Raw genomic sequence first — 235,413 nt, 5'->3', positions numbered from 1 at the left:
TCGCACCCACGCACAGCGAGGGTGTGTTCTATACGAGCAAACCACTACTAGGCAGCTCTTTAAATCCACTGGCCCCGATCCAACAGAGTTAATCAGTATGCAGATCAAAGCAGTGCCCTAAGCAGTGCTATCCACGTTCACTGTTGTTGGGCGGTGGTCTGAGTGTTTCTCCAAGTAAGAGCACTGGTCCATCAGGGCATTGTCTACTTCGACTGACAGCAAGCACAGCGAGCTCCGCTTATCAGCAGAGGCATACCAAGGCTCCCTTGTGCCCTTGGCAAGGAGATGTCTCGGTCTCTTGCATCCTTGCCAGAGGAGCCGAGCCAGAATAGAGAGGTGCAATTTTTGTGCTCCTGTGAGTCCACACCCTTTACTGGTGCCAACCCCTGGGTATGCCCCTGCTTTTCAGGCAACAGAAAGGAAAGGATTGGTCTCATTGGTTCCCAGAGGTGGGAGCTGGGGGCAGAAAGAGCTCATTGACCTGTGCAAGCCCCACAAGCTCTTCTGTCCCATTCATTCACTGTTTTTGCTAGGCTCTGTGGCTTCCTTCATCTGGCCCCTTTTTACTACTGACCCCTCCTGGGTGTGTCTTGAACCCTCATCCAGGAGGGCTGCTTATGGACTTTGCAGGCATTCTGCTCAGATAAGTTGCCTCCCTCCCTTAAGAATGCTGTGCTACAGAACTGTGGCTGTGAACAGATAAGGGCATTTGAACCCCTTCCTGAAGGGGTTGGCAGACTGAGGTGGTGCAGGGGTGTGTGGTGCAGGGATTCCACCCCTATGGTCATGAGTTCAATTGGATCGCTGGAGTTCTAGTGGAGCAGTCCAGCTGGTGGCTTTGGCAGGGTTTTCAAGAAGATTGGGGGTGGGTGTATTCCATTTTTAGTTTCTGCATTTTCTGATCTCCTTGGGCTACGTACATATCATTCGGCAGCATATCTACCCCCCACCCCGCCACACACACACACACACCAGCGCATGTGTGTAGAATTGCTCTCTAAAAGCTCTCTATAGCTAATAGCAGCTTTTAGAATTAACATTTACTTTCACTTTAAGAAGCTAATTCAAGGTTTTAATGCCACAAATGCATTCCATTTTCAGAATAAAAAACCAGGAACTAAAAGCATGCTTGGGCATGGGTTAATGTTTTTTGAAAGCTATGATCAGCTGTCATTTTCATTTCTAAATCCCTATGTGCATAGCACAGTGGCAAATATATTTTTGCATGCTCCATTGGAATGCTTGGTCTTGCACAATTCTTGTTTATTCCAGTGAGAGATGCATACACAGTAATATTCCAGTAGAAATTTGCAGAAGCAAACAACAGGCAAGTAGCAAAAGGGAACGTTGTTTGAAACTGAGTGAAGCCTTTTTAAGAATGTGTTGCAAACCAGCATTGCCCACTGGAATGCAGAACTTGGACCTGGTCATAAAACTATACACAGTCATGAATTCACTGAGTAATCAAGGAAGATGACACAATCTCAGTTTTACTTCCCCTTCAAGAGAGATACATTATCTTCTCTTCCAAGTATGGGAATTCAAATAAACAGAGTACAAAGGATGAAGAACTGTCCTCTCTCCACAATGAAAGGAAAGCTGAAGACAGTAGCTCATGTGAATCATTGCTACATATTGATTACTCTTTTCTTCAAACAGATTTAATCAACCAAGAGGAATTTTAAGTAGAAGGGGAAGAAAAATGGGATGCAAAGGTTAACATGTTTGTTGTAGCTTTTTACTCAGTTCCATTAATGCTAAGCATGCCTGATGAAATTAGCAGATATTTTTCATAATGGATTTTGGAAGTAATGGAAATAGATGACTCTAGAGATTGGGATAATGGACTATATTGATTATTTGGGATACATGAATAAATTAAAAGCAATTTTCTTCCTTTTTTTGTTCCTTGTAATATGAGAAAATATATACAGCTGGGTAACTTTTGAAAGTTGTTGTGACACGTAGATGTTCAGAAGACAGAGTCAGTACTAGCTGTTATATAACTCCTATTTATGAGTTAATTTTATGCTATAGGGGAATCTGAAATGCAGTGTTGGCCTAAATTATACTAGAATTTTGTATTGTAGAGTTCCCTCAGTACTCCACACTTGCTCTGAGCCTATGCAACAAGGTCTAACAGAGCTTTCAGCACACCATAATGCATGAACTAGTAGAAAAAATAAGTACCACAAACATGTTTATTAGCAGTAAGGGAAACTGGTATTTTCAAAATCTTAGTTTCTTAATAGTTCACTCATTAAATCTTGTTCTTCTAAAAGGTAGCATTCTTGCACACATAAGAAGTGACCTTTTCTGCCTAATTGCTGCTAATAGCATTTTCTGCTTTCTGCTCCCATTTTGGAGAAGAATAATCCCATGGCTTTCTGTTCTCAGTAAACCCATAAAGTTTCCGCAGGGCTACACGTGCAGCCTCTTCTTCAGCTGCTAATATTGTTTCAGCAGTACCTTCTGCCAGAAGCTTCTTATCACTGAAAAAGAGGAAATACTTTTATGAGAAGTCTTAATTAATTAATACTGTGCATACAGATAAAGGTAAATAAGGTAAATGACCCCTGGGTGGTTAAGTCCAGTCAAAGGCGACTATGGGGTTGCAGCACTCATCTCACTTTCAGGCCAAGGGAGCCAGCGTTTGTCCACAGGCAGCTTTCTGGGTCATGTGGCCAGCATGACTAAACCGCTTCTGGTGCAACAGAACACCATGATGGAAGCCAGAGTGCACAGAAACAACATTTACTATGTACCGTATTTTTTGCACCATAGGACGCACCGGACAATAGGACGCACCTTGTTTTAGAGCGGGGAGAACAAGAGAAAAAAAATTCTCCCCCTCTCTGCCCAGCGCCGCTTCAGCGAAGCGACAGGAGGCGCTGCGCAGAGAGGGGGAGAATTTTCACCCTCTTGTTTTCCCCCTCTAAAACAAGGTGCCGTTTAAGGTGCGTTCAGGCGGCTACCTTGGAAGCCTAGAGAGCGAGAGGGGTCGGTGCGCACCGACCCCTCTCTCTCTCCAGGCTTCAGGTTCCTTTTGACCTGCTCTTTGGGGCTGGCGGGGGTAAGCCCACCACCAGCCCAAAGAGCAGGTGGGGAGCAGTGGAAAGGCGCAGCGGAGAGGCTGCTGCCATAGTCGCGCGTCACTTCTCCAGCTGGGAGAGGGTTGCAGGGCTATGGCTTCTTTAGCCCCGCACGCGCTCTCGCGGCTGGAGAGGTGACGCGCGGATATAGAGGTTCCTGCCATAGCCGCGCGTCACCTCTCCAGCCGGGAGAGGGTCGCGGGGCTATGGCGTCTTCGCTCCATAGGACGCACACACATTTTTCCTTCATTTTTGAAGGGGGGAAAGTGTGTCCTATAGAGCGAAAAATACGGTATATATGATAATATAGAAGGAAACAACAATACTGCCTTCATTTTTCCTAAGTTGTATGTCCAAGTCCCTATGGGCCATGTGATAAATATTCACAGGCAATTCTAATTCACTGAGCCTCAACTTACATGCTGTGTAACAAGATCTAACAAATTCAGAATGAAGTCCAGTTAAGTACTTGGCAGGAAATAAACAACAGTCATGTTTATACAACCAAGAATTGAATTTGTAAGATTACTCCAAGTATTCAGAGAAGACAAGGAGATAGGAATGAACTATAAAACAGTAGTGATAACAAAGCCGATAGTAGGACTAAGATAAAGTCAAGACAAAAGCTTGGTTATGTAATTAAATTCTCTCCTCCTCCCTTTTAAAGATTAAAAATACATCAGACTAAATCTGAGGCATTCACAGCAACCTAACATTTTGACATTACACTTTCTGTACTGACATTTCAAGGAAGTGAACAGTGAATCAGGCTAAAGAATGCCAGACAAGTCTCCTCCTGTCAGAACAGTCTGACACACATTTCTTGTACAACTGCCAAGCTGAAAGATTTATTGGTACACTGATACCTAACATTTTTGGAGAGTGGAAACTAACAGAAGCATGTAGCTTCTTTATAAGATGCATCTCACACCTTAGCAAAAAATGTGACTAGATAAAAAGCCAGTTCTGATTATCTTACCAACTAAGTGGGGTAGAAGTGCCCGCTAGGAGTGCCAATGCCACATCACAGGCCCTAGCAGATCTACTTGTGAGGGCATCACATTTGACTCACCAATATGCCATGGTTGGTTCCCAGATTACATTGATTGCATGGTCAGGGCTTAGGCTGTGATATATTTCATGCACTGATTCAAATGCAACATCCACACATACAACCTGTGGGCCTAGAAGCAGGACTAGTATGATCTCACAATACACAGCCAGTAAGGTCATTCAAACCAATCTCAGGTCTTACTAACCAATACAATCCAACGAAGTACAAGGGCAGTACAGTGCTAGCTCCTGACTGTCGAGTTAGTCTTGGTTCTGGAGCAGACACATTCCTCTTGGCCAATTCCTCCAGCAGCAAGCCCATTGGGTTCATAACATGCCACATCTCAAACAGATCTTTTCCTATCATTTGAGGAATAAAGAAGTCCTAAATATAAAAATGGAAGAAATTTCAGATGTCAGTTCACTTTGATTCCTGGTATGTATTTTTAATTGATGATGATTGTTACAAAGAGCCATGGTTATAAATGTATCTTGTTAATTCTAATTGTTCAAAGACAGAAAAACTTGATAGCCAACAGGCTGGGAGTAATACAGAGCACAGATTAATATTTTAAAATAAATATTAAGAAATAAAAACATACAATCCTTTAAAGTCAAACAGAACTGTTAAGGATTACATGACCATGGGTTGTATCCAATGTTGGTCATATTCTGAGTAGATCCACTAAAAATAATGAATGCATGACTAGCCTGCAGTGAGTAGAACCTTGTTGGATACATTTCTATATTTCTTGCAAAGGCTAACTGCTGATACATCATTCTGTTTATGATGAACTAAGTACACCTTATGATGAACTAAGTACTTCACAATCAAGGACATTTTTTTATTTGCATATTAATAGGAAAAAGTTTCTTGTAGATTAATGCAGCTGAGATGAACATGTTGCATCCCTCTTTGGGGGGACAGAGAAAGCTAGTCATTACGATTTGGTGCCTGTTCCCACCAACAGGCCTGCATGCAGATAAAGACATCAAGCATACAAGACAGCCTACTAGTTACATCACATGTTCTCAGAAATCACCCACTAAAAGGACAGAGGTAGTTAAGCTAGTGGTCCTTCTGACCCCTGAAGGCAGTACAAAGACCCAACCACATATTTGTGAAGTGCCTTGCCCCAAACTCAGGCCAGAGCCCTATTTATTGCAGTAGTCAAACATGTGCATGCTGTAAGCAGACTAATAAACAATGCCATAACACTATTAAAGTTCTACTAATATAGCTGGATATGCATGCTTTGTAATTAGCAGTGGGAGCTCTCCAGTTTTCAGATGTATTAAATGTACATATGCAGGCCTTTGTCTCTTCCAAACCTTAATGCTTCATTTAACATTTTAAAAATTATACATTTTAAAATCCCTGTTAGTATTTTGTATACGTAATCCAATTCTCAAAAGTAAGTTGGAGTGATATCAATGCATGAAAGCACCATGCCAAAAGATGACTGGGTTATAGAGGTTAAAATACTGTACCTGAATTACTATTAATATTTGTATATCCATAGATCTCAGGGCAGTTCCCAACTACAACTTGGGTAATACAGTAATATATAATGTAATATAGGTTCTATTTTCTAGGTGCAACATTGGTTTTCTTGGGCACAATTTACAAACACTCCTGCCATAAGCTGCTTGCAGCATTGTTTCTACTTCAATCACACACATGGAGTTAAAGCTAAGAGCATGGTTGTAGGAGATTACACACTATATGCTTGGGCAGCAGAATGCAATTTATCATTCCTTTAAGTGTTATGACAGAGAGCACTGTAGTCCTGGATGGGTGCCAAAGAACTATTAATTACGCTATACATAACAATGTTATATTGCACAATAACTTACCCTCACAAAGATCTCTGTTCTCTGAGAGCCACTACTTTGAAGCAATGCTCCTATTACAGCAAAGAAAGTCTTCTGAAGCACATTAGGTGGCACAGGAAATTCTGCGCAAAGTGTGAAGTCTTGTAGAGACAGGTTTCTGGCCAAATAAGACACTAATTCCTCACTGGTAAGAAAGTTAACAAGTGCCTCAATGCCAGCTTGTGGAATTTTTGGATAGGCTTCTTCCAAGCATCGCGTGAGATAAGATCGTGAAAAAGAGATACCCTTCAGAGAAAGTTCATTATTATCCTTGAGATTAAGGGCAATTGCTTCTTTGTCTAGTCCCAGTTCTTGGCGTCTCGACTCTTCTTGTTTAATATAACAACGGTTAACAAATGCAGTTTTGAGGAATTCCAATGAAAACCTCTCATGTAACCGGTGGCTAAAAGCCTGTATTTCTGCATGGTAATCCCAGTTAGGTTTCTCAGAGCTAAATAATGACAAAAAGCAAGAAAATAATGATAGGCATTTGAATGGGGTGGAGAACCTGTGGCCCTGCTATGTTGTCGGATTACAACCCTCATTATCCATGACTATTGGCCATGCCAGCTGGGGCTGATGGAGTCCAACCACAGATTGTCCATCCCAACTCTAGCTGATCATTCTGAACTAGATTTTACAAAACAAATATTACATTCCCAATTGTTCCATCTTTTGTTTCTGACAGTTTAGGAAAACCTTGAGTGCAAGAATGCAAAGCTTAATAAGGCATTATGCCCAATAAGACAAGTTATTTGCTGTTAGCTTAAACATTTTGGGAAGAGAGAATCTGATGAACTTTGAATGGTATTACCCATAGTCCCTTAATTTCAATGGCTCTACTCTTATTATGACTTAGTTGAATATCACCCACTATCTTTAATTACGTAAGCTTTAATTTACTGTACATTAATTTATGCAAGGGTAAACTATCTAATGCTGAACAAAGTGGCGAAAAGGCAGGCATAAAATTCATGTAGAAATCAAATGCTTCGGTCTGGTTTGCACATCCTGCTAAGCCAAAGTGAAACTATTGTTAATCAAGCCATTGTTTATTAAACAAGGACAAGTCACCGCACATACAATCAAACAGATCTTGGCTTGTTTCATGCGGTTGGCTTGTTTAACTCCTGCCTACTTTGCACTCCCTGTCAGACATTCTGAAAGCCTTTGCAGTGTCATACTGCTGGAGTTGCCTCACTGTGACACCATGCCTCTTCCCAGAGATCAAGAATAAAAAAAACCCTCTCATAGTCAAGCAATATAGTGTTTCTTAACCTTTTCCTTCTATCACTCTGCTCTATTTTGCATCCTTACTTTGAATCCTCAACATGAGTCTTCAGCAGGTATTTAACTACTAGCTAAAATGTAAGTGAATGATGAATTGCTTTATCAGAAATAATTTTTTTACTTTTACTCCACAATGCAAGAAATCCATTTGTTTTTCACTATGGTCAATAGTTACTTACAAACTAAAATTTGGAACACGTGTGGCAAATAGGTCCAGCTTAGCCAGTTGGTATGCCATTTGACGGGCTGACTACAATTTTTTAACTAAGTCAGTTTTTATAGATTATACTCAATTCCAGTTTTACCTATCGCCTCATTATAGCATTTTGTACTGTGATGATTTGTGGCTTTTTTTATTCTATGTTGTAATGAGCTATGGTTTTGATTGACTGAAAAACCTGTCATCTCAACTCAAGTTCATATTCCATGTATCTGATTATAAGTATTCTCTGGTCCCCCAAAACTGATGTCATGGGGCGGGAGCCACCTTGAAGCCTTTGTGGATGCAGGAAATACATACAGTACACACTATTACATGAGCATAGCGGGGGGGGGGGGGAGCTGCATCCCCTTCAACTAAATAAATAGACAACTGACCAATTGTGTTGCAGATAACTCAGTTTTGCCCCCCCCCCAACATAAAGCCACCCCCCTAAAATAAATCCCAGTTACACCCATGCACTCTTATAGGTATGGGGAGCCTCTCATTTCAGACACTATGACAGCCCTCCTTCCCTACCATTTTTTTTACCAACCAGTATCAGGCTGGCACTTGCCCTGGTGCCTGCTGAAGACATTCTTATTTAGGCAAGCCTATCCACAAGTTTAGAAAAAATTGTATGAGTATTAATTTGCGTTATCATGCTTTTTAAATACCTGCATGTTTCAAATTACGGCTGTGGAGGTTTTAGAGATATATATTTTTTCGTAAGCAGCCTTGAGGCTTCTCTCTCTCTCTCCCCTACAATCAAGCGGTAAATTGTTTTTTTTTTAAATGAAATTAATTGATTAAAATAACTAAAAATAAACACTCCACGACTGACCGCGGCAACCCGTCTCTCTCGCCAGCCCACCTCCTCAAAAGAAGTCACTTTGCAAGCCCGGCAAAGAGATAAGACGGGGCTGTTTGAAACAGCCTGCTTTGGGGGCAGGGGCCAAAAACCCTGCCATTCCCACGTTCCTTTCTTCCTTTCCCGAGTTTCTGACACGCATCCCGCCAAAGAAACCCTTTCGGCTCCTGATTTCTCCTGAACCCCAGAAGCAAGCGAAGGCAGCAGCCCTACTCGGCGAGGGACGCTCGTTAGCCGACGGTCAAAGCTCTGCCTTAGGGAAGGAGACGTGCGGGAAAGGCGAGCAGCCCTCGTCCCCGCTCTTTCTAAGCCTCCGTCCTACCAGCAGACAGGCAAGCAAGCATCCTCCTTCCCCCCTCTTCTCTCACCGGGGCCTCGGGGTCTCGAGCAGCCGCTGCTGCTCCACATACGCGCGGACCCAACGCTGCTTATCTCGGCGCGGCTGAGGGCGGAGCGCGACGCGTCCCGGCGCGGCAGAGAGTAAGCGGTGGGAGCCCTCAAGGAACAGAGGCCGAAGCAGCGCGGACGCCATTTTCCATCGAAGGGAGGAAGGCAGGGAGGGAAAGGAGCGGGGGACCAGGCGCACCGGCCGCCCCGCCGTACGGAAACAAGCGCCGCTTCGTTTTCTGTTCCGGCCAAGTTCGGGACTGGGGTTTTTTTCCTAGCTGTAGAAAGGTGAATGAGAAAAGTGTAGGGCAGGTTTGCCCCTACGATCAGGTGAAGGCGAATGACGTGTAAATGACGTGTGGCCACGGTGGTCCTCATCTGGACAGGGAAAGCCAGTGTTCCCGATGTTTTGGTAACCTCTAGGTTGGATCCAGGGCCGGATTTAGGTTTGATGAGGCCCTACGCTACTGAAGGTAATGGGGCCCATTATATGTCCAGCTGTCCTTTGTCAACAACAAATTGTCGCTGTTTTTTGTGTTGAATATTTGCTGGATGGTAATTTATGGACCTAATAGGTATCTAAAGCCATTTGCACATGTTGCCATGCAACCAGTCCATGCAGAATGTAGGCACCCTATATATAAAAATGAGCAAACCAGTGATATTTTAGGGGGCAGGCTAGCAGGTGGGGCCCATTACATACATCATAGGAGACTACACAACACAAAACACTGTTGCTGTATGTAGGTTTTATTTTATTTGTTTTTTATCTTATATTTTGGAAATGTACATCCAGTGTTTTGTTTTTTCCTTTAAGTTTCTTTGGGGGCCCCAAGAAAGTGGGGCCCTAAGCTATAGCTTCTTTAGCTTATATGTAAATCCGGCACTGGTTGGATCACTGAAGGTGGTTTGGAAACTTCAGCTGGTGCAGAATTCAAGCGGCCAGGTTGTTCAGCGGGGCAGGATGGTTTGAGCATATTTCACTGATCCTGGCTTGACAGCTCTGGCTGTTAGTTCCCAGGCCCAATTCAAAGTGCTGGTTTTTACCAATAAAACCTTATACGGCTCAGGGCTGCAATATTTCAAAGTTTGCCTCTCTCTCCATATGATCCGACCTGGATCCTAAGATCTTCTTCTGAGGTGCTTCTTCATATACCTCCTTGAGAGGTCCGGAGGTTGATTAACGTTCTATGGCCTTTTAAACATGTTTGTATCTTATTGATTTGTTTTTGTCCCACTATGTATTTTGTGTTCTCGTTTTGTGTTCTTACTTTGTGAATTGCCATGTGATCTTCAGATGAAGGGCAATACAGAGAAAGAGGCCAGAAATCTGGGCTTAAACTGGGCAGTTCGATTTATAATCTTTGCTCAGCCATAAATTTATTGGGTGGTCTTCAGACTGTCCTTATCTGTCAGCCCGGCCTACCTCACTGGGCTGCAGTGAGGACTGACAAAAAACACCGGGTGATGAATGTAAGCCTTTCTGAGTTGTTTTAAGTAAAATTGTTTGATATAGAAGGAAGTGGAAAAGTTTTGAATAGTTTTTGGGAGTGTGGTTATTGGTTTGCTTTTGTTTGTTTTATTATGTATTTTATGTTCTCATTTTGTGTACCGTATATAGGTTGTGAACCACACTGTGATCTTCAGATGAGGTCTTATCTTTAAGAACCATTCCAGAGGATAGCATTGCATATATTGTCTGTAATGCTATTTAACATCTGTAGGAAGTGATTAGATCTGGAGCACAATGTACATTGATGATATCTCAACTATTTCTTTGTTAACATCTGAATTGGGAATGGCTGTGTAGGCCCTGGATCGGTGCCTGGGTGCTATTGCTCTCCAACATGAGTTTTAATCAACTTTCCTGGCCTTATCATCACTATTACCTTGAGATTCTATTACCTACATCACTATTAACTGCCTGAAATTCTAGGCAAAGGCTTATCTTAAAAGGTGCTTTGTTTTAATCCCCAAACTCGTGCTTTAGTTACTTTATACAGGCTTCTAACAAATGAGTCAGCAACTTCTGAGAGTTCCTGAGTTCTTTATGAAAAGGTTTGTTTTGATCAAAATACATTACATTTGGGAATAAAATGTGCATCCAATTTGGCCAGGACTAATAGTCATGGCACCAACTACTGGTGCTGAAGAAACTGAAATTGACCAATTCTATGAAGACTTACAAGACCTTATAGAAGTGACACCAAAGAAGGATGTTCTTCTCATTATAGGGGATTGGAATGCTAAAGTAGGGAATCGAGAGATAAAAGGAACAACTGGCAAGTTTGGCCTTGGAGATCAAAACGAAGCAGGGCAAAGGCTAATAAGAGTTCTGTCAAGAGAACAAGCTGGTCATCACAAACACACTTTTCCAACAACACAAGAGACGACTCTACACATGGACATCACCAGATGGGCAACATCGAAATCAGACTGATTATATTCTCTGCAGCCAAAGATGGAGAAGCTCTATACAGTCAGCAAAAACAAGACCTGGAGCTGACTGTGGCTCAGATCATCAGCTTCTTATAGCAAAATTCAAGCTTAAACTGCAGAAAGTAGGATAAACCACTGGGCCGGTAAGATACAATCTAAACCAAATCCCTTATGAATACACAGTGGAAGTGAGGAACAGGTTTAAGGATTTAGATTTGCTGGACAGAGTGCCTGAAGAACTATGGGTGGAGGCTCGCAACATTATACAGGAGGCAGCAACTAAAACCCTCCCAATGAAAAAGAAATGCAAGAAAGCAAAGTGGCTGTCCAACAAGGCCTTACAAATAGCGGGGGAGAGAAGGCAAGCAAAATGTGAGGGAGATAGTGAAAGATACAGGAAATTGAATGCAGATTTCCAAAGAATAGCAAGGAGAGACAAGAAGGCCTTCTTAAACGAGCATTGCAAAGAAATAGAGGAAAACAACAGAATGGGAAGAACCAGAGATCTGTTCAAGGAAATCGGAAATATGAGAGGAACATTTCGTACAAAGATTACCATAATAAAGGACAAAAGTGGTAAGGACATAACAGAAGCAGAAGACATCAAGAAGAGGTGGCAAGAATACACAGAGGAATTATACCAGAAAGATATGGATGTCTTGTACACCCCAGGTAGTGTGGTTGCTGACCTTGAGCCAGACATCCTGGAGAGTGAAGTCAAATGGGCCTTAGAAAGCACTGCAAATAACAAGGCCAGTGGAAGTGATGGTATTCCAGCTGAACTATTTAAAATCGTAAAAGATTATGCTGTTAAGGTGCTACATTCGATATGCCAGCAAGTTTGGAAAACTCAGCAGTGGCCAGAGGATTGGAGAAGATCCGTCTACATCCCAATCCCAAAGAAAGGCAGTGCCAAAGAATGCTCCAACTACCGCACAGTTGCACTCATTTCACACGCTAGCAAGGTTATACTTAAAATTCTACAAGGAAGGCTCAAGCAGTATGTGGACCGAGAACTCCCAGAAGTGCAAGCTGGATTTAGAAGAGGCAGAGGAACCAGAGACCAAATTGAAAACATGCACTGGATTATGGAGAAAGCTAGAGAGTTCCAGAAAGACATCCACTTCTGCTTCATTGACTATGCAAAAGCCTTTGACTGTGTCGACCACAGCAAACTATGCAAGTTCTTAAAGAAATGGGAGTGCCAGATCACCTCATCTGTCTCCTGAGAAATCTCTATGTGCGACAAGAAGCTACAGTTAGAACTGGATATGGAACAACTGATTGGTTCAAAATTGGGAAAGGAGTACGAAAAGGCTGTATATTGTCTCCCTGCTTATTTAACTTATATGCAGAATTCATCATGCGAAAGGCTGGGCTGGATGAATCCAAAGCCGGAATTAAGATTGCCGGAAGAAGTATCAACAACCTCAGATATGCAGATGACACAACCTTGATGGCAGAAAGTGAGGAGGAATTAAAGAACCTTTTATTGAGGGTGAAAGAGGAGAGCACAAAATATGGTCTGAAGCTCAACATCAAAAAAACGAATATCATGGCCACTGGTCCCATCACCTCCCGGCAAATAGAAGGGGAAGAAATGGAGGCAGTAAGAGATTTTACTTTCTTGGACTCCATGATCACTGCAGATGGTGACAGCAGTCATGAAATTAAGACGCCTGCTTCCTGGGAGAAAAGCAATGACAAACCTATGCGTATGAATATAAATCCTCCGTCCAGCCACGCTTCCTCTGGGCAGCTCTGCTTGGAAGCGCTGACCTGGCAGGATAGCAGCAGAGTAAATGCAGCGGTCCTGAGTCCATGTGAGAAAGGGATAAATTAAGTCCAAAGACAGATGGTTCTTATCTCTAGAAGTGTTTATTTACAAGCCATAAATCAGTCTCTTCCATCAGAGTTTTCCTGCATTCTCTGTGCTTCCAAAAGCACACCGATTCACAGCCTCTCAGTTGAGCTGTGTCTCTCAGGCAGAATCAAAAGGAACTTTTTCTACAGGCTGTGAAGGCACTCCTTTGCGTCAAGCTCCTCCCAGATACAGGACACCACGGAGTTTTAACCCTGTTTGTTCCAAACTCCACAAAACCTAGACAGCATCTTAAAAAGTAGAGACATCACCTTGCCAACAAAGGTCTGTATAGTAAAAGCTATGGTTTTCCCAGTAGTGATGTATGGAAGTGAGAGCTGGACCATAAAGAAGGCTGATCGCCGAATAATTGATGCTTTTGAATTATGGTGCTGGAGGAGACTCTTGAGAGTCCCATGGACTGCAAGAAGATCAAACGTATCCATTCTTAAGGAAATCAGCCCTGAGTGCTCACTGGAAGGACAGATCGTGAAGCTGAGGCTCCAATACTTTGGCCACCTCATGAGAAGAGAAGACTCCCTGGAAAAGACCCTGATGTTGGGAAAGATGGAGGGCACAAGGAGAAGGGGACGGCAGAGGATGAGATGGTTGGATGGTGTTCTTGAAGCTACCAGCATGAGTTTGATCAAACTGCAGGAGGCAGTGGAGGGCAGAAGTGCCTGGCGTGCTCTGGTCCATGGGGTCACGAAGAGTCAGACACGACTAAACGACTAAACAACAACAACAACAATAGTCATGGTCTTGGTTCTCCTCAGCCAAAGCAAGTAATTTACAAATATTGCAGAGTTCTGCTACAGTGCTCCTACAACTATCCTGAACGAAGCTTATTAACTCTTTTTGTTTTAGCCATAAGCAATGGCTTGGTTCAAACATCATGGTAAGCTAAACTATGGTTTACTGGGACATGAATGTGCAGACTTGTGCAGCTGGATTTATCCTCAATCTTTCTTCCTCCTACCCCATACTGAGCTCAGTCAAATGTGTTGTCCAGGCCCAGGATTGTTAAGCTCCTTCGTCACTAACCATTAGCTGTAGCCAAGAATAAAGCATGACATGCAAACCAGGCCAAGGGCTGCAGATGCTAACTGTCTTGCACATCACAGAGTAGCTGTATCATTACCGAGTTTAGTCACTAGGTAGCAATGGACTTTGACCAAACTGCGGGAGGCAGACAGGAGTGCCTGGCGTGCTCTGGTCCATGGGGTCACAAAGAGTCGGACACGACTAAACAGCAACAAGCAATGGACTTAACTCTTACGAGTGGAGTCAGGCAAATCCTGTCCTGTTATTACTGAAGAAATGTTGTAAGGTCTTGTCTAACTTCCATGAAAAAGAATGAAACAAAAATTGTGTGCTTCTTTCGCTGCTTCTCCCATACTAGTGGTGAAATAGCTGAAAGTTCACATTATGGGCAGTATCTCACTTCACACACTATTTAAAAATGGGGTAGGGTGGACAAAGAAACAGCATGCCTAAATTGCAAAATTTTACTCCCACCTTTCCCTTCATTCTTAACTTTAAGAAAGCCTATTACTAGAGCCTATAAGCATATGTAGAAAATCTACTATTTGGTTCCTTTGCCAAGCTATTTGCTCTGCAAACACCTTCATCCACTATACTTACTCACTGCTGGTAACACATCAATTTGGATTTTGTATAAGGATAACTCCAAATACAGTTCTGCCTGATGTCTTTTGGTGCCTTCCACTTTCAATTTGGAAACTAAGGGTGAAATCCAGTGATGCACAGGATTTCCACTTATGCAACAAGACTTCATTTCCTTCCTCCTGCAGCCTATCACACACACATTTGCCTACCCCCAACTCTTCAGATCTGATTTTGAAGGACATGGGGGATATGGGAAGACAAGAAGCAGTCCCATTGTGCAAAGTGGCTATCCAGAAGTCCATTTGTGCCTATCACACTGATATTTAAACAAATTAGCATACACCATTCTTAAAGATTTCAGCACTCAGCTCACTTAGCTTTTACTCATAAAAGTATTTAGGAGCAGGGCTTAATTCCACCCCACCTCCAAATAAATACTTTTCATGTCTATTTTTTATTTGCCCAAAGAAGACAGATATTTTAAAATCCAACACAAAGTGTATATTAATGTAAGAAAATAAGAGTTGTGCAAATGGTTGAATTGAATAGAAATCTACGAGCAAGCAAAAAAATACAATCAATAATGGGAGTGGTGATTTTAGATGCAGTATATTGATCTAGACTGAGAAATATAAAAGCCTTTTTGTATGCTCCACACATCCAAAGGGCAAAAGGTACAGTTAATTGGAAAAATAAGAAATTAAATACTGCTTTGGGCTGACTTTTATTAAATACATTACATTGGTACTTTGTTCCATAATCTTAAGATCACTCATGGACAGATTTGCTTAAAAACCATCTTTCTTTCTTTTTTTTAGAAAAAACATTGCAAAATTAAAGCTCAAATACATCTTACACACACCTCTGGATAATCTGCTGACTTATTTTAGCAAAGAATGTATTTTAGTCAATATGTACATGTGCTTGAATGAGAGATACTCAGGATGCTTTTTAATCTGCTGCTCTACTACCTGAAATTTTGCTAAAATAAAACAAGTGCAATAAGGTGAACTATAAAGGTGCTACATTTAATTATGGAATAACAATGAGAAACCATAAGTTAGGCAATTTTGCAGGTAATTCCAAAACCCAGTTGTTTGTTTCTACACAAGAGAGAATTGTCTGCAGTACACCTTTGTTACCTGGAGGCAATTCCCTTTGCAAAATAATTCAATGCAAATGTACATGTCATGCAAAAGGAAGATAATAGGATGATACAACAATTCTGAAAATATATACACAATCATCCAGGCATCCCTTTAACATTGTAAAGTTATGTTACAGCTGTTTACTGTGTCAGAAATATCCAGTGCATGGATCCTAAATCACCATACAATTCAGAGAATGAAACAAAGGACTTTGCAAATTCTCTATATATTTCTCCACTGACAAATCTTCTGAAGTACTGTGACCATTTCTAGCGCCGAAACCAAAGCCAACTATTTAGTAGCCAGAAAGCTACAGTAATTGAGTACATGATCATTTCTCGTTTAGCACGCTCTTTGTTTTCTTCTTCCAGAAGTTGTAGACGACGATTAAGTTTAATTATCTAAAAAAGAAAAAGGAAATGCCTTTCAAATTTAGTGCTTACTATAAGTTACTAATTATTTCAAGACTTTTCTCGTTCATGTACTTCATATTTGTATCACTTCTCACCCCAAAAGTCTGCTCACATGGGGGACTTAGTAATGGAAGTCTGCAGTTCTTGTTAATACTGTAGAATATTTCTGTACATTGATGCCACACACATGGAGTCCAGCCTCAAAACCCTGGCTCTTTATACCTATATCAATGCTGGGTTTAGAAATCCCTACTTCTGGCAAATTCACTGGGGTATTTTATTCATTTCAGTTTCCATTTCTGATTTTTGTCCTTCCAGTCTACATCTCGTCCTTTTTAAATGCAAAAAATGTGTGGGCTGGATCTCCCATTTTAGAGGTGGAGAGTCTGTGGGCCAATTTTCATAGGTATCCAGCTAGGACAGAACAAAAGAGGAGCATCTAAGCAGCATGCGCTAGCACCTTACTCATTCACTCAGCCGTGGTTTATGACTTACTATGATATACAAATAGGCCCATGTACCAATATAGTATAAATAAATCACAATACAACCAAAACAAGTATGTAAAGCAAGCAAATCAATTCAGCTGCTTAAAACCAGTAAAAGATAATAGAAACCTAACAGAAAAATAAGATACAGAACATACAAAACCGAACATTCCATTCTGCTGCATGGTTTGTTTGTTTGTTTGTTTACCATTAAACCTTAAACACATTGACTGGCAGCCACACCTCACCCCTGGATATTTTCCATCCAAGTAGGTTCTTCTTTCTCAATTCCTCTCCCATCAATCATGTATGCACTATCCTATATATTATTAGTATGTTTCTGAGTTGAGAATGCACAAAGTTTTATTCATAGACATATTAACATTCAAAGAAAAGAAATTGTATCATCATGCCACAGAAAAAGTTGTGGTATTCAGACTTCCAAATTTAATTTTGTCCCCCTTTATCTTATTACATTCTGCATTGACTAGACTGGAAAGAGGCAATACAAACTTCCACTGTAACAGTTGAAGCATTTTAATTACCTGTCGTCTTAAAGAAACAGCATCCACAACAGTGACATCTTCTGGTGTTCCCTCAAATGTTGTATCCATATTTGAAAGGGTATATCTATGAGATAAAAAACAACCAAAAATATGCCTCAAATGGCACACATTTAACTGCACACGGGCTGGTATTTTGTGCACACATGGGGTCATTTCAATTTCTCCATTATCCCTGTGCCCTCTGAAAAGCAACTGCTGAAATTCGGAGGCCTTTCCATAGCTGTATGCAATGCAGGTTGAGGGGCTACAAATGGGAAAGGAAATAAGTAGATCCTCTCAGGTGCATATAGGAGTGACCATAGTATACATCTGGGCATATTTGGATTCCATTCAAAATATACAATTAACTGTTCTTTAGATGAAAGGGGGGAACCAACCATTTTTAAGTGCTTTCTTGACTATTTTCCTACATACATAGATTTTCTGTTTAAAGAAACATAACCTTGGCTGAATTCTCTCTAGCCATTTCCATCTAAATGTAGAACTGTATTTGGAAGGGACCACAAGGATCATCTATTCCAACCCCCTGCAAAGCAAGAATCTTTTGATCATTGTGGGGCTCAGACCCATGCCCCTGAGATTAAGAGTCTCATGCTATACTGACGGAGCTACGATCAAATATTGTCAGTTTTTATGTATAAAGTGCTTTTCATAATGTCGAGTACATCACCGGCCCTGGGATCCCTGATAAATTTCAGGAGTTTCAATCAAGTTTCCCAAATTTCCCAAATAAATTGAAGCTGAAGCCTAAAATGACAGAGGAATTATGTGTCCCGTGTTCTCATGTCCAGTAAGTGGCAAGACAGCCTGTTCTGGATGGGGTTGCACTCCCTTGGAAGGAGCAGGTCCACAGCTTGGGGGTCCGCTTGGATTCAACACTGCTACTAAAAGCTCAGGTGGCTAGGGGTGCCTTTTCCCACCTCTGGCTGGCCCACCAACTATGGCCCCTTCTGAACAGTACTCCATGCTCTGGTTATTTGCAGATTGGATTGCTGCAATGCAATCTATGTGGAGCAGCCCTTGAAGATGACTCAAAAACTTAAATGTCTCCAAAACGCAGAAAGATGCATACAAAGACCATCTCTGAATGCCTATCAGTTTATAGTCTGTGCAAAGAATGCCTTACAATGCAATCCTATCTAGGTCCAACATCTAGGTCCAACTGAGTTCAATGGGACAAAGTTCCAGGAAAGTGGAAACAGGACTGCAGCCTTAATTACAGAAGGACTTGTGATGTGCTGCAGACAAAAGTTACTCAAAACCTTTACAATATCCATTAAAAAATATTATACCTACTTATGCTAACAGTTTGTGGCACACTGATGGTCTGGAAAGGGATATGAGGAAAGATAAATGAACCAACTCCTTTTTACTTTACAAAGGTTCCCCTGCCTCCAGGGGTTATTCTTGTAAAGTACTAGTTCTGCCCTAGGTACCACAAGCTTTTATTCTCTCTTTTTCTTTCCACACTGAACTATATGAAAAAGCTTAAAAACTGCAAGTTATATTTGGGCACTAGATTCACATGCTATGGGTTTCATTACCCTCAGACATACAGTTCTCTAAATGCACAGGGGAGCCCTGCATAATCCTTTACACAATAAGATTGTAAATTATTTCCTTTCTGTAAACCAGCAGGAAACCTTTATATTAAATGCCCTCCATTCTCCTTCTGTAAACCATACTGGGCATATTTTAAAAACCAAATATTGCCAAACCTGTTTCTTCAAAGTCCAAATCAATTTTCTAAGGTTGAATAGCAAAAAAATATTTTTTCCTATTTCTGTCAATAGTGAAACAAGTTAAACAGTTTTACAGTTCTATGTCCACACCAGGGACTGGAGAGGGAGAAAACAAAACTTTTTAAATGCATAAAGAGAATAATATTTTAGTTGTATTCAATGAGATCCAAGTAGACTTAGTAAAAGGAACATAGGAAAGGAGGGAGAAGGAAAGCAGTCTGCACAACCATTGGCATTATTTAACAACTTTTTGATTTAACTTTAAATTTCTATTTGAAAAACTACTTGGGGTGGAATTCAACATGATGCTCTTCCAATCATTCCGTCTGTGCAAGCATTTCAGCTTGCCAGTCAGAATGAATTCCTCCCCTTGTCCCCCCCATTTGTTGTTCCATGGGTTCTCCTGATCCACTCAGAGCCAATTAAGGGGGGGGGGGGAGAGAACCATTGCTCAAGCAGAAGTCTTTGTTCAGGGTTTATAGAATCATAGAATTGCAGAGCTGGAAGGGATCCCAAGGGCCATCTAGTCCAAACCCCTACAATGCAAGAACCTCAACTGGATCCATCCAACTTCTGCTTTAAAATCTCCAATAAAGGAGAGTCCACCACCTCTCACGGGAGTCTGTTCCACTGTTGAACAGCTTTTACTGTTAGAAATTTCTACGATATTTAGCTGGAATCTCCCTTCTTGTAACTTGAAGCCATTGGTTTGGCTCCTAGTCCCCGGAGCAGGAGAAAACAAGCTTGCTCCATCCTTCTGTTGACAGATGACAGGTGAATCTCACCCTTTCTCTCTCTTTAATTCTGTGATGAGTTATGTACTGCAAAATTTGTTGGAGTGTTCACCAGATTTTTCGTTATTTTAAAACAGATTTCGAACCTGAACTTGGGTCTTATATTGAATGCTAAAATCAATGGGAAATGCATCAAATACTTTTATTCTAAGATTCAGCAGGCATAGAATCAGCAGGCATAGTACAATGAAAAAGAATGTCAGTGAAAGGGTTTTAAAATTAATATAGAAACCAGCAGTTAGATTAGTATACATAATCACAGCCTGTTTGATAAAAATGATTATATATCAATTAATAGCAGGAAGCAAGCTCTGCTGAACTCAGAGGGGTTTACTTTCAAGTAAAGTTCAGGAGCAAGCTAGTCTCAGGTTTTCAGAAAGCTGAATGGCTAACTAAGTGCAAATTTACCTGGCGTCATGATGAGGATTAGAGGAAGTGGCAGCAGCAGACCCACCACGTAACACTGGCCTAGGGCAAGTTTTGTAGATAGGAGACACAAGACAGAAGAAGAAAACAGGAAAGACAGAGAAAAGAAGCAGAATAAAAAACCAGAGACAAAAATTGTTAAATATTTTTCTTCTGTTATACTGAAATACTACAAATATAAACCCTGGTTATGTTTTCAATATATTCCATTTTATAAATACTAATTATCAATGTGCGAAGGGAACTTAACTATTTGCTTGTTGCTTTTCCAGATACAAAATCTGTGAAGAAATGTTGGAACGCTTACACATTATTTGTTTCTTAAAATACTGATCTACTATTCTCTCATATAAAATAATTAGGTGCTGTACAACAAAATACACAAAAACATAAAATACCACGTAAAATCATCATAAAAATGACTGGCTCACTTTGGAAAGTGACGAGGCCTGTGGACATATAAAGTCCTTCAAGAGACACCTGGAAATTAGCAGCAAGGACACTACCAAATCACTGCTGGAAGAGTATTCCACAGCATGCAACTGCTCACAAAGCTTCTGAACATGGGATGCAATGCTTCTCCATGTGATCTCAGTAACTGACCTGGAATATAAGAGCTCATGCTGTCCTTACAGTATTCTTGACTGAAGCTGTTCAGGGCTTTAAGAACCCTGAAGGTGATGCAGTAGCATACAAGTAGCCCATGCAGGTATTTTATGTGATTATATAGTTTTAAAACTATATAGATCATTTTCACCCATCTAAAGTACGGTCAAGGTGCAATCATGTTAGAAGCTAAACTGAAGTTTTCCATGCAACAATTCAGTGTGCATAACCACAACTAAAGATTTGTCAAAGGGGGCCTAAAGCGACCATAAATCATAACAGAACACTGTGGCTGTTTATTCCACAGCTGCTAGGGTCTAAAATTATTTTTCCCAATAACTTGTTTTTTTTTAAATGTTATATTATGTAAGACTACTGGGTGATACCTAAAGTTGTGTGATGAACATCTACTCAAGCAACAAAACTGCCACTTCCTCTTCTCTCCCTGCTCTAACAGTTTTTAAGCCTACACATTTCCCCTGAAAACTGGATTAAGACTATTTTGAGTTAAAAAACTGTTTTCCTAAAAGAAAGATATCAATGAGGAAGAATCTGCACAATAAATTATAATCATGCACCATATTTATTTTTGTGCGCTTCCTACTACTTAGGGACTAGTTTCTCAACAGGATAATCCGCTGAGTCCATATAGGTTATCTTGCATTCCTATTCTATAGCCTCAAACAATCTGAGTTCTGCAGTGTGTTTCAAATTGTACAACTATTAACTTAACAGCATGTACATTTATTTCTCAGCTCTTAGAGAAACATTATTTTGCCCAGTAACTAGCAGTCCTTGATTTTAGTTACTTACAGCCTGATCTGCTGAATATGTAGTCTTAAAATAAGTCACATTTTGTTCAATGGGACTCACATTTTTAAAAATATACTCTGGGGGCAGAATGGCTGCAGTTTATTTTTATGTGTGTTGTTCACACAGTTTATCTTTATAGAGTTGTTTAATTTTGTTTTGTGTCAGAGATGGAGTGTTTCTATAATTTGTATAGACAAAATGACTGGAACTCAGAAAAAATGTAGGAGGAAGGAAAACAACTGTAACAACAGGGGTACAGTAACTTACTGCCCTGAGTTGACCCATGGAAAAGGTTATTTCTGCAACCACCAAAATTTCGACTTAATTCTCCTGTATTGTCTATGTTTTTCCAAAGAAACTTGTCATCGCTATTTCTCTACAATCACGAGGGATGAAAAATATGTTCCCACAATGAAAGAATAAACAAAAAATCCTGTTCACAACTCACTTGAATACTTTTTAAATTGGCACTCAAGAAGCCATAAATACCCATGTTCTGTTGGAAATGACAAGACCAGGGGTACAAACTGTTGTTAAAACAGAAGAATCCTGTTACATACCTGACTTTTTTTAGACCACAGCTACTGATCAACTGAAGGTTTTGCACTTCCAGTAAAAACCAAATACAATAACTGTATACATCATACATCAACAGTGTGCTGCTATCTGAACAAGACCAGAGTTCATTCTTCTTAAGTTGGAACTGCACATTGTAAGAAATGGTGGCCAGTTGAGAGCTTCCCTCCAACTCTCTGCATAACATGAAACACAGTCCATCCTGTGTCTCAATTCCCTATACTGAGTGTTACCAAGTGTCTACCAGCAATGGCCAGATGTGGAAAAGAAAGGTGGGGTACAGAGAAACACAAGGTAATGACATCAGAACATGGGTAAGTTGTAGTGCATTATACTCAACATAAGTGGAAAAATAGATGGCATTCCATTACCAGGTTTAATATTTTATAGACTTAGGGAGATTCTAAATATACATGACCATTGCTTGCCAAGGTCATGCCCCAAGGGGGGTCATGCTATCTGGCAAGCTGCAATGCACAAATAGAATGACTGGAAGTGTGCGACATTGAATTCCACCCTAAGGTTCCATCTCATACTATCATCTCTCACATAGTACTTTTCACAGATATATATTTAACCCACCCCAGAAGCATTAGTCTGCAATAGCTATTGACTGGCTGTTAATATATGGGAAGAAGCATAATTACAGCAACCAAAAAAAGTTTAACTGGAGATGCTAGGACAGGGGTCAGCAAACCTTTTCAGCAGGGGGCCAGTCCACTGTCTCTCGGACCTTGTGGGGTGACAGACTATATTTTGGGGGGGAAATGAATGAATTCTTATGCCCCACAAATAACCCAGAGATGCATTTTAAATAAAAGGACACATTCTATTCATGTAAAAACATGCTGATTCTCAGACCGTTTGCGGGTTGGATTTAGAAGGTGATTAGGCCGGATTTGGCCCCAGGGCCTTCGTTTGCCTTACCCATGTGCTAGGAGCTGAACCAGAAATCTTTGGTATGTGAAAGCTACACTCTACAACCGAGCTATGACCAAATTTTATCTTGAAATGACGTATTGACTGAATGATATTGTTCTGCATTAACATACTAATGACCACAACCTCATAGCAAATAGTAATGCTTCAAGTAGCACATTCAACTATGACTTTAAGCCCCTATGCAGCTGCTCAAATTTGTCCCAGATTAATATATGCCTTAACTGACTTGAAGTTTCATGTTCAAAATTCAGTATTTATTCCCTAAAGAAAATAAGGTATAGAAAGTAAATAATCACTAGCCATCTACTAGATGGCTACTTCTGCTTGATTTTAGTTTTCCTATACCTGCCTTTAAAATGCCATATATATCCTTCTGTGATCACAATTCTTTGCAAACATACTCAAACATTCCATTGTGTTCCATGGGCTTATTAAGGATTGCAGCCTTAATGTAGCAATTTCTTATATTAGAAAATATACATTCAGCAACAAACTATCAGGTTTGGACTTCTTTGCTTACAAAATGAAATTTTAATGAGTTCTCTCCAACCATGTGTGTTCAAGTGCCCCCCAGCAGCCCCCCAATGTGCCCCAGAGAGTTAGAAGATCACCCAGAGCATTTGGGAGGCATGTGGGGGAGAGTAGAAGGGAGGAGGACCAGAAGCTGAATTTCATTGCTGCAATGGAAATATGCTTGTAAGACTTCAGATTTCACACACTTTAGTTTAGTGGTTTAACAAAAATTTTTTTGTCAGAGTAGTACTAAGACTTGGCTATAAATATTTAATTTTAAATGCTCGTGAAAACTAGGAACATAGGAAGCTGCCTTATGCAGACTCAGACCGTTGGTCAATCTAGCGCAGTACTACACTGGCTGGCAGTAGATCTCCCAGGCTTCAGACAAGGGTCTCTCCCAGTCCTGCTGGAAGATACTGAATATTGAACCTGGAACCTTCTGTATGCAGATGCTTTACCACTGAGCCAAGGAATCACCAACATGATGCTTATTTTAGGTATTAAAGGAGTCAGATTTTACAAAATATGCAATGGGTTGGATTCAGGTTCAGTCATGCACAGGCTGAAACCAAGGAAACTTACATTAATCATGACTAAGAATGACTAAGTCTGGATCCAAACCAATACGCAGAACCTAAGATGTATTAAAGGGGTCCTCTCTTGTGCTACAGCCTGTGAAACATAAACACCCATAAGCTGCAGGTAGTATACTTTTTTTGTAATTTCTCAGCCACTAAAATAAAGGATTCTTAAAAATGAGAGATAATCTGACCCCTTTTCATTATCCAAGCTAAGGTAGAGAAATAATAGGCAACATGAATAGGAAGAGTTCAGTCCAGTGAGTACTTTTTCACTAACTTGGGCATATTTACTGATGTCCCTATGATAACATACTTGTGTGTAACTTAAGTATCCAGGTTATAAAATGTTTTTCATGCACAGCACCTTGCTCACATGGGATAGTTTGAACCATACTAAGTTAACTCTAAAGTGTTGGTATTTACCAAGGCATTCCCATATTGGGAATGAGGGAGTGGGGTGGGGCAGGGAATTGAGGAACAGAGAAGAGTTACTTTACCATAGTATTAATAGCAATGATAAATTCTCAACGTTTCAATTCATTATAGTATAACATGGTATAGTTATGCAAAACTGGTAGGAAAAGGAACCAGAAAAATATTTTGAAAGAGAAAACCAAAACAGAACTAAAACCAGAAGCTTTAGGAAGAAGAACAAAGCCAAAACTCAATCACTGAAATAAGTATTGTACTTACACTTAAAGAAAACATACCTTTTAAGCAGTGAGAATATGCTACCAAGGCCAATAAAAGAAAGAGTATAGTGTGAAATGCTTTTTTAAAAATGACATTATTTTGCAGCCATGCAAGTGATGCATTTTCCAAATTTCACATTCATACATGCAGGTTAGAAAAGTTTCATCTGACAAAAAGGTCTATTGAGAACTGAAGAAAAAGAGAATGTTATCCTAGATTTTGAAAATGAACATTGGCAACAACTGCAACGAGAGTTTCCAATAACACTCAGGTTCTTACGATTAATATAACAAATGAAGAAAAAACCTGCTAAATAGTTTATAAAATGTGAGAACTCACTGATGGGATAAAAGTGAAAGCTTTTGTTTCCCCCCACCCAATAAAAATGAAAAAAGTATATTAAAACTTTCTATTCAAATTTGGGGAAGTTATGTGTGCATATCTTTCTAGTGCATGCCAAATTACTGTTTTACTTTGTGTAAGGTTTTCTACTTGCAAGATTTCTAAAGCAGAAAAGCAGGACACAAATATTAAATAAAAAACAAACAAAATTCCTCCTGACAGTGAGCAGCCCATGGTAAGGTGGTGCTTCACACATGTACTGCAGCTTGACAAACTCTTAGATCAGGATTACTACCATAGAAGTTTGAACATACAGAATCAATTATTAGTCTTTTAAGGCAGTAGGTTTAGGTTTGCTTCCTCCAACCACCCTTGGTTTCAAATTAGTAAAAAGACTTGAAGGAGGAAGGGATTTAAAGCTTTGCTTCCCCACTAAAAGCTCCTTTGAACTGGCTTTGGAAGAAACTGCAAACTGAGGATCCTGCAGTTATCCGAACCCCAACCTAGGCCCTTCACATTGTAAAAACAAGTTATGGCAAAGGAAGTGAACCTTTCATTTGCACAGGTGTCCTCAGCACCCCCTGCACCTCTAAGAGGATCACAGGGTCTATGGCTGCTAAACAAAGAAATTTATTTGGGTAATATTCTCTAGTATGGCTAAGATTCTCAAAAACTAACACAAAAATATTCCACTAGCAGAATGTGACAGAGGAGCAGACTTCTGATCTGTAGTGTGATAAGAGTTACATAAACAAGAGAGGGTCCAGACACAACTGGGTTAAAAAATGTAATTTATAAGAAAATAACTTATTTTGGTGTGAAAAGGAAACAAAAAATGAATAAATACCTGGCTCATATGTAAAGCAGTCTTACAACTTAAATTGTATAAAAATATTTGCACACCCACCTCCAATTAACTGGTGGATTGACAACAAACAAAGACTCTGCATTTTTTTTAAAGAGTCTCTCCTCCATGCAGCAGATCTTAAGAACAGATTTTTTTCCAGTTTCTGTCCAGAGCTACTATATGACTTGCCTTTCAATGTAGGATTTTCTTATCACAATAATCAGAGGAATTGCAGATAGGACTCAGCTGAGATGAATGTCAATAAAAGCATTTTCATCTAGATCCCCCTCAATATTAGTGGACCTTGAATTTTTAGTTTATTAAGGCCATTTTGGGATTTGTGTTTAAAACATTTCAAACTCTCAGTTGCGTTCAAAAAGAATAAAAACTCTCCCACTGAAAGCAAGAGGATTTAAACAATCAACTTTGTCTAGAGTATGAAGCTATGTTTGTAGCACTTTGTTGCCCTTCTGTTCTTGGATTTCCAATGAGTGAGACTGACATTTTAAGTCACTGTTTAGTTGTTTCACTCTTGACCAAAGAAATAAGACAACTAAGCTCCATGAAATGTGAAGTTTGGAAATGTCATTCGCAAATAGCAAAAGCAAAAAAAAAAAAAAAAAAAGAGTTAATTTTATTTCATGTAATTTAAGCAAACCAAAACCAATTAACTAGGAAATGAAAGGGAAGTAAAAAGCAGTAAACTGGGCAGAATCAGTGATGGCCAATCACCTGCGATTTTCATCCAGCACATCCAAGACTTGCTGGTAAGCCCTACGGGTAGAAGACTGGATAAGCGACAATATGCCCCGAGCAGAGTAAAGATTAGATCCATCTTCAGAGAACATTTGGGGTGGACAGACACGAACCTGTTGAGGTGATGGTGTCACACTGCTTGTGCAAGTGTAGCAAATGAAGAGAGAAACACTAGTGTCAGGTTTCAGATAGGAAAAAAAAAAACATCCATCAACCAACCCTTTTAAAAATATTAAAGCTGACCCCCATTTTTTCTTCTTCCTTCCCCATCAACAGGTTAAAAACCACATCAAGGAAATGTTAGTGGGTATCTTGTGAACTGACTCTTGGAACCCTTTATATGAGGCAAAATATCAAGGATAATGGCTTTGATTCATTGTGATCAAAGAATACTAAAAACCAGAGGCATGATAATAAGCAGGTCTATATTAAAAACACAGGACACAACAGCACTCTTTAGCAGATAGCAAAGACAGATTTGGATTCACTGTATGCCAGAATCATACAATGCAGATCACAGCCTCAAATATATCCAAGTTACTCAGAGACTGGAGGAGAGTATGTTGAAAACATCCTGAAAAACAGAAGCCTATATAAAACAAGAGTGACATAAATATACTAGTTTGATTGATTGTTTTTTGCAAATACAGGGCTATGTGAAAAACATGCAAATATAGGACTACAAAAGAAACATGCAAGATAACAAAAACACTGGTGAAGGCTTCTTATATCCCAAATATTCCAATAAGCAAAAATTTCTTTTAGCACTTATCCTTAAAGCAAGAGGCTGAGGATTAACCAACAAAATTGCATCAAAAGCACTCATTGCCTATAAGACAAATGAAAGTGCAATTCAACACCATCTATATAAATGGGAATTTTGCAATTCACTTCAACAGGATATTGATTAAACTTTTATTTTTCAAAGGTCAATTCTGAGAGAGCTATTGATCCCAACCAGATTTGCATATGAACAGGCAAAAGTACTAAGCAAAATCTTCAAAGCTTGTAGTATTGACCTTTTTTGTTTTTGTTTTAAAAGAAACATTTCTCCCTTTCCACATTTAAGACTGTTCTTTAATTTTGAGGTTTAACTACATTAATCAAGATTTTACCATTTAGTCTGAACTCTGCCTTACTAAGAGCAGAAAGAGAAGCATTACGGGTATAGCCTTTTAAGTCCTTCTGAATAATCAGTTCATGACACAATCTGGGTACAAGCCAACAAGCACTTTGGTTTCAAGCAAAATTTTAAATAATTATTTTGAAATGAACCTGATGAACTAAGAGGGAATCCATCAAGGGATTGAAAGGCACTCACGCCTATCCTCTGTTTAAGAGCAAAACAATTATATATAAAATACAATTTTAAAAAATCCTTATTGAATGTTAGAAAAATACAGAGCTTGTGGAAAGAGAAAAGAAAAAGCAATACTGATAACCTGGAAATAAAAACGTTTGGGCCTCAAAAAAAAACCCATACACATGTAGTGTCCCCATAGAATTGTCTGCCAAGCCTGCTGTACAGTGCGTATATATTATATAGAAATAGCTCTGATGAATACACTCAATGCACCTTTAAAAATGACTATATATAGGTTATATATTGTAATTATATCCTCACACATAACCCTATATTCTCACAGGGAGGCTATGTCTGTTGTGCTTGAAATGGACAATTATTCCTTATGTTTTACACAACCAGCAAATAAGAAAGGCTATTCTCACAATCCTGAATGTATTTAAATAAAACGAAACCTCAAAGAGTTTTCAGTGGAACTTGCTTTCAAGGAAGTCTCATTAGAACTGCAAACCTCTTGTACCTTGTTACTTCAGCAACAGTAAATGCAGATTTTCGGATATGAAGTTCTGCAAGTAAACCAAAAACAACTATTCTAGCAAACACAAGGCTACAAATTAATATTGTTCTATGATCCTGGTGTTTTACTTACTTACTTACTTACTTACTTACTAACTATATATATATATATATATATATATATATATATATATATAAAACAAAAAAAAATCCTTCCAGTAGCACCTTAAAGACCAACTAAGTCAGTTCTTGGTATGAGCTTTCGTGTGCATGCACACTTCTTCAGATACCTTCAGAAGAAGTATCTGAAGAAGTGTGCATGCACACGAAAGCTCATACCAAGAACTGACTTAGTTGGTCTTTAAGGTGCTACTGGAAGGAATTTTTTTTGTTTTGACTATGGCAGACCAACACGGCTACCTATCTGTAACTGGAAATATATATATATATATGAGAGAACAGGTCCCTGTCTCAGCAAGCCTACTACCTAAAATGGAACATTGGGTCTCTTACTGTGAATAGGACCTCAGGTTGATAAGTGAGTCGGCCATGAAACGTGATTTGTCCAAAATACGGCCATGTGACTAACTGATTTAACTGGCTTCGGCTTCTGAGAACCTAGACAAACAAAATATGACTAGGGAATCAGGATGTCATACTGAACCTGACACAGAGAAGAGGGGAATTTGCTGTGATTAACGTGAGTGGCCTGGGATGCAGCGCGTTCTCATGAATGGCTCACTTACCCACTTGAGAAGAAATATACCTAACAATATATTTTTCAGCTAATATAAGCTGAAATTTGTTTTATTATTTGCTATCTTCACATACCAAAAAACCAACTACAGTGGTACCTCTGGATTCGAACGGGATCCATTCCGGAGCCCCGTTTGCATCCTGAAGCGAATGCAACCCGCATCTGTGCGTGAGCGGGTCGCAATTCGTCGCTTCCACGCATGATGTCATTTTGAGCATCTGCACATGCGCAAGAGGCGAAACCTGGAAGTAATGCGCTTTGTTACTTCTGGGTTGCCGCGGAGCGCAACCCGAAAATACTCATCCTGAAGCTACTTCAACCCGAGGTATGACTGTATGGTGGTCAAGACCTGCTGGGACTGATTCTATGACTGAAGAGGAAATCCTCTACACCAGAGATTTTCAACCTTTTTGAGTCCACGGCTCCCTTAACCAACTACATTCTTTCTGTGGCACCCCTATGGGGCTCAGAAGCCCATTTATGTCACCCCTTGCCTGCAGAACTGGCACCCTCTCACCCTTTTTCGAACACCTTCCCCTGTGGAGTGTCCCCTCAGCCTCCTCTCCTCTCCCCTTGTGAGTTCTCTGGACTGCTGCTCCTGCGGTCCCTGGTATTTGACCTGCCCTGCCCCAAAGAGAGGTGCCTCCCAGAGCCTAGAGCCAGGGCTGCTGCAATAAAACAGCTGTGCAAGCCTACATTGAAAGACCTACATTGGCTCCCAGTATGTTCCTGAGCACAATTTAAAGGGCTGGTGTTGAGCTTTAAAGCCCTAAACGGCCTTGGTCCAGTATGTCGGAAGGAGCATCTCCACCCCCATCGTTTTACCCGGACACTGAGGTCCAGCACCGAGGGCCTTCTGGCGGTTCCCTCACTGTGAGAAGCTAAGTTACAGGGAACCAGGCAGAGGGCCTTCTTGGTAGTGGCGCCCTCCCTGTGGAACACCCTCCCACCAGATGTCAAAGAGAACAACAACTACCAGACTTTTGACATCTGAAGGCAGCCCTGTTTAGGGAAGCTTTTAATGTTTGATGTATTACAGTATTTTAAATTTTTTTTGGAAGCTGGCCAGAGTGGCTGGGGAAGCCCAGCCAGATGGGTGGGGTATAAATAAATTATTATTATTATTATTATTATTATTATTATTATTATTATTATTTGCGAGGCAGAGACATGAGACGGCATCAGAGGAGGAAGAGAAGGGAAGGAGACAGAGGCCAGTGTTGCCCAAGGGCACCTCTGACCATCATTCAAGGCACCCCAGGGTGCCACAGCACACTGGTTAAAAACCACTGCTCTAAACCTTACCAAGGAGAAGAGCTAATTGATTTCAATGGAACTTCCTCATAATGTATAGGATTTGACTACAAGTAGGTTCGTTGAAAGAAAAAAACCTGACTGATTCATCTACCATCTGCTCGTGAACTACATTTACTGCTTTTATCGCCACAAAAACTGTCTTCAGGGACTCTGCAAGGCTAGTTGTGTATATAATGTCTGAGAAAATGTGGTGCTAAAAACTGAAATCAAAGCTAAGATACACTCAAAAAGCTATACAACAGACTTATTTAATAATCAAACCATCACTTCATTCAGTTCAGTATTGTCTACACCTGGAAGCATCTGTCCAGGATTTGAGACTGGAATATTTCCTAACACTACCTTGAGAGGATAGGAGCTGAAATGGGACGTTCTGCATGCAAAGAATGCACTCTGGTGAGCTTTCCCCAGGTTGTGTGATAAGATGTATATTAGGGATCAAACTCTTATTTACAAATTTGGGGATGAAACTATTTACAAAATGGCAAAGGGGAAATAACAGACAACATTCATAATGACATCACAAGTAATATAAACCCATAAATAATTGTGGGAAATTCAAGAACATGTACAAAATCATATTCATCTTAAAATCTGACAACAGTTTCTCATTAGCTATGATATGCAGTCACTTCCTCTAGCAAGTTCAAGCAAGAAGCTTCAAGACTAGCACAAGAAGGGTTTATTAAAAAATTTATGTCTCTCCCCTTCCTTTATTCCCTGTATCAAGTTAGTGATCTAAGAAGCCTCAGCTTTTAACTATCAATAGGGAGAAACAGAGGAACAATAACATAAAGAAGGCAAACTTCCCTACAGTATTTCTACAACTAATAATATTGCTTATACCAGTGCTTTTTTTCTAAAAAAAAATGTTTAGGGGTACTCTCATTTTCCTACTCATACTGAAATACTGCCCCCTCAATGAGGCCAAACTTAGATTCACAAAATGTTTAGGTTTATGTGTACCCCCAGAAAAAAAAACACTGGCTAAGCCACTTATGTAGAAATAATATATTTGCAAATAGAAGTTATGCATTGTCATATTTTCCCACCCTGATTATGATACCTATCTGGCCTCTGGGGCCACCTGATATCCTTGCACTGGCCTAAAATTTGCATGCATAAAATCCAAAGTGCATAGGTCTGAACAGTGCAGTCAATCCACAAACCAACCACATGGTTCAGCTGATATGCGTTCGATTTTGCACACACATATTTCTACTACGCTCATGTAGGATTAGTATGCCAGAAACATGCAACCTTGTCCTCTCCACCAACCACTGTTTATTCCACAATTTTTATAGTTAAAAACTAAGCAAAAATATGCTCCCAAATTCATTACAATACTGAAAAATTTTCATATTCCGTTAATTTGTGTCTTAATTACAGGTGGAACCAAGGATACAGAATATTTAAAAATATCAAATCAGACAATATAGACAAGTCTCTTAGATGGCAATGCATTAAGTACACACTTGACATATTTAAAAGTGAATGGTTATAATTAGTGGTGAAGCTTACGTTTCATCTTTAGCTGTGAAGGGTGACTGGTACCTTGGCATTTTAACTCTCAGGACAGTTTCAAGACTGTGCCACCACTAATCACAGTTGTTAATATCTTAAAGAGGGAGCAACTTTCTAAATAATTGGAAGGTCATTAAGGCAATCATCATTACTGGTTATCACTTCTTGTGCCTAGTTATTACTAGTCCTCAAAAGCATTTGAGAATCTGTGTATGCTCAAAAGGTTATCAGGAAAGCCACTACATACAGTTGTATGGCAAGTGCAGAAATGACAACATATATTGTTCCAAGAAGGCAGATGAGGAAAAGGAACCAAGCCAATTCCTCTTCTAGACATGGTAAGGTTTGGCACAGAATTTTCTCATTGTTGCAACAAACATACTAGAATGCCATGTCACAGTTCCTATACTAGAATGTGGAAGCTACCCTGTGCAATTTCACTTGCCATGCATGGCCACAGTTCCAACTACTAACATGCATATGCACCCTCCAAAAGAAAGAAAAACATGTGTTTGCCAAAATGCTGCACAACAGCACTTGAAAGGATGACTATTTATACACTGTTAGCTTCTTTGGCCACAATTTCTTTTTTTGTGGAAAAACAGGAAACAAATTAAAAATGAAAACTGGAGGCAGCAGCCTGGAAACTCAGAACTGAGAAGGCAATGCTATCAGTATACCACATCAAGCAACACCCTTAATTCAGTCCATGTAAAACTCACCACTGCAGCACTAGAATATCATCCTACCCTTTTCAAATGCAAGTGGGATTGGCTGCAGATAGATTCAGGAAAGGTCATATACCTTAGCTTGACACTTAGAGGACATAGTTTATATCCAACGACCACTTACCCTTTGAATGAGTCATCACAGCACCAACCTCACATAAAGGCCTCACAACACCAGCTCCAACAGTGACCTACAGATAGCTAGAAACCCTTCTGTGAGACCTTGAACTCCCAGTCACCCTTGTGATAGCATATAACTTCAACTACAGAGGAGACAAGGAGTTGTTGTTCTAGCTGTTTCAATCTCCCCACTTTCCTCTCCTGCCAACAGGGGACAAGCAGGAAAACAGTAGTGGAAAGTGATTTCTTTCTTCAGGCTCATAGCTGGAAGCAAAATGAAGTGTTTACCTCACTACAAGAATCTTAATTAAAAGATACTGATCACCCCATAGTCTTAATGAATCAGCATTTATAAGTTTGTAATAAAGACCCACTCTGTCCTTTGCATTGCATAAACAAAGACGATGTACTGTATTTTTCGCCCTATAGGACACACCTTTTCCCCTCCAAAAATGAAGGGGAAATGTGTGTGCGTCCTATGGGGTGAATGCAGGCTTTCACTGAAGCCTGGAGAGCGAGAGGGGTCGGTGCGCACTGACCCCTCTCGCTCTCCAGGCTTCAGGAAGCTCTCTGCAAGCAGTGGGAGAGCTGAGTGAAGTCGCGCAGCTCTCCCATCGCTTTGCGGAGAGCTGCCTGCACCCAGAAGCCTGGGGGGTACTGAGCTCAGCGCCCCCCAGGCTTTGGGCTTTGCGCAGCTCTCTGCAAGCAGTGGGAGAGCTGCGCAAAGTCGCACAGCTCTCCCACCGCTTGCGGATAGCAGCCTGTGCTGGGAGCTGGGGTCGGGGGAAGCTCGGGCTTCCCCCGCCCCGCGCCTGGGGGGGTGGAAATAATTCCCTTATTTCCCCCCCAAAAAACTAGGTGCGTCCTATGGGCCAGTGCGCCTTATGGGACGAAAAATACGGTAATTATTTCTAAGCATGCAGGCAGCAGAAGATTCAAGTAGATCCAATAACAATTTGAAATACTTCCCTTCACACAAATCCACTATAAATGTATTTTAGAAACAAACTTTCTTTATCCTATAAAGAGAATTCTGGATCCAGGCTAAGTTAGTGACACTTTAAAAGTAAAGGTAAAGGGACCCCTGACCATTAGGTCCAGTCGTGACCGACTCTGGGGTTGCGGCGCTCATCTCGCTTTATTGGCCAAGGGAGCCGGCGTACAGCTTCCGGGTCATGTGGCCAGCATGACTAAGCCGCTTCTGGTGAACCAGAGCAGCGCACAGAAACGCCATTTATCTTCCCGCCAGAGCGGTACCTATTTATCTACTTGCACTTTGATTAGGTGGGCAGGAGCTGGGACCGAACAACAGGAGCTCACCCCGTCACAGGGATTCAAACTTCTGATCTTCTGATCGGCAAGTCCTAGGCTCTGTGGTTTAACCCACAGCGCCACCCATGTCCCTATATACATATATACTGGGGGGGGGGGGGGAGATACCAAATGCTGCTATATGAAGACATTTAGCAAATGCTGTTTTCTGCAGCTGAAAAAAAATGTTTTGAGAACAATCACACAAAATTTACTTCATTAATAGTTATTATTCCAACAAACAGAACAAAAAATATTTGGAAAGTCAGTTGTAGCTGTGTAAGATTAAGTAACTTCTCTTTTATAAAGAAGATAATCAGTAGAAAGGCATATCCTATGCATGAACTGGTAAGGAACACATGAAGAAGCTTTTTCTACAAATGTTGCATGCGCCAATAACCCCTCTACTCACATTGACTCATTTCTCATCAATTGACCATTTTGACGATTTGCGTTTTCACTCATGGAGCGTTCTCTTTTCAGTCTCCCAACTGAGCGAACCTGCAAAACAAAGTGGCGGGGGTGGGGGATACGTCTTTCACCACTGCTATGGCATCAGTATCCAGCTTTACCTAATATCAACAACTGAACCATTTTCATTTTTAGTAAAGCAGAAAATGAATAAAAAACAGTCTTCCTGGATTTTGCCTGATATTTTGGAAAGTAAGGAGAACAAAGACTCTTGCATGTCCCCAATTTTTAAAATGAGGAAAAATTGCCAAAAATAATTTAAGTTTACCAACAGCTTTTGAAATTAAGTTTGGTTTAAGACAGAAATAGAGAACCATTGGGTCTCTAGACATTGTAGGACTCCCAGCTCTCATCAGCCCCAGCAAGCGCAGAACATCAGGAAAGATGGGAACATATACAGCCCTTCCACTAAAATTCTTATGCCAGTTTACACAATAATAAAATACAAATGATTAGGATGCAAATCCAAATTATCATAAAAACCTGAAGACCAAAAGGCATTAAGTCTTATAAGCCAGATAAAAACAATCAAGATAGCCCAAATTATGTCTAAGCAGCCTGATACCAAAAATACAACCAAGTAAGCACCACACAAAAAAGTGCTCTGGGGGTATCTTTGCTTTCAACAGGGAGTATTAAAATAATATACTGTATTCTACAAAGCAGTAACCTATTTTATAGTACTGATCTGAAATGGAGTATAAAGAAATAATTTTTTGACTTCTCTTTTGACTTAGTAAATATAATATTGAAACAAAACATAATGAAATGAAAGGCATAAAGAATACTAGCCTCTTCATTTTGAGGAGTCTGAGTAGGGGCTCGCTCTAAGTCCAGGAAATCTAGTGGTCGTTCACTGAGTGAAATAACACGGGGAGGTGTTTTCAGTGACAGAGACTTGAATGGAGTTGACTGGAGAAGATCTAGATCTGGCGGCCTGGAGAGTGGAATGTCTTCACTATTACCTGTAAGTTAATATTAAGATCAAGAACATTTTACTAATAAATTATTCAAAATGGCTCGATGGGTAGACTGCTGGAGCTGGGTAAATTCAAGCTCAAATCCCATATGAAGTATGAATTCACTGGCTAGTCTTAAGCAAATCACACTCAAATTCATATGTAAAAATAAATTGAATGGGTGTGAAGTCTGACAGCATGCTGCTTTATCACTTCTGTCCACTTGAAGGCAAACATACCTGCCACTACAATCCGCTCTGGAACTTGCATTGTTACACTGGCATTTGGAATCCCCCCTTCATGAGCACTGTGTTCAAGGTCAGCATTTGGTGGAGCAACCTTGAGTTTTTCCGGAACTCTCATTCTCTGATTGATCCCTTCAGTATACTCCATTTCATATTGAATTCGATTCATTTCTGCCATTTCGGCAGCCGGAGATGGGAATGCTGTCGTGCTCATCCTAATATGAGATAAAACAACCTGAATTACCCCTCAGTAGTAAAAAGAAACACAACATGGGTTTTGATCCACAGTAAATTGAAGTCTTCCACTGTTGGTAGAGAATGCGTTTTAAGTCTATGTAACGGGGGATGTGCAGCACAGCCATTGTGTATAAGATGCCCCCGATGATTTAACATTGGAATTAAAATTTGCATACACCTGCTTTACTGCTTGCTCCATGTGAGTAGAGAAACAAGCCACATAGCCAGTTATCCACAGTTTCTGATTTTGATGCAATGATAAAAAACATAATTAATTAATGGCTTTCAAACAAACCATAACATAAACCAAGGTTTAAAGTTGGCTTTCATATCTTGGCTTGTTTGGAAGCCATTAACCATAGTTCCCAGTTCAGATGCAAAAGGAAGCTAGAGTTAACCATAGCTTCGTGTGTGAAGGGCAAAGCAAAGTGAGAGCACAGGAGCTGAATGTGGGTGCATTAAACTTTTACATATCTTTGCACCAAGATATCAAAGCCTTATTAAACAGAAATTTGTTTGTGCAAATGTGGCCAATTTATGCCAACCCAGGGCAACCCCATTGGAGGCAGATGGTAAAGAGACCAATTTCACAAATATTAAGCATACAGGGTACAAAGAGAGCCTGCAGGTGAGCAAGTCTCACATTCTGACCTACATTTTAAAAAAATGAGGGTTCTTTGTCTCGCTTCCCTCAGCTTCACCCCACACCTTAGATTCTTGCTTCAAGATTAATGAAGCATCTACAACCATCTAAATTAAATAGTACTAATTATTCCAAATGAGTGCCTAGCTCTGGGTAATTTATTTTAAACACATATCTTTCTAACAGGCAAGAACAGGGGTGATTAACCTCTCCTCCTTAACTGCTATGCACATACAAGTAAAGGAGAAGTGGCTATGTGCCTGACTGCCTGTGTCCTTTGCTGTGTGGGGGAACAGTGTGCAGGAGACTGTGGAACGGCCACACCTTTTTGACCATACCCAACTTTAGAATGTGGCTCCCAGAAGGGCAGCCAAGGGTGAAAGTGGCCCTTGGGCCAAAAAAGCTTAGCCACCACTGGCCAAGAACAAAGCACACTTTTGAAGACCCCAGTGTTCTGATGGAAGACAATGCAGGCCATATCAACATTCTCCATTCTCAAATAATGAGACTTCTCCAAAGCCAATCAAACAAAATTAACAGTTCCAACCTGTATGCATTTTACCTTCACCAATACAGATTCATATTAAGGATTCCTTAACATTTAAGGCAGAAACAGCCAACACAGAGCCCTCCAGATGTTGTGGGACTCCAACTCCCAGACCATTGCCCATGTTGGCTGAGGCCAATGAGGTGTAGCCCCACAAAACACCAAAATTCCACTTGTCTGCTTGCAAGTATAGGCTCTAACTACCAAATGTTTACCTGTGCTGCAAAGAATACATTTCTATTGTTTCTTTCATTATCCAAATTTCTGTGAAAAGGAGGCAAGGCCCTATCTTTCCCTCAAGTAAGGGAACACATTAGGCTAGATAACAGTTTTTTAAATATTGGAATAAACAGAGATAAAAATACCTACAAGAGTCAATCTTCTATCTGCTTCTACAAGCACAAGTTCAACTCTACAGCTTTCACTAACCTTCCTACAGGAATGTCACTGCTTGATCGCTTGCTCATTATGTTGTTTGCTTGCAACGTTTTAATATCACTACACTGCAGCACTGTTCACTTTACGTAACAGTATCCCTAAACAGTGGAACTTTTGTACATAAGACAGCATGACAACTGCTTTCGAGCTGTAAAGGGGGGAGGGAAAAAAAGAACAGAAAACAGCATTAGGCATATTACATAATTAAATATTTATTACCTATGACATATCTAATCTGTACCCATCTATTCCGTAATGTGAGCTCAGTAAGTAAATGTCAGATATATTCCATATACTTAAACTTAGGAGGCTTCATAAATGCCAAATTTTTAAGTCCCCAGTTCTGATTTTTACAAGAATGGAACTATAATTAAACAGATGTACTCTTGAAGGAGCAAAATATGCAATCAGATGGCAGTTGCTAAATTTACAAAATAATTAAACCATCCTAAAGAAAAATAGATTGTGTTTGTGCCTATCTAAATATAACTACAACAAAGCAGAGACTACTTGGTTTCTAACACTTGCTTTTATCCTAGGCTACATGGCAAGCAGATCCAAAAACAAGACAGGGAATCTGCCTACTTAAGCATATGGTTTATTGCAAATCTCACAAGGGTGAATAAGTATATGTGGTGGGAGTTTAGAAATCAGAATACAACTAACCACGCTGCATATGTTGCAATGTAGCAAGAGATATTATTTTGCTGCCATACAGAAAAGTGGGAACAATTATGACATGAATTATTCACACTTCTGTAAAAGGGCTCAACCCCTACTGAGAATCTTAACAGGTGGAACAAGATGTGAACAAAGGACAGCATAGATGAGGTACGTGTGGTCCGACTTTGATAGCAAAGGCCAAGAATCCAGGGCCAATCCCTTCAACCACTGAAGAAAGCCCAAAGAACCAACATTAATCCCTGTAAGCCTTGTGCACCTGTGGATGAGTGTGTCAGGTTGAAGCACTCTACATCGGAAGCATCTGGAGGACACCGGTTTTGGGAAAAGCCAGTGGAACTGCTGGCACATGCAGAAATCAGCTTTTGGCATAAAAGCACTGCTAAAAGTTGTTACCCAAATCTTCAGGCAACAAAGGAGTGTCTGACCCTCGGCTCCCAACACCAGTCACTGGGATTCCACAAGTGTGGAAAGTGCTGCGGTGCACCGATCCCGCTTACAGGCTTCCCATGATGACTCCTTTGAGAAGAGGAAGCTGGATTAGATGGGCCTTTGGCCTGATCCTGCAGGGCTCTTCTTAAGGCGCACCAAAGACGTGGTTTGCAATGTTTAACGGCCTGAGGGCAAGGAGTGTAACAGGTTCATAAGGCAAACTCTGTAGTAACAGTTCAGGAGAGCCCAAGGCAGGATCGGAGCAGAGGTCTACCCAATTCAGCACCCATTTCCTCAACGTGGCAAGCTGGGTGCTTTGACAAGAACCTTCAGCACCAAGCATGTAATATATAGCATGTAAAGGCCTCTTGAGCATAGAAATTACAGCCATAGCCGAACTGAGAGGTGGGGAAGGATGGTCGTGGGGGGAGACTCTGGTCAGAAACCGAGAAAAGCGCAGTAAGCCAACAGGTTCAATGGGTATTTTTTTTGGAGGGGGGGGATTTGACATGACAGTAACAAAGGCCTCGACGACGGGGGTGGGGGCGAGGAATAACGGCAACGGCCGGGGAGGCGGGCTGAGGCAACGATTTGATAGGAACCTGTGTGGGCTGAGGGACCGTTATTTATGAGGAAGGGGGTTCAAAGATGGGGCGGGAATAAAGCCCCCCCTCCCGCCAGTGCTGAGGGAACCAGGCGCAACGGCGGTTGGACTCGGGCATCTGGTCGGCGGTGGGAGGTGTGTGTGCTAATTTCGCAGCTTCCTCCCCATTCCCGCGCCCCCCCCCCCGCCACCTTCTGAGGGGAAGGGAAGGCCCAGACCAGCACTCTCTCCGGTTCTCACCCTGAGGCCAACGGGGAGGCGGCTTCTTGGGTCCCGGGTATCCACTCCGACCGCTTTGGTCTCGGTTCCTCTCTCTCTCTCCGAGGCCGTTAGCCAAAGGGCATCCAAGCAGCCCCTCGCCTACACAGCCCTGGAACAGAAGCAACGAAACGAAACAAAAAAAACCCGACCCCCGATTGGCCCCACAGAGTTGCCGTAACCGGCGGGGGGAAGAATGAGCCGTGACACCTCACGTGACGGGAAAAGGGGTGGGGAGGAAATAAAGGTAGCCGGCAGGGGCTGAAGGTGCAGCGGCCATCTTTACTGTGGTCACGATGCTGCTTCGGAGGAAGCAAGTACCGTACTGTGGATTCGTTTCCCTGCTGCTCCTGGCGATGCAGCGTGGTTTAGGTGATGAGACCCATGTGCTGTAAAAGAGCTCAGGCCCTTATATAAGTGTGGGGGATTTGGGTGATGCTCAGCTTCAGTTTGCTGCGGAATTTGCAGATAGGTTTTTTTGATACACTGGCGGCTGCGGGCGGCGAAGACCTAGATATTCAGGGTTAAGAGCGGGGAAAGGAGCTTAATATCCAGCTAAGGTTTTGTTGTTTTGTAGATCCGCCCCACTTGCTTTCAAAGTAATATATCTTGTGCCCTCCATCTTTCCCAACGTCAGGGTCTTTTCCAGGGAGTCTTCTCTTCTCATGAGGTGGCCAAAGTATTGGAGCCTCAGCTTCAGGATCTGTCCTTCCAGTGAGCACTCAGGGCTGATTTCCTTAAGAATGGATAGGTTTGATCTTCTTTCAGTCCACAGGACTCTCAAGAGTCTCCTCCAGCACCATAATTCAAAAGCATCAATTCTTCGCCGATCAGCCTTCTTTATGGTCCGGCTCTCACTTCCATACATCACTACTGGGAAAACCATAGCTTTTACTATACGGACCTTTGTTGGCAAGGTGATGTCTCTGCTTTTTAAGATGCTGTCTAGGTTTGTCATTGCTTTTCTCCCAAGAAGCAGTATATGTATATGTATATACATGCGTTGCACATTCGCATGCTCAGGGCGCTTCACACACATTACAATCCTACGATAAAAGGTATATAAATTTTTATTATTTTCCGATATTGGAGTTAGGGCTGTGAGATTCGAATCAGTGCTTTCAATCCGGTACACCCATACTTGGGAGGAAGCTCCACTGACCACCACGAGAACAGGAGATGCTGGACTAGATGAGCCACTGCACTAGCCTGATTTTATAAACTTAGTGGGACTTACTTCTGAGTAGACTAGCCTAGGATGGTGCTTTTAACCATTATGCTCAGCGAGTGGGATTTCTTGCCTTGCTCTATAGTTCCACCCACCCCCAGAAGTATGATCTCAGGAGATATTTCCTTTTAACTTCCACGAGCATAGGCACACTTCAACTAACTGTAAAATGAATTGCAGTCTTGTGTCTACTCCCACTGAATTTAATGGGGCTTAGTTACATGTACGCTTGCATTGTGGTTACTGAATTACAGTACATGTATTCCTTTTGGAAATTTATCTGCTTGTGTATTTATAGGTTCATTTTCGAAACATAATTCTCATGGATTATATTATTCTCTTCCCTCTTACTTTCCTGTCAATCATTCATTTTGCTTCCACACAGAGTAAGTAAAAATAAGAGGGGAGCATCTCATTGCCTTTAGAGATTTTCTTGTGCCCAGGTCTTGTTTTGAGTGAGGCACTTATAATCAAACCCTTAAAAAGAAAAGGCTGGCACCTGCAATTTCCAACGCCACCAGTACAGGCCATTTTTCAGGCAAAGAGGTTTATGACTCCTGCAGTTCTGTCCATTATTATTAGTACAGGTTAGGTGAGGCAGAGGCTGGTTTGGATTTCCAGCCAAAAGTTTTCCAAATAAACTACTCAGATTGCAAAAAAATGTCATGTTCTTTATATTGCCCCCTGCCAGCCCAAATCCAGCACTCAAATGTACACAAAAATGTTGTGCTCAATTAACTTGCATGCAGCCAACCTGCACTTTTAAATGTTTACAAGTACCATAAAATCAAAGTTGTCCAAGGCTGCAGCCCTATGTACACTTGCTAGAGAGTAAGCACCCTTTAACTCAGTGAGACTGCTGAGTAACATGCATAAGACTAGGCTGGTAGTTAAGGGATATCCAACCCATAACCATTGGTAATCTATAAAGAACTCCCTCCTTTGACAATTCCACTGATGCTGCTGAGTTGGGCTACAATTCTTACCATACTTGAATCCCATAGGATTTACTTCTGAGTTGTTAGGCACTGTTTGTTAACTAGCTGATGAATCAGTGTGTTTCAGATATGTTGTTGCATACACTAGATAGTGAGAGTCAAGTACATTAGCCAAAGCCGTTTAAAAGAAGCTGCTAGTCTTTCCCTGTGATTGAGCTTCCTAAAGTTCTTTATCAACATAGGGCAGCTATTACAGGTGCTTCCAGTGATCTAAGATGCTAACTTTCCATAGCTTCCATGTGATGCAAAACTCCATGTAAACTGGATAAAGAAAAACATGCATTGAACACACAAAGGTTCTTTATTGGGTACTAGCAGCCTTATACCTGATGCTGCTCAGGAATTCCAAGAAACAAAAAAATTGATACAGTTTTGACGTCAGTTATTAAAATCAGTGCAGCTTGGAAAGGGTTAAGTCTGAGATATTGATTCAAAATGGTGCCCAATTATATCTAAACATAAACAAAATCCTGATTCTGGATTTCAGGAATCATAATGCAAAATTTGGTTATGGTAACTGAAGAGATGTCCAAATGCATATCAAACAGACAACCCCCTTTCCAAAATAAACAGTAGATGCTGTACATTTTTTTATTTATGGGAAGGATGGGAAACCTATAAACATGCAATGGTCTACTTGTTTTAGGGTTGCTTATTAGCCTGCCCTGGGATCAACTTTGGAGGCTTTCTGTAGGTGTTCAACAAATGAGATACAGCAGATGGGAAGTGGGGAAAGAGCCTTCTTAGTGGTTGTGCCTCATCTGTGAAATGGGAGCATCCAGGGAGGTTTTGACATCAAGCATAGGCTTCCTCTGTTATTCCCCCATCCCCCCCATCCTTTAAGAACTTTAAACTCTTAGCAAATTGGTTTGTATGCTGTTTTTAATATGTATCTGCTATGTTTTCATCTTTTATTGCATATAAGCTTTCCTTCTAAATTTTAGTTGTAGTGTGGCATAACAATCTATTCTCTATGAAACATGTATTCAGCCAATAGTTAACATTCAGCTAGATATCTGGGGCCTAGGAATTTATGTCCTTTTCCCATGCATCTAATAAAAAGTCACTTTAAAAGAAGTTTGTGTTTGATTGATTTGTGCTATTGATAAGAGGCCAGAGAGAAGAATATAATTCAAAAATCTATCCCACAAGACATTTTATTTACTACCAGAACATTTGCATTGACACATCCGATTGCTTGCAGTTACAGAGCATATGAAGTGTTCTTGCTCTACCATATAATGTACCGTAATTATCTGTGATGCTGTAATGATTCTGGGGTTGGCTTAAGCACTTAATTTTCAGCACAGCAAGCTTTGGCATCAGAATGATTTTGCAGCATTGTTATCACTAAAAGTCCACCATTAAAAGACAGACGCCAGAGTAATTAAAATATAAATTAAATAAAAACGTTTACTTGCAAAAATACCCATTAGTAATGAGAGGGAAATGGCGCACATGTAGATCTCTAAATCCTTTATTTAGAATTATACATTTACACAAGTATGTAGATTAATGAGATAAGATTATTATTGTTAAATATTGCAGTGCTGATACTTGTGCAAAAGCATTGAGCAACCTTAATGTTAACGTTAATATTTTCCGTAATTCTTTCAAGTGCAATGTTATAAATACAAAACATTCAGAACTACACTTTTATACAAAAAACGTACATAAATTATAATAATATATAAAGACCCTGATCCAATTCCAGCTGTGCTTTGTTGCACACTAACGCAACTAGTGGCCCTAAGCTGGGATTGCCTGTGCAGTCCCCATCATCAAGTTCAACAGGAATTGGATGTACCTTGTCATGAGTTTTTAGATCCAGATGGACATCTGCATTAGCTGTGCATGGAATCTCCTTTGCTGGATCAGAATGATGTACCTAAATTTGCACTCCTATACTCACTTTACCTGGGAACAAATCCCACTGAAGTCAATGAGGCTTTCATCTGAATAGACACATATAAGATTGCTCTGAAAGCTCATTGAACACAGTGTGACTTACTTCTGAGTAAATGCATAGGGTTGCAGAGTCGGTTTACTTAAACCACAGGTTCTATATAAACCTTTCCCCAGACAGTACCACTTGAATTTGCTGAAAAGCTATTACCGTACCTTTAGCTGCTTGGGTTTCACTGGATGGACTCTGATTAAATTTGGCTGATGTTTTCAACCACCATTTATGTCCACAAAAGTTATTATTATTAGATTTATTGTCCACCCTTCACCATAAGGCCCCACGGTGGGTCACAACAATGTAAAATACAAACAATAAAACAGTTTAGAACAAATTAAATGTGCAGATACTACCTGATACCTTATAATAGAGACAAAAAGGAGAGGTTTTGCATTTATTGCAGTGGCTAAAGTACCATACAAAATATTCTTATGGGAGATCCCATTTAAATTTGGTGCACATTTTTGACATCATACTCCAGCCTCATTCTGAATAAGCCTATTCAGCCTCAAAATAAAAATAAAAATTACAAGCACAGTTTCAACACATAGTACAATACTGTATACTAATCATTTGTGCTACATATACAGGCTGAATGAAAACCAGTTTTCTTCCATTTCAGTTTCTGGTTGATGATTCTTACTTGTTAAGGGTTATCAGGAGAGTGACCATTTATAGTTTGTCAGTTCTGCATCAAGTAGCCTCAGCTGGAGCCGTATTAGGTTAGTCATACCTTAGTCCCAAAGGGATTTAAGGTACTCATGCTTCCCTTGTCCTTTTTATTTCAATGGGATTAAAGCATAGCTAGCTTAATCTGGAACCAATCCAAAGGCAGCATAAATCATGTAAGATTTGCATTTTTTAGGACTCATTTAGTAAGGCTGGCCAAAATACTAACTGAAGTTAGTAGGATCCAATAAATATGCAAATGTATCATGGATGTATTTAGAGGGCAACTAACCTACAAGTTCATCTTGTAAATTTCTATTGCACTGCTATGAATATGTTAAAATTCTCTTTCTTTGCCATAGGAAGGGTGATTGGAGAATTATAATTCATTTGATGAACTTTCAAAAGTTTCATGCAGCCCCCTCCCACTTAATTGCTTGTTGCGCCAGAGTTTCAACTTAAATAATATCTGCTTTGGCAACACTTATGTAAACCAACACTACCCTGATTGCTCCATTTTGCAGGTAGAAAAGCACAAGAAAGGCACATTGAGCTGTCTTTTTCTAGATTAAAAACCCGGCGATGCTCTAGTTCAGATTTATACGGACCCAGGAGTTGGCAGAGTTCAGAAGGTTCTGCCAACACAAACAATTTACTCCAAGAAAGTGCTTTGCATTTTACTAGAAACAAAAGCTAAAATATTGCACTATTTCAAATTCCATTATAGTACAGCATTGGTATCTTCAAGTTTACTGTGCAAATACAGTTTGGCTTTAGTTAAGGCACCTGTGAAACTGTAGAGGAAAAGAACACACGCCACCTAGTGTTGGAAACAGAAAGTGGAGGGAAGGCATAGTATCTGATCCCAGCATATCGCATTCATGTGCATTTTGGATAGTTGCACTCTGTGAGTGGAATTCAGCGTCATACTAAGGCAATTGTTCTGTAAGCACAAATATTTCTGCCTGCTAGGTGGAATGATCTTTCCTCTCCTCCCCTGCAACCCATTCCGGGGGTTCTCCTGACCTGAGCAGATGCTTGCACAGGAAGATCCATAAAATTGTAGAGCTGGAAGAGACCCTGAGGATCATCTAGTCGAACCCCCTGCAATGCAGGAATATGCAGCTGTCCCATACGGGGATCGAACCTGCAACCTTGGCGTTATCAGCACCACACTCTAACCAACTGAGCTATCCAGGGAAGAAGAGAGTGGGGAAGTCCTATTGCCCTAGCAGGACTTGTCGCACTGGCTCCCACCAGCACAACAACTCAGTTGAGTCTGGCCTTGTGTCATACTGTAACTGCTGGAATAAACTAACACAGAGAAGGATGCCTGGGTCACTTGTGCGTTATTATCAGCTAGCTACCTTCAGTAAGAGTGCTGCTCTATGCTGGTTCACCCTGGAGAGCAGGGTCACACATCTGGTCAGGCAGGGGGCTACTTTTCTCTTTGTAAAGGGGAGAGGAGATTGAAAAGATTCCAACAGTTACAGTTACACTAAAGCAGCAGAGAGTGCAACTATATCCGACATACAAATGAGCAGCATGCTTGGTCCAGAAGTTACCTTTCCCCTTCACTTTGCTTCCACTACTTTGTGGAGTGCGTTCTCGTCTCTGCAGCTTTTAAAACACCATATTACAAGTTCACAAAACCTTTTTGGTTTATTTTAGTTTGGCGACACAAAACTGGAGCTTCATTCTCTAATGACAGTTCTGTTTAGCTGGGTCTCCTCATGCAGACTTGGCAGCGACTTATGATTTTTTCCATTTCTCCAGCTTTCAGAGTCTGCGACAATGGTTTCCTTAAAAAGAAAAAGAAAAAACCATGCACATTCTATAGGGAAGGAAACTCTCCGTGTAAAATAAAAACAAAATAGGCTGGTAAACACAGAGATTCCACAAAAGTATGAGTCATTGGCTGCATTCCTACATAACACTAAACTGTGGTTTAGTGCTACGTGCAAAAGCTAAAACAAACCTGAGCAAATCCCTTAGCTTATGTACTCTGCTGCCCCTTCTCCTTCCGCATTTGGTCCCACTTTCAGAAAATCCCAGTTTGCTATGCCATATTAACCAGAGAAGAGGTTTAAAACAAAGGTTGGTTAATAATTCATGCTTTGAAGTTTTCTTAGTTTGAAATTGAATACTTTGTTTTAAACTACAACAGCCTGGTTTTATGTCAGGAGTGCTTTCATGGTGTTTCCTGCTTGGCAGGGGGTTGGACTCGATGGCCCTTGTGGTCTCTTCCAACTCTATGATTCTATGGTTCACACATCATGGTATGGCACTGTTTGGCTTAGTGTGGTGTGTGAACCATTCCATGGTTCATATGGTATAAAAAGCCAGGAGTCACTGAAAGTGAAACTTAACACAACAGAAGTCTCCTGACTACACAGGAGGTAGAATAAGAGGGAATAAACAAGCCCAAGGCTTTGCTTGGGCTTATTCCACCTCAAATATGTTGCACTAAGTGGCTTAAACCACGGCAATTAATAACAGATCATAGCAGTGTCTACTTAAATGGGACTCATAATGGCAGGCAGCTAGCAAAGGACAAATATTTATGTGCTTGTACATGTTAGCAGTGCATTAAAATGTTTAAATGTATGTATGAAAATGTCTCTGCATAAAAAACAGGCTGATAAACACAGTGGTTCCACAAAAGTATGAGTCATTGGCTGCATTCCTACATAATGCTAAACTGGTTTAGTGCTACATGCAGAATCTGGAACCAGTGGCAGGAATAGGTGATTATAGTGAAGAAAAACACGTGTTCAATCTGCATCTATGAAACGCAGAATTATAATAATCAGTATTATCTCAAAATGCAAGGTTAGAAACAATTAAATTGCCATGCCACAAAAAGGTACTGCGCACTACATGTTAAAGAGGTATAGAGGCAGCCAAACTAATGGCCCACTCCTGTAAGCTGTGGTAGTGGTTACATGGTAGCGGCTCACAGGATCCTACATAGTAATCCTAACAAAGGTTTATGGGGATGGCTGCTCTCCTTATGCTAGTGCTGCCCTGGTAAGGTAAAGGTAAAGGTACCCCTGCCTGTATGGGCCAGTCTTGCCAGACTCTAGGGTTGTGCGCTCATCTCACTCTATAGGCTGGGAGCCAGCGCTGTCCGCAGACACTTCCGGGTCACGTGGCCAGCATGACAAGCTGCATCTGGCGAGCCAGCGCAGCACACAGAACGCCGTTTACCTTCCCGCTGGTAAGTGGTCCCTATTTATCTACTTGCACCCGGGGGGACCGAACGACGGGAGCGCACCCCGCCACGGGGATTCGAACCGCCGACCATGCGATCGGCAAGTCCTAGGCGCTGAGGTTTGACGCACAGCGCCACCCACGTCACAGTGCTGCCCTGGTACTGATGCCACTTTTGCTCCTGTGCTGGTGCCAGCACCCCAACATATACAATTAGAATAATAGATTGTATACAAATAAGTTTATGCAGCTATTGACAGGGTGGAACGGATCAAGAGGTATGGCCTTTGCAGGAGGCATTCCACTGTAGTCAACATAGTGTTATGGAAATAGTTCGGCCAGTGCAAATATTTTTCCTTGCGCAACAGAATGATTTCCCCCTCTGTGCTGCCTAAATCCAGGGTACACACCAGGGGAAGGAGAGGGGGAGAGGGGGAAATCACAACCCCTTGTGCTGGTGCTAAACCTTGTGCTAGCATGGAAATGTATTTGAATACTGCTCTCCGTCTTCAGTACTGATACGAGTGGAGCAGTTGCTGCTTTCATTGAGCTTTTTTTTGTTGGTACCAGAGCTCCTTCTGCATTAGCTGTTCTGTTGTGGTGGCTCACTCACAAAGGAAGGTTAGTTAGCATACCTGAACATTCTTCTTGGGTTTATTGAAGCCAGCCAGAAGCTGTAGGAGTTTGAGTAATAATTGCATGTCCCTCGGCCATGGCATTCAATAAATGGAATGGCATGAAATTTTTCCAAGCATGATCCTGGAGACGCCAGCGCTTGTCCAGAAGCTTCTGAGCCTGCACCTGTGTACTGTGAGCATACATGTCTTCCATGAAAACCTGTTCACTGGCAATTGTTTGATGATGTGAAATCCACAGCTTAAAATTGAGGCACTATTTGTATCCCAAAATGCAGGAACCACAGTTGCCCATAACAAGTTTTATATAGCAGTTTCTAATTTTTGCCAGTATCATGGTAATACCTTTTACTGGCTACTTTTAGGAACTGTTCCCCCACCCCTTCCTACCATATTACTATTTCCAAAGTGCAGTGAGATCCCCCCTTTCCTTTCTTTCTTACCATAACAAAAGAATACCCTTTCCAAACAGACTGCCAGCCTTGAGGACATGGTGGAACTGAAGTGGTTTGGCTGTGAACTGCTATCATCATTGCAGGGCCTTCACAGACAATGCACCTACAACATGGCATACAAAGTCATTAGGCGGGAAATAGGCAAGGGCTCGTTTAGGATGCAGCCCACAAATTGACTTTTAGCTATCCACTTTCCCTCTCTCCTGCATTTGCCTTCAGTTATGTTGTTATGTAGCCAAATCTAACTAACAATGACATCATTGCTATTAGGAAGAAACTCTACTGTCCCAACAAAACAAAACGGTACTAAAGAGCAGGGCTGCAAAGAGTACTGCCACTTAAATGCCACTGCTGCTGGTGGTGGTGGGGTGTGAAGTGTAGGTGGGTTCCCACAAGGCAAGACATAGTGATAATAGCAAGAACCTTTACTGAACTACAGAACTGAACAACAGGGGCAAAGCAACTGCTTATATACATTTCTGGAGGCCTGGGCCACTCCCACTCCCAACGTGATTGGCTGTCTAAACTTCCAAGCTGCAAATCATAAGACAGAATTTAAGAGCCAATGGCAGAGGCAAAAATCCTGAAATGTTCTGTGATTGGATATCATGTATCGAATCAGAACACAGGGGATCAGAATCCTTAGTCCAGACTCAAGATCAGGCAATACACACCACTGAATACATAACAGCATGGCATCTTGGAAAATGGGCACCTGGTTGGCAATGAACAGGTGCCTGGTGGGGCGACAATTTTCTGCCCTCCATGCCCCCACCGCCTTAGCAAGTTGTGTCAATTTGCACAATGATTGGGCTGGCCCTGACCTTCTCCACAAATCTGTACTAGAAACAGTTGACAAATCATAATCTACGACACATTTATCCAAAACAAATGAGCAAACAAATCCATGTGAAAACACAAACAGAAAAGGAACACAACTACTACCTGCTAATATAAGGCTCCAAAGCTTTCCCAGAAATTGGTGCCATATCTAATGGCATTGGCTCTGCCGTTGACAGCCAGTATGAATAGTCATTGCGAGAAGCAAATCTGCAAACGTTACTTGGATTACATAATAAAAAAGGCATGGTGGTAAATCTCTGAAGGCAGCTACCGGCTGAACCTAGAAGATTCAGAAGAGAAGCTATGATGAGCTTCTTTGTACAGATCTGTTGCAAAATCTGATTTATAGTACAGTAATAAGCAACTGAGACGCTGTAATAGGGGCAACTTCAGAATAACTAGGGGTGGCAAAGGCCCTTTATTAATGGAGAAAGGCTTTAATCCATGCTATTTAACACCTAAATATAGTGTGACTGAAAGATAAGGGAGTGGGAAATATTTTGGAGATTAGACACTACAGTTGGAATCATCCCTCCACTCTAACAAAGGAAATGCAATTGCATGAGATAAAACTTAAAAAATCGGAAACGATGAGAACTCAATGTTGCAGCACTTCTGTAACATTTATGCAACAGCTGTAATAAAGGAGCATATAATGTCATGTAAAGAAATGCAGATAGGAACTAAAGTGGCTAAAGGAAAATGTAATGTCTCTGTTACGCTATTATTTTCCAGGGGTTCTCATCAAGAGAAATAACTATAGGAGGCTACTTTCTCAGGCCTGTTCAAAAAAGCACAATCTGCTCCAGGGTGAGTAGCATTAAAAAAATACTTTTCCTTACATAATTATGTAATCTACGCCAGGCACTGAGATGTTTTCTTTTGTGTAACAACAGAGTTGGTATGGTTGTCCTGCTGAATAAAAATGTCCCCTTTAAAAGAAATCAACTGAAGCATATATTTATAAAAGTACCAAGATCTTGCCCATGTGCTTGCTCGTTCCCTTGTACAAATAAGAGAGAATAACCACTATAGATTTGAGATGTCCCAGATGGACATGACGGAATCTCTGTTGACTGGCTGTGCCGAGAAAAGATGAAGCCCCTTTTGACTGGGCCAGTTAAGCAACTTCCTGGGAATCCAGGGAGTCCCTTCCCACCAGGAAACCCAAGCATTCCAGGCAAACCTAAAATAAATAAAAAAATAGGTAAAAAAAACCCAAACAAACCAGATGTATTTGTGTTTTCATATCTGAGAGAGCATGCATGTCAGGGTAGGATATGTCGTTTTGGCTCCATGTGCCAGATCTTTATCAGGATCAGCCTCAAGGGGCAAACTTGATTGGTGCGGGACTGCCCTCCTCCGTTCAAAATCACCTGCATGGCTTTGCAAGTCTTATCAGGAGGGAGGCTGCCTCAAATGGTGCTTTGCAGACATTTTGCTCTAGGTCTCTTTAAGCGAGTGGATGGCAGCTGTGGCAGTGGGGGAGGGATTCCCCCATCTCCCCACCACCACCCATCACTAGGCAAAGGGCTCTAATTTTTCTTCATCAACTGATGAGTGGGAATTAAATCCTGTGTGATCCAGGGCAGCACAGCCAATGTGAGATTAAACCCTGTCCTCCCATCCATCAACTGATGTCACCAGTGACATCACCAATGATGTCAGCTGATGGGTGGGTACACATGGTTTAGGGAAAACGGCCTGGAATAGCCAACTAGACCCCATGGAGGGCAGAGGTTGGCCCATGGGCTGGGGGTTCCTCACCCCTGCTGTATGTGAACACAATTTGCACAATTATCATATCTTGGCCAACCTGACCTTGTGGTATCAACACATTAAACAACAAAAAAAGTCACCGTTGGTATGTGGTTAGACTTGCAAGATCAAAGCAGGAGAAATAAATTTTACAAAGCAACCTGGTTTTTGTTTTGTGGTGATAGTCCGTAATACAGACTATCACATACTATCACATACAGACTATGTGAAAGGAAACATTTCTGGGAAAGTGTTAATAATCTAAGGACTGTGGCAGTGCCTTTGTATTTTAAAAAAATGACATCTCCCCTGGCACTACAGACCAATGAAGTAGCTGGAGAAAGCTTCCAATATTTTACAAATCCTAGATAAACTAAAGAGAGGCAGAACAATCCTAATAAGGAACCATGAGTCATGGGGCGGTAGATTTATCACCTGCTGGCTGGGGTAGAAGGTTGTGGAAGCAGTGTCCCCTCTACCTCGGCCACCCCTGGTTGAAGTCAAAGGCAGCTGCACCATCTGGCGAGAGGGGGGCGAGGACCAAGGGCTCCCTCAAAATTTTCAAGGAGGGGGTTGGGCCCCCTCAAAATTCAACAGTGACCAATACACTGCCTACAAGGGATCTTCAGGTATTTCAGGGCTGTGCACTCAAAACTAGCTAATGACACAAATGTAATTATTACAGTGTAGCACTATCTATATCTCATTTACAGTACCTTTCGGGCCTTGAAAACCCTTGTCTCCTTTTAGTCCAGGTGGTCCAGGTATGCCAGGTATCCCAAGACGACCTAGCTGGCCCTTTACACCTGGGGGTCCTGGATTCATATAATAAAGCACATGTTAGCATATAGTAAAGTATCAATGTAGGCACCCTCTGGATTTGTCCTCAGGTTTCAATAACCTATCTGATTTTGAAGCAAATAAGGAATATTTAAATAGCTGGAATATTTTGCTGTGTGGGACATGAGTGACTATTTACAGCAATGAAAAACACCTATTCGTTGCTTTAATATACATTTCGATTTGCAATGCCTTTTTTAAAAAATAAAATAAAAATAAAAGGTCCTTCCAAGGCTCGTATTATGTTACTTGTATATAACATTCTGAGCTTAACATTTTAATATATTTTAATGCTTCAAAAGCTTTAGTATTTTGTTTTTAGTGCTAGTTTGTTGCTAGTTGCTATTGTTAACTTTTATAATTATTTGTATGCTGGAAGCTGCCTTGAAAGGGTTTGACCTGAAAACAAAGCCTAGGAATAGTTAAATGAATAAATGCAACTGGATTGCAAATTGCTGCAGATCTATGTGCCCCACTGTGTTTATCTACGCCAGGACAGGGGAATTTTTTCCCATCAAGGGTCACATTTCCTTCTGGGCCACATACCAGCAGTGGGTGGAGCCAGAGAAAAACGTGGGCCGAAGAACGAATGCCAACTTATACAGTAGGCTAGTCTCTGTCTCTCTGTCTCTCTCTCACCTTTCTCTATCCAGACAAGCAAGAGACATGATAAAAGTTAAAGGACCTATTCCAGCTGGGGCAAAAACTTTTATGGTGCCATGTCTTAGGTTATGCAGGACATGTTATCTGGCTCTGATGTTCCTCTTCTCTATTAGATAAAACAGAAGGGAGATATTATGAAACTTGTACCTGGCGGCCCTGGTGGTCCTCTGGGACCTGGATCTCCTGGGCTTCCTAGGTTTCCTGGAGGTCCAGCAGGACCTGGGTTTCCTGGGAAAGAGACAGCAGCCACGGGTGCTCCAGGCGGACCTAGTAAATGAATGGATAAACAAATAATTGGTTATTGTATTAAAAAACAAAGGAGATGAGGTAGGAAGGTAGACCTAGAGAAATGATGAGGATATGCAAATCCTGCCTTCCTCCCAAAGGAACCATGGGCAGCTTTATAGATACTGGTCAAGTATACTCACCAGATGGTCCCTTTGACCCTGCAGGTCCTGGTACTCCTATTTGCCCAGGTGGTCCTTGATTACCCTTTTCTCCTGAAAAGAAGACCTGACATCATTAGAAATGAGACAGTCTTGTTAAGAGTTGCTATGAATGATGTTCATAATAATAGGTAGTGTTTGGTTTTTTTTTAAAAAAAGTGGAGGCTGTCTTGGGGGCCACATAGAAACGTTTGTAGGCTAGATATGGCCTGTAGGCTGCAGGCTAGCCACTCTTGATTTAATCTGTGCAATCTCCCAGCAACTAATATTAATACATGTCGAATTTGAAGCAAGCTACACTGAGTTCAATGTGACTTATTTTCAGGTAACTATGTATAGCAAGGATGGGGAACCTGTGGCCCTCCATATGTTGCTGGACCACAATCCCATCAGCCCTGACCATTGGCCATGCTGGCCAGGACTGATGGGAAATGTCTAGCAACATATTGAGGGCCAGAGGTTTCACATTCCTAGTGTATAGGATTGCAGCCTAATATTGATTTTGTATCAAATAAACACAACTGCTGCCCTTCCTAAAGTTCCAAGTTGGCTCATTGCTTAGGGGAATTTTTGTACCTATAAGAAACACATGAGACAAATAATTGGGTTATTAAATAAAATAAAATGGTGATAATTTTATTAATATATCAATCTGCATTGACCTACTTCATTAGGTTAGCATAGCCTGAAACTCCTTCTTGGAAGTAAGTCCTGCTGAACACTGTTAAATACACTTCCAATGGAGTAAATGCAAATGTTTTTCCCCAATTCCTTTTCTCCCAGGGTATGCCTCTATGTCTTTGGATGAGATGTGCTGGCCCAGTTTCCACCAGCCCTTCCTCCTTCTGTCTAAATAATCCTACCCTGACTTTGAAGCCCAGGAATGTAGCAAATGTAGTCCATGCACTGCCACCCATCTAAAGATGAGTCAAGGAATGCCTGGCTGAGTCACACTTCTCTGCCCAGAAAATAAGCCTTGAGTATATGAGGCTGTGGTCTAAGCCTAGGGCTTGCCAATCAGAAGGTTGGCAGTTCGAATCCCTGTGACGGGGTGAGCTCCCATTGTTCGGTCCCTGCTCCTGCCCACCTAGCAGTTGGAAAGCACGTCAAAAGTGCAAGTAGATAAATAGGTACCACTCTGGCGGGAAGGTAAACAGCATTTCCGTGCGCTGCTCTGGTTCACCAGAAGCGGCTTAGTCATGCTGGCCACATGACCCGGAAGCTGTCTGTGGACAAATGCCGGCTCCCTCGGCCTATAGAGCGAGATGAGCGTCTCAACCCAAGTCGTCTGCGACTGGACCTAACGGTCAGGGGTACCTTTACCTTTTTATATGAGGTGGGCAGACATCCTGAAGCCACGTAGCCCTGATACAATGGTCTTATGATGAACTTCTAGCATCCAAATGATGCTCTGGTGCTCACTACTGTACCCTGTTTAATTGTTTCTCCCCTTAACTTGCACTGCAAGGCAAGCTTTTACATTTTGTAGTGCATTTAGTTATAAGTCACTTTGTGTACCTTGGTAGAAACAGAAATGCAGAACAGAAAAACGACAACAGCTGTAACCTAGTTAAGAACTGAATTATCACATTCCAAATGCTTCCTGTTGCTTAGCTCAAAGGCTCATTTCCAAAGCAGCTGCACAGCAGGATACTTAAAAAAGAAAACTTTCCCCTTAACTGGCCTATGTCCAAAGGCAAAGAAGAAAAAGAAGGAGGGATTCATCCTACTTACTCATCAGTGGCAACTAGTTCTTTTTACATTGCATTGTTAGGAAGGCAGGTATAATAATAATAACAATAATAATAATAATAATTATTATTATTATTAATACCCCGCCCATCTGGCTGAGTTTCCCCTGCCACTGTGGGCGGCTCCCAATCGAGTATTAAAAACAATACAGCATTAAATATTAAAAACTTCCCTAAATAGGTAGGCGCAAACCTTGTCTGCTGTTCAACTGCTGGTCCACACAACGAAGGGGACTCTGGCAATATCGTTCCCCGGAAACAGTTCACCTAAGGAGTGGAACTGCAGCAATACGAGGAAGCATGTGAAGGAGACAAGGCCAGGCCTGCAAGGATGGCCCAGTATAACCAATCTGGTGTTCCTGCTGGTGGTACACCTGTGCAGCCCCAACCTCACCATCTGCCTCGCTCCTCCTGGTAAGCTGTAGTGAGTGACTCCACTGCTGGGAGGCTATTGTTGCAGCTCCGCTTTGCTGGGTGAGCCGCTCCTGCCATTCTCTGCATCCTCCCCGCCTTCCTGGTCCTGTTCCTCCTCCTCCTTGTTTCTACTTCCTGATCACCTGCCCTTTTTCTAAAGTGTCAATAGTGAGGAGACGGGAGAAGCATCCTGCACTTGCCTTGCATTCTCCCCCTGGACAGTTGTGTGAATTGGGAGAAGGCAAATGAATGAGCAGCAAAGTCACTGCGTAAGGTGGGACCCATTCATAACTCCTTTGCCCAAGGCCTCCCAAAACCTGGAACCTGCACTGCAAAATGATAGCAACAAACCAACTGCAACTCCAGAGCTGCCAACTTTCTACCCCTTATTCTATGGAAAAAGCTCTGTGTCCACTGCGTGCCAGTCTCTCTGTTTACTCATGAAGCGCAGTATACAAAACACTCATTTATTATTTACTGAAATGTATCCAGGCAGTCTTTTGTATAAAATAACAAGGTGATTTACGAAGTTAGTCAAATACCTTTGATGCCTGGGAATCCGGGAAAACCAGGTTCACCTCTAGGACCTTGATAGCCAGGGATGCCTTCAATTCCCTGTAAGTCAGACAACAAGATGAGAAAAATAATCTTGTTTCAGTAACTATACACAAGCTAGACTTGCTTGTTGGTTTTCAGCAGTTTCTGTGAGCAGGGAGAGGATGGAGGCAGAGAAAGGCAAAATGAGACAACAGTCTGGCTGCAGGGCATTTGCAGGGGAGAATTTGGCAAGTTCGTGAGTTGGTATAAAAATATTTCTCTCACTTGCTGATATCCCCTGTAAGTGAGGGGAAAGATTTCTGTAACAGATCTCTAGCACCACCCAAATTCTTACTGTTCCTGGAAAGACAGTGTTGCTACAAGATTCTCCTGCTGTTAGAAAGAGACACTGTTGGCAAAATCAGTAACGATTTTGAGTGGTCTGCTATTTCCCCAGTTATTTAGTAAGGCAAATATAGCTGAATTTCAATCAACAGCAGATTAGCCAAGAGGCAGATTTCTGAATAAGTCTCAAAAGTTGCAGCATTAGAGTGACTAGACTTAATGAGAGGAGAGCTTCTTTTACTGAAGTCCTCAGAGTTAAAATGGTGCTTTCTAGGATAAGTGTGAAAGACTGCAAACTAGATATTCCCCTAATTGTTGATAAATATCCTGGCATTGATAATATGACAATATCTTATTACTGAAATATGAATTTGTTTAAATGCACCAATAACTGTATGATATAAAAATAAGTGAAATCTCCTAGGTGCCTACACAATGATGCTCACATCTCATTTTTCTATTTTGTAGTAATTTTGTTTTGGTTTCTTTGCTAAAATGTGTTGCAGCCTACAACCAAAGGTTAAAATAGTGAGTGGATAATTAAATGTAATTATTTCACTTACTGCTGGCCCAGGTAGACCAACGTCACCTCTAGTTCCTGGTGGGCCTGGTAAGCCATCATTTCCTTGAACACCTTTATTTCCTTTAATACTATAGCCAGGGAGTCCAGCAGGTCCTGGAATACCAGGGACACCTATATTGTTTTAAAAAGGAGATAGTTTTATAATACATACAACAGGAAAATGTTTTTATACCAGGAATTGTGTGGAATTCAGAGAGGCACAACCTACATTATAACTGAAAGTGAGTCAGCCTAACTTGTTAAGTATTATCTCACAGTCTCTCTTTTACTTGTGTTAGGTATGATAAAATAACAGTTCCTACCTGGTTTTCCATCAGGACCAGGGGGGCCTCTGTTTCCTTTTTGGCCATCAATTATTGCACCTGGTTTCCCGGGAAGTCCTGGTTGTCCAGGTAAGCCTGGAGGTCCAATTGGTCCCTGGTCTCCCATACTACCTTTAATACCTGGTGGCCCTGGTATACCCGGCACCCCAATGTCTCCTTTGACACCTATGCAGTATTTAAACAACCATTAGGTACAGGTTAGTCAACTTTAATATACCAGTACTTTTAAAGAGGCATGACACATTTTAGGTGCATGGCAACCAAAATCAAAAAGCAATAGACAAGTAACATTTTGAAGTAAACTGGTTTACTCTGCACTTAAGTGTAGGAATGAAAATCACGGGAGACGAGTAGTAGGTGTCATGTGAGAGGCGTCTGCCGGGGAAGCCCCGGGAACTCTCTTTTATTGAATATTACAAACATTGCCACAGGTGTGGTTGTGGCTGATTGGTTGATACAAACACAAAGAAACTCATTGCCTATTGGTTAATGCAAATGCAAGGCGGGAATTACATGTGAGGGGTGGGAATTACATGTGAACATTAATCACTGGTAGATTAAAGGCTGGGAAACGAGGTTGGGACTAGACAAGCATGAAACCTCCTAACTAAAGATTAATATGGCATGAAACAATTACTAATGATTGATCATAACATGAAAGAATACAATAATCAAGTTCTAGAGATGTGGTCAGCTATGCATGGAATACAAGTCACCATGAACTTTAGGTGAACGGAGCGATGAGGGAATGTCTTGGTGTTTGGAGCAGGTTCGTACAGTGTGTGCAGAAACAGAGAGAAGATTATAAGCGAGACTTCCCAGAATGCAAGAGAAAAGAAGCAATACTTCCCATAGCAAGACTTCCCATAAGGCCACAGTTATGTGTAGAAAGAGATGCAATGCTTCCCTATAATGCAACAGTTATGTGCAGAGGGAAAACATATGTGCAGAAGGAAAACTTCCCTTTACTTAAGCAGACAGAATTAAGCTCGTTTTAAGACTTACAGTTCTGACTTTCATTCCCCCCCCCAAAAAAACCACAACAATTTAATTTTACCTTTAGGACCAGGAATGCCTGGAGGACCAGGAATCTGCTGTCCTGGAGAACCTGTATTCATAATTGTTTTCATTACAAATGCAGAACAAAAATACAATACAATACATTGCAATAACAAGAAGAGAAACATAGCTGAATGCAATACTGAAAATCCTTATTTCTAGGATTCACAAACATATATCTATCCAGTAACAAAGTATTTGCACATATTTGCCTGGACCATTACTGCATTACACATTCTAGCTGATATTAACCAATGTATTGCTAGTTCTAGGTCTTTTTCAGGATTCCTCCTTTCAAATACTCCAAAAGTGCAGCTTTAGAAGCAAATGGAATGTCAGGCTCAGTTATCTTCCCCAATATTTTCCTCTTAACAAACCCGACCCCACCCCCATCCATCTCCCCTCCCACCACCCCTTTCTTTTTTTTCTTTTTTTTTCTTCTCCCCCTAATGCCTCAACAAATGAAACAGATTTGTAAAAATGTTACATGGGAAAAAAAATACGAGGCATTACACTTACCTCTGTAAAACAAGAAAACCCTTAATAAAATATTTTTAAAAATAAAAATAAAAAACAAACCCGAATAACTGAAAAAGATCTGTACCTAGCAGCTGACATCTCCAGTTATTATCATCCAAATCACTCCTATTTGTGTGTTGTTGTTGTTTTTAAAGAATCAAAACTGAAACTTTTAGTAATTATCAAACTACTTTGAAAACTTGATCAATACATTACTTATTTTTAATCTGCAATAAAAGCAACAAAAAGTTAAAAATGTGAGAGCTTTTCAACAGTATAAATTTTGACATGGCATGAATTCCGTAATGACCCCCAAAATATCAGAACATATTGAAACAGAATGAACATTATTAATGGGATACCTTGTGCTCCCTTCTCTCCTGGGGGTCCAGGGATACCATCCTGTCCTTGGCTACCCTTCTCACCAGGTGGTCCAACATCACCCAGTAACCCAGGTGAACCTGAGGACGATGTTGAAAATTTAGCCTTGATGAAAAAATATTATACACTTTATTTGTTAATTTGTGGTTGATGGTTTTATTATTCTTAATATGTGATTGTACCAGAAATGCTTCTTATAGTTGATATCAATGGATAAGTTAGAATGACAATTTACTTTATAATAATTTAAAAAGTTACAATATTATCAATTAATTACGTTGTCATATTAGGTTTTGAAATGATCTAATATTGGTGCATCATTGTAGTGATGTGTTGATCATTCACATATTATTCATTACTTAAATGTGCATGCCACTCTTAGGTCCAAAGCAGCTCACAACACAACGAAATGAATGGGAAAGCTCATATTTTCTATTGTGAGCAGGAGAGTGGCCCTGCAAGGAGTAATGAGAGGCTTTTGTTGGAGCACTTCATGGTATAGGATAAAGCTGCCAGGAACTGTGCTTTCCTATTCCACAGTAATCCACCCACATTTCCCATGGCACCAGTGGAAGATAGGTGATCAGCAACTGTGGTTGCTCCTGTGCCTCCTTAATGTTGGTATCACCTGCCATTATATCAAGAGAGCCAGTGTGGTGTAGTGGTTAAGAGTGGTAGACTTGTAATCTGGTGAACCAGGTTCGCGTCTCCGCTCCTCCACATGCAGCTGCTGGGTGACCTTGGGCCAGTCACACTTCTTTGAAGTCTCTCAGCCCCGCTCACCTCACAGAGTGTTTGTTGTGGGGGAGGAAGGGAAAGGAGAATGTTAGCCGCTTTGAGACTCCTTAAGGGGAGTGAAAGGCAGGATATCAAATCCAAACTCTTCTCTTCTTCAAGATGAAGGAGAGGCGTAGGCAGTAGGAAGTAGGAAGGAGCAACTGCTCACTCACCCTTTCCCTCTGATCAGTATTGAGGATTGTGTCCAGAGAGAAAACCTACATGACATATAATCCACCAAGCGAAATGTTATCAGTGAAATATGGTGGCTCAGCAGCAATTTGGCAAACCTCCTAGTTTGACAGTTTGCCTAGCACTGCAAAAAGAGAGTGGATGGCTATGAGTATGTGTGTTTGTCTCAAGCTGCACAATACAGGGCAGATGGGCTGCATGTAACTTTCTGAGTCACAATTTGCTGCTCTGCAGCTTAACTGTAGCAGTCAGTTTCATAGGATCACAGAGTTGGAAGAAAACTTCTGGTCATGTAGTAGCAATCCCTGCTCAGCGCAGGGCTTGTTATGCAGCATGCAAGTGATCCATTCTAAACAATGTAAGTAGGAAAAGACAGCTGCCTAGCTTCTGGTTAAATGCCTCCTGCAAAGTAGAGCCCAGCATGGAAAGTGTGTACATTGAAAAATATAGGTGAGTTCTAGAATTGGCCAGTACAAATTCTGGCCCACCAGTGGGAAACCTCAGTGGTAGAGACCAGAAGAGATGAAGCAGTTTTTCATTGAAGTATATAGAAAAAGCTATGAAAAACTAAAACATTGTGGATTGCATCCAACTTTATACTCTGAATAGAGCCACTGATATTAATGAACCTAAGTTAACTTAAATGAGTCTATTTTGAGTAGGACCAGCATTGCTTATCACCCACTGATTTTTCTTCAACAGTGAGAAAAAGAGGAAAAATAAAGACAGAAAAAGAACTACAAATAGGCAAACAAGCAACAGACCTGGAGAGCCTCTGATGCCATTTTGTCCTGGTAATCCTTTAGTGCCTTTAATACCATTACTGCCAGTAGGTCCTGATTGTCCTGCAAAGGAGAGAACGAGAGAGAGAAGAAATGCAACTTTCATTTGTGAATGTTTGCTCTTTATACAGCTAACACAGAGACCATTGCTACATTAACTTCAGTAAAAATGCATTACTCCCAATAACAGTGCTCTCTGTACTGAACTGTGCTGTACTGAGCCCTGTTTATCTAAATGAGAAACTCAGGATTTAACGGAGCCATCAATAGAAGAAGAGTCTATTTTGGATCATTGTATTAACACACACACCACTTTGTATCTCTTTTGCACAATGGGTTTTCCTTCCCCCCTGATTTGATATTCAGTTGTGCAACCAGCTGCATGGGAGTTATTACCTAGATCAGCTTTGTATTAAAATACCCCAAGGAGAACCTGTGCTGTATGAGTGAAACTGCATTACTGAATAATATGATTTGCATGGCATTATACTGTTTCTGTTAGCGTGCATTCACATGGAGCATCAATCACAAGCCACAAGGGCACTGTTAATGATTCCTAGGATGATTGCTGCTGGTTCAAATGGCAGTTCAGGGTCAAGCAGGAATGGCATCAGTTGGCAGTGTTTGAAGTATTTCCTGTGGCACAAAATCCCTAGGCTAGCTGGTACCTTTTCCATAGAAAGAAGCTGTTTACAGTAGTTGCAGTTTTAGTTCACTTAGAAATTATATTCCACTCTTTGCATTGGTGCCTAAAAACACACACTTTACCTGGAATTCCTGGTAAACCAGAGTCCCCTCTGTTTCCAGATAGTCCAGGTTCTCCAACAAGCCCTGGCCGTCCTGGTGATCCACTTTCACCTTTTCTTCCTCTTTCTCCTGGGGGACCTGGATCACCCTAGCAAGCATCAATGGGAAACAGGATCATGGTAAATAACAATCAAACCTATTAAGCACAGCCTGGACCCATGGATCTATTACTTTCTATACCTCAGGTCCTGGGTCCCCAGGAGGTCCAGATCCAGGACAGGCTGGTTCTCCTTTATCCCCTGGAATACCAAACAAGCCAGGTGGCCCTGGTATTCCTGGTGACCCAGGCAAACCAGAAGAACCTCGTTCGCCTTTAGAACCTGCAATGGCATAGACATGGCTATCAGAATAGATATTTTAGATTTTTTTTAATTTCCCAAAGGGGGGGGAGCCACCAAACCAAGTAATGAAAATATGAAATGAGACTGAGTTATAAGCAGCTGTATTATAGTTTCACTCTTCCACAAAGACAACTTTACACACACACACACACACACAGAGAGAGAGAGAGAGAGAGAGAGAGAGAGAGAGATTTCCCCCCCTCTAAGTAAAGGTATATTCAAGACAAATGCAGGAAGAACTTGAAAAATAATGAGAAATGAGTATTTTGGCCTTAATAAAATTATTACGAGCTGTGCTGTTCCCCACAAAAAACTGTGAAACACCATTCCCCATTTATGCACAGCTTGCTCCAATTCAGTCCTTACAAATGAATTAATCACTAAATTCAGCTATTTGTTTTTCAGGTGGCTATTACAGTACTATTCCCCTGATGGCTCTTCAGATACATGGGTAAAATCACCTGGCACTCCCATGTCCCCTCTGTCTCCTGGAGCTCCTGTCAATCCCTGTCCACCAAGAATTCCTGGAAGTCCCTTGTCTCCTTTGGAACCTGAAAGTATAATCAATTGCACATATTTTGATGCACTTCAGGATTAGATGGGATGCCATGGATCATTATCCAAAAGAAAGAACAGTGTTCTTGGTTACTCTGTTCTACACCTGCTACTTATTGCCCCTCAAAGGGTGACTACTCCTACAAGGAATATGGCACTGCTCACATTTTCCCAAGCTGTCCGAATGTATCTCATAAGCATGACATAATGAGTGTGTGGTTAGCATTTTCCTAAAATTAAGGTGCCGCTGCTACTAAGTTTCATCAAGTTTTAAAAATAAAAGATTGGGCATTCTTGAGTTTTTAACCGTTTAATATTTCAAGTACGTTTCACCATGTTAACCAGCACTGGTATGAGAAGTCTCTGCAACTGTTCATTCATCTTATTCTCCATTCACCCATGAGCAAGCGCATAACCATAGATGATTATGGATGCATTATCCCTCACATAACTCTTGTATTAACTAGCTCTTGTCTTAGTTTGACAAATTACTAAAAGAAGGTTCATATTATTTTGTATATCTGATACAGTTTAATATATAAGTAAGTCCATATACCTGGTGGCCCTGGCATTCCTGGTAGTCCATCAGGACCTATGCATCCTTTCAGACCTTGCTCTCCTTTTCCTCCCTTGAGTCCCATTCTTCCAGGAAATCCTACAGCAGCAATGACATGCATTACACTGGAAGTCAGTATCACCACCACTCTCATTAAAAAAACATAACATGATAATTGTAATGGCATCAAGCTGGTTTTAGCAGTAGTAGTAACTGCTGCATATACCTTTAATTCCTCTGTCTCCTTTATCTCCGAAACTCACTTTTGACTCTGATGTTCCAGGAGAACCTTTATCACCTGGTTCACCTTTTTCACCTGAGGATCCCTTTCTTCCTTTTGGTCCTGGGAAGCCAGGAGAACCTGCAAATGAAAAACAAAACAAAACAAAACTGCTTTTATTATTTTTCTTCTCTGCAATTGCAGCACTTTGTCTATTACTTCAAAAGCTGGAAGAAACTTGGCTTGCATTTGGAAAAGTAATAGCATGACACACATTTTGCCAAACATTTACAGAAACTCATGTGGGCCATTTACAGTTTTAGCTTTAAAACGTTTTACCAAGGAGACCACGAGAAATTTAGAACTTATACATTGTCTTATCCAGAAGTCACACTAATTTTGGCCCTTTGTCCTGGCCTGTGACCGTAATAAATCAATTCATTCATTCAGCCCTTTGCCCTATAATACTCCAGCACCAACTAACAGCCAAAAATAATCCAGATTCAAATGACATGCAAATCATATGACCACAAAGCACTGCTAAGCATTGACCTATTAGTCTAGTTAGGAGCAGGATCCATGCTTCTTCTCTGTTTGTTAGGGCTTGAAGGAGGGAACGTACTGAATGCTGCCATAAGCCTGGAAGGTCACAGGTGAAAGCAGCCAAGCAAAGGAGGCTTACAAGCGAAATGGACACAGACAGAGTCTCTCCTGGACAGGCAAAGATAGTGCAGGTTTCTTTTTTAAGCAGAGGTCAGGAAAGTAAGGACCATGGACAGTTCTCAGTGGGCCCTCCCTGACGGAATTTTTCCTCCTATTGCAGCTATGGAGGGATGCTGTCTCAGGAAAGATCTGACAGGCTGACAATGTTTACTTATCGCTGTATAAATAATGAGAAGATAAGAGAAGTGCATTATCACTTACCCCTGCTGCCTCGGATACCTGGATTTCCAAAGACACCAGGTAGCCCGGGATTACCTACGGCGCCCATCAATCCTATTTCTCCTCTTAGACCTGTGGGAAGTGAGCAAAACAGAATACTGTATTACACAGAGATTGTGCATTCCCTATTGCCTGTGTCAGAGTCCAGGCAAAACGAGTATTTATCTATGCATTATCTACAGACTTAATATCATGCCATCGCCTTAATTTGATCGTACCGGACATATCTAAAAAACTCCTGCGAATAAAATGGCAAGCAAGTGGTACTAATAATGTGTTACTTTCCCTTCAAGAAATACCTGGTACACCTGGTACTCCTGGCCTGCCAGGTTGTCCCTTGATGCCAGGAGTTCCTTCATCTCCTTGTGGGCCAGGTAATCCAGGCAGCCCAAATGGTCCTGGGAACCCCGGGATGTCTAATCCTGGAAAACCTGGGTCTCCTTTGGCTCCTAGAACTCCACGTTTTCCTATGATAACAGACACATTGAAATGAACATTATGTGCAAATGTTCCCTAGCCCTACACTGTGGCTAGTTTCAGAACTCACAGGGTTATGGAGTTCTGAGTGACGTCTCTCCATTCCTGAGGCGTGACTAGAAAGAGGGAGTGGCTTTATCTCTCTGCCTGTTTGTCTCTGCTTCCGAAAGAGACAGAAGCAACATGAGCGCTCTGAGCCCAGGAAAGTGCTCTTAATTGTTTAACTGCATGAATAAAGACTGAGTTATAAACACACTGACGTCTAAGTGTGTTTGATCTGCTAAACACCGGGGAGCAACAGCACGCTGCGGGAAAACTCTGCATTTGTGGCTGACGGAGGACGGAGGACCGGGAGCAGAGGCGCCAGGCGGAAGTGTGCCGGGCTTTCATTCAAGCAGCTGCGCCTAATTGGGGTCCAATCCAATTAGCTACGCCACATTATCACAGGTTATGGGTCGCTGATAAATGCTTTGAAGCTGTTGCGACGGTGTGCCGGTGTGTGTTTGAAGTTAGCTGAGAAAACGCTGGAGCCAGCTGGAGTCCTGCCTGTGTCTGGGGCAGAGGAACTTGCTGGGAAGGAGCTGATCTGCTGAACTGGGTGCCGGAAAGCAACTACTGGGAACGTGAGTACGCTGGGCCCTGGGTAGTCAAGTATAGGATTGAACTTTCATTATTTTGTCCGTTCCCTGTTCAACAAACCAAACCTAAACTCAATAGGATTTTATCTGAAGTATCAACAATGTTATAAATATGAATATATTCTCAAAGAGATATCATGTCCCTTTTGTAGAGAGGACCATGACTGCCTACAAGATACTTGACTAAGATATCCTATGTGAAGAAAATGAGACAGACAAGTCTGTGGTTTTGATGAGCACTGCTCCAACCCATAAATTAGTGAAGTGTGCTTCATGACCTTGCTTCAGGTGTTCAGAAAAGCATGTGCTGGCTTAGAGTAGGGGGGGTGACAATATGTATTTCGTTCACTGCATGAGTCCCAATTATTTTGTGTAATACTTACCTGGGGGGCCCATTAATCCACATAGACCTGGTGGGCCTGGTAAGCCAATAAGACAGTCACCTATTTTTCCTGGAACACCCTTTTCTCCTGGAACTCCAGGGGACCCAGGTTCTCCTAAAAGATAGTATTGATAGCATTAAGGTAACTTAATATCATGTGATGAAGGGCCCCGTTTTACAATGAGGTCCTTATGCTTCCATTCTTTCTCTCCCTCTTCTTTTCTCCCCTCTCTCTGTCACACACATACATGCATCCACTTCACACATTTAGTTTACAGGTGTGGAAATCTGTAGCTGGGGGGGGGGGGTGGCACTCTAATGACCAAGTCCATTTGGCAACAGACACCTCAGTTTGGAGAAAAAGCAGTTCAACAGGCACCTGGTTCCTTCTCTCCCGTCCTTCCACCAGACTAGAGGCCTAAAAGTATTCAACTTAGACTTGATATATCTGGCCTTTCCAATTGCCTAGTATGCCAGATCCATTTCTTTTAAGTATGGTTTGACTTGGGGTTTAAATCTCTGCACTTCCAGGGCAGCCACCCAATCTTCAGATAAGCCACCACTAAAGCTGTATCTCTCCCCCCCCCCCCATTTCACCATGCCTCTTGTAGCAGCAAGGAAGGGATGAGAGCTGAGTGCACAGAGAGTTGGCCTCACTTCTTCAAGGATACCTTCTGTATCCTCAGGTTGCACAAACTGAACATTGCTCAAATGCGATGGAACGGGGAGATATAAGTTTCTTCAATGAAACCTCCGATGAGTGAAATTTCACAATGTTTAGTTAATATGTCAAGGAGGCAAACATTTTGCTCAAAATATACTCTACCTCTTGGCCCATCAGCACCATCACGACCTCGTTGACCTTGGAGGCCTGGAAGTCCTGGGAATCCTCTTTCGCCCTTCTCACCTGGCATGCCATCTACTCCTGGGGAACCCTGTCTGCCTTGTTGTCCAGGTATAATTGGGCCCGGTTCACCCTAAAACATGGAGGAAATAATAGCAATAAATGTCATGTCTCAAACACTGTAAGTAAAACTTAATTTTTATTTCTTAATATTTTGAGAATTTCTTAAAATTCTTAAAATTGTTAATGCTCTTACTGATTAGTAGAACCCATTAAACTCAGTGGAATTAGTTTGCGAACCAACCTTTTCTCCAGGAATTCCAGGTTTTCCAGGTAAGCCTGGTTCCCCTAACTGTCCGGGACAGCCTGGTGGCCCTGTGGATCCTGGAGACCCTTTATCTCCTACAAAGTGGAGGGGAAACAATGTTCAGTGATATAACACAGGCTCTTGAAGGTTTGCGATAAGTGAGTATGTCATTTTTTTAGGTTCTGACATTTTTTCTTGCTAATTAAGTTAGGAATCTTGCAACTGATTTTTTTTTAATTGTTAATTTATGGTTAGATTTTGTTGTCAGCTGCCTTGAACTTTTTGAAGCAAGGTGGGATGCAAAAGTTTTGAATGAATAAATAAATGCAGCTGTTATAGTATGCAAAAACTGAACATGAATTTAATTTTTTAATGCAATTTTTATTGTCTGAAAGACAACAGAACCAGGGGAAAAAAATCAACCAAGTAACTGGAGAGCATCAAACTAACACGTCTTGTCTGGGCAAGGATTTGTGCTTGTTCAATAGGACTTTCTCACCTCTCTTTCCACTGTGCATTCCCACTGCCCTCCCCAAATCTGCACTGGACAGTTTGAGGGATCCCGTAACAGGTTTAGGGATGTGTGCAAGGAGGGGAGGGCAATCCCATGCATGGCACAAGCAGAAATCCTTGTGCTGGTGGGATATGCCACTCTGTGCTACAACCCTCTGTTCAATTTTACAACAGAGTAATGGAAGATGCTATTACAGCACCAGAAGTACAATATGTCAAAACAAATGAAATTTGTATGCATATTACTTTTAAAGTCAAATTGTCAGCTGTCCTCCATTTTGAAAAAGCATGATATAGTTTTACTGAAGTGCTCTAATGATGATACTATATGTACACCATGGGGAGCCAACATGGAACCCTCCAAATGTTGTTTGACTACAACTCCCATTATTATTCTTCATCACTGGCCTTGTGGGTTGGGAGTTGGAACCCAACAACTTACAGAATCCAACACATTGGCTACCACTGATGTCCATGATAATACAGATCTAACTGAGCTTTTCCTCTCTCTCTCTGAAGTTCTCGAGGACTTCATAGATGATTATTTATTAAATTTCTCATTTGTTTCATTACTTTGTTTTATTCTCTCTTTCTTTCCTTCAAGAAAAGACAAATACGCTACCTTTAATGCCAGGATAGCCAGGAAATCCATTCTCTGAAAAGCCAGGGTCACCTTCTGGTCCTGGGAGGCCTGGATATCCACGTGGCCCTCTGGATCCAACACTACCTATCAAAGAATGCAAAGTAGTTCTGGCAGCAGTATCAAATGGCAAGCCACACTCTATCTAGAACAAAAACTCAGGGGGTTGAAGTGTCTTCCCTATGAACTGGGGCTAGAGAAACTAAAGTACCTGCCTGGGTTTTTTCCCCCCTCCATCAGGGATCTGTCTCTCTCCCCACTCCCCACTGATTGGCTCTGGTGAATTGAGAGTTACAAGTTATACAGGAATTGTGCCTAAAGCCCTCTCTCAACAGCGGCCAAGAGTGCAATTTTAACTATGTCTGCTTAGAAGGAAGTCCCACTGAGTTCAATGGGGTTTGCCTTCCCAGCTAAGGGAGGCTAGGATGCAGCCTTAACCATCCATGTAAACACCCTGCATAAGGGAATTAGTCAATCCTGGCCACTTGCCTACAAAACTAGAGCATCTTTGCTCCTTGCTGTCAAGATTTTGCTTGCTTACCTTGCTTGTTCTTTCAGCCTCTTCTGCAGGTTGCTACTTTGCGTAGTGGCTGCTGCTTGACCATAACAAATTGCAGCCTTTTCCCTTTTTGTGTGTGTAATATTTTAGAAGGGCCAGTTTGACAGTAGTCCAGCTTGAAAAGGTAGCTCTCACCTCTTTCTCCTTGTGGTCCAGGCCTACCATCTGGCCCTCGAAGTCCAGGAGGTCCAGGAATTGCATTTACTTTACCAGGCTCACCTTTAGGACCTTAAAAGTGTATAACAACAAGAACACAAACTAGAATATGCCAGTGGTTATTTAAAGACAGCAGCACAATGAAGTTACACAACTTCGGGGGAGGGGGGTAGGAGATTTGTAGCTCCAAAATGGCTGATAAGCGCACTGCAAGGAAACCCAGCAAATTAGCTGAGTTTTTCAGCAATCAGATGACTAACTGAGCTGCACTGAAGTGCAGAAAAGTAGGTGGATATAAACCACAGTTAGCAAAATCACAACAGTAGTGTTGTCTGGAAGCCCTAGGTCCTGAAAGGACCTAACTAAAATATGCATCAGACAAGAGTGCGCTTGGATGCCACAGACATTTCTGGAGCAGGATGCAGAAATGATCCTGCTTACATTACTAAAGAATGCTCTGCAATGTTGTATTATGAATGAATATATATATATGCCTTGACACCCACTGCAGCTTTTAAATCTACTATAGACACCACAGTCAAATTATTTAGTAATAACAACAATAATATCTACTAACCTGCTTCTCCAACCAACCCAGGCAAACCAGGATTTCCCTGAGATCCCTTAGAGCCTTCCACTCCTGGTGGTCCATATCCTGGTGGTCCAGGTAGCCCTCTCTCTCCAGGAAGACCTGAGATACCAACTGGTCCTGGTGCACCTCTGTCTCCTTTTGTACCATCAGGTCCCTGATAGGAATTCAGAAAACACTGCTTAACACACACTGGAAACGCCTGCATGGTAAGTTACAGTCAGAAACAAAGGTTGGTGCCTACAGCAAAGACCCTGGATGAACATAGCTCTTTTGCATATGCACTGCTAGAAACATGATGGAGTCTGCACTTGCCACCATGATTCAGCAATGGCACTCAAAGCAGAAATAAGTAACATAGCAATTTCATTTTGATCACCACAAATAAGGCCAGATTCAACTATTGAGTCCCGCTACTGGAAGTCTGTGCAAGGACTTCCATAAGCGCAATAGGGCTTTTCCTCCCCCAAATTTGGCTCTGTGGGATCAGGAGAACAGTGGAGGGGGGATTGTTTCATCTGGCAAACGGAAAGGCTGGAAGGATGGAAGGAGTGCCATAGCACTACAATGAATCCTTCCACACACTTTAAAGTAGATATTCAGTTAAATCCAAAAGGGAAATTGGTGACCACTACAGATTTATGCTGCATATAGGCTGCAGTCATGCACATTTCCACATGACTTTTTCATGTAATAGAATTAGGGCACACAACAAAAATTAATATATGTGCATGTACCTTGATGAATGTCTTCAGATATGTTTGCCTTATTTATTTTTCAATGGATTGAAAGCAATGCAAAAAATCAGTATGATTGCGCTAGATGTGAAACTAGCAGGTACTAACCGGTTCTCCCACAGAGCCTCTTGAGCCTTTCAGTCCAGGTTTCCCAGGTAACCCGTCTGCACCATTTTCTCCTGAGCTTCCTCTTGGTCCTGGTTCTCCTCTGTCTCCTTTTGGGCCTTCTGGTTCTGCATACCCTGGCTCACCTTTCAATCCTTTAAGGCCTTGGTTTCCTGGAAGACCTGGAAGTCCCTGGGTCACATGTTGTTAATAAAATATAACAGGAACTGTAACGTTGAATCTATATAAATGCTACGAAAGGTACAGTAAAATCAACACACTAAGGCATTGTGGTGAAATGATTCTGTGTGCGAAGAGGTTTTTCCCATTGTCAGCTACTGCAGGTGAAAGCATCCATATCCTCCAATGGGTAGAGGCCTTTTTATGATGGAAACTACAAAGGGCTCTACATATAAACCAATTCTAAAAACAATTTAACATGAACCGTACCTGAATGCCAGGAGGCCCCTGAATCCCAGGGGTTCCTTGGGATCCTTTAGGCCCCAATGCTCCTTCTATACCTGTAATGGCGGAAACAGTATTTAGAGAGAACTGGAAGGTTGAAGTAATTGTTGCTGGCATCCATCTCTCGAGAGAGAGACAATGGAGTGTGCCTCCGGAGGTGAAGTCAAACTGATGCATTAGCAGCACTGAAATGACCTTTCTGGGATGCAAGCCTGGGCAGTGTTTATGGAGGTCCTGGGATGCCCACAAGACAAGACCCCTCTTCTCAGCCTCACAGAGCAATACGCTTGGTGCCAGCTTGGCTGCAGGAGTTGCCAGGAGGTGTACAAAGCACCATCCAACCATCTTAGGGACTCCACTCTGGATTTGTGCAGGGTTTAAAGGTAAAAGTCCAGTTGGGTCCAGTCGCGGATGACTCTGGGGTTGTGGCGCTCCTCTCGCTTTACTGGCCGAGTGAGCCGATGTACAGCTTCTGAGTCATGTGGCCAGCATGACTAAGCCGCTTCTGGTGAAGCCAGAGCAGCACACGGAAATGCCATTTACCTTCCTGCCAGAGCGGTATCTGTTTATCTACTTGCACTGCATGCTTTCGAACTGCAGCAGACATTTAGGACCATAGTTTCTTTCCCTTATAGATGGGCCCCCTTCCCAGGTTGACCTGCTACCTCCCCAGCTACACCTGCTCCTAAGTAACTGGCCATATACTACTACAGAAATAACCAGACTGACATTGAAAGCAAGAGTGCCTCTTCCGATATCAGCCAGCCCAAATCCTGAAATCAGGAGAAGGCTGTCTGTGCTCATGCCAATGTCTGTAGTTCACTGCATAGGAACTCAGAGTAGGTCCTTCTCTGTAGCACAGAAGTAGCTGGCAAGGTGTGGGGGATGCCACAGAGCTGCCCTCCCAACACTAGCACTGCGGGCGCTTACTTGCATGGGGTGGAGACAGGTTAGCTTTCCCTGAGCAGAATATTAAACAATAATATCCTAAGGGAGATGACTCATAGTCTAATGATAAGTAGAATACAAGTTGGAACCTACAACAAAATGTTGTAGTACAGGGTTTCAGCCAGCCATGACCTCATCTAAGATACTCCATTCCAGACGCACCTTTTTTCCTCACTAGTGCATTAAACTTTTATTATACAAAGCCAGTGTGCAGCTGTTTGCTAGTGTCCTGGAGTTGCGTTTTTTACAATCCTGTTGACACCAGCTGTGCCCTTTAGCACTATGGGCACTCTATAGGGCACTCTGGCAGCAGGGTGATGGATCAAAAGGGACATATTTATCCTAATAATTTCTAAAACCTCTCTTCTTAAAGTATATAAGCAAAACCATGTTACTAATTTATGATCTACATCAGAATGGCTGAGGTAAAATGTTCTATAAACTGGAATATACTGCCAGTTGGAGATTTTTCACCCTCTTCTACCCCTTTCCCTGAACTCTTGGTATATTTTAGCAATTCTCAAGCATTGTCAGATTCTTTTACCTTTAACTCCTTGTTCACCCTGTGCTCCAGGAACACCAGGAAGGCCAGGTGGCCCTGTCAAAAAGGTGCACTGGTCACAAGGGCCTGCTTCTTCACCTGCAGTAAAATTATTCCTCTGTTAAAGGTGACATTGGTAAATTATTGCTATGTCAAAAACACATGTGCCCTACAGCACTGTATGTATTTATCAGCAATGATGATTATTTGTTAAGTTTCTCTACTGCTCTTCATTCAAAGATCACAAGGCGATTTACAATGTATACAAACACAAAGATAGGATGAGAAAGAGTGTAATCATGTTTGTGCATCTAATTCCCCTGAGCTTTCCATATTTAGCAATATGGTTAAGCCTAGGAGCAGATAGTGAGGCAAATTTCCCCAGTAAAGAATATTTGTCCTTAAAATGATAAATATTAGTGTTATTGGGCAAGCCTTTAGTCAACAGTGAGAAAGAGAGTGCCCACAGAGATCACACTTTATCTCTCTCTCTGATTTTTATCCTACTGTTCCTTCAAGAGCTCAGTCTAGCTTAGGGGATCCGTAGTTTATCCTCACAGCAACCCAACAGTGTCTCGAGGTCACTCAGAATCAAGGCTGACTGGGGAACTGAATCCATGTCTCCCCAGTCTAAGTCCAACACTGACTGTCACACATGCTCATATAAATATTGGCATTTGGTACAGGGTAAAATCCTCATTATTGTTTGGAAGGAGAGAGAGGAAGCCAATCTACTCTGGGCCAGTTTGGTTGCCTTTATGAGCTCAGAATGAAAAGCAGAATCGGATCTAATTGCCCTTAGCATGATGAAAAGGGACTGAGTATATTCTATGCCTAAGTAGTTTTGACAGAGTCTAATAATCATTATAGTTAAGATTTCTGTTCACCACCATGCCGTCCTCAAATTATTAAGATTGGAAATGTATTTGCAAGTAAGACTACTGACCTTTTGCTCCACTATCTCCTGAAAGGCCTGGAGGTCCAATGCATCCTGGGGTTCCTGGGGGTCCCAGTGGGCCTCTTTCAAAAGTTATTATACCTGTTTATGGGTGAGAACGACAAAAAATATTCATGCATTGTTCACAAATATCATGATAGCCTCTGTTATAGGCCATTTGGGGTTTTCTAAGGGCCTCAGATTTAAGAAGAACTTATACTATGGTATTGACAGCATGGAAGAAACACAGGCTACGTGCATTCAAGTCATAGCAAAGAACAAAACACTGGAAAATGTTGACATTTGCTAGTTATTCTTACCACTTTGGGAAGTCAGTGGGGAATGCCTAATAACTGTGGCATTTATTGGTCAACCTACAAAATACGTTTGGTTAACTAATGAGCATATTTATTTAGTTTGTTAATCGGGGCAGGCCACAATAATATAAAAAATATTTTGGAAACCAATATCAAACCATGGTTTAAGATCCTGCCTTGTTCTGAAGCTGAGAACCATAGTTTCTCAGTTAAGGTGAAACAGGAAACGATGACTAATTATAGATACTTTCACACTGCATATTAAGTTGAGATATGGTTATCTGAACTTAGCCAGTCTCTCACTCCAAAGCTATTGGAATAGGAATCAATGAATTTATATACTAGATTTAATCCAGTTTCTATCATTTGCAAAGCCATCATACTTTCTCTACTTTCATATTTCTGCTTTCCTTTGTAGGGATGGTTACAGCAGTAGTGGCTGCTTTTAGCCATAAGAAGTTCAGTTGGATAGTCCATTAATTCCAGAGTTGCACTAATATGCCATGAAAACATTCTGGCTACATACAAATAATGATCATCTTGCTCTACCTGGTGGTCCTGAAAGACCTGGTGATCCTGCTGGGCCAGGTCTTCCTTGCAATCCAGGAAGTCCTGGAGGTCCAATGGCATTCATGCCAGGTTGTCCTCTATCTCCTTTACTTCCTTTGAGGCCTGGAGAGCCTGTTAGACCTCTTGGACCAGGTCTCAAAACACCTAATGCAAGAGTTAAAAGTATTACTTCCATTTCTATGTTTTCTGTACCAGTGCTTTTAGAAGATTTAATTTCAGGTTTGTTTTTTTTAAAAAAAATATCCCAGAATTCCTTCATATATCTGAAACAAACAATATTTATTGGTCTTACCTGGCCTTCCAGTGGCACCTGGGAGACCTCGTGGTCCTGCAAGAACAGTATATTCATCACATATCTATATTATGCCGGGCGGCCAAATATGTACTGGCTACCTATCTGCTATCGGACCAGGTTCAAGGTCCTTATAAACATTTACATTATACCCCCAGATCAATCACTGAAATCATCACTAGAGCGTTGCTGGCACCCTCCTGAATTGGTGAAGTGCATTTGACATCAACATAAACATGAGCTTTTAGTGTCATTGGCCCAGCCCTGTGGAATGCTCTTCCAACAGAGATTCAGCATGGGCCTTTAAATGTTTGCCAGGTTTGTAATGGTGCGTGCCAATCTGAACTTTTGTCTACGGTTTATTTCTGTAGTGTCTGTCATGGCATGAGAAAAGTTGGCATAATTTCATACAAAAAGACACCCCCCCCCCTCTCCTGGTCTTAGTACTTATGTCAAATGTTTCCTGGAAGACATTGGAAAGTTCCTGAAGTTTTAATAACTAATGTAAAGATCGGCACATTAATCTAGTGTTACCAATAAACTTTAATTATCACCCCCTGTAAGGGTTCCACATAAACAACAGAATCATCATATAAAGATAAACTTAGGACTCATGAAACAAACACGCTGGGAGGACAAGCCTTTTCTGTGGTGGTTCCTCATTTGTGGAATGTTCTCCCCAGGGCACCTTCAGGCTCACCTGGCACCTTCATTACATACCTTTAGGCGACAGGCAGAAACGCTTCTCTTCAACCAGGCATTTGGCTGATTAACATTTCACGGCTTTTTGAATATGTTTGTGGGGGTTATTGGTTTGTTTTTGTTCTATTATTTATGTTGTATTCTCACTTTCAAATTTTCTGTTGTGAACCACCCAGGGATCTTTAGATGAAAGGTAATATACAAATCTAATAAATAAATGATAATAATAATAATAATAAAGATGGGTGGGGGTTTCTTAAAGGTGAAATATTGTAGGGTGGTGGGCTCTCCTTCCCTGGAAGTTTTTAAGGCGATGTTGGATGGCCATCTCTCACGGATGCTTTAGTTGAGATATCTGCATTGCAAGGGATGGGACTAGATGACCCTCAGGAACCCTCACAACCCTACAATTCTATGATTCTATGTCTTTTCAAAACAAAACATCATTGAGTTCAATGGGGCTTACTCACAGGTATGCAGGCTTAGCCTAATAATGTATACTGAGACCAACAGGCATTTTATAGCCTGAACTCTACTCTCCTTGAGGTCAAGTAGACCTCATATTCAGTCCCAAGGTATTTTAATCTCATAGGGCTAGACTGTTAACACTGAAGAGGCAGTGAAATCCCAACGGCCTCTTTCTCATCCTCACTTGCTACCCAGAAGCCAATGGTGTGATGTAGTTTTCACATGTCAATATGCTTCATCTGAGTGTACTGGTAGTATAGAAAGCTCCTGGTATGTTATTTAAACCTTTGATGCTCTCTTACCGGGTGCTCCAAACTGGCCTTTGAGTCCTGGGAGTCCTGGATAGCCCTGGTTTCCTTTTTCACCTGGCAATTCATCATAATACTCTGTCTTAAATAAAAAGAGGGAACAGACAGACAAAAAAGGAGAGAAAAATAGTAATAATGAAGAGAAAGGCATGGCTGCATGTAATATGAATGTGGCGCATTTGTGTAATGACTTGGTTTTCCTAAAATCGTAAGCTGAATTCCATTTTTTTAAAACCAGGGCTCCTTTGGTGATGTGATTCCTATGTGAAGCTAAACACAGGCCACTATTAAAAACAATTTAGCTACACATATCCTGAAGCAGGCATCTGACACTGATCTGCATGTTAAAACTAGGCACTGTCTATTAATTTTATGATATTAAAATGAAATATAAAGACAAATGGAATTTGCACTTACTGGACCCCGAATTCCTTTGCTGCCGATTTCACCTTTCTGTCCCTATATTAGAAAACAGAAAGAAATATAAGAAACATGTTAATTTCTCAAATCCAATGGAATTCTGAAACCTATTGACTACGTTGGATATAGATTAGTGGCCACTTGGTCTACATGTTAAAAACAGTTAGCAAGTGATCTAGAAAGTTCATTTTTAAAAAGATTAAAATATCTAAAATTTTCTGGCTTGATTATTCATTTGCCTAGGTTAGAGCTGAGCATCCTGTGACTCTCCAGATGTTGCTGGATTAATAATAATAATAATAATAATAATATCTTTATTGTCATTGCCCCCTCTCAGGGACAACGAAATTACTTGGCTGCTCCATCCACCCAGATAGGGCACTCCATTTAAAATCAAAACAACTATAAAAACACTAATTAAAACAATATAATATAATACAGCAAGGAAGATTAGATGACTTCAAAGTCCAGGTTTCCCATTCAGGGCCGAGATCGCTCTGGAGAAGAAGCTGTTCTTGAGACGGCTCGTTCTTGTCATCATCGTCCGGTATCTCCGTCCCGACGGCAGGAGCTCGAAGAGACAGTGACCAGGATGCGATGGATCTTTTACTATGTCCAGTGCCTTCCTATGGCACCTTGTGGCATAAATCTGCTCTAAGGTGGAGAGTGGGCAGCCAACAATGCTCTCTGCTGCCTTAACAACTCTGCACAACACCATCCTGTCCTGGGTAGTACAGCTTCCGTACCACACACATAAGCCATAAGTGAGCACGCTCTCAATGGCACAGTGATAGAAGGCAAGCAGCAGTTTCTGCGGAAGATGGTTTTTCCTTAGGATTCTTAAAAAGTACAGTCTCTGCTGCGCCTTCTTCACAAGCCCCCTTGTGTTGACACTCCAGGACAGATCCTCTTGTAATTCAATACCCAAAAATCTGAACGTTGTTACCCTCTCCACACAGACCCCATCAATCAGAAGTGGCTGGACATTGCTCTTCTGTCTCCTGAAGTCCACCACAAGCTCCTTTGTCTTCCTTGTATTTATGAGCAAGTTGTTAGCTCTGCACCACTCTGTCAGCCGCTCCACCTCATCTCTATAGTCCGTTTCACCCTCCCTTTCAGCCCATTAGCCCCAGTCAGCATGGCCAATGGTTAGGTTTGATAGGAGTTGTAGTTCAGAAATATCAGGAGGGTCAAAGTTTATCTGTCCTTATTCTAGGTATGTAACCATTGACTAGGGGTCAACAATGTCTTCCATGATGCAGGTCTGGTCAGATATTCATGGTTTTTTTTTAGTATCCCCACCATGCTTCAGTGAACTAAACCCTGCAAAGACTTACCTATTGTCCACTTGAGATTGGTCCATTAGAGCAAATGGGGCGTTGCACCACCAATCTCAGTTTGTCCCCAATGAGCTCCCACCTGCCTGCCTTCTTATAACCAGGAGTGGCACTGGCTACTACCTCCCTCCTTCTTTAGCTCATCATTGCCATGGTAGAACTCAGCAGGAAAGAGAGTGGGGCAAAAGAATTAGTTGCCTCTGCCTGTCATTGGCTCTGGCTCCGCCTACTGTTGACCTCTCTTCCTTCTGCCCTACCATCAGCTACTACTATCATTAGTCAAACCCTGTAAGGACATTCTTACGACCCTTTGTCCTATCAGAGTACTTGCTATTTATGAACTTCAAAAACACTAGAATGAAGAATCCATTTGTAAGCCAAGAACAGAATGTACCAGCAGAGTTATGACTCATTCATAGTCTGCTGGTTTTTTACTTATGTTTTAAGTGGCCTTGAGCTTCAGAGAGATGGTATAGAAATACCCTAAAATAAAATATAAAAAACTGTTGCTTTAGAAACTTGGTGTTCATTAAAAATTGTATTTTACTTTTGCTGAATTGGTAATATACTTTTAATTCCAAGTTTTAGGAATTGATAAGGGAAGCAAAATGCAGCAGACAAAAAATGAAAACAAGAGCTTTTACCTTGGGACCAACTTTCCCAGGTCTTCCTGGCAAACCCTGTTCTCCTTTTTCTCCCTGCAGGAAATTAAATTATACATAAAGGCTAGATCTAGACATGTCAAAGAAGCGATTCGGTTAAACGCGTTGTAAACTCATACAGGGAAACCCAGTAGGGAAAGATGGGGCTCCACAGCGCCATCTGGTGTCACAGTGTTATATCACATACACAACACATATCAAACGCTTTTTCTTTACCAATCTAGCTGGGTCCAAAGACACAGTTCATTGCAGCACCAATATACATTTAGAGCAACCTTTGTGCCCAAAGCTGCATGAAGATTCAGGTTCTGGTCTGTGTCCCTCTTCCATGAACTGACCACTCAAAATCACTGGATGGGAAACCTGTGGCCGTCAAGTTGTTTTTGAACTCCAACTCCCAGTGGTTGGGGATGACGGGAGTTGTAGTCCAACAATACCTGGAGGGCCCCTGTTTTCCTACCCTGTTATAGGAGGTTTCTGGAGACACATTAAAGTTTGTGCAGGAGTAGCTCTTCAGCCATTCTGCCCCTTACTCTGATCTTCTCCAGAAGCTATCCAATTCCTGTATTGATCCACCTTAATGATGCTCGAGAGTAAGATACAGAGTACCATTTATTTTGCCAATAGACAATAGCCTACATCCTGTCCAGTCCAGACCATGACCACTAATGTACATTGACACAAAACATTTAAAAAAATTATTTGTTACCTGCAAACCAGGTGGACCAGGAGTTCCATCCTTTCCAGGTCTACCCTAATTAAACAAACAAACAAACAAACAAACAAACAAACAAACAGACCACTTTTTAATACTTTGTTGTTGTTAAACAAAATATGCTATTATTATTATTTCCCTACGTACAATATATGATTCTAATAAAACGTGGTTTAATAAAGCTGGATATGTGGAACTAAAGATCCAATGGACTCAGGTTGTATTTGTATTAATCATTTCCCCAACCACAGTATGGGTCTGATAACAATAAAATGTATTTTCAGACTATAACTGTACTGTTAACCTTTCTAGACGACAAAATAAATATCTGTAACACTAGGTAGTTTTCAAAAAATAATAATCTATCATTGCAAAAGGGGGGGGGGGAGTTTACAAACCTGAGGTCCTGTCTCTCCTGGATCTCCTTTTACACTTCGAAAATCTCCAGGTGAGCCCTAAAACACAGATCAACCAATCAACACACTTCCTTTAGATTTATGTTGCTACACTGAATGCACAACTCATATTGTTTTATATTTTTAGCAGGCCAGTGCAGAGCTTGTCTGAGGCCCAGTGAGGGAGTCCCTGGTCAGCTGTTTGGCCCAGGGTGTTCTTGGCATGACAGTGTCAGTCTGGCAGGCCACTGGCGCCACACCCCCCAGGGTTTCTTAGCCCTCTGAGGCCCAGGGCAAGTGTACCCAGCTGCCCTCCCTTTCTGATTTTTAACATTTATAATAATATATATTTAAAAGTAGCTATTTCTGAATTAAGGCCACCGCTATGAAGTGTAGTTCAGAATATTTAAGGCGATGCCATCATTTCACAGCATTCTACATCCAAGTTGTATTTTATTCCATGACCCTCAGGTTGAGGTCATGTAAGTATTTCTATATTGATTAAATATGTTGAATGAAGTGTACATATCTATATATGGTCATGTCAGCAGCATTCAAATATATGCTATTTTTTTTAAAAAAATGTTTTATTAGCTAGCTTCTGAAGTATGAAATGCTAATTCAATACCACTTACTGAATCTCCAGGGGGTCCAGGGGGTCCTGGAGAACCCATATCTCCTTTATTTCCTTTTAATTCCTGTCACAATAATAATAATAGTATTTATTTATTTATTTATTTATTTATTTATTTATTTATTTATTTTCTTACTTACTTACTCACTCAGTAAACCGAAAAACAAAGATGGTACTTACAAAAGAGATATATTTTAACTGAGTCATAAGGTAAAGGTAAAGGTACCCCTGCCCGTACGGGCCAGTCTTGACAGACTCTGGGGTTCTGCGCCCATCTCACTTAAGAGGCCAGGGGCCAGCGCTGTCCGGAGACACTTCTGGGTCACGTGGCCAGCGTGACATCGCTGCTCTGGCGAGCCAGAGCCGCACACGGAAACGCCGTTTACCTTCCCGCTGGTAAGCGGTCCCTATTTATCTACTTGCACCCGGAGGTGCTTTCGAACTGCTAGGTTGGCAGGCGCTGGGACCGAGCAGCGGGAGCGCACCCCGCCGCAGGGATTCGAACCGCCGACCTTTCGATCGGCAAGTCCTAGGCGCTGAGGCTTTAACCCACAGCGCCACCTGCGTCCTGAGTCATAGGAACAAGCAAAGATACGAACTGAATGTTTGCTAAAGACTCTCCTCCCTGGAAGAGAGGGGAGTGGTTGTGGGCGGGAGCCCGAGCTCCGCCCCTAGCAGGGGGCGTTAACCCCCTGCCTCCTCCTCTCACCTGGCTGGCACCCACGCCCCTCGGCAGGCACCCAACCAGGTGCCTCCGAGGGGGCGTTTACAGCAGCCTTTTGCTGCGGTGCCAGCTCCTCCTCGGCCTCATTCTTCTCTCCGCCATCTCGTCGCGAGTCATCGCAGGAAAAGTCATCGCAGGGAAGAGCTCAGCCACGAGGTTTGGAGTCGGAGGGTGTTTGTGTGTGTGAAGGCTGTCTGGTTCCTGGCTTGCCTTTTTAAATTTAGGAGGCTTGCGTGCGCTCATTGCTTTACTGCTTTTAAAAACCTAGGCACCCAAGTTTGCCTTGCTGTCTTGCTGTGTCCTCTTTTCTGTGTAAAAACCTACATTTAACCTTTTATTTCCCCCCACTCCTGGTGCTGGATATATTTTAACTGAGTCATAGGAACAAGCAAAGATACGAACTGAATGTTTGCTAATGGAATTTAGGGATCCGACATAAAAGAGGTAGAAGTGTTGCACACTTTGGTAGAAAAAATCTATATATGTACACTTTCTTTAAAATAAATCTATATAAACTTTATTTGTTTTATCTTTTCATAAAATGTATATATTATTAATATATACTTTATACCCCACCCTTTCCCCAGATGGGACTCATACAGTGAAAAAGATGAACAACTATACAGAATGCTTATTATATTAATGGTCATTAACAGTATTATACTGCTACCGTCATATTTTCTGCTCCAGTTAAGGTAACAATAACTGTTCCAGTTGGTCCTGGAGGGCCCATTAGTCCATTGTCACCCTGTGGTAAAAAAGAAAAATCAAAAGAGCTATTTCATATATGTTTATGGCAGATAGGATGGCACATGCCAAATACCAGGGATTATAAAATGTGCTCACAATACAAGACTGGAGGGGAGTTTTAAAAATATGCTCTAATGGCAAAATTAGCATACAGTATATATGACTTCAGGAAGGCATAACAGATGTATTGAAAATCGGTGTTTATTTTCTACAGGAAAAGAACACTTTTCAGGCATGTATTTAATGTTTGCAGACAACTGCTGAATCTGTTTGCTAAAGCATTATTTGTGCAACATTGCAAACAGATTCATAATATATATATATATATATATATATATATGTTTTTGGTGTCCTCGGGTGTCTTCCCGTGTAAAAGTTGGGGTGTCTAGGTGACGTTTCGACGAGGTCTCACTCGTCATCTTCATCTTTTGAAGATGACGAGTGAGACCTCGTCGAAACGTCGCCTAGACACCCCAACTTTTACACGGGAAGACACCCGAGGACACCAAAACCTGCATTCCTGTACCCGTGAAAATCTACGAAAGCATATATATATATATATATATATATATATATATATATATATATATATATATTAAAAGCAGCAAAACAAGCAAACAAACAAAGAAACCCCAATGAATTTAGCATTAATGGATATTCGTTACAAATAAAATCCACTGAAGCAGACCTGATCTAATTAAAAAATTCAGCTCAAATATTCTACATTAACGAAGTCGTGTACTAGTCATAACAATATGCTAGCTTAACATGGCTTGTTGACCGTGAAAATAATTTGGCAAAAAGATACAAGGGTGAAATTCTTGGGTTCGAGATACAGCCCTTCTAGCCAAGAATCTTATCTCCAACTCTGTCCTGTCCTGAGCATATAACATACCAGAAGTTCTGAGATTCTTCTTTTCATATCCTTTCTTTCTTACAGGGTGCTTGGCCATTTGATTTTGTCATTCAAAACAACCCTGTTATTTCATTTTTGGTCTAATTCTGCATTTTACATTATAATATAAAGCACATTCGGAAGGCTGACACTTTCAAGCAAAGGGCTGCTCACAGACTGTGTTAACGGACAACTGTTTAATTTCTCAAAAATTGCCTCTTCATTATACTCTGAAGGAGCCAGCTATGTTAGTGATTGCTCTCTGCAATATCATTGCAGCCTTCTGTGTTACGTCTAAGTTGGATCAAATATTACTGCCTTTCAAATATTCGTATTCAAGATGAAATTCAAAAACTTCAGCAGGGCATACCAATTACTTTTCTTTAGGGCAGGCGGTAGAGCTTGCTTTTAAAGACAAGGTTGTCACAAAAATCCCCTTGCCACTGCTTCATGTAGCAGTTTGACAACCCTGACAAATGCAGCAGAGTTCATGGCATGGCATTATTCCCACAGAGAATTCAGTCCAAGGAATGCCGCCAAAAAGCCCTGGTCCAATACTTTGGCCCAGCAATCGTTTGTGTTTCCCAGATAGCGTGTCCTTCCTCAAAGAGGGCACGTGTTGCAGTGAGACCTGGAGACTGACCTCCTGTGTTGTGGGTGGGTATAGTGGACAGTCACAACACCCAATTGGTAGGCCCCTCGTTGCTGGGTTGAATCTGGCCAATGGGGTGCAGTCTAAACGGATCGAGAGACCTATATATACCCATGCCCGTGACCCAGAGCTTCCTCTTTCGGCTCGTGCATTCAGAACACCCGGCCACCTCTCCCTATATTTAGGGCATCTTGCGATTGACCTTGCTATGCCATTGTGTGTCGTCTGTCATTGGGACAGGGGCATGGCAGGAATTTCCCCCACTTGGCTAATGGGCTGTTGCCATTTGGGTTTTGCCTGCTGCGTAGCAAATCGTCACAACTTGTAAGGTTGCGGATAGGCACTGGTTCAGGTGATAGGGGTGGGAGAACGGTCTCGCCATCCCTATGTGAAGGGTATTCCGTTAAAGGAATCCAGGGACTCAATTTGGTTTGGTCTACCCCCAAGAGGGGGTTGTGCCCGTGCCTGAGTCCAGGGGAGCATCTGGGGAGTGGACATAGTCTGTTCCCGGGCTTTCCGCCTACCTCAGGTGTTCACCCTTGGTAGACCTATGGTAGAGCTCTGGGTCAGCGCTTCCTGCAAGGGTGCAGGGAGCTAGTAGAACCAGAGCCTATGCAATCACTCACTTTTTATGTAATTAATAAAGTTGTGGCCTAAATTCTGCCAAAAACTAAAACTAAAATTTGAGTCAAATATGTGTTTATTTAGGGGGGAGGTCTCTGGGTCTGAACACGCAAACTACACTTGCCAGCTGAATCAATGGTAGGTACAGCAGACTGGGACAGCTGACACTTATCTGTAAGAGTAACATAGACTCTACTGTGAGAACAAAGCACCTACAGCAGGCCTGAAATGTAGTGCAATAGCCAATCTGGTTTTTGAGAATTCATTTGGCAACTGTAAGAACACAAGGAAGATAGCTGCACTCTTAATAAGATCAAGACTTAAAGTGCCCTAGAGAAAGCAGCATTTATTGCATGCTATTGATATGCCCTTAGCTGGTAGAAAAACAAAAACAATCAGTTATTTTGGGGGAAGCAGGGAGATGTATGTATAGTTATGTGCTTTTTAAAAATTTACCTTTAATCCTTTGGCACCAATGACTTTTACACCCATAAGACCCTGCAAACAAAACCAAAATGTCTTTAACAAATGTTTTGAAAGCCCCAATTAATGACGGAAATGGAAAATGGTAGTAGGGGCAATTCAGTGTTGATACTGCAATTCTGAAAATACCTTTGGCCCTGGAAGTCCTGGTCTTCCTAGTGCTCCCTAAAAGTACAGATAAACACATTACACATTTTGCCTGAAATGCTTTATGGAAGAAACATCATCCACCTTGCCTTTAAAAAAACCAACAGGGACAAAATAAGTAAAGAGGTGCTTAAATGATAATACTTACTTGTAACATGCTATAAATATGAACAAATTCAGAAAAGGTGATTTTCATTTTCAAAATTGCACCAAAGCAGATTTCTGCAGAGTCTTGGATAATCAAGCACAATGAAAATATCAAAGGTTATGTATTCAAGGCTAGTTCCCAGGGCTACCTAGTAATGCCAGAATGTTTTGCATGCCACTGAGCTAATGTGCACAATTTTCTGTTCTCCAGCATCAGAACGTTGCAACTTACATCTTATGTGCCCTTTGAATAATACCAATTTTTAATCAACATGGAAATTCAGATTTTCTACTTACCGGAAAGCCTGGAGGGCCCTCTGGCCCTATCAGCCCTGGTAATCCTCGAGGTCCTGGATCACCCTTTACATCAACAAGAAATAAAAATAATGCTTCCGTTATTGGTTTTGTTTGTTTGTTTTTAGGCTTCTCTCACTCCCTTAGGCTGCAGCCCAAGCCCTGCCCAAGGAACTTCAGATTTTCAGCCTTGCAGGTCACACTGACCAAAGTGGAAGAAACAGGACAAACAGCCCACTCCTACTCATAAGTCCTATTGAGTTATTCCCATTCTGCTTCTGAATAAACATGCATAGGATTCCACTGTTAAATATTTTGACTGTCACCTCTATGGTCTGCTACATTCCTGTCCATAAAAGCCTGTCTAATTTTAGTCACTAATGGAGGAAACTGGGCAGTTTTCAAACTTCCACATTTAATCGCTTAATTTAACACATATGTTAACAGAAATGGGTAGACAAGCATAGGAATGCCCCCCTCCCCGCAGAAAAAAATATAAAAAGTCCAAGGAATTCTTCTCTAGGGACTTTATAAAAGGAGAAAAAAATAAACTTCACAATTGGTCCTGGGGCAGAGTCTTGCTTCATAACTTGTATTATTATACTGCCCTATCTCAAACTACAGATTCGTGTATTTGCAATCCCACTAAACTGAATATATTTATGCACATCTGAAAGACTTTTCACAGAACCATAATATGATAGGATGATAGTCAACATGCTGTGATTGGAATTCTGCACATGCAATAGGACTTCCTCTTCTTCTACTTCCCTCTGCAGCTGCCCAGGCTCCCCCACATTTGATCTGGAGTGTCCCACAACCCTTGGGAGCATATTTTCAGGGTGTGGGAGGAGCTGCAGTAGAAAGGAGAGGAAGGGGAACACCCACTGCAAGAATGGAAGTCCATTCTACTGGTGGATGGACCCTGTTGGGTGTCACACACAGACTTTTAGGGTCATCTATTTATTGTTCAAAATAGAATGTTTTCAGGCTTACCTGAAATCCAGGTATTCCTGGCAATCCAGGATCACCCTGGGAACTATAACCCTGGTCATACCTACTTGCGGAACATCCCTTGGAGAATTAGAGAGAGGTACAATGAGTTAGTCCATTTTATTTAATGTTATTCTCCCCGCCCCTGCCCCGCCCCCTTTTTTTGACAAGTGGAACAATAGACCAGCCTGTCAGGGTTGAAGAGAGTGGGCTGCCAGAAAGCATCAAAATAAATGCAGTAAACGGAATATATTTTGATATGATGTTTTAATAACGGCAAGAAGATTCAAGAAAACACCTTGAAGTAAAAAACTGGGGATGAGAGGATTTGCCCCATTTCTCTTTTTATTTCCGAGACTTTATTATAAAGTTAAAATAAAAATCTAGTAAGAAATTTGACATTTCAAATGACAAACAAACACTAGGGTTCACAGCCATCACCTCACAAAGTAAGGTACATTCTCAAGAGACTACGCAATGAATTAGATGTTGTAACAAAAACCGATCTGGTACAGGGAGAATACAACTCAAATGTTATCAATACCAAACAAAGCCCCATTTCATTGGGACTTCCCATCCCCATGATTAACCTGTCATATAACTAACAGATTACTGCCAAATAGAGGCAGAATCCATAGGTTTAGCTGAACCCCAAGATACACATTAATTCATGGGTCAATTTCTCAGAATGAGAATAAACATTATTTTTGGAACCAGATATTTAAAGAAAAACCTGAGGATGCCTTGTAGCTCTGTGATACAGTCAAATGAACAACTACTAATAGAAAAATTATAAGTACACATTGTCTGCATTCAACACGTCAAAAACTTTCTTCCATTTTTTTTCATTGATCCTCTGGCTCCCAAAACAATGGAATTCTGATTTAACCCGGATCATTCCTATAATTAATTATAGACTTGGAGCTTGCATTGTTGCTGCAATTTTAAGTTCCTTCAGCTAGCTTTACAAACTTTCTCCCCATCTGCTTTACTGATGTGCATTTATAAAACTCTTGGAAAAAAGCAATATTGATGTGATCATATGAATGACTGCACAAAATTCTTCCTATCTTCTGCTTTACTGATGAGCACATGCACTCCTGCACATTGGTAAAATACCCCACATAAGCAATATCGCTACAATTATATCAAGTTTTTTTTTTTATCATATCAAGCTGAATTTTCTCAAGTGTTTATATCAATGCACATAAAAACCCGCAAACATTGGCAAAACACTGCATATAACTACTGCTACAATTATATAAAAATTGATAAAACATTGCAAAAAATGTACACAGTGACAAAATAGAGCTAGGAAGACATGAATGAACGAAAGGAAGTGGAAGTTCTAAATTAACTGCACATTGCTCTGTACAAATTTTGGAAGAGTTCCTAATGCTTCAGTTCTGCTTTAGAAAAAAGACAAGTAATTCAGAACTGAAATATTCCTATAGTGAACAAATGAGCAGAACTGCATTTCCTGTGTCATAGAACTATTTTTATTCTGACTTGCTTTTTACAAGTTAACTTACTTTTTCTCCTTTGATTCCTTTAGGACCCTAGGTAGAGGAAAGGGAGAGATAGACACACATCACATTATAAATGCTTCAGATCTCATATTAGAAACTTATGCAGGTAAATTCTGCAATGGAACCATACAAATCAAGTAATGTATGTCAAATATAGGTGGAAATAGCAGGATCACAGAAAAAGGAAAGATACGAGCCAAACTTGCCGATTTTACTATTGGAAATTATCAAACATAATAAACTTTTGATATTTTCCTAAACTATGTTTTTTAATAGAGTGTTTTCTCTTATTGTCACTTGAATATAGAATGAAACAGTACTGAAACACTGAAATATTGAAATCAAAAGAACCTGCAAATTGGGCTGTTTACAATTTGGAAACTGATGCCCAAACTAAGTTAAGAATGATAACAGGAGATACCTAAAAGTATCTGATTGGTTTGTTGTGTAGCAATAATGACTTTCCAGATGACCATCAGAGTAGAACAGCAGGATATCATGTGGCTTTTATCAGTGGCCCAAGCTTGGGACACAAGTACTTGCTGTGTGAGTTTGTCTTTTACTACAAGCTTCTATTTGATAGTTTGCAAAACATTTCCCAGCCTCTCTCCTCAGGATTTTCCCAGTCAGTTAGTATGTGGTGCTTTGAACCCCTGGAATGAGAACGCTCTACATAAGGCACATTTGACTATCATAAACTGAAACTTACTGGTAATCCTGGGAGCCCTCCTTGCCCTGGGAATCCTGGGAATCCCTGCTCGCCCTGGAAAATAGAGAGACAGTGAGCGAGAAGCCGAGGAAGGAGAAAGCATGGCTCCCAAGAAATGTTCTCTCTAACTACACATGCACACACCTCCCCCAGGCTCCTTATCCTAGGGATAAAGTGTCACAGTGTGATGCTTTACCAACTCTTCCTCTTACAGGTGGTCCACTTTTGGTTCTTGCTTCGTTCTTACCTTTGTCCCATTGCAGCCTGGTAAACCTGGACGTCCTGGAGCACCTGCATTTCCTGCTTCGCCCTAAAAGTAGTTAGAACATTGCCAAGGTAGCTATTAGTGCAAACGTAGTAGCCTTTTGAGGGACGCAGGTGGCGCTGTGGGTTAAAGCCTCAGCGCCTAGGACTTGCCGGTCGAAAGGTCGGCGGTTCGAATCCCTGCGGCGGGGTGCGCTCCCGCTGCTCGGTCCCAGCGCCTGCCAACCTAGCAGTTCGAAAGCACCTCCGGGTGCAAGTAGATAAATAGGGACCGCTTACCAGCGGGAAGGTAAACGGCGTTTCCGTGTGCGGCTCTGGCTCGCCAGAGCAGCGATGTCACGCTGGCCACGTGACCCGGAAGTGTCTCCGGACAGCGCTGGCCCCCGGCCTCTTGAGTGAGATGGGCGCACAACCCCAGAGTCTGTCAAGACTGGCCCGTACGGGCAGGGGTACCTTTACCCTTACCTAGTAGCCTTTTGACTGTATGGGCGGCTGGTTTATTAAAACTGAATACCATTGTGCCTCAGTAATAGCGCACTTATACTAATAAACCTTTAAGATGATTATTGCCTCCATTATCTTAAAGGTTTATTAGCATCAGTAATGTTAATATACTTGAAGCTGCTCGATTAAGTTTTGTTGTACTTACAGGAAGGCCTGGGGGACCTGAATAACCAGGGACTCCTGGCAAACCCTGATGATGAGAAGAAACACAGAAAGAAATCAGTCAGTAGGCTGTTTTTTTAATGAAACAAGCCTATTATTATCTAAAGTTGTGGAGTTGTCATTGTTCAAGGGTCCAAAAGAACGGACTGTGCTAAGGCTAGGATAAGTACCATTACACAAGTAAGCCTTAATTTACCTAGCAGACCCAAACAATCCCAGGACAGCAAATGTATTGATCACTCCTTGTGCTTAGTTTCCATGAACTTGCTTAACAAATGGCATTCATGACATTGTTTGTGCCATATTATTATTTGCATCACTGGAATGCTGTAGGATCCGTCATTGAGCCGAGCATGAGGAAATTCATTTGCGCGTCAAGGTCCCCAAGACACCCCCCCAAAGAAAAACACAATTGACACTTAATTTTTGTTTAAGGTTTTTGGCATAATTTTGGCCACAACTTTATTCAAATTACAGCAATGTGAGTGGTTGCTTAGGCATTGGTAGCACTAACTGACCCCACATGGGGACAGCTCTGACATTCGCACCCCCTGCGAAGTCAGCAAGGGTAAGTCACCTGGGGAGAGAGACGGGACTGGGAACCATGCCTCACCTCTCCCCAGAATGCTCCCAGGGGCTTGCGTGGCCCTAGCCCCTTGCCAGGGGGTTTCGGACAAAAGCATGGGGAGTCCCTGGGTTCCTTTAACGGAAAACCCTTGAAGCAGCAGAAGCAGCATTTTGGAGGGGCAGGCACAGCCGAATCCATACCCCTCCACCAACCAATTCCAAGACCAATGCCTAACCGCAAACCTTACAAGTTGTGACGATTTGCTACGCAGTAGGCAAAAACCAAGTGACACACACTAATCAGCCAAATGGACAAAATTCCTACCGGGCCCCTGCCCCAAAGCAGACAACCCCATGACAGGCATAGCAAGGTCAAGCAAACAGCCTAAAATTAGGGAAGGGAGGGTGGGTGATCCTAAGTAAGCAGTGAAACGAGGAAGTTCTTCGCTGCAAGCATTGTATTTAACAAATAGGGCTGTCAATCAGCAAATGGCAACATCTAGATTTCCCCAGTAACAGGCCGCCCCTGCTTAAAGGATGGCCAAACCATTTGCCTAGTAACAGTGAGGTGTCTTGTCAGCCCCGCCTGCAACCTGTGCTCTCGATGAGGGAGAGAACACACTTTGCTGTTTGCCCTGCAGTAGCAGAGGAAATACAGGCACCCCTGCTTGCTTTTCTGGGGGCAAAGTAACTTGGGGGAAAATGGCACAGTGGAAATGTTTATTTATGTATTACATTGATACCCCACCCTCTAAGGAGTTTAAGCTTGCACACATGGTTCTTTCTCTCCCCATGTTATCCTCACAACAGCCCCATGTGACAGCCTAACCACCAACCCAATCCCAGCACCGCTTCCCAAAAAATTGGCAGTCCCCTGCAGCTGCAATTCACTTATCAAAAAGCACATCATAGCACCACTGAGATCATGTCCATCATTTTTAGAAAATTGAGAATTGTTGCTGTTCTGAACACTGCAAGTTAACATATTACTGAACAAAATACGAACCCTTGAACCTTTAGGCCCAGCAAAGCCCGCTGGCCCTGGAAAACCCTAGGAAGCAAAGAAAACAATAGTTAATTATACTGGAATTCCTGTCTTTTTTTAGAAGGTTCAAAGACACAATCTGTTCTTCTGGTGTTTGATATCTGTTATACCCTAGTCTAATGATCAAAAGAATTCAAGTAACAGGCAAAAACCAATCCAACTTTAGTGACTGCTACTTCACACGGCCCACAATGAATATTTTCTTTTAAAGGGGGGGGGGACTTTAGAAAAAATACAGCCATAATAACAACAGCAACAACAGAATTGGAAGCAAAAATATTTTTCTGTAAAAATTCTGTCTAAAAGAATTATTTCTTACCTATCTCTCGGGGCAAATACATAGCAATAAAACATGGACCAGCAATATAACAGAATTTTCATTACATGGGATGTGCTACAGTGGTGCCTCGCAAGACGAAATTAATTCGTTCCGTGAGTTGCTTCGTCTTGCGATTTTTTCATCTTGCGGAGCGCGGATTCCCTGGGTATTAACGGCTTTAAGAAAAAGGAAGCAAACCCGCAAGACGTTTTCATCTTTCGAAGCAAGCCCATAGGGAAAATCGTCTTGCGAAGCAACTCAACAAACGAAAAACCCTTTCGTCTTGTGCATTTTTCGTCTAGCGAGGCATTCGTCTTGCGAGGTACCACTGTAGTTTTCTCTCTTTTTTCTTTTATGTAGAATTTTATTAGAGGTTTTTAACATACAGTATCAAGCAATAAAATCCAAACACTTTTATAGAAAGTTAATAAAAGGCAATATATCAAAAGAAAAGAATAGCATAGAAAAAGAAAATATAAAATACAATATTCAATGTCAGTCAGAGAGAGGGACTAAACTGTAAGCTTGCGGGTGTCATTTACAGTGGTACTTCGGGTTAAGCACTTAATTCGTTCTGGAGGTCTGTTCTTAACCTGAAACTGCTCTTAGCCTGCAACACCAGTTTAGCTAATGGGGCCGCACTGTGGCGGCACAATTTCTGTTCTCATCCTGAAGCAAAGTTCTTAACCCGAGGTACTATTTCTGGGTTAACGGAGTCTGTAACCTGAAGCGTCTGTAACCCGAGGTACCACTGTATTTTTTTGGTATTGTTCTCTATTTCACACTTGCCATCTGCAGACACTGCAGCACCCATAAATATGCATCAGGGATCACAACATACCTTCGGTCCTTGTGGCCCAGGAGGACCCTCTGGACCAGGGAAACCCATCTGACCAGGTGGACCAGGGAAACCAGGAAAGCCCTTTTCACCCTGCAATACACAATCTGTGTAAAGACTTTGCTTGCACCATTGTCATTTCTTCTGCAAATTCATTACAGATCTTCACATAACATTCTGGATTTTTATTTTTTTAAACCATCCAAGCACATGCCTTCCCATCAGTATAGACTCACAGACACTAAGAACATTCGGGCATCAACATCCCACTTTATGTTTGATGTTGCACTTGAGAACTAAGCTGAGGAAGCTGGGAAAGCACCGATCCATAAGAATTTCTCAAACAGCAGAAGCGTTACATTTATATATTGTACTTAAATGTTTTTAAACTTTTTTCTGCAAGGTGTAATGATGATTGAAATTGAATTTTGAAATTGAATTGAAAATGAAATACTTTATTGTCACTTGTACAACTTGTATACAGTGGGATTACACAACCCCCCCCCCCCCACTCAGCTCTCTTAGTCTTAATTCCCCTCGTTTACTGACGCACACCAAACCCAAAAGTCAGTTGCCCTGTTGTTATCTTTTCATTCAGCAGCCTAACAGCCCACGGATAGAAGTTGTTTTTTACCCTGTTGGTGTGACTAATCATTCTTCTATATCTTCTGCCTGAGGGCAGAAGATCAAGAAAGTGCCAGCCAGGGTGTGAATCATCCCTGAGAATTTTCCTCACTCTCCTGAGGCAACGTTCTTCCGCTATTTCATCCAGCGGATTCACAGGACAGTCCATAATAACTTGTACTGTTTTCACCACCCTCTGTAGGCACTTCCTATCAGATGATGTCAAACCAGCGCACCACACTGTTATGATAACTAGCATAATAGTATAGGCTACAGTGATGGTATAAACAAAAATTGATTAATTTAATCAGGGTCAATAAAATAATAGGCTGCACTCAATGGTACTGTTCTGCTTGCCCAGCAGACCTCCACTTATGCAATGGAGCTTCCCCTTCCTCTCCTTTGCAGCTGCTCCCACCCGCCATGCACCCTCAACATTAATTTTGGAGGTGCATGGAGAGAGGAAAGGATTGGAAAGTTGTGTGTCATGAACAGAACACAATTCATGCAGCATCAGATGCTACCCAATATCTTTATCTATAAAAACGTAAGAAGAACCTGCTAATAGTCTAGTCGTCTGCTAGTAGTCAATTTCTAGTCAATGGTTTAGTAGACCAGCTGGTAGTCCATTTCATCCAGCATCTTGTGCTCGCAGTGGCCAACAAGATGCTGGTGGGAAGCTTGCAAGCAGGACCTGAGTGCAACAGCACTCTCTCTTGTTTCCAGAACTGGTATTCAGAGGTATGCTTCCTCCATGAATTTGTCTAACCGCCTTTTAAAGCCATCCAAGTTGGGGGCCATCACTGCCCCTTTGGAGAGAGAATTCCAGAGTTTAACTACACACTGCGCAGTGGCGTAGCGTGGGTTGTCAGCACCCAGGGCAAGGCAAGTAATTTGCGCCCCCTAACCCGTGGATTTGTGCCCCCTAACCCATGGATTTGCGCCCCCTAACCCTAACCCCCAGATGTTGCGCCCGGTGCGGCCAGCCCCCCCTGCACCCCCCCACGCTACACCACTGACACTGCGCGAAGAATAATTTTCTTGCTCCTGGTCAATCGCTGCCAGTTCAGACCCCATGACTGAATATGTAACATTATGATTTATTTTTTTTGCCCCCCAATGCACATTCCTTTACATTTGTTTACACTGAATTGCGCTTGACATTTTAATGCCCATTCACTCAGCTTGGAAAGATCATTTTGAAGCTATCTGCAATCCCTTTTTTAAACCACCATCAGTATCATCAGAAAACTTGTCTACCTCACTGCTAACCCCTATCTCTAGTTGTTTATGAACAAGTTAAAAAGCAAAATGAAACACTAAGTGAATATTGCTTAGTCCTACTATTGGTCTAACTAAGCCCCTAATCTTGTTAGCCCATAAATATAGTTGCCAGTTCATTTTTATTTTCTCTCATATCATGCTATTCTAACATGTGCCGCTGGAGGGGGCACACTACTGTTTTGTGCACACATAATTTTTTCAGCTTTCTTTATGCTTATAAGTGAGCTGATTTGTCAGGAATACTACAGATCTGAATGCACAAATCAGAGTTTCGAACTCTTTCTGCAATACATTTCTGAAATGATGCCCAAACTGTTACACTGTTTTTAGTACAAGGTACAGCATATAATCTCAAAATGTTCTATCACATCCTAGTTATTGAAATATCAAAATATTGCTGCTGCCACCACCAGTTAATTTAGTTCGCCATGGGGATAATAACACTGCCTTACCTTACAGGTTTGCTCCAAGGATTACAATCATATAATGTATGAGAAGCACTTGAACTCTCAAAAGTATTATGCAAATATTATTATGTACTTTTTTTAAAAAAAGTAAATATGCAACCTCTTACCTTACTGCCTTTGATCGCATCACAAGAACAGTGGCTTTTACCATTGCAGACACAATTCTGAAAAAATGTAATAGGATCTTTACAATAAATCCACAGTTTATGGGTTCATTCTTTTCTTTTTTGAAATTGCAATGCATTATCTTTAAATGAAAAACCTGGTCTGTTTTTACTTTCCCCACACATCTTCGTGTAAGAGTATTCTGATGTGTAAGGGTAAATGGCTGGGTGCATAAATAAGTATTTAGCAAGCGTCAAAAACTCAGTTTATGTATGCCTTATTTCATAGGGGAAGTGGTTGCAAAAGCTCTGCACCTCAACAGATGGGGTTCTCCTCCAGGTTGTTATAAGATGAATCTCAGCAAGCTACCAAGAAAGACTTATCTGAAGATCTCAGCAAACAGGCAAGTCTACATGGGAGAAGCCATTCCTTCAGATAGTGTAGTTTCACATTGTTCAGAGCATTAGAAGCCAGCAAAAGAACTTCAAACTTAGCTCAGTAGCAAATTGGCAGTCAGTGCAGTCCTTTTATAAGTGATGTCGCACAGCTCCACTCAGTAACCTAAACACTGCAGCTTCTGAATCAGCTTAAAGGGCACCCCCACGTGGAATTACAAATCTACCACTGAAGTTACAAATACATGGATCACTGTGGAAAAGCTATTCCTGTCCAGGAATGGCTGGTAAAGAGCATTCCTGGTCACCAGTCATTTGGGTCTCTAGTGACAATGATGGATCAAGGAGCACCCCCAGGCGACGTACTTGCTCCTTCAGAAACGGGCAAATCGCCCAGTTCCCAGGCATGAGAACCATCCATTCACGAGGCCTCCTATCTTGTCAGGGTTCAACTTCAGCATATTGGCCCTCATCTAGCCCACCATGCATCAAAGCATGATGCATCTGTGTTGTGTTGTGCTGTCAAATGCATCCTTGCATATAAAATGCAGGTTCTTTAAAATGCAAGTTGCATTGTGTGTGTGTGTTTGTGTGTGTGTGTGTGTGTGTGTGTGTGTGCATGCACGTACAAGTGAATTACCAGTAAGAGGATTAGGGCAGGCATGAAAAGGGAAATTTAGCCCTTATCACTCATTCTGTGATCCCAAGAAAAATCCCTCCTGGTTTTGAGGGAAATCTCCCAATAGTAGATTTCCCCCCCACTAGTTTCAGAAGAAGAATCCTGTTAATTATCAGTCCCCCCCCCTCCAACTGCATTTTTTAAAAATCTGCATCTCAGATGCAAATAAACATTTAGTATACTTGGGACACCAATCTGTGAAAGAGACCACATGTTTCTAAACATACCAATTTGACCCAGGTGCCTGGGCAGATTGCATAAAATAACAGCGGGGGGGGGGGGGGAATCAAAACTCAAAATCAAAGCTGATTACTTCTATTGCAGACATGACCATTATTATCTTCAGTCTTTCACATTAATTTATTCAGTTACATGATGACCACAAATCAGAACAGAATATCGAGCGGTAATAAGAATGAATGAAAAACTATTTATATTTCATCTGTGCTGGTGAAATCTTGTCACAAAAAGTGCGTGCATCAGCTTTGGGAAAGAGAGAGGAGACAGAAAGGGCAGCATGAGGCAGCAAGAGCAACAGACAGCCAAAGGCAATGTATGTCTATGCACACTCACAAAAACGAAAGAGAAGAGAAAGAAAGATGTGCAATGCATGCAATACAGGAGAGAAAGTGATGGAGAGAAAGAAGTGCAATAGCAAAAGCAGGCTTTGTGGGGGAGAGGGGGAGAAAGGAAGGGAAAGGAAGAGATTCTTCCACAGTCGACTGATTAGGCAATGGGGGCGGCAGGGAAGGTTGGAATTTATCAGCCAAAAATTTGCCTTCATAAGGCCTCTGCTCTTATGAACCATACTGGATTGCTGGAACATAGCTTGGGATTTTCATTGGACACACTTTGGGTGGCTTGCAACATTCCTTCCTTTCATCTAATAGTTACTTCACACGGCAAACATTGTGCCTTCTGGATTGGAAATACTGTACAATTATGCGATGAATCTATGTAAAATAGAGAAAACCCAGGTCAAATCTGCACCACACATTTAAAGCACTCCCAGAGCTAAAATTCCCAGTACCCTGAACAAAACTACAGTTCACAGATTATTTTTTTCAGGGGAGGGGGAGCCATTTTCTTTAAATGCAAACTGAATGTGCTTTATGGTGTGAACGTGACCTCAGAGAATATGAGGTGGGTTTTCCCCAGTGATGTGTTCCTATCCAATGACTGACCCAGAAGTCACTTGATGCCTGCATATGACTTGAAAACAGTGCTTGATATCTGAAGTATTTTTTTATCCAGACTTGAATTCCTAACAGAAAGGTAATCAATGTGGTGTCTCCTTGATATTTGGGACTACCAACTTCCATCAACCACAGCCAGCATGGTCAATTGACAGGGAGCATGGGAGTTGTATTCCACAACAGCTGAAGTGAATCCCGTTGGCTACTCTATGCTAGACTTTTGATGGCATGTTCTCCATTTTACTCACAACATCCAAAAAAAATTAACCTCCTGGTACCAATGTTTAGAATACTGATACATGTACATTTAATTTATGTTGCACAATCAGAATAGTTTGTTCTGTGACTAGTGATTAAGGAGTTTTGAGTATATTATAAAGTATTATGCTAATACTACTCTGCATTATGCTAATGCATTATGCTAAAGCTATGGTTTTCCCAGTAGTGATGTATGGAAGTGAGAGCTGGACCATAAAGAAGGCTGATCGCCGAAGAATTGATGCTTTTGAATTATGGTGTTGGAGGAGACTCTTGAGAGTCCCATGGACTGCAAGAAGATCAAACCTATCCATTCTTAAGGAAATCAGCCCTGAGTGCTCACTGCAAGGAGAGATCATGAAGCTGAGGCTCCAATACTTTTGGCCACCTCATGAGAAGAGAAGACTCCCTGGAAAAGACCCTAATGTTGGGAAAGATGGAGGGCACAAGGAGAAGGGGACGACAGAGGACGAGATGATTGGACAGTGTTCTTGAAGCTACCAGCATGAGTTTGACCAAACTGCAGGAGGCAGTGGAAGATAGGAGTGCCTGGCGTGCTCTCGTCCATTGGGTCACCAAGAGTCGGACACGACTAAACAACAACAACAGCAACAACAATGCTACTACTGTTAAATGGTTATATATATATATAATTGACTGATGTCCAGAAAAAAGTCAATGTGTCTCATATTTTTCAGACACATTGAGATATGTTTTGTGGATATGCATGCTCTGATTCTGCACTAAAGCATTATATTAAGTGCACCATGATCACAAATGTTTATTCAAACTTGATAGCTCTGGATTACGGTATTTTTTCTCACACTTCTCTGCATAGTCCAACCTTTGATAAAGCGTGTTCTCCAATAAATGAGAGCACGTGTTGCGGTGTGGACCGCCAGGCCAGGCCTCTTGTTGCCAGGCAGGTTAATAGTTGTTGCCTGGCACTATGATTGGGTAACCGGGTTGCTGGGGCAAATTGTATGTTGCAAATTGGGTGGGTGGGACCATAGTCTTTAAATATTGGTGCACTCTGGTTTCTCTTTCTCTTTGCAGAGTGCATTGGATCACCCGCCTGCCCACCCTCTTTTCCGGTTGACCTTGCTTTGCCTGTCATGGGGTCGTCTGCCTTGGTGCAGGGGCCTAGTAGGAATTTTGCCATTTGGTGATTGGCTGTGCCATTTGGTTTTTGCCTACTACTCAGCAATTCGTCACAACTTGTAAGGTTGCGGTTAGGCATTGGTTATAATATGCTGGTGGTGAAGGGGTCAGGATAGGCTGTGCCTGCCCCTCCAATTGCGCTGAAGGGAATTCCGTTAAAGGAATCCTGGGGCTTGCCACGATTTCGTCCAATCCCTGTCATGGGACCAGGGCCACCCAATCCCTGTCATGGGAATCCCTGTCATGGGAATCCCTGTCATGGGACCAGGGCCGGCAAGCTTTCGGGGAGCTGCTGGGGTGAGCGGCGTGGGTCCGACGCTTAGCTCAAATGACCCCCAGTTTGACTTTCTCTTCTACTGGCTACCGATCGGACCTCGGGATGTCAGTTCTGTCCCAGGTGGGGGGACAGATAGTCATAACCAATGTCTAAACAACCACTCACTGATTTTGTATTTTAATAAAGTTGTGGCCAAAATAGTGCCCAAAAACCAAAACTAAAATTACGTGTTATGTGTGAAGTTATTTGAGGGGTGGCCTGGGGACCTACACACGCAACTACACATTTGACCCAAAAACTCTGAGTTGCATAGATTATACCAAGAATTAGCCAGCATGCCTTTTGAGTTTTATGAAACTGGAACTTCAAAATACAGGATAATAGTTGGTAGAGGTTGCTGGGAAACTCATATGTTTGGACATGGGGAGAAAACACCAACAAAAATAAAGAAAAAACCAGCCATCACAACCATTTCTTGAGGATGGTGGTATTTTGAATGCAGTACAGTCTACTCTTGGGGGTGGGGGAATAGTTTCAACTTTGTGGTATTCTGCTATCATGCCACCAGACATGACACCTTCATTTCTTCCATATTTTGAATAATTTAAACAGTGCTGCTCATTCAGAGATTAAACTGTACAATACCAAGAATGTTCCCATGAATAATCTCTCTCTCTATCAATTTGCTGTGTACACAGAACAGCAATACAAAATTTGCATGATAAGCCTTGGCAGCAACCAATATAAGGATGGCATTTGACTAAGAAGGATTTCCACTTGTGTAACATAACATCTCCCCCCCCACCTTTCTCTGAATGCTCCCCAAATCTCCTCCATAGTGAGTTTGTCCTGATCCTCCTCTCCAAGAATGGCAAGTGTGCTTTCTTGCATGTAAAGAAGCAAAGTCTTATTTCAGCAAACAGATAGTGTAAACTCAGCAACAAGAGCAGGAATTAGTCCAGACACCTTTAAGAGCCAGAGATGCAGCAAATATCAAACCAATTTAGGAGAGGAGCTTTAATGTTCCCTAAATGCAATTCAGGGACAAAGCCATGGTTAAGGATTTCAGGATTAGGAGCAGTGAGCTGAGACTGCACAGGAGTGTAAAGTTATTTAAACTGCCAGCCCTGCCTACCCACCACACTTTTAAATAGAGACATGCCTGTCCCAGCAATAACTCTTAGCCTTGAGTTGGGTGCTCCTTCTTGAGTGCTGGATCTGCTCCTGCCTCGTGATGTCCTTCAACTGCCTTGGAGACAACACCAAAGAATTGCCGTGAAAATCCCTGAAACGAGAAGTACTTGACTATAGAGTTAGATTAAATAACAAAAATCGAAAAGTTCAAGGAAAAATTAACCTAGAATTCAACAAAGACTTAACGAGATGCCGGCTACAAAACTCATTTCACTGAACTACGGTAATCAGTTTCCCCAGAAGGAAATAAAGAAATTCTAAACCTTAAATGATTTTAAGTGATATCAAACAAACTCAAGCGCAGGGCTGAAACGCTTCCCTGAGTTTACAAAAAAAGGTATGAAAACCTCAATGACAAGTTTTAAACATAGCCTTATTTAAGAGAACATTATAAGATACCAAACAAACTCAAGAGCAGGGCTGAAATGCTTCCCTGAGTTTACAAAAAAGATATGAAAACCTCAATGCTTTTGAGTTTGCTTGAAATCATTTAAAATCATTTAAGGTTTATAATGTTCTCTTAAATAGGACTATGTTTAAAACTTTTTCATTGAGGTTTTCATACCTTTTTTTGTAAACTCAGGGAAGCGTTTCAGCACCGCACTTGAGTTTGTTTGATATCACTTAAAATAATTTAAATGAGTGAAATGAGTTTTGCAGCCGGCATCTCGTTAATTCTTTGTTTAATTCTAGGTTAATTTTTCCTTAAACTTTTTGATTTAACTCTATAGTTGATTACTTCTCGTTTCAGGGATTTTCATGGCAATTCTTTTGTTTTGTGTAATTTCTTGGTTCCATGACTGTCTTTTTTTTCATTGGAGACAACGCCAGGCTTTCCTCCTTCCCTGACAATTCAGTCTATGCAGAGAAATGGCCTCCCCCAGCATTGCATGGCCCCGCCTGTCCTGTCCTTCCCCATCCAATGAAAAATTTGAACTCACAATTCATTCTCCCAGAGGCTTTAATTTTCAGATTAGATTAGTACATAAAGCATGTTACAGGTTACAATACATGGCTAAGCATAAGCAGATGCAGGTGGTATTGTGGTCTAAACCACTGAACCTACGGCTTGCCGATCAGAAGGTTGGTGGTTTGAATCCCAGCGACAGGGTGAGCTCCCGTTGCTTGGTCCCAGCTCCTGCCAACCTAGCAGTTCAAAAGCACATCAACGTGGAAGTGGATAAATAGGTAACGCTCCAGCAGGAAGGTAAATGGCGTTTCCGTGCGCTGCTCTGGTTCGCCGGCTTAGTCATGCTGGCCACATGACCCAGAAAAACTGTCTGTGAGGCGAACGTGATAACCGCTACACTACGGAAACTGACAGAGGATATTGCTATAACCAAGGGTACAAGACAAGGGTGTCCCTTATCACCATTGTTATTCATATCGGTCCTGGAAGTCTTGTTGAGAGCGTTAAGAAGTAATGATTTCATAAAAGGTGTGACAGTTGGTTGCAAGGAATATAAGGTAAAAGCCTTTGCTGATGATTTGGTTATAACAATAGAAGACCCTATTAAAAGTATTAGCGAAGTGTTAGAAGAGATAGAGCAATTTGGACAAGTTGCCGGATTCAAATTAAATAAGAGTAAAACGAAAATAGTGGTTAAAAATATGTACCAAGAGATAATAGAAAGAATTCAGCAACAAACAGATATGGAAGTGGTTAAGAAAGTTAAATATCTTGGGATTATATTAACTCCCAAGTGTATTGATCTTTTTCAAAATAATTACGTACCAATTTGGAATAAAATTAGGAAGGACCTGGAAGTGTGGGAAAGAATGAAATTGTCATTTTGGGGAAGAATTGCAATGGTAAAAATGAATGTGCTACCAGAAATGTTGTTTTTATTTCAATCAATACCAATAATTAAAGGTGTTACGATATTTAAAGAATGGCAAAGAGCATTATCAAGATATGTCTGGCAGGGCAAGAAGCCTAGAATAAAATATAAGATTTTAACAGATGCAAAAGGTAGAGGAGGCTTTGCCCTGCCAGACCTAAAGTTATATTTTGAGGCTGCATGTCTTTGCTGGGTGAAATAATGGATAAAGTTGGAAAATTCAGAACTTTTGAATCTAGAAGGATATGATAATAGATTTGGTTGGCACGCATATTTATGGTATGAGAAAAAAAGAGTGCATAAAGGTTTTGAAAATCACATTTTCCGAGATCCGCTGATGGAAGTATGGAATAGGTACAAAAATTTATTAGAGTTTAAAACTCCATATTGGCTGTTGCCATTGGAGGTAATGAGTGTTAAGAAGATCAATATGATGGGGAGCTGGATTACATATGAGAATTTAATCATAAAAGAAGGAAATAAATGGAAATTGAAGCCATATGATGAAGTTAAAGAGTATGTGTTTGATTGGTTACACTACTTCCAACTGAATGCGATGTTTAAAAAAGAGATGCTGGAAAGAGGTTTTCAAGATGAAAAATCTAGATTTCAAAAAGAAATTGTGAATAATGATGTTAAAATTTTATCAAAAATGTATAAATTACTACTTGAGTGACATACTAAGGATGAAGAGGTTAAAGCTGCAATGATTCAGTGGGCCAAAGACTTTGGTTATAATATTCAATTTGATGATTGGATAAGATTGTGGAAAGAAGGAATGAAATTTACTGCATGTACTACAATAAAAGAAAATGTTATGAAAATGTTATATAGATGGTATGTTACACCAGTAAAACTTGGAAAGATGTATAAAATGAGTAATAAATGTTGGAAATGTCAGGAGAAAGAAAGGACATTCTATCATATGTGGTGGGAATGTAAAAAAATGAAAGGTTTCTGGGAAATGATTTATAATGAATTGAAAAAAAATGTTGAAATATACCTTTGTTAAAAAACCAGAAACTTTTCTGTTAGGAATACTAGAAAATGACATAAAAAAGAAGGATGTGAAGTTGTTTTTATATGCAGTAATAGCGGCAAGAATTTTGGTGGCACAAAAATAATCCCAATGAAAAAAGAATGGAGAATGAAGTTGATGGAATATGCAGAATTAGACAAGCTAACGGGCAGAATTCGGAACCGGCAAGACCAGAGATTTACCGAGGCCTGGGATAAATTTACAGAGTATATTAAGAATATATGTGAAGGTCAATTAACGTTTGTGGGTTTTCAAGAAGCTGTGGGATAATAATGGAAGGAAATATTGTTTTATAATAATTGTTAAGATTAATTTGGTTTAAAAAACAAAACAATATAGATGCAAGAAATGTGAATAATTGTGAAAACATGAAAATTTCCAGATAGACTGAAGGAAGTGTGAAAGTGGAAAGATTAGATTTGGATGTATAATTCAAATGGAATGTTTTTTTTCTTTCTTTATTATTTATTGTTAAATTTGAAAATTTTATAAATAAAAAATTTTAGAAAAAGAAAAAGAAAAACTGTCTGTGGACAAACGTCGGCTCCCTCAGTCAGTAAAGCAAGATGAGCGCCGCAACCCCAGAGTCGTTCGCGACTGGACTTAACTGTCAGGGGTCCTTAACCTTTTTTTAAGCATAAGCTAAGTTATTGATGGAACAAGTGACACACCCACTGAACCTTCCTTTTAAAGAGTGGGGTGGGCACAGCTTTAGCGTTAAAGTAGCTAGGGTCCCAAGACTGGACAAGCAAGCAGAAACTCCTTCGGGTGGGTTGGCCTTATGAGCCATGTTCAGGCTGACACTAGCATCTCTGTGTCTGTGATGAAGGAGATGGAGACAGGGTCAGCTCAGCATCAGACTTAGAGCTAGCCACCTCTCTAGAGGGAGTAGATTCCTGAGTGATAGGAGGCACCAAAGGTGGTTCCTCAGCAGGTGAAGGACTAGGCATCTCCAGAGGGAGGATGGAAGACTTCTCTATTAACCTACTTGGGCCCTTCTCAGGATCTGGCTGTCTGGCCCCCAAGTCACTGGGTCTCTCCTCAGGATCAGAAGCCTCTAGTCCTCTCCATCATTGTCCTTGGGTTGGCCATGACAGCGTTGGGGGAATCCATACAACAGATTTAGGGAGTGTGTGCAAGGGCAGGAGAGGGGAAAATTTCTGTTGTGCAAGCATAAATCCTTGTACTGATGGAATGTGTTGGCTGGGTGCACCTTAAGTTTCAATTGCACAGTTTCTTTGTTACAAAACTAGTGTGGCTAAGATCCGAAGTGGCACCTCTGTTCACATAAGGTGTGACCCCCCTTAACACTATATCTCACACCTTTGCCAAGGGTCCCCCAACACCATATCCAGGGAACGCAGGCAGTGGAAGGGGACAGTGTGAAAGGGAAATAACTATTCAAGCAAGAAAACTTGCACTCCATTTTTTGATGTTTCATTTATTCTGATTCCGACGCAGACCAATGGTACACTTGGGGCTGTATAGTGGAAAGGGAGAAAAATGGAGAGAACAAAAGGTGAGTCAGAGCACTTGATAGCGCTTTCCAAAAAACTATTCCAAAACAGAGGTGGCTTCATTCTTTCAACAGAAAACCAGACCTCCATTGAATGACTTTGTTTACTTTATAAAAGCCTATTATTACTGTCCGTGCCACTCTGCCTGCTTTGCCACTGTGCTGAATTAGAACTGTCAGTGAAAGGGCAAATGTTAGCTGACACAGCACAATGCTAGAAGGAGAGGAGGAAAACAGGGTAATGACAGCGTCTGATTTGTTTTAAATTAAAGAACGAAAGGGTTAGAGTGATGAGATGGGAAAGTGAAATAAGAATTGAATAACTGGGCTTACATTGTAGTTGGACTAACAGTGGTTTAGGATCATTCCATGACCCAAACAAGATGTGCAGTGAAAAGACTCAGGGCACTCCCTAGGAACTTGATGAGCCTTGTTGGGTTTTCAATTTTATAATTTTATTCTAACAAAATGTTGACAATCAACAATTCTAAGGATTCTTAGGAATGAAAAATGCCCAAAAGAGTACTGGTTGAAAATACAGGGCACTCCTGTGATACTTTTTCACTGCTGTGTGTTGTAAGAGTAGCATTACAAAGAGCTTCTCTCTGTGAATGAGTGTAGTGATGATATAGGTACCTCATGATTTTTTTGTTCCTGTCTCTCTTTTTCTGCTCCTTTAGCTGTGACAGCTATGTTGGCTATGTGACACCCTAATGGCAGCCATTTTGTGACTGGCACCAATGGCATTTTCTCAAAATTAAAAATGTGCCCACTGGGTGAGAAACCTGTTCTATGTCAAAATTAAAAAAGGATAATGCTTGCAGGGTGTACTATTATTAACCATGATAGTACATTCTACAACAGGTGTGCATAGATGGGGAGTCTCAAAAAAATAAGCAATTTCATTAAAAACCGTTTCAGTGCCATGCACCACCTTGCTGCCACCTCTATCAAGAGTTCATACAAGAAATCCCCATGTTTAGTCTAAGAACACTGTTTGAAATTTCTTGTGAAAAGATGAAGATACTAGTTTCCAAACTAGGGACCATGAAAATGTAATGCCTCAGGTAATGGAATTGCTGAGGGTCTTAGTAGAAGAAGAAGAAGAAGAGTTTGGATTTGATATCCCACTTTATCACTACCCTAAGGAGTCTCAGAGCGACTCACAATCTCCTTTCCCTTCCTCCCCCACAGCAAAAACTCTGTGAGGTGAGTGAGGCTGAGAGACGTCAGAGAAGTGTGACTGGCCCAAGGTCACCCAGCAGCTGCATGTGGAGGAGTGGGGAATCGAACCCGGTTCACCAGATTATAAGACTACCGCTCTTAACCACTACACCACACTGGCTCTTTATAACTACTTAATGATTTTGCTGCCTGTGGTTTATTAATTGTAGCACGCTGTGCTACATGCCAAAGTCACCGCTATGGACGAGTTGAACAAAACTTATGGACCACCGGTCTGCAAACCACACTTTGGAAACCCCTGTTCTGAAGTATGGATGAGGGTCTGACTCTCTACTTTCCTGGAGCTAATAAAAGTAAATGGAGAAATGCTAAGTGAGATGATCTTAATAAATGTGGAGGAGGTACATACGGAAGAAGGAACTCCCTGGAGTATACATAATCACCAGTGTAGGAACAGCTTGTACAAACAAAACAGCTGCACTATCAAAATTAAAGCAACAGGAAGGCATGTCAGGGCCTGGTCTCCTTTGGATATTTGACACCCCTCCCTGAACATTCAGCATTCATTAAAAAAAGAAGTTTTGAGCCTTCTTATATGTAGAAAGATAAAGAAAAATATCCCAGCAAGCAGTATTTCACATTAAAAGTTAAGCCAAGTAAGTAACTTTAAACAAAGTTACCTGGTTTTATATCCTGCAACAATCTCCACACCTCTCTTAGCATCTCGCCCTCCACACTTTGTGTTGATCACTTTGCTGCAATGGCAAAGTGGTTGCGGAACTCCTGCTTTCTGGTGCAATTTGTGTGGCTGAACTGGGGGTGGTTGCACAAATCCATCACCCTCCCTATTCTGCCACCACCTGAGGCAAAGGTCTCAGCCCTGCAGAGATCTGCATGAATAAAATCACCTTTGTTGTGATGGGATAATGAGCTGCTTGTGCGTAAAACTTGATCCCTCCGGGTTTTGGCTGGTCAGCCAACCTAAGTCTCTAACGGAGCCCCCCAAAGCATGACTCCGTCAGTCGTTGGTAGAATCCGACAGTGGGCGTCTACGGAACTTACTCCAACATAAAAGCTGTTTGACGGACATGCGCCTCCTGGACTCTCTGCGTGACAGCTTCCGGCGAGGGGTGGGGGTTGCTAAAGGGGGTCTTGTTACCTCCTCACTGTTCTCACTGGAAGTATCCCAGAGCCTCCCCTCCGACTCCCTTTCCCTTTGAGCTCCTGCTCTCCCCCTACTGGTTCCCTCTTCTGCTGCAGAGTCTCTCCTATTCTCCTGGAGCCTTTCTACCACCTGTTCTTCCGATGGCAGTTCCCTGACATTTGTCTACTGGCAAAAGGTCATAAGAGAAGGGGCTAGATAGGCTTTCTTGGTAAGGTAGGTTAGATCTTGACCTAACCTACCCCAAAAGGCTGTGAATATAAAAGAATGGACCATACATGACACCCTCAGATCCTTGGAGGATGTGTTGGATGAGAGAAAACCTATGAAAAGTTATCTATCTATTCTTTATGTATGTTGATATTTATGCTCTTGATATCATTACCAAATTTTGCATTATGGCTCCTGAGATCAAGGACCAGGTACTTGTCTGTGTTTGGATACAACTGGATCAAGAAGGTGGAATGAACCTTTCAAAGCTTGACTGATTTTAACCATTGATCTCAAAACAGCATACAGCATATATTTTTGTTTCTTAGAATTCCCTAGCAACACCAGGTATGAGGCTGCTAGTAAATTAATATGTAAAATTATATTAAGCATCACATATCTTTTAACTGTAGGATGTAAAAGTCTTCAGACAGAAACGTGGCTGTTGAAACGGATGGTGTTCCAGCCTAAGGAATGTGTCTGTGTAGGAAACAAATATTTTCTGATGTACTTTTCATACCTTTTGCAGGTAGTAAACCCCACTCAGGGTAAGACGGTACTTGAGTCAGGCAGGCAGACAAAGCAAGCTATCTCAGCTATTTTATGCCTACGCAGGTGGTTGGTATGTGGGCCACTGACCAAACTGTTATTTTCACAAATAAAGATTAAAGTACAATGCTGACTGCATTCCTAAAGAGATCTATGACTGAAATCTAAAAGGCTGAAATTACAAACAAATCACTGGAACCAGGGCACAGGTCCATGGCACAAATTTACATAAAATGTTCATATGCTAATTTATATGTATGGATACAAATTTAGACCTCTGATGAAATTAAGATAGTGGGAAGTCTCTCCATCACTTCACAGCACACCCAGCCACCCTGTAAACAACAGGATTTTTATGGTGTGTATTTTAAGAGTTGGGGGCAGAAGATCTGTGCTCCAGTGCAAAAGATCTGGACCATTTGCCACTTGGGCTCCCTGAATAACAACAACCCTGGTCAGGATTAAATTTAGGATTGCCTCCCCTGTTCCAAATGCAAAATTCTAAAACGTTGTCTTTAATACAGTTTGAATGTACATTTCCCCAGTCAATGAGAGAGTAACTGAAGTCAAGCAGGTAGAAAGGATTATTATGTTTGCAGCAACTGCGGCACACAGTGAGTCCACTAAACTGAATGTAATTGCCAAGTTATGTGTCTATCACGGCAATTCAAGGGCAATATTGTTATCATGGCCAGGCCTATCTCTTATTGGGAAACCTGATGCATTCCTGTTTTCACACAAGGAAAAAAAGAGTGCAAAGAGTGTTCAGTAAATACTGGGTTCTCTAGCCACTAGACTCCACCTGCCCAGTGTTCCTTTTAAATAGTTAACACTTCCCAGTCTTGTATTGTAGACTGAAATTCATCCAAGTGGAAGAGACAAAATGAATTCAAATTATAAGAGCAAGCCTAAGTAAGTGGAGAATTTTGCTTAAGCAGCAGTTTACAGAAGGAGGGACCTGACTACAAATGCAAGGAACTGGTGAGTCAGGTCCGTAATTCTAGAATACTGCTAGCAAAGCAAAATGCCAATATACTAAAATTGTTTCATGCATTGTGAGCATCAAACATGAATTCACTAGAGCTTTATATGTTTTCTTGGTGATTGCTAGAACCAGTATAATAAAATCCAATTATTAAGCCTTCAATAAGTATAGACAACATACAGCAAAATTATGAGATGATGAGATGCAAGAAAATATGTCAGTTCCCCAAATCTTAACATGCTGTGCAATCATTTGTGAACTGGATTTTCTTCTGGAAGGCAGCCAAACAGACACTGGAAGGTAACCAATGTCTCCAATGGATTCTAGCTATGAACACATATGCATTCAAAATGCGTGGAGCTTTGCCTTCCTTGATAAAAACCTAGCTCCTTCAGATAATCACAAATTTTGATTTCCAATTAAGCAACATAAGGTAAAGGTAAAGGGACCCCTGACCATTAGGTCCAGTCGTGACCGACTCTGGGGTTGCGGCACTCATCTCGCTTTATCGGCCAAGGGAGCCAGTGTACAGCTTCCGGGTCATGTGGCCAGCATGACTAAGCCGCTTCTGGTGAACCAGAGCAGCGCACGGAAACGCCGTTTACCTTCCCGCCGGAGCGGTACCTATTTATCTACTTGCACTTTGACGTGCTTTCGAACTGCTAGGTTGGTAGGAGCAACGACTGAGCAACGGGAGCTCACCCCATCATGGGGATTCAAACCGCCGATCTTCTGATTGGCAAGTCCTAGGCTCTGTGGTTTAACCCACAGCGCCACCCGTGTCCCTATTAAGCAACATATCAGCTGTCTAATTTCAGGATTCATTGTTCTTTAATGTGATTTGTTTAGATTGTTTATCAGTTCATTACTGAAATCATGTAATTTCCTGGAGAGTTGCAAATGGTGCACAAGGATCCAGCAGTGGACTATGGGGCACCAAATGCTGCTGGTGTGCAAGCTGGGATCCATTGAACTCAAGAGGGCTTACTTCTGAGTAAACATGTACAGGATTGCACTGCTAATTTAGCATGGGGCGGGCAGGGTGAACGCCGAATTAATTTCTAGGGGCCAGATTCAACACAAGGACTTCTGCTAGCATAGTGGAGCTTTCCATCTTCTCCTCCCCCTGTAACTCCCAAAATTGGCTTGGGAGAACCCAAGAACAGTGGGTGGGTGGATAATTCTGTCTGGCAAGGTGAAATGCTTGTGTGGAAGGAATGATTGCCATAGCACCACACCGAATTCCTCCCAAGGTTAGAAATGGAATTAACAAATTGTTGGTGCAGAACACACACAAGCAGTCAGTTGGCAAGTCTGTTTACTAATTATTACTGAAAAAAGTTACACATTTAGCCGAGGATAGCCTGGTGCAAAAGAGCACAGGGCTTCTGCATCTTTAATAGTGGTAATAGAAAAGGGACTTCAAGAAGATAACTACCCCTGCTGCCTTCCCTTCTTCTATACAACTTTTAAGGTGCAAGGTTCCTGTGCTGTTTTACAGGAGTTATGTCCTCTATTCCCATATGACTACCCTAAGAGCAGTGCTCCCCCCCCGCCCAGGGAGTACTCAAGAGTAAGAAGTACCAGCACCTCTCCTTTTTTTGGTGTGATGCTTACTGTAATAACTTCATGATGAGTTCCAGCTTCTATTTTTCTAGGGGGTGGGGGGAAAGCACTGCCTAAGAGTACACATATATTCTTATATTGCTGCTGCACACCTGTCTCTTTGAGGTGAAGAGCAGTAAAAGAAAAAACAAAACAAAACCAAAAGGTGAAATAGGTTTTGAAGGAGCATGTTATATCAAGTTTGTTAAAAGAATAACGGAGCGAGCAATCAAGAAAGTTTGTGTATAATGTTGAGAAGCTTTGCATTTGAGGGCCATGAGTAATGTGGGGAGGGGGTATGAGTATATGGTACTTAAATGCACTAGGCAGCTCTGTGTAGATGATATATAGCCAAGACCATGTTGCGTAATCTTATGCACATTTTGTGAGAACTAAGGCTGCAATCTTAACCCCACTTAACTGGGAATAAGCTACACTGAATTCTATTGGACATACCTTTGATATCTTTGAAAGCAATTTCCCCTAATATGATGCAACTTTGTGTGTTATTTTCACTAAAATACACTTTAACCTAGATGTTTTTGGCCTACAACTCCCATGATCCCTAGCTAGCAGGACCAGTGGTCAAGGATGATGGGAGTTGTAGTCTCAAAACATCTGGAGGGCCAAGGTTGAAGAAGCCTGCCCTAGAATATGTATTTCTGTACACATCAAATACTTAGGCTACAAATCTAAACACATTTACCTGGAAGAAAGCTCCACTGAACACAGTTACTTCTGAGTAAACATAGCTAGGCATTTAATTATATTACTTTTGATTTACTGTATGAATTGAATCTGAAGCCACAATGCCAAATGAAACAGCTTTGCAATCTCAAGAATAATTACTGGACGGTACTTGACCTCTGCATAATCTGGCTGGCAGATATAAATAGCATTTATTTGAATCACAGTCTATAAGAATAGTTATGATTACACTAATTGCAATGCAATCCATTCCTTTGATTATTCCCTTCCCCTCCTAAAAAAAAAAAAAAAAGCCCTGTGGACTATTTAACAGGCTCACAAAAGTTGCTATTTGATGATGACACTCAAAAATAAACTGAAATAGGAAACATTAAAGTTGGATAAAATTAGCACAAGAAGAGTGCATAGAATAGGATAGTAATAAGATACTGTGAAAAGACTGCTGCAATCTGAAACTTTGACTGTGAACTAGAGCCAATATAACTTCTTGTTCCTGATTTCATTGACAATTGTGGGATTATATTTTGTTTACTTGATTGAAGGCACAATCAATGGGACCTGTTCTGGATTGGCACTTGATTAATAACATCCAGCCACAAAAAATTTTTTACATCACCTCGACCTTTGCTTTAAGAACAGATTTGTACCAGCTGACGCTGTATAAAAGGATTACTGATTTACTCATAGAATTTGGTCAAACTGTAAAAAGTGAGCAGTGGGCAGTAATGAGGCATGTACTGAGTCTTTTGTGTTACATAATCACCATGTCAACTAAGCATTACAGAAACCGCTATCATCACATTGCTCCAAATGCAGATTATAGTCTGGAGAAATGGCCGGAAGCAAAGGAGAAAAAACATCTGTGTTTCTTAAACTGAGGGAACAGAGGATGTAATAATGAGGAGCAGAAGAGGACAGCAGTAGAGGTAAAAGGTGAGGCAATGCTTAAGAAGGCAGGTACGCATACAAGGGCAACAATGAGAGTAGGTGAGATTGGTGACCAGAGAAGCCAATTTAGGGTTTAGAAGGACTTTAAGTACAGGCAACTTTGAAAAATACATTCAGAATGATTCAAACATTTGGAATTTTTATTTCACCTAGCATTATCATTATAAGAAAGTAGAGCTAATGGATTACTCTTGTACAGTTTTTTTAAACTGGGGAACAATGCCAGGGAAGGTGTGTGAACCATTACTTAAGTGCAAGACTAACATTTCTGTAAGCAGCCCTTCTAACTTTCAAGTATTATCTGGCCAGATAAAGCAGCATCATTTGCAGTGCTTCTAGAAGCTGGTATTTGTTGTTGTTTTTTTTTGCAAGAGAATGAATAGGGAGTTTAATCTTGTGAGCTTAATCTCGAACAGCCAAAGCTTTACTTTCCAGTAGCAGAGATCAATGATCATGCAGAAAGAAACTGTGGCCAGTGCCCATTCTCTAAAGTGAAAATAGTAAACACAACAAAACTAGTACACCTTATAGCTGATGCAGATATTTGGGACATGGAGAAAGCACTACTTAATGTAAAAACTTCTTTTCTGTTGAGAAACATGTGTAGCAAACTGCCTGGTGCATGTAATTTCCTACAGAATTGTAAATTGCAGGTGTTGAGACTGTGATTTAGACTGGGAGTGGAGCAGGAGGCAAAGAGTTAAAGCCCTTCTACCCCCATGCCAGGCTAGCAATCTGAATCAGGGCCCCCACACCTGTAAATTGTTCTTGTTTTTAGAAATTGTGCAATTGATAATTGTGCAATGGGCATCTTGTCTTGTCTGAGTCTTAGCTGTTGTTCCCAAGAGGCCACAACCGCTACACTCTTTATCTATGCCTTCCCAGACATTTCCCCTCATACAGTACTATCGCTCTGATCCATTCTACAGGCCTTTTAAGTTCACTATGCTGCCACAGGTATGTTTCTACCTCTACCCCTTATGCAATTCATGATCTGTTCACAACATCCTCTGCCATAACGTGTGGTGATGAGGACTTGCTTTGATGATTTTAGAAGTGTATTAAATAAACTCAGCGGCTTTTATTTGCTTCTTTGATTGATTGATTGATTGATTGATTGATTGATTGATTGATTGAGTTATACACCACCCTTTATCATAAGATCTTAGGGCAGTTCACAGAATAAAATAAAGGATAAAAACTAGTAAATAAGTAAAACAAAATGGTAAAAAAGGTCCTCTGATGAACGCAGAATCTGAGACTGTTTATATGGGGAGAGGCGGTCATTCAGGTATTGTAGTCCTGAGCCATTTAAGGGTTTATACGTCAAAACCAGCATTTTGAATTGGACCCAGAAACTAGCTGGCAGCCAGCGCTGTCAGGCCAGGATCAGTGAAATATGCTCTAACTGTCTTGTCCCAGTGAACAACCTAGCCACTGAATTCTCCACCAGCTGAAGCTTCCAAACCATATTCAAAGACAGCCCTACGTATAACACATTGCAGTGTAACAACTAAACAGGAACATATAGGCAGGGCTGGCATCTGCACCTGACACCCTTGAGAAACCGCCTTGATCCAAATGCCAGGGCAGCATGTCTTGCCTGCTCAGTGCTCCCATTATTATTATTTTACTACCCCTCCTTGTTTTTATTTTTCTGGCCCAGCACTCTGAGCAGTGCCAGTCAGGTGGATCTAGCCATGCTTTTGATTTCCCTCATCTCTGGGGCACTGTGGTAAATTAAAGAGGAATGTATACACAGCTGCCCAGTTCTGCTTGGAGCCATTGCAACCAATGAAGTTCAAAACGGCTGAATGACACAGGGCATCTTGCCCGGGGCCCTCTCAAGGCAGGAGCCAACCCTGCACCCAGATTCAGAGGTGGCAAGCCGCTGAGTGCCAGTTGCTGGGGAGACAAATGAGGGAGGGCCTCAGAGTTCCTCTGAGCATGTTCAGAGCGCACTGCTCAAAGGCAGTATCTCAGTGGAAGCACCTGCCCTGAGATGAGACCCTATGACAGAGGAGCCATAGTTCAATGGTAGAGCACCAAACTTACTTACTTACATTTATATCTCAACTTCCCTCTGAGTAGCTTAAGGTGGCCTATGTAGTTCTCCTCCCCATTTTCGCCTCACAACAACTCTGTGAAGTAGGCTAGGCTGAGAGTGAGTGACTGGCCCAAGGTCACCCAGTGAGCTTCCCAGCTGAGTGGGGATTTGAACCCTGGTCTCCCAGGTCCTGATTCAACACTCTAACCCCCTACAACACACCATGTTTTTCTTTCCTCCTTCCTACACCACTTTGTGAACACTCATGTGCTCTTTATGGTTGGTTTTAAAATATTTGCTATATCTTCTTTTCCACAGGCTGAACAAGCCTCGTGGCAAAATGAAACCTCACCTGGCTGGCAGTGAGAAGGACAACAGTCTAAGCGGAGCATGTGAGAGCTGGGTAGAAGCAAGTAGAAGCCAGAGGCTGAGAGCCACGATGGATTCCTGCTTGAGTCCAAGGCTGCGACTATGGGAGAAGCAAGACCTTCCAGGGTGTTAATGCTGTCAGCCCTGGATGTATATATGTGTAAATAAATGATACACCATAAAGATACCAGAGTCTAGGTAGGCAAACTAAGGCCCAGAGGCTGGATCCAGACCAAATGCCTTCTAAATCCGGCCCACAGACGGTCTGGGAATCAGCATGTTTTTACATGAGTAGAATGTGTGCTTTTATTTAAAATGCATCTCTGGGTTATTTGTGGGGCATAGGAATTTGTTCATCCCCCCCCCCCAAAAAAAATAGTCCAGCCTCCCATAAGGTCTGAGGGACCGTGGACCAGCCCCCTGCTGAAAAAGTTTGTTGACCCCTGGTCTATGCTGTCCCTCATTCATCCAAGGAAACCAAACCTGGGTAATGCACCCTCTAAGGCAAGTATTATGCTCTCTCACTGGGGCCTCCATGTGGCACACAGATGTCACAAGCCGGAGCTGCAGGGCAGTGGCAGGACATGTGTGTGCTCTTCCTTGAGCTGGGGAGTGCCACCATGGCCGCAAGTCTCACCGTCCACCCATCTCTTCCACTGGTGCTGCACGCTGTGTGGCCAAGGGATTCAAGGGCTCATCCTCTCCCAGTTCTTGCTCAGCATGCTGCTCAGGTGAGGCAGGCAGGCAGGACAGGGAGCAGCTGCAGAGGTGTGCCTAAATTTTTTTGCGCCTGGGGCAATTGCCCTGGTAGGCCCCTTTCCCCCATGCTATGCCTCTGCCTGGAACCCCTGGAATCTCTCGCCACTTGAAGATTGGGGTAGCATGCAACAATATATAAAGCATTTTGGCCACAACGCCTGAAGAGAGGGCACAGCCACCCAAAGAATTAAATCAGCGGTATTTGGATGCAATGACCTGCCAAGGAAGCTGCAAGGCGAAGCAAGGGAGGATACTATATCTGTTTAGGTATGTTAAGGAATGCTATTAGAAAATTGGTAAAGAATGTAAATAACAATTATAGCATCCAAAACTTCCCAGGACAAACAGTGTGTTGGGGGAGGGATTTTGCTTTGAAATTCCCTTGCTATTACAACATTAGCAGGCTTTTTCACAGGCTTGTAATATAGTACATTTCAATTATTAATGTTTTTAATGTTCTGGTGGAATAATTTTTACTGTGCATTTTAATTATATATGGATTTCATAATTGATCTTATAATTGTAAATGGGTAACAAACCACATGGGCATATACATTTAATAATAACAATAACAATAATAATATAAACAGAAAAAATGATGTTTATTTATAAATCATCTAAGTCAGAAATGAGCGCTGAGATAAATTTATGAGGGTGAGATAAATGATTCAGAATTGAGAACAGCCAAAAAAGAAGAAAAAGTGGCCAATTGCAACCATGCACAAATAAAGTATATATAAAAATATAGATGTAAGTCATTTCTATCTGCACAAATAATTTACAATAGAAATAAGTATTTTCTATTGTAGATTATTTTCCCTGTGAAATAGCTATATCAGTTACTTGCATTTACATTTAACTTGTAATATTGGCCAAAAAAAGGTGTTTTACAGTATTATCATTTTGCATTAAATGCATTATTATAGGTTTTATATTTCTGAAATTAAGGGCACAATCTGAACCCTAGAACTGTCAGGGTTATGGGGTAAAGAATCCAGTGGATCTCTGACTGAGCCAGGATGTTCCAAGCTCAGCCGGGTTACACCAGCATAACTTCCTCACCTGGCCCAAGTAGAGATATGCCAGCATCTCTTGCCCATCCTGGCTCAGCTGGGACACAGCATGGCCATGTGACCCTGGGAACCCGGCATAAGTTGAGCAATCAAAAAGAGTGGTTTAAAAGGCTTGTTTCTCCTAGGCTTAGCCCTGCTCCTGAACAGAGTCTGGATCTGGCATAACTTTTGCCAGTAACACTGCAGCTAGGATAATTTACACTGGCTCCCCATAGTTAGGCTTGCTCCCCCAATTCATTACATTGTGGCTTATTGTATATTATTTTTTTGCAAAATGGCAATCCGTGTTTGGTTTTCATTGCTTTTGTACACAAAAGAGCTATCTCGGTCCTTGTTGCTGTCCTTGGTGAAGCACACAGCTTCCAGCTGGATACCGCCCCTCCAAAAAAAAAAAAAACAGATTAGGACTGTGGCACAGAGGAGAGAATTTCACCTTTTTAACCCACCCAATGTCACACCTGAGGCAGCTGTTTGCCTCCTGAAGGTACTGTTTGCTGTATCATTTTCTGCTGGGGATTCCAGTACGCATAGTCCCAGTGGAGAAGACTCCCCACAATGGCCTACCCACAGTCATCCCCTTCCGCTGCCCTGCCCTAGATGAACTTGAGGGGCAGGGGAAGTGGGTGCTATGGGCAGTACTCACTGGGCCAAAGTGAGCAGAGCCCTCATTTGCCTGTGAACAGGGATGTTAGCTTTAGCACGCACTCTGTTGGAAAGCTTGCAATATCCTGATTTCCTCCTCCTTTTAAAAAAAAACAAATGTTATTAAAACAACTAGAAAAGGTTCAAAAAGAGCAATCAGGTTTATAAAAGCCTGGAGCTTTTCAGGGATTGCTATTTTTTAAAAGGGGGTGGGGAAGATGACTAAAGTGGAATATGACAGAGGTTTATCAAATTGCGGAAGAATGTGTAGAGAAGTTTTCCCCTCTCTAATTAGAACTCAGGGTCACTAATGACGTTGATGGAGAGTTAGATTTAGGACACACAAGACGAAGTACTTCTTTACACAATGCATAAATTTAAAGTACCGGTATTTGCTGCCACAACGTGTGGTGATTATAGCGCTTAGCTTAAATGGTTTTAAAGGAAGATAGGACACATTCATAGATGATAAATCTGTCAGTGGTTGTTAGCCATTGTTCAAAGGGCCCATGCCTCATAACAGGAGTTGCTACAGGGAGGGTGGTTGTTTTCATGGCCTGCTTAAATATGAAACAAGACGTTGGACAAGTCTACTTATCATCTCATCCAGTAGGTCCCTTCTTATGACAGCACAATTACTCCTGCTTTCAATTTGTGGCACACTGTGATCCAAATAACATAAATTAATTGGGGATGATAAGAAGGCATGGAGGGAGCAGGTTTGGGCCAACAGGTTATATTTAAATACCCTTTGGTCCCTCCAGCCTATAAACCTATAATCAGGATTCCCAGATAGAATATTGGTTTATTGTGGACATTACAGTGGAAGGTGTTACTGTAACAGCTACACAGCAGTGGCTGCAAACTGTTTGGGTCAGTGGGCACATTATCCAACTGGGAAAACTGTTGTGGGCAACACACACACACACACACACACACACACACACACAACCCACACCCTATTCTACTGGATACATGCTTCTTTCAAGTTTAATCAGTGGAAGGAGGAGCACCAAAGAAAGCCTCTGTGGGAACACATGCCCCTGCAGAGGATGATGATGATGATAATTATTATTATAATTTATTAAAAACATATTAAAAACATATTAAAAGCATATTAAAAACATGATAAAACATCAAACATTAAAAACTTCCCTAAACAGGGCTGCCTTCAGATGTCTTCTAAAAGTCAGATAGTTGTTTATTTCCTTGACTTCTGATGGGAGGGCATTCCACAGGGAAGGCGCCACTACCGAGAAGGCCTTCTGCTTGGTTCCCTGTAACCTCACATCTTGCAGTGAGGGGGAACCGCCAGAAGGCCCTCGGATCTGGAACTCAGTGTCCGGGCTGAATGATGGGGGTGGAGACACTCCTTCAGGCATACTGGGCTGAGGCTAGGTCAGCATCAACACTTTAAATTGTGCTTGGAAACGTACTGGGAGCGAATGTAGGTCTTTCAGGACCAGTGATGTCATGCTGTCATGATGGTGACCCCTCCATACAGTGGCTCCAAAAGGATTGATGCAGTGCTGCTAAATTATCACCAGGCATGCATGCCTACAAGTGGATTTTGGTTGCAGATTGGATAAGCATATGAGCCATACGGCAAACAGCATTGTCAACCCAGTACTGTAATTCATACAAGGGAAGTGTCAGGCAAGCAGCTGCATCACTGCACTGTCTCTTTTCTTTTTTTCCTTTCTGGGATGGTTCTCACATTTACAACTTGACTGGCAAATGTGTGGGGCAAACGACCAAAGACAGAAGGACCCCAAATATCCATCCATTTAACCATACCAAAGACATGCTGCCCATCACAAGTTACCCTCCCAAATCCACCTGTGCAGTGCAGTGCAGATGCCAAGCAAAAGGCAGGTGCAATTCAGAAAGATACCTCCTGATGGACAAGCAAGCTTTAAAGAGCAGAAAACCAGAAGGTTCACCAGCCAATCTTGAGAGACAGGGATTGGTCTCAACCATGAGATCAGTCAGATTCTCAGAGTGAGCCAGAACATTGGGCATGGAATTAATGCAAGTAATTAATGAAGACAAGAGTGCCTTTGAGCACACACAGAGTGTGATTCCCCTTGCCACACAGTAACCACAACCACCTTCCCATACTTCTGGGTGGGGTGGTGGTGGAAGGTACAGCATGCACTGAGCTGCTCCCTTTTCCTCCTTTGGCAGAGTCCCTAGGCCTTTGGGCTACTTGAAAGATAAGACATTCCACACGTGAAGCCACTTCTACGCAGGACAGAGCTGCACCTGGACTTCTGCCTGTCACGCAACTTCTAAAGGCCACAGAAGCCCTGTAAGAAACGAATAGGAAAGCAGAGCGGGAGGGACGTCAGCCAACCCCGAGGCAGCAGGTTTCAGCGCTGGCCCTCAACTCACCTTTGCAGCCACAGCAATGGGGAGGCGGTCCTCCTGCTGCCCCGGCGAAGCGCTCAGCAGGGCAGCGAAAAACAACAGCCCGAGACACCAGGAGCCGGGGCGCGCGGGCTCCTTCATGCCTCACGGCGCGCTTTCCCCTCAACTCTCTGGCGCGCGCTCTCCCTCTCGGGTCCTCCTCTCTCTCTCGCCTTCTCAGTGCCACAGGTCGCGCGGTCCGCAGCTCGGTCCCTGACAGACCCGCTGTCACCATTCACGGACCAGGCGCGACGGCTCCTCCTCCTCTTGCCACTTTTCCCTCAGCGTCGAGTGAGTTCCCCCGACGGTGCGGCGGCGCGGCGCTGGCGCCTCTCTCTCTCTCTCTCTCTCTCTGCTTGCTTTGCGCCCCCCGAGAGAGGTCCGCGTATGGGCAGCCCCTCGGGATAGCCCGGGGCGGGGCCGAAGCTGCGGGAAGGCGCGTGGAAGCTGGAGGTGCGAGAAGGGAGGGGGAAGAATCGAGGGCGGGGCGAAGCAACCCGCAAAGAGAGAGAAGCGAAGCGCGAGAGTCGCTTCACGCCTGGCTTGGCGGCGCTTGCTTCGCGGGGGCCGGGAGAGCGCGGCGGGACGCCGAGGCGCGGAGACGCGAGCGGCTCCTCAGGGCTTGGTCCCCTTGAAGTGAGGTACTTCAGAGACTCTCGCGGGAAGGGAATGCGTGGCGCGCGCGGGGAAGCGAAGGTGTCCAGGGAAGTGGGGCGCGTCTCGTCAGGCACCTGTGGCGACGTTCTCTGTGGGAAAGGGCGTCCTTTCCTCTCAGCCTTTTTCTATGGTGGTCCTTCAGTTTCCAGCCAGGAACTTCCGAGCCCTAAAAAAAAGTCTCTTGGATAAAATCCCACCGTGATACTCCCCCGCCTCCCCCCCCACGCCCCCGGCGGAGCAGGGACGGGAGGTAATCTTTGCTGGCTCTCCGGGGTTTGTTTTCCTGTCAGGCAAAGGATGAAGTAGGCTGTTGCCTGTGGGTGCTTGGATAAAAAGGTGGCGGGGGCGCGCATGTCAGGCAGTTTCTCGGGTCCGTCAGCAATAGGCAGTAGCTGTCCCATACGGGGATCAAACCTGCAACCTTGGCGTTATCAGCGCCACACTCTAACCAACTGAACTATCTGGAGGTACATAATTCACCTTGCAGAAGCTAAGCCGATCTGGACCTGGTTAGTGACTTGTTGGGTGACTGGCTGGGATCTACACTGATGCCACATCATGTTCCATGGCAGAAGAGAGGCAGGATATATATGCAGGACAATAAATATCACTAGGAAGCTTGGTATGTATGCTTACAAAGTACCGTAACTCTTGCACTGCAAATTGATATCTGAAGGGAGGCATCTCAAATATTTTTGCTTTACTAACCTGCATAGCTATTCAGCTTTCTCCAGTGCTAGGGTGGGGCTGGCAAAGCACAATCTGAGCTCTGCTTCAGGCAGCAAAAAAACTTTGGTCCACCTACATCCAGGAGGCACAATTTCCGCTGACTTTCTAGGTAGAAAGTTTAAACATATCAGGCATACTGAGCCAATGCACGTGACATTGTTGGTCGACGTGGCTCCAATTAGTCCCAGATGGAATGGCCAATGGTCAGGGGTGATGGGGAGTTGTTGTCCAGCAACATCAAGACAGCACCATGTTGGCTACCCCTGGTGTAAGTTATACAGGCACTAGGCCAATCCTACCAAGGCAAGCAAAAATAGTATGGCAGAGTCTTACACAGAGTAGGATCACTGGCCCATGTTTTGCCTATTTGAAATGGCTGCAGCTCTCAATGGGGTCTCAGGCCAGGGCTGAGCTGCTACTTGAAATTCCGAAAGCTGCATTGACCCTGGATAGCTCAGTTGGTTGGAGTGTGGTGCAGACATTGCCAAGCTAGCAGAGACTCTCGGGACAGCTGCATATTCCTGCATTGCAAGGGGTTAGACTAGATGATCCTCAGGATCCCTTCCAGCATCTATGAAGATGCCAGTGGTTGAACATGGAACCTCCCATTAGCAATTCCTGTCTAGCAGCAGCAATTCACGCACATGGCACCGTCCAAAACTGTAGTGCAAGCGTTACCACACCCATTACAGCATTTGTTCCTTTCCTTTGTGCACCATCACTAGAAAGTTGGCCTTGAAGCATGAGCAGTCTGTTCCATCAACCCCATTTTCACCCCATGAACCAAATGGGTAACTTGAAGGGCTGGTGTTCTGGGCATCATCTGTGGGGATTGATCCCTGCATACTCCTGCTTTGAGAAGGGGGTTGGACTAGATGATCCTCAGGGTCCCTTCCAGTGCTTATGATTCTGCATGCACCTCAATGTGCAAAGGAAATATTGCAGTCTTTCCTAATCTTTTTGAAAATGGCTGTGGACGATGCTTGTGTGTGAGGCACAGAAGTGTGTCCTGAATAAATTTATGTCAGCTTTTCTTCTGAGATCTCAGTCTTCAAGGGAGATACTTTACAAGTAAGCAAAGTATGTTGAATAGAGAAGTTAAACCAATAGCCTCACTTTGAAGCAATTTATGTATAAGTACATGCTACATTAAAAGGGACGCGGGTGGTGCGGTGGGTTAAACCACAGAGCCTAGGACTTGCTGATCAGAAGGTTGGCGGTTCAAATCCCTACGACGGGGTGAGATCCCGTTGCTCGGTCCCTGCTCCTGCCAACCTAGCAGTTCGAAAGCATGTCAAAGTGCAAGTAGATAAATAGGTACTGGTGGGAAGGCAAATGGTGTTTCCGTGTGCTGCTCTGGTTCGTCAGAAGTGGCTTAGTCATGCTGGCCACATGACCCGGAAGCTGTACGCCGGCTCCCTTAGCCAATAAAGCGAGATGAGCGCCGCAACCCCAGTCGGTCACAAATGGACCTAATGGTCAGGGGTTCCTTTACCTTTACCTTTACATGCTATATTCCTAATTTTTCTGAGTTGGAATATGTACATTGGCATGATCATGTCTAGGAATTGAAATACCAAGTCAGTTACTGGTGGGGTGGGATGTGCAGCTTATCTGGAGGCAGGTCACTTGGGGACTGAAGTACATGCTATGTGTGCTGTGTGATCACACTGAATGTTAGTTTTAAGCAGGCGCTAAAGGGGTGGGTGGGTAGGGAGTTCTGATCAAGATGAGGCCCATGGCATGTGGGGAATTACCCTTAACTCCTGCTTTGCAGTCCCTAGGGAAACATCCTCTCTCCCCAGAGCTGCTACCAACACAGTGCATTTAACATAACATATAGCTTGGCATTTGGCTTTGCAGACATGACAGCTGCTAGGGAATAGTGTCCATTGTGCGTCTATATTTTTAGTCTGAATCCTTATACAGAACTGCTACCAGTCCTTTTGCCTGGAAAAGAAACAACGTGAATTTGTGTGCATAACCATCCCTTTGTACACCGTTGTATCATATAATGGGGTGCATTATATCAGTGAGTTTTATGTACATGCTTAAAAAAATGTACAGCTCTTCAGCATGCCATGTAACCTGTTAACTTGCACAGGCTCACATGAATAGTCCCTTATGAACATTAACTTTTCACTGGAATTTACCATGGGGCTTATAGCAGTGGCTGTTCCTTGGCCTCAAGTGCGAATCGATTACTGCCTTTCACCACAATATAAGAAAGATTTGGCCTTGACTAATACGGCCATTGAGTTACCCTGTCATTTCACAGATTGAGCTGTGGCAGCAGGTGCAGTAAGATGATCCTGCTGTCTTGTCTGTAAGGCTTTTTGCATTAACTGATCCAGGGAAAGAAGGTGTTACTTCCTGAAAACCAGCCTTGAGTACAAATTGGGAACGATGCTTCCATTTAAGAATGACATACTTCTAGTGGTCCCCTTCTCCTCTGTTCTATTTGATATTAAGCTATACTTACCTGTGTTTTTCATGTTTATATTGACAATGCCAGAGTCCTGTGGACATGTTATCCCACTGAAATCTAATAGGCTTAAAACGCATTTCAAAAGAAGTATCAATAACCACGGACAGCAATGGTAGCGTACTTTCAGCACCAGCGGATATATTTGTATTGGTTTGCTAAGTGCATCCATACAACATGATTCCATATCTAGGGGAAAGCTGGGTTAGCCCATAGTTCACAGTGGTTAAGTCTCTCCTTGGGATTTCTGAAGAAAGTGAGCATGGCAATGTCTTATAAGTAGAGTTCCCCTCAAAAATGCCTTAAAGAAGCTTGAAGCCAGGTTGCCTGAAGGCTCGTTTCTTCCCATACATCTATACTTGCCTAGGGTCTAATACAACATTCAGAGGGTCTTCTCAACTTGCTCTCCTGACACCAGTTGTGGTATTTGCTGCACTGAGTGAAGAATTTGTAAATATATTATTCCAGAGGTCAGCAAACTTTTTCAGTAGGGGGGCCGGTCCACTGTCCCTCAGACCTTGTGGGGGGGGGTCAGACTGTATTTTTTTTGAGGGGGGAATGAATGTATTCTTATGCCCCACAAATAACCCAGAGATGCATTTTAAATAAAAGGACACATTCTACTCATGTAAAAGCATGCTGATTCCTGGACCGTCCACAGGCCAGATTTAGAAGGCGATTGGGCTGGATCTGGCCCCCCGGCCTTAGTTTGCCTACCCATGTATTATTCCTTACTTTTTATTTTTCAGAGACACAATAACATTGTAGGTTATTGTAGCTATTATTCTTTTCTTTTTTTTCTAAATTTCATCTACTTTTATTCTGTTTTAGCTGTTTTTTGATGTTTAGGTTCTGTTTTTTATATTTTATGGTTTATGGTAGTATTCCAGTGTGTTTTACTCAGAGCAGAGCCATTGAAATGAATGAACATGATTAAGTCAAGTCTGTTGATTTCAGTAGGTATAAATTGTGAACCACCAGGAGAACCTTTTGCTAACTGGTAGTAAAGAGATGATGCAAGTAAGTAACATTAAAGAAATCCTTCCTGAAAGATGTGTTCACCTCCGCGACTATGTTTCTAGTGCTATCCAGACAGATGTTGTGAATAACAATGCCTATCTGCCACTATTTTCTTTTCGGAAGAATTAGACTGCTGTGAATATGTGAAAGAGTAAGTCACCCTCCTCGTCCTTCTGTGTAGATTCACTGGGACATGATTTTGGGGTGGGGAGCATAATAAATAGATATATAAGATTATGCACTGTGTGGAGAGAGTGGATAAGCCTGTCTCATATCATAACTCATCCTCCAGCAGATGGAACAGACAAGACCAATAGTGGGAATGCAGCTACAGCACATGCTACAGAGAGAAACAAGGGGCAGATGATGCTCATCAAACCGGGAAAGGTAGCCCATCTAGAAGAAGGAAAATTCTGATCCTAAACCTCCACTGCCTATACTCATTTGTGAGGAGGGCTTTGGGAATAAAATGAGTACCAAAGACGACCCAGGGAGGGCCCAAACAGATATACAGTATTACTTCGGGTTACATACGCTTCAGGTTACAGACTCCGCTAACCCAGAAGTAGTACCTTGGGGTCCACAGAGGAGGGTCAGAAATATAGCACATGGAATAGGGTTTTAACCTAAGGTTACCAGATTTTTTCCAATGAATCCGGGGACACTTTAAATAAAATGAAATAATTAAATAAATAAATACTACGTTCGGGACATTGATGCTGCAGTGATGACGGTGGCAGAGGGGCCGCCTTGACCTCAACCTCCACGTTTCCCCTTCCTCTTGAGGCTTCTGTCTCCTTTTTCCATGAGCTGGGGCATCCCCTGAGTTGTTGGGTCTTCGGTGGTGGTGGTGGTGGTGAAGCGGTGCGCGGTGGGTCAGGCATGGAAGGTGGAGAAGGAGGGCCGAGAGTGGTGGCAGCGGTGAGGCTCGGGCAGCGCGATGCCTCCCTTCCCATCAGAGCAGCCCCAATCCCATTCCTACCTGCGTGCAAGCAGGACGGGGCGAGGATCCCTCATCTGGGAAGGGAGGCTTCCCATTGCCTAACTGAGAGATTCCTGCCCCCTTGTGCTTGCATGCAAGCTCTGATAGCCAGCATGAAACCTCCCTTCACTGCTGAGAAATCCCTGCTCCACTCCTGCTTGCATGCAAGTAGGAGTTGGAAGGCTGCTCTGATAGGCAGCATGAAGCCTCCCTTCACAGCTTAGTTGTTGGGGTGAAGGAAGGTGGAGGCAGCCAGGAAGCTGCATCTTAGAGCCCCTGTACCACCATCATATGGGGACTTCTGAGCAGCTCCTGAAGCCAGCCAGAGCCAACTGCTCCAGGCTGCTGAGACTGTTTTTCCCGGGGACATTAGATGAAATCCATGGATTACATTTGTCTGGGGACTTATTCGCAAATCCGGTTACTGTCCCTGGGAAACAGGGACGTCCGGTAACGCTACTTTAACCTTTCCCCTACATTGCAGTCCCCAATGAAAAAGAAACCTCCAAATCTGCTGTGAGGTGCCAGTGGAGCTGTGGCGCTGTGGTCTCAACCACTGAGTCTCTGGGGCTTGCCAGTCAGAAGGTCAGCAGTTCAAATCCCCACAATGGGGTGAGTTCCCATTGCTCTGTCCCTGCTCCTGCCAACCTAGCATTTCAAAAGCATGCCAGTGCAAGTAGATAAGTAGGTATCACTGCAGCAGAAAGGTAAATGGTGTTTCCATGTGCTCTGGTTTCCGTCACGGTGTTCTGTTGCTCCAGAAGCAGTTTAGTCCTGCTGGCCACATGAAATGGAAAGCTGTCTGTAAACAAATGCTGGTTCCCTTGGCCTGAAAGCGAGATGAGTGACGCAACCTCATAGTTGCCTTTGACTGGACTTAACCATCCAGGGGTCCTTTACCTTTCTTGAAGCTAACAGCAGCTTCTCGAGGAGAGGGTTTAATGGAATCATAGTTTGGGGTAAAATATTAACTCCCCCTTGCCACCTACCATTCCTCTAGTGTTAAAAGCGAGGAAATAGATGTGTAAAATAAAGTCTTATATTTATTATCATATCTGTTTGCTTTGAACTCTAGCTCATGGCTGAGGGGAGATTCAAACAGAGAACTTTTTAATTTGAAGCTCGGGCTCTTAACCCCTATATCAAACCAGACATGTGGCCTTAGCTTGATCCACAACTCAGTTCCAGAAACATGCTTGGATTCTGATAAATATTGGCTAGTTCCACAGAAGAAATACTGGCTAGCTTCCACGTGCCAAAGGGGCTTTCAGCTTGAGGTTTTCAAGCAGGAGCATTTGCTGTACGGCTTGATAAACCTCTTTTGGAACTGAGGTTAGTTTCGAAACCAGTTTGTCACATGACAGTGGAGACTGCTGTTTAAAAGAAAGTATGTTAAGAATCCCACTAAGCATGCACAAAGCATAATTAGAGAAGGTTTTAGACACAGGTCATTTTGGAAAAATTAGGAAGCTGCCTTATGCCAGATATCTTTTTGTCCTGTCTAGGCTAGTATTTCCCACTCTGGCTGGCAGCAGCACACCACCCAGCAAGCATCCCACGATCCTTTTCTTTTTTAGCTAGAGATGCCAAGGATTGAACCTGGTACTTTCTGCATGCAAAACATGCACTCTGCTACTGGACAATGTCCATCCCTATAAAGATGATGACCTACTGGGCCAGATTTAACTAATGTATCCTACTAGCAGAAGCAGGTACTTCCGCTAGCACAGCAGGGCTCCCCCTAATCTCTCCAGTTGTTGCAGAGGATTGAGAGGACCCCCAAAACAGCATGTGGGGGAAGGAGAGGAGATCATTCAATCAAGTAAGCTGAAATGCTTTTGCTGATGGAACCATTGCCGCAAAACTGTGTTTATTTCCTCCCTTTGTATCAAACCCTTCATAATTGCTTACAAAAATGCATCCCTTTAACCCTCATGAGATTTGTTTCATGGACAAATGTTTTGCAAACATCAAGCAAATCATTCTTATCTGTTTGTGTTTGTTGGTGAACTTGGTCCTTGAAAAACAAATTTATATTAGCCAGATAGTGGGATCAAAATACCTAGAGCAGCTGGACTTCTTACACAGGAAACCTACATGGAAAACAAATGAGCATTTGAGCCATGATAATAGAGAGCGCAATTGATCATTTACATTGGACTTTATCTCTGGCAGGTTTTGTTGATATTTTCCAACATACCTCACCTGAAACATAATTTTAAAAATGTGGCATGTGAAGCTGAGTCACCTGTATATTTCTCTTATCATCAGATCAAGAACAGCAGAAGAATGTGGAACACGGTTTTCAGGCCAATAGGAGCAGCGAGACACAGTCCTGATTATTGAAAATTAAATAGTGACGACTTGAACTCAAATGTCCTGATATGAACTGCATCCACTATGTGTTCTTTAAAACGGATTACATTTATTTTCACAGCTGCATGGTAAGCATTATACGCCATCTTTATCAATTCCCTGAAACATTTCTGTTTAGATTTGAAGATGAGGTAACAGTGGTCATTCAGGGCAGAGGAAAATAGTAGAGAGCACTGATGAGAAGATTGTTGTAAGTACTCCGGTGGTAAGTACAAGGCAGAAAAGTCCCCTTTCATGTGCAGAACTTTGCTTGTGGTTCTCTGGATCCAAGCATATAGTGTTTCAAATAGAGAACAAAAGGGGGCAGAAGCAGTAAATAAATGCTATAGAATGATAGGAGCATACAGTATTCCTACTTGGGGGATAGACCAAAAGGAAAGACAAGGTTTCACTGTAAGCTTTTGATTTTGTACATGCAGCTCAGGTAGAGGAAGTTGTTCACAATGGAGTTCATTTGCACCACCCTTGAGGTAGCAGTGGAGAGGTGGCATTCCCCCCCCCCCCATTCCAACCGTCTTGGGCCTGCTCTGTGCATGAATGTTATCCAAATCAAATTATGGTATTTATGAAATTATACAGGAGACAGTGAACATCATGGAATAGCTGCCAAATCTTTACCCTGGGGATGCTAAAGAGTTTTAAAAGTGCTTAGTTTTTCTCTCTGCTTTTTAGTTTCCTTGGTATTTTAGTCAATTGGGGTTGAATAAATTAACCTCGATTTTCTTATCCACCAGTTGGCTGATATTTGTTCTTTCACTCCAACCAGTTAAAGGGGTAAGTTATTTGAATCAAAGTTTCCTGCTTCTCTTACTGTTTCCATCTGTTAACAGAATACGTTTCCACAGAGATCTCCCTTCCCAAATGCTTCTTTTCGTATTTGGGAGGTTTATACTATGGGGTAACCAGCCTCAGCACGCACAAAGGCATTAAAATCACAGAGTAAGCTTTCCTGCCAGCCATAGCTACATCACTTCACCTCACCTGGGAGGAACTACTAGGCAATCAAGTCTTTCTTTGTTTCAGTCTACTATTTCAATCTGGTGTGTGAGGAAGTTTGAGCTGGTTGCTCCTGCTCAGCTGCATGACTTTAATCAGCCGTTTTTTGTTTCAGACAAGTGGGAAACTTTGGAAGGAGCTTTTAAAGGGGGTATCTTTGGAATTCACTTGGAAGGGCACATTTTTAAGGTTTTACAACACACACACGCACGCACACACGTACACGGATGTTAGACCAGTCAAAACAAACAAAAAGTATTAAATACTTAGTTTCATTTCAGGACACCAACAATGGAATAATAATATAAAAAAACCTCAGTTATTGTAAAATTTAAGACTGTAGGCATGGATGGATTTGATGTGCCTGCAATTCTATATACACTTACTGGTAAACTCAGCTAGATTTATTTCTAAGTAGACGTTAATAGGATTAATAAGTAGACATTAATAGGATTTTGCTTTAAAGCTATAATTGCAAGATTAAAAAATGCATACTGAAGAATCAGTTAAGAGCCTACTCTTGTGTTTCAATTTATGCATATCTGTATTCTGTGCCCATAGTATTTCTTTTAACAAAGTATGCATTATAGAAAACACCTGCTGATTGGGAGAATGCAGTACTTTATAGTTTCAGATGTTTAAAGATTCTCAATTAATTTGAAAACTGAAAACTGTCAGTACATTGGCTATTTCACAAAGTCAATGAAAGTAATAAGGATAGTAAGTTCTTTACAAAAGAAAAACCATTGGTTTCCAGACTTCTGTCTGATGGCTGAAGAAAACCTTCACATCTGACATGGAACCACAGCACATCTCTGGAGATTTTGGAATATCTTCTAGGGCAGGCATAGGCAAACTCGGCCCTCCAGATGTTTTGGGACTACAACTCCCATCATCCCTGACCACTGGTCCTGTTAGCTAGGGATCATGGGAGTTGTAGTTCCAAAACATCTGAAGGGCCGAGTTTGCTTATGCCTGTTCTAGGGCACATACTTCGTTTATTCAGCCCTCTTCTAAAACAAATTATATCAGACTCACAGTGCAGATATTGATTGGTCCATATTGGGTTCCCCACTGCTGCATTTTACCTTTAGAAAGCCATTTTCCCAGTTGCTAATTGCATGAATGGTGTGACATCTGTTTTGGTTCTTAGTAATGGAAAATTGCTTGCCATTATAGACCTTCTTACAGAGGAACCCATGGTGAACTTAGAACTAACCAGATGGTTCCATGGAATGCAGCTTGAAAGCCACAGAGTGGTAGTTTTCATTGAGAATTGTCAGTTATTTTATGAGAAACTATCATAAATAGTTGTTAATCTATGTTTTGACTATTCCAGCATTTTAATCTTCAGTGCAAGGCAGAATACTGAAAAAATAAATACTTTGCCTAGAATGGTAAAGAAATAGTTTTGTTTTTTGGGAGGAAAAAAACCAATTTTAAAAAAGCATGATTTTAACAAAGGAGACAAAGGAAATACATTTCCACATTCCCACGTTAATTCTGTCTCAAGATATAAAACAGGCTGGGAGGGTGAATGACCAGAGAATGCAGATTTTTGTGCATGCTGAAGGTCAAGAACACAAAATGTTTTGGAAATATTTTAGATAAGGAAAAAAGTGAGTTCATTTTACCAGAGAACTCTGCGTTCTCCTTGAAAAAAAATGAAATTTTAAACCCACAGTACGTGTTATTAGGGAGAGAAACTCGCAAAAAAGGTATGTGACTAGTGTCATATCAGGGCTGCATCCAGTTGTCTCTTTCTACTCAGGGAAGCCTCTTTGATCCAGCAGAGTTTTCCATGACAGAAAGGGAAGGTGACTTTCACTGATTGCCTTCTGTGTCCTCCTTCCCACAAATCTCTGATAGGTGGTTTGGAGAATCCTTTGGAGTAGCATGAAATATGACAATGGGAACTGCAGGAGAATGAGGGAATTTGCAAAAAGCGCCTCCATTGCCCTTCCACTTGTGGAAGCCTTAGTCTACCATGACCAGGGCAACACATATAGATACAACCTGCATAGTTCAATTCAGTCCAGGTACCAGTGGACTTGCCCGAATCTCTGTGTAGTCGGGAGGTCCCTTGCTACTGTCAACATAAATTAAATTAAAGTTAAAACACAGTATATCATCTACTTTTCAACACTCAGTTATCCCTGTGGCATAGCTGTACCAGGTATAACAGGGATGTGGAACCCTTTTCTGTCAAAGTGACCTTCTTTATTTACAAAAATCTTTCTATACTGCAATTCCTTTGAAATTATCAAAGCAGTTTATAACAATTATAATACAATAAAATTCGCTCAAAATTTAAACAGACCACCAGCTGGCTATCAACGGCTTTTCCTAATTTTCTGCATAAGACTGGCAGTAAAGAAAAGCTTTCAGCAAATGTTTGAAGGTTAATATAGAGGTGCGTGCCTGTTGAATTTCCATTGGAAGAGCACTCCCGAGGAGTGGGCCAATAGCACGGAAGGCTCAGTTTCATGTTGGTGCCACATGAGCCACACCAACTTGGTGGACATCCAGTGATGCTTCCACAGATGTTCTCATACTGTATTGGCCCAAAAATAAGCCACACTTTTCCCCCAAATTCCAACTGTGAAGTGCGGCTCATATTCGGAACCAAGCGCTGCCAGCTTGGGGAGGTAGTGTCGGGAGGTGGGTGTGCAGTGCGCTTAGATCCGGGTGCCCCTTTGACCCCCCATTCAGGACAGTAGTGCCTGGAGCTGGGCCGCACCCACAAATAAGCCTTGAATTTTAAAGGTGCAGCTTATTTGCAGGTGCGTCTTATATTCAGGCCAATACGGTATATGTGATTCATTTACTATTTGAACAGGTTACAGATGCCTTTGGAAATCCATTGACTGACATTAAACCTTGTTTTGTCAAATGGAATATTTTAATATTATTTGTTTGAAACTGGTTCCCCCTGCCCCCGATATGCCTTATTTCTCCCAAATTATATCGAAATGTTAAATAAAATATAACCATCCCAACCCAGATAAGGTTATATATGGTTTGCTCCTATTGAGCCAAATGGCAACAATCCTGTCTCTACTTACCTGAGATTATAACCCAATTGCACACAAATGGGACTAATTCCAAGTAATTTTGTATCGGATTATGCTGCACATTTAGCTAGATTGGGGCCAACAGGTTTGAAAATAATAAATTGTTAAACATGAGAAGACTAACTTCCATTTCTTTATAGGGTCAGTATGCATATATTAGTCGTTGTGGTGGACAGGATTGCACAGCTTGTCAATGTTTTCCCGAGAAAGGCTCAAGAGTAAGTGTTAAATTCACTTTATTTGGTTACCCCTCTTTCCTCCATTAACATGTATTCTAAAGTAGTTTACAAGTTTAAAAAATACAATAACACTTTAAAAGAAAGGGGGGACCACAGAACTATTGTTTTGAAGCAATAGTAAAAGCAGTTGGTCTAAAAGTATACCTTTGAAATTTCAAAGAGATGTAAATATTTTTAGCTTCATATCCATTTGCGAACCTTGATAATTTTTTTCAGCCTGATATACATTTGCAATTCACCTAACATCATGTTTTGATATTAAGGAAGATACTACAGATAGGCTGGGGGTGGGGATCTGTGTTTCGAAAATAATATATAGCCAACATTTCAATTTCACTTCAAACTATTTAGCTTTAAATTTCTCTGCAAGATGATAATAGATTTATTCCCACTGAATATTATATGTAAGAACAGAGTTTAACACATTAGTCAATGAACTTTACACACAGTCCTTTACCCTGTGCCCTCTGTTTATTTGGGAGAGAATCAACCATATGGCAATGAGAAATAGAAAATGCCATTTGACCACAGTTGAATGAGCTGGAATTTTAATTGCTGAAAAATGCAGCCATTAAAATGTTAAACCAAGATCAAATAAAATGGAAGCACATGAGTAAACAGTACTTTGAAACTTGGCTTCCACTTGCTGTTAGGAGAATGCATAAAATCACCAACGTGCATAACTGCAGTTGTCTTTGAACAAAAGCCAGTTTGGATTACCTATTCTCTCTGTTTTATGAGGGAATCCAAAATATCTTGTTGTAATAGCACAGGAAAGATTATGGAGACTCTTGGCCATTATCTTGTATATAGTTAGGGCAGCTTAAGTCCCATTATATTCTAAATACTATTTTATTTTATTTTATTTGAAAAAATGGCAATTCAAGCTCAAATGACACAGGGCCAGATTACCAAAATTTAGGGAGGAGATTGGGAGCACCCTTCCACCTACTTCCTGTCCTAGTCACATGAATTATACCCTCTCTTTCCCAATTGGCCATTGTTATTGTTTATTGTGATGTTTGAACCAGCATAACCATAATGTTTCCGATATTTCAGAATAAACTGTAACCTATTCTTGTTTTGAGCCAGCCCTTCCAATTCTACAGTTCTGTGATTTCCTTTTTCTTACAAAGATGGTCACCAATCTTTAGCAAACTTTTCCGTAAAGCTTGTTCTTGCTTTCCCTTCTCCAAACATGCAATTTGTTTCCTTAAATGCAGAAGCCAAAGAGTATAAGCAGATTACCTTATTAAAATTGATCTCAATTAATAAGAATATTGTTGTTAATAATAAACACCACAAGATGTTCTGCTCTGACCTCTGAAGTTAGATCCCATTCACTACTTTAAGCTTCCTTGATAGAATTAAGCAGATCATAGAAACAAGGTTGCATTCATGGCATGACCTAATTTGGCGTTTCCTAAGAGATTGTATCACATGCTCAGAGCAGAGCCAGTTGTAAGTATGGCTTCTCTGATGTTCATTTCTTCTGTAGCGAAAATGAATAACCAACATTTTATCCCCATAAGGTTGTCATTTGTTTCTGAGTTCTGAAAGTAAATTGTGGGCAAAAAAATCTACCTAAACAGAATATTTCAGTCCAAATTCTTCAGGGATCTGTCATTGCACATTATGGCCCAATAAATATGTAATGGTTTCTCATTATGTGCGTGATCCATGTGAGTCTAAGGTTCTCAAATTCCGTCCTTCCCTTTCTCCACGCACAAGGGGAAGAAACTGTGTAACAAGTCACAGTTTGCTGTTTCGCCCTGGAAACTGGTTTGAACAAACCATAAAGTTAACAAACCAAAGCATCAGACCTTGTTAGCCAAATCAAATCTCACTACTTCATTCTTCTAATAAGAAAAATAGAGAAAAGGTTATATTTATTATGAATGGAGTTGATACTATTCACTGTTCAGAAACTGGAAAGAGGAAATTGTCTTCTGCATGTGGTGCATCATTCAAAAGACTGTTCTCCAGAAAGATAAAATATGGCACCTAATGAGATTTAGGAAAATCCAAGAGGAAAGGCCCATTGATTGTTGTTACCCATTGATAAGGAGCCATATTTAGAGGCAGTACACTGATATTCAGTTGCTAGGGGACAACAGTTATGTATTGTCTACATAACCTGCTGGTAGACTTCTTGCAGGCATATGATTGGCCACTCTGGAAAACAGAATACCTGACTGGATGGACACATTGGCCTGATTCAACAGGCTATAATCATCATAATCATCATCATCAATCTTGATGCCATCATACATAGGAACATAAGCAAGCACCCTCCCTTCAGATGTCAAGGAGATAAAGAACCACATAACTTTTAGAAGACATCTGAAGGCAGCCCTGTAGATGGGTGGGGTATAAATAATAATAATAATCATCATCATCATCATCATCATCTCACTGGTAAGGGGAGTGAGGTCACAAATGAACAGAATGTGTGGGAAACTTCATTCACATTCTCTCACAGATGAGGAAATTAAACTTCTAGAAGAACAAATTACTCCCCAGGAAATAGATACAGTACAAAAAGATCTCTACCCTAAGAAATTCTGTCGTCCAAATGGCTTCAACGCTCTCTGCTATAAACATTACAAAGATATTTTGATCTCCTAGATGTCCAGATTTTTCCATGATATCTGAAAAGGGGATACCTTTTCAAGGACCTGGCTAGAATCCAAAATTGTCACAATACCCAAGCCATTTATGGATCCATTACAAGTAGAGCCCAATTTCATAGCCTAATCAGTATTATAAGATATTTGCATTGATCTTAGCTAATTGAATAAACTTACTACCCCCAATCAATTTGGCTCTGTCCCTCAGCATAACATAGCAGACCACATAATAAAGGTATTAAACCTTATCACTCTTTCCAAACAATCAAAGTCGTTGTTTTCAATATGGCTCTAGATATTTGAAAGGTCTTTGACTGCTTGGAATGGAATTTTCTGGTGCTAGTCTTCAAACTATATAAAATCTGGCCCTAACTTCCTTCCACGATTCAAAAAATATATTCTATATCCCAAACTATATTTAGTCAATGGCTTAGATGGTACTCCTTTTAAAATATACAGGGGAACAAATCAGGGGTGTCCCCTCTCCCTTTTTCTCATTATCTTTGTTTGATAGCTAGAGGCTCTAGGGCTAAGATCTGACCCAGAAGTTGCTGGTATACTCTTCAGAGATAAAACATATACTCTGAATGTTTATGCAGATGATATAATTGTTACCACAAGAACCTCTTTGCAACAGTAAGAGCTTTGCAAAAGGAATGGACATATTTTGGCAAATTCTAAGGACTGAATTCTGAAACTATGTGCTTTAACATTCCCCCTAAAATCAAAAAAGAACTAGGTACCCTATAAAAAAAAAATCAAACTGCCTTACAAAATTGAAATACTTGGGTATCTTTATTACTGGAAGCTTAAATAGAATTCATAAGGATAGCTACAAGCCTCTTTGGCAAGGCTTTAACAGAGAGCTGTGCACATGGAAATGGAAAAGCTAGGGAATCTAGAACCTGTGCGGAAGAAATATGCAAGGAAACATGCTGGGGGAAATTCAGAAGCATCAAAGTAGCCATTGTTGTTGTCATGCCTCCGAGGCCCTGCATTTCTCAGCAAGGAGCCTACGAGGTGCAGTCAGAGCCAGGGAGTGTCAAAGGGCTCACAACAAGTTGCCTGCTTCCTTGGCACTGTCCGGGGTACTGAAAGACTTGTTGGCAACCATCTGATTTTCTAGGATTGTGATCCTGCTAATAATCAATCTCTTCCTGCTTAGCCACACCCTCTGCTCTAGACCTCCATCTTTCCAACCCACTGCTAGCTCTGCTTTTACCAGGACTGGACACAACATCAGGCACACGGAAAAAGTTTTAAATTCTGTTTCTTCATTTAATTGGATGTAGTAGGCTAAATTATCTTTCCTTCTTCTTAGTGTAGTGTGAAGTAATAGTGACACCCACTGGCAAGAAGGATACTCTAGTAAACTTCAATCGAGAACAAATGCAGCTAAGGCATACATTTGTGTAACACATATAATGCTTAGCACAACTGTTAACAATGCAGGACAGTACACTGTCATACTATGAAGCTGGACCTTGTGATAGTAATCACTGTAAATTGGATGCTAGGAGGTACTGCACTTATTCCATTACATCTGGGAAAATGAAAAAGACTGTTCTCAAGCGTTGGTGCAAAATATCCTGCTCAGTATTTCCATATGCTGAATTACTTTTTTTAAAAAAACAACTTCACTTTCAATATTGGCTTATAGCATCTCAGTTTTAGTGTGCTTTCAACTGCTCCTCAGGATTTTATTTGTCTGTTATTTGTCTATTATTATTTATTTGTCCAAGTCCTCAGTAATGCAAAGAAATATTTTAAGAAAAACAACAGCACCTCACTCTTCTTTTTAGGGTTCTAATGTATTGTCAAATTCCTGAGCCACTCTCTATTGTGTTAAGAACATGTTGCAGAATACACTCACAATTAAACATTGATCTAGAGGTCCAGTTACAGATAGGTAGCCGTGTTGGTCTGCCATAGTCAAAAAAAAAAAAATTCCTTCCAGTAGCACCTTAAAGACCAACTAAGTCAGTTCTTGGTATGAGCTTTCGTGTGCATGCACACTTCTTCAGATACTGACTTACCAAGAACTGACTTAGTTGGTCTTTAAGGTGCTACTGGAAGGAATTTTTTTTTTTTTTGTATTGATCTAGAGGGTTCTAAATCTTCCCCCAGCATTTGGCTGGTAACAGCTCTGCCCTAAGTGCATCTATAGCCATATAGGCTGGATGAAGACTTATTAAATATATAAAGAAACTCCACCTACACTTCAGCTCATGCAAGCTCAGGTATTGAACATATCTTCCTTCTAAAGCATGAAAGTTTCTCTGAGATGAGCCTTATGGCTTTGGGACTGCCCAGTTCCTGGGAGCCTGAAAGGGCAGCCTTTGGGCAATTATGCATACTTCTGTCTGAATTGTAATTAGTTGAGATATTTGGCTAGAAAGCAGATAAACTCTTTTGATTTTCCTTCCATTTACTTAGCTAGTTGACAAATGGCCTCCCCTCATCTAACTTGTGCAAATTTAAACACGAAAAGGAGGACCCATGGAAATTCAACTCATCTCTTTTTATTGTAGAGCAGGTCACTATAGCAACTTCTCACGCTCCTGGTTCAACTCTTGACTACAAACTAGCAGTTCAGAAAGCAATCCCATTAAAAGGTAATTACGCAAAGCAAGTACCCAACTGTCTTGTGTAAGGTATCAGGATAGGCATGCCCTTAATAAGATAAGAGGTCTTACCAGATCCTCAGAATATTCTTATTTAAACTGTCTAAAAAGATTTCGAAATGATCATTGGTATCTTGCTAACCTTATAATAATCCTCTTGACCACATACTCCAAAGAGTCTTGGTGTTGCAGTGACTCATGGCAATATGCAATACTGTTATGCCTGGCATCTGCTAAAAAGGCAACTGGCCAGACCCACCAAGTTATGCTCCAGCCTAGCATAACCCTTAACCCATTCTTCCCTTCCAGCAAAGAAGATGGATTAAAGATTCTGGAAGTCACCAAACTGCAGTCATATTTGTAAGGTAGTAAACAGGGCCCACCATAATGTGGATATAGTACTGAAGATCTTGAACAAAAAGGAGGCTGTAATATTTAATATTAATTGTTGAAATTCGAGAATCCTCAATTCAAGTAGAAGAACTTTGCTTCATAAAAACTATTGTAGTACAGTGGTACCTCGGGTTACAGACACTTCAGGTTACAGACGCTTCAGGTTACAGACTCGGCTAACCCAGAAATAGTACCTTGGGTTAAGAACTTTGCTTCAGGGTGAGAACAGAAATTATGCTCCGGCTGCGCGGCCCCATTATCTAAAGTGGTACCTCAGGTTAAGAACAGTTTCAGGTTAAGAACGGAATCCAGAATGAATTAAATTCTTAACCCGAGGTACCACTCTATGCATTATGAAAAGTCTTCATTTCTGGTTGAAATACATAGCAAAACTTCCTATATGGGACAACAGAATCATAGAGTTTTGTCATAATTGCAGTACTAGAAAATAAGCAGTTGACATTTATTTTGCCTACATTTTGCTTTTTTTAAAAAAAGTTGTTTTTAATGTTTTTTTAAAAATAAAAATAAGAACCCTCACTTTTAAATTGAGATATTTTGTTTGGTTGAGACTCAACCTCCTACAGTCAGTCAGGTTCGGGATGTACTAAAATAACACTGCCTGGCCTTGGCATTGGGAGAATTCCTGACCTAGGACAATTAACAACTTAATGGAATTTATTTGGATCAGCTAGCAGATGCCAGACGTAGCCTTCTGTCTGTTTTAACTGAACTAATTTGTCATTTCCCCGTTAAGCATGGCTTCCTTCATCTGCTTTATTTTGACAGCTGTCCTGAGACTCAATGCTGCAGCAGTCGTATTAGATGGGCACAGATAATGGTTGTTATGGGCGGTATCAACTTGGTCTTAACAAAAGCTTCCACTCATAATCGGTCTTTTAGCTGAAAGAAAGACTAGCAATGCCCTGGCTTTGCATGGTGGGCCAAAGTTGAATCACTCAGCTGTCAAACTCATTGTGAATTCTGGATTAGTTGGTGTGTTTCTGGTGACAAGCTAAATTAGGGATAGCCAACTAGCAGCCTACAGGATGAACCTAACTTCTGAAACCCTCCTAAGCCATATTAATAGTGCTGAAGAGCTGTTCGAAATTCCATTAAAATTGTAATTCAGGGCAGTATGGTAAAAATGTTTGTCCATAGGTAAGACACCTTAAAAAAAAAAAATAATCCACCTTTTGAAAGTTTTTGTTTCCTTATGAGTGATCATCCCTCCTTTAAAAAGAAAAACCTTGTCTAAGAACTAAGAAAACAGATCTGAACAAAGACAAAATAATATACCGTATTTTTTGCACCATAACACTCACTTTTTTCCTCCTAGAAAGTAAGGGGAAATGTCTGTGCGTGTTATGGAGCGAATGCCTGTGGGTGGCGGGGGGGGGGATCTGCTGCAGTCGTGAGCAGAGGATCCATGGTTCCCCTTCCTTCCCTCCTCCGTGGTTACAAAGCATGGATCCTCATGATTTTTGCATTGGGCTACTCCAAACTCACTGTCAGATCACATGTCTGTGGCCACAGCATGAACCACAAAAATCATATATCCACTATTTTGTTTAGAATATTTTTTTTCTTGTTTTCCTCCTCTACAAACTACGTGCATGTTATGGTCTGGTGCGTGTTATAGAGCGAAAAATACGGTAGATTGAACAAAAGCAAAATACCTCAGCTCAGCTGATGGAATCCAAAGGGCACCTTCATGGGTGTGTTGTTGCCGATGAAGCGAGAAGTGGCAGCTTCTGGGTTCTGGCAAGATCTCATGTGAGCAACTGCTAGATCATACTCTCGCAACCTTCCTGGGACCCTGGTTAGATCACGTGAGGTCTTTGCATGATCCTGTGAGCTCTTGTGAGATCTTGCCAGAAGCTGAAGCCACATGATCCCTCTGAGTCTTCAGTGGTGGCAACAAGGAGGATAAAGTGTGCATGCCACCACAGGGCAGCACCTTCTCATTTGGTCTCAGGCAGTGAAACAAGATGGGCTGCCCAACTTACCTGGACATAAGCCCCACTGCAGTCATTAGGACTTTCTTCTGAGTGGACATGCATAGGATTACATAGTGTGTTTCCAACTAACATGAAGGTCAAAAAGAATCATGGAATCAAAGTAGAGGCCAGGGGGTTATGGGATTTGCAATTTTCCATGTAAACTGAGAATCAGTAATCCTTCATGAAATAAGAAATATAAGCAAAAATAGGTTTTGGTAAGGAAAGTCATTGAAAAGGCCTATGAGTTTTCTTCTCATTGAAAAAGCCTGGAAGCTCTGCATCTGGCCATTTCTGATTTTGTTCATGTTGATTCTGTGAACAAGCCATAGACTGTGCTGCACAGATTTCACACCTATTTGTAGTCCTGCAATTGTGATTACATCAATCCTCTAAAAGCGAAGTGGGTATTTATTTCACATTTGTAATATGTTCGCATCTGCAATAAGTATGTTAACGTTTGCTATTTGTGAGCATATGCAAATGTGGTTTCTGCAGTGGAGTTTATAAACTGAAAGGGTTTGCTGCCCTCAAGTGGTTACATTTTAAGCCATATTGCATTTCTCATCAAGGCTAGATTTGTGGCTTCATATATCTATATATCTAAGGGCAGCATTCAACGAAAGAGTGGCACTAGTGCAACTGGATTCTCCTCTTCTCCCTCTGCACAGCCGGCGCCCTTCCCAAATCTTCTTTGGAGGGGTGCGGTAGGGAGGGCTCAGAACAGATTTAGGGAGTGCACAAGGGAAGAAGAGGGAGGAGAGCATTCTCTTAGAACAATCTGCTTAAGGCTACTTTGAAAACAATGCTCATCCTGTGCTTTTGTGTGTGCATGCTATATTCATTACTACATAGTATCTTAGAAGGAGAAGCTGAAGTAATACATGAACAAATGTAGAATGAATATTCTTCCATATCTTTCTTGGGATATATATTTTTTTAAGACTGATGAATATGAATTCTTTTTTCCCCTTCAGGGACAACCTGGTCAGATGGGGCCCCAGGGCCCAATTGGGGCTTTGGGTTTAATAGGACCCATTGGTTTGCCAGGAGTAAAAGGCCAGAGGGGTGATATTGGTCTGCCTGGGCCAAGTGGACAAAGAGGAAGTCAGGTAGGTAATAATAATGCTAAAAGAGAGTGATTAATTGTTGTGATAACAAAATTAAGACAATTACAGCGTGAGCCTCAATAGTTCTCTTTCTCACACGGTGTAAGAATATATATTATGCAAATCTTTCCTTCAAGTTAAATTAGTTTTAAAATTAATGCATAATTTAACATTTGTTGCAATTTAATCTCTCCAGGGTCCTACTGGCGTTCCAGGATTTTCAGGTTTAGACGGTATACCTGTAAGTATTCTACAGGTGTTCATTTATTTTATAAGACTGTAGGGTGGTCTTATTGCAGAACTAAAGGTTTTATTGGTCCTTTTCTGTACTTCTTGCTGAATGAAAGTTCGTAAGGGTTCCTTCTATATAAGGACCCCAAAATTCTTCAAAATTCTTCCTATCTGTGAGGAGAGCCAATCATGACTTTGATTACAAAGCTAACAGATATAATTTACAAGATGCTCACACCAAGTATGAAAACCCTTATGCAAATCATGACTTGAACATGATGTGAACTGTGTTAGATATATTAACTTTATTGATGTTTCTTCCTATTGGGTTTCGCACGGCAACTTCTCAGGGTTGTAGTGCTCCAACTTACATTGCAACAGGTAACTACTGAAATCTCACTGAGGAGTGGTTTTAGCATAAAAACGTTGTCAAAAACAAGGTGCATGTGTCACCATGGTTTGTGTTTTTGTCAAATCATTATCCTTCCCCTGCCCCATTTATATGAATTTGCATTTTAATGTAATCTGTTCTAGGGGTTACCAGGACCTGATGGACCCAGAGGTAAGCCTGGCTTGGATGGGTGCAATGGCTCAAGGGGAGATCCAGGATTTCCCGGAGAGGCTGGACGTATTGGCCCAAGAGGCTCCTTCGTGAGTGAAAGTTTATTATGACCTTATTCTAACTATTGTATGGAACCTGAGTGGGGAACGGGTGGACCTTACCTGAACTGGATCACCAGGTCATACCCAACTTGCTCACTGAGATAATCCAGAGGAAAACAGTTAGCTGCAAAGTTAGGCATTTGGTGCCACCAGTATTCCAGCAGAGATTGGGCAGGATTATAAATCATTTAATGTGTCAATAGGAATGGAAGTCGTTAATGTTGCAGTTGTTGTATAAGGCCTTGTTATTTTGACTGCAGTGTAATTGATATTAAAAAGATTTGGAACAAGAAATAAAGTAAATCATCAAACCATCAATTCTAGCACATGGGGGGCACCTAAATTAGATAATCTGGCATCTAAATAATTGGTATTAGTAATTGTGTTATAATTTGGCATTGTTATAATGAGGCTATTATTGGATTATTGTAACTGAATACTAATAAAAATTATTATATATATATATATATATATATATATATATATATATATATATGAGATTGGACAGGCTTTCCTATTTTTGACTTTCTTTCATCTGTTGAAGACTTTTTTTAATACCGAAAAACCTACGCAGTTGTTTCAACTTTCCTTGGGCAGCCTGTTATTTTAATGTTTGATCTGTATTTCTATTTGTATTTTTAGTATGTGTTTTATGTTTTAACATCATAAACCAACCCAATATTTATGATGTGGCAGTATAGAGATACTTCAATAGACAAATATAAAGAAATAAAATATTTGCATTGTCCAAATCAAAGACTACTGTTAAACATATATCATTGCTTTGTTTTCATAAGCCAAATCATAGAACGACTCTGTAATTCATTTGAGGGGTTTTTTAATATAAAAAACCCCTGTTTTTATAGGGTATTCCTGGTCAAAAGGGAGAAAAAGGAAATTCTGTGTATGTTTCTCAGTTCATTAAAGGACCTCCGGTAAGTGCAATGAGATATTATTTGGACAAAGTCTTACTGCAATTCTTTTAGAAAAGTACTTACATGTCATATGGCTTGCACATTAAAATTTTCATTGGCATGGATATAAAATTCACAGGGGACATCCTTTGGTGTCATCCTTCTTGTGCAATGGGACTCCTCCCCCATCTTGTAGCCCAATGCCCTCCCCAAACATCTGGTCTGGATGGTTGGAGGACCTCCTGGAGCAGATTGTGGATTGAAGGGAGGAGGGGAAGGGGATGTCATGCTGCATCTACCAGCACAACATTGGGTATAACTCCATGCAATTATAACAGTTCAGAAATTTTGAAAGTAGATAATGCACATAATACAGGTGAATGCTATAATAGAGAAGGAACTATATCCAGGTTGTCTGGGGAACAATGTCTGCATATTCCAGACACTTCTAGCAAGAATGCATTACATAAATATGGAATTTATTATGGGTTTAAAAATGATGAAAATATACACAATCAGAGGCCTTTCGGTTGCCTCACTGAAGGATTATTCATCGAAACGTGTAATGGACAAAGATAAGAAAGTCCTGCTTTGCCATTTTCTTTTCTGAAACATGTTTTCCCTGTTTACTGATGTGGTTTGTTTTAGGGTGAAATTCCATGTATGCCAATTTGAAAGTGAGGCCCACAGAAATAAGTACAACTTAACTTTTGACTGACCATATATGGGACTGGATATTCAAACTTGTTTTAATATATGTATTAACTTATATTTATTTAGCAAAATGATTTGTTGTGCATAGTCCATTTATTGTCTATTCCCTGGATAAGTGATATCTTAATGTTCACTATCTTATCTTAGATTGTCTGCATTGCTTCCTTTTTATATTGTACTGTAATTCATGATGCTATGGTAATGTGAATAGCTACTACAAAGAGGTGTGTGATCTAACAAAGTGGTTATGGTTACAGGGAGAAAGAGGGGATCCTGGATCCCGTGGCATGCCTGTAAGTCCCTTCATTAATTTGTTTATGTTTGATTTGGAGCAATACAGTCCATATCATTGAAATTTTACTGCTATACATTGTGGGTAGCTATGAAATCCTTTCCGTCTGCCTTGAAGTCAGTAGCTGCTCTCTGCAGTTGCATTAACATATATAGCAACTCAGAACAAAGATCACTGCCGTTGTGTGTCTGTACCACTGACAGACGCCTTCAGCAGTGTCTAGTGGTGGCATATAGACTCATAGAATTGTAGAGTTGGAATGGACCACCAGGGTCATCTTATTTCCAACCCCCTGCAGTGCAGGAATCTTTTGCCCAACGTGAGACTAAGAGTATCATGCTCTATCATCTGAGTAATCCTTGTGTGATGATCTGCTCTACATGTTCCAGTTGCCATGTAGAACAGTTATTCTGTGAGGAACTACTTCCAACAGTGTCCATACATGAATTGTAACATAAGCCATTCCTGACACAGTGGACTTGACAAGAAGTTGAGAAATCTCGATAACAATAAACAAGTGCGGAGCTGCAACACAATGTTGCTGTGTATTTCCAGCTCAATATGGCCGCTGTGTGGGTTGAGAGCCTATTTTTAAGATTAATTAAAACTGTTTTTCATTCTTTTGCATCCACCTCAAGATGGATCTGTTGCTTCCGTTGCCTTCATAGCCTTAGACTTATCATTCCTGGCTTATTTTTTGATTTATCTGCATTAATGCATAGTTAGCTTGTACACAGTGTAACCCATGAATCCTTGTAGATCATTACTCTTAATGAAAATCAAGTAGCTGGCTGGTGATGGTGTTTGCCTGGAATATTGCCTACGGGCAGTGGGCCAAGTTCAAATGGTGAAGGCTGTTAGTAGCTGGATGAGAATACTGAAGCTGCTACACCAAACATCAAACAACATTTTCTTTTGATGGAAAACAGAATGCTGCTGTTACGTTTTTAAAAAGAACATTGTATCATCTCTTCCCAGGGTCCCAGAGGAGAAAGGGGGCCCAGAGGTCCACCTGGATTTCCAGGCCAATCAGGCATACAGGTACAATGCTGACATTTTAATTTCACCCCTTCACTGTAAGTGTGCTAGGATGGGTTAGCCTTCTGTCTATCTATTAGTTCATCACCAATGTGAATTTTGCGCATTATACACAAAATTCATGCATTATACACAGATATAAATGGGAAATTGTATTGTTAGTCTGCTCAAGTTCATACACATTCATCAATACACATTTGTAGATAGGTCATGCTCATTATCTAATTTCTTCAACTGAAAAATACTCTTAACGCCAAACTTGTGAACACTGAGCAACAAAAGTGACGAGCGACTTAACTAAAGATTCACCATGGTGCTATGTAAGAAAAATAGGGGTAAGCAATCACTTTCCCCCTATAAGAGAATGTATGCACCAGCTGATTAGGGCATGGCTTGTGCAGTCTACTCATGATGGATACGATCTTAAATGGATAATTATTAGCTCTCTGTTTTCCAAGTTAGCAGTGCAAATAGTAATTCAAAAAGATGTTTCGCGGGTGCCTTCATCCCAGCCACTGTCCCATCATTTTGTATCCTACTTTACAGACATGCTAATCCATTAAAAACATAAATCCAACTATTAAAAAAAAACAACCTTTACTAATTCACCAATCCCAGATGTCTCGTTGCTAGTCTTTCACCCCAACTTGAATAAACTCCAGCTGTTTCACAGTCTCTGCTAGTCTTTCACCCCAACTTGAACAAACTCCAGCTGTTTCACAGTTTTGGAGATGTCACAAGTTTTCTCCCTCACACCACTCTCCACCAAAGGGTGAGGAGGAAATGAAAGAAAAACCTCCCCCACCAGAAGCTCACAGAAAAGTTCACTGGTCACAGTAGGCTGTAGGGTTATATGTACAGAAACTCTACAAAGCTTTGTGTGGCAGTGAAAATGTTTGGTGGAAAACGTTAAAAAGAATAGAAGACAGTAGGTAAATATGTGGGATCTGTGGCCTTCCATCACAGCTGATAATTGCCCATGCTGGCTTGGGCTGATGGGAGTTGAAATCCAGCAACATCTAGATGGGCCACAGGTTCCCCATCCCTGCCCCTATGGTATTGCTGTTGTATATATTTCTCAGGTTGAATTCCTGTACTTGTACATAACTACTCATTCCCTGTTCCTCCTCCCAAAGGGTACTACAGGTCCTCCTGGTTTGCCAGGTGAGCAGGTAAGAGGCATTTTTTTCTCCCATGTTAAAGTTTGTACAGCATTTATCACACTGGTATTTTCTTTTGTTTCACTCTGTTATAGGTTTTTATAAAGAAACTTGCTTTAAGTTCCAAACTTTAGCCACCCAATCTAATGATAAACTGGCATTGATTTCTGCATCTTTTAAAAAGTCTCTCTCTCCCCCCCTTCTGTTTAAAAATTAACAATTCATTAGGGAAATCCAGGAATTGGCGTGGAAGGACAGAAAGGGGAGCCGGTAAGCAAATAAGCTGTCTCTGGGAATAGCTGCCTGAAAAGTGTAATCATAGTAAGAGATAGCTGAAGAAAGTGAATAGGCTTCACGTTCATGGGTTTATTAAGTTTCCTGTAAAGGAAAAATAAGATATTTTGTGGTTTCATACATAATTTGAGTTCTGGGAATTTCTAGAGCAGCCTTCACCAATCCTTCAGATGCTTTTGATTGCAATTCCCATCAGCCCTAAGTGGATAAAATAACACTATCAGCTGTATACTCTCATATGTGAAGAAGCATACAGTGGTTTGCAAACTTTGTTCAGAAGCTGAATGGGTTCCATTTTGAGTGCCACCCTTTCGTTTTGAGTGTTATGCTGAGGTCTGTCTGTTTTTGCTATTTATTTTATGTTGTTGTGACTGTGTGGAACCCAGTTCAGCTACTGATTGTGTGGCTGCAGTACATTGTTTATTGCTTTCATTTTATGGATCAATGGTCTTGTTAGATAGTAAAATTCATGTTAAATTGCTGTTTTAGGGATTGCTTTTAAAAGTCTGGAACAGATTAATCCATTTTGCATTACTTTCTATGGGAAAGTGCACCTTGGTTTTGGAACATTTTGGTTTTGGAACAGACTTCCAGAACAGATTAAGTTTGAGAACCAAGGTACCACTGTAGATAGAGCAGTGGCATGAAACTCAGTTAACACAGATCAGTGCTAGGCTGTTCAAACATAGAATGAGCCCTCTGCAACTAACTCCACAATGTTATTCACCCTGCTTACTATTTCAATGCATTTTTAGGGTGATGTTGGACCTCCTGGTTCTGCAGGGCAGCCTTTATTAGTTGGACCTCCTGATTCTCAACTGTTAAAGGGAGAAAAGGTATGCAAATTATACAGTGCTTTTGCAATTGTTATGTATCCATTTCTTCTTATAAAGTACCCAGGAAATTTCAGTGAAATCTATGCTCATTTTTTTATGCTTAGGGTCACAGCTTAAAACCCTAATCCTAGAGGTGGATACATTTGTGTTAGACTATAGAAAGGCAAGCACCACAGCAGTATCCTGAGCAAAAGAAGTACAGTGGTATCTCTGCCGCTCCTGGTTGTGAACTTTGCCCCAGGATGTGAGCAGAAATCGTGCGCCAGAGGCACACACGCAGCAGGAGGCACCATTAGCAAAAGTGTGCCTTATGTTACGAGTGGTTTCCGGTTATGAACAGACCTCCGGAACGGATTCTGTTCGTAACCAGAGGTACCACTGTAAAGCAAATGTGTCCTGGTATGCTGCATATCACTTGGCCACACTGCAATGGTGTTCATATACTATGCCCACTTTTATCAAGGCTGTTGCTAGCATCATGCTAATTTGCAATTGTAAAAAAAGCCTGTATGAATTATGGGGTTTCCTTGACTGATTTAACTCATAGTTAATGAAGTTGCGGAAAGAGGCGGTCTGATCAAGTGGTCCTCCAAGATGTTTCTGAACACTGGCTGTGCAGAATTGGGGCTGATGGGAGCTTGGAGTCCAGTAACATCTGGAGGACCACAGGTTCCCGACCCCTGAGCCACAATAAGCAAATTTAATAAATAATATGTGTTGTGGAAGGGGAATTATTGGGTTGTCTGTTTTTGTTTTTATTATGAATTTCGTGTTTTTTATATTGTGGTTTTATGTTGTGAACCACCCTGAGATCTAGGGGTATAGGGAGGTATACAAATTTAATAAATCATCATAATAAGCAACATATTTTAAATTAAATGTTTTAATGCTCAGGGTGTAAAAGGAATGCCTGGAACTATAGGTGCCAAAGGATTGCCTGGCCGCAAAGTAAGTGACATTACTTTTTTTAATTCATGAACTGATTTCATAGATATTTTATCCCAGAACTTACTAAAAATGCTTGGAAGTGTTTGGGGTTTTTTCCCCCAAGCTAGCAGTGGATTTCCTCTTTATCAGTTTATTGGAACATATTATAACAAGCCAGATCATTGGTCCACCCTAGCTCAGTATTGTATGCACCAGGTGTGGGAAACCTTTGCTCTTCCCAATGTTGCTGAACTACAAATTTCATCCTTCCAAGCAAGCATGGCCAAGGAATGATGGGAATTGCATTTCAGCAACATCTGGAGAGCCAAAGGTTCCTGATACCTGGTGTACACTGACTGGCAACAGCTCTCCATGGTTTCAGGCAGGGGAGACTTCCTAGCCCTAGGACTTCCTTTATGCAAAGCAGTTTTTCTACCACTGCACTATGGTATTTCCTGCAGGCCTTTTTCCTGAGCTGGAATGCAGCAACTGACTGCAGGGCCAAACTAGACAAAACACCACTCATGCAATTTCTGATGAATGGCATCTTGTCCAGTTTTGTCCTCCGTCCCTGTCATTCCCAGGCTGTGAAGCTATTGCTGGTTGAACTCTGGATGAGCTATTCTTTGCACCACTATCTTCACTGGATGTTTATTTGCAGGCCCAGTGGAGCCATGGGCAGGGAGGGCACCATGTAGAACATTAATTGCAATAAGACACAGGACAGCAGCATTGGGGTTTAAACATACCACAGCTTTATTGAGAACAGAGGTCAGTCTGTTGTGGCACCGGTATTGGTTGTGTATCCTGAAATCAACCAGCCCAACATCTGATTGATGATTGGCAGGTTTTACCAAGTTTAAGGGTTGCACTATAATGTGTATCATATCCAGGTAACCTGTAGGTTCACAATTTGAGGTGCTATGGCCCATCAATCCCTGAGCTGGGCATCTGGACAAGAAGCACCTCCCCGAGGCTCCTGTTAAGGGGCTACCCTGAGACCATGGAGTGGTCACTGCTTGCTTAGATTAAGGATCCAACCCAATGCCTTATAATCCAGTAAGTTGTGACAATTGCTATAAGATGGGCAAAAGCTTCAGATAAGCCCAGTTAGCCTGAAGGGCAAATTTGTCCCTCGCCCTGAATACAGCAGCTGAAGAACTTCCAAAAAAGAGTGTCGGAATTCACCATGAACACCTTCCTTGCTCTCTTATAATGGCAATGGCGTCCACCTGAGAGGTGCTAGAACTGAGTTCTGGTGAGTTCCTGCTGGAAAAAAGCCCTGCATAGCATGGTCCACACCACCACCACCCCAGTCCCAGATCTATATAGGTGAACCCCAAACAAGTGAACTGTGTAATAGAATTTGTGTTTTTTATTTGAAGTAATTTGACTGTTTTTTGTTTTGCATAAAAACAGGGTTCACTTGGAATTGGAGAGAAGGGTGAAAGGGGGATTCCTGGCTTTCCTGGATTGCGGGTGAGGAAGTTTCAGAATAAGCCAATATAGTTACCGTTTATACATGGCTTTTAAGTAGTGGTTGCCAGTGTGATGCCTTCCAGAAGTTTACTGGACAGAAGATCCCATGAGCTCCAACTAGCATAGACAATGGTTGGGGATAATTGAAACTGTAATTCATCAACACCCAGAGGGGCACCATGTTGGCTATTCCTGGCTTATAAATACTAGAAAGGCAATTTAACTATACAAGAACTTTCATACTACCAATGCAATATTTAATTTTTATATTATTATAGTCTGTATCAGTTTTGAGAAGATTCTGTTGAAGCTTTTGTTGCTTTTAAAGAATTGTTATTGAAAACCTACTGTAGGAATGCCAGCTGATCTATGCATACCTAGTGGGACTGTTTTCATTGAGCAAGATGGCCCTGATGTTTAAATCAAACCACTAAACATTGTTTGCTATTTGGAGTCTCTGTGTGTGCGCGCGTTGTTCAAGAAGCACACATTTGAACTTCGCTAGGCACATGGAACTAGACTGTGGCTTATGTCTGATTTTGACATCCTAAGACCACATATCCTGGAGTAATTAAATCTGAATATATAAAGGAGACTCTGAACCTCAAAGTCATTTTGTTTGTATTATATTATTAACTGCAGCCTTTTATTAATGGGAGTTTGGCTTTTTGATCTTAGTCTCAAGAGATTTTGTCACAGGGCTGCACAAGATACAACATTTCAGTACAGTGGTGCCCCACAAGACAAATGCCTCGCTAAACGAAAAACCCGCAAGACGAAAGGGTTTTCTGATTTTTTAGCGGCTTCGCAAGACGAATTTCCCTATGGGCTTGCTTCGCAAGACGAAAGCCCTTAGGGAAATCTCCGGGGACAGCGGGGAAGCGCAGCGCGCCTTCTCCTCTGTTCCCTTCTCCCCCGCCAGCCTTCAGAAGAGTTCCCGCCTAGGCTGCGGATAGCAGCCTGCTGCCCCGCGTGAGGGGCGCTCTTAAGCAGAGCGCCCCTGGCGCGGGGCAGACATTCGCCGCTTGGGGAGCCCTGCAGGGGAAGTCCTGCAGGGCTCCCCAAGCTGCGAATGTCTGCCCCTCGCACGGGGCAGCAGGCTGCTATCCGCAGCTTGGAGAGCCCTCTGGACCTCTTCTGAAGGCGGGCGGGGGGCAAAAGTCTTTGCTCCCCCCCGCCTGCCTTCAAAAGCCGTCCGGGAGCATTTTAAAATCGCCCCGGGACAGCGGATGAATTCTCCGCTGTCCCGGGGCGATTTAAAAGCCCCCGGGAAGGCAGGCAGGGGGGACAAAGACTTTTGCCCCCCGCCGGCCTTCAGAAGAGGTCGGGGGACAGACTGTCCCCGGACCTGGTCTGAAGGCGGTTTCCATAGGAACGCATTGATTGATTTTCAATGCATTCCTATGGGAAACCGTGCTTCGCAAGACGAAAAGACTTGCGGAACGAATTAATTTCGTCTTGCGAGGCACCACTGTATATAGCTCAGGATTGTGAGGGTGCTTTCGGAGTACTGTCTTTGGTTTTGAATGATTGAGTTTGGCATGTGAATGTTTAATTTTTGTTTTATTGTAAATGATCTAATGAAGTATTTAACTGGATGCAGATTGTTCCATTTATCATTAACATGTTTTTCTGCCATTAGACATCTTGGGCAAGATCTATAAAAAGAAGATATTTGAAGTAAAAAAAAGTTTAATTTAGTTTCTCGTATTGCTTCTAATTACAGCCCTATCTGGGCATCCCCTCCAGGTGATTACAATTAGCATGGTCTAGAACTGTAATCTTCCACAGTTCTAGATTCCTTGGAAGCCTCCAAAAGTAGAGGGAGCTCCCTGCTACAGAGATTTCCCTTGCCAGCAGACAATAAAGGCTGTGATGGGGTCATGATCATAGGAGCCAACTCCTAGGGGCCGATGACCCTTCACCCCCAATAAAAAAAATTATGCCCCCCCCCAGTTGATGGGCATTGCCATTCAAATGGTGTGCATGCACCACATCATGTGATCAATTATGCAGGGTGAGGCTTACCTGGGCCTTCCCAATATTTTATTCAAGTTGGCATCACTGGTCATGATGGACTGGGTAGGGCCTATTAGCTCATCTCGCTCTGAACCTCACAGAGTGGTGTGTGTGTGTGTGTGTGTGTGTGTGTGTACATGTACTAGAGAGAGAGAGAGGGAGAATAGCCAGATATGGCCTAGGCAACATTGCAAGGTATTTATACAATTAACTTTTGCTGAAGTAGGGCCAATATGTTGAGATACAGCATACTGAGTTCAATAGAATTTATTTCCAATGAGTTGGGTTCTGAGAACTGTTAGTGGAAGAAAACATGTGGAAATGAAGTTTCCCATCAACTCTTCCCCACTGCAACCTCCCAAAATGTTGTGGGATGGAGAATGGGGGGATCACTATGGGAGGGGAGAATTGGCCCAAAGTTGGATAAAGGCACCTTATGCAAATACAACAGGGATTTACCGGTATGTAACTCTGGGGTAACCAACATGGTGCCCTCCAGCTGTTGTGGGCCACAACTCCCATCAGCCTCAGTCAAGGTGGCTAATGGTCAGGGATGATGGGAGTTGTAGTTCATAATATCTGGAGGGCACCACATTGGCTACCCTTGGTCTAACCCAATGTGTTCATCATAATCAGGGTGTTAAAAATACCTAATATTATAACTTTTTGTCTCTGTCCTTTTCCATAGGGGAGTCCAGGTTCTTATGGATCATCAGGAATTCCAGGAAGCAAGGTAGCATATATTTATAAATAAAACATAAACAATGTCTATAATTTACTAATAAAATAAACCTAATTATAGCGTCCATATCCATAGCACACACACCTCCCCTTATTTTGTAAGATAAATCAGTGCTGGTGTATTTTAAAAACATTTTTTAAATGTTTGGAATTTCTTTTACCTGCTAAACTCCCACAATTTCAGACCTGTTTTTGAGAGTCTGCATAATGGTGGTCGTTTGGCTCTGAGCTAGCAAACCTTGTCAACGAAACTTAACTTGAAGTGCATGAATTGTCACAGATTAACCAATTTGGGATAATGTCTTACACAGTTATCCCTATTAAGTCCCATTAATTACAGTGTAACCTATTTGCACGATAAGCGTTCTTAAGGGACAAACAAATATTGTTTATTTCAGGGTGAAACTGGAATGGCTGGATTTCCTGGAGAGGATGGGCTTCCAGGAATTAAGGTCAGGTCTCAAATGCAGAAGGTTCTTTATATATCTGTGTTTATACTGTATCAAGCTTACATGGAATTTATACCGTTCTGTAGCAGAGCAGAGGGGTTATTTTAATTCATTCCATTACCTTTCACTATCACAGTTAATTGTTTCCCTTGGGCTTCTATAGGTACAATGTTGTTACATTGCAATAAACCTGAAAATTCTTACAGGGGGACCCAGGAGACAGTGGGCTGCCAGGTCCACCAGGACCTCGAGGAATACCACGCCCTGGAATAAAAGGTTCACCTAATATTAAACAATTCAATGCACATTTAATACAATTCATGGTAACATACAATGTTAACAACAACCACCACATTTTCCAATGATCTCCTACAGGTCTTCAAGGAGACCCTGGAGACCCTGGACCTCCTGGAAATGTGGGGGCAGATGGGTTGATGGGCCCTCCTGGTGCTTTTGGCAGGCAAGGGGAAGATGGAGCCAGTAAGAAACCTTTTTTATGTTTAGGGTAAAAGAAAGTTCTATCACCAGCTTTCACTTCTTTCCATAAAGGTTATGCTGACACATCCCAGGATAAAAATCATCTGTTGCAGCCTTTTCATAGTTATGTCTGTGCATTTCTAAGCATTACAGTAAAAGTTTATACAGATTTTTTGTGATTTTTTTTTAGATGTAGTGAGTTGGCAGGTTTTAAATAATCATATGAGCAGCAAATGTGTTAAAGCATCTTGATTGTTCAAGGTATTCGCTCAGGTTTAACATTTAGCCTTTATAAGGATTTCATTGCCTTAATAAGATTGTTGAAAAAAGGAGGGGTGGGCTAGGAATTGAACAAAGGTGTGGCAAATTGCTGCCCACTGTGCTTCCTCAGGTTTGTGTAGTTATTCCAGGTGGTAACACCCCAAAGTGGTCCATGTTAGACAACACCAGTGCTGCTCAGATATTCTAAGAAACCAAAACATAATAAGATATTTAAATTGATTTTCTTTTTTTAGTTTCTTAATCATTCTAACACTGTTGGGTAAACTATAATATGCAATCCTGCCAAAATTTGGTTAAAAACAGTTCCCTTTTGAAAGGCCCAATCCTGGCACCGAAACTTAGACAAAAACCTGCTCCTTGATCTTAGGAGCCATCCTGCAAAAATCTGTGATGACGTCTTCAGAGGTGTCCTGATCAGTGCAATTTGGAATGGCCATTTTGATTCAAAACAGTTTCCAAATATAGACAAAAATCCATTCCTCAATTTCAGGAACAATCATGCCAGATTTGGTGATGGCATCTTAAGAGGTGCCTGGATGCCAAGTAAACAAACAAACAACTTTCCAAAATATGTAGTGTAATTTATAATGCTGTATAGTAGATGTGGGTATGTTGATCAAAAGAATCACCTCAACAATTTGGAGCATGATCTTTCAAACAAAAGGCTTTCCTCAGTCCATGGGGGGGGGGCAGTGTTTAGAGGCCATCTTTAGACAGATTGAAGCTTCTTCTTTTCTCCACTGATGAATTGATAGAACTGTTAAAGATTACTCTTCAGCTACATTTATCTTTAAGCTTCCTACTGAATTTATAGTTTGCAGCTAGCTTTGAACATGGGGACATAAAGAATACGAACCTCTCTCTGCTTTTATGATAACTATGGATACAAACGCTACTAATAAGAGGACTTAACACTTTGTTCACATATGCTGAACCTGCCAATGCTTTAAGACCATCTGGCAATACTTTTATTTCGGTTCCTTTGCTTGCTGAAGTTAGGCAGGCAGTAAATGGGAAATGAGCCTTTTTTCCGTTCCCAGTGAAATCCTATGCAAATACATTCCATTTTGTTCAGTGGGGCTTACTTCCAGGTAAGTGTATGTAGGATTGCATCCTGCACACTTTTACCTGGGAGTTCACTGCTTTGCATTAAAGTTCAGTGGTAGAACATTTGTCTTTAATTCAGAAAGTCCCAGGTTCAATTCTTGGCATTTCAAAGTACAGCTGACAGAGGCTTGCTAAATGAAACCCTGGTGAGTTGCATGCTGCCTCTGAATACTAGTTGCTAGAGAACATGAACAGCAGAGTGCAATTGCACTCATATTCTGCTTGTAGTCTTCCAGTAGAAATCTGATAGGCAGCTGTGGGAACAGAACCCAGGACTAGGTGGGCCTTTGGTCTAATGCAGTTTCTTGTTAAATCAGTGGGACAAAACTGCCATGTCTTAACTTGAGGGCCATTGATTTCAATGGGAACTTAAGGTCAACCCAGAATTCCTAGGGCAAGAAATACTCCGAGACGCATTGCCAACCTATTGATTCCAGAGCATGTGCCAGTGTTGTAATCCAAACTGGTAAGACTGTTTTGTGCTGTTTTACAACTATTAAGAAAAATAAAAGAATGAAACGCCAAAACCTGTGATTTGCAGCTCAGTTTTCTTGTGTGCTTTAGAACAAATAGTTTGAAGATAATTGCTATGGTTGCGGAAATCACTTGAACAGGAATTTGGAGATCAATTGAGCTTCCCTTTCAAGCCATGCCAGACTATCAGAAGGAAATATTAGTTTAAAACATAAGGAATCCATTATCCTGAATAACTGGGCCTTCAAATGTTGCTTGGCCACAACTCACATCAACCTTTGCCATTGACCACACTGGTTGGGGTTGATGCGAGTTGGAATCTAACAATATCTGGAGACTCCACAGGTTTCCCATCCCTGTTCTAGAATATTCAGTGAGGTGTAGCTCAAATAATTTGAGTTTTAGAATGCCATACCCCAAATGCAGCTTCTCCCATAGATAGCTTCTCTATGACTTTTACAAGACTCCATGACTCGTTCTTTCTTCTCCTCCTCCATAGGTATCCCTGGTCCCAAAGGTCTATTGGGAGTACAAGGGCCTCAGGGCTTTCGAGGTGACCCTGGTCTCCCTGCTATAGCTGACACGGCACTAGGAAGGCCTGGCTCTCCAGGGTTGCCAGGTTTTCCCGGAACACCAGGAAATCAGGGATTGCCTGGACCACCTGGTAAGATGAGCAAAATACTCTGAACATTGAACAAAAATATTTACACTTGAAGATTACACACACACACACTGGTACCTCGGTTTAAGAACGGCCCTGTTTACGAACGATTCGGTTCACGAGCTCCGCAAAACCGGAAGTAGTGTCCCAGTTTGCGAACTCTACCTTGCTGTAAGAACACAATCCAAATGGTGGAAGGGCACGGCGGCAGGAGGCCTCATTAGGGAAAGCGCACCTAGGTTTAAGAACCATTTTGGTTTAAGAACAGACTTCCAGAATGGATTAAGTTCGTAAACCGAGGTACCACTGTGTGTGTGTGTGTAATATTATTATTGACTATAATTCCACTCATTTCTTTATAGCAGGGGTGGGCCAACTTTGACAGGTGGGCATGACAACTCTTGCCAGTTATGTAATCCCTTGCACAGGGTTCCCAAGTCCCCAACAACCAGATGATTGTTCGGTGCTTGGAAACTGCAGTGCAAGAGGCTTTGCCAGCCCTATGGTTGGCACTTTGGGAAGCAGCGAGCATAGGGTTTGCAGAGCGTTCTTTCTCTTCCTCCCCATCATTTGAAGGGGAGCGGAGGGAGAAAAAACCTTGCATTTAAGTTCAGTTCTGCTCAGTCCTGGGAACAAACATGTACAGAATTGAGCCTTGTTCTCCCTCCGATAATCAGCTTAACATCATGAATGACAGGCATGTAATTGGCAGGGGGTTGACAAGTAGGTGGGGTTTGGGGGAAATGGCCTTGTGGACCAAACTGGTTTCCTACCCCTAATATTCAGCAATAGTAATTTACCAAGCACTAATAACAGTAATCATTCCAGATATGGGAGAACCAGGCTTATTGCCTTCACTATTTGTCTTCAAAATCTGGCTTCCATTTATCCAAGGTGGAGTAATACCAGGAAAGCACAAACACCAGCAAGGAAGGAGGCTTATGAGGAGGGGCAGAGGCAATGGTAACAGTGCTGCACTCAGGATGGTGGTGTACAGGTGGCAGTGAGATCAGGGTTGTTTCAGGTTGGTAGTGGTAGCCCAGCTAATATGTGTGCACCAGCAAGGCCACTGCTGGGCCAGAACACCCCCAAAGTCCCTCCCTCACACCATCTTGGTGACCACAGTGCTGCTGCCAGGAAGACAGGGACTTCTGGGTTAGCGCCAGGGACTTCCGGGTTAGCACCATCGGTAATGGCGGAATCCTTCTGACCAGGAGGGATTTGCTTCGAGGGAATCGGGTCTTACCGCTACGGCGAAAGCGGGGACCCTTCAAAAATCACAGGTGGGCGAAGCCTGTGAGCGTGGGATTCGGCGGGCACCCTTTGCGCCCCCCAATTCGCGGGGGATCCCGATTACGGGTCCCGGAGCGAAGCGGGGTGAGCGGCGCGGTGCTGTGAATCGACTGCTTCTTCCTTGGAGCGAAGCCGCACAGCCGTTACCGGAGAGCGCTGACTTCTTCCTGTGACAATTCGACCTTAAAAGCAACTACCCGTGAGTAGGGGAAAATTGGAAGTTTTTTTTTAAAAAAAAAACTTTGCAGCCTCTGACTCACTACCCTCATGAGTCACCTCTGGAAGAAGCTTTAAGAGGAAGGCACTTTACTGTTTTCCCCTTCCAGTATGGGCCTCCCCCCCCCATTGGTTGCACTGCAACAGAGCCTCAGCCGAGGAGAAAGCATCTGAGGGGAAGCTGAGGGAGAAAAGAGACAGGTGGAAAGAAGGGCTAAATACCCTCCTCCTTCTCGCTGCTTCTTTATTAGAAATAATAACCTCCTACTTTGAAGAAGTGAACTCTGAAGGTGGATTGTGGGAATAATATTTTTGTATGTTGCCCAATGATCTATCAACCTCATATGGAATGTGTGTGTGAGGGGGGAATATGTCTAAAGGAATCTTTATTTACTCCACTCAGTTCTGTATTGTAGAACTCTAGCTCTGCGTAGCAAGTTAGTTCTACAGTTTCAGCGGGTGGCACTGTGGGTTAAACCACAGAGCCTAAGACCTGCTGATCAGAAGGTTGGCGGTTTGAATCCCCGCAACAGGGTGAGCTCCCATTGCACCTCAAAGTGCAAGTAGATAAAGTATCGCTCCAGCGGGAAAGTAAACAGCGTTTCCATGCACTGCTCTGGTTCGCCAGAAGCGGCTTAGCCATGCTGGCCACATGACCCGGAAGCTGTACGCCGGCTCCCTCGGTCAATAAACCCCAGAGTCGGCGAAGACTGTACCTAATGGTCAGGGGTCCCTTTACCTTTACCTTTTTAGCTCTGCGTAGTAAGTTAGTTCTACAGTTTCAGCAATAATTGTTTGAAAACAGTAACATGATTATGTACTATATAATGTAGAATTGTGTGAGGGGAATAATAATAATAATAATAATAATAATAATAATAATAATAATAATAATTTAGTGTTCCAAACTTCAGGAGAAATGGAGAAGAGGATGGATGGGTGAACATATATATCCTATTAAGTAGGAAGTGGGCATCACATTGGCAGTCAAACAGGCTTCTGCTGGTGTAACCATCTGGTCCTGTAGCTGTCTAACATGTCAGCTCTAAGAACGAGGCCAGGCTGTTTATTTATTTTTTAAAAAAAGAACGGAGGCAAATATAACCAATTAAAACAATAAAATATATCTTTTGTAAAATTTCAAGGTGTGGCTTGTACTGGCAGAGGGTCTCCTGGGCCACCAGGAGCTAAAGGCCAGAAGGGATCACCTGGAGAAAGAGGTGCAAAAGGAGAGAAAGGCAAGTACCTGCATCCTTCACTGAGCAAATGCCTCATCTCAATCAAATCATGTAATTTAACCATGACTGTCCTTGAGATAAAAACACAAGTCATAATCGCTTTGTGAACTTGCATTATTTGCCTGGTCCAAAGCCCTGCTTCCTTTGTGCCTATACAGGGAGTGCAAGTAGCTGCTTATGTGGTGCTGGTCCTTGTGGTGCACCTGGAATACGAGGTCCGCCAGGTGTCCCTGGAAGAAAAGGAGAAGTAGGGGTACCTGGAAAATATGGAAGAACAGGTGATCCAGGCTTACCTGGTGCAGTAGGGCCACCAGGTTCCCCCGTGAGTAACTTACAGGCAATATTTTATATTCTGGCATCCACAGAGCAGATTGATCTTTCCTTATGTTGTACATTTCTTTCCTTATTTCTGAGGACTTGGCTTTTATTTTGTCACATTTTGATGCTAATGTTCAGGTGGATCACACAACGCATACTGTGGAATTTACTACTTCAAGGTGTGGTGATGACCATCAATGCAGATGGCTTTAAAGGGCGGGTTCATGGAGGATAAGACCTTCAAGCACTACTAGTTGTGGGGCCTGTGTATAATAGCGGTCGCTGGGGGGGGGGGGACAGCAACAGTGAGCTATTGTGCTCAGGTCCTGCTTGCAAGTTCTCCATAGGCAACTGGTGGTTGGTCAGTGTTGGAAACAGGATACTGGGTGAGATGGGTCTATACTCTGATCCAGCAGGATTCTTCTGCTGTTCTTGTCAGTGTGCCATGTGAGCAAAACATTGGGAAAGATCTTGATGAAAGGTGCCTGTGGGAGTAGGATGGGGAAAACTCATGGTGTCACCCGGAGAGTGGCGGAGCGACATGTTCCAGCACTCGGAGTGGCGAACAGGCAGGGGCATGGCTGGTGAGCATCCCGGGGATGCGTGGCGAGTGGCACACATCCCGGGGGGACGGCTGCAATGGCACCCCCCCAGGGATGGCACCCGGTGCAGACCGCTCCCCCCACCCGCAACTTCGTCCGCTAGTGCACCCAGGTAACCCTTGTTGTAAGTTTAAAAAGAGAGCATCACACTCCCATCTTGCTCATCTAACACAGTGTTTCCCAACCTTGTGCCTCCAGCTGTTTTTGGACTACAATTCCCATCATCCCTTGCCACTGGTCTTGCTAGTCAGGGACAATGGGAGTTGTAATTCAAAAACAGCAGGAGGCACAAGGTTGGGAAACACTGATCTAATAGATGTTTACTTGCTGTTGGATCTCAGCTATTATTTCAATTGACTATAACTTTTTTTTTATTTTAACACTTGTAAGGGAATACCAGGTCCATTTGGGTTGACTGGTGAAAAAGGTGATAAGGGTGACCCAGCTAGAATAAGAATAAAAGGTAACTATACAATGTACTAAACCCATGAGATGTTTTTTCTTTAAACTTGGGGACTGCTTCCAATGGTATATCCAAATTTTGTATTGCGTGGTGTTTGTGGCGTAGAAGCTTCGCACAAAAGAGCCAATGAATTGGCCTGGGAGTAATAAATAGTAGCCATCTGTCTGAAGTTCTTTCTCCAAAGTTATAGTCTGTAAGTGCCATAAGTAGAGTATGTCTTCCACTTCCTCATTTTTGTGATCTATCAGTGCAATGAGCTTAGTGCAGTCTGTTCCTTATTCCATGTCCCTCCACTGATCAGCACTCTGCTTTTTATGTCATTGTAAAAAATGCACTACCTGGTTAAAGTGGTACCAACTGTCCTAAGATTCTTGTTTAAGTTGTGTCAAGCATCTCCATTAGCACCATCTTTCTGTTTTTCTGCTCATCCTAATTCACTATGAACCACTTTTCATTTGAAATGTTCACATTCATCCACTTATTCATCTTACTGCAAGATTTTTAGGGTTGTTCTTTTTAAAAAAAGAGACTGAATTTGCACACATTCATCATAGACACCTCAGTAATTTCTTTGGCTAATGCATTCCACAGAAGAGAAGGAGAAGGTTTCTGAAGCTATTTTTTTCCTCCTCTCTCATTCCTTCTGCATAAAATCCTGTATAAATACCAAAACTTAATTTTGGCATTCATTGTTTTAAGACAGAACTTTTAATATTTTGAACACTAATTAGTAAAAAAGATGCATTTTATCCAAATGCAAAATAGTGTCCTGTAACTTTTTGTAAAGCTGCTTTCCTATTGGTTTGCCCAGTTTTCTAGCAGTTTGGGGGCATTTCCTAAAACATTCAGGCAGCATACATACATATATATATATTGCATACTGACTGTAATATTTCCACAATTTAAAGGGACAAAAGGACAAAGAGGTCTTCAGGGGGAGCCTGGATTTCCTGGAAGAAATGGTATTGCTGGCAGGAATGGAGAACTAGGACTACCTGGTGAAAAGGGCTTTAAGGTATACCTGATTGTTTTGACAGTTGTTTTCCCCTTCATTGTAACAATGAGGAAGTAAACTAACCAGGAGTTGTCTCTCTGTGTGAAAGGGCTGAGAGTTCTGTGCACTTCTTATAATCAAAGCCAGCTCCTAAGCTCAGAACATGCTCAGTGGCACCCTGTTCTTTAATTCTAACAGTATGCCTTTTGCACCTGGATGTGGTTGTTAGATTATGGGGTTCTAGTGCAAAGCCTCCAATAGAGATACAACACGAATAAAACCAACAATAAGGACATGCCCAGCCCAGAAATAAAACATTGATTTAACAAGTCCATCATTCAAAAGGAAATATTACTCATGAGTAAGCTGATGTGAACAAGTGAATCTCAAGGCCCTTTTGGAAAACCTGGTGAATTTAAGGGGATCAGCTGGAAGTGAGTTCAAATATATTAATTGTGCATTTGTATTCATTGTTTACAGGGGCTTGATGGAAGAGCTTTACCAGGTGATAAGGGATTTCCTGGTTCTCCTGGACTTCCTGGCTCAAAAGGGCCAATAGGACCAACAGGTTTTGGAATTCAGGGTCCTCAAGGTGTCCGGGGTCTGCCTGGAAGTCCAGGAAGCCCGGGTATTAGAGGACCACCTGGCCCAAAAGGTGAAAAAGGTAATGTATGTATTTTACACTGAAAAGAGAATACTCTGTTGGTTCAGTTGTTTGAGAGGTTGGGTCAAACCAATTGATGGTTCCTTTTCTTCTAGGTGCAACTCTTCCTTACGCAGCAGCATACCCTGGGAATCCAGGTGCACCTGGTTTTAAAGGTATATCAGGTATGACTACAAAAGTGAAATAAGGTGCTATTCTTTCCACGGAAGCTGTTAATGTCTTCAAGTTATTCAGAATTAAACAGACTTCTGTGATTTAAAACTTACAATAATGAGGTGCAGGGTAAGAATACTCAAGATTGGAAAAGAAACACAAATGCGAGGTTATCATAAATGATAGCTTAAAATTAAAAAGCAGGGCTAGAACCTCCCTAATACTCCTTTTGTTTTTCACTGGTGGTGAACTTGGTGGAAAAATAAAGTTTGGTATGCTCCTCTTATATGTTTATATCATTTAGATACTCTCCGGGTGGTACTCCAAGGGAAATCTCTAATATGAGTCTCAGAAACATTTTGCCATGGGTTTTGGAGCACAACTATGATTATAAGGGGTCAAATCTGTCTCCGTATTTCGTTTGGTAAAAGCCAAAGAAATGGACTACGTATTTTTCGCTCTATTGGATGCAGTTTTTCCCCTCCAAAAATTGAGGGGAAATGTGTGTGCGTCCTATGGAGCGAATGCAGGGTTGTGCCATAGCCATGCACAACCCCTCCGGCAGGGAGAGGCTGCAGGGGCTATGGATTCTTTAGCCCTGTGCAGCGTCTCCCGGCAAGGAGAGGCTGCACGGAGCTAAAGGGGAAGCCAAAGCAGCGAGCGGGATCCATATTTTTTTTCTTGATTTCCCCCCCTAAAAACTGGGTGCGCCCTATGGTCCGGTGCGCCCTATGGTGCGAAAAATACGGTAAGTGGTAGTTCTTTACAAGTATTATTGTCTTTCGCCAGCTCCTGGATAGTCAGAAAACATGGAGAACTTACTGACTTTCCATTGCAATTGCTTTAGGATAACTCTTCATCCTGCCAGTTGAATTTCTTGGAACTTCATATCTCTTAATGTTATCACTTAATATTAATTATTATTTAATGTTGAATTAGAGTTGCTCAGACTGGTGTCTTTTTTTAATGGAGACTTGAATGGCAGAAAATACACATTGCCAGACAAGGTATGTGTATGCATGGTGAGGTAGCGTGAACATGAAACCTATCAGTCATAAGAATGCATTGATCTTGCCTGAAATGTTTTTAAAATTCAACCCCTATATTTATAAAATGGATCTAGCTAGGTTTGTTCCACAGAAGGTTTGAAAGCATCGAACTAAGCTGTGCACAATCTGTCTATTCAGGTCCGAAAGGATTGAGAGGGCAGCCTGGGCAAGCTGGTCCCAATGGTTTTGATGGCTTCAAAGGTCAACAGGGCAGACCAGGAATACCAGGCAATCCTGGTCCAGAAGGTAAGTGAAAGAAGGGCAGGGTGTATTCATTTGTTGAGTATGGGTATGGAGTGATTTTAATATATATTCTGTTTTCTTCTTCTGAACCTCATGCTTACTGTGCAACTGAAGCACCTGAATGTTGTCAGGTCATTTAAATAAAGTCAGTTTTAGAAAAGAATTGTAGCTCACATGCTTTTTCTCCAGTGCTTGGCTCCCATTAGATCTTGTTTCCCACAAGATGTAGTGATGGCCACCAACCTGAATGACTTTAAGGAGGAATAAATAAATTCATGGAGAACTATTGATGGCTACTACCCATGATGGCTATGTTCTACCTCCACTGTTTGAGGCAGTATGTTTCTGAATACCAGCTGCTGATAACAAGCTGGAAAAAGAGATTCAGGTTCCATATGTGGTGTTCTCGTGGGCATCTGGTTGGACACTATGAAGACAGGATGCTAAACTAGATGGGTCTTTGGCATAATTCAGCAAGGCTCTTCTTATGTTTGTTGCAACCAGTCAGGAAGCAGATCTTAATCCTCTGCCTGAGGCTCTGAAGAGCTGGTTTGAGACACATTTCCCAGTAGTGATTCAGGTCCCAGACTGCTATAGCCTAAAATATCTCATCAGGTTAGAAACTTGCACTAAATAAAGAGGTAGATTAATCCAGGGTAGCAAATGTAGTACCCACCTCTGCAATATGCTGTTGGATCACAACTCCCATCAGCTCCAGCACAGCAAATGGTCTGGGATGGTAAGATCAGCTATCCCTGGATTAATGGGATCCCAAATACTGACGATTTCCACTTGCTCTCAGTTAAATTGCTTTGAGTGTTTGCAATACTTAGAATGAATTCACAGGGATAAGGTAAACAGACAGAGGACAGATCTAACAGCCATGATGGATAAATTCAATCTCCAGGTTCATAGGTGGTTGAGTTGGCATCCATCTGTCTTGGTGGACAGTGGAGGAGTGTGTCTTTGGTGGTGAAGTCAAACTGTTGGAAGGTGCAGCATCTGCTGTGGCTGTAGATACTGATATGGGAAAGACATGTTTTGTTGCAGCTGGGGCAGATGAAGACCATGCCCCATGGCATTTCTTCTCTCGGTACTCTTCCCAGTGGTCATTCCTCCTCTGGGCACTGCTATGAATGCACAACCTAACTGCCTGACTCCAGGTCATACATTCACAGACAGTATGCCACTGATATCAGTTCTTGGGTGCAAACAATGAAGAGGAGCTACTGTCTTCATGCCTACTTATGACCTCCCCATAAGTGTCTGATTGGCCACTGATTGGAAAACAAGCTGCTGCACTATATGGATCTACGAAAGCTCTCTTTGCATTCTTATTTCACAAATGATATCATTGCAAGTTGAAATTAAACAAGTTAAGCAAATGAGCCTATGTCATCTAGATTTCATTATTCTCTAGGTTTCAGGGGTGAGACTGGTGATCAAGGTGCACAAGGTGAAAGTGGTCCAAGGCTGGATGGAGCTCCAGGGTTGCCAGGTCCTCCTGGTCTTGAAGGTCCAAAAGGCATTTTAGGTGACAACAGTTATGGTCCTCCAGGAATTCCAGGCAACAGAGGCCTTCCTGGTTTACCAGGCCTGCAAGGCTTAAGAGGTGAACCAGGTTTTGCTGGCCTTCAAGGTATGATGCATATTTGTGCATGATTTATCTTATTTTTTTGGATTTGTTACTGATAATTGACTGACTATAAGCTACTTCTCCCCAAAAATATGTTTCTGGAGGGGGAAAATAAAAATAGCTCAATAAATAATGTCTGATCTGACTGCACCGGCTACCGTACCCAATTTAAAGTGCTGGTTTTGACTTATTGCGGTCCTGAGCCAATTAAGGCTATATCTCAAGGAACTGCCTCTTTCTATGTGAACCTACCCAGACCCTGATATCATATTCTAAGGCCCTTCTTCATGTGTCCCCTTCACAAGAGGTTTAGAGGGTGGCAACAGGAGAATGGACCTTTTCTGTGGTGGCTCCCCATTCGTGGAATGCTCTCCTGAGGAAGGTTTGCCAGGCGCCTTCATTATACACCTTTAGACGCCAGGCAAAAAAAGTTCCTCTTTAACCAGTCCTTTAGCTAATTAACATCCAATGCCTTTTTAAACTGTGTTGGGAGGGGGTTATTGGGTTGCTTTTGTTTTTATTTTGTGTATTTCATGTTTTTTATTGTAATTTTACCTTGTGAACTGCCCTGAGACCTGCGGATATAGGGCGGTATATACCATATTTTTTGCTCTATAAGACTCACTTTTTCCCTCCTAAAAAGTAAGGGGAAATGTGTCTGCGTCTTATGGAGTGGATGCAGGCTGCACAGCTATCACAAGCCAGAACAGCAAGAGGAATGGCTGCTTTCACTGCACAGCGATCCCTCTTGCTGTTCTGGCTTCTGAGAATCAGAATATTTTTTTTCTTGTTTTCCTCCTCCAAAAACTAGGTGCGTCTTGTAGTCTGGTGTGTCTTATAGAGCGAAAAATACGGTAAATTTAATAAATAATAATAATAATTGTAATGTAAGAGGTTGAAGGACACACACAATCTGGATATGTTTGGGAAACCCTAGTTGAAAATAAGAATGAGAGTAAGAGAAAAGGAAAAGTGAGGGGTTGTATAGTGGGGAGATCTCAGAAGCATAGCAACTCACAAAAAACAGTCCAGATAGCTTCACATATTTACAGTTTGTCTCTTTTACTTATTCTTGACTCGGGTCAACAGAGAATTCTACCATTTCCCATGTGGTAGAAATGATCACTAATTGGGCATTTCCAAATCATGTGAATTAGTTAATCTGATCTCTGGTAAATTTCATCTCCAACTGTGGGATGATGAAGATTGGGGCAACATCATCACTCTAAAAGGAGCACAGTATGTCCTAAATATCAATTTCTGCTGGGCATTGTATGTGTCAAACAGTGCCATCAAGATTTGAGAGAAAAGTGACTTTCACTTACTCAGCTTCAGAAGTTCTATTCAGATTTGCTTTATGCATACCTGCTCTTTTCAAGTCACAGGTTGATCATTTTGTGGCAAGCCTTAGAATGCTGTCAGCATTGCCATCACCTTGTGAAGTTTTGGGGATTGGGGTTGGGGGTTGCAATACAAACTGGAAGGGCAGGTGATATTGTGAAGCCAGCCTGCCCCGATATTGTTCACTTTGCCTGTGTGCAGCAGAGGGGAGTGAAAACGTCCCTTTTAAGCTCATGAAAGCAAAGGACAACATCCTGTGAATATAAATATATTTCCCCAGGTCCCGTCTTTCCATGCAGCAACGTGAAGTGATTGCTTTGGATAGCAACTCCCAGCAGGGATGTCATTTTACTATCTTCAGTATTATTTCTGTATGGAATGTGAGGAGCATAAGCTCCAGTCTCATGCAAAGGGCATCTTCTCTTTTCTTTCTGTTTCATGCTGCAGAATTGAAAATGTGTAACGCTAGATCTTCCAAAATGAACATATTGAATGAGCTGAAATGAGTCAAAGACACTGTTATGATGGCTTAGTGTGAACACAGGGGCTCTCAGAGAAAAGATGCTAACCACTATGCTCCTCCCTAGTTGTTCTGCTGCTGAACAGCACTTTGATAAGCCATGCCTTGGCTTGGCGTGTTCATCCAAATTTGAGCTTGTGGCTTATCCATGAGCCATGTTTCAGCTGATATGCCAAGCCAAACTATGGTTTGGGTCAGTGTGGCCCAGCAGTAAAACAACTGGGGAGGAGTAAAGCAGCTGGGATCTTTTCTCCAGAGGTTTGGCTTAGCATGAAGTGCAAACCAGGCCCAATTGTTTCAAACTAAATTATTTCGATTTGGGGGGGCTTCATAAATGAATTATCCTTGCAGGACAGCCTGGCATCCCAGGATTTCCAGGAGCAAAAGGTATCAGAGGTAGAAAAGGTGACATAGGAGTCCCAGGAGGCCCTGGGTCACCTGGTCTGCCATGTGACAAAGGCTTGCAGGGGCTGCCAGGACCTCCAGGCTCTTTTGGACCACCAGGCTTTCCAGGTAAGTGCATCATTATCCTTGTAAATATTCAGGTGGGAGTCTAAAGCATACAGGTTGACCCGGGTATTTGATGGCTGAAATATATTGTGGTTAGCAACCTTGAAATCTTTGGGTGGTTTCCAACAAATTACTTGTTAATGCAATTGTTTCCACTTGTGGACTGGCATGGTATACATGTGTATTGGTTAAAATAGGTGTGGCATCTCACTTTAAAAAATAAATAAATGTGGCACCATTTATGTACATGACACTACAAAGATCAGATATGACAGATATGACAGTATGATAGGTATCTGAAGAAGTGTGCATGCACACGAAAGCTCATACCAAGAACTGACTTAGTTGGTCTTTAAGGTGCTACTGGAAGGAATTTTTTTGTTTTGACTATGGCAGACCAACACGGCTACCTATCTGTAACTGTCTAACAATGTAAAATTGACACAAATAGGAAATGAGAGAGGCAGACCAAGGCAGCTGTGGGGGGAATGGATGTGTGCATAGGCAGGACATATAGAGGGGGAGCAGTGGGGGGTGAGGGAGAAACCCAGGTTGTACAAGCTGAACACCTGACATTTCAATTCTTGCCGTAAACAATTTGATTTCGCCATCTTGTTTGCTCTCCTCCCCATGTACCATGGCTTTAAGAATTCAGCAGAGCAATTCCAAGGAGTCTGTAGAGCTATGGTTTTAACTTTTATCAACATTTTAATTTTTATTTGGAATATTATTTTGATACTGTTGTTTTGGTTAATTGCATTTTATATGTGCTTTTAGGATTTTAAGTTTTGTAAAGAAGTTTGAGACTTTAAAATATATTTTTTTATTCTATAAAAATACAGTAGTTGTTAAGGACATATTTTTGCATTTGGTGCATCTCTCCCTCCGTGCCCCTCCTAGGTTTACAAGGCTTCAAGGGTCCTAAAGGTGATATGGGTGCACCAGGCCCAGCTGGAATGAAAGGCATGCCTGGGTTTCCTGGTGTACAAGGGCCACCTGGCCTCCCAGGCTTAAGAGGAAAACCAGGTCTTCCAGGGGAAAATGGTTTGCCAGGCCGCCCAGGGCAAAAAGGTACGTGGATTCTAAATGAAATGGTCTTTGTTTCAGATGTAGCACTTCACAGTTCATATATACAAACAGTATTTCTGTCCATCACCTCTCCTTTCTTTGGTCTTCAAAAGCTAGGAGATGGGACATTTGGGATTTGCAGAGTCATGACCAAATAAGGATACACTGTACTGGGCCCCAGAGATCCAGCCCCCAGCCCATACTGCAGTCCCATTACCATGAAGAGAAAACAGATGCTCCATTGAGAATATTTATGGAAATTTATTTCCCAGTATGTGCCCACTGTTTAGATCTTGTGCGATTTGCTGGAGCTAATCAGGACCAATGTTAAGAGCAGAACAACATTCTGAAGAGTTGATTGCTAGCCCATGGGCTTCTCTAGAACAGAAAAAGTGTTTTGTGCCGTTAAAGTAGGGCTCCCACATGTGACATTATTTACCCAGCAATCCAGTCTTTTGTTTAAGTGCACTAGAATCTGCATTTTTCTTTCTGAAGGGAGCCAAGGGTCCCAAGGCATGCAGGGTTTCCCAGGACTCCCAGGAAGTGAAGGAGAAATTGGAGCACCTGGTATGAAAGGTGAAGAAGGACAAGCAGGTCCGCGTGGCCCTCCAGGAGAATGTGGGTCTATGGGATTAAAGGGTATGTAGAGTGATCTCTGTAACTTGTTTCCTGAATTACTTTGGCATGTTGTGTGTTCCTTTTCTCCTAGCCAGATAAAGATTTTCTGAAGTTGGTAATAGGGCCATAGGAAGTTGCCCTTATACTGAGTTAGGCCACTGAGCCATCTAGCCCAGTAGTGTCCACAACAGTGTTGGCATACGTCTATCTTGAGAGACAAATGGAGTGTGCCTCTGGGGGTGAAGTTAAACTGCTGCATTAGCAGCACCAAAGTGACCTCGCTGGAGTGCCAAAGTTACTCCCAAAGTTAAATCACAAATCTTAAAAACTGTGAGACCATACTATACCAGTTATTTCAAAGGTCTGGGAGAATAGAAAGGTTTTCACCTGCTGCCAAAAAGACCATAAAAATGGTTCCAGTGAATGCCCCATCAGAACTTGCTCCCCGCCATAGAGGTATGTTAAAGCTATGGTTTGTCGTCTTGTGATTTCCTAAGCAGAAACAAAGAAGAGGGGTCATCTGAATACTACAGTTCCCATCCTCTAAGCACCAAGCAAATGTTGAATATGTGGTACCTGCCCAGAGCAGTAAATATTTAGGCCACAATTAGGAATCCCAGTAGTAGGATTGGTGGGTGGGTGGGCAGCTATGCTGTTCTGAGCAAATCTCTGCCTACATTCAGTACATTCTACCTCTTTAAGGTGAAAGAGGACCTCCAGGAGAGGATGGCCGTGTTTTCATATTGAAAGAGAAAGGACAAAAGGGGGAGCCAGGCTTTCCTGGTGATAAAGGCATCCCAGGAACACAGGGTAAGCAAACTGCTTGTTTTCAGGTTACACAGAAACCAATAACTGTAACATTAAGTCCAGACCCTAGCTGACATCTTCTATATGCTATCTAATTTTTGGAAGGCACTAATACATCTGCAGCTGTTGTTGTAGAAAGTTATTCACTAGTACACATCTGCTGAAATTAAAAGGTGAATCAGACTGTTGTTTCCTTAGTCAGTTAGCAACGAACTGGCCAGTTGATAACTAGCCACTGCTCATGAGCTGTTGCTTTATCATATGAACCCAGCAGTGTGCATTTACTGATAGGCACTATGCTGTCGATTAGGCTCCGCCTTCATCATTCATGTTCAGTGACTGCAGTATCACAGGATAAACAACACAGGAAGCTGCTTCACACTGAGTCAGACCATTGGTCCATCTAGCTCGGTATTGACCACAAGGATTGGTAGCAGCTCCCCAGAGTTCCCAGTCCTACCTAGAGATGTTGGAGACTGAACCTGCAACCTTTTGCAGGCAAAGTGGATGCTCTACCCCTGAGCTTACAGCCCTATTCAGTGATTACGGTATAGACTAATCAATATAAACTCACATTACACGTCTAAAACCTTAATTGGTCTTAGGTATTTACTACACAGGGACGCGGGTGGCACTGTGGTCTAAACCACAGAGCCTAGGGCTTGCTGAACAGAAAGTCAGTGGTTCGAATCCCCATGACGGGATGAGCTCCTGTTGCTCTGTCCCAGCTCCTGCCCACCTAGCAGTTCGAAAGCACGTCAAGTGCAAGTAGATAAATAGGTACCGCTCTGGCAGGAAGGTAAACGGCGTTTCCATGCGCTGCTCTGGTTTGCCAGAAGCAGCTTTGCCATGCTGGCCACATGACCCGGAAGCTGTTTGCGGACAAACGCCGGCTCCCTCAGCGCCACTCCCTCGGCCAGTAAAGTGAGATGAGTGCCGCAACCCCAGAGTCGTCCGCGACTGGACCTAATGGTCAGGGGTCCCTTTACCTTTTACTTACTACACATCGCTTTCATATGATCTCAGTATGAGACCAGTTCAACAAAAAGCGAAATCTCTCCTCCTAAGGTTTTCTTAAGTTTTTTAAGTTACTGTCTAGATCTTACCAGTGTTTTTCTTCTAGAAAAAAAAGATGCTGGTACTGCGTACCTTTGAGTACCCACAGAAAAAACCACTGGCTCTTACTACTGTGTTGTATCTACGTATCACACAGCAAAATTGTTCTGATGCACAATATGCTAGATTCCTTTTTTAATTTCAGGTTCTGTAGTTTTTCTGGTTTGTTTTGTTTTGAGGGGGGCAGGGTTGCATTCCCTTCTGTGACTAGAAAACGTAACAACTTACAACAAGCTCTTGAAATAATTTCAGGTGATAAAGGCAACACTGGACTCAGAGGAATCCCAGGATCGCCAGGCAGAAGTGCACTTCCAGGTACTCGAAAAGGCGAACCTGGCGATGCTGGACAGGCTGGTTTTCAAGGGCCTCCAGGTCTCCCAGGACCCACAGGACTGAGAGGAATCACTGGCTTTCAAGGACCACAAGGTGACCAGGTAGGGTGAGGATATTGTCACAGCGTTTGAAAATCTAATGCTGTATTTAGCCATTTATCTGAGGGACCCTTGAGGAAAGCCTAGGAGGGGGTCAGTGTGCAGCATAGTACTGGCACCCAGTTGTGGCACAAATTCTCCTGGTGTCAATGTCTCCAGTTTTAAGTGGGAACTGAATACTTGTATTTTCTGTCAGGCTGTATTGCATGTTTTGCTGTTCGCCATTTTATGTTTTTATTGTTGTAGTCTGCCCTTGGGTCATAGGATTAAGGGTAGGACATAAGTTTTTATCAGTAGTGGATAGCATGGTGGAGTGGAAGGGCTTACCTGACGTCCTGGCAGGTGAATTGCTGGGAGGGGCAGAAGGGAGAGAGGCAAGGCAGCGGCAAGGCTGCTGTGGCCAACAGAGCCAATCCACCGCTTCTGCTGGTGCAACCACACCAACTGCCCACCACCTCTCCCTTCTCTTTTCTGGTAAGCCGTAGCCAGCAGGTCAAATAGGAATGAATAAATTTGCCTTTTACTTGCTTTTCCATCTCAGAGCTAATGATCATCATATTTATTGTTTTGCACAATTCTCATTATGATCAGTGTCTTGAAGCAAGATGAACAAGAAACCAATACAGAACAGTTTACACTGACCACTTACAAATCTTCAAGCAGCATAAAGCCTTCTGTGGGAAGAGTAGAGAAAGGAGAAGGCAAGGATCCAGAGGAAGGCTGAAGCAGTTTCTGTTTTAGATACATTCTTGCTAATTACACACAAACTCTTTCTTTCAGTTCTTCGTATTATAAAAGATCAGAATTTGACACAGAAAACAAGACCCTCATTTATTTTTAATTTGCAGGGACAAGTGCTGTAAATTCTTCTTTTGATAAAATAATTCTTTTGGGCATTCTTCTTTTGATAAAATAATTAGGGTGCACAGGGATTGCCAGGGATTCCAGGAAGTTCAGGACTTGATGGTGCAAAAGGATCTAAAGGTAATGCTGCAATGGTAATACATCTGTGCCTGACAGTTACTGTTCAGATTTCTGTCAATGCATTAGGGAAAATGAATACAGTGGAACCTTGGTTTTCGAGCGTCTTGGAAGCCGAACGATTTGGAACCCAAACGCTGAAAACTTGGAAGTAAATGCCTTGGAAATCGAAAGGGGCACATTTCTCCATTTTCTCAATGGAATTTGCTGACCACCCATTGCGCCTTTGGATGTTGAACGTTTCGGAAGTTGAACGGTCTTCTGGAACGGATTACATTTGACAGCCGGGGTACCACTGTATACAAACAGAAATAATTTCTGGTAACAAAATACTATCATGCTGGCTATATACATTGATTAAAGATTTGATAGATCATGCTGAAGGGGAAAGGCTGGCACCATACTAGTTTTTATATGGCGTTACATGATTTGGAGAGCAAAACAAAATGAGTATTTTCGGGATGATAAAACAGAACTGAATTAGTTGAACATCACAAAGTGATTGATTCAGAAATAGGAAGATTCGTTTTGTGAACCAGTGCCCCTGCCTAATAAGTAAGCAGGTAAAGCACCTTTCTCTGTTTGTATTGACATTGTCAAGACCAATATCCACATTTGTTCTGCTGCTGTAGTTGCACATTTTAGGCTCTTTTTTGTAAGAGTATCATTGACCGTAATCCTGAAACCATTTGACATATATTAAGATCCCTTGAAAGATTCTCTACTGGCAAACAAAGGGAATTAAATTTTTAAAAGAAATAACTACAGGTTGTTTAAAGGTTTCAGAAGCTACTTATACATGAGATGTTACTTTTGCAGGTAACAGAGGTGACCCAGCTGTCTCTTATGGCCAGCCTGGTAAGAAAGGTCCTGCAGGAGATCGAGGATTGCCAGGTAATGATTCTTTTGGTCATTTGGTTATCAATGGGTAAGTTATCTAACTAGTGTATATCTTCTTGTGTATTTATATCTTTTCACTAATTTGAGTCAATGCACTTATGGCTTCATGATTCGAAGCAATGATTTAATTCCTTTTTTTAAAATAAATTTTTATTAAGATTTTAAAGATTACAGAAGAAAAAAAGAAATAAAAATAATAACAATCAAGGAAAAAAAGAAAAAAACAATACATATATATATATATATTAAAAAATCATCAAAAACCATAAAAAGAAGAAAAAAGATAAAAAACAAGTCAAACCTGTACATCACTTACTTACATTCACTTATTTCCTTGACCTCCTCACGCCTCCCATTTTTGTATTCTAATTCAATTTGTTATTTCAGCAAATCCTTCCAACCTTATTTTTATCTTAATAATTTGTCTTAATATACTATAATTTTACATTCTCTCTTTCACCAGCTCATTTTAACTTAATCCTTTATGTCATTTCTACTAAAACCACATAATTTTCTTTTCCCAACATCTTTCTAGCAATCCTTAATTTTACAATATTTTTGAAGATAAACTTTGAATTTTTTCCAATCTTCTTCCACTGACTCTTCTCCTTGGTCCCGGATTCTGCCAGTCAAGCAATGATTTAATTCCAATCCATACTTTATGCTACAGACACGTTACTTTATGCTACATACTTTATGCTACAGCCATGCACTCCCTGCATGTCTCCAGCTGATCACCATGAAGTGAAGGGGCAGTATGTCCCTGTAAATGTACAGGAGTGTATGCTGGCACATGCACTCACGTTTATAAATCTGCATCTCCCATCACACTTCAGTGTTCACCATGGCAAATATGAGCATGCATATGAAACTGGGACTATGCTAGTAGCAAGAACAAATATTTGCTACCCTCCAACCTTTTTTTAGATAGATCTCCTCCTTTGTTCATAGAGTGGGGATTGAAAGAAACACTTTCAGCAGCTTTAAATGTGACAAGAGAAGTTTTGAGACGTTTTGGGTCACAACTAGCATCAGCATGTGGCAAATGCTGGGCCCTCACTACTGATACTCTGGGCCAACACTGAGAGAAACCACCATCTTCATTGCCTATGTCTGTCTGCAATGGTATGCTAGAATCCTTAGACATTGTGGAGGAATGAAGATGGCTATGGCTGCAGTCACCCAGTTGAGTACCCTGAGGCAGGAGCTGCAGTTCTTTTCGACACAGCCACTTCTCCTTGTTTCCACTGCCTGCCTATGCCACATGGTAAGCTCATCAGGGGATGGCAATAAGATGGCCAGAGCCATTTCAAACCTCATGCTAGCCTTGGATATTCAGTTATGCTGCTGTTAAAATTTGGGACTCTTGTTGCCTACCTCCGTGTCAGTCATTGCCTTCATCTGCTCAATCTTTATAAATGCAAACTAGTAGATGTTGTGAGATACTGTAGGTTTTCAGTACAGTTTCATCCACATCAAATGGTGGAGTGAGATGCCTTCACTCCATTACATTCTGCTCTATTCCGCTAATGGAAGGAAGCTGCAGAAGACAATATACTAATGTGTTTCCAAAAAGCTAATACAGTACACTATGCTTGAGCAGTGAAGCATGCCTATGTATGCATGGAATTTGCCATTTAAAAAGTTTCACTAAAAATATATTACAGTAAGAGTTGCTTTGTTTGTATGCTTTGGTTTAAGGACTTGATGGATTACCAGGGGACCAAGGAATCACAGGTGTTCAAGGGAGACCAGGAAGACAGGGACCCAAAGGACTAAATGGATACTCAGGAACACCTGGCTTCCCAGGTGAGGTGGAAGTGAAAGAAAAATTAACTGGACTTTAAACATAATAAGCTTTTATGGGCCATGATGACATCAGTAGAAAAGGAAACATCAACATGCAATCAAACCAGAAAATATATGAAAGTCAAGATGGGATTATACCCAAGATCATCCTAATCCCTGTGGGGAAAAGTCCAATAAGCTTTCCTAGCTGAACGGAAAGGTCCATACTGTATTTCTTTTAAACAAATCTTGCTGTTTTGTAATTATCTTTGTTATTTTTACTATATTTTTTACATCAACTCGGGACATACATGAGAGGCAATTAACAATAATGTCATTTCTAGCAACCAGCATAATCATAAAATATATACTGAATATTATGGAGAAATAGTAAGTATTGTTTAATTATGAGGATTGTGTCTTCAACCCGCAGGTATCCAAGGAGCTGCAGGCATTCCAGGAGCACCAGGTGAACAAGGTAATCCTGGTCTTTTGGGAGCTCCAGGTTTTCAAGGATTACCTGGCAGTCCTGGGAGAAAAGGTAACTATTGTGAAAAACATGTGGCAGTGAATGTAATGATGTGGACTAAAGGTGATAACATGAATTGTATATTACTCCGTTCTTTGAAGGAATACAGGAGTGAAGCGCAAGCTAGGGACCACATACTATCAGCCCCTAAAATGACTATCAGTGGCCTTAAAAAACTGTTGAGTCAGCTTCTCCTCTACCCTCCTTGGGGCTGTTTAAGTTTTCCAAGTGTCCCCTGAGGAAAGGCGGAAACACAGAAGCCTAAGCCAGGAAGCTCATGCCAACAGCTCCTGAAGGGACCATTAAGTCTGCCTCAGAGAACTCTGTTTTATATTTTGTACCCTCTTCTTTCTTCCCCAGCATAGATCCTAACAAAGATAACCCCTTGCACTGCCATTAACCTAAAGGGGATGAAGCTCCCACTGCTGCTTTTCTTCTCAGGCTAATTGCAGAGCAGGGGGTGTACGCAGTCTTGTCGGAACTGCATCACATTGTCCCCTCCATTCTTTTTCTCCATCTTGCAATATTTCAAAGGCCTTTCGGGACCGCCTGGATTAAATGGCCTGAATGGACTACAGGGTCAAAAGGGCTTGCCAGGATCTCCAGGTAAATAATGAAACTACCATTATAAAATTATAATTTGAAAAAAAACAAACAAATGGAATTACTAGTAGAGGCTCAATCAAATGTTAAGCCGCCAACTGGCATTAATTTTAACAATAAACGATAGATTTTAAATTTTATGTGAGGTTTGGCTTCAGCTGACACTAGTTAATGCTAGCATAGTGAAAATCAGCCCGGGAGTGTCGTGGAATTTCTATTGAGGGCAACAGCTATGGAGAATTATCCTTTTGCAAACCACGTTATCTGTAGCATTTCAAACAGACATATGCCTGATAGGACCATACTCAGATATTGGAACCCAAAGCTTAAAAGTATGTGCGAAAGCACACATGCTGTGGTTGCAGATCTTATCCTCCAGCAACAGCCCCCATGCTTCATGGGGTATTGCTCTGAAGTGCTTATTGATATTGAGCAGTCTTTTGGGAGGATAAAGGGGGCTAAGGCTGAAGGGGGAAGCTGAATATCCTGGGCAAGGCACTCCTATACAGTGCTACCTCTGGTTACAGACACTTCAGGTTACAGACGCTTCAGGTTACAGACTCCGCTAACCCAGAAATAGTACCTCGGGTTAAGAACTTTGCTTCAGGATGAGAACAGAAATCGTGCGGCAGCAGTGCGGCAGCAGCACGAGGCCCCTTTAGCTAAAGTGGTACCTCAGGTTAAGAAGTTTCAGGTTAAGAACGGACCTCCAGAACGAATTAAGTTCTTAACCCAAGGTACCACTGTATAGTGACTTAGGGGCCATAGGGGCCACAATTTCTTGAATCATTTTTATCGCATGTGTCTTCCAAAGGGCCATGCTCTCTTCCCACTCCCCACCCCACAAATTTATTCTCACTGCAACTCTCTGAGGCAGGTTAGGCTATGAGAGAGCAACTGACTTGCCTCAGATCCACATGAAGAAGCATGGACATTGAGAGTTGGCCAACCTTGGATAGCTTCACCTGGAAAGGAAGTGCTTGGGTGTCTGCTTTTATGCATATGTCTTTTATTCATTATGAAGCTTCATTCTGTGTGCATTTATTATTCCCTTCGTAAGGTTTAAGTGAAATGGGGCCTGCAGGATGCATAGGAGAACCTGGGCCAAAAGGCAACAGAGGAGAACCTGGACTACCAGGAATTTCCCGTCCGGGTCCCCCTGGAGATGCAGGACTACTAGGTCCCCCTGGTAAGGAGCAGTTTTCTCCATGGGAGGAAAACAGCTAGTCTATTACTACCCCATTGAAGAGGAGGATGATGATGTTTGTTTCTTACTTAATGTCACGAACAACAGCCAATAGGTTTCTGGGGACACTTATGTAAGCAGATTTCACAAATAATTAAAGCAAGGGAAATGCACTATGGCAAACATTTGTGCTATCTTAGATATATATTGTGCTGGAAAGAATGGTTCTGCCACACAAACAAACTATAGAGTCCACACAACATAGAGTAAAATGCCTTTGCAATGAGGTTCCTATTGGTCAATATTCAACATTTTGGTATCTCCTAAAATATAAAATAGCACAATAAACTTTCTTCTTCTTACAGGCAAGCCAGGTGCTTCTGGGCCTGCCGGTCCTATGGGACAGCCTTCTGTAAATATAATTCCTGGGCCTCCAGGTGACCAAGGCCCTGCTGGATTAGACGGTGTTAGAGGTATGACTGGCATAATAAAACAGTTAAAGTAGAACAAACCGTCCTATGTGCTGGACATGTAGCAGAAATGTTATTTTCCAATTGAGTTTGAGAGCAGGAGGGGGTCCTCCTTTTGGAGAAACTAATCAAATAATTAACTTTGCTATGCCTTTATTCTGTAAACCACTTTGAAGGCCTTTGGCATTGAAGGAGACTTTAAAAAAAACACAACAACAACAGCACACAAAGATTATATGTAAACTGTTGGCTGCTCCTAAACCAGATACAAGAAATTGAACAATCAAGTTGAAGGGCTATAGCTACTGTAAGTGGTAAATAATGTTGATTGAAGCTCCCAGGTTCACTCCTCAGGATCTCCCAAGTAGGACTGGGGGGAAGGACTTTGGAGGGCTATTCTCAGTCAATATAGCCAGTGTGGTGCCGTCCAGATGCGCCCCACAACTCTCATCTTCATTGATCATTGGCATGCTTTCTGGAGCTGATAGGAGCTGTAGTCCAATAACATTTGGAGGTCACCACATTACCCACCCTACGTGGCGGTATTACCAAACCACAAGGATCAGTAGACATATTCTGTATGGCAACTTCCTATGTTCTTGTGATCCAACCAAAAGATACTGAATACTGTCCAAAGACCACAATCCCCACCTCCCAATTGTTAAGGAGACATGTGCACAAGCCTGCTTCGGCCCCCTATCCTTGCTTGGTATATTCCAACAGTACTTAATTTTCATTCCAGGTCTCCCTGGCAAACCTGGTCCTCCAGGGAAGACTATTCTCATTAAAGGAGACCCAGGTGACTGTGGGGCTTTGGGGGAACCTGGGACTCCTGGTCCTCCTGGCAAACCTGGACCTAAAGGTGTCTCGGGAAATCAAGGAAGAGAAGGTTCAAAAGGTATGGCTTGAGATAATGGGTTTAGCATATAGCAGATCCAATAACAGAACTTTCTTAATTCATCTAAATTCTCATTGTTAAGGTCCAACGGGAAATCCTGGCCCACAGGGACCTCCTGGTGCCCCTGGAGAGCCTGGAGAACAAGGTTTGCGAGGATCAACTGGTCGTATGGGTCCCAAAGGTAATACCTAACATTTTTTATACCCTGCTATATGCAGTGGCCATTCTGAATTCACATTTGGTCATGTTTGCAGCAGTCTTGCAAAGCTCTACCCAGCCACACAGCTAGTGAGGGGGGGCATTGCAGTAGATTTTCTTAGTTGCAACCCACACATAAAGCAAATATCCTAGGCCAGAAGAATGGAGCAGATCCACACTGCAAATAGGATTAGGCAGCTAATACAGTGCATCCCGGGACGCAGGTGGCACTGAGGGTTAAACCACAGAGCCTAGGACTTGCCGATCAGAAGGTCGGCAGTTCGAATCCCCGCAATGGGGTGAGCTCCTGTTGCTCGGTCCCTGCTCCTGCCAACCTAGCAGTTCGAAAGCACGTCAAAGTGAAAGTAGATAAATGGGTACTGCTCCGGCGGGAAGGTAAACGGTGTTTCCGTGCACTGCTCTGGTTTGCCAGAAGTGGCTTAGTCATGCTCGCCACATGACCCGGAAGCTGTACACCAGCTCCCTCGGCCAATAAAGCGAGATGAGCACCGCAACCCTAGAGTCGGCCATGACTGGACCTAATGGTCAGGGGTCCCTTTACCTTTACCTTACTTCTTCCAAAGTGATGAGCAGGAATGGTCATCAGAGGCAGATTTAGGGGAGCACAACCGGTTCAGGTGCACTGGGCGTGGAGCTGTGGGGGGTGCTGTTGAGGATGCTGCAACTGTTATTTAGAATGGAGCGTGAGAGGCGCGTGAGAGGTGGAGAATTTTGGCATTGCACAGGGTGCTGCTGAAATTTGAGGCTCCAGAGGCACAGGGCTTCTGTTTGAGAAGTGTCTTTGTAAGTAGTGTATGTTTCTTCCAGTTCTGGGCTGCATCAGGTGACATCTCACAATGCTGATCTAAAACTCCCCTATGTAGCATTACGGGATGGTTTTACATCAACTGAAAAGAAGTGTCGCTGCATCTCCCCCCCCCCCCCTGCGCCCCACAAATCAACTCCATTCAGTTTTTTCCGTCTACACAGACTGGCTGTGATAGTTTAGCATTTTGAAAAGGACTTTTATTCCAGTCTTTCCTAGAGACCCCAGGGGTTGAAGCTGGGATGTTTTGCATGCATATGTCCAACCAATAACCCACAGGCTTTTCCAAAACTTGACTCTCCCAGTCTCCCCAAGCCAAACCCCTTAGGAAAAGCACTATATAAATACAGCAATGGCAGCAAACTCATTGCTTACAAGTTCTTTCATTCATTGCATTATTGTCTGCTTCCTATGACTATAGGACATGGTGGTCCAATATCTGCCTCTTAGTTCATCAACTTGCATACAAAACTAGCTTCTAGTACTTACTGTTTCGAGGTTAGCATGACATGTGGGTAGCAGATGCAATCCCATAGCCATTGATGCAGTTGTAGATTCACTTCCTAATAGCGTTTTTGAGAGGTGCTGGTATATTGATGCCCTCATCATCTGAGAACACTGCACCTTGGGAGTCCCAGGGAAATGAACCGGGAAACATTAATGTCCCACAGGCAAAAGCAAAAACAGAAACAACCCTGGGGCATTAATACGTGCCCCAGGGTTGTTTCTGCCCCAGGGTTGTTTTTACAGTGCATCCTGCTTTCTAAACCCGTCTCTGCTTATACATATGACTGCTATAACACATCTGGAAGAGGAGAATTTGCTAGTAGCACTGAAGTTCTACTCTGTCCTTTCATAGCAATGTGGGTCACATTGTTCAGTTGACTGAGTACTGGTTCAGCAACACAGTCTGTGATGTAGCAGGTCTGCAGGTTAAATATAGGCATACTTAGCATGCTATACATGAGGCCTTCACTCACCTGTTCAAATGCTGATTTAATATATTTGTATATTTAATATACAAATATACACAGGTTATGAAAGAGTTTGATTTTTTAAATCTACCATTTATTTATTTTTAATTAAGATTAAGGACATATTGTATACGAAAGGAATGCCTGAAAAGGATGCTGGAGAATAATACAGTAATAATACTTATAACTGTAATAGTACTTAATGAATTGTAAGCTGTTAACATTTGCTTGTTTTTCATTTACTTGCGTATTAATTTCTAGTAAAGGCATAGGTATTTAATGGTACTGAAAGACAGACCTTTTCATGAAATAGTTTTTAGTCCCGAAGTGTTGCAATCAAGCTGAAAGGAAGATTGCAAAGTCAGAGGACAGTGAAAACGAAGGTTCATGGCGGCCTATAGAAAAGTTCCTGGATGGCATTTCCCACCATTGGGATGGTGCTTCCTACCGAGCTCAAAGGGCGGAGCAGAGGACTTCTTTTTGGAGGAATCACCTCCCGGCTCCCAGAGCTGCTCTGTCTGAATCGATAGGCAAAGTGTTGGTCAGGCTCCTACAGTCTCACTAAATTAAGAGCTTTAAAAAAGCTTCTTTTCCTTCACTGTTTCCTCTTTTCTCCCCTTGATCTCCACATTTTGGAGCATTGGGTCAGCTAGTTAGGGACCCTTTGGGTTTTCACTAGCTAGGAGCAAGGATGACACAGCCTAAAGGTAAAGGTAAAGGTACCCCTGCCCGTACGGGCCAGTCTTGCCAGACTCTGGGGTTGCGCGCCCATCTCACTCAAGAGGCCAGGGGCCAGCGCTGTCCGGAGACACTTCCGGGTCACGTGGCCAGCATGACATCGCTGCTCTGGCAAGCCAGAGCTGCACACAGAAACGCCGTTTACCTTCCCGCTGGTAAGCGGTCCCTATTTATCTACTTGCACCCGGAGGTGCTTTCGAACTGCTAGGTTGGCAGGCGCTGGGACCGAGCAGCGGGAGCGCACCCCGCCGCAGGGATTCAAACCGCCGACCTTTCGATCGGCAAGTCCTAGGCGCTGAGGCTTTAACCCACAGCGCCACCTGCGTCCCGTCATGACACAGCCTAGTTCCTGCTAAAAAGTCTTAAGGAAGCTGATCCAGGTGCTTTTGGGACAAGTTCAGTGGCATCACTCCAGTGAGGGAAAACAAGCTGCTTCACATCACCTTTGGGGGAGATGGATAGCCTTGGACACCCATTTCCTTATCCTTCAGGTAGCCATTTATCCCTTTTTTATTATGTAGACAATAATTTCTGAAGGTATTCACTCACTGTAGACAGATGCTCCCATGTCTTGTCACAATCATGTTGGGGGAAATGATAATGCCATGTGCGAGCTATCACTGTTCTAATTGCATTCTTGTTCTAAACCATCTGCACGGTGCTGGTCTCCCTCCTGCATGTGAAATGGCTGTCACAAATTGATTCTTGGCATTCAATCCACCAGGTTGCAGAGGTAAGCTTAGAGAAGGATGAGTGCTTTGGTGTGTGTTCAAGTGAAAATGTTTCTCTGAGTGTCAATTTATTTTTCTTCATGCTAAGATCTTAGTCTTTTAGTTCAAATTGCTAATAACTGATCTGATCCACATCTTCTGAACTAGTGTGCAGATTGGGAAGTAGCTATCCTTCAGATTTAGCACTTTTGTGGTCTAATTCTCTGCTCAAAAAAAGTATCAAAATGTGTTCTGACATGTATATTTTAGATAATAATGTGCTTAGAAATACCAGTACTTATTTGGGGCGAAAAAATACTTCAAAAATTATTTTAATACATTTAAATGCAAATTTTCATGCAGAATAAAAATAGATGCAAAAATGGAATGGATTTTTAAATGAACATGTGGAAGTGAGGCATGTGATCAGCCCTCTAAGCATGTTGTGATTTACTCTGCACCTCTGTGCCAAAAAAGTCATGACCCTCTATTGCTTCTCTGAAAATTTCCATGGCTCCATGCTGCTGCAGTGGAGCTCACAGACCAGTACTGGAAAATATACTGAATTTCCTGGGCAGCAAGATGGTTTTTTTAGGAGCCAGAGTGAAATTCTGTATTACAATCCTGTACAGTGTTCCCTATCATCTATGTCCTGTGACATCCTGTGATATTTGAGCCCTTAGATATTTTTTATTTTTCCTAACACTGGAGGAAAATGTGTGCAAATCACTAGCATTGGAATGTATCATTCCTTTTCTAAAATTAAAAAATAAAGTGAATAAACATTTGCTTTTCCCCAAGTGAGACCCTCCTCTTGTAACAAAGTCATTCTCCAATAAAGTCTATATAACGCAAGTGCTACTGCTGCAGCAAAAGCATAGTTTTATGTGGAAAGCCAATCACATTATACACTTGATCTCTCCCTCCTATTTATTTATTTGTGTTAGGTCATTTATGCACTTGAACCTGTAGCAATAACATAAAAGGGTGGTTTGTCAAACGCTTGGCACATACTGAATTACCTTGGGAGTTTATATAAATTCTCTGCCTGCCAACCTTGTTTCTGGGTCCAACCTTTCTATTTAACAGTACAATCCCTTACATGCCTGCTCAGAAACAAGTTCCATTGGATTCAGTGGGACTCAATTCCAGGTAAGTGTGTATATGATTATGACCTAATTCCTGTTTTAAAGTCCTTTCATGTTTCAGGTGACCCAGGAGAACCTGGAAGTGTTGATTATTCCTCATGTCCCAAGATTCCAGGGCCTCCTGGTGTATTGGGCCCAAGAGGATCACCAGGTGTCATGGGATTAAGAGGGCCAGCAGGCTTCCCTGGCCCCCCAGGTAAGTAATTCTGTTTGTCTGCAATGTTTGTGGTAGGGAAGAGACAGAATCACCACAAACCCTTTCATGTATCATCCTTTCAGCTCACCTATCCCAGTGAAGTCTACACAACTCCATGTTGGCTTCAGTTTGGGTTGCATTCATGAAGAACATCAACCTTCTCTGTTACAATTTCCTATTCATTCTATTATTTAAGCACATATTTTTATCTGATGCCAGTCGGATAGCTTTACAAAAGAGACCACAACTTATCATAGCACTTTAAGAACATAAGAGCCCTGCTGAATCAATCTAAAGTCTCCCCTTTAAAACCCCTCCAAGTTGGTGATCATCACTACATTTGGGGATAGTGAGTTCCGTAGTTTAACTGTGCACTGTGTAAAGATTTCAATAGGTTGTAGCAGAACAAACAAATAGTGGCAGCTCCTCCTCACAGCCACAAGTTCCCATCCCTGTTTTAAACTAGTACTTTCTTCTGACACCGTGACATGGCTTGGACAGGAAGCTCAACTCATCCCCAAATCCCTCCACATCATCTGATTTCCTCAACTATGGCAGCTGGATCCAGAGGGTCACAGGTTCCTCATCCCTGGTTTTAATAAAATAATAATAATAATAATAATAATAATAATAATAATAATAATTTATTACTTATACAGTGGTGCCTCGCAAGACGAAATTAATCCGTTCCGTGAGGCTCTTCGTATAGTGGTTTTTCTTGCGAAGCAAGCCCATTGACAGCTTAACGGATTAGCGCTATTAGCGGTTTAGCGGCTTTTAGCGGATCAGCTGATAAGCGGCTTATCAGCAGATCAGCTGATAAGCGGTTTAGCGGCTTAGGAAAAGGGGGGGAGGGGAAAAAACCCGCAGGAACTCGCAAGACATTTCCCATAGGGAAATTCGTTTTGCGAAGCGCCTCCAAAACGGAAAACCCTTTCGTCTAGCGGGTTTTCCGTCTTGCGAGGCGTTCGTCTTGTGGGGCACCACTGTACCCCGCCCATACTCTGGCCAAGAGTTCTAGAGCATGGAGTGTGAAATATATTTTAAGGTTTTTTAAAAAAAATTAAATGAAAGGACTGTTTCGAATAATTTCAAGAAAGACGAAACTATTACTACTTCAGAGAAAACAAACATACCTGTTTAATGTTAGATTTGTAATCTATTAATACAATAACTAATTATAGTTGCATTTAGACATGAATGCACTGTATTATATTTCAGGAGAGAAAGGAGAAGAAGGGTTATTGGGTCAACAGGGTCAAGATGGCTTGCCTGGGCCACCAGGACCCCCTGGTGATGAAGGTAACATAGGAGAAAAAGGATACACAGGACTACAAGGTAACTATTCTGCCACAAGCAGTCATTTGCCATACTTCTGGGGAAAGTACTAGCTTTGCAAATGATTTCTCTTACTTTTTGCCCTGGTTGTAATGGCTCTTAGCCAAAACTGTTAATAGAACCTGCATTCAGCTGCTCAGTTGCTATTGTATCATATCAAAGAATCCAACAGCCAAATTATATGTTATGCTAAATGTGTAGCATGTAGCTTTTATTTTCATCCCCCCTCTTTAATTACTTACAGGCACAGAGCACAGGATAGGAGGTTTAGTTCATCCATGCCCCAGCCGCAATCGCAACAAGAATTGCTCCACCCAGTGCAACAGCAAGCCTTAGAAAAAGTTTCTATTGGCACCAGTGGGAATTCTTTCTAAGGCTCATAGTTTGTGGGGGTCAGCATTTTCGCTGCATTTGTGGTTAGGTAGGGGAGAGATAAGCCGCCTTTCCCTGTGTGTTGCATTTTCAGAAACAACTGCCTTCTCACAACACAACTGTAATGTGACTTAAAGATTTTGTTGGCTCCAACCTCTGAGGATTGGTTTTAAATTCAAAACCTGAGGCCCTGGGATCTTGCATGCTTCAATCAAGTCTGTTCTGAAGAATAGAAAAGCATCTCTTTAATGTCTCCCACCTTTAAATGGAATATTCTCTACCTTTTCTCTGCAAGGTTTTCCAGGTGAAATTGGAATGCCAGGTCCCCCAGGGCCTGACACAAGAGTTGCTGGTGGGTTCCTGATTGTTGTTCATAGTCAATCAGATCAAGTCCCACTGTGCCCAGAGGGAATGCCAAGGTTGTGGACTGGATATAGCCTGCTGTATCTTGAAGGGCAGGAGAAGGCCCATAATCAAGATCTTGGTGAGGACTGCAATATCACTCCTTAAAGAAAGAAAATGCAGTGGTTCTCTGCATTTTTCATTGCAAATAGTTGCATATAACATTAAAATCTGGGGTGGTAGGTATGTATCTTTTTGATGCCAATATTGGAATTGGCCAACCTTTCATTGTCGTATGTGCTATCTATAAAGCATGCTTAGAAACTGATGTGACCAGCTAGGGCCTTTCCTCGAGAGCCTTAGCGCAAGAGTGTCAACCTATGCTATCCGACCTGCGCTTCCCTGCAGAGGCTCTTCTTTCCCGTTCAAACCTTCGTTATTTCTGCTAGATGCAAAACTCATCCTTGTTGTCTGTGGTGAACCTGGGAGGTTTAATTTTTGGTCTATTTGCAACAGATATTTATATGCTTGAGCACACCTGCAAGTTACTATATATTTATTTGCTAGTTTTAAGCATTACTTTAACAATGAAATGGACCAGGACATTAAAATCACGGTACTACATCAGCAGAAAAGACATTTGTTTTAAAACAAGCAAGTTCTGAAGTGAACTGGGCATTCAATCCCAAGCACAGTAGCAAATTTGCCGTCTTTTAATAATAGCTTTAGTACTCTGTTTCAGACAAAGGTATTTTCCAGCAATATCTAGAGGTGCCAGGGATTTGAATCTGGGACATTTTATGTTTAGTGTATGGTACTCTCACTCACCTTTTCCAATTTTGAAGGTAGCGAATTACATTTTAATTTATATTCTAACATTCCCAGAGGTTAGAGGATTGCATAACTTAAACAAAACTCTCGACTGCACAACACCCACACCCACCCACAGCATGAGAACATGTGTTCTCTGTACCTAGCTTTCCTTGGACACAGGTGACAATGATTGCTGTTGAAATTTCCAAACACCTCCAGATACTGTAAACCCACCCAAAGCCCTTATGCATCAATCATTTTCCTGGCTGCGTAGTGCTGATGTGGAATAAGGCTCAAGACTAACTTAAACTGTTCTTTAATAAGAACTTCAAGTGTTTTGGATTGGTAATTATATGTGTGCATGTCCCCCACATTCTATTCTAGGTCTTGCTGGATCTTGTCTCCCTGTGTTCAGCACCATGCCCTTTGCCTATTGCAATATCCATCAGGTCTGCTACTATGCAAGTCGAAATGATAAATCTTACTGGCTGTCAAGCGCAGCTCCTTTGCCCATGATGCCCCTCTCTGAAGAAGAAATACAACCTTACATTAGCAGATGTGCTGTCTGTGAGGCTCCTGCCCAAGCTGTTGCAGTTCATAGTCAAGATCAATCCATTCCTCCCTGTCCATCAAACTGGGGAAGCCTATGGATAGGCTACTCATTTTTAATGGTAAGATTGAATATTACTTGGCTCTTCTATGGAACTATTTGGATCTAACCATGCTAGCTAATCACTGAAACTGAGCCTGTAAATTGAATAAAATGTATGAATGAATGAGAACACACTTACCTGGGAGAAGGTTCAGCTGAACTTAGTGGGACAGTCTTCTGAGTAGACATGCATAGGATTGAGCTGCCAGCAAGATCTGCAAAATGCTCAACTGATTTGTCATTTGCTAATTGACTGTAGACGTTTCACTCCTTCAGTTTGCCATCTTGGCTCCTTATCTTGTCTCTATTTGTTTTACTGTATTTATCAGTTGCCCAATAACTTTCTCTGGGCAATGCACAGCGCATTATAAAAACAAGAGAACTATAAAATGCAAACTACAGTTCTAATGAGCAGAATTAAACTAAAATTGAGATAAAGTTGAAACCATGCCAACAGCAAATAACCACTGCAACTTAAGAGATAAATGGATCTGATTTTAAATGTTTGTATGGCCTTCATCTGCTGCTAAAATGACATAGTCTGTGCCTCCAAGCAAGGGGCTGCTGCTGAGACCTTTTCTCTTGCAGACACTTCCCTTATTTCAGCTTGCAGAGGCATAAAAAATGACATCAGATTATTAACTTTTTACTGGCTTTATTGTATTGTTTTATGTTTGGTGTTATAAAATTTAGCCATTCAGTAGAATTACTCCTGGAGGCTGAGACTGGCAGATCAATGAGCTCAGGAGTTTGGGTGTGCTGATCAAGTGTCCGCACTAAGTCTGGCATCACTGGGAACCACTTTGATATTTTTAATGCAAATATTTTTATAAATAAAGCAAACTGTGGGCACAGGTAATTATGTATGGGAAGAAGATGCAAGTTCTTCAGGTACTGTGTTCTTGAGCTATGAAGAATTTCAAAGATCAAACACAAGACTTTAAATTGAGTCCAGAGTATCCTGCCAACCGACAGTTAGCTCCAAGTTCTAATTAAATGAAGATTGGTTTTGACATAAACCATAGGCCAAAATCAATTCTCTTTATCACCATTCACACCCCAAAATGAAAACTGCAGAAGCTATCGCAAAATTCATTTTGCCTTATGAGAAACGCCAACTCTGTTGGTCAGTACTACGATTTAAAACAGATTTAGTTGTAAGAAAATTATATTGTGTTCACTACGCAGTCTTATCCAATGAGTCTCACTGAGCTCAGTGAGATTGGCTACTGAGTAAAACTGTACAGGGTGAGATAACTTCCACCTATTTTGCCTGTTTCTTTCAGCACACTGGATCTGGTGACCAGGGAGGTGGACAGTCTCTCATGTCAACTGGAAGCTGCCTTGAGGACTTCAGATCAGCACCCTTCATTGAATGCCAGGGGCAGCGAGGGACATGCCAATTTTTTACCAATGAATACAGCTTCTGGTTAAGTACTGTAAACCCAGAGATGCAGTTTACTTCAGTCCCTCGCTCAGAGACTCTCAAAGATGAGCAAGAACAACGCCGCAATGTAGGTAGATGCCAGGTCTGCATGAAATATGGCTAAAAGAAACCCGACCGTTTACCAAAGTGAAAGGGGATGCCGTCAGTTGCATGTGGTGCTAATCTTATGTGAAACTGTGCACTGCCGTTCAAGTCTTTGGCCACATCTGCAGAAGTTTAAGCCAGTCAAACCATGGAACTGTAGTTCTTCCTCAAGTCCCACTCCCTGTGCAGCGACACTTTAAGAGGCATTGTAGTTGTGCTAGCTAGAAATGTATGGAAAGCTTAATGTCCTTTATGAGCCCCAAAGCATAAGCCCACTTGCAAAGGCCAGCAGGATGGGAGGGCCAGTGTGGGGTAATGGTTAAGAGTGCTGGACTAGGACCTGGGAGAACAGGGTTCAAATCCATACTCAGCCATGAACCTCAACTTGGCGATCTTAGGCCAGTCACTGGCTCTCAGCCTATCCTACCCCACAGAGCATTGTGAGGATAAAAGGGGAAGGAGAAGAATGACATGCACCCACTAGAACTCACTGGAGGAAAGATGGGGTGTAAATGTAGGAAAACATAAATAAATAAAAAACAAACCATCTCCTGACTTATTTTTTGCTGCCATAGGGAATAGATCATCTATCACCCTCATCCATCTTTTTTTCCTGGAGCTTTTTACCCTTTATTTCCCTCTTGTCTCCTTAAACTACAAGCCTGCAGGCAAGTCCAGTCTTATGTTTTTAATATTGTTTATACAACACCTTGATGATTGAGACACTTTATTAGTCGTAAACTATTTTTATTAGGTCTGACCTAGCAGTGTCATGGATGCAATTCATGTAAGCATGAAAAGCCAGCACGCTTAAGCAAATTTCTGCCAGGAGGTTGTGACACTGCCACAAATAGAGCCAAGTCATACTTACTGTATTTTTCTGTGTATAAGACTATATTTTTTCCTAAATTTTTGAAGTTTAAAATAAGGGGTCGTCTTATACACGGATAGTGCATGGTGTACTTTCTTAATTTTGGGTAAAAAAAATTAGGGGTCGTCTTATACACAGAAAAATATGGTACTTTCCCCATGTGGTTGCATCCTCAGGGATCACCATTTGAATGCTTGTAAATCAGCGCAAAGAATGAGAATACATATGAAACATTTTCTCATATGGTGTTATCTCCATTTTTACAAGTCGTGTGTGCATCATTTTCACTTGAGGAGTCTAATTAAATTATACTAACCCTACAGACAGGTCACACTTTTAGACATCTTTGTAACACAGAGCTGGTCTGTCAATGGGCCTGATTGGGGATCCTGCCATCTTCTATTCTGTGGACGTAACCAAGACAGTGTAGGTGTTGCTTAGACAGGAGTGTGGCCCTGTTAGGAATGTTGGCTTGGAAGAGCACATTGGTGAAGGCAAGAAGGGCTAACATGGCTTAAAACCAAGCATTTTGGCCTGGACTGATAAGTGAAGAGATTCTAAGCAACCACATATTTTGTGCTCTAACCAAGCACTGCTATGATTCTTATAGCACTATCCTATGCATGGCTATTCAGAAGTAAGTTCCTCTAAGTTCAACAGGACTTATTCTTAGGTAGATGCACATAGGAAATAACTCATAATGCAGTTACTTCTTGTAATGTAGAATACTTTCATAACCAAGCTTCATCAAGAACAGATTTCCCTATTCCCCTCAAGTTCCAACTTGGGAGCAAGGTAAAGTGGACATTTACTGAACAGTGTGCAATCCTTGATGACAAGAGGCAAATGGCTTACCAGTGCCTGCTTTGCTGTTCTGATTTCCCACCCTTGGAGGAAACTATCTAAAGAACCCTCCTGTTAAGGTAGCTAATGAATGGGTGGACAACAGCCCTTTAGAGAAGAGCTTGTTTAACTGGGTTTTTATATTACTCTACACAGGCGGGTCACTGAGAAGCCAGTCTGAGTATCTTTATGTTTTCATTTATTTTGAGTTATTTATATCATTTTATATTTTTTTCTGCTGCACTGTTATTACAGCCATTCATCAACAGTCCATCCTTCACATCCTCTTCAAGGGACATGCCACAGAGTACATAAGAAGTATCTAGGGACGCATGCATGCAGCCCTTTTAAAAAGCAAAATTCCCCTCAATCAGCTGTTTGGCAAGAAAGGATGAGCAATAGGGGAAATAGAATACAGCCTCTAATCCCCCGTAAATAGTGCTGAAAATCTGACCTAAACTACAATATGATCTTCAGGTCACCAGATCCACCACACAATGGGCATAGTTGGTCTTTGGCCTGATATTTATCGACAAGAGAAAGAAAACAAAGGTGCTAAAAATAGCTTTCATGCATGAAAAACATTAAAATACAGACAACAGGAAAAATACCACCTTGCCTGCTTGGAATGTTAATTCAACAAACAGGCTAGGTCAAACCCACCTGAGGTGTTAACTAGATCTCTTGTTCAGCCTATACGCAAGCATTCACAGAAGTATCATATTGCAGATGAGTGCATGTCACAGAAGCTACAGCAACGGGCATGATCACTTAAAAAATATTACTGTCTTGCTTACTTGGCAGAACTAGCAAGAACCAACAAATGCGAAGATAAATGAATATTATAGTGGGTGAATACCAACTAACCTTGTGGGTGAAACCCTGCCTCTTTATACCCTTCCCACTGCTCTGCAGTGTTGGGCGAATCTCTAGAGCAGTGTTTCCCAACCTTGGGCCTCCAGCTGTTTTTGAACTACAATTCCCATCATCCCTGACCACTGGTCTTGCTAGCTAGGGATGACGGGAGTTGTAGTCCAAAAACAGCTGGAGGCCCAAGGTTGGGAAACACTGCTCTAGAGCATATTGAGGGGGGGGGGGTGTAGGGAGGAGGAGTTCTGTTGCACAACAGGAAATCCTGCAGGAAATGCATTATTTGGATACCGCCTATAATATTTGCACATATGGTAGACAAAAAGTAAAAGTGATCTGCAGCTTAAAGTACAGACTATAAGCAGCAAGATGGCTAGTCGTTACATATTAACACAGGCTACCTAAACCTATACTGCCTGGACCATAAACTTAAACATTTCCTGTAGCAGAAATATGAGGCAGACAGAGCAACTGTTCTATGTGGAGAAAAGGCATGGACTAGGAAACCTGACAAAATAGCAGTGGAGACATATACCCAAGGGCAGGGGTGGGGAGGGACTTGAATGCAAATGACATGGGACTGGACTAATTTGGGGCTGGGTGGTGGTGCTGGGAGATAACAAGGCTAGGGAAATAGGAAAGAGAGAGTAAGCAGAAGCAAGGCACTAATAATTGCCTACCTCAAGAAGGGGCAATAAAGGTAAAAGGTTTCCTTGATTCCACTGTAACCTGCTGGGGCACAGTAATGGCTGAGACCAGAATTTCTAACAGTGGTTCAAAAAGGGTGTAGGACTGTCTGCTCAATTGCCAAGAGGCACCAGGTAAGACAACAATGGGTTGGCCAGTAAGTTGGCCTTTGAGGCAAGCCAGACTCCCATCCTAAGTTCCTTCCAAGTAGCTCGATAAAGTTTTAAAAATAGAAAAAAGCTTGTTTTGGAGATAAAACTGGCTTGTGCTTCCTGCAACAGTCATGACTTAATGTCTGTTCTACATGAAACAGTTTGGGATAATAGTTTTCAGCTCCACATGAACAGTTAGCTGCATGTTCACCTATAAACAGACCTCTTAAGTGTGTTTCCCTAAAATAAAACCAAGAGTCAAACAGGAAGGGGGGGGGGAATCCTCACTCCCAGTCTGCAAAGTGTTACAGATAAAAGCACTTTAAAGAGGCCCAAGGCTTAACAAGTAGCATAAGAAAGAAAAAACTACAACTGTTGTTTTGTTTTCATGCAAAATAAAGTGAGCGTGGATGTTTGTGCATTCCAAGCTACTCATGCTTTGACAATTTATTCTGGCTTTATATGCCAATTTGCAGTGCCGTCATGACAAATGTGTTGTTGCCATGGTAACTTCCACAGTCAGTGCTTAGGCTGTCACTGAAATACTATCCTCCACTTTAAATGAACAGCAATATTTCACGGCACATTTTTAAAAATACTGTTTTTACACAGAGAACGGAGCCATCCGCAGGGAACATTCCTTCCTATGTTTTCCCTGTGGTGTCTGTTTCTTCCCTCTATATTGATTGGAATTCTATTCTTCCTTGAGGTTCAAGGGGATATATATCTGTTGTTGTTTTCAACAAACTTCTCTTCGGTGTTCTAGAGAATACACAGACCACAGGTAACTAAAAGAAACCATAGAGAAATGTCCAAGTATTGGTTTTGGTCTATATTTCAAGCACATCACAGATGTGTCCCAATCACAAAATCAGATATACCGGTACATACACTGTAGGCCCAAATTTGTTGAACAAACACTAACTAATCCCAACATCCTATGCTCCCAGAAGTTCATAGTACTGTTGGAATAGTATATGTGGGATGTTGGTGTTACTGCCTGCCATTGCTAAACATAGGCTGTCATTCATACATGCCTTGCAGGCTGCTTCAGAAACCCTGAGAACGAGATGCAAGAAGCAAAGCCTCTGAAGTAGCTTTCAAGGCATGCAGTTACCTCAGTGAAGGCTGAAGCAAGTTTCAAACACTTCCACTTTTGCAATTTATCAGATTCAAGCCAGAGCACAAGCTATAGAGGCTAACGGATCCAAATATCTCTTTCAAGGTGAGGATCCTAGGCAGTTGCAATGAGAAACAAAGCCTCAGCTTGAAACCCTGTACAGAAAGCTGTCCATCCAGGTTGATCCATGAAAAGTATTTCTCTGTTCAGGAATCTTCCAGGCAGCCCACAAAAATCAGCCACACTGCTGAGAGGGACAACCGTTCTTCACAACCAACCTTTGCTCTGCACTGAACTGTTTGAGATAAAATACACAGGAGCACTCAAACTGGAGCGCAAGAAAAATAACTGACCAGATGTTAGTTGTCTGGCCTTCTCTAGTGACAGGTCCAGTGCAAATTTGGGGGGGGGGGGAGGAGATGTTATGGATACCCAAGAGGCATCAACGTGACAAAGGGAAGATCACCCAAACCAAATTCTCATTCTTACCAGCAGGGTGGTCATGCTTGGGTCTTGACTGTCTCACTAAGGGACTGATACTGCTGATAGGGCCTCCTTGGCACATCTTTCAGGTGTGTGAGGGGTGAAGAGCAAAGGCCACAATATCACTGATGTGATATCTGAAGTCAAAGACAGGCAGCAGGATACATCATCTCCTGGCTCTCACCTTGGTACCAACCTGTTGTATTGAGTTAGAGGTTGTAACAACCCAAAGTTCAATCATTCCCTCTCTCTTGCTTCTTCGTTCCAAAGGCAACTGTGCTACAGCAACGAAACTCTAGGTAAGAATCATACACTAGTTAGCTGCCACACAGACACTCTTTTGGATGAGCTGGAGACAATATGGAATGAAAGTGTGATGTTGAAAGGTATCCTCAGACTCTAGGAAGGATCTGACAATTTCCCCCATACCACTCCGAATAAAGTGGCTGTTCTACCAAGCCACCAGGAGAATAGGATTTGATTATTTACACAACAGCAAACACATTTTTGGAAACAAACATTATACTGCATGATTCTTCTATGAACAGAGCTTTCATTCACTAAATTTAAGGACAACCTTTCCACAGTCATTTGAAACTGAAAATCAGGTAACTTAATTGATCAATATTAGATTTTTTTAATATACATGTTCATTTTATCAGGGATACTCTTCAATTAGAAAATGCTATGTTGAGGGACCAAAACACATACATGCACACACAAAAACACAGCCCTATTTAAGCTGAAGTGTGAAATATATATATTTTATTCTTTTTAAAAAATCAAAAGATTGCTTGTTAATTTACAAACCATAATTACCAGAGACAAAACATGTAATGAACAGGAATGTTCAATCTCACCTATTCTAACACTATTCCTCAAAAGAGATTAACCAAAATGATTTCCGAGAGCTTGTGAAGAGTTCCTTTAAATATCATAATTTAAAAGTCAAGGGCATCTTCATCAGCAACACTTGCAGAAGTTTACAATAGGTAAACAGGAGGCTATGATAACCACCAACTTAGATGGCTCTAAAAGATTAGACAAATTCATGGAGAAGAGCATTCAAGGAGAAGAATGCTTCTGAATACCAGTTGCTGGAAACCACAAAAGACAGTGCTCTTATGCTCCCTAGTTTTTCCTAGGCATCTGGTTGGCCACTGTGAGAACAGGATGCTGGACTAGACGGGCCATTGGCCTGATCCAGCAGGCTATTCTTATGTTCTTAAATAAGTAGTACTTGATTCGGTTCAAGCATTACTGTTTGAAAATTGAAAATTAGTAAAGACTATATGTAATGGCAAATTCAGTGGCCACAAAGGTAGATATATTTTAAATGCACCTTTACAAGTCATTGTCCTGGACTTTCCTGTTGTGGTCCTGATGAATATTGCTCCTCTGAAGCTATTTCCACTTAGAAGTAAGCTCCCTTTGGCAGCAATGCAAGTCTTTGCCCAAATGCAAGTCTTATCCCAAAGGTTAGCATAGGTGGTCACAGGATTTACCTGAAGGACAAAAATGTAACAGCACAAATGCTAGCTAGATCTTAAAATAAAAATTCAAGCACAACATTTGCTGCACTTGCAGTATAGATTACAGATGAAAACCAGAACTCAATTATGTACAGGATCAGTGCTTCTGAATATAAAAAACCTACAAAATCATAAGAGACCAAAGAGATTTATATGTAGTGCCATTACTGTATTCCTGAAATCTCTCCCAAATTTAGAGCTCTCAGCACTTGGCAAGACAAAAAACCATTTTGTATTTTGGTTCTCTTGGGACAACACTGATAAAGGAAATTACAGATGCAAAACTGAAGCCTATCCAAACAATATCCTGTGCATCTTGAATGTTTTCATATTTTTAAACTGAGGATCCGCTGATGAAATCCAGAAAACAAACAGATTACGTCATCAATATTTCTGCTACATTAACATCCAGATGTTACTTATGATGTGCATATGGGGGGCAGGGAGGAATAGAAAGGGAGAGGGAGAGAGAGATCCTGGACAAAACTCCTTGGAGAGGTAGTTGTGTCAATGCTTCAAAAGCACAGAACCCAGTCAGTAAGTAAACTCACATTCAAACATACAAATAAATCAAAACTTACAGGATGAATCTAAATATGCTATGAATAATACTGAAAAGATTGAAAGCAACGAAAGTTCTCCTACTTGGGCTTTGAAAAATATACAAAGTTCAGGCCTCTTGTGTACAAAAAGATTTAAGTGTTAGTACTTTAATATATTTATACACTGAGTGTCACTTTATTACCTAAAAAAGATACATCACTAGCACACAACTGTGCCCAAAGGCACTGCAGAACGGCTGCCAGGAGCTTCTTTTTACATACCATAATGTTTAGTTCTTAAATTATACTGAAAACAATATGGATGGGTTTAACCAATCAGCAGATCTAAAGAGGGCATATCCTAGCCAGATAAAAGCTGTTATCTAGAAGACCTAAACTGTATCTTGAACTTTTCTGAGGCACATCAAATTCTGTTCCAGAGCATTTGAGATGTAAATTCTATGCAGAGAAGCAGCTGGCAGAAGCTTCCACACTGAGCTCAATGTAAAGCAAGACTCAGCATTATCCAACAATGAAAAGCGTGCCACAAGCCCATCTCACTCAAGTGAATGGGTGCTGCCCACGTATAGTTCCTGCACATCTCTCTTCCCTTTCATTTCAATTGTGCTTGCACAGATATTCCAAGTCAATTGTACTCAGAATTTTTTTTAAGGATTCTAAATAGAAAATAAACATTTTCATTATACATTTGCATCCACACAGTATATATTCAAAACACAAGCAAATGATTATCAGAGTTAAAGAAAATAAAAATAAAGAAAATACAATATAATTGAAGAACTGAGTTTCGTGGCGCGAGAAATCCCCTTTGGTTTTGTCTGCAGTGTCTTTGAATGTAACTCCAAAAGTACCTTGCAGGGTGTAAGGGTTTAAAGAAACTTTTTCAACTTCACTTTTAACTTTGGAAGCCCAGAGGCAAAGCAAGTGCACATTTTCCACACACCCTGGTACGATAATTTGCAGGAAACATTATTTTCTGAGAAACTGCTAAACTGATAAAGATCGGACAGTGCTCTAGCAACTGGGAAGAGCCCTTTATATATTTTAGAGACCTGAGAATTTTACCACCTCTCAAATCGATTAAGTCTTTGCCTTCTAAGTTCTTCAACTGATGGCTCTTCCGGTGGAAGCCAGAAGCCGTAGGGTCTCCTCTCATTGCCGTAATGTCTTGGACCTGTTAAGAAAAGTAAATACCAATCACTGTCATCTTCCAAAATCTACAACAGGCATATTTCTGAGGATTTTTAACATATAGTTTTATAATTTTAGGTCAGACCCAAATCTGCAAGTTGCTGCTGCTAATATACTAGGCTTTATAGTATGTGTAACAATTCTGAGTCAAAAGAAAGACTTGTCAATGGAACAATTTACGCTTTCTCATCAATATGACACCCGTCCCTTTGAGATTTCATACATTGGCTCCTCTGTGATGAAATGCATCAACTGCTGTAATAAATGGGGTGACCACCACCCCATACACATACACACCTCATATCCCACACTAGTTTTCAGTCAGTACTCTCTTTTTGTCTCCAGTAGAAGACATATAGCCATCAAATTTTCCAACCCCGAGAAGAGAAAAAAAGTTCAGTTTAAGCTCTCGCTCTCAAAAGTAATTTCTTCTATTGCTGAAAGGAATTTTCAGAGGAACAAATAGTTTGTGGCCATGCAGTGTTGCCTGAATGTTTTTTAAAAAAACTGTGTGTTCAATTATCATTTTGGGAAAAAAGAACAAGCAGCAATTGCTAGCAGTTTATGGACGAGCTAAGCTGCAAGTCAATTTCATGAGAACAACAGGATACTGGGACTTCCTAAAGCAGGGAAGAGGTGAGCTCCTCTTCCTAACTACACATCTATGATTTTGTCAACAAGGGTGACCATCCAAATAAGTGAAGAAGGATGGCTCAGAGAGTCATGGTCTTTTGATTTTGAAAAAAACAATCGGGCAGTGAGGTCTTTTTAGATTCAGAGTGATGGTGGACCTCAGATTTGTACCTTTGCATTAGCTATTACAAGTTGTGCTGACTACCAACAGTTTATAGGCAGCTTTTAAAAGGACTAGACAAATTTGTGAAAGGTGTAGCTAATAGTAATTGATGGACCTGACAGCTAACTGAAACATCCATGTTCATAAGCAATGTCTTTCTGAATAGCAGATTCTAGGGACAAAGAGCAGGGAGGGCCATTGTTGCTATGCTTGAGCCTCTGGCAGGCTACTATTAGAAATGGGATGGACCTTTCGCCTGATCCAGCATAAGAGTTATTAGGCATACAGGAGACAGAACTGTGCATGAAGCTGTGGTTCTCTGAGGTTTCTGCCAACCTTGCATAGTCAGCTGAAGAGCCAGGCTGTTTGGTTTAAATGTCTTTGCCTTGGGTGTTGTATTATTTTAAAACCAATTTTTGTTGTTTATATTGTATGGTTATAAATCTTCTTGAGAATTATGTGAAAGGAGATGAGCAAAGCAAAACAACAAACCAAGCATTCACACAGATCACTCCCTATGTTTTTCCCTACTCTTATTTTTATCTGTAAACCGTCTTGAGGCCCTGTCTGGGAAGAAGGTGGGTATAAATTTTAATTTTTTTAAAAAAATTATAATGTCAATATTATCTTGTTCATTTAGAGGAAATAAGCAAGAACCATACGATTTACTACAATTAGAATATTTATTTACACAAAATGGAAGAGTGTTTTTAAAAAATGACACTGCAGCCTACAGTGCCAATATGCAGTTCAATATGAAAAACATAGGGCCCTTCCAAGCCCACTTTGCTTGGACCATAACCTTAGTTACTAGCATGAGGATAGCAAGGGACAGCTAAAGGTGGGAAATTTCCTTATATGGATGTTTGAAGCAAGAAACCCAGGAGAACGAAGGAAAGACTGAAATAATCAGAAATGAGAAATGTTCATAAGCAAATAATTGTAGTTCAGATCTCACAATTGCTTTAGGTGAGCAAGACCATTGTGTAGTACAATGGGCAGAAAGGAGGATACATTAAACACAATAGTTAAACACCTTGACGAAAAGGGACCACTATGCCTGCTATAGAGGAATGGCTGATAAAACTCATGGACTTGGCTGAGATGGCAAAGTTAACATGTTTAATTAGAGAAAAATTATTGACATTTATTCAGGACTGGAAACTTCTTACGGACCACTGTAAACGTGACAGCAAATGTGTCAGATATGCTCTGGTTTTTCAGAGTAAAAAGCATCTGTGCCTAAAGTAAATACAAAAACAAGGAATCAAATTTAGCATACATTTTAGTATGTATGGGAGGTTTCTACTGCATCTAAACATCAAGGATTAAAATAGTGACTGCTCTGGTGAACAATATTAATTTAGATGCTGATCATGCTTCAGGAGTTCCAGGAGATGGCACCAGAGGCTCACAGGCAACACATTAGAGGAAAGTAGGACAAACTCCAGTCAACAAAGCATTCCGCATAGTAAGCAGAATTAGGCTTATTTTGAAACAGATGGGCTCTACAGAAGCTGCAGCACTGAATATTATAGAGTTGTTTATTGTCTGGCTGGTTTGAAACCCAGGGATTATTTGCTAGCAACTAGCACTTTCTGTGTCACATCGGGTTTCATCTAAAACAGAATAAAGTGAAAGCCCACTGGGATATATAGATATACATTTTTTTCTACTAATCCACTGTTGAATTCAGAACTGAAACTTGCTATTATGTGGTCTAGTCAGCACAGGAGTGCTTTTTTTCTAGAAAGATTAGCAGCATACCCGACATCCTAACCCTGATGTAGAACAGCTAGCTAACAGATTTTGTCAGAGCTGGGAATTGCACAGAAGTACTACGAAAAAATATTTACCACTGTTGGCACTTGTTTTTGAAACATCATTTTGAACACCCTATATTCAATAGCATAAAGAGATCACCTTGGAACTCTCGAGTGCATTGTGAGATGGTCATACTCTAAAAAAGGGTTGTTAAATTTGCAAAGCAACTAACGCCCTTCCCAATCATGAGTTGGGATAGAGCATGAAGAACACTTCAGTCTAGAAGTTTTAAAAGATACAGTTATTGTATGCCACTGACTTGCACAGTATATCCCAAAACCTCTGTCTGTTACTTGTAGAAGAGTTAATAAACTTTTCTTCAGACTACAATGTTATCTAAGAAATAGTAACATGAGGTGTGAGTCATCAAAATTCCACAATAAAACTATTAGCATTACGAGAACAGAGGGTAGTTGGAATGCAACAGTGATAATAAAACGGGGGACTTGAATACTTGAGAAATACAAAATGAGTAAGAAAATGTATTTTACTGAACCAAAGCACTCAATCCAACGTGCTCTATAAATGCTCTTGCAGAGATTGGTCCAGTAAAAGAGGCTGTCAAAGGTTATAAAAACACAGAACACATGATGGACCAAAACCCAATTAACTAAGGGTGCCTCAACTACAAATTTTGCCAACTATCTTTACTTGGTCTTGACTAGATGCAACTTCAGCTGACTCATTCTTAGTCACAGCTAGACACTCCATAAATGTGATGGATTCAGTTCAATTTATCATGGGCTGGATGGAGGAATCCTCATAGAGCAGGATAGTTAACTGGTGGTCATCCAGATGTTGCTGAATTGTGACTCACATTATCCCTGACCATTGGGTAGGCTAGCGAAGCTGGTTAGTGCTATAATTCAGCAACATCAGGAGTGCCACAGATCCCCTACCTGTCCTAGAGCATAGCAAAGCCCAGTTCTACCACCATCCACAATTTGACAGTGAGGCTCTGCCATTATAGGGAAAGGGAGGCCTGTATGCACCTCCACATCAAATTTGGTCAAGCTAATTCAAGGATCTAATGAACACGGGGCCATAAGATGCAAAAGAACAATGTTCTCAGGTTATAGAAGGTAATACTCTGACCCTGACAAAGGGATTCCTTGGATGGTCCTAAGAACAGGACCAATGGGTTCCAGAGTAGTACAAAAAATTATTCAGCATGATCATCATGAACTGATCTCATCAGGATGGACATATGTTCTGTCATGCTAGCAAAGAATCTCAAATCAGCCGATTACACTAATGCTGCCCTGTACAACAACTCTAGGCTTTCTTACTATAACTTTGGAGACCTATATGGTCAATTTCATCCCTCCTACAGGGAGCAGCAATAGGAATAGCACAAGTCATTGACCCAGGAAGTATCACTTTCTAGCATTTCTTGGGGACATCAGGAACTACCTAGAATAGGTGAAAGTAGGAAACATGTGGCCCTGCAGATGGATGACAATGTCCATCATCCTGGACCACTGGTCATGCCGACTGGGCTGATGGGAGCTGGGACACCAACAATATCCATGAGGAACCTGCATAAGAAACTGAAGGTAACAAACCCAAGAAAATCCTGATAGGTAACACAAGATGTTTACGGCCTTTCTTGTAATGTTAAAATCTCTGCTTGAACATATAATCCAAATGTTTATTTTTATATATCATTTATGTATCCCAAAATAGGATTATGACATATCATTTGGCTTCAGTGAAACATTTAGGGTTGCCATATCTTGAAGAGCAATTATGGATCACTATGACAACTCTCATTTTACATACCCATGAAAAAGAGGCCATGTCCTAGAAAAAGAGGACATATAGCAACCCTACAATACCAAGAATGTTGGTTTATAACTTCAGGCAAGGAACAAGCACTAGAAGCAAACAAAGGTTTCTTTTCACAAAAATCTTGTTTGATAACAAACAAACAAAAAACCCAACATATAAAAATGTGGAAAAAATGTGACCTGTAAATAGACTGCTTTCTGTCTAGGATGTTTTTTTCCTGGTTGCCAACAACTTATTTCTTAAAATAAAATTTAAAAAGTGTTTATTATGGAAATAGCAAACCAAACACATTTCACAAAGTCCAAAAGAAAATAACCTTGAAGGTCATTTTGAGGATTAATTACAACGTGCATACAAAACTATGAAGAGTTTTACAACTTGCTCAGAATCTCTCACTGCAATGGGTAAAGTTATTAGGACAAGAGTTCTTTCTAAACACGTGTCTGTAACATGTAGATTTCACAATGAATTTCATAATCAAATACTTTCATAACTGGTTGGAAATCCCCCCCCCCCCCAATTTATCAAGGGGACAAATGAACAGTTTTAGTAACATTTGAACAACTGGCACCAAACGACAACCTCGGTTTTGGCTTTAATTCATCTCAGATGAGAGACTGTTTATTCCCTAACAACACTGTTTGGTCTTGCTAATTATGTTGTAATGCCAGGGCATTCTTTCTTGTGTGTCCAAAGTTCACAAAGAGCTTCTGGGTACTGTATAAAGAATACATAATGCATTACCCAGCAGTTTTTTTTTTCCTATTGGCAGTACAGCTGGGCTTGTCTTTCCAAACAAAAAACAGCAATGTATACAACAGCACTCTATAAGAGACACACTGATATTACATTCAAGTTGCGGGTGGGAGGGAAATGCTTCTTCACAAAACAACAACAACGGGTATTTAAAATGCGTACAAAGCAGAAATGGGCTGAGTAAATAAATGAGAAGATCTTGGCAATGATTATTGCTCCGTTGCACCTTTTTGCTTAGTCTTCAGATCACTGCCATTTTTGTTCCAAAGGATGACAAATAAACGAATTGGTATAAGTGATATGGTCCCCTGTAGCTATCCTATTTCATTAGGAAAGAAAGAAGGAAAGAAGAAAGAAAGAAAGAAAGAAAAATATCCTTTTATGTCCTATTCAAACCCCTTCATCAGCAACAGGGAACAAGAGCAAAACATGTCAGAGATGTCACCTGGCTACTTAGCCACCTTCCACATGAACATACAATTCAGAGATGCTTCTTCTACAAACTTCAAGAGAGATTTCCAATGGCATGGTGTGCTATTGTACATGAACAGCCTGCTGCAATAAGGCAACAACCACAGAGAACAATTTTTTCATAGTATCCACTGGTTCCCAGGGCCTATTTGGACACTCTCCAAAGGTTGGCTTTCCCTCTGAAAGCATGGGGTGGGGAGCATAAAGGTGGCAAAGTGCACTCTGTGTGGGTGGAAGGAACACTAAAAAGACCTTCAGAGATTAAGTGGATCCAAAGTCCTCAGAAAACACTGCAGTTTCTAAGTGAGGCACCTCCAGGTCTCCAGTGCAATTAGAGTAGCTCAATAAGAGATCTAAGTTGTAATCATCAAACACAACTATATATGTATATGCACATGTGTGACTTTCACAGGTGCACTCCCTGAAGTCACACTACAGAACTACTCATGTCATTTCAACCCCCCACTAACCGACCATGCAGTTATTTCTGTGGAGCAAACAATAATTTTCTCCTTCCAACTACTATGACACTATCCCTGATCCAGCATCAATAGCTTGACTGTGCAAACGTTGACTGTATTCACAGGTAACATTAGTCCAAGGTGTGTAGTTGGTTTATATCCTAATGTGCACAATTTCACACCAAGTCAAGGCTCATGGTTTGTTGCTCCTAGTCAGACAAATTAAGTAGTAAAACTGGAGCACTCAAGCTGTGTACACCAACACATAGCTCATGCAAATTATGGTAAACAGCCACACATACCAATGCAGCCAGCAGGAATGTGAGGGAAATTCCTTTAACTTTGTTTCTCTCATTATAGTTATAACTTCTTCCCCATATAACTTCTTCCCTAAATACCATACAAATCAATGCTCTGGATGACAAGGTCTGCACACCAGCAACTTGTTGGCTGGCTTTGTTTTGTAGAAGCACAACTTCTTCAAGGCACGGGATGTTTGCTTGTGAATAAGTGTAAGTCACCACAGACATAATCCAATAGATGTTTTCAACAGCCATACAAGAATATATTCACTGCATTATCCCAAATACATTACTTCCCTTCTTGAAGAAGTACTTCTAAGCAGAGAAAAACTCTTTTATGCATGATTTTATTTACATCACTGAATGATCCAACAGAGCAGGGCTACTTCTAGGTAAGTCTCTTTTGGCTAGTGTTTCTATACTGGATAAAGAATCCCAACCAAGATAGACCTCTTTCCATTAACATTCTGCTTACTTAGACATTTTATATTACATGGTCAAAACAGTTAAGTAATGTTTTGCTGTACTTCATTGATTTTACAAGATGAGCCAAACCCATAATTAACAGGTTTATTTGTTTTAGATTTTAAGCATATCTTAATAACAGTGTGTCAGTGAGCTAACTATGGTTGTGGGCAAGATATCTTAACAAAAACAAAGTCCAGCAGTGTCAAAACAAGATCAAGTATTATATGACCATGTTGTTGGTACCCTCCCTGTTTCTATGCCATACCTTGTATAGAGACATGTGTTTTTTTAAAGTTCCTATGTGGCACAAACATCCATTTCAAAGCCCTGATAGAGGAAACCAAAGGAATATGTATATGATTTTTTTTAATCTGTGCACAATATATTTTAAGATTTGTGTGCCCACATTTCTGTGATGTTCATCTGTTTCCAATTATTTGTTTGTATTGACTGTATCAGAGACACACCATCACTGACATCTTTTATCTCAACTTCAATGTGTATTATTAGTAACGGAATTTACTGACTTTTTTGTAGTAATTTTCATGTGGGAAATAAACTAACACAGCTGTGGCTTTGTAAACAGAAGCCAATCATAAACCACTGTATTTCCTGGGAACACAAACTAATGAGCATCCAGAGCTATTTAAAACCATTATTGAACACTATATAAGAGGCAGAGCACTTGGCACTTCCTGCATCCTGGGCCAAGAATTGGAGGATGTATGAAAGTTTTAAATACTTGCATTCTAATAGGGAGAAAGCTGAGATATTACAATCAACTACTGAAATTACAAAGTTTTGAGTTACACAAAGCAGAACTGGAAGGTCTATCTATAAGTGTGAATATGAAGACAAGTAGCCATTTAAGATGGACAGTCATCAAATAGCCAGAGATAGGGTCTTTTGTCCAGTGGTACCCAGACTGTGGAACTTCCACCACAGGCATATTTGCCTAGCACCAACATTATAATATTTTCTATGCCAAACAAACACTGTCTTATCCTCCTGATTCTCTGATGGCAAATAATACAGATAGGATTATTATTTCAGCTGCTCTTCTGTATATTTGAAGCTGGTTTAAAAAAATGATTTGTAGGGTGCCTTGAAGACCAAACTTGAAAGAAAGGTGGGTTAATTTAAAAAGAGAAAAAAGAGAGAGAAAGGGTCACTTTAAACTGTTTTGTGGAAAATCCATTCAACATGGAATGAGTGGTAGGAGGAAGGCTAATTCTCAAAAGCTACAATTGCTATTCCGGTAATTGTTCTTGCTTTTACCAAGGTTATAAATTTTAAATTCCAGACATGTCTTTAGAAGATGATGCAAGTTATAGTTTCAGACAGTCCGAAGTTAGCCACACTCCAGTGATATGATGCAATCACCAGGGTAGGAAAAAACAAGATTCCATCCCCCTGCCTGAAGGGACAATTTACCCCACAGCTGAACTCACATTATTCCAATCACTATGAGCTGCACATAAACAGCAAGAGTAACAGCACACCACACCATGGTGTCATAGAGCTGCCTGCTCTGTAGACATGATTATGATTATGCAAATATGCTCTCCCACACACTATGGAGAAGCAGAAACCCTTCAGCCTCACCAGCCAATACCACCCCTAGCATTTGACAAACAGATGTTAAGTGTGAAGCAAAACACACCCAGAGTCTAACCCGATTGAATTTTTTAAAAGCTTTAATTAGAATAATTATTAAAATAGAAAACGGTCAGACTTTAAACAAACTCAACGCACAACATACAATAATAGAAAAAGTCAGCAGCTAACTAAACAAATATGATATAAATATTAAATACAGGCTGTGCAGAAACATCCAGCCTTATTCAGTAAAAAAGTCTCAATCATCCCCAAACCCTAAAGCGAGAGAGACTGGTTTTTAAAACCTCCACACACAAAACCTCAAACTCAGAAATTATTTTAGTAATTTGTCATTAGTTTTTGACCAATTTATTCTACTGTTTACTCTTCAAATAAAATCATTTACAAAACAGCAGCGGCATTTCCAGGCTCCCTGACTTCTAGGTCCTAATAGTAAATTTAAATTGATGGCCCCATATGCTTTCAGACATGTTGTTCCAGTGCATCTTTAAAATAGGAGTGCCAAAACCACCTAAGTGTTTTAAGGCGGTTGGACTCGATGGCCCTTGTGGTCTCTTCCAACTCTATGATTCTATGATTCTATGTCTGCAAGCCAACACTGCACCTGCTACTGAAAAAATGAACCATGAACAAAGTTAAACTTCGAGAACAACAGGAAAAAAAGAAAATACAAATTTATGAGGCTCTGCATAGGTTCTCAGTAGAAAGTGAGATTCCTTACCTCTATCATTCAGACTATTTCTGAGGGCCCTTTCAACCTGTTCTTCTTCATTCAGTCCACCAGTATACATGCTGTAATCTCTCGTTGAGTGCGATGGGTAACCTGGGTATCTAAAATTCTCTACACAGATCACACACAGAGAAAGAAAGTGTGATACCAGGAGTGACTACTATATCAAATTACAGTACTGAATTTGCTCTACGTTTTCCCTCAACCCTCCGGAGCAGATTTGTAGAGGGTATGGGGGTGTGGGGAGAAAGAGAGGAAGGGCAAGTTCCATTCCTCAAGTGGAAGTATTTGTGCTAGTGGTAGAACCTCACTGGATACTGACCATTATATCTGTAACTTGCTTTTTAAGAACTAAGAGGCAGGTAATAGTGCAAGGAAAAATGCTGTGAATACTGTAGTAATCACAAAAAAGAAAAAGAGTCTATTAAAGCCTGTTGCAACTCAGCTAGGCCCTAAAAGGATGCAAACCCAACTTTTTTGCACGTCCCTATTTGCACTGATAATCACACATGTAAGTGGATTCTGTATGTTTGATTCCTAAGCCCAATCCAGCAACTGAGTCTACACTCTGTGTGGTCTAGTAAAAATGTCTAGTACTCCAGTGATAGCTTGCAAGGGTGAGCCAAGAGCTGAATTCACCCACTGGATGATCTCACTTCCCCATAAAATAGTTGATCAACACAATTTCAATTTCTTTTATTAGGCTGCTGTGTGTGCTCAGCATGATCAGGGTGTACATGAATAATGGTACTTTGTTTGCTCTTTGTATTCATGAACAAGGATAATCATCTTCTGGTAAACAGAGCAGCAATTAAAAGACCAGCATAAACCAAAATGCTCTCCTTTCCACTTATCATTGAGAGAAAGCTCACCAGCCCTAACACACCTGGTAACACAGGACATCCTGGCCAGGCAGACCTCTCAAATTCTGTATTTTCCCGTGTATAAGACAATTTTTATTATTATTTAAAAATGTTTAAAATTGTGGGTCGTCTTGTACATGGATAGTGCAGAGGGGGGATGGGCGATTGGTGGCAGCTGCGAGAAGACTGTCAGTGATGATTGGGCGGGTGATTGGTGGCTACAGCAAGGCCTGCTGGTGATTGGCTGCCGCTGCGGCGATTGGGCGGGTGATTGGTGGCTGCAGCAAGGCCTGCTGGTGATTGGCTGCGGCAGTGGCAATTGGGCGGGTGTTTGGTGGTGAGCAGGTAGATGATTTGTGGCTTCAGCGAGGCATGCGATTGGCAGCGGCAGTCAGGCGGGTGAGCGAGTGTCGGCAATCTCCCCCTATTTCCTTAATTTGGGGTCCCCAAAAGTAGGGGTCGTCTTATACACCGGGGGTGGGGGTGTGTTATACATGGAAAAATATGGTACTTGTTTCTTTTCTTAAATCAAATGCAAGAAGTTATTATATCAGATCAGGTGACTAACATTTTCCAGTATGAGGTTGTGTTGTCCTAGTGCAACCTCTCTAGGGACTGCATGCCAGAAGTGGAAGAGTGGGCATATCCCACCCACCCGCATCAGATAGTCCTGGGTGATAGATCGATATATCGCCCAGGACTGGTATGAGGGGCAGACTGCGATGACAACCTAGTGAAACTGCCACCGCTCCTGAGTCCCTCTTCCTCCAGCACTCAGCATACTGAGGGAAAAACAAGCTGCTGGTACTAGAAGCAGAGGGACTCAAGCAGCGGTGGTTTCACTAGCAATATACCACTGAATTAAACTGCCAGTGATTTGCCCCTCATACCGGCAGAGAGACAAACAATCTGCATGGGCGAAGTGCCAATATAGCTTGTTCCTCCCTCTACTTCTTTAAACTGATTGGCTGAGGAGTGCACCTCTGCCCTCGCCTCAGCCAAGCAGTTTTACGGAGCCTCTAACCCACTACTGCTTGCAGAAGCCTCTGTTGAAATGCTCCTGTTTCCCAGCTGAGGGAGTCCGAACCCCACTTCTGCTTGCACTCAAGTAGGATTGGGATCGGGGCTGCTCAGCTGGTGAGGTGGCAGGCTCCGTCACACTTTTCCATTGAGGGTGCGCAGCTGCGCTCCCCTCAAGGGAAAAGTTTAAAAGAGCCCCCACCTTGGAATCAGACCCCCTGCACCATCTGAAAGCAGTCAGGTGGAACACGGGCTGTGCTTGGGAAAGGTGGAGACAGCCCAGCAGCTGCATCTGAGAGTCCCTGCACTGCCTTTGATGCAGCTGCCTGTCTCCACCTTGCCAGGCAGTGCTCCTTTAAACTTCTCTGTTGAGGGGAACACAGCCGCACACTCCGCAATAGAAAAGCATGATGGAATCTGCAGCCCTGATCCCACTCCTGCAAGCAGGATCTCTCAGCTGGGAAGCGGGGGCTTCATGTTCCCCAGCTGAGCAGCCCCCATCTCGCTTCTGCTCACCGGAACATCAGGGCTCGCTCAGTTGGGGGCAGGAGGATTTCCTGCCTACAGCTGAGCAGCAGGCTGGGGCCAGCTGCATTGTCCCCAGCCCACCAGATGCTGAGCTGAAAGCGCCTCAGGTCCCGCCATGAGAGCTAAGGCAGTTTCTCCCAGTGCCGCGCCAGCTGGGGCTAATTCAGCTTGTTTCAACATTGCGGTTTATCGCCAAACTATGATGTTGAAAACCTAAGCCCATCCCTAATCAGAGCATGTGTGGGCACACACACTCACAACAATATCAGCGCCTCAACTCCAAAACCACCACAGCTACACACTTTATAAATCTGGTTAATGGAAGGAGAATGAATGCATGTCAGCTACATTTGTGAGCAATCCTTACCTTGTGGCTAAACCCAGTATAGATCAAACACCGTACTTCCCTTGACTCAGAGGGCAATGGTATTCAAATATTTACATTCCTGACACTGAGAAAAAGGCAGAGGCACCACAAAGCAGATTGAAGCACTACAGAAACAGAAAAGTGCTCCAATCTGCTATGATATTTCCTGAGCACTTTCAGATAAGTGAGTACAACCTAAGTTACTTACCTGAATTGTATCTGTTTCTTTGTTCTGAAAAGTCAGTTTGAGAGCGAAAGCCACCTAGCAAGAATGTATTTAATATTCATAAGAATTTATCATATTGCCCTTTTACAACTTTGAATTTGACAGATTCATCTATCTAGAAGTATAACTGTTACAATTCCATCCTGTTAACATGTCTATTGAGTTTTGACAATTTTCTTCTAACAAGCTGAACAGCAGTACCTAAGATGAGGTGGGAAAGGAGGATACTGAAACTGTAGGGGAAATGTCCCTCAACTGCTGTTTGCAAAGCTAGCATATTTATTTTATTTAGAACATTGTACTCTGTTTTAGTGGCAGCCACCACTAAAATACAACAAAATACATAGGACCCGTCTTGCAAATGTGCCTTTAAATTGAAACATGTAAAAGTATGCTGTTCATGAAGGATGGCACTTGTTAGTTCAAGTTTGCATACGAAAGCAGAACTGATTCACATGCCATTTGTGTTCAGGGTATATTCCTCCCTGCTATACTGTTCACATACACATTATGTGCAGGAGGACATTCCTTGCAAAGAGGATCCCTTAAAGTGAATTCATGCTGGTTTCTAAAACACACAACAATCATTCCCCTCTCTATGATAGATACGGGCCCCTTGTCAAGGCTCTGCTATTGTGTGTCCACATGAATAACCCACACAAGAACAGTTCAAATGCTCCACTTTAAATGAGAACTGATGTACCTAATGTCCTATAGGATAAATTATAATGTGTTAAGGATTTGTCAAACCATTCCATGTGAACGTAACTGCAGATACAAAGCCACACTTAATGGACAGAAACACCACATAAGGATGGCTTGAAACTTATGAAGTAAAAGCTAAGTATTCATGTTCAATTCAATTCACTGAAATGTGAATTATTGGTAAGACTCAGGGTCATCATTCCATACCTGAGCATGCTTTCATGAGCATCTTCAGAGGTCCCATGGTGTACATTAGCCCAACAAGAATACCTGCCAGATGCCCTGCAAAAGAGGTCCTAAAAAGAAAGCAATCCTTTGTGAGAGGTTGTATTGCTCATGATTAGATACATTCTGTACCCTCATTATCCCAAATCAGACCAATTAGTCAGTTTGCAGCCTATGCTCCACTTGGTGCATTTTAAATTGTGAAGACTTTAATATAACCAAAGGAACAACATGTATTTCACTGTCCAATTTTTTGGGGAAATAATGAGTGAAAAGAACACTGTGGTCTTTATGGATTATTTATGATCCAATAGGGCTCCTCTGATTACTAACTTGTACAGCCATATTCAGAGACTTTATTAATTCTGCAAATTCCAATACAGAAAAAGTTAGGGTTTACCTATCAATTAAGAACTATTGCTCACTTACTGACAGGTGCATCAAAATGGTTAAGGATTTTCACAACAAAGAAAAAACTGAAACTTGGCACAAATCTGGTCTGAGACTTTTTTTGCACAGACAGATACTAACTAGTCAAAAAATTAATTTAGTTGGAAAAGATTAAAAATTAAACAACATTAGCATGAAAAAATATCACTGAAAAAATATTGGGTGTTTGCAAGCTAATTGTTCTTTTAAGCTAACTTCAAATAACAAGTTACTTTAGATGATAGATAGATGATAGATAATTAGATAGAGAAATGATAGCATTCCAGGGGCAAGGATCATGTAGTTTCCAAGACATTTAATATTCAAACTAATTACGCAGGTTCCCTAGGAAATTAGAGATACTAGGGTCCTTAGTGCCTAGGGCACTTTTTTCATTCCAGATGGCCATGAGGAAGGGTAGCCTCATAGAAAAACCTCCCTACAGGTAAGCATGCGGGTGGGGGGGGGTGAGAGAAGCAGTGGCAAGGAGTGATGGCACTGAGGAAAGCTTGGCTCATAAAAAGCTGAGGAGAGGAATTACTGAGTTCATCATTACAAGCCTCCAAGTCACTTGAAAATCCCCTTTTAGTATCCAACTGTAGCTAGAGTACTAGGCATACACCAAACTAGAACTTGCTAGAATTTTAACCATGTCTCTCTTCCACATCCATTCACAAATGCACCATAAGCATCCTTCCAAAACACTCCAGTCGCCTTTTATTGGGCTGAAAGCAGAAACTGTAGCAGCTTGGACCTATGTGGCTCTGCTTCTTCACATTTATTTTATCTGCTTGTTGAGAGGTAGAAGATGGGTGTGAACATTTTCAAGTCACATCTCTTTTGTTTTGTGAAAGTTTGATCTGGAAAAGTTCAAAGAGTTTTGTCTTGATGGAGACTTATATCTGAGACTACATCATTAGTTGACCTCCTTTCTACTGAGAGGCCAGATTAAATAAAGTGTGCTTAAAAACAGAGTGATAAAAGAATGGATGAGCTGACTCCTAGTGAGAAAATCCACAAAACTTCAAGCCAAGAGCGGGAGAAAGCATAGCCTATCATGGAAATAAACCCATGGTAGATACAGCCAACTGCACAATTTATGTTCTTTATTGCTAAATTAAAACTATACAAAGTAGGCTGTGTAGTAAAGGATAATAGAGTTGAGACAGCATTTGAATGCAAATGAGCCTGGATTAAACAAAAACCAACTGATTTAAAGCTGTTCTGTACAGAAAACCTCTATTGTTCCTTACTGTTAGCTAGCATTCCCATTTCTGGTTATTTTGCAATTAAGTTGAAGTGTTGAATAAGGATTTACCAGCCCGAATCTGACTAAAAGTGGTGGTTCTCCAGTTAGCATCATTCAGAACCTTTTATTCACTCATGACAGAAAGCAGGGGAAAGAAGGAACCCTATGTGGCACCAAGAAAATACCCATTTCCTGCACAGTATTGTATATCTCTTAGAATTAATTAAAACATTCTAGTCCTTCAACATACAACAGAAGAAACTGTTTCCAAAACACCTCTTGCTAAAAAGCATTGCTACACTATAGAAAAATGATACCAACTGCATTCCTTACTTGATATTCTGAATACATGAGACTGTTATCAGCAGTTGTCATGGAATCAGCCATCACGGATTATTGCATCTTATCCTATCAGGCTATTACCTAACAATGACAGACATTGTTCTTTGTACAGGGTAGGTAACAACAATTTCCAAACAAATTAAGGTGACTCTAATCAGTAAAGCTTGCAGATAAAATTAAAATCCAAGCAAATACCCTAATCCTGGCAATGAAAGCCACCCCTACAAGATCTTATAGCACTTCTTGGAGATTCTCAGGTTCAAAAGCCAAGTCAACTCTTCCAGTGGGGTATGAATCTTCTGATTTGGAGGCAGCCAACATGAACACACTTACCAGTTACTGTATATTATACTGGCATAACAAAAAGCAGGCAAAGATTAAGCAGGAAAAGAACGTGTTAAAACGTTTGCCCAGTAAAACGTTTGCCCCTAAGAGCTGGATTTAGCAGCTCTCAGAATAAAAAAATCTATAAACAAAGAGATTGCCACTCTTATATTAAACATTTGACCAGTGATTTTGCCTACACTGGAATAGAAGAGGATGATGGTTGGCACATCCCATTCTGAGCACTTGTTGATACAGCAAGCCTCAAGGGGATAATAAAAGTTTATGTGCACTTGCAATTCAACACATTAATAATGGTAGCCATCTTCTAAAGTGGAGAGGAAAATGAATTCTTACTTAAGTAAGTGAATTTGTAACTACAGTAAGGGAACTGTATATGATGGGTATGATGCATTAGTTCACACATAGTGGCAAGACAGAAGAATGAGTGGGAGGGTAGAGGGAGTTGGGAAAGAAACTGAGTGAAGAGCAGGTGTAATTTGAGAAGGGAGAGTCAAGGAGGCCAAAAATGAGTTGGGGGCGGGAGAGTTGACAAAAAAGAACCTTTGTGGGGAAAGGAAACAAACACACCCCTTGAATTGGAGAGGGATAGAAACCTTTCCTACTCTATTTTTCAGCTCAATTTTTAAGTTTAAGATGAATTTCTGCACCCTGGCTGCTTATTTTTCCAAAAAAGACCCAACAACCCAGTTTAGGTTTGTGATTATTTTAAAATTGATATGTTCTAAGCAGTAAGAAAGGATAGAAAAGAAGCATGAAAAAGAAAGCCTGCTTAAATCAAAACAATCTGCTTGGATTAAAAAAACAACACCACTTCAATGTTTGGAAGGAGTAAGTCACATAAACCAGAAAGTATAGAATATGTGGCAAGAAGGAGGGTGAAACACTGTTAAAACTGATGTTAAGAGTAGGGTGCTCTGAATCAGGAAGCAAGCACTGCGAACTAGCAGAACTACAATGGGCATAAACGAGACATGATTATCAGTGATGTGCTAAATGTAGTTCCTATGCTAATCTATGCCTAATCTATGTCTCAAAAACTCACTTACAAATTGTAAATGTCATTAAAAGCTCAAAGGTACAATAAAAATTGATTCCTATGCATATTTTATCATAAAAATATGCTGTTTTACTTTATTGTAAACAGCCCTATTTCTTTGAAATGAAAGAAATACATTTTCCTCCCCAGAAAGCTTCTCTGTATATGCCATTTGAACATGTTCCCCAGTTTTCTTATAAAAACATACAATCCAGAAGGGATGCAGGCTTTACTCTATTCGTAATGACATCCATATACATATATAATTATTTAACACAAGTTGTAGATAAGTCACAGGATACTTACCCAGGATTCAGTAAGTGAATTGCTACAAGTTCCAACCAACAAGCATATTTATTGGATATAATAAATCCCATGACGTTGCTTGATCCACCTGGGTGATAGTAGTTGTTAAGAACTTTCAAAGCAAATAATACTCCTGAATCAAAATGAAGCAGAAAAACATATTAAGAGAAATTCTCATGTAATATGAAAAACAAAGAACATAGAAGTTTTGCTGTTCTTAAAAGGCTTCCGTGCTCCATTAAGTGTCTTTGTTCACACTTCAAACAGATGAAAAGACAAACACGACTTTCTGCAAAATAATTTATTTCGGTATGGGTTGTAGCGGCATATAAATATGAAAATCTAGCTGCATGTGCATTTAATGATTTTATTTTGAGTTGTCATTTAAAAAGAAAATACGAGGAAGTACATCAACACAAGAATCTGGTTATGTCCTTCAAGATTATTTAAATTTAGGGCGCAATCCTAAGACTGCATCTGTTGGGATGATTGGGGAAAATGCATCATAAGCATGCCCACAAAACAGAATGAAGCTAACAAAATCAGTTATGTAACTGAAAATTAGTATGTTCATAAGTACCTTGTGCTCATCATGCCCTTCAAGAAGATGATTTTAACTCCAACTCATAAATGCAAAGTATGATCCTTCTTTAGAAAAACTAGCATTTCCAGTAAAAAATATTATCTTGTGAAAAAGCAGTGGATATATTACCTGAAAAGCCAACAGCACAACTCTGTTTGTATGAAGGAACACCCAGAAGTTCTGCAAGAGCAAGTTCCAGAAGCATGTACACAACTCCAATTAGCAGAGAAAATATTGTAATGATATATCCAAACCAAAAACTTCCAAGCCTCCTCTCCAACTTAATTCCTTTCCAAAGCAGGGAGACCATATTAAAATATAGATGCCAATCATCCACATGGTGAAATGGTGAAAGATACAAACGATGCCAATCTCTTCTGTAAAGACACTCGGTGACACTGATGCATGTTTTGTCCAGTCGTTTCACGGGTTGTAAAAAGAGAAAAACGTTTGCTGCCAAAGCGGCAAGTGTCACAGGTGGAATGTTAGAAACTCCAACTTGGAAAATCTGAGAAAGTAGCAGAAATAGTCCAATATTTGAACCTTTCTGTCTTCGGTGCATAATCACTTCTTTTACTCAAAGATACTGCCACTTGAATACTGCTGAAATCCAAATATAGAAATGGAAGAATAGTAATATGTTTGCAATAATTATAATCAATAACAAAACTTTAAACAGGAAGTTCATACTGGTTTTCTTGTATACAACTCACAGCAATGGAGACAGGTTTTTATAAAACCACTAAATGTCTGTGGGGCAGGGGAATAAATTGGTAGTGGCTAATGTCATCTAAGAAAAAAAGTTCAGCTTCTTAAGTATGGCCCATATAAGAGAAGTCAGGGGTATAAGCAGCACAAGAAGAGCACCTGCAGTTCTGTAGGAAAAGTGTATTTTACCCCAGTAAAATAGAGGTGGGAAAACCTTTCTAGCCCAAGCAATAAATGTTCATTTGTTCACACATCCCTCTGTATTCTCAATCTATGGAAGCAAGGAGCATTATCAGAATTCAATGAAACACTGCAGGGAAGCAAAAATATTAAGGAGGGTGCAAAATTGGGCTGCGAAGGAGGGGATGTGGCTGGGGTGGAGGCGCAGCCTGCTGAGAGACCCAAGAGGCAGATGGAGCCGCCTGTAGGGCAACATTTGGCCCTCAGGTCTTAGGTTCCCTATCAATGCAGTAAAGCAATGAACAGTTCCTCTTAATTGTCTGCAATATTTATAAATTTTATAGAGTTGTAAGTTCTTTCAGTCAATAAATTATTACATTTCCATATGGCTAAAATGCTATTTCTAAACAAAGGATAGCACTTTGTTTTCCGATAACACACACACATTTAAGCAAGGATCTTATAAGAGGCATTCCCCCTGTGTGAGAGAGAGGGGAAGAGGACTCTTTGGAGATGGCATTTAAAGAGAAAGAGAAAGAGAAAGAGAAAGAAGAGATTGTTTGTATAAGTATGCTGCCTAACTGGAGAAACTTCCTCAATTAATAAACATATCTTTAATAAATTAATATAACAGTCTTAGGAAGAGGTTATGATGACTTAACTGAAGTTTGTCAGCTCATAGGATATTTAAAACACAAAAATATTAAAGCTGTAATGTTTAATGGATTAATCTGTTATATATTCTTTGGAATAAACATGCAAATAATCGAGTGGCATGAATTAAGAAACTTGATTTGATTTTAACTTTACCACTGAAATCATTGATACTTGTTTATCAATAGTCCCATTTTGGCTAAATAGCTGTCATAACTTGGTATCCTAGTTCACTATCAGTATGTGATACTAAAGGTTGCATGCAAAAGAACATATTAAGAATCTTGGTGCCAAAATACACTAGAAAGAAAGAAAGAAAGAAAGAAAGAAAGAAAGAAAGGCAGATTTGATGCAAAGTAGTGGGATAATAATAATAATAAATTTTTATTTATACCCCACACATCTCGCTGAGTTTCCCCAGCCACTCTGGGCGTCTCCCAATCGAGGGCTAAAAACAATACAGCGTTAAATATTAAAAACTTCCCTAAACAGGGCTGCCTTCAGATGTCTTTTAAAGATAAGATAGCTGCTTATTTCCTTCACATCTGAAGGGAGGGCGTAGCACACGGTGGGTGCCACTACCGAGAAGGCCCTCTGTCTGGTTCCCTGTAACCTTACTTCTCGCAATGAGGGAACCGCCTGAAGGCCCTCGGCGCTGGATCTCAATTAATGTTCTTGCCCCCACTTAACATTTCTCTGTTCCAAACACTGGCATCGAGGATTGTAGCCTTTATCCCCCTACCCACAGGGTTCAAAACACAGGTAAGTATGCATTCTGATTGTGAAGTAGCGGGGAGGGGGAGAGGGAGGGGAGAAAAAAGTACAGATGAGAAGGCTATTTAGAGTGCAGAAGCAGCAGGGAAAGGTTTACCCCAGGTTACTTGTCTACCCCAAATTTTCCCCTCCCAAAACTGCTTTTCTATACAAAGTCCCACATCAGGGCTCGGTTTCACACATTTGCACATTAGTTCTTGTAATGAATTGAAGCTAGAAACCAAAACAGTTATTCTGGAACACCTCTCTGGTGTTTTTGGAATGCAATGTATTGTCAACATAACATTTCCAGCTACTTAAAACATTCTTCTTTCAACCTCTGCTTTGCTTATTAAAAGGCTAATGAAGTTTTAGACAATGCAGGATTTATTCTGTTTCCTACAATGATTTCCAAAACATGCCAAAGCTTTCAAAATGTACATACTTACAGAATAATCTTCAAGTGGATGTTTGTCTTTAACTTAAAACTGCCACGTGCCTACATTTTTGTCACCTACACAAGATAAATGTCTGCAACTACATATTCTAGGAATTTTATTGTTCTGCATAAGCTAATGAAAGATGCATGTTTAAAACTGAACAACAGTACTCCCATTTTCTTTGGTTAAAAAGTTTGTGTGTGTGTGTGTGTGTGTGTTAGGACGCTGAAGAATCATGCACAAAGAAAAATAGCAAAGTAATATAAGAAAGCAAAACAAGATTTTCATGGTGCACCATCTTGAGCTCCTAGAAGAAAAAGATGGGATATAAATGCAGTAAACAGGAATAAGAATTAATAAAAAATAAATGTAAACTAAATAATTAACAAAGAGGTGCTCCATGGAGGGATGCTGGAGAATTCTAGCAAAAACAGAAACTGGAGTGGAAACTGCTGATGCTTGCTTATGCATTCCATGTCTGGAATGGAAAGGAGTCCAGTGGTTGCAGTTGGTATTCACTGTTGTTGCTTTCAGGCCATAAATTATATGCAGTTGATTACATTTCCCACATTGTGTTTTCCTTTGGTTGGGCATTGCTTGTGTTTTTTTGTTTTTTAAACATAAGTTGCTTTTAGCCTTTTAATAATAAATAATATTTAACAATAATAAAAGAAAGCAAATCAAGTGTAGAAAAACAACTCATGTGCACAACATAAAAATGAAACCAGATTACACGTGCAACTCCATCTCCATCGTCTGCATGTTTACCTGGAAGTTCCACTACATTCAACCCAATATCTGCACTAGACCAAGGCCATAAGACACAATCCTAAACAAACTTACATGGAACTAAATGAATTTAGGACTGGTTTTCAGTAGCACAACACTAATCAAAGCTATACTAACAATTTAAGAGTGTTTCATGGCTTATACAATCCACAGCAGAAAAGAATGGGATTACATTTGTAATCTATTCATTGGGTGTGTTCAGATGTAATGCCACACTGAGCCTCAGGCTCAACCATTTCCCCTCTGGTTTGGCTGCAAGGAGTTCAGAAGCTTTCGTTTCTGGTTTGAATTAACCACAGTTTAGCATTACATTCAAACTGTGATTATTCTGAAGTATGTGTTGTTGAAAGAAAAGACCTTCATCAATCATAGTTTGAAGCTTCCTTGTAGTTTCAAACAAACCATAGCTAAAACTAACTATAGTTTAGTGTTAGATGCAACCTTTAATTGTGGTTAATCAAAAACTCACTGTGACGACCAAACACAGATGTTGCTTTTAAGGCAATACATTAATATTCAGCCCTCATGTGGTGCAATGGGTCAGTGCATCTGACAGTTAACAAAAAGGTTGGTGGTTTGAGTCTACCCAGGGACAGCTGTGGGAAGGATTCCTGCACTGCAAAGGGTTGGACTGGATGATCCTTGGGGTTCCTTCCAACTCTATGATTCTAACAGTGCAATTATATACATATCTACTTATAAGTAAAGGGACGCGGGTGGTGCTGTGGGTTAAACCACAGAGCCTAGGACTTGCCGATCAGAAGGTCAGTGGTTCAAATCCCCGCAACGGGGTGAGGTCCCTGCTCCTGCCAACCTAGCAGTTCGAAACCACAAAGTGCAAGTAGATAAATAGGTACCACTCCGGCAGGAAGGTAAACGGCGTTTCCGTGCGCTGCTCTGGTTCGCCAGAAGCGGCTTAGTCATGCTGGCCACATGACCCGGAAGCTGTACGCCGGCTCCCTCGGCCAATAAAGCGAGATGAGCGCCGCAACCCCAGAGTCGGTCAAGACTGGACCTAATGGTCAGGGGTCCCTTTACCTTACTTATAAGTAAGTCTCATTGAGTTCAACTAGGTATATCTTCAGGTTAGTGGGTATAAGATTGCATAGAATCAGAGTTGGAGGGGAACCTAAGGGTCAACTAGTCCAACACCCTGAAATGCAGGAATCTCAACTAAAGTACCCACGACAGAAGGCCATCCAACCTTTGCTTCCAAACTTCCGAGGAAGGAGAGTTCACCACCTCTTGATGGGAGTCTCTTCCACAGTCAGTTGCTCACAAGTATATCATGGGGGACTTTGTCAAAAGCCTTACTGAAATCAAGACGCACTATGTCCACGGCATTTTTTATTCACCAAGCTTGTAATTGCAATATAACTGGATAATGTCATGTTGGGTCAAATTCCAGAAACTTTTTAAAAAGTGCCTCTCCACACTAGTAGTTTGGAAGAGCTACAACATCTGATCCTAAAGACACAGAGCTATGGAATGATAAGTATTATGCAGGCATTTAGGATCTGTGAAGTAGCTTGACATTTTTTCCAACTCCATTTCCTTTTATCTTAGACTTTTCATGAATAATGCTGTTTGATAGCTTGTTAAGACTCACTTGCTTTTCAGAACCATGCATGTCATAACTTGCAATGGAAAAGCAATGAGGTAGTTCAAAAGAAATCTTCCAAGGTAAATTATGTAAATAATTTGTAAGCATATTTTTGCTTCCAGGAGCTGAATCACACAGGGTAAAATTCATTTCAGCTGAATACTGAATATTAAATATAAAACAAGGGTCATTTTCTTAAGCAAGTTCTTGCAATTTTCTCGGCACTTGAGGGCTCACTTTTAAATGACAGATCTGCTTGTACCAGGATGCAGTCATTAAGAGACTCGCTTTAATCATCTTAGTGCCTAGGTCCATTAAGATCAAATTTCTATTGGACCATATATACTGGTGATATCAGTATATATTACTGTCATAATTTTATCTAGCCACTACTTGTAATGTACCAGGGTGTAAGTCACATAAGCAGAACTTATGACTGGCATTACACATGATGTGTAAAAGGTAGTCAAAGGTCTTATTTGTAACAAATTACATCACACTTACAGCATACAGTGGTGCCTCGCAAGACGAAATTAATCCGTTCCATGAGGCTCTTCGTATAGCGTATTTTTCGTCTGGCGAAGCAAGCCCATTGACAGCTTAGCGGATTAGCGCTATTAGCGGTTTAGCAGCTTTTAGCGATCAGCTGTTAAGCGGCTTATCAGTGGATCAGCTGATAAGCGGCTTAGCGGCTTAGGAAAAGGGGGGAAAGGGAAAAAAACCTGCAGGAACTTGCAAGACATTTTCATCTTGCGAAGCAAGCCCATAGGGAAATTTGTTTTGCGAAGCGCCTCCAAAACGGAAAACCCTTTCGTCTAGCGGGTTTTCCGTCTTGCGAGGAGTTCGTCTTGCGGGGCACCACTGTATATGCTAGTAACTAATTACTGTACCTGAACTTAGTAACTAAGCACAACTGCAACATCACTTCAGAAAATGCTACTGCAACAATAGCTGTGGGCAGTGTGTAACTTAAAAGTTATCCAAAAAGGTTCTTATGTTTTTCTAACTTAAAACAGGCAAATTAATATGGTACAAATCTGGCATATTTTGAAAATGCCTGGCAGATTTGAAGAATATAAACAGGATACAGGTTATCACATTGAAAACAGAGTAAGATTCTTCACTGGCAACAGAAAGGCACTTTGCTACTTTCACCTGCTATAGGATTGCAGTAGAGCAATAAGCAATGTAAATGCATACATTTGACATTAATTTGATCAAGAAATAATGGCAATCTCAACCTGACAGAAGCAGTAAATTCCATGTACCTAGAATGGAGGAAAGAATGAATGAATGGGAGAGATCAGTAACATTAATATGGAGAATATTAATACCTAGCCTTTCACCACTATCTTGGCTACAAATGTTAGCATAAACTTGATTACGTATGTTGCACCTGGGGTTATTAATGACTTCTCATCTTTTTGTGGGGAGGCAGAGAAATGGATGACAGATCTCTCCACAACAACGCTAATGAAGAGGTATATGGACCAAAGTACACGTGACACCAGAGATATGTGAATATTAATCCCCTTATCCCCCACCTTTTACAATGAAGAGTCTGTCAGTGGGCTGAGAGGAGTGTGAATTAGGGCTTACCCACTTTTCTTTCCTCTGCACTTTCCAAGCACGGTCCCTGCTTTAAAGCTCCATGTGCTCTTTCTGTTTGCTCTAGCGCTTTCCTCATGAAACCCATTCTTTACCGCTGAATCAGAGTAAGTGGCAATCCATGGAAAACCTGAATTGCTGTTTGTTGCGCTTCAGCTATAGAGTGGGTTTTCACAGGGAAAGCTCGGGGGGGGGGGGGAAGAGTTATTGGACACAGAGCTTTAAAGTGCAGGCCTATGCCTGGAATGCTAAGTGTGGATAAGGCCTATGATAGGCTATGATACTGGAAGACTGGCTAACTCATTTTCCCCATACAATTTTCTCAATGTGAAGCACCACCCAACATGGTAAATGTCCAATGCCCATGTGATAAGAGGAGTATGCTATTGAGTGCAACAATGATAACCAAAACAGCATAAACACAGAGCAAATCCAGGCACTTATGCTACAATAGTACTGAAAATCAAATTTAAGTACTGTAGTGGCAAGTAGAGGAAGAGTGAAGGGCCAGGAAAGGAGTTTGTGCTACTAATTTAACATCCCATTGTAAGAAACTAATGCCAAATATTAGGCTCTCTTTGTTGAAAGCTGTCAGGTTTCTATAGTACAACAGTGTTTCTGGCAGGTTGTTTAAATCTTAAGTATTGTTTGCTTAGCCCTGACCACATACCTTTATTTATTATAATTTATTACTTGTGGAGTGTTTTCCACTGGGAGAGTAGCCTGGCACTATCATTCTCTGCCTTTGGAAGCAAAAATCATTTTTATTTACCCAGGCCTTTGATTCTTAATTTGGAGACTAACTGGTTATGCTGGTAGCCTTGTTTGTGCTCACCCTTTAGTGGGGTGGGCAAGATTTATCATTTTCAGATATGGATAAGATTTTTTGGCTGTTTGTTGCTGTTTTTACCTCTGGTCATCATGGGGGGGGGGTTGCCTTCACTCTTCTTTTTTAAGCTTTGAAGCATTTGGCACCCAAAGCAGCAAATAAATACAGCCAACAAAGATGGGCTACTATTGCTCACGATTAACCTTGAGCTGTTTCAGAAGGGCCACTGGACCTTTCTATTTGGGCAAACTTGTGGACGAAAGCGTTTGAGGCAAGGGGTTGGGTGAGGTGTTTTTTGTTTCGGACGCCTTCCAGACATGGCCAAACTTGGCCCTCCAGCTGTTTTGGGACTACAATTCCCATCATCCCTGACCACTGGTCCTGTTAGCTATGGATGGTGGGAGCTGTAGTCCCTAAACAGCTGGAGGGCCAAGTTTGGCCTTGCCTGCCTTAAAACAGAGAAAGCAGGGCGAAGTAAGCAAGGCAGGTGGACCCAAGTGTACAGAAAAGCACGGAAGCGCCGCTCCTCCGACGCCACCATCTCACGGCCTCACAGCTAAGACACATTAGAGGACGGGGGGGCAGAACTGACGTGCCCCCCAGCTCCAAATTACGGACAAGACTGTGGGGGGGACACGTCTCCCGACTCCTCAGTCCGACGGCTCTACTTTCCCTTCAGGAGAGAGAGGGACAGGGAGGGAAGCGGCTCCCCACCGCCTCACACGCTCAGGTTAGGCTCCTGAGCGGGACCGTCGCAGCAATCAGGCGCTCCCCCTCCTCCCATAAAAAACTTACGTTCTGCGATCGAGCGCGCGGCTGCAGGCGGGAAAGAGCAGCCGCGCCGCCGCGCCACGTGACTCGCCCGAGGCCCAATCAGAGCCCAGGCAAAGCAGGAGGAAAGCACTGTGATGATTCATCACTATGCCCCGCCGCCTCCGCGGCGCCCCCGGAGCGCTTCCGCGTCGCGAAGGAGCATGCGCCCATGAGCGTCACGCGGGACTTGCCGCATAGCGCCCCCCCCCCCGCGTCTCCCTCAGTTGGCTGGAATAACTGGAAACGCCGGAAAGGGAGGGGCGGTTTCTTCAGCGCCGTCTGAAACGCGCCTTGACTCGGAAGCGGCGGCCAGACGCGCGCTTTGAGGGACAAAAACCTTTTTTTAAAAAAAGTGTTTCTGATCAGCTGGTGTGGATCACCACCGTTTTATTTGCCCTGCCGCCTTCCCTTAGTTCAGGCATGGCTAAAGTTGGCCCTCCAGATTTTTTTTTGGGGGGGGGGGACTACAATTCCCATCATCCCTGACCACTGGTCCTGTTAGCTAGGGATAATGGGACTTGTAGTCCCAAAAACCATCTGGAGGGGCAAGTTTGGCCATGCCTGCCTTAGTTAAAGCCATGCTTCCCCAAGGCGGCTTGCAACGAGAAAAGGTTTAAGTCATGAACAATAAACAAATCAAAAGGTACTCCAGCAAATTTTAACAATTCCCCATGTAAATTGTGATAAGATCTAAAGAAAATAAGGATACAGAAAAATTTATATGTATTGCAGGAAAAACAACAGCTGTTCAGCAGCTTCAGCTTTTGTAGCTGGAGTTAGTCAGGGCTCCACAGTGGTAGGAGCAGGTCTAGGATTCACAACCCAGGGAGCATCCGCCTCATCACCCCTTATTTGCCCTGTAGGAGATGCTGCCCTACCTGGTCCACCATCCTGTTCTCACAGGGGCCAGCTAGGTTCCTCTCTGGAAGGATGCACCTGTATGAGCCTGGTAGAATTTTAAGTCCTTCTAGGGATGTCTTTTCTCCCTATCCTGCCACCTTCCCAGGTGAGGGCAGGAAAGAGGACCTTCTTGATGGCTGCTCCCAGATAGCGAAAATCCCTACCGGGGAGACTTAGGCTGGCCTCTTTGCTTTTCTTTGCCCAGCAGGCAAGGACTTCTTTGTTCCAGCAAGCCTTTGGCCACTAACTGGTGGCTGTGGCAGGGTCTTATGAGGGCAAGTATTGTACGTGCATGTGTGTTACTTTCAATGTTTTGGTGCTGTGTTTTTAAATTGGGTTACTTCTTGTTGTTTTAATTATATTTGTTACGGCTAAAATCTGGGTGCGAGGCTGCTCTGCCACCCAGCTCATCGGACTAAGTCCGTGGGTCCCTGCAGAGGAAAAATGAGCTCAGCCGTAGACAGGAGCAAACTGCAGAAGATCCAAGTTTATTGCGCAACAGGTTCAAGGCGAGATTGAACAGTGAGAAAGGGGTGACATGAGTTTTTGAAACTCCCTCCATGTCCCAGAATACAGTGCAAAACACGTCATGAATACATTAAAGAGAGGTTTGGTTACACAGATTACATCATGAATATATTAAAGGGAGGTTGGGTTACACAGATTAACATATGGAGGAGGGAGGGGGGAATATGCAGAGCTGGAGATGAGAAAACAATGGTCCCAAATATGCATAGTCTGTCACCTGACATTGCCTGGAGGAAAGGCTGATCAGAGCCATTTGACAGGATTAGGGTCTTAACACCTTGCTGGAGGGATTATGCTGGACAGGGGAGGTGTGATGGAGTCCTAGGAGTCCTAGAGAAATTGAGGAAACTGGCACGTTGATTTTCTATGAATTTTATAGATTTTAGTCCCTTTTGACATTGACAATTGGAAATAAATTGATATATTGTAGCGAAGAAGAAGGTGAAGAAGACATGCCCCCCCCTTCCGTATCATATTGATTGTATGTTTTTAGCTGCATCTGTTTCAATTTATGTTGAGTGCTGCCTCGAGTCCTGAACTGGGAGAAATGCAGGATATAAAATTATTGTTGTTTAGTTGTGTCCGACTCTTCATGACCCAATTAGTTTTAAAATAATATAGGACATTTGAAAGCAGGAGCTGAGAACATGACACAGCCCACCTTTAATATCAGATGAAGAAGAAACTTGCTGAAGCACACTTTGTGGTGCCTTGTAGGGGAGGGGGAGAATATACAAGCCAGAGAAGGGAGCAGTGCTGCTGGCCTCTCTCTTACTTGCCCTCTCTAGTCACTGCAAGAAGGAAGGTTTTCGCCCATGGTGCTGACTTGGCAGAGAATGCTAGCAGCCGCCTCCACCCTCTTTCTGTGGGCAGAGGATTGTGGACCGAGGGAGCAAACACCTCATTCAATCAGAGTTGCTTATCTAAGCCCTGTCTGGGCAGCACAACAGTGGGCATTCAGCCCAGCAAACCAAATCCTGCCACGCCACTCAGAAAGAGATGAGGGAGAAGTGGCAGCAAGGACTAGGCAAGACATCTGCTGCTGCTGCTATTGTTGTTGTTGTTAACCTTCTAAACCACCATCTCAAGGTGATGTACACATAAAGATTATTAAGAAAACAAAAACAAATACATTTTAAAGACTAAAACTTGTGGTGAAAGACCCATTTATCCAGCTGGGAAAGCCTGTCAGAACAAAAGTGCTATCTTCCCTGTGCTAACTTCCCCTGGTCAGATGCTCTTTGGGCAGTAGGGCAGGAAAAGCTAAGCCCAGTAAAAGAGCCATCCAGAGGGAGGAAGCAAAAATAGGGGCACCATCTCTGCAGGCTCATTGCCATCTCTTTGGGTAGTATGGTGCTGGCAGAGTTGAATTCCTACCACTGCACAGCCCAGAAGAACTCTGGTGAGCAATAGATCAATCAACCAACTATTTATAATGAGCAAGCAACCATTAAAGCACAAAATATTTTTTAAAAAATACAAAATCACAACATCAGAAGAACAAAGGAAGCAGCAATCATAGTAGGGTTAAGTGATAGAGGAGTGAGAGACTGAGGTGCTGCATATTCTATGACCATCCCTTTCTTGCATTTCCCAGGGAGAGGAAGGACAAGCAAGCAGAGAGAAGTGAGAGAGCAGGTAGGAACAGCCACCACCTTCTTTCGAGCTGCTTCTGGACAGCGGCTTAATACTGTAAACAGGTTATTCAGACGTCACAAGGGGTAATTGGCTACAGAGTTTTTGTTTTCAATTCAGCAGATTTTTTCCCCTGAAAAGGGTAAAGCCAGATTAAATGACCGGGAGGGATCCAAACTGGCATCTTGATGCCAACAATGTTGGATGGGTGCTGCAAAACAAACAAAACACCTGCACACATGAGGAGCACTCACCCCAGAATAAAGGTCTATCCAGAAGTACCCTCGCTCATACTCCTCCTCACACTCCTCAGACTTAAGAGGGGCGTGCGTTCTAGAGGACTTAAAAAAAAACAAAAGCATGCTTAATGTACCGTGTAGTTTCACCTCAAGTTAATGCAAATATGATTATAGTCTGTAGAAGATGCAGCACGCCCTGGAAAAACATAGAGTGTAATTTGAGAGCAGCAGTCAGGGCAGGTGCCTGATGACAAATCTGCGTCAGGAACATAAGAGGATTGTTATTGTGCTTCAGTTACCTCAAGCCAGGGGGGGGGGGGGGGACCAAACCCTAAGAGTAGCAGTGGTACAAAAAATATCAGGGACGGTGCCGGAAAAGTCTACTGTGCATTTCTGAAAGGTTGAGATTTATCCCACGCGTTAAGATTTCTGGGTGGAAAAGAAGATACAGTCCTGCTAGTTGTCAGGCAGGAGTTGAGAGTCTCTTCTCCCTGCCCTCTGTTGCCCCCTATGCCTAGAATTGCCCAGAAGACTGATGTTTTTAAGACTGGCTCTGCTCCTGGGTCTTTAACAGCAGCCTGCTAGATAAGAGGTTTAACATATGAAGCTTTTCTGAACATATTTTCTGGATCAGGCCCTTGGTGCCCATGTAGCTTCTTCACAACAGTAGCTAACCAGATACCTCTGTGAAGAGCAAAAGCGCCCATTTCCATTCCAGGAAAAGCTTCAGATTGCTGTTAAAGGGCCAGGCACTGGGAGTAGACACCCAGCTGCAACACTTTCCTACCACAATAGGCATTTAGCAGTGGAGTGACTGGTCTAAGGCATTGAAAATTCCTTCCTAAAAACTAAGGGTATTGTTAGAGAGTGGGTCTTTTGTGCTGGACCTCAGATTTCCTTACCCCCCTTTTTTTAATAAAAAAAAAAGGCAGGTCAACTTTGACAGGTGGGTGAAACCACCTACCTGTCAATCATTATCTTTTTGCAGGGTTTGACTTCATGCTTAAGTTCCCCACGGGGAATTCACACAGCCAAGCCAGGTATGCATCTGTCTTCCTGAAACTTGGCAACATGTATGACATCAGATATGGGGCACGTGGATGTGTTTTGGGCAAGAATGCCTCATGGGCCAAATGGGGAATTCTGACAGGCCACATTTCGCCCACGGGGTGGAGGTTCCCCATCCCTAGTTTACAGAGTGGCTGGGCATGCTGCAAACTGGTGAAACCTAAGGTACCCACTGCCTTAATTTGCTCAAATCACTAAATTCATACCTACCACTGCTCCCCCAGAGGGTCAGGGGTACACAGTACCGGCATCTCTTTTTTTGTTGTTGTTAAAAAGTGTGACACTTACTGTAAGAACTTCATGATTACCGGCATCTATTTTTCTAGAAAAAAAGCACTGATACCTACACATATAAATTAGCATAGGGAAAGCTTATGAGAATTTAAGTCTTTTAGTGTGCACTCCTATGGGAGGGCATTCCAGGGGACACAGAATAGATCAAATCTATGACACTGAAGGGGACACGGGTGGCGCTGTGGGTTAAACCACAGAGCCTAGGACTTGCTGATCAGAAGGTCAGCGGTTTGAATCCCCGCGACGGGGTGAGCTCCTGTTGCTCGGTCCCTGCTCCTGCCAACCTAGCAGTTCAAAAGCACATCAAAGTGCAAGTAGATAAATAGGTACCGCTCCGGCGGGAAGGTAAACGGCGTTTCTGTGCGCTGCTCTGGTTCTCCAGAAGCGGCTTAGTCATGCTGGCCACATGATCTGGAAGCTGTACGCCGGCTTCCTCGGCCAATAAAGCGAGGTCAGCGCCGCAACCCCAGAGTTGGTCACGACTGGACCTAATGGTCAGGGGTCCCTTTACCTTTACCTATGACACTGAAGAGCTGCAAAACTGGAAAGGGAAATCCGGTGTCAGATTCCCCCTCCTCAATGCTGTGGAAACCTCCAGTGCCCAAGCCAACAATTGCTGGGTCCCTGCTTTTGCAGGGCTGGGGACTTCAGTAGGACCAAAAGAGGGTGTATCAAGGGAAGACCAAGAACACACACCCTCAAATCAATGGGTGATTTAGACCAGCTCTGTAGCTGGTTTTAATCTCATCCAGGCATTTCCACCCCATTTGCCCCAGAAGAATGTTTCTCCAGTTTAATGTCTGCCCTGCCTGGGAGAGGAGAGGATGCCAGGGCTTTAGATAAGGCCATTGAATCACCTTCAGTTTTTACCTGCTCTGCCTTAGTTTGGTTTAAAAACCTAGCAACACCTTTGTTAAAATGTATTTAAAAGGAGGCCTAAACTATTGGTTTCCATGATTTAGGAAATGCAATTGTGCTGCTAGGTGACCTACTAGATCCCTACCAACTTTGGTGCTTAGAATCTAAATAGGGATTCTTAATCCTTGCAATTATAACAAGAAACATGACAGTATGTCATTGTACCAAAAGGCACAGGAGGACAAGAAAAGCAAAAATAGAAAAATGATGTCTTCAGAGGAAAGGGAAATTTACTAATTTTGAACATGTGCAGCTGTGTTTGTGACTTCCTACCTACATATGATATAATGAAAAAACATTGCAGACAGCAATAGCACATTCATATAAGTGATAGACCTCATGCCAGGCACTGTAATTGCTATTTGCAAAAATCTTTTCATCGGCAACTGTACAAGACGTGATTGGATACTGCAAATTCTACTAGTTTATTGTATTTGGGGTTTTTTAAGTGTATTACATTTCTATGGTAAGTTGCCTTTCCGTATGTTATAATATATTATTCTATGTTGGGTATTTCTCCCTCCTCTCTGAATTTCTCCCTTCTGTTGTTATGAAAGTATGATATACAGTTTATCTAACAATTGTGTTTTACATTTTTCTCTATTAAAACAGAGCCAGTGGGCTACTGCCAGACCACCTGGCATGAGATTGTTCTTGCTTTCCTGCTTTTAATTAAAATCTTGGCTATGGTAGCTTATAGGAAATGTAGCTAAATTCAGGCTGGTAGTTTTGCAATGTTTTCTTGCCTCTTTTAAAGAGAAGCCACGGGATATCTGAACTCCTCTGGTCATCTATGCAGTAAACCTCCTCCTAAGACTGTATGCCTGTTGTTGAGCTTCCATTTGAGTTTTTAATGTTTTGTTTCCTACCGCATTGTTCCTAGCAGTCTCTGTGCAGTGTGCTTTGCCCTGCATGCTGCTCACACAGTACATTCATGCTCCCATCTCTTGATTATTGGACTGTTTATTGCACTTTGGAGTAGGCTTAGGATTTTTCTAAATCATGGCAATTTTTCGATTTTTATTTTTGCACAGCTGTGTCTTAGACAGTGTTATGTTTGCTGGGTTTGTAACACCTTTAAACGAGATTAATTGGGAAAGCTTTGCAGTGCAGAATTGCAAAACAGGTAGGAGTGTGACCAAGTCGGCTAATGGTGAAATGGGTCTCTTTTTGTGAAGAAGGATAAATTGGTGGATGTGCACATAATTAGATTTCATACAAGAGACACATTAAAAAAAAAAACTATAAGAAGGAGGGACATGAAAATTAATAGGATGAAATGTTTGTCCAGACAATTAGTACTAGAAGATCATTATCATAAAATTAGTACCAATTCTCTTAGCTTTCTGCACTATCTAAAGAAAGCAGAGATCTGTGCATATCTCACATGCTACTTACACAGATATATTGGCTGGTATAGAAATATAATATTTCAAAAAACTTTTTTTCGTACCCTATACAGTATAGTTCTATTGTATTGTTATGAGTTAGGAGGTGGGGTAGGCTGTATGCCTGACTCCTTTCTAATTTCTGGATCCAGCAAGGGTTTAATTTTTGGAATAGCAAGGCCAGCCTCTTGGTAATGACCCCTAAGTATGGGTCATTAGGGTAACAAAGGAAGTGGCTCTGTGCCAGAGGGGCAAATGGATGCCCCTCCCCCTCAACTCACTAGTGGTTAGAAGGACAAAAGTCAGAATGGAAGTGTGTGAGAGCTGGAGGCTAGAAGTAGATGGCAGGCAGGCGCATGTGAGGGAGAGACATGTTTGATTTCTGCTTCAGTCCAAGGCTTGTGGCTATGGGAGAAGCCAGACCTTCTAGGGGTGTTAATGCTGTGGGCCCCTTCATCCTAAGCTCATGTTGTATAAATAAACCATATATCATAAAGACACCACCATCTCTGCTGTCCCTCATTCCAAGGAAGCTGAATTCTGTGTAAGCGCCTGGAATCTTGCACTGCTCAGAGATTTGGGTGGTGTGCCATAGTATTAATACCAGGATGCTCTTCTGTAGAAAAGGTAATTAAAATCAGAGAATAGCTTGTAAAATGTATTTCTTGTATGTTCCAGGATAACTCCTATATGGGGATGTGGTGGCAAGTAGCTCAGAGGGTTTCTTGCCATTATAAAAATTATAAAAATCTATGGTGCAGCTCCATAGATCTTTGCTGAAGGAACACTGTGAATTGCAAAATTCTATTTTAAGGATGGTTATCATAGTTTCTTGTAACAAAAAGTTCAAAATAGGTAGATGGTTGGACAGTGTTCTCGAAGCTACCAGCATGAGTTTGACCAAACTGCGGGAGGCAGTGGAAGACAGGAGTGCCTGGCGTGCTCTGGTCCATGGGGTCACGAAGAGTCAGACACAACTAAACAACAACAAGAAGAACTGGGGTGGGGTAGGTTGCTTCCTCTAATAGTGAACACAGCTGGTGAGTATAGTCAAAGTGGGGTCACTGAGAAACAAGAAGAAACCAGCATGCTTGGAGGAAACCCAAGTTTTGTAAAAAGCCCTCCCCTCCAACAAACAGAAAAAAACAACAGGGCAAAAATTCCTCCTCACCTCCCAAAAAAACAGCCTAGTGTGACTGAGTATGTACAATGACCACAGAATGCTGGGAAGAAAGATGGAAAATCACAGGAGACTACCTTGAAGGATGCTTACTAGGTGAAGCCTGGAACAGGAGCAGTCTACGCTGTAACATTTTATTGCAGAACACACTAGTCACTGTCTGGTCTACAACCATGGCATGGTAATAACTGAGGTTTTGCACAGTTGTTGCTTTATATCTATGATAAATAATGATAATAAGCGTATCAGACCATTTTGAGAAATAAATATATGAATAGCAGTACTGTCTGCTAAATTTTAGTTGAAAGGAATGATGGCACATCCTTAAGAATCATGGTACAATGTGAATCATACAGCACACAGCCAGAATTGGATGTAAAGAAGTCTATTTTGTGTGGCGCACAATTTGGCTGTTTGTAGAAAAAGTTAGCCCTTGACCAAAGTATGTAATGGAATTTGTATGAAAAAAGTATTTTACCTTTCCAAAAACATCATGCAGCTTGGGATACAAGAGACACCATTCCTAGAAATGGGGTGGAGATAGAATGAAAAGACAAGAATTTGCCAAAGCAAGCAACTGGCATATTCTTCTTTTTTGAAAGAAAAAAAGAAAGAGTACTTGCTGGAATAGCAGAATAGCTTCGATATATATCCTTTAAGGTAGGCATATTATATTTTAAATCTCTCATTCTGCTAATGTTTAATTCATTCCTACTTTTCCTAGCCATTTATTCAATTAACTGAAATCAAAACCATTCCAGAAATAAACCTATGAGGAAAGTGCACATGGCCAGACAGGGAGCATTTCCCTTTATGATTATAACTTTTGCAACTCTTTCATGTAATTACATCATTTGTCTTCTTGCCATTCAACAGCAAACAGGAAGTTTTCTCCACCACAATCCAATTACCCCTGACTATACATTTCTAACTGAGGTCCGACATGCCCACATCATAACCTTCCTCTTTGATGTTCATGTTGCACTCAAAGGAAAATGAAAACTTGTGGTTATGGCACTGACTCAGAAATCCGGGTTCTTGCTTTGGATCTATCAAAAAGTTTCAGCATACTTTGGGCCAAATGATTCCCACCCACCCCAAATCCCACCTTTTTATTGTGCATATGGTAACCAGGTTTGATGTGTAAAATATTGATAAGTGCAGAGGAGAGGTAAGAAAGGATAGAAAAGGAAAGGAATATACCAATGTGGAAAAGGGGGGGGGGGTAGAATAAAGCCATACCATTAGCAAATACAAGCTCATACCATGAGGTTTCCAAGATAAAAAAGTGTGCTTTTTTGTTTTTTACACTGAAATAACTGTACAGAGTTTGTGAAATTTGCCAAAATAATTTTTTTAAAGTAAAAACAAAAAGCCACAAGCACGGACTTAGGAGGACAGAGGTTGAGCAGATAATTTGGGGTGGGGTGAAAAGCGTGAATACCTTTTACTGTCAAGGAGCATGATGAACAGGGTGCATTACACAGAAGGACAAAGAAAGGGTGGTTTAATCACAGGTTCTGGAAACTTGGATGGGTGGGAAATGAGAGGAGGCACAGGGCAAAAGAACACTTGTTTGGTCATGTTTAAAAAATTGCCTTTAGTAATGTGCCACCATGGCTCTTTTATTTAAAGTTTTATGTACTAGGGCCTACCTGCCTGGATCTTTTTTTTCTCTGTTTCTTCAAAAATGTTAACATATCCAGATTCTTTCTAAGTTTATGACTTGGCGGTGGTTGCTGTTAGGAGACAGAGTTGCCATCTTACTCTCCAAGGAGAGAATAGTTAATGGCTTCCCATTAGGAAAAGCCGCCAGTTCATCAAAGAAAACAGAACCTTTTTATTATCCCCCCCCCCAAAAAAAACCCCTGCATTTGCCCAGTTTGGAGACAAGTTCTTTGGGCCAAGACTAGGAGACATCATCTTCTCAAAAGTTGCTTTGTTTCCTGGCAAATGGGTCTTCAACAAACACAAAATACCCCTATGTTTTCCAGACACGCCCCCCCAGCAGTCTCTGAAGTGATGCTGAAAGCATTTTAACAGTCACTCTTCCAAAGTTTAATGGTTTTGTCGTTTTCTAGAGCTGCTGAGGCAATGATGTTCTCTGTTGGATGGCAGGCTGTAGAGATCACAACATCGGTATGCCCTTGCAGCTTCTGTACAGTCTCTTTCGTTTGGAGATTCCAAATGTAAACCAGGTTGTCCTCTGAACCAGACACGATCCACTTGCCACCAGTAACCGAGAAGTTGGCAAAGATGCAGTACTTCTCGTTCTTGTGGCCTGTGTAGGTCTTTAGGCACTTTCCTTTGCTGTAGTCCCAAAGCTTAAGAGTGTTGTCTAACGTTGCCGCTAGAATATATTTGCCATTGGGAGAGAACTTCACAAAAGACACAGGGGGATTGTCATCATCAATCAGTGTTTTCAAACACTGTCCTGATGCTGTATCCCAGATTCGGCAGAGGCCATCATAGCTGCTGGACACTATCAGGGAGCCATCACGGTTAAAATGCACCGCTGAAACCGGGTCAGAATGGGCTGGCAGGGTTTTTAGGCACTTCCCGGTTTTGACGTCCCATATCCTCACACTCTCATCAAACGATCCTGAGACGACGAGGTTGGACTGCGGGTTGAAATTGCAGCAGAAGACATAGTTGCTGTGCCCCTTCAGGGTTTTCAAGCATTTCCCCGAGCTCACATCCCAAATTTTGAGCGTTTTGTCATCTGAGGCCGATACAAGGAGGTTTGAATCAGATGACCAAGCGACATCAGAGATTCCCAGCTTGTGGCCAGATATGGTTCTCTCAAATTTGCCGTCATAGGCGCCCCAGATTTTTATAAGCTTATCGGCCGAAGAACTGGCCAGCCACTCCCCATGGGGACTGAATTTCACTGATGAGACAGCTTTGGTGTGTCCTGCCAGCGTGAACTTCAGGGCATAGTTTGGTTTTACAGGGGCAGGCTTGCTCTGATTGGTTGAAGAGGAGGGTGTCGATTGTGTTTTGGTTGATTCTGAATCTGGCTTCTTCTCTTGCGTTGCCATGGCTGTGGAAACTAGCACGCCAGGATCTGGCCACTTCACGGGATGGAAGTGCAAGCCAATTCAAAGGTGGGTGTCTCCTACAAGAGGGCTGGGGCAACTTCGGAGCTTCAAATTCTCCACTCAGCTGCCACCTTGGGGACCAGTCACTGCAGACAGAATAGGGAGGTGGGCGGAAAGAACCACGTACTCCACTTTCAGCTTCCTTAAGGCGCGGCTAGAGGCTTCGGTTTCGCCGCCGCCGCCGCCATTGCCTCCAACTCAGCGCTCGGCGGGAGAAGCAGCGGCTGCAGCTCTCGCTTGAGGAGGAGGGGATACCCAGGGCCTCGCGCAGGCGCACTGAACAAACCCGGCTGGGAAAAAGCGACGCACCACTCACGGCACCCGCGCTCGCTTGCAGCTTGAGGAAAAGCAACGGCAGCAGCGGCGGCGGCGGCGGCCCAAGCGCATGCGCTGTGCGCACCTACCACGGGCTGCCCGCCAAATGATTTAATCTCTGTGTCTCAATTTCCTTTTGTTTGAGATGTGAATAATACTTCCGAAGCATTAGGTGCTGGGAGGACAATCAGTTAATACTCTGTTCAGTTGACTATGACAGTGGAGTGCAGAATTGCAGAGAACTCTCCATTTCTCTCTCAACTGAACACAAGCAACTCCCCCTTGCTGTTTCAGTGCTTTTCAAACTGTGAGGTCCCCTAAGGGAAACATAACACGTTGCCAGGGAGAGACATACATTCCTTCCTATCCCTTCTCAGTGTGTATTTTTCATTGCACCAGGAGGCAAAGAGCTAACGCATCTCACTCCTTCTCAATTAGTGCCCCACCTCATCTCCAGGCACTATAGTTCCAGCCCAAGCATCTTTCAGAAACATTGTAAGGCCTTTATATTTTAAGTGAACAATTGCAGTGTTTTGAACCAGTCGTGTGCTGTTTAGGAGCACTTGGGACCCAGCCATTGAGTTGCTGGCTTCAAAGTCAATTCTCTTCAAAGTAGACGACTCTTTCGAGTAGTCAGTGGGGCTATTTTTGAGCAAGTTCATTCAAAATCAGTGCCTTATTTTTCTGTACTGTTCTGCCAGCGTTATTGGCCCCTTTTCTATGAAGGTGGTTGGATTAGATGGCCTTTAGGTGGCCAGCATTTCACAATCCATAAAACATAGATAGCCAGCATTTCATAATCCATAAAAACATAATTAACTAGTTTGATTGTTTGCATAGCCTTAACCCATGGGTAGGCAAACTAAGGCCCAGGGGCTGGATCTAGCCCAATCACCTTCTAAATGTGGGGCCTGCCTGGTGTTTTTACATGAGTAGAATGTGTGCTTTTATTTAAAATGCATCTCTGGGTTATTTGTGGGGCATAGGAATTCGTTCATTCCCCCCCCCCAAAAAAAATATAGTCTGGCCCCCCACAAGGTCTGAGGAACAGTGGACCGGCCCCCTGCTGAAAAAGTTTGCTGACCCCTGCCTTAACCCGAGGGTTTAGTGTAGGTTACATATAAATCAACCACCAGGTGTGTGGCAAAAAAAGAGAAGAGCCCATTACCCTCAAAGAATGTCACACCCAGTCAAGAACTCTCCTGTGAGGAAAGGTTACAGTATTGGGGTTGCTGTTGTTGTTTTTAGTTTAGAGAAAATGTGAGTAAGAGGAGACATAAGAGAGGTGCATACAATTATGGATGGCAATTATGCATAAAGCAGATAGTCCTAACTCCAGAATTTGTGGGCACGCAATGAAGCTGAATGTTTGAAGATTCAGGACAGACAAAAGGCAGCGCTTTCCCCCACTGTAAAGGTAAAGGTACCCCTGCCCGTACAGGCCAGTCGTGTCCGACTCTAGGGTTGCGTGCTCATCTCGCTCTAGAGGCCGTGAGCCGGCGCCGTCCGAAGACACTTCCGGGTCACGTGGCCAGCGTGACGAAGCTGCAGCTGGCGAGCCAGCACCAGCGCAGCACACGGAAACGCCGTTTACCTTCCTGCTATAAAGCGGTCCCTATTTATCTACTTGCACTTAAGAGTGCTTTCGAACTGCTAGGTGGGCAGGAGCTGGGACCAAAGGACGGGAGCTCACCCCGCCGCGGGGATTCGAATCGCCGACCATATGATCGGCAAGTCCTAGGCACTGAGGTTTTACCCACAGCGCCACCCGACTGTAGTTACCGATAAATTGTGGAATACACTCTCATAAGAGGGAGTGATGGCCATCAACTTGGACACCTTTAAAAGAGGATTTGCTGGTGGACTTGTAAAAGGGTAAAAGGCTATTGGGAAATGATCCAGAATGAACTGAAAAAAATGTTTAAAAGTACTCCCCTCAAAAAAAAACCCCAGTCCTTTCTGTTGGGGATAATTTTTGACTGAAATTCCCAGGTGTCAAAAGAGGTTATTTACGTATGTCACTACTGCGGCCTGTGTTTTGTTAGCCCAAGAATTGAAAACGAGCAAGGTCCCAACCAAAGAAGAGTGGCAACTTAAGTTGACAGAATATGCGCAGCTTGCAGACTTAACATATAGAATAAGAGAACAAGAAAAACATACATTTAGAGAATATTGGAAAACGTTTATTGAATATATGGCAAATAACTGTGTTCAGCTGAAAATGCTGGCAGCATTAAGATAAATTCAGCAGTGTAAATAAGTTATGATGGATGTAATAATGGAATGGTATAGTTTCTGCAAAATATGCAGAGATTTATGATATGTAAAATGAACTAAGGAAGGAG

General features: G+C 41.8%; 5 protein-coding genes, 1 long non-coding RNA gene and 1 pseudogene across 30 annotated transcripts; 2 read left to right on the top strand and 5 right to left on the bottom strand.

Moving 5' to 3' along the window:
- Positions 1-2,183: 2,183 nt before the first annotated feature.
- Positions 2,184-8,946, bottom strand: MRPL44 (mitochondrial ribosomal protein L44). The gene is made up of 4 exons (XM_083742202.1): positions 8,749-8,946; positions 6,003-6,471; positions 4,352-4,530; positions 2,184-2,492 (listed from the first exon to the last, which is right to left on the bottom strand). Exons 1-4 carry the CDS (start codon positions 8,910-8,912, stop codon positions 2,321-2,323), a joined length of 984 nt encoding a protein of 327 aa, XP_083598328.1. The 5' UTR covers positions 8,913-8,946; the 3' UTR covers positions 2,184-2,320.
- Positions 8,947-9,095: 149 nt separating this feature from the next.
- LOC310846132 lies at positions 9,096-10,630 on the top strand. Its single transcript, XR_014565156.1, has 2 exons — positions 9,096-9,240; positions 10,389-10,630. It is a non-coding gene; the product is annotated as an uncharacterized lncRNA (long non-coding RNA).
- A 4,771-nt stretch (positions 10,631-15,401) lies between these two features.
- MFF (mitochondrial fission factor) lies at positions 15,402-43,331 on the bottom strand. 15 transcript variants are annotated; one of them, XM_083742160.1, is made up of 10 exons: positions 40,019-40,246; positions 38,053-38,209; positions 36,191-36,411; positions 35,785-35,957; positions 34,936-35,022; positions 32,360-32,436; positions 26,922-27,080; positions 20,256-20,315; positions 17,291-17,375; positions 15,402-16,245 (listed from the first exon to the last, which is right to left on the bottom strand). In XM_083742160.1, exons 2-10 carry the CDS (start codon positions 38,088-38,090, stop codon positions 16,114-16,116), a joined length of 1,032 nt encoding a protein of 343 aa, XP_083598286.1. In that variant the 5' UTR covers positions 38,091-38,209; positions 40,019-40,246; the 3' UTR covers positions 15,402-16,113. The 15 variants fall into 15 exon arrangements, with proteins under 15 accessions (XP_083598286.1, XP_083598287.1, XP_083598288.1 ...); XM_083742161.1 differs by lacking the exon at positions 32,360-32,436 and adding an exon at positions 38,897-39,001 and having other exon boundaries at positions 34,934-35,022; positions 40,019-40,244; XM_083742162.1 differs by lacking the exon at positions 32,360-32,436 and adding an exon at positions 38,897-38,952 and having other exon boundaries at positions 34,934-35,022; positions 40,019-40,244.
- Positions 43,332-43,401: 70 nt separating this feature from the next.
- COL4A3 (collagen type IV alpha 3 chain) lies at positions 43,402-119,009 on the bottom strand. Its single transcript, XM_083742038.1, has 52 exons — positions 118,808-119,009; positions 94,618-94,674; positions 92,139-92,228; positions 90,940-90,984; positions 89,350-89,394; positions 88,684-88,746; positions 88,437-88,490; positions 87,731-87,757; positions 86,202-86,279; positions 85,209-85,271; positions 84,747-84,782; positions 84,591-84,632; positions 81,884-81,961; positions 80,491-80,553; positions 79,859-79,915; positions 79,455-79,499; positions 78,728-78,781; positions 76,744-76,785; positions 76,321-76,408; positions 74,849-74,884; positions 74,536-74,700; positions 73,679-73,771; positions 72,736-72,831; positions 71,229-71,299; positions 70,782-70,970; positions 69,925-70,093; positions 69,327-69,419; positions 68,615-68,719; positions 67,477-67,574; positions 67,155-67,305; positions 66,330-66,443; positions 65,131-65,298; positions 64,814-64,903; positions 63,896-64,030; positions 63,670-63,768; positions 63,020-63,109; positions 62,398-62,537; positions 62,179-62,305; positions 61,393-61,473; positions 59,641-59,739; positions 58,758-58,808; positions 57,680-57,865; positions 57,358-57,488; positions 56,455-56,527; positions 53,730-53,801; positions 53,449-53,568; positions 52,515-52,613; positions 51,014-51,226; positions 50,143-50,320; positions 49,186-49,300; positions 48,743-48,915; positions 43,402-46,696 (listed from the first exon to the last, which is right to left on the bottom strand). Exons 1-52 carry the CDS (start codon positions 118,922-118,924, stop codon positions 46,612-46,614), a joined length of 5,049 nt encoding a protein of 1,682 aa, XP_083598164.1. The 5' UTR covers positions 118,925-119,009; the 3' UTR covers positions 43,402-46,611.
- Positions 119,010-119,014: 5 nt separating this feature from the next.
- Positions 119,015-187,914, top strand: COL4A4 (collagen type IV alpha 4 chain). 7 transcript variants are annotated; one of them, XM_083742035.1, is made up of 47 exons: positions 119,015-119,113; positions 126,967-127,139; positions 127,806-127,845; positions 131,282-131,359; positions 140,005-140,139; positions 140,333-140,377; positions 140,902-141,018; positions 141,897-141,965; positions 142,916-142,951; positions 143,929-143,991; positions 145,125-145,160; positions 145,377-145,418; positions 146,198-146,278; positions 147,173-147,226; positions 148,625-148,684; positions 151,392-151,436; positions 151,843-151,896; positions 152,100-152,169; positions 152,269-152,373; positions 154,733-154,897; positions 157,549-157,641; positions 157,800-157,963; positions 158,952-159,024; positions 159,933-160,039; positions 160,499-160,682; positions 160,778-160,846; positions 162,023-162,130; positions 163,548-163,766; positions 165,976-166,137; positions 167,035-167,205; positions 167,698-167,841; positions 168,523-168,630; positions 169,996-170,177; positions 171,095-171,158; positions 171,975-172,049; positions 173,757-173,864; positions 174,277-174,384; positions 174,907-174,978; positions 176,036-176,164; positions 176,527-176,634; positions 177,374-177,529; positions 177,612-177,710; positions 182,185-182,319; positions 183,541-183,657; positions 184,325-184,513; positions 185,569-185,855; positions 187,123-187,914. In XM_083742035.1, the coding sequence occupies exons 2-47, from the start codon at positions 127,096-127,098 to the stop codon at positions 187,384-187,386; spliced, it is 5,034 nt and encodes a 1,677-aa protein (XP_083598161.1). In that variant the 5' UTR covers positions 119,015-119,113; positions 126,967-127,095; the 3' UTR covers positions 187,387-187,914. The 7 variants fall into 7 exon arrangements, with proteins under 7 accessions (XP_083598161.1, XP_083598160.1, XP_083598162.1 ...); XM_083742034.1 differs by lacking the exon at positions 119,015-119,113 and adding an exon at positions 119,332-119,463; XM_083742036.1 differs by lacking the exon at positions 119,015-119,113 and adding an exon at positions 119,332-119,463 and having other exon boundaries at positions 157,549-157,645; positions 157,804-157,963.
- Positions 187,915-193,129: 5,215 nt separating this feature from the next.
- On the bottom strand, positions 193,130-221,694 carry RHBDD1 (rhomboid domain containing 1). 4 transcript variants are annotated; one of them, XM_083742172.1, is made up of 8 exons: positions 221,485-221,579; positions 219,453-219,520; positions 213,255-213,728; positions 212,543-212,675; positions 208,815-208,903; positions 207,885-207,938; positions 204,890-205,009; positions 193,130-195,662 (listed from the first exon to the last, which is right to left on the bottom strand). In XM_083742172.1, exons 3-8 carry the CDS (start codon positions 213,685-213,687, stop codon positions 195,550-195,552), a joined length of 942 nt encoding a protein of 313 aa, XP_083598298.1. In that variant the 5' UTR covers positions 213,688-213,728; positions 219,453-219,520; positions 221,485-221,579; the 3' UTR covers positions 193,130-195,549. The 4 variants fall into 4 exon arrangements, with proteins under 4 accessions (XP_083598298.1, XP_083598300.1, XP_083598299.1 ...); XM_083742174.1 differs by having other exon boundaries at positions 213,255-213,725; XM_083742173.1 differs by lacking the exon at positions 219,453-219,520 and having other exon boundaries at positions 221,485-221,694.
- Positions 221,695-231,251: 9,557 nt separating this feature from the next.
- On the bottom strand, positions 231,252-233,103 carry LOC310846086 (WD repeat-containing protein 5 pseudogene; annotated as a pseudogene). Its single transcript has one exon. The product of its transcript is annotated as a WD repeat-containing protein 5 pseudogene (transcript).
- Positions 233,104-235,413: the final 2,310 nt, after the last annotated feature.

Source organism: Podarcis gaigeae, assembly GCF_964106915.1.
Source record: "Podarcis gaigeae genome assembly, chromosome: 5".
In the NCBI taxonomy this organism is placed as follows: Eukaryota; Metazoa; Chordata; class Lepidosauria; order Squamata; family Lacertidae; genus Podarcis; species Podarcis gaigeae.
Note: the sequence above shows the minus strand (reverse complement) of the source record. Positions and strands in the feature narration are given on the sequence as shown.

Coding starts and splice junctions, on each gene's coding strand:
- COL4A4 (XM_083742031.1), top strand. CDS start 127,080: ATGAACTGCATCCACTATGTGTTCTTTAAAACGGATTACATTTATTTT. Junction 131,360..140,004: donor TTCCCGAGAAAGGCTCAAGA/GTAAGTGTTAAA, acceptor TTTCCCCTTCAG/GGACAACCTGGTCAGATGGG. Junction 162,131..163,547: donor AGGCAATCCTGGTCCAGAAG/GTAAGTGAAAGA, acceptor ATTATTCTCTAG/GTTTCAGGGGTGAGACTGGT.
- MFF (XM_083742160.1), bottom strand. CDS start 38,090: ATGAGCAAGCGATCAAGCAGTGACATTCCTGTAGGAAG. Junction 35,958..36,190: donor AGAGCGGATTGTAGTGGCAG/GTATGTTTGCCT, acceptor ATTAACTTACAG/GTAATAGTGAAGACATTCCA. Junction 20,316..26,921: donor GTGCTGGATGAAAATCGCAG/GTGATTGGCCAT, acceptor AACTTGCCCTAG/GCCAGTGTTACGTGGTGGGT.
- MRPL44 (XM_083742202.1), bottom strand. CDS start 8,912: ATGGCGTCCGCGCTGCTTCGGCCTCTGTTCCTTGAGGGCTCCCACCGC. Junction 6,472..8,748: donor CTCGAGACCCCGAGGCCCCG/GTGAGAGAAGAG, acceptor GTCATTATTTAG/CTCTGAGAAACCTAACTGGG. Junction 4,531..6,002: donor GAACAGAGATCTTTGTGAGG/GTAAGTTATTGT, acceptor TTTTATATTTAG/GACTTCTTTATTCCTCAAAT.
- COL4A3 (XM_083742038.1), bottom strand. CDS start 118,924: ATGAAGGAGCCCGCGCGCCCCGGCTCCTGGTGTCTCGGGCTGTTGTTT. Junction 86,280..87,730: donor AAGGAATCAAAGGAGAAAAA/GTAAGTTAACTT, acceptor TAATTCTCCAAG/GGATGTTCCGCAAGTAGGTA. Junction 72,832..73,678: donor AGGAGATAGTGGAGCAAAAG/GTCAGTAGTCTT, acceptor ATTTTACTGCAG/GTGAAGAAGCAGGCCCTTGT.
- RHBDD1 (XM_083742173.1), bottom strand. CDS start 213,687: ATGCACCGAAGACAGAAAGGTTCAAATATTGGACTATTTCTGCTACTT. Junction 207,939..208,814: donor GCTCATGAAAGCATGCTCAG/GTATGGAATGAT, acceptor CATTCTTGCTAG/GTGGCTTTCGCTCTCAAACT. Junction 195,663..204,889: donor AAATAGTCTGAATGATAGAG/GTAAGGAATCTC, acceptor TTTTCTTAACAG/GTCCAAGACATTACGGCAAT.